General features: G+C 39.1%; 1 protein-coding gene across 1 annotated transcript; it reads right to left on the bottom strand.

Moving 5' to 3' along the window:
• Positions 1-140,357: 140,357 nt before the first annotated feature.
• Positions 140,358-141,290, bottom strand: LOC149164231 (uncharacterized). The gene has a single exon (XM_089430888.1). The coding sequence runs from the start codon at positions 141,221-141,223 to the stop codon at positions 140,756-140,758; it is 468 nt and encodes a 155-aa protein (XP_089287014.1). The 5' UTR covers positions 141,224-141,290; the 3' UTR covers positions 140,358-140,755.
• Positions 141,291-288,358: the final 147,068 nt, after the last annotated feature.

The raw sequence follows: 288,358 nt of genomic DNA, 5'->3' as shown, positions 1-288,358 counted from the left end.
GAGGACTTTCCCATAATCGATAATTTGTGTCGAGAGATATTGTACTAAATGAGATCTGAGCTCAAAGGGAGCATGAAAATAAGAAAGTTTGAAGTATACCTTGATTGTGCCTAAGAGAAGTCAATGGTGACTTCCAAATGTATCTACAAGATCTAGCATGCAATAGTATGTAGTATAGACAAGTACAAAGTGAGAGTTGAGAATAGAAGGTTCTTATAGTAAGAAGGAGAGGATCATGACAAGATGGTTACTCCAATTGTGAGGTACACTTCTAGACCTATTATCATTGCTTTGAAATTGCACCAGGCAGATGCAAAGATCGTTTTTCTCAATGAAAAGGAAGAAGTATACATAGAAGGCTCTAAAATACATGAGAAGAAGTCTCATGATTGAAGAAGGCTTTGTACAATCACAAGTAGACATGTTTGGCTTGGTATTCTTGCATTGATGGATATGTTATAAGTCTTGGTTGATCTCATTATTATTTTTCTCTAATGGAAGTAGAAGGACTCATGTGTTAGAGGGAGAAATTGTGGCAGAAAGATTCAGAGGGAGTAGTCAAGGACACTTATTTTAGCTTCTTGACCTCTGAATTTAATTTGATGAACTATCATTGACATATTTAGGCTAGATAGTTGATATGCTAGAAAGCAACAATGGCAAAGGGAGCAGCTAGAATTACCACATCAAGGTATTTTTCAATGTGAGAGGAAGCACCCAGTCATGGTGATGGGAAAGAAATTGTGGTGCTGAATCTAGTGAAGGAAGTATATTAGTTTATGGTCCAATGCATGTAGCTCAACATGTGTTGAAGTACCAACATGGTACAGTTGATTGTGGCACAACCATTTATGGTTTGAGATATGTCTCGAATAGTGAAGTACAATGGCAAGGATTCACCGAATCAAATTGGGAAGAGAGTGTTGAAGACAAAGAGTTCATAATTATTGCTTCATTTTGGTTCCATTATAATTTCTTGGATGAGAAAGAAGTAGACATCTGTTGCACTTAGTTTTGCAGAGGCTAAGCATATTACAGTTGAATTGGAAAGTTGAGAAGTAGTATGGATTTAGAGGCTACTTACAAGATTGTCTTTATCAGGTGCAATTGAAAACCATGATAATAGGTCAAAGCATATTGAGATCTAGTATCGATACATGGGACAAAAGGAGGCAATATGGCTTCAATATTATTCTATAGTATAATAAAATTGTTGGAAAATAGTATGTCCCATGATGAATTCTACATATACTTCAAGGAAAAGCTTGGACTTGCTAAGAATTCTTCTCTCATTGAGAGGGTGTGATGATGAGATAACATCATGGACTAACATTCTCCCTATGTCAAGTTACTTGACTTGAATTAGGGAGAATTGTCTGCAAGAGGGCAAGCATTCTTCCTGTGTCTAGTATGTTGACCTGGATAAGGAAGAATGGTCTTGGAGCATCAGGTTTGTTTAGGATCAGCCTCGAATTACTCAGTTAGAGTGTGGCCTTTCGAGATTCACCATGTTTCAAAGATATTGACCTGAATGATGGTGGACCAAGACTAGTCTAGATACCATGTGTCAAGTATCAACCCAAATTATGGTGACTAGTTTATGCTAAATAATGTACCATGTTTCTGAAGTGTCGATTGGGATTATGGCCAAGATATACCATATGTTTGGGGTAATGACTTGGATTATGGTAACTTATTTATGATATTGACTTACCTTCTGTCAAAGTTGTTTGACCAAATTATGGTAATTGATTGATGTTATTGGTTTACCATCTGTCACATTTTTGTTAACCCGATTATGGTCATGATTTGTTATAACCTTTTCTTAGGGAAATGTTTCAACATGAGAGGATATATAGTCATTATGAATAAATCCGTAGCTAAGAGGGAGTGTTGAATTTTCTAGCTATGTTCAATCTTCATAATTAATATTTTACTCTTGATGTATTTGTAATAAATATAAAGCATGTTCTTCATGCTATTGTCAAAAGAAGAAAATATATGACATGTTCTTCATGTCAGTTTTGAAAAGAGAAAATTTGAATTTTAGAATTTTTGGCTCCAAAGAAGCCAAGTCGGCCCTCCTCCTAGTCAAGTCAGCCCCAGTGAAGAGGCACCCATTCGAAAAGCTAATATGCTATATATATGAGGCATTAAATCTCCTTATCAAGCAAGATTTTGGAACACGTTACACAATTGAAGTAAAATTTTGATATTTTGAGGCAGAGAGAAAAGGACAAGTTTGAGGTCAAGAAGAGGATGAAATCTAAGGATTATACAAGATAAATTTGAGGGTGAATGGATGACAAGGTGCAGGACAAAACTTCTGAAGCAAGGAAGTTGTAAGACTTAATTTCCGAGGCAAGGAAGTTGTAGGACTGAATTTCTTAGGCAAGGAAGTTGCAGGACCAAAATTTCTGAGGCAAGGAAACATATTTAATTCTTGAGAAAGAATAGGACTGTAACAACCCCAAGTCAAAATTTCACGTAATAAAAGTTAATAAAGGTAAAATAAGACCATGGGAAAGGGACACTTATTCCAAGCTAAATGTTGGGAAAAATATCCTAGTGGGAATCACTTGTTGTGTTTTATGACTAAGGGGAAATTGGCAAAGGAAAGGGCTAAGGCTTTGGAAAGGAAAAAAGGTAATTTTGGCACATTATTTATGAAAAATAATGAAAATTATGAGAAAAGGAAGGTGAAAGGTCATAGGTTGCATGTGAGGAGGAAAATGAAGGAAAATAATGGAAAATTGAAGAAATTAGAGGCCTCATCAATAAAAATACCTTAGATAATCCATTGGTAGCTTTTTGTCAACATTTTGTTGGTTTAGTGTTAGATTTTGTCTCAAAGAGGAAAAACACCAAGAAGAAAAATAAAGAAAGCAAGCAAGGAGAGGAAAGGAAAAGCAAGGAATGGAAAGGAAAAGAAAGAAAGGATAAGGAAAGCAAAGGAAGGCAAGGATCAAGTAGCTTCAACGGGAATACTTGTAGCTAACAGATTGCATGTGTGATTTCCTAGTTGGTTTTGACATGCATGGTATGTGCATGTTGGTATATGGTTCTTTTGTTGTCATTGGCATGAAATTTGCTGGGATTCGATAGTGGATTTTAGCCTAGCCTTACCATTTATGGATAGCCATCATGTGATGGGATTGTTCTCGGTTTGAGCTTTGGATTTCCGAATGGTTTCAAAATCTGAGGTGAGGTGGTCTTAGGAAAATTCCCAAAGGCCTATGAATCCCTTGACCGGTACTAGTGGGATACATGGTAAAGCATGAGGGTGAAGGTAGGAAAATTCCTCAAGGATGGTGAATAAATTTTGAGGCATCTAACCTCGGTTCAGTTTTGTGATCATGGTATGGAGAGGTTGGAGGTGGTTTAACCTCTGGATTCCCTTGGTTTTCTTTATATTGGTTTATCCCATGAGATCCCACATTCATGCTTGGAATATGGCACAGGAGTGATTGGTTGAAATAAATATCTGTTTCAGCCAATCTGTGTCCTAGTGGAACGTGGAAGTCTTGAACCTGGTTGGTATTTTCCTATGGTTAATAAAAGCTAAGTTTCTCTTGACTTTGGTAAGGAAATGTATTGGTTATTATGTGGCTTTAATGGTTGTTCTCTTATGGTTATTTATTTGTTTATATGCTGGTTATAAGCATGGTTTTATGGCAGATATTAGTCATGGCTCTTTTCATGTTTTCACTCATAACTAGATAAATAATGGATGAAAGACCTAATTTATGTTATGAAAGCTAATGTGAGAAGGTAGAGACCCTTCTTATTAAACCTTAGATAAGTTTTCAGTCTCTTATGTTTAAACTTACATTCATGACCTATAGGTGGCATATCTACCAAGTGTTTAACAAAATGTTAGTCCCAGTTGGGGATGGTCAAGTCAAGTCCTGGTTCCATATTTTAGTCTACAAGCATTGTCTTCATGTATTTTATGAGTTCTAGAAGTTTCATGGATTTCTAGGCAAAGGCTAATACCTTGCCCTAGAAAGTAGCCTTTATTATTGCAGTCGTTAGCACAACATTGGCATAAAAAGGCCATAGTCGCACTAATGCAGGCATATGGGAGCGATTGGGAACCCATAGTCTCATGGAGGCCTTAACAAGGGAGCTACTAGGAAAATGTGAGTTTTCTTAGGGGTTGGACACTTGGAAGGGTTGGGTTACTCTTGGAGGTCCTGTGGCACCCGAGGGAAGTCAGTATTGTCTTGTCTTGCTGACTCCATTTCCTTAAGGTCATCTAGGAGGTTGAGTCATATCATAGTAATCCCTCATCTCAGGTTTACCCCAGGTAAGCAGCTGAAAGTGGGTAGATGTGAGAGGAGGTGACGTTACAGGGTCGTATCAGAGCGGGTTGCGCTCTCTTTAGGTCATATCTAATACCACAAAGTGGTATCAAAGTGTGTTTTCTCTTTCTTTGGGTAAGTCTGATGTTGTCAAGGTTATGGTTGTCATGCATGGGATCAGGGTATACAATTGGTATGATCATGCATGATGTTGCTGTGATGTTATTACATGGATATGTTTATGATTATACATGTACATGCTAATGTGAATTGATCTTGCAGATGAGATAAGCCTCCCCTAAACATCACTAAGGTATGGATTTAATTTTGGTATCTATTTGGTTTATATGACATGGTATACTTACAAGAAGAAGATAAATCAAAGATGACGATCAAAATGCTAGACTACAGTCCCTATGACTCTCCCTACAAATCAGTTGGGCAACAAGGATAAATAATATTCTCTGAGTATAGTAGATACATTAAGGAGCTTGAGGGCATAGATTAGAAGTTGCAAAGTAGACAATGACAGGTTGGTTGAGGCTCAGGAAAGACTTGCAATGGCTCAAGAGAAGCAGGTAGAGGTTAATGTAGCAATCCTTTAGAGCTTGTCAGAGTTACAGAGACAGGGACAATTGAGGATCAGTCAAGAGTAGGAAGAGAAAACTAATGGAGCCTATGGTAGCATATCCCGATTCGGATATAGGTTGGATAGAGGGGATATAGTTAGAGGTGGCAGATCACTGGATACACCTAACAAGAGGACTGGTATGTATGGGCATCATTCTAGTTCCTCATCCAGGAGACATCATTACAGTCATCACCGTCATCATCCTTATAGGAGGAGGGAGTATTTACCTGAGGAGTTCAAGAAGGTGAAGCCTCCTACATTTGATGGAGAAATGAAGAAGCCAAAAGATGTAGAGGTATGGTTGCTTGGAATGAAGAAATTCTTCAGATTGCATAGCTATTCAAAGAACATGAAAGCTAAGATAACCACTTTCAGTCTTAAAGAGAAGGCATATATTTGGTGGGAGTATTTAAAGAATTTCAAGGGTATTCAGGAAGAAGACATGATTTGGGATGAGTTCAAGAGGCCCTTCAAGAAGAAGTACTTATCAGAGAGGTATTATGATGATAGAACTAAGGAGTATTATGAGCTATAGATGGGTTCTATGACAGATGATGAGTACACTAGCAGATTCCTGGAGCTATTGATGTATGTTCCATATCTCAAGGAGGAGAAGGCTAAGATTCAGAGATTTATCAACAGATTTCCAACAACATATAGAGACCGGATTAGGTTTGATGAATCTAGATCATCAGAGGAAGCCATCCATAAATTGAAGCATTGTTATGAGCAATGAAAGTGAAAAAATGAGCCTAAATGTGACTTGAAGGGAAATGAGAAAGTAAAAGGAAAATGGCCACCGAAGTGGGGAAGACCTCAAGATGCAGGTGAGAAAGAAAATGTTGCTCCTTACAAGAAGTTCAGTGCAGTTGAGAAGGGACATGTGTCACAGCCTGGAGAGCAGTAGACTAGAGGTGATAGTAGAGCACCGTTGCAGTGTTGGATATGTGGCAAAGATCATCATAAGAAGGATTGTCCATTGTACTAGGGAGGTAGGCCTCATATCTATAGTGCTTAGGAGGTGCAGACAGTTGGGGATGTTGGTCATAGTATTCCTCGAATTTATGTGGTTGTAGACAATAGGAACGCAAATCACCAGGCATCTATCATTGATATGGATAATAAGCTTTGTGATCAAGTTATTTCTATTTTGATTGATCTTAGATCTAATTATAGTTATGTTAATCCTAACCTGGTGGATAAGTGTGGATTGAGAAAATAAGTGCATGCAAAGTCTTAGTTGGTGTAGTTGGCTACAGGTACGAAGAAGAGAGTACATCATAGGGTAAGAGCTTGTGCATTTGAGTTGAATGGTATGCCTACAACAACACATTTGAATGTACTGCCATTGGGATTGTATAGTATGATTTTGGGTATGGATTGGTTGTATCTTCATAGGTTCAAGGTATATTTCTATGACAAGGTGTTGTAGCGGCTACAACCACCCTCCAAAATTTTTCCTTAGCTTCATTTTGGAGCCTCCCTTCCAACCTTCACAGCAGCTTGTCTTGCTTTGTCAAGTTCACAAGCTTCAGTGTCTTTCTTGCACAAAGGCAGCCTGTCGATCACAACTTGATCCATTCCCCTCATAGGTTGTTCACCTGGACTTGGTCCAACTACAGGCTGAGCAACTTCCCTAGGAAAATTGTACATTTCTAAAGGGCAACCAACCTTCCCTCCAGAAATTGCTCAATCCTATCTAGAAGCCTGCTGGGTTCCAAGATTGCACGATTCTGTTAGTCAACACTCCCAGTAGGAATTGCATAATTTTCCCCAGCAGGGCTGCTCAGCTCTGAATTTGTGCAAATCTCGGCAACAGTCAGCTGCTCTGCCTAGAAATTGCACAAATCTCCTAGGAAATCAACCCAACTCCTAGCCAAAAATGCGCATTTCCTTCAAGCAGTCAAGCAGTCTCTTACATGTCCAGCTGAGTTGACCAGTTCCCTCTGGGACTGAGCAAAACTGACTTACATGAATAGGTTGCTTCTCCCAAGGTAGCATGCACAAGCATCCCTTGTTTCAGGGATCTATGTTTAGCAGTTGGAGATTACATGCAAGGATCTTTTTAGAAACCTCCCACTAAGTGTCGCTTTCCCTAGATTTGTGGCATGCACATCACAACCTCGATGTTATCGAAACTCATAAATCGGACACTGTAGATCTCATTCCTCACATCAACCTTGTAGCTCTAAAATCCCACATCACATCTAGAAGTAGTGGGCACATTTAGCTCAGTTGTTTTGGGGTAAGCTCACTTCCCATGCCTTGTGTTGCATTTATGTCGCTTTATGTGCTTTCGATTGTATGAGTATTGTTTGCTTGATTTCTTTGAACACTTGCTATCATTTACATGTGTATTAGCTTTTCCTAGCACCATTTCATTTTTCGTCAACATCTCACTGCTGTCACATGCATGAAACTATTTTTTGTGAACAGTCATCGATTCGGCAACTCACCTCACCCACATGCATGTTGTTCCATTTTCTGAATCCGTCATTCACCGTTTTCATGAATGATCATTCACTTATGCTTACACTCAGTATCAACATGCATTCACACTCACATTCACTTTCAGTTGCCTATCGGCGAGTCTGGCCAACCTTGGCCCGGAGCCTGCCTTACCAAGAGCCTCACCAAGACAATATTGCGCAATCCTGAGAGGGAAGGCTATGCCTTCCTCCCCATAAATGCACATTTCTACCCAACAGCTGTTTCCCAAACCTACTTTGTGCAATCCTGAGGGAGAGTGACTACTGGCCAAGAAAATTGCGCAATGCAGTCACTGAGCCTGCAGCCATTTCCAGCTGATATTGTGCATTGCATAATCCCAACAGTTAGAAGCTAGAATGGACTGTGCATTGCGCAGTTCCAGTGGTTAGTCAATCTCCCAGCATCCTAGACTATGCCTTGTACAGTCTTGGTAGTCATTCTCTCGACCTCCCGACCAAAATTGCGCAACCTTCATGATCAGTCACACAGGTATGTTGCAAGTCAGTTCTCATGTTCATTTTGGTTTTCAACTAACAGATTTCTTGCCATGAGTGTTTCCATGTCCCTAGGTATTGCAGGTGCTCATCTGCCTCTCAGTAGTGCAGGTATAATGGTTTCCAAGAGAGCAGAGTCGAAGACACTGTTTAGAGCACACCTGGAGATGTAGTCAATCAAGTGTCTATGAGCTTGCCTACTCACAAATACATCAAGTTGTTCATAGAGAAGGACATCAATATATGACAACAACATCATCACATCGAGCAACATCATGAACAACAGCTGAAGGAAGCATAGTGACTGCAGCGAATGAAAGAGGAAGGTTGTTGACAACACAGAGGCGGGACAAAGTTACAAAATCAAGTAGATCCACTGATAATGAAAGAAACTTTGGAGACTCAGGCTATGAGGTGACGGCGCGACATGAAGGTCGTGTGAAGACAGAGAATGGAACAAAGAAGGAGTTGCATGTGCTGAAGCAGCAACTCAAGGAAGAACATGAAGCTGCACAGACAGACAAATGAGTTGTAGCAGGAACAGGAACAGCAGTGGGCGCAACATGCACTCACGGATGAAACTGCACCCGTACAAGTTAAAGATCTATCCCAGTAGCTGACACGGAGCAGACATGGTGAGCAGTGTTGTTGATCACATGCAAGGGATTCAACAGCATGCATGTCATTGTGCACACGCATGCAATCCAACCCATTCAACACACTCACCAATGCGAAGACAAGAAGCAAGTCCAACTGGAGTTGAACATGTACTTCGGCAAGTTGATGCGCATGACCACAAACACACACTTGAATATTTGCACGGACACTATGCATTAATGTGTTGTCGATTCAAATGCACCCAAAAAGACCATGTGCATGATAGCAGACGAGTTGGATGAAGAGGTCGAACCAATGCACTCGTTGCAATGGAGGCAAGAGTTTACTTCAGAAAGATGTCACCATGAGGTGCATGCACACCATCACGGACGACCAAGCTTGGCATCAGCTCACCACCTTCACCATCACAAGCATGTCAAAGAGTTGGTCTCATCACAGCGGACCAAGTGTCATTGATGTCTTGCTCGGCTTGCTCAAGCCATGTTGTCTCACATGAGTACATGTGCATTGTAACGTTGAGTAATGTCAAGTGTAAGTCAAGTGTCAATAGTTGGATGTAACAGTCATAGAGTAGGTGAAGAGTCATGAGGGTAGTTGAACTGTCACAAAGGGGAATGTCAAGGGTCACCCCACCCTTTGCTATAAATAGTCCCTCATAACTCATTGTATATGTTTTTGGTTAGCCAAGCTTCTGAAAATATTATCTTGGAAAGATCTTGGACAGTATTATAACGCGCCTTGGCTTCTCCACTGCACAGATCTAGTTCATCTCTTTGGAGGAGCAGCTGGATGTGGCTATAACATTCCACTATTGGGGCTAGCAGGTTTACATGGATGTATTGTATGATTGGAACTTACACTTCTTTATATAATAAGAGCCAACACATTTTCATGCATATGTTGTTATTATAGTTGGACTGCTCCGATTGCCTTAATGATATATGTTGTTTAACTTACGTATTTGTGTATGAACTGATTTGTATGCAATTATATGAATCTTGTTGCAAATGTGTTGTATATGCTATTAATGTTATCCCGTTTGTGTCGACTACTCTGCCAGACATTAGACAAACCTTTCACATGAACCTTGTTGTAACAACCATTGCACTTGTTCGGACTGATCCATGAGTGTTGTATGTGTTATCTTACCTTGTATGTTGTGACTACCGCATCCGAGTGGACTACTCTGCTAGAAGCTATGTATGTACTTTTGTGTTGTGTGTTCCTAGCCAAGTTGGGACTGGTCCCTTTCAACTTGGAACTCACCTTCACCCTCATCTAAACCCACCTATGTTAGAACCTCTCATACACCTTCCTTGACTCACTACAGCGGTCACACCCTTGCTACTAACAAAGTTATCTTACTTACATCTGTGCGACATCGCGGTCAAGGCATTACCCTACGACCCACTGCTAGGACTCCTACACCAAATGGTTTGAGGTCTAATTGGGACTTCTTACCAAGGATATCCCCTTACATGTTGGTGGGTCCAGTACCATCAACATTTTGGTGCTAGAAGGAGAGCCAGATGACAAGCTAATTCCTCACATCTGTTTTGAATCTCTACACATCTATCATGACTAACTATCAAGTTGCTCTTCCGTAATGTATGTCTTATGGAAACAATTTCATCATCCCGAAAAAGCTCTCGGATAACTTGTCTCATAAAAAATTTGATGGTGGAGGCTACGTAGTCTTGGTAAGGCATGTCGTCGGCGTTGTAGGCTCATGCGAAAGACATGGATTCTTTGAAGAATACATGAGCTATGTGTTTTTCATCTACACGCTTCGAGGGCACCCAATGCATTAGTTTGCCGCGATGCCCGAAAAATCTATTCATTCTCTTGCTCATTTGGTCACAGGGATAGATCGTGCTTTCAATTACTATGACCATAAAGCACTCAACACATAAATTATGAAATTACGAAAAGCACCTGATGAATCCATTGAACAGTTTCACACACGCTTTTGTAATCTTGCATACGATTCCCCGAAGATGATATTGATTGGGAATTTATTGATGGAAGATTTGAGTATCTTCTTCACATATCCAAACCTCGCTTAACACACTTTGGTGATGGAGTTGCGCAATCATAGCCAGGCACAGTCGCTGTCATAAGTGAATGTTCACCTTCACCTCATCAAACAGCTCCACCACCGCAGAGTGATGTGGGAGATCATGCACACACCTCTGTTGAACTGTCACACTCTCCCACACCACCTGCTCTTGAGATTTGCGCAGATTTGGCTAGCAAGCATGTTGGTTGTCACATGGACTCTTTCCCTCAACCTCCATCCTCACATTCTATTGATCATACATATTTTACTATCTTGTGTTCTCCCATTCCGAACTCCTCACTTGTTGTGAATGAGGATCAAGTTGTCGACGGAGTTGGTGTTATGCAGCCAACCTGTGCCATCATTCATGATGAGTGTGTGCGGGAATCTAAAGAAGAGCCCACGGTGAAGGATGACTCCCTTCCAGCCGCGCCTCATCCACTTCATCCTGACATCCCTTGTGATTCTTCCACTATTGATTTCCCCTGTGAAAACTCATTTCTGGATGCTTCTACTTTCGATCATTCACAGGACACGTTGGATGTCAATCTGTCATTATAGTGCAGAGAGGACACATCTTCCTCAGAACATCTGTCCAATCTGTCATCTATCTTTCTTGAAAACACAGAGGGTGAACATCTTTGCTTCTCATCTACCCCTCTACCCAATTCATCAAATCATGAGGATGCCAATGAACATATTGAATTTTCTGATCTTGGTTGTCGTGATTTATTCACTTCCTCATCCGATCATGATGTTGATTCAACCGTTGTTAATCTATCCAAGACACTGGTCTACAATGATCTATCTGTCAACGAAGTCGAAACCCCCCAGATTGTCGAGGCACTTCAGCCCGAGCTAATGGTTATGTCAAGCCCTTGCTGTCCTGAGGTTGGTTTCACTTCCATTCTGGAAATTGTTGAAACAGTCAATGTTCCTCATCACTCTCTGCTTTGCATAGAAGATCATCCAAACACCCATATTTTGCTTCCTCCTCTCGGAATACACGATCCCATCGCTCATGCATTGGAGGAATCTTACACAACAAGCACACATGCACAACACAAGTGGTCTACCTTTCTCACGGTTGCTTGCATGTCACAATTAAGAGAATGCATACACTCAACATCTACATGCGGTGTAGCACAACATCATGGCAGCACCACAGAATGCATGTCATGCACTTTCACTCATCTTTGTTCTGTGGTCACTTGTAAGCTTGGAGTGTGTTTGTCTTCATTGTTATATCTTTCTTGTTTCCTGGTTCACACAGTTGTCTTTTTCATGAACCATGCCTTCACCAACATGGGTCAACCAATGCGCTGGTGGCTGCATTGGAAGTATCACTTCACGTGAGATGACCCATGCACTGTTAGCTTAGGAGTAGGAGTAGTGTTTGCTTGCATGCTTGTTTGCTTACTTTGTTTGTTTGTTTGTTTGTCTGCTTGCTTGTTTGCTTACTTTCTTTGCTTTCGCTTTTGCTTATGCTTTTGCTTTTCTTTGTTGTTTTTTAATTCACTTGTTTCATTTCATAGGATAGTTTCGCATGAAACCATGTATGACTCTTGAAGCAAGCTAGGTAAAGTACAAGAGGCCTTGTGCTGCTATCACTACTTGGTTATCTGTCATCCTGCCTCTGTATGAAGAACTTGTTACTTTCAGCCCATGATACGTCGATGGAAAATACGTACTGTTCAAAGTGAACCTTGGTGAAAACACAACGCTTACACACTAATTGGTGTCCCCTGCTCTAGTAAGTTGTTTTGGGTTAACCCTTGTCAACTCAGCCAAGTAGAGTAAGGTGAGGGGGAAAACCTAAACAGCATGTCAGAGATATATAAACTACTTCTCTACTAGAACAACCTCTTCTGCTCTCAATAAGTCAGGATCCCTCTTCCGCCTCTAAAATAAATAAGTGCTATGCACAGTTACAAAAATTAAAAAAGTGAAAAAAGTTTAAAAAATGAAAAATGAATAAGGCGAAAGAAGAGAAAGGCTTCCTGTGCAGAGAGGTGATGCAAGTAACTCCTCTAGGGTACTGACTAGGCTCACTGGCAGCGGAGCCATGCTTGTGTTCCTATGTGACTCTGTCAGGGTATTGTCTAGGCCTGCTGGCAGCGGAACAACACCAGAGATGAAACTAAGACTCTGACGACTATATTATTTGTGCACCAATATACCCCTCAATCCCAATCGAAACAACTGTGTTTCCTTGGCTTGGAATGTGTGTTAATCGACCAAGAGCTTGGTGGATGCTTCATCTTACAATCGAGCTAGTGTGGAAACCAAGAGGAGTTGAGAATTGAACAATACTTCTGGAGGTGTTAGACTTTCTTTTCACGAATAAGGTCCATCTAGAGAGCTGGAGTTTTACCAGTGTGTCACCAAGTGTTGTAGCGGCTACAACCACCCTCCAAAATTTTTCCTTAACTTCATTTTGGAGCCTCCCTTCCAACCTTCATAGCAGCTTGCCTTGCTTCGTTAAGTTCACAAGCTTTAGTGTATTTCTTGCACAAAGGCAGTCTGTTGATCACAGCTTGATCCATTCCCCTCATAGGCTGTTCACTCAGACTTGGTCTAGCTGCAGGTTGAGAAGCTTCCCCAGGAAAATTGCACATTTATGGAGGGAAACTAACGTTCCCTCCAAAAATTGTGCAATCCTATCTCTAAGCCTACTGGGCTCCAAGATTGTACAATTCTGCTAGTCAACACTCCCAGTAGGAATTGCACAATTTTCCCCAGCAGGGCTGCTCAACCTAGAATTTGAGCAAATCAGGGCAGCAGTGAGCTGCTCTGCCAAAAAATTGTGCAAATCTCTTGGGCATTCAACCCAACTCCCAGCCAGAAATGCACATTTCCTTCAAGCAATCGAGCAGTCTCTTGCATGTGCAACTGAGTTTACCGGTTCCCTCCGGGAGTGAACAAAACTGACTGGCATGCATAGGCTGCTTCTCCCAAGGTAGCATGCAAAGGCATCTCTTGTTTTAGGGATCTGTGTTTAGTAGTTGGAGGTTACATTCAAGGATCTTTTCAGAAACCTCCCACCAAGTGTCGCTTTCCCTAGATTTGTGGCATGCGCGTCACAACCTCGATTTTATTGAAACTCATCAACTGGATGTTGCAGATCTCATTCCTCACATCAACCTTGTAGATATGACATCCCACATCACAACTAGGAGTAGTCGGCACATTCAGCTCAACTTTTTTGGGGTAAGCCCGCTTCCCATGCCTTGTGTTGCATTTCTGTTTCTTTTTGTGTTTTCCATTGTATGATTACTGTTTTCTTGATTTCTTTAAATGCTTTCTATCATTTACATGTATATTAGCTTGTCCTAGCACCATTTCAGTGTTCATCAACATCTCACTATTGTCGCATGCATGAAACTATTTTTGCGAATAGTCCCTGATTCGGTAACTCGCCTCACACACATGCATGTTGTTCCATTTTCTGAATCTGTCATTCACCATTTCCATGCATGATCATTCACCTATTCTTACACTCAGTATCAGCATGCATTCGCACTCACATTCACTTTCAGTTGCCCGTTAGCGAGTCTGAACAACCTTGGACTGAACCCTGCCTCACCAAGAGCCTCACTAAGACAACATTACACAATCCTGAGAGGGAAGACTCTGCCTTCCTCCCTAGAAATGTGCATTTCTTCCCAGCAACTGTTCCTTAGGCCTGCTTTGTGCAATCCTGAGGGACAGTGACTGCTAGCCAAGAAGATTGCGCAATGTAGTCACTGAGCCTACAACCATTGCCAGCTGAGATTGCGCATTGTGCAATCCCAGCAGTCAACAGTCACACTGGACTATGCATTACATAGTTCCAATAGTCAATCAGTATCCCAGCAGCCTAGATTGTGCCTTGTGTAGTCTTGGTAGTCAGTCTCCCGAACCTCCCGGCCGAAATTGCACAACCTTCATGATCAGTCACGCAAGTATGTTGTAAGTCAGTTCTCAAGTTCATTTTGGTTTTCGACTGATAGATTTCTTGCCATGAGTGTTTCCATATCCCTAATTATTGCAAGTGCTCATTAGCCTCTCAGCAATGCAGGTACAATGGTTTCCAAGAGAGCAGAGTCGAAGACATTGTTCAGAGCACACCTGGAGATGCAGTCGATCAAGAATATATGAGCTTGCCTACTCGCAAAGACATCAAGTTGTTTGTAGGCAAGGACATCTAGATATGACAACAGTAGCATCACAATGAGTAGCATCATGAACATCAGCTGAAGGCAGCATACCGAATGCAGCGATTGTAATGAATGCAAGAGGAAGGTTGTTGACAACACAGAGCGGGACAAAGTTGCAAAATCAAGCAGATCCACTGATAATGAAAGCAACTTTGGAGACTCATGCTATGAGGTGACGACGTGACATGAAGGTCACAAAGATAGAGAATGGAACAAAGAAGGAGTTGCATGTGTTGAAGCAACAACTCAAGGAAGAAGATGAAGCTGCACAGATAGACAGATGAGTTGCGGTAGGAACAAGAACAACAGTGGGCACAACATGCACTCATGGATGAAACTGCGCCCGTACAAGTTAGAGATCTATCCCAACAACTGACACAGAGAAGACATGGTGAACGGCGTCGTTGATCACATGCAAGGGATTCAACAACATGCATTCATTGTGCGCACACATGCAATCCAACCCATTCAGCACACTCCCCAATGCGAAGACAAGAATCAATTCCAACTGGAGCTGAACATGTACTTCGACAAGTTGATGTGCATGACCACCAGCACACACTTAAATATCAGCACAGACACTATGCAACAGTGTTTTGTCGATTCAACTACACCCAAAAAGACCATGCGCATGATAGTAGATGAGGTGGATGAAGAGGCCGAACCAATGCACTGGTTGCAACGGAGGCAAGATTTCACTTTAGCAAGATGTCACCATGAGGTGCATGCACACCATCACGGACAACCAAGCTTGGCATCAGCTCACCACCTTCACCATCATAAGCATGTCAAAGAGTTGGTCTCATCACAGCGGACTGAGTGTCAGTGATGTCTTGCTTGGCTTGCTCAAGCCATGTTGTCTCACATGAGTACATGTGCATTTTAACGTTGAGTCATGTCAAGTGTAAGTCAAGTGTCAATAGTTGGATGTAACAGTCATAGAGTAGGTGAAGAGTCATGAGGGTATTTGAATTGTCACAAAGGGGAATGTTAAGGGTCACCCCACCTTTTGCTATAAATAGTCCCTCATAACTCATTGTATAGGCTTTTGGTCAGCCAAGCTTCTGATAAGACTATCTTGGGAAGAGCTTGGATAGTATTGTAACATGCCTTGGCTTCTCCACTGCATGGAGCTAGTTCATCTCTTTGGAGGAGTAGACGGATGTGACTATAACGTTCCACTGTTGGGGCAAGCAGGTTTACATGGATGTACTGTATGATTGGAACTTGCACTTTTATATAATAAGAGCCAACACATTTTCATGCATATGTTGTTATTGTAGTTGGACTGCTCTGTTTCCTTAACGATATATGTTGTTTAGCTTACGTATTTGTGTATGAACTGATTCGTATGCAATTATATGAATCTTGTTGCAAATGTGTTGTATATGTTGTTAATGTTGTCCCATCTGTGTCGACTGCTCTGCTGGACATCAGACAAACCTTTCACATGAACCTTGCTGTAACAACTGTTGCACTCATTCAGACTGATCCGTGAGTGGTGTACATGTTATCTTACCTTGTATGTTGTGACTACCACATCCGAGTGGACTTCTCCACCGGAAGCTGTGTATGTCCTTTTTTGTTGTGTGTTTCTAGTCACGTTGGGACTGATCCCTTTAAACTTGGAACTCACCTTCACCCTCATCTCAACCCACCTGTGTTAGAACCCCTCATACACCTTCCTTGACTCATTGCAGCGGTCACACCCTTGCTACTAACAGAGTTATCTTACTTTCCTCTGTGTGACATTGCGGTCAAGGCATTACCCTACGACCCACTACTGGGACTCCTACACCGAATGGTCTGAGGTCTAATTGGGACTTCTTACCAAGGAGATCCCTTTACATGTTGGCGGGTCCAGTACCGTCAACACAAGGCTATTGAGTGCCTGGATGATAATGGAGATAAAATAATCTTGCAGGGGAAGAAGAAGCCTACAACAGTTAGGATGGTCACAACTATGTAGGCTAAGCACAGTTACAGAAAAGGGTGTGTGATGTTTGTAGTTCATGTTTCCAGTGACAAGGGTAAGGATATTAAGGATGCAAAAATCTTCAAGAGGTACCATGTATTGCAATAGTTTCAAGATGTGTTTCTAGTAGAGATTCTAGACTTTCCTCCGCACAGGGAAGTGGAATTTTCTATTGAGTTGGTAACAAGGGCAACACCAACATCAAAGGAACCTTATAGGATGAGCACTCCAAAATTAGTAGATTTAAAGTTGCAGCTGAAGGAAATGCTTGACAAGGGATACATTAGGCCAAGTGTATCACCTTGGGGTGCACCAATATTGTTCGTGAAGAAGAAGGATGGTACTCTTAGATTGTGCATTGATTACAGGAAGCTGAACAAGGTGACGATCAAGAACAAGTATCCATTGTCAAGGATTGACGACTTGTTTGATCAGTTGAAGGGAGAAACAGTGTTCTCAAAGATAGATCTATGATCAAGATACTATCATGTACGCATCAAAGAAGAAGACATCTATAAGACCACCTTCAGGACCAGGTATGGGCATTATGAGTTTGTTGTAGTTCCATTCGGTTTGACTAATGCTCCAACTATTTTTATGTGTTTGATGAATAGTGTGTTGCGTCCTTATCTTGACACATTTTTTTTGTATTCATTAATGACATCTTGATATATTCTAAGAATGAGGAAGAACATGTCGAGCATTTAAAAGCAATGTTCAGATTGCTAAGAGAGAATTAGTTTGTATGCTAAGCTTAGCAAGTGCAACTTATTTCAAATAGAAGTACACTACTTGGGACATGTTGTTTCCAAGAATGTCATAGTAGTAGAATCGGAAAGATAAAGGCTATCATGGAGTGGGAAGCTCCTAGAAACGAGGAGGAAGTTAGATCATTCATGGGTTTAGCAAGTTACTACAGGGGTTCATCAGGAACTCATCACACATTACATATCCTATTACATCATTACATAGGAATGGTAAGAAGTTTGAATGGATAGAGGAGTGTGCAACTAGTTTTGAGTAGTTGAAGCAGTTGTTGACAAATTCTTTAGTGTTAAAGATTGCAGATTTGGATAAAGAGTTTGTAGTATGCACACATGCTTGCAAGAGAGGGCTTGGTGGAGTCCTTATGTAGGAAGGATAAGTGATATGCTATGATTACATGAAACTGAATGAGCACGAGTAGAACTATGTGACTCATGATATTGAGTTGGTAGTTATTATTCATGCCTTGAAGATGTGGAGACATTATCTTCTTGGAAGGAGGTTTGTGTTGATGAGCGATCACTGTGGACTAAGATATCTATTTGACCAGCTGAATTTGAACGTCGTGAAAGCTAGATGGTTGACCGTCCTTAGTGATTTTGACCTCAAGATCAAATACATCAAGGGTAAGGATAATAGGGTTGCAGATGCTCTTAGAAGGAAAGTGCAGTTGAGCCATGTTGTAGCAATGAGCTCATATGGGACATATTTACAGGATCAGATCTTACAGGCAGGACAACAAGATGATAGGTATAGGGAGCTTATGCTTAGGTTACAACAGGGTATAGGTGATCAGGATGTGGATTATCATCTTACAACAGATGGTTTGGTGAGATTTAGGGACATGATATATGTGTCAGATGACAGTGAACTCAAGAAGCTTATCTTGAGGGAATTTCATGTAAAACCATATTCAGGTCACTCGGGATATCAGAAGACATTGACAACAGTGAAGAAGCTATAATACTGGTCGAATATGAAGAAGGAAGTGGTAGATTTCATGGCGAGATGTTTGGACTGTCAGTAAGTCAAAGAAGAGTGTAAGCATCCAGGTGGGTTGCTTCAGCCGATTCTGATTCCATAGAGGAAATAGGAGCTCATTTCCATGGATTTAATTATAGGCCTTCCGAGGACATCGAGGAAGCATGATTCTATCATGGTTCTGGTAGACAGGTTGATCAAGGTAGCTCACTTCATTCCAGTGAAGACTACATAATCAGCTAGTGAGGTAGCATAGATCTTCACCAGGGAGATTGTGAGATTGCATGGTGTTCCGAAGAAGATTGTGTCGAAAAGGGATGACAAGTTCGCTTTCAAGTTTTAGAAGCAGATGTTGGCAGGATTGGGGACAAATTTGGACTTCAACGCAACTTATCATCCACAGATAGATGGAAAGACAGAAAAGGTCAATAGGATATTGGAGGACATGTTGAGCATGTATGTCATGCATCAGTAGAGGAAATGGGAGGAGTACCTTCCATTGGTTGAGTTTGATTACAACAATGGTTATCACGAGTCACCGAGGATGAGTCTATTTGAGGCATTGTATGGGTGGAGTTGTAACGCTCCCATCAGCTGGAGTGATCCAGTGAATATGGTATTTATTGGACTGGAAATGTTGGCAGACATGGAATAGGAAATGTAGGTTATAAACAAGAATCTAAAGGAAACATAGGACAGGCAAAAAATTTATGCAAACCAACACATGGAATTTAAGGAGTTTCATATTGGGGAGCATGTGTATTTGAGCATCAAACACAAGAATAGATCCTCGAGGATCAAATCATGTGTTAAGTTGGCACCACAGTATTGCGAGTCTTTTGAGATCCTTGAGAGGATTGGGCCAGTGGCCTACAGACTTGCACTACCTCCGACAGTGAAAATACACGATGTTTTTCATGTTTCATTGCTTAAAATATATGTAAAGGATGTTGATCATGTTATTGATTAGACTGAATTGCAGGTGGAGAAAGAAGGATAATTCCAGCTAGAACCCCAATGCATATTGCAGCGGAAATATCTCGTGCTCTAGAATAGAGCACTCGAGCATGTTAAAGTGCAGTGGAAACACTTTGGGCCCGATGAAGCTACATGGGATATGGTTGATAATATGCGGGCTATGTATCCTTCATTGTTTTCCGGTGAAGGAAAATTAGTCTTGGTATTTGTACATGTTTATGTATGGTTGATATTGTAAATACTACAATGAACTAAGTTATAAAGCTCCAATAAGCGGTATGGTTTTCATGTTGCCATGTTTTACATAATGGTTTTGTTTTTGAGCATGATGTTATTGTAAATACTGTAACGAGTTGGGTTATAAAGCTCCATAGGTAGTATGTTTTTGCTCTTCAATGGTTTTGTTGGGTCTAGGTGTGGTTTAACACCAAGGATGGTGTTCCCCTAAGGGGGAGGGGTATGTAACAGCCCCAAGTTAAAAGTTCATGTAATAAAAGTTAATAAAGGTAAAATAAGACCACGGGAAATGGACACTTATTCCAAGCTTAATATTGGGCAAAATATCCTAGTGGGCATCACTTGTTGTGTTTTATCGCTAAGGGGAAATTGGAAAAGGCAATGTCTAAGGCTTTGGAAAGGCAAAAAGGTAATTTTGGCACATTATTTATGAAAATAATGGAAATTAGGAGAAAAGGAAGGTGAAAGGTCACATGTTGCATGTGAGGGGGAAAATGAAGGAAAATAATGGAAAATTGAAGAAATTATAGGCCTCATCAATAAAAATACCTCAGAGCATCAGTTGGTAGCTTTTTGTCAGCCTTTTTTTTCAGTTTAGTTTTAGAATTTGTCTCAAAGAGGAAAAGCACCATAAGAAGAAAGAAAGAAAGCAAGCAAGGAGAGGAATGGAAAGGAAAAGAAAGAAAGGATAAGGAAAGCAAAGGAAGGCAAGGACCAAGCAGCTTCTGCAGGAATACTTGCAGGTAACAGATTGGATGTGTGATTTCCTAGCTGGATTTGACATGCATGGTATGTGCATGTTGGTATATGGTTCTTTTTTTGTCACTGGCACAAATTTTCCTGGGATTCAACAATGGATTTTAGCCTAACCTTGCCATTTCTGGATAGCCATGGTGTGATGGGATTTTTCTCAGTTTGAGCTTTAGATTATCGGATGGTTTTGAACTCTGGGGTGAGGTGGTCTCAGGAAAATTTCCAAAGGCCTAAGAATCCCTTTACCGGTATTGTCGGGATACACGATACAACCTGAAGGTGGAGATAAGAAAATTACTTAAGGATGGTGAAGAAATTTTGAGGCATCCAAACTCTGTTCGGCGTTGTGATCTCGACACTGGTTTAGGTGTGACCACGATATGGAGAGGGTGGAGGTGGTTTAATATCTAGATTCCATTGGTTGTGTTTGGATTGGTTTATCCAACAAGATCCCACATTCATGCTTGGAATATGGCATGGGGGTGATTGGATGAAAGAAAGATCTTGTTCAGCTAATCTATGGTCGAGTGGAACATGAGTCTCAAACCCGGTTAGTAATTTCCTATGGTTAATAAAAGCTAAGTTTCTCTTGATTTTGGTAAGGAAATGTATTGGTTATTATGTGGCTTTAATGGTTGTTCTCTTATGGTTATGTATCTCGTTTTGGTTATAAGCATGGTTTTATGATATATCTTAGTCATGGCTCTTTTCATTTTTTCACTCATAACTGAATAAATAATGAATGCAAGACCTAATTGATGTTATGACAACTAATGTGAGAAGGTAGAGACCATTCTTGTTAAACCTCAGATAAGTTTTCATTCCCTTATGTTCAGACTTGCATTCATGACTTGTAGGTGGCATATTTACCAAGTGTTTGACAAAAGATCAGTCCTAGTTGGCGATGGTTAGGCCAAGTCCTAGTTCTTTATTTTGGTCTACAATAATTGTCTTCATGTCTTTTATGAGTTCTGAAAGTTTCATAGCTTTTTGGGCAGAGGCTAAGCCCCAACCCTGGAAAGTGGCCTTCATTATCATTGTCGTTGGCACAACACTTGAGGAAAAAGGCCACAATTGCAATGATGCAGGCCTATGGGAGCGACTGGGAACCCATAGTCACATGGAGGCCTTGGCAAGGGAGTGACTAGGGCTTTAGGTTAGGGAAAAGGTGATTTGTCTTAGGGGTTGGACACCTGGAAGGGTTGGGTTACTCTTGGAGTTCCTGTGGAACCCGAGGGAAGTCAGTAAGGTCTTGTTGTATCGACTCCATTTCCTTAAGGTCATCTAGGAGTTTGAGTCATATCATAGTAACCACTCATCTGATGTTTACCCTGGGTAAGCCAGTGAAAGTGGGTAGATGTGAGAGGAGGCGATGTTACAAGGACCAAACTTATAAGATATGGCATAGCAGTAGGTTTGAGTCTCTTCCCCTAGAAAACAGAGTTCAATGGCAAGCTTAAGACTTGACTAGGGGGCAATGGAATATGTTTGACTAAGTCTATTTTGTTGGTCAATTTGACCTTATGGTTGACTAGATTATCTAGGTGTGTCTCTTGATGAATTGAAAAATTTCTCTAAGGAAAAGGTTGTTGGGTTTTTCCCCCATGTGATTTTTCGCAGAGTAAATTCTTGTGTTCTTGATTTGGTTATCTCTTTATGATCATAATGTCTATTATTGAAGATCTTCTATGTAATTATTTTATGACGAAATTGAATGAATGAAAGATTAAATTAAGAAATCATAAGAAGTAGTTATTAGTTTAGAAAATTTTCGAAAAATCAACAAAGAACTCATCAAAAGCAATAATCTTTAGAGAAATTTTGAGGTCTAAAATGGGCCTCCTAAGGAATATTATAAAATTATAGTGGAAATAATAAAACAAGATTTGATTAAATCACAAAATTTTAGAGGGGAAAAAACCTACTTTTTGAACTCATATTTTCAACTTATCTCCCTACGTTTTACCTCAAATTTCGAGCAAGAGCACTCGTTGGATGCATAATTTAATTCCTTGTCCAAGGAGTACCCATGTTGCATACGTTCGATGGACCCTATTGCACGAAAAATGAAAAATACATAAAAAACGTGATTGCAATCATGTTTTCCATGTATTTCTCATTTTTCGTGTAGCAGGGTCCATCGAAAGTATGTAACATGGGTACTCCTTGGATGAGGAATTAAATTATGAATCCAACAAGTGATCCCTCTCTAAATTTGAGTAAAATCGTAGGGAGATAAGTTGAAAATACGAGTTGAAAAAGTATTTTTTTGTTTTTTTATTTTTTTTAATCTTTTTACTTTTTTACTCCAAAATTGGTGAATCATCCCCTATGGTTGACATCATCATCTTGAATCCTATCAGCTATTATAAAGTTGATTTTGGTTGTACATTTTTGTTTTGAGGCCCATTTTTTACCTCAAAATTTCTCTAATGTATGTATTTTTTTTTCATTTCACTATGTACATAATTTGTAAAAGTTTATTCTCAATATTGAAGAAACAATAAAATGAGTTACTTAATAAAAAATTGTTGGATTCCTTCCTCTCATATTTTTGCTGGGAGGAGGATATATCTACAAGCTACATTCATCCTCCAAAATTGTTGTATTACCAAGCAATCTAGTTCAACTATAACCCTTTTTAATATAATCTACAATTGTTCCTATTTATAAAAAAAGGATAATAAGGCTAGATGTTACTTTAAAGCATGAGATCCCATTATTATAACCTCAACGATGATAGTATAAGCTATTTTCTTTCTTGTAGATACAACCTATGCTTAAACCACCTTTTAATCTTAGAGTAAGATCTAAAATTGCTTCTGATTGGCTAAGAGATCATCATCCTCAAACATAAGGAAACATGTTAATGACTAAAATCATTTAGTATGAGTGAAATTCTATCCCCTTACAAACCACCAAGAAGTTATTTTAGGTAGAATGGTTTTCTTTGAATAATAATGATGAGTCAACCCACAACTAATAACCAATAATAATGATCATCATTATCCTTTAACAATTAAGTTTTATGTATATATATATATATATATATATATAAACCATACAAAGTTTTACAATATAATTATAATTATCAAAACACTACCAATGTTATCAACAACATTCAATATAAAATGGAATATACATAATTTACAAAGGAATGAAAAATGGTTTTCTTCTCATTTGTTCATATTCGAAATTACACAATTGCACAGAATTTAAAAGGAGAGTGAAAGAAAGTTCATTTTGACTCTTAGGATTTTGCATGTAATTGCTTTTTTAACTTTGCATTCATGTTAAAACACACCTCCATTGAATTTGAATATGGTGATCAAAACTATGTCCTAAATCTTAGACAAAATCTTGAGAGAAGTTTGATTAGTGACATTGTTTTACATATTAACTTAACTCTTTTGATCCCTAATGTCTATGCTTTTGATTAAGAATATTTAACTTGAACTTTCTTTAAAGTGTGCACTTGTAAGATTTATGAAATTAACCTTCATCTTGATTTCATAAAGTATTGTGATTCATTATTGGGATGCTTTGTTGTGAGTCTAAATGATCTTTCTTGGATGTTGCAAGTAGTAAACCAAAATTTTGGGGAGTATTTCATTTCACTTGTGTTTCTTCGTTTTTGTCATGTTGTGGTTAGGCAATCATATTTTCATTACTTTTTTCATGTGGCTTTACATGTTATATACAATTTGATAAAATATTAATATGTAAGAAGAAGAGAAGTTGAAACTTCAATTATTGAGGATTCAGATACTAGGAATAAAAAGAATTGTTTAAATTTCAAAGGTGTAGTTTGTCACTCCAATAGAATGGCCAAAATGCTATATGGAGAGAGAGAGAGAGAGTTTAATGTGCATGAGAAGAGTTTCTTGATAGCAAAGTTGAAATAGAAGAAAAATGAATTCCAAATATTTTTCTATGAATTTCCTTTCTTATGAATGGTTTGATTAATTTTATGGAATCAAAATCTTGTTCAAGTGTTTTTTAAGTAAGATTGTTTGAAATTGTACATGTTATAAGTCTACATTTTATTAGCAAATTTAATCTATTAACTAAAATAGTAATGGAACCTTGTAAAACTTAAAACTTTTAAATTTTTACATAATGTAAGGTGAATCTAATCCTTAGGATAATTTTGGTTAAACTAAAGTATATTCAATTTAATTTCATTATTATGGGGTAGTTCATCGAAGCTCAAAGACCAAAAGCATACAAACAAGTTGTGGAAGCAACCAATGAACTCAAAGGAGATATAGAATGGATATATTAGGGGCATGAGATAATAAAGAAGAATATTATGGAGCAACGTGAATAGATAAGAAAACATTGAATGTGAAACAACAAGGACAAACTTCTAAGTCTATTAAGCCCTATATAAGCCCCAAGTTAACTCTAAAATCTCTTATTAAGCCCTTGATATTGAGTTATTACATTTATATTGTTATATTGTTATGTAGGCTAAAATATTTCATGGTCCTATTTTATTATAATTATACATTTTGCCTTAGGATCATCAAATCTTGTCTTGTACATTGTATTCATTGTAAAAGGATGTTTCCCCCTTGAAGAGGATTGTAATTATTAGTTTCTTACCATTTTTAAGATACAAAGTTCATAACATTAATAGAGCATATGAACCTAGGGTGTTGTTGCTTCAAATAGGTCATCTTCGCATTTTTGCTATAACTTTTTTCCCAGGAGCTTACAGATTGTGAAAATTGGACCATATGGAGGTGAACTGTCAGGAACATCTAGTTAAAATTTGGTATCTTGGTTTGTTATAATTTCGGATATATCTATGAGGAAGTTAGGCTTCCTAAATGCTTTTGAAATTTGCTTCAAACATGTCAGTTTGGAATTTTAGCTATAAAAAAATTTCTTGGATGTTTTAGATGGTTAAATTTGGACTATATTGAGGTGAGATCTCGGGGAATATTTGATTAAAGTTTAAGATCTTAGTTTGTTATACTTTCGAAGATATGTTCTTAGGAAGTTAGGGATTCCAATTTCTCCTGAAATTAGTTTCAAATAGGTTAATTTGGCATTTCCATTATAATATTTTATTGGTACATTTTAGATGGTGAAATTTGGATCATATTTAGGTGTGATATTGGGGAACATCTCATTAAAATTTCATATTTTGGTTCATTTTACTTTTTGAGATATACTCTGTGGAAGTTAGGGTTTGTGAAGGATCTTAAGACCAATTTAAAACATGTTAGCTTGGTATTTTTTCCATACATTCTTTTCTAGGACTTCCATACTATTTAATATTAAAATATCTTACTAGATATATATAAGTACCTTAGGTAAAAATTTCAAAATTATATTTGAAGAATTGGACAAATGGCACACTCTACAAGTTTCCTCGTGGAAAGAGGCAAAAAATCGAAAAGTTTTGGGAAAGTTACCATAACTTTTACTTGGCACAAAACATTTTGGTCAAACCTATGGTGTTACAGAGAAGACATATCAAAGTGTTACATATCAAAGTTTCAAATTTAAAATGGTTCAAATTTCAGAGATATATCAAGAAAAGGCCAGTCATTCAGGTATTCTCCAAATTAAGCTTTTAAAGGTACATAAATTACAAGTAATACAAATTTTGATTAGAAGATCCATTTTTTTGGGTGATTGGAAATTGTGATAAAGAGGAATGTAGAAAATCCTTGAAATCTTGCAACTGCTAATGAGATCAAACTGATATGCAATAGACACAATATTTCTCTACCAAAATTTTGGGGAAAGAAAATAATGAATAAAAACACAACACACATAGATCAATCACACAATTTATCTAGGGAACCCAACTAGGAAAAACCCCTCTTGCTTGTATTAAATCAACTGAGTCATATGATCTATTACATAGAATCTGCTTCAAGCCTGAAGCTCCTTGCAATATTGATCAACTCTCTCTCAAGCCTTTTCCAACACTCAGGAAAATAAGGCCTACTAGGAGATCATATTTCCTAATGCAAATCTACCCCTAAAATATAGGAACTTATCCTATTTCCTTACACAATTCCCAAGATAATTTCTCTACTTGATCCTCAAGCCTCTACACCAAACCCTGTGTACCATAATAAATACAATTTGTGCCTTCATTCGATCTCAATAGGAAATTCGAATTGCATGACCTTCTAAGGCTAAAAATAGTAGTCACTACAATTAACTGAGAGTAAGTTGAGTTAACAAAAAGTAAACTACTCAACTAAAATCAAAACTATAACTATTCTAGAATTAGAGATTAGTTAATTGAGAGACACTAGATTTACTCCACTAGATAGTTAATTTTAGCCATCAACTAGTCCATAACTCACTGCATGTCATCTAACTCGAATTAACTAACTATAACTCAGTGATAGGCCACATCACACATATTAACTGACAACTAACTCAAGCAACTATGAGACTGGATTTAAATTAACATATTTGACTAAGGCACAAATCAAAGAGTCCATTCCTTGCTACATTTTCAACACTCCCTCTTAGTGAGGAATGGACTCTTTGAAGAACCTTGTCCATATGGATCTGTATCCAACACTACTATGTTCTTCGTTGTTGTAGTTGCTCCCCTTGAACTAGAAGGCTTTGTTGCTCTCTTCTACAGAACCTGATTTAAGGACCTATTCTTTCCCACTCTATTCTAATCACTTCTTACCTTGCTACTCAAGGTTTCTCCCTTTGAAGGCATGCATCTCCAGTTCCATAATCTTCCACTATCAGTGAACACAACTCCTTTAGGTCACTGATCTTTGGCCCAAATAGTCTACCCTCTAGTTTCTCCTTTTTCCATCAAGGATGCCAACTCATAGGGTCTTCAACCTGCCCACTACTTGCCTCATTGTTTCTCCATAAAATAAAATTTTTAAGGCAAAGGAGGATGCCCACTTTCTATGATACCATGTAGAATATCCTTGAAATCTTGAAACTATTATTGAGAGAAAACTTATCTGCAAAAGATACAAGATTTCTCTACCAAAATTTTGAGGAAAGAAAACAATGAATAGAAACACAATCACACATAAATCAATCACATAATTTATCAGGGGAATCCAACTAGGAAAAACCACCTTGCTTGTATTTAATCAACTGAGCAACCTGATCTATTACATAGAATCTGCTTAAAGCATAAAGCTCCTTGCAATATTGATCAACTCTCTCTCAAGGTTTGCCCAACACTTAGGAAAATAAGGCCTGCTAGGAGCTATTAATTCCTAGCTCAATTCTCCCTGTTGTCTCACTAAGATGTCTTTTTACAGGCAATATTAATCCCTACATTAGTTGTCAACCCAAGGTAAGTCTTTCTATCTCAAGAGTGCCAACACAATATGTGCAGTGAAGCTAGAGGTTATCTAATGATGAATCATTGCAATAATTAAAGTCCAATTCTTCAATTCAATTCACACAACTCTGCAAAGAACTATTTATGAAAGGAATGCTCGCAACACCCTATGTAATTCTATACAACTTGTTCTGAAACCAATTGGAACTTGAATGCAAATGAGAATTACACGGAGAATTATTCAAATAAGCTTGAGACTAATCACACTTAATCAAGCAAAGCAACTATGATTATCGAACAACACTACCAATCTATAACAACTCAAATCAATCTATGTTATTAAACAACAATAAAAATCGGTAATTGAACAACAATCAGTAAGTGAACATCAACAACTATAAAATATTCCTAAATGGTAAACATTCTATATTGCAATCCGTAGAAGTTACTCAGTCTTGTCTCTCAAGATCTATGATAACATCTATTCAATTTGAATAGCAATCAACCACACATTCACTCATTCTAATCAAGGTGCTTACTTAAGTCTATCTCGCAGCTTCAATATAAATCTAAGTGAACAGTGGTATAAATCAATGTCGCCAATCTTCAAGATAAATAAAAGAACTAAACATTAAATCAAGTACAAAGACTGAATGTAAACTATAACACAAAGGAGCAGTGGAACTTCTTGTGACTGGGCCCAAAGTTGCCAGAAGCCTCTGCTTAATAAAAACTTAGAATACAAAGATGTATCAAGCACAACCTTCTTTCATTAACTTCAAAGTAACAACTGACAGAGTCACTGAATTAACAACGTTTTTGCTCCAAAGAGAATAATTACATATTAAAAGTCTGAACTCTTATCTAGTTTCCTTTCGGCCTTATATAACATAAAAGAGAAACTTGGATAGAAGTGAATCCTCAGGATCAGGAGATCCTGAGGATTTCGCAATATAAAATCTGATCATATGATAAAACAGGAGTATTCGAACTGATCTTCCGCTTCCTTGTCTACCCCAAACGTCATGGATTTTTCCCTTTATGGCCTCATGTTGTCCTGCCAACTGAAAAACTTTTGCCCAATCGCATCTCTGCATACAAAGATAGCAAAGAATCAGTTTTTCATACTAAATTCGCCTATTCTATCACCAAATAGTTTCTTCCAACTTTGACTGATATTTTCCTCATTTTATTCTATAAACAAAGATAATATTATAAGGATGAATGATAAATGAAGCATTAAATGAAGAGAAATCATACCTTTTTCTCATCCCAACATACTCCCCAGCTTACCTTGTTGCACGTCCTCGTGCAAGAGTATAGTTCAGATGCAACTATGTGAGGGAATAAGTAGGGTATACTTCTTCCCTGTAATTCCTAAAACCATTCTTTTGCTTGAGGATAGCGAAAGCCTGGGTTACCTCATGATCTTTTAAGTTATAATCACTACGGTATTGGTCATGAGGGTACCATATGATTGGGGTTCTATAGCAACATCCTATCCAGTTTGGTCCCAATGTTAAAATCATATTGCTATATTTGAAAAAACGGGAAGAGGCAGCTTGGAAGTTATGGTATTCGAACGGCTCCCGACCCCTCACAGTGTTACTGGAAACTTCCCATCTTTGCTTTGATGCAACCAAGGCTTCTTCTTTAATATCTTGGAAGTATTCCTTTCCGGCTTGAATGATATCAGTATGGATTGGCCCTAATTTTCCTACGACACTGTTTTTCTTCATAAACTGCTTATGCCGGACAGATAGGAGCAGTGGCTGTGTAGGTTCTCCTTTGACCCATAAGTCAATGCCATATTCATGCCTTTTGAATGTGTTGTAAGCCTTGGCCCATTTTAGCTGATTAGAAGCAAAGAAAAGGAACGCCTGAAATTGAATGTCTCCTATGAAAGGGGCAGGGTGGCTATCCCTGTCATCCTCTAAAACAAAATTATGCATATAGAGCTCACAAAGGAGGTGTTGAAGCTTCTCATTGTGTTATTTGAAACACTTAATAAAATCAGGAGTGGTTTTAATTTCTGTCGGTTTTCCAACCTTAACGGCCTTAACTTTTAACAAGAGATATCTCTCCATAAGAAATAAAGCATAATTAGTAGTGGGAGTTTGATAATATAGAGTGTTTGAATAGAGAGAATATACAACCTCCATTTGTTCTCTGGATTTCTGCAATTGACCCTCTAAATTTTCAACCTTCTTTTGCTCAGCCTTGTATTGAGCTAAAGTCACGTCCTCCGTCCTGGTAAGTGCCTCAAATTTTTTCTTTATCTCTTAGTGTTCGTGAAAAGGGACCACATTTTCCTTGTGCTGAGCTAGCTCTTAGTGAACTTTTAAAGCTCATTCTCTAATTTCTTAATAACGGCTTCTCTAACCAAGGGGGTGTAAAGAGGCATTTCATCTGTTTGGACTTTTGCATCTTGGGTCTCCTTAGGGTTAGTCTTCATAGCAGCTTCAACTGCTTCCAGAATTACAACTTGAACATTTTCTTCAATATCGGTCTAGACAACAATGTCTGCAGTGGGGTAGGCCGTTTGAGTTCCCTGTGAAAAGATATAAGGCTCCTCTGTTTGTATGGCAATATTTTCTCTAATAGTAGGCTCAGTCTGGGTTTCTCTTGGGAAACCCTTAAGAAATTCTGTCTGAGTCTCAGAATCCTTCAGAGAACATTATTCTATTAGTGTCCCTTCATTCTCCATTTCTGATTTCAATTTCCTCGTTCTGGTGGCTTCTTTTAGCCAGTATTTCAACTGCCTGATTACCTACTTCTATTTTCTATATTTTCTAAGCACCTTTTTAAGTTTAGCTTTGTAGGGCTCTTCTACTCTAGGGCTGCATTACCTTCTGCTACTTTCACAGGCTGCATTATGTTATCATCAGGAATGTTCCCAATTGGAGCTGTGTTTGCTAGCGGGATTTCTCCTTCCAACTCATAATTATTATTCATTTGGTGATCAGGAGATCCCAATGCAATGGTATCTCTTGAAAAGTCATCATTCTCATGGTCTTCTTCTTAGTGGGCCTCATCCACGGGGGACTTTGAAAAGGGAATATCGCTTGGTTGATTGGCATCCTCCAAGTTTTCACCTTCAGGGTTTCTTTTTGCTGGGGTTTCTTCATGCTCCTTGGCTTTGAGGGGTGTTTCCATATCAGGAATTAACTCTCTCTGCTCCTCCATGGCATCAGTGCATGGCTGGGTTTGTTCATGACCAGAATTGTCAGCAGGGACCGACCAATCAGGGGTACAGTTCTGTCTTTCAGTGTTCCCTGGTTGTTCCCTACCCTTGGTAAACATTTCCATGCTTCCCAAAACCCTTGCCACTTCCTCCTCATAGTCTTGCAAAGGAGGGTCTTGAGGATAAAGAGGAGGTGTGCGGGATGGTCCAACTTCTTATGCTTGGATTGGAATGCGTCGCTAGGCTTTTACTCTCATCGAGCATCTATGCTTAGCTGATCCTAGGGGTGCAGTGGAGCTCTTTCATTTTAATATTTTATTTAGGCCTAGGGTTCTTTTCCTTTGCTGCTCTGTTCCCTCATTTTATGGGGGTGTAGCCAAGGTAGGATTTATGATACTGTCCCATGTTAATTGTTGTTGTTCCAATCTATTTGTGATGATTAACTTAATTAACCCATGATGGCTGACTACACTATGTGGGTCCTTGGTTGTCCTTACCCGTCGGGCAACATCGTGTAACAAGGAATTTAAATAAAATGGTAAATTAACTGAAATTATTTGCTTTAAAATGGCTAGGAGTTTCAGTTGTCAAGGCTTTACCACGTCATGTCGGTCGTCGCAAGTGATATATCTTTGGATGATGACTGCCAGCTCTTGCCATGGTTGCTGCAACGCCGAAGGATGAATTCCTTTCCCCATTCGTACCAGCCGCTCGCTTGGGTCCTGGAAGGATTCAATTGCGCTGTATAAAAGGACGCGTTTGTCTGCCCATTTCACCCCTTCTACCGGAAGTCAGGTGACTTCAACCAGGACTTCTTCTAAAACTACCATGCTTATGCCTTTGACCATTGTACTACCGTTCTGCAGATTTTGCAGAAACTCCAGCATTAGCTCTTCATGGAATCCCTGCAATCTGTTTAAGTACTGCAACCAGCCAGCACATTCAAGTATTTCATGGGCTTGATCCGACACCATCAGTACTGGAGGCTCACTCCGAATTGCTCTTCCACCCATAGTTGCTGCAATTGAGTTTGGTTCCTCTATATACAACTGTGTTTTACCCCTATAATGCAACACAACAACAATGTATATCACAACAATTATAAAGGAAATGATGCTACTTGGATAAGTATTATCATTTTTAGTTAAGTCATCCATCCTGTCAGCCATACTTAACGCAAAATTGTATGTTCACATGCCCGCCATAATGGTTGCCATTCTTTGACCAATCAGAATTTTCTGCTAATTATTACATATTCCTGCACATCATGCAAATCGTACTCCGAAGGTAATCCGAATGATTATCACACATTTATTCATAACTAGAATATGTGCTATCCATACGCAGGCCATCCCCCCCCTCTGATGAGAGAAGGGTGTCCACGTCCTTTCAACACGCGGAAAACAGGAAAATAACCAATGCGAAATAAATGTCGGCAACCAATCTAAAAAGCACAACACGCAAATCAATAAAGAATTTAAGCAACATGCACTGTCAGACGTGAATTGGCCAAAATAAAAATAGAAATATCAAGTCATTATGTCAAATATTTTACCGTAAGCGGAATTAATCACATCAACATAATCAATGGTTTATGTTTAATGGTTGTCATTTAATATGTGGACATATAGAATATGATAAATAAAAATAAAAATTACCATGTTATGCAGCTTGTAAAAGTGCTACGAAACAGATATTTTCGTTTAGAAATAGATTCATAGGTGATAAGAGGTAGATGTCATATGGCAATATAATATAATACTTCAATATCACAACAGAGCCACTGCTGCCAGCAAGCATTCATAGCCTCAACAGGGTTGCTTTTTAACCCTCCCAAATGAGCCAGAGTCCTTTTTACAGTTTAATTTTTTTCTTTCTTTTGTCACAAAGAGACCACTATGCTGGCATGGTGACCAGATAACCATAGTGCCACTCACCAGGGTGAAACAGAGATGATTAGGCTGGCTCATGATGAGACCCCCTGTTCTTCTGACAAATTAATTATCAAGAAGATCATTACCTTGGTTTGGTAGCCAAATTGGAATGTCACTTGTTACATTATTATGATCATGGTAGGCTGGCTCATGATGAGACCCCCTATCCTCTTTGGACAATGTTGTAAGCATTTTGCTATTTTATTTTGCTTTTGCAATTTTTCTTGTAAAAAGGGAGGCTCATTTGCTCCTTAAGAGTCAGGGATGGTGTAAGAAGTAAGAAGATGCCAATGGAAGTATTATACTCTTATCCCTTAACATTATATTGATGAGTTTTATCCATTTGGAATTATAAACATAAGCCAACATGGATTAAAGGTAATGAATCATTTCCTGATGTGTCCCAAAAGAAAAGATGTTCAGACAACCATTATAAAGATACACCATATTAGCTTGATGAATAAAGATAACCAACAAAAAGGGTTTTAGAAGTTATAATGACATTGTTATTACCATATATCTTTAGAAGAGGCACAAATGCACAAGGCACTTATTTGCAATACAAAAGAAGAAGATCATGGTATAATGATCAAGAGAAAAATGAAAAAAAATTAAAATTTAGCTCGTAAAAGGTGCGGTTCACTCAGCAAAAAAAAAAAAAAAAAATGCGTTGTTCAATCAATTGAACAACATTTGTTCAATAGTTTGAACAACAAAAACAAATAAGAAAAACAGTGTTGTTTAATCAAGTGAATGACAATTGTTCAATAACTTGAACAGCTAGTGAAAACCAATGAATAGAAAATGTGTCATTCAATCAATTGAACGACGGCCGTGAGAACACAAAGAAAAATGTGCTGTTCAATCAATTGAATGACAGTCGTTCAATTGTGTGAACAATGAAAACAACAAAAGTGTGTTGTTCAATCAATTGAACGGCAAGCATTCACTTGTTTGAACAATGAAAAACAAAAAAACAATGTGTTGTTCAATCAATTGAACGGCAAACGTTCAATTGTGTGAACAACGAAAACAAAAAAATGTGTGTTGTTCAATCAATTGAATGGCATACAACGAAAAATGAAATTAATGTGTTGTTCAATCAATTGAACGGAATAAGTTCAGTTGTTTGAACAATGAAAAATGAAAAAAATGTGTTGTTCAGTCAATTGAACGATAAACGTCCAATTGTTTGAATAATAAAATACGACAAAGAAAAACTGTGTTGTTCAATCAATTGAATGACAAACATTCGATTGTTTGAATGACGAGTTACAAAAGAAAAATAGATATGTTGTTTAATCAATTGAATGACAGGCGTTCAATTGTTTGAACAAAAAAAAAAAAAAATCCATATTTACATGGTAATGCCTACAAAGGTATGTACATTATTTACAATTTTTTAAAGAAAAAGTTGCTGGGTTATCATTCCCTGTAGCTAGAATTTGCATGGAGGGGTCCTCACGTACCTGCTTGCAGAAATATTCTTTGGTAAGCAGTTGATGATAGAGGTGCACTCGATGCCCGTTTACCTTAAAGGAATGGTCGGATCCGTCTATGGTAGTCAAGGTAAGAGTACCATTGTTATGCACTTCTTGAATCTCATAAGGGCCGAGCCATCTTGTTTACAACTTGCCTAGGAAGTCCTGGAACTTGGAATCGTACAGAAGTGCCCAATCCCCTTTTTGAAACGTTTTCTTCTTGATAAGGTTGTCATGCCATTTTTCCCTTTGTTGTTGTATTATTGTAGTTCATTGAAAAGCAAGCAATCGAGCTTCATCTAGTTCGTTAATCTGCTAAAGACACTTGGTTTGAGCTTCTGTTAAATCCAGACTCACTTCCTGGGCCATCCTTAGAGTCTTTATTTTGAATTCAATTGGAAAAATTGGTTCTTTACCAAACACAAGCTGGTAGGGAGAGTATCTAGTAGTATTCCTCCAAGTCATACGATAGGCCCACAAGGCCTCTGGCAGTCTAGCAGTCCAATCTCGTCGGTGCGTTGAGACTATCTTGGTTAGAATTGCTTCTATAACCTTGTTGGTGCTTTCTACTTGCCCATTCGCCTGCGGGTGATATGGAGAAGTGATCCTATGCGTGATATGATGGTTTCTGAGGGTGGCAATAATCTTGTTACCTGTGAATTGCTTTCCCCCATCTGTGACCACTTCTCGTGGTAATCCATACCGCACAAATAGCCCAAAAAGGAAGTTAATCACTGCTTCCTCTGTGTCTCTTGGTAAATCTACTATTTCCACCCATTTTGTCACATAATATTTGGCTACCCATATGTAGGCCTTCGGATTGGAAGGCGAATGGAATGGAACTATGATGTCTAATGCCCAACGCTTGAAGAGTTCTATGACAAATTGTGGCTGCAGAGGCATTTCATCAAATTGACCAGGTTGGCCCATCCTTTGGCAATTGTCGCAGGCCTAGGCATATTTTTTAGCAACCTTAAAAATAGTGGACCAATAATAGCCCATTTGTAATACCTTATGTCATGTCCTTTGGTCTGCGAAATGTCCCCCACAGGGTTCGTCATGGAAAGCCTTTAGGATGTCATGTATCTCATCCTTGCAGATACATCTACGTATACACATGTCAGCCCCTGTATGAAAAATATATCCACCTATCCAAGAGAACCGGGCGCTGCGCTGAACAATCAATTTTATTTCCCTTGTTGTTAAATGTTTAGGTAGCTTCCCTACTGCCAAATAATTTGCCACATCTGCATACCATGGCATCTTAACTGTCACAACAAATAGGTGCTCATCCGGGAATTGGTCATCTACCGCCAGTGGATCATTAACCTTCGGAATTCGAGATAGAAAATCAGCAACGAGATTCTCCTTTCCTGGACGATATTTAATGGTAATGTCGAACTCCTGCAAAAGCAATAACCATCATGTTACTTGACCATTTGTGATTGGTTTATTAGCTAGATATCTAATGGCAGAGTGATCAGTGTACACAAAGACTTGGTAGCCAGTTATATAGTGTCTATATTTGTTTATTGCATAAATAACTGCTAAGAATTATTTTTTTGTCACTATGTAATTGAGTTCTACAAGGGTGAGATTTTTGCTAATGTAATATATAGCATAAGGTTTCTTGTCCTCCTCCTGGCCAAGGACAATGCCTGTTAGCCCTGAGGTGCAGCGCTGACGTTTTAAAGGTCAAATGAGGATTCGGGCTACTTTGTTGTTCTTAAAAGGGTCCCACATGGGCCATTATTCCTCTTCTTCCCTTACCCCCACTCACACTTTACCCTTTCTCTTTCATAACTTAACCTTCACACCTCGACAAATTCCTCTTTGGCCTTAGCCCCAAGCGCATTACCCAAAATCCTCATAAAACCTCACCCATATGCCTTACTCGCCTATAGCACATTTCCCAAAGACATCTTGTACCTTCACCGCATCTTCACCATTGATTTTTCCCTGCCAATCCAGTAGTCCATGTCCCATCCGATACACCAACTTTTCTGACACTCCTCTGCCATTAGATCACCCCCACCAGACCTAACGGTCAGCACCCATATCGCACGGATAACAAGCACGAGAAGTACCCGCTCGATGTGGGCATTTTTTCTTTTTCCCGCCGCTACGTGTCATCCCGTGAATGGCATCGGGTGATTTCTGACACTTATCGCTTACCACCCGATGCCCACATGATAAAAACCATTACCACTGAAATCAAACCACCCTGCGCATTATCGCCCACACATCTCCACCACTCGATAACCGTCCGATATGCTCGCCTGAAGATCTAACGGCCCGGACATGTTCCGCTCCCACCATGACCACTAGCCTCCAAAAAATGATCTCCGCCACACATCTCCCTTGATCCGACTGTTAGCCTCCTGCTGCAGCAGGTCAATCATCTTTCATGATCGACATTTTCACATTCCAAATATGTCGTTCTATGCATGTTGCAATGCTCCATATTTGCTACTGCCACTGTTGTGTTCCAATTTTGATAAGCAATCCATTTTTTGGTTTGAGGCATTTTTCAGTTGGAGGACTTCAAGCGAGGCATGTCTAACTCCCCTTCTTCCTCTTTCCCCAAATCACTCACTAACTTCCCCTAAAAGAGGTCAAGATCTGCTTGATACCTCTTAGTTTCATCATTCTCCATATCATTTGCCTTGGTGAAGATCTGCTTCACTCAAGACAATGTACACACTGCTTCTATGAGTCATTTTCCCTCTTAATAGCCTAAGATTCACATACTTAGTGCTTTCTTATCACTTTTCATGTTAACTACTAACTTTACTATGTAGCTCCCTATCTATTTCCCCTTCCCCTACTAAAACTATGTATATTACTCCCCAATATACTTATCCCCTCCCCATGGTTGAAAGATAACCATATACATCCTCGGGAATTGCTAAGTTTATCTGAAACTTAGCAAGAGCCCTCAATACCCCCTCTAACCATCTCCCAAATGCACAAGGACTCATTCCTTTGCATAGTTTCCCTTCATATGTATAAAAATCATCCCTCTGGCCTTGGTTTGCCTTTTTAAGGCATAAATCCCTTGTTTGGCCTTAAAACCCTTCTCAAACCGCATAAAATTCCTCTTAAGTGCCTTAGGACTCCTTCCAAGGCATGAAAATCCCTCATATGCTTGAAAATTCCTCCTTTTGGGCTATCAGACCCCCTCCGATGCCTTATAATCCATTCAAAACACTAAAAAAAGGCCCCTCTGATTTCACAAAGCATCCCTTTAGTGTTATAGCCTTGCTCCGAATGAAAAGCTCCCTTTTTGGACCCCCTCCGATGCGATATCGCAGTCGGGAGGGGGAGTTATGCATTAAAACAAACATATATGTGTGTTGCCGATGGGTTCTTCGCCGATGGTGGACCGCCGATCGCCGATTGCGATATCACATCGACAGTCGGCAGTCACATCACATTATTTCATTGCATATATTATATATATAACATGCCCCGCCTTATCGCCGATTGTGATATTTGCATATATCGCATTGCAATAACATTATCGCTTATATTACCATATCGCATCGCTCCATTGTTAAGGCCCGCCCCCGGGTTTCCCCGATTGCAAAGCTGCCGAGTTAATCTCAGCCATCCATTTTTGGGCCCCAGATCAACGGCCCATATTATATCGGCGATCACCCCATGTATATGGCTCCGACCAGTGGAGCCGAAATATTATTAAGGCACGACATATAAAAGTTTCGGGTCTGAAAGGAGCCCTTTGTACAGCGAAATGGGAGTGCTCCGATATTCCGGAGCCGAAATACAATAAAGCAGAGCTTAATGAATATCGGGTCCGCTTATCATTTTCATTAAAATCCGCCGATTTGGGTTCGCCGATGGGCCGGACCCAAAATAAAATAAAGAGGGCCTGTAAAAGCATTTCGGGTCCGATGGTTTCGGGGGTCATATGTTTGTCCCGCCGATAAGAGTTTCGCCGATGGGCCGGACCCGATATCAATAAAAAGTGGGCTTATAGAGGATTTCGGGTTCGCCCTTTGTTTCACTCATCGCAAGTTTTATGTGCCACCCCCGGGTCCGCCACGATGTGATATTGCGATGAGGTCTGGGCCGTTGGATCGGCCCGCGCCGGATCCGACGGCCAGGATTTAGTATTTTGCACAGTGTCCGCCTAGCCCCAAATTTTGATGAAATTCATGTTTTAAAGGCATTCCGCCTGTTCATAATAAAAGGGCCATTTTTAATGTTTTATGTGCGGCGCCCGTGCCCGCCCAGGTATAAAGGAAATGATGGTTTCCTTAGCCATTCTAAGTCGCTCTGGCCCAAAAAATACTTCTAAAGGCATGATTCCTCCTCAGATGCCTCCAGAGCGCTGCTTCTCCATCAATTATGGAATTTTATCAGTTTAAAGGCATTTTTTGATCGGCCAAGCGCCGAAACTCCTCCAAAGCCTCCAGAAGCCCGCAGACAGCACAACAACAGTCAAATCTTGCCATAAGTGACCATAAAAGGGCGATTTTGATGCGGCAAAGAGTATCAGAGAGAGAAAGTGGCCTGATTCAGTGTCAAAGTGTATCAGAGGAAGCGGCAAAGAGTATCAGTTCAAAAGATCAGCAGCCCAAAAGCAGCAGAACATTAAAGAGGCCCCCATCAAAGTCAATAAAGCAGCTCAGAGCCATCAAAGCCCGCCAAATCACAGTTATGAGCATTAAAGCCACTCTACAGCAGCAGAACCGCCTAGAGGGGCAATTCAAGTGTTTAAAGCCCAGTTATTGCCAGAACAGTGTATAAAGACACTTGAGAGCTGTTACACTAAAAAATGTCACCGAGGCTATTTACAGTTAGTATGGCTCTATCAACAGTCATGCTATCCTCCTGGGCAAGTCTTATGCCTCTGCTTTCCATGTCAAACTCCAAAAAGAGAGAAAGTCCTTGTAAATGTGTTTATCTCTGGGTACGCAAATTCTCTCGGCCTTACCTGCGTATATGCACCTAATGTTCACAAAAACTGTGTACTTGTACGCTCTGTATGTAAAGGGGCAGGTGCGTACCCCTGTAAAGGTCAAAAGGCGCAAGTTTCACTCCAAAAAAGTTACTTGTGGTCATTTCTAGAGGCTTCTAGAAGTATGTTTGACGTGTATGAAGCACCTCCAGATGGTTCATGTACCCCTACCAAAGAGGAACTTATCCCATCAATAAGGGAGCTATCCCATCCAAAGAGGGGATTATCCCATTGATGGTGGACCTGATTAACTTCCTCTTGAGCACTATAAATACAGGCATTGGGCCAGAAGGAGGGGAGGTTGGAAGCTAAACATTTCTAAGGGTAGATGCTGCTGGAATTAGGACTCCCATTTAGAAGCTTGTGAGGAGAGATTACCATCTTTGCTTGTTCTATTTGGAAGTGGGTGAGCTTTGTCAAAGTAAAGGAGAACTCTTGATGGACCCTGGGAGGGACTTGCACAACACCAAGGCTTAGGTTGTAATTGTTCCTTTTGTTTCCTATTAATGCAAATGAGTCCATTCTTCTCAATAACTTGTTATTTATGAGTTGTTTCATGTACTCCTTGGTCTAGGTGTTAAATATGTTTTATTTTATGAGATTATCAAGTGCTATTTAATCGTTTGATTGTTAGTGAATGCAGGTTTCGAAGTGAAGGAGGAGCTCATCCGGATCAGCGAGGCTGGACTGCTACAACAGCGTTGGACTACAGGTAGGATCTAAACACTTGATTTCTTATATAGTAAATGCATGTTTAGAGAAGGATTGCTCTTGTTTGTCTTGTTTGTCACTAGAGAGTCTTAGGCTCCTAGGGAGGTTGGTTGTGTCCGCACTATCGACTCTTTCCGCCTGACAAAATGGCGACTCCACTGGGGAATCCATTGATGAGAAAGTTTTTTCCTTTGTATGCAACTTTGATCTGAGAAAAGTCATTTATTTTCTGGTTTTTGGCTCTGTGACTTTGTATTTGGGTGGGTTAGCTTAAGGTTAGATTGAATTTAGTTTTTCTTGGTTTTTTCAGTAGTACGCACCCTCTGAGTATTGCACAGTGCGTACCTGTACGCACTGTTTCTGTGTGCACAGAGCGGGCCCGCACCTATCTTAACAGGTTGCCTGCATACCCTGCTAAAAATTAAGAAATTTCCATTTTTTATATTTTTCCTCTTAGATTTTTCTTTTTCTTAGTTTTTACTGCCCAGATCCATTAGTCTCTTGTCAAAGATCTTCACCTGAACTTGTTTCAATAGCATTGAGTTTTTTAGTGGATTTCATAGAAGTTTAAGCCCTAGGGTTTGATTTTTGAATAGGTCCTGTAGTGACTTTGGTGGTAGAAGTTGTCAAGCCTTAGATCTCTCTGGTTTTGTCAACTTTCTTATGAGTCGGACCTGTCATAAAGTCTACCTGTGAGAGCAACCTACCTTTGAGTTGTCTCTTTGGCAAATTTCGAAGTGCTTGTTGATTGAGTATTGAATTCCATTTTACAAAAAGAACAAAAAGATTTGAGTTTTGTTTTGACTGGTCTTTTGATTCTGCATTAGCTAGTCCTTGGCTTGATTGTGGTCAAGTAAAACAACCTAGAATCATCTTTGTAGGCTTTTGCCTCGTTAGGTTTGCTTTAGAGTAAATTTCTTTTTGATTTGCTTGTGAGTCAATTTTTCATAGATTTTATAGATTTTGAGATTGATTTTTGTTAAAATAGATTTATATGCTTTATTAAATAAAAAAATACAAAAACATCTCCTTTGAAAAGTTTTGTTTCAAGTAGCTTTGAGGTATTTTGAAAGAAAAAGAATTTTTCGTGCACGTAAGGAGTGGTCATGTTTGTATGCTTGGAAAGATAAAGAGAATTGTTTCTTTGATTGTCTTTACTAAGAAAGTTGTTTTCTATAAAATTTGCATTTTCCAACTCTCTTAGTTAGGAGTTTCATTGAAAGAGAAAAGTAGCGTAAATCATCTTAGGTGCATCTTTGTAGTGGTTTGAGTCGAGTCTACACACCATTGGTTTCATTTCCGCTACCTTTTGTCTTTAACAAAAACCATAAAATTAACGCTTAAAGTAAAATCAACGTAGTAACTTTTATTTACTAGGGCTCTGAAACACCAATTTAGATCAGGCTAGTGTCTTGGAGTAGGAGAGTAATTAACTCTCCAAGACAACAAAACCAAACAAGTAGCTTATCTTGTGATAGAATAAATCCAATTGTCTCATTTGTACTCTGGGAAAGCTCCTCTTAAAGGAGAAGCATGAGCTCGTGTCCGAACCAGTGAGGGGATCAATCCTCCCTCGTTGGGAACGATGCCAGACACGCACGTATTACAAACGGTAAACCTCGGATTAACCATTGTCGAGGAGCCAGGGGTCACTTGTCGGTAAACCTTGGATTATTGTCAAGGAACCGGCAAGGGGATTGAGCTTGATACTCTGCCCTTGCGTGCTATCGGAGTGTAGATTGTTCCCCCAGGTGCATTTGTTGCGGTTGGTAACCTTAGTGACCATTATCTTTAGGATTCTACCGAGGTGACGGTGGAGGGAAGATCCCACTGTACCTGGAGCAGACGTCGGCTAGACTCACTTGGATTTTCCGGGGGGTTCACTTCACTCGAGACGGTTAAAGTGGAGGAACTTGTGCCGGTTTATTCATTAAGCAGGTTGCCGGGGTAACTGTTCCACCCGCCACTTCTGTACTGAATCCGGCGATGTTGGGTTTCATCTCCAACTAGCGTTTTCGGTCTGGAAGGCTACTGTTTGTGCTTGGTTTGACGCCATAGATTCTTTAGGCGTGTGATTCAAATTTGTTTGGTTCTTCAGCGACTTTAGGTGGTTTGATTTGAGATTTTACTTTGTTTTCGTGTGTAGTAGTTAAAAGTTTTTAGCTGTGGCGGAATTACCGAGACAGTCCTGTAGACTTCGGGGTAAGTCACCTGAGATTGTTATCGGAACTGATTTGTTGAGGAAACTCCGTAGATCACGGGGTGGATCTCCTGAAGACGTCCCGGGTCAGTACGAAGGATTGAAGGTCCTTGTAACTCCTCCTAGTGGCAGTAGAGTAGGTTCACCTGAAGAAGGAGAATCTTCCTTGGTGGTCCATCCAAATTACCAAAGTCTAGAGACAGGTTATAATCCCGAAGCTGTTACAGTTTCTGAGCTTGCTGGTAGTTTTTCGTCTACTAGTGATATAGGCGAAGAACCTGAAATATCTGAACCTGTTACTCCGACTTCTAGTGTTCCAGATTCACCCAGAGTAGAACGAGTTATCACCGAAAATCTTCCTACTGGTTTGATTGCTATTGAAGAACTTGCTCCAGAGGAAGAAATAGGCGTCTCTAACCTTGAAGATCAACTTACTATTGAGCTCAGGGAGTGTGAATCTATCTTTTACAGTCCTCCTAGAAGTACTACTTGGTACCTTTCGTTAACCAATTATTTAGACAACTCAGGGATAGGTTTTTCTACACCTCGTATTCCTTTTCCACCTGGAGGTATTTATACTCCTGTAAATATGTCTGGTCAGTCGTCCGTGTTTACTCAAACTCCCGAATCTTTCTTACACGGTGGTCCTTCTCTTCCCACTGGGTATCAGTCACTTTCTGGTATCTTTGCGGGGGCATCTCCTCAACTCGTCGATCAAGGGTTATTAGCTGGAAACAATGGTAATAAATCGTTGGGTGTAGGAGACATTTACATGATGTCAGGTTCAGTTCCTGTTTCTCAACCTCAAGGTGGCCAATTACCGCCTGGGGGGCAACCTCAATTAACCCTAGGGGGCAACCTCAAGGTACACAAATTGTGTCTGGGGGGCAGCCTCAAGGGCAGTATGTACCTATGGTGCAATACATGCCTCAAGGTCAACCCCAGCCTCAATATGTACCCCAAGGTCAATCTCAGTATCAATATTTACCTCAAGGGTATCAACCCCAAGGGTATCAACCTCAAGGGTATCAACCTCAAGGTCAAGGTCAACCCCAGTATCAGTATTTACCCCAAGGTCAATACTCGAGTCAAGGTTATCAACCACCTCAAGGTCAGTCATATGTTCAAGGTATGGGAACTGTACCTTTCAATTATCAATCCTATCCTCAATCCGGTTATGGATCTCAGTATCCTCAACCTGTTACGGGTCAATACCCCGGAATGATAGTGTGGGATCCATCACAGGGTCAACAGGTGTTGCAGCCAAGTATACAGTTGGTACCTCAAGCTGGAAAACCCGTAGTTTCTGGTCCACCCCAGCAACCGCAACCTGTCCAGTCCAATGTTCAAACTTCTGTAACTTCGGTAGTTACTCAGCCGCCAATTGCACCTAGTACTCCATCTCAAACGGCTGCTGCAACTACCGCAACATCTGCCGCACTTACTTTTGGAGTATCGACAGCTCCGGTTTCTACTGTCTCTGCAACCACTCCTTAGACATCTTTACCGTTGTCTGGATCTACGATTCAAACCACGGTCCAGATGCCTACAGGTCAGCCTGGTATAAGTACGGTTGTCACTACTCAACCTCAATTTGTTCATCAACCGTACCAGGGACAATACCAATATGGGCAAGCTGTCCGGCAGCTGGTTTACCAGTATCAACCGTATCCTGGGTACACTTATCAACAACCTCAGCAACCCCAGTACGGTCCGATTAATCCTGGTTTTCCAGGAGGATATAATATCCCTGATGCGATTCCTGTTCCTAGTTATCCTGGATATCCTCCTCCTGGGACTGGTCTTGTGACCCAGAGTTTTAGAGATCCTAACCGGCAATTACCGTTTATCGCAACTTTGGATTTACCAGACTTGACGCGCCTAACGAATGATCCAATTCAATATCTTCCGTTCTGGCCGCCAATGCCAAATAAGTTGCCCAGTGATATACCCAAGTTCGAAGGTAAGTCTGGAGAGGATCCGTCCAATCATGTGATGACTTACCACCTCTGGTGTGCTTCAAATTCTATCTCGGATGATTCGATCCGCTTACGTCTTTTCCAGCGTACACTCATTGGTCTTGCGGCCAAGTGGTACATTGAGTTGCCACGGGCCTCTTTTTACAATTTTAGCCAGTTAGCTACCTCGTTCTTAACTCACTTTCAGTTGCCGGTCAGATACGATAACGGCACAGAGTTATTAACTTCACTAAAACAATCGACGTCCACGTATATTTCTGATCACATTCATGAGTGGAGACGTCGAAGAGGTTAGTGAAAGTTTTTATTCTGACCAAATCTTAGCTGAATGGTTTGTTAAATCATTATTTCCAAAGATTACTGAAGATGTAGCTAAGGCCGGAGTAGTTACTGAGGAGCAAGTCATTGCTCAGGCGCAGTACCTTGACTTAGTTTATACTCAGTCAGGTACGTTACACGAGAAGATCCCAGATCTTCCAAAATCGAATCAAATTGCTGCTGCTCCTTCGGGATCTCATGCCGCTGATGGTATGATTGGTACGGTGAACACAAAGAGCAAGAAGAAGTCTTCCAAGAATTCTACTACTCCTATCATCACCTTGCCTGATTCCCCGACAGGAGAGTCTTCTCCTGAACTTTCCACCGATATTCACGCTGTAGAGTCATCTACGGCCAAATCAAAAAACGGTGGAAAGAAGAAAGGAAAGAAGAAGGCTAAAGCAGACAAGGCTCCGAAGGAGAAAACAGAAAAGTCGGAAACCAATGACGAAAAGCGCAAACCTCGATATCCTTGTCTTATTTGTGAAGAGGATCATTTTACAAGAGATTGCCCTCATCGGGCCGAGGTTGTGAAAATAGTCAAAGGTTCTCCCACTCCTGTTGTGTTAAAAGATCCATTTCCAAAGAAGGAGAGTAAGATGATAGGTTCTTCCTCGACTGCCAGTGAAGAACCCATTTTGATGATGTCTCATGTGAGGATTGCGACTCGGTCGCAAGATTATGGTAGTAAGAATCCTGTTGATGGTAAGGAAGCAGAATCTTCTCATTCTAATCCATCAACCTCAACTCCTGGTTCCGATCCACTACAGATCGAAAAACCTAACACGGACTTAGTAATCAAACCGCCCGCCAAGGGTGTACTTCGAAGGTCTGCTTTCAATCCACATGCGAGAGCGGCCCATAATTACAACATTGTTGAGGACTTAGCTGTTTCACCCTCAGCAATGTCGGCTTTAGAAGTGCTGCAATCATGCCCAGCACAACGAAAATTACTTTTGTCGGCTATCGGAGCTGTTGATGTTCAGGACCCAAATCTGATAATCTTCGATCTAGAAAATAGTACACCGCGTCTACCCCATCAAATGGCTTTCCAGATTCCAGTGATAGTAAAAAACAGGCCTATTCATCGGACTGTGATTGATGAGGGAGCTTCTACGTGTATTATGTCGATTCAGTGTTGGAGATCGCTTGGTTCTCCTTCGCTGAACCAATCCCCGACCATCCTTAAGGCCTTTGATGGCCGTGGGTTCCGTCCGTTTGGTATTCTACAGGAATTGCCTATAGGGGTAGAAGGTAAAACCGTTAGTCTGGATGTGGAGGTGGTTGATGCCCCTCTAGACTACAACCTTCTTTTGGGTCGAAGTTGGTCATATGCTATGACAGCGGTCGTTTCATCGGTCTTCAGAGTAATAAAGTTTCCACATAACGGTAAGATCATGAACATTGATCAGCTGACATACTTTTCATCCGACCCAGCCTCTTCAGAGAGTATCCAGCATGTCGGTAAGACGACAATCCCTTATAGGGACGTTGGCGTAGGTTTAGTTAAAGATTCCGGTTTACTGGGAACTTTTCCTTTCCCTCCAATCAATGCAGACCCTTCATTTGCTTCAATTCATATGATTACATCAGACACCATTATTTACGACGATCCTTGGATTGTCCCATCTGAATCTGAGATAGACTCATTCGGTGATGCTATGCCTTTGAGTCCATATGAAATTGCTTATGAAGCCGTCATGTCTTTTACCGACTCGCGTTCAACCCAAATCGACCAAATGAATGTGGTCAGTGAAGAATCACTTTTCACATCAACCTCAGAATGGATAGCGTTTCCCGAAGTCGTGTCATCTGACGAGCAACTTCGCGAAATCCTAAGTGTAGACGATCTACCATGGGAAGATCTCCATCATAGATCTTCGTTTTTGCTTGAGGATGATGCTTTTGAAAATGATTTTTCATCTATCTTTACCACTGAATATGTCAACGACACTCAGAATCCAACGAAACATTCTGATTCGGAGTTGAATTTAGGGAATATTTCTCGCACTATTCCCATTGACATTTCAGTGAAGCCCGGAATTGAGGAAAACATTCATATAGGTGCCTTATGTACAGAAGATGAAATTAAAACTTACAAGGCCCTATTCCAAGAATTCCGCGACATGTTTGCCTGGTCTTACGAGGAAATGCCATGAATCGATCCTGCCATTGTTGTTCATGAAATAAAGACCTACCCGGACGCTAAACCCGTCCGGCAACGGTTGCGTCAGATTCACCTTCGGAAAGCGGCTGCGATTAAAGCAGAAGTCGAGAAGCTGTTGAAAGCAGGTTTCATTTATCCAATCCCGTTAACAGATTGGGTATCGAATATTGTTCTGGTTAACAAGAAGCAAGGAACAATAAGAATCTGTATCGACTATAGGGATATAAATCGAGCTTGTCCAAAAGACAACTATCCTACGCCCTATATCGATCAAATAATTGATGATTGTGCCGGAAGTGAAATGTTTTCCTTTATGGATGGTTTTTCAGGCTATAATCAAATCAATATTCTACCTGCCGATCAACCAAAAACGACATTCATTTGTCCATGGGGGACATTTGCTTACTGCAAATTACCTTTTGGACTTAAGAATGCCGGAGCCACTTTTCAACGGGCGATGTCTTACGCATTTCATGACATCAAGCACATTGTGCAACCGTACCTCGATGATTTGCCTGCTCATTCTTTACATCGAGCTGATCACCTTGGCCACTTACGAGCAATCTTTATGAGGTGTAGGCATTATCGTATTCGGTTGAATCCCCACAAGTGTGTATTTTGTATAGAAACAGGTCGATTGCTGGGATTTGTTGTTTCAAAAGCCGGCATTCACGTCGATCCCTTGAAGGTCGAAGCTATCATCAAATTGCCTCCTCCTTCGAGTTTGCGCCAACTCCAAAGTTTGCAAGGGAAAGCGAACTTTTTACGCCAATTCATTCCAAACTACGCCGAGGTCACTAAAGGTTTTACACGGTTGTTGAAACAGAATGCTCAATTCTTTTGGGATGAGATTGCCCAACAATATTTTGATGCACTTAAGCACGCGTTGACCCATGCACTGTTGTTGCATCCTCCCAACTACAACCAGGACTACTTCTTATACCTCGCAGCTTCGCATTCCACTATTGGAATGGTGTTAGTTCAAGAAGATGAATTCGGAGCGGAACATGTGATATATTATCTTAGTAGGACATTAAACCCCACTGAGCTAAAATATTCGCATGTGGAGAAATTGGCCCTGGCAGCCGTTCAAGCTGTCCAGCGTTTTCGTCACTACATTCTTCTCCGTAAAACTACAGTTATTTCGGATTGCAACCCTATGATTTATATTTTGACTAAACAACTGCTAGGGGGAAAGTACTCTAAATGGATCGTTATCCTGCAAGAGTTCGACTTGGAGTTCGAGAAGTCCAAGTCTAAGAAATCCTTAGTTTTTGCGGAATTGATGTGTGATTTCCCGCATGCTGACACAGAAACTGTGGCAGAGGAGTCCATTGCGGACGAATCTTTGTTTCTTATCAGTACTTTAGATCCGTGGTACGGGGATATAATCATCTATCTCCAAACCCAAACCTTTCGGCCTGAAGCTTCAAAGTCGGAACGTCGAAAAATTCGGTTTCAATCCTAGCAATACAGAATTATTGGAGATACACTTTATCGCCGGGGGGCAGACTTAGTTTTTCGACATTGTTTAACTCACGAAGAGGCTGAGAGGGTATTGAATGATTGTCACTCTGGAGCATGTGGCGGTCATATGTCTGGGTATGCCACAGCTCAGAAGGTGTTGCGCGCTGGCTATTTCTGGCCGTCCATGTTTAAATATTGTATCATTGCGGTCCGAAAGTGCCACAACTGTCAAGTGTTTGATCGCAAGATGTGTGCACCACCTGCTCCTCTCCATACTATAATTTCCGTTGGTCCTTTCGCCAAATGGGGTATCGATTTTATTACTTGTAACCCTCACTCGGCCGGGGGGCATGCGTATATCATCCTCGCGGTTGATTATTTTACTAAATGGGCCGAGGCGATGCCTACATTCGACGCAAGCGGCAAAACAGCTGCAGTTTTCGTATTCAATCACATTATAAATAGGTTTGGTGTCCCGCAAGCAATCATCACTGACCATGGGAGCCATTTTCGAAACATCATGATGACTGAGCTTACAAGCCAGCTTGGTTTGCGCCACGATAGCTCTACTCCTTATTATCCGCAAGCCAACGGTTTGGTTGAGTCTATCAACAAAGTTCTGGTTATCATGATCCGACGAATCATTGGTATTCATCGGTCGAATTGGCACAACATGTTATTTTCAGCGCTATGGGCATACCGAACTTCAGTGAAAACTTCAACAGGGTTCACTCCTTTCCAGCTAGTTTATGGCTTGGAAGCTGTATTACCCATTGAATGCGAAATCCCATCACTTCAAATGGCTGTCGAATTACTCCCAGCTACTTCCGAAGAGGAGAAATGTTTATTATACTTAGCTCAGTTAGATGAGACTCGACGTGACGCTGCATTGGCAATCGAGACTCACGCGAAGCGAATGAAAGCTTAGTATGATAGAAATGTGACCCATCGGAGTTTTTCGGAGGGAGACCTAGTGCTATTATATGATCAAGCTAACGATAAGCTAGGTGCTGGAAAATTCGTTCCTATGTGGCATGGACCCTATATTGTAAAGCGAAAGCTAGCAAAAGGGGCGTATGAGCTGGTAGATTTTGATGGGGACTCTTTGGGTAAACCCAGAAATGGACTTTACCTAAAGAGGTATTATGCTTAAATGGTGGGTATGGAGAATTTTAGTTAGGTTAGGTTTTCTTTCTAGCTAGTATGTTTGTTAGTTTAGATAGTGTGCTTAGCTTAGAAAGTGTGTTTTTCGTCGTTATTCTGGCTTATCTTGGTTTTACTCTTGATATTGCAGATGTCGACGCCTCTCCAAACGTACATTGGATTTGCCGATGGTGCTTGTCATAGTACACGGAATATCTCTTCCGCAGCTTGGGTTATCTATTCGCCCTCTGACGAGTTAGTTTCTATGCATGGGGTGAGCCTCGGTCAAACGACGAACAACATTGCAGAATACAGTGCAGTGGTTGAATTATTGTCTGAATCTATTTCATTTGGAATTCGACGTTTGATAGTGAGGTTAGATTCTGAACTCGTTGTATTACAGCTTAATAGAGTATATGCCATTAGAAATCCTATGTTATTAAGGTTGTTTTTGAGAGTGCACCTCTTGGAACGTGAATTTGATTACATTGAATATCAGCATATTCCAAGGTCTTTAAATACATTAGCAGATGCAATTGCTTCTCGAATGTTGGACAGACATTTACGATAATCATGCAAGTAAATTTAAAAAACATTTCATCACATATGTTAAACAAAATGAGCCGGTAATAATGATATATATATAGATAGGAGTGTGTCAAAAAATATACATCGTCTTCGATCATAGGTTTAAAACACCTTATGATCGGCAAAATGATAAGTACAAAAAACCAAAAATGTCATATGTGTCTACAAAAGTGACTAGCCAATCACTGGTGGTGCTCTCTATACGAGACCACTGCCCGCGCTACCCTACACAAGAACCTCCTAAAAGGTCCTGGGACTGCGACCACATAGCGCTGAAGTCGAATGGGAATGTCATCTATGGTGGTCTCTGGTATATCCACCGTCAGACGCTCTAGATCCTGTTCCAGCTCGGCTAAGGTCTCTGCGGCCGCATCCTGTGGGGCTGGTGTTGGTATAGCTGGTACTCTCCTCTCAAAAGCCCGAAGGTTGGCTGGACGCCGTGGACCTACATCTGCATTTTGAAAATTTGTGCTGTCAGTTTTGAGGCGATATATATAAAAACAAAAAAATATACATAATTTAAAAACTTGTGAAAAATGAAATACCTCTGTCGTCCCACTGTTCTCCCTGTGGAAGAACCATGTCCGGATCATTCCGAAAATCCATTCCGGCATAAGGAAAGTCCTGAATAGCAAAGACCTGGCCCTTTAGCCAGTGAAAGTAACCATCAGGAAATCGAACCACTGTCGTGCCCTCATCAAGATGTCGGGCCATCACTGTAACCCATCTCGTCAACTTAGGCTCCCGAGGAGCCCCAACTGGAACAGTAAGCTGCTGAGGGATCAACATAGGAACTCTCTCTAGGGCGAAGCTCACAACCAAAGGCCCATACCCAAAGGTCTTTAGTTTCCCGGTCTTTACCCTAGTTAGTTGGGCCTTCATGTTGGCCAACACAGCTTCGCACCAGTTGAAAATGGTGCCTTGGTAGCAATCTATCGCTATCCGCATTTGGGACCCGGTGGCAATGTGCAAGGCGGCTACGCCGCAGAGTCTGGTAACTGTAAAGGCAATTACCATAAGTTCAGGCAGGGATATATATTTGATTTCTATCCCTTTCTTCTGGTTCTGATTGTTGCACCACTCTAGCCAGAGGCTAGCAAGGGATTGGCCACCCGGCCTAGTCCCGGAGAGAGTCAGTTGCTCGCCCCTGTTGGGCAAACCAGTGAGAAAATATATATCAGAGGGTCTATCTCGAGTTGGTGCTCTCCGATGTAAAAGCATTGTTCCTGGACGTTCCACCTTTCAACCAGCCACTCTAAGAATGGCACCTGTGCCCTCATGCCAGCTATGGCCCAGTATTTGTATAGTCCGCATGCCTTCAAAGCATCAATGGAGGGTTGATGATTGATTGCGGCTAAATCAACGTCCTCGTGCTCTCTTTCGCGCCAATCAAGCATGATGTGCTCCCTACACATCATAAAACATCAGTTAGGATCCATAAAATTTAAAAATTTTGGTCTATTTTGGAGGTATGAGGGTTTCAATTTGCGTTTTGCGGGGTACGTACCCTGGCCTTTAGGAACAGAGCGTCTGGACGCAGCTGCCCTTAAGGCCGGGTGCGTACACCTCGTAATTTTCCCATTGAGAAAATATCGGGGTACGCAAGTCAGCAGTGCATGACTTGCGTACCCCGAAGTGCGCATCTTGAAACCCCAAGACCCCCAAAAAATAAAATAAAAGCTTAAAAATGAATTCTAAACGGATGGAAATCAAGAGAGGGGTGTTGTAGAATACCTGGTGAAACGGCGTTCGATTCTGACGGTCCGATTCTTCGTAATCTCCACGGGAAGTTTCTTGTCAAAAGCCCTTTTCTCAACCTCAACAGTAAAATGGTAAAATGACATGGTAAAAAGTCTTTTTATAGGTTTTTTGGATGAATGAATGCTAAGTTTGTTTATTTTTCACCATGAAAGGACATTTTTCAATGTATTTTTACCCATCTTAAACAGGTATGAGTAATGTGTCGTTTTTGTGCAGGACAAAAGGACTTTAGAGTAAAATCATCATTTTTCACGAACCAAAACATCAGAGTCATCTTTTAAGCTCTTTTCTGACTCCTAAAATATGAAAAGATTGCCGAGCGTTTCTTTTACACTCGTTAAAACGGAATTAAAAGACGGTCCCCTTATAGCTCTTTTCTGACCGTAAAAACAGGAAAAGATGGCCGAGTTTTTGTCGTTTCAAACTTGATATGGAAATAAAACGACGTGTCCTTGATCGCTTTTTACTTTTCAGGTCAGAGACACTAATCATGAAAGTACTCCTTGGTCGCAAGATCAAGCGGTTCTCCCAGGTATTATTTTATACTTTTTCGGGCTTGGGGGACACAAATTTACGAAAAAGGTCAATCTGGAGTCTTCTTAAGTTTTTCAGACTCTCTAAAATTGAAAAACGCCGAGTTTCTCCTATACTGGGCTCGTTAAAATTTCACAGTAAAGGACCTGTTCAATTACAAATAGGAACGAACCACTCCTTCCTAGGGTTCGAATCAAAACTAGGTTGGACTCGTCCGAAGGATGAGCTTATAATCAAGCATATGTTATCCTCCTCAAGCTTGTTAAAAATAAAGAGGTACTTGCCAGAAATGGCGGGGGAAAAAGAGAGAAGAATGAGCCTATTTGTTATCTTTTGTTACAGAAGAACCTTATCACCGCTCTTGAACACGACACTTTCCGTTCACCTGGGTTGGGAAATCCTTTGCCTTAAAAGTTGATCAAACCACTTTGAAAAGTCTTCAACCGTTTCCGGGTATTAACTTTGGGTCAAATCGTAACCAAACCATTTGTCGTGGCGTTATGTGTTCAAGAGGTCTCTGCAAATAAACTTTCATCTGCAAAATACTTTTCATCCATTTGACCATCCCTGAGTCAGTCCTTACAGCAACATTTCTTCAACTTGAACAATGATTTCGTGTTGTGGGCTTGCCTACAACGGGTCACTTTCTATCGACATCAGCACACTATCTAGAGAGATGACTTAGAAATCGTCAGTACCTTGAAGTATGCATGCATCAATGGCAGGTTTCTCGCCTTTGACATCAGTTTACATCATTAACTTTCGATCGAAGGATTCCGTGAAATGTTCGACATCAACTCATTCATTCACATCTCATGGATTGTACTGGGTACTTTGAGAATCATTGACATTACTGGTGGTTTCTCTCACACTTGTTAACAGTTTACATCATCGACTGGTAATCAAGTGGTTTCTACCATGTTCGACATCAACTCATTTATTCGCATGGCTAGAATCGTACCAATTCGGGAAGTAGAAATGAAGACCCTGGATCTAGTTTCCACCATCCAGGCTGTGAGGAGTTTTGTATTCATTATCTAAGTAGACTAATCATAAACAGATGGCTGCGCCCATACTGTGTCTACAAAAGTCTATGATTATGATGTACTGCAAGATCATTCCTGTATCAGAGTAGTTAGTCTGTTAGTTAAAGTTTTGATCTGAGTATGGGAATGCCTACCTCAGCGATGATATAATCTTATACATGTATTTTGTGTTGAAAATTGCAGGTTCTGACCAGGCTCTCCACGGGATAATCCTTGAAATGATAAAGCGCTTCACCCTTCCTAGATAATACAAAACCCTAATCTACTATAGGCTTCGCACTTTAGGGGGCAATCTGTTACACTAAAAAATGTCACCATGGCTATTTACAGTTAGTATGGCTCTATCAACAGTCATGCTATCCTCCTGGGCAAGTCTTATGCCTCTGCTTTCCATGTCAAACTCCAAAAAGAGAGAAAGTCTTTGTAAATGTGTTTATCTCTGGGTACGCAGATTCTCTCGGCCTTACCTGCGTATACGCACCTAATGTTCACAAAAACTGCGTACTTGTACGCTCTGTATGTAAAGGGGCAGGTGCGTACCCCTGTAAAGGTCAAAAGGCGCAAGTTTCACTCCAAAAAAGTTACTTGTGGTCATTTCTAGAGGCTTCTAGAAGTATGTTTGACATGTATGAAGCGCCTCCAGATGGTTCATGTACCCCTACCAAAGAGGAACTTATCCCATCAATAAGGGAGCTATCCCATCCAAAGAGGGGATTATCCCATTGATGGTGGACCTGATTAACTTCCTCTTGAGCACTATAAATACAGGCATTGGGCCAGAAGGAGGGGAGGTTGGAAGCTAAACATTTCTAAGGGTAGATGCTGTTGGAATTAGGACTCCCATTTAGAAGCTTGTGAGGAGAGATTACCATCTTTGCTTGTTCTATTTGGAAGTGGGTGAGCTTTGTCAAAGTAAAGGAGAACTCTTGATGGACCCTGGGAGGGACTTGCACAACACCAAGGCTCAGGTTGTAATTGTTCCTTTTGTTTCCTATTAATGCAAATGAGTCCATTCTTCTCAATAACTTGTTATTTATGAGTTGTTTCATGTACTCCTTGGTCTATGTGTTAAATATGTTTTATTTTATGAGATTATCAAGTGCTATTTAATCGTTTGATTGTTAGTGAATGCAGGTTTCGAAGTGAAGGAGGAGCTCATCCAGATCAGCGAGGCTGGACTGCTACAACAGCGTTGGACTACAGGTAGGATCTAAACACTTGATTTCTTATATAGTAAATGCATGTTTAGAGAAGGATTGCTCTTGTTTGTCTTGTTTGTCACTAGAGAGTCTTAGGCTCCTAGGGAGGTTGGTTGTGTCCGCACTATCGACTCTTTCCGCCTGACAAGAGCAGCGCTGCAAGTTCCCAAGGCGTAGTTATGATAAATTGGCCAGCGCAGAGCTCAAAGGACACCATATTTACTCATGTTGAATGCTGTTGCCTCCAGCGCAGCTTAGATAGATATTTTGTGCATTTATTTCAGTACAGATTAGGTTAGAAGCAGTTATTTCATCAGATCTGTCTGAGATCTGTATATTGTAGATATTTTTCCTATATAAACCACCCTCTACACTGTTTTAAGGGTTGGTTGGTTGTATTTCTCATTCCAGACTTGCACTATAAGCTTAAGAACTTCTGTAATCAAAGATTACTGGAATATTTGCATCTGAACTGGCTGGTTGTACTTTCAATGGCCGAAGAGCTTGATATGGAATTCATGTGCTTGCTCATGGTTCAATAAGTCTTTCCTCCCCCTGTTTATCAGTTTATATGTATCTGTATCATATGTATATCATAATCTAAGTTGCAGGAAGAAGGAATAGTTCAGAGCTGGCTTTCATGCCCTCTGTGCTCAATTCTTGTAACTTTTCTATGTTTTCCTCTGAATTAGTGATGAATATGCATACTTAATTGATCATGTTTAAGCTACTTCTCATTTCTGAATGCTGTTTAGGAATCCTTCATTGCTCCTATATAGTCTTCATCCACTTTCCCTCTTTGGCCGGATGAGAGATCCTTAATTGCCTCTCATCCCCTAACCCTTATTTCATCCTTGTTCCAGCATTTAATCATTGTGCCCTGTGTAGCTATCCTGCTCCATATTCCCCTTTTCTGCCAAGGAAAACACACCCTTCAGTTCACATTCATTGACTCCATGCCCAATGGTTTGAACTTCTTACACTTTGCATGTCAACTCTGCTTGAATAGATCAACCATCCCACCAAACTCAAACAAAACCCATGTGCATCATATCTAGCCTAAAATCATCCCTTAAACAAAGCTAAATCCTAAAGAGAGAGCCCTCTCTGACTGCAGGTAGGCTAGGACCTGCAGTCCAAAGTTGGTTTGTGTTTAACTTGGTCATATCCCTTTAGGAGTCAAAAGGGACAACCTGAGGGATAATATAATGGCGACTCCACTGGGGAACTGAATCATTTGTTTATTACTGTAAACCCCAATTTTGACGAGTTTGCCTTGTTTTATGGAGAAAGTGTTCCTTTTCTTCAGAGCTTTTCATGTTTAGCTCTGATCTGTGATGGTGGACAGAGATCAGGCACTTGAAGGTTAATTCATCCACCTGGCGACTCCACATCATCCTCATCATAAAGACTCCGCTGGAGAAATGAACCCGAAGGAATTATATAAGCAGATCAGGCTCTTGACTTGGATTATCATCCAAGAGATCATGTTCTTTCTCTTGCACCAGATTTTGTTGTGCATATTGTATTTTAAAGACGATTTTATATCAGATTTTTATGTTCTTTCTTTGGAAAATGTTGTTGAAAAGCCTCCTTGCACATCAGAACAACAATCCTCAAATGTTGTTGAAGATCATCATACAGCCAAGGAGGAACCAAAAATAGAGCCCAGTCTTACAGTTCCTGTATATACTCCTGTGTCTCGTAAAGTTCCTGATAGATACAAGCCACTCGTTTTGCCTCCTGTGCTGAATCCTTTGCCTGCAAATCATCCTGAATATCTCCCTAGATTTGATGGAGAGAATGGTATTACTGCCCAGAAACATATCCAGGCTTTTGAAGATTATATTTGAAGTGGAAGATGAAGATGTCAGTCTTAGACTATTTTCCCTTTCTTTGCAAAGCGAAGTTAGGACTTGGTTTAAAGCATTGCCTGAGGCCAGCATCTCTAATCTTCAGCAGTGTTCCAAGCTTTTCCTTGATAGATGGATGATCAAAGTCAGTGTCCTCTCGCTCATTCAAGATTATGATGAGTTAAAAAGGCTTCCAAATGAAACAGTTCAGCAATTTTATGACAGATTCAATCAAGTCTACCATTCTATGCCGCTGAACATAAGACCTCCCCCTGATTTAGCTCTATTGCAATATCCAAGAGCTTTTGATCCAGAAATGGAATTCCGTTTGAGAGAAAGAAACCAGTCCACTATGAAACAAATGCAGGACATAGCAGTGGATGTGGAGGCAAATCTAAAGAGGAGGGAAGAATAGCGCAAGGCACAGCAAGAAGAAAGACTTCATAGTGTGTTACAAAAGTTAGAGGAAATGATGCAGCTGATCACAATGAAAGTGGAATGTTTAGAGCACCAGAAAAAATCTGTTTTGCAAGAGGAAAGTAGTGACATTCACGAACAAACCTGCCATAAAACAGATGACATATTCATAGAGCCATATGTGAAGGAGCAGTCTCCTGTTATAATATGTGAATATGATAGCTTTTCCTCTTTCAGTTGTTTGCCAAAGTATGATCAATATGATGATGAATTTGAGCCCAATGACCAAATCAACCTTGTAGAGGAGTCAGAGCTTATTTTGGCAGAAAGCACAGTTCAAGATCAGCAGCTTGAATCCAATGATCAGCCCGTTAATTTCAGCTATGAAGAAGAGGAGGAGGAGAATCCAGAAAATTTTGATTTCAATGAAGGAACTTTACCTTTCTGTTTTGAATCTTTTCAATTTATTAAGGAGAACTATCATGCAATTAATAAGCAAGTGTCAGCAAGTATTGTTACTGACCATCTAGAGGAGAGTCAAACCTTTGCTCCTGATGCATTACCTCTAGATTTGCAGCCCCAAAGTGTCATTGAATGTCAGACTGAGGAGGAGAACTCGGAAGCAGCAGCTTGTGATCAAATGATCCAAATTGCTCCACTGCCGCTTTGTTTTGAGTCATCTGAATTATGTAAAGAAGAGAAAGAGCAGCAAGTGCAAATCAGTCAAGTGCTATCTGAGCCTGTTTGTAATGAATTGCAGGTATCATTCCAAGTTTGGTATGATCCATCTGCTGGCAGGTTGGATGATGAAATAAATCAGTGCTCTTCTCCATTAGCAGGCTGCAAGGCTCAGTATCAAGTTGTTGATGATCTCCCGACTCCAAGGCATGGTAGCGATCCTGAACCTTTGTACAGTTCTTTAATTCAGCCTAGCAATTGTATATATATGTTGCAGGACAGTTTTGTACAGTGTTTAAACACAGCGAAGGAGGTCAGTAGCTTCCTGATCTTCTCAGAGATTAACAAAGCCACATCAGATTGCAAGATCTCAGTTTGTTTCATCAGTAAGCACAAGCAGCAAAACCCACTCATGTTTTTATTGCTTAAGTGGCTGCATTGGTTATTTCATTTCACCTAACAGCAAAGTAAGTGCTGGTTAGGGTAGGTAGGTAGGCCGGATCAATAAGGCAACCAGCCAAGGGAATTTTGTAGAGCACAGCAACAATTGAAATCAAGGCAGTCTGACCTGCTGTTCTTGGCTTTTCACAAGGAAAAGCCATCCCCAAGTGGAGCCACTGTTAGCCTCCTGCTGCAGCAGGTTAATCATCTTTCATGATCGACATTTTCACATTCCAAATATGTCGTTCTATGCATGCTGCAATGCTCCATATTTGCTACTGCCACTGCTGTGTTCCAATTTTGATAAGCAATCCATTTTTTGGTTTAAGGCATTTTTCAGTTGGAGGACTTCAAGCGAGGCATGTCTAACTCCCCTTCTTCCTATTTCCCCAAATCACTCACTAACTTCCCCTAAAAGAGGTCAAGATCTGCTTGATACCTCTTAGTTTCATCATTCTCCATATCATTTGCCTTGGTGAAGATCTGCTTCACTCAAGAAATGTACACACTGCTTCTATGAGTCATTTTCCCTCTTAATAGCCTAAGATTCACATACTTAGTGCTTTCTTATCACTTTTCATGTTAACTACTAACTTTACTATGTAGCTCCCTATCTATTTCCCCTTCCCCTACTAAAACTATGTATATTACTCCCCTATATACTTATCCCCTCCCCCTGGTTGAAAGATAACCATATACATCCTCGGGAATTGCTAAGTTTATCTGAAACTTAGCAAGAGCCCTCAATACCCCCTCTAACCATCTCCCAAATGCACAAGGACTCATTCCTTTGCATAGTTTCCCTTCATATGTATAAAAATCATCCCTCTGGCCTTGGTTTGCCTTTTTAAGGCATAAATCCCTTGTTTGGCCTTAAAACCCTTCTCAAACCGCATAAAATTCCTCTTAAGTGCCTTAGGACTCCTTCCAAGGCATGAAAATCCCTCGTATGCTTGAAAATTCCTCCTTTTGGGCTATCAAACCCCCTCCGATGCCTTATAATCCATTCAAAACACTAAAAAAAGGCCCCTCTGATTTCACAAAGCATCCCTTTAGTGTTATAGCCTTGCTCCAAATTAAAAGCTCCCTTTTTGGACCCCCTACGATGCGATATCGCAGTCGGGAGGGGGAGTTATGCATTAAAACAAACATATATGTGTGCTACCGATGGGTTCTTCGCCGATGGTGGACCGCCGATCGCCGATTGCGATATCGCATCGGCAGTTGGCAGTCGCATCACATTATTTCATGCATATATTATATATATAACATGCCCCGCCTTATCGCCGATTGTGATATTTGCATATATCGCATTGCAATAACATTATCGCTTATATTACCATATCGCATCGCTACATTGTTAAGGCTCGCCCCCGGGTTTCCCCGATTGCAAAGCTGCCGAGTTAATCTCAGCCATCCATTTTTGGGCCCCAGATCAATGGCCCATATTATATCGGCGATCACCCCATGTATATGGCTCCGACCAGCGGAGCCAAAATATTATTAAGGCACGACATATAAAAGTTTCGGGTCCGAAAGGAGCCCTTTGTACAACGAAATGGGAGTGCTCCGATATTCCGGAGCCGAAATACAATAAAGCAGAGCTTAATGAATATCGGGTCGGCTTATCATTTTCATTAAAATCCGCCGGTTTGGGTTCGCCGATGGGCCGGACCCGAAATAAAATAAAGAGGGCCTGTAAAAGAATTTCGGGTCCGATGGTTTCGGGGGTCATATGTTTGTCCCGCCGATAAGAGTTTCGCCGATGGGCCGGACCCGATATCAATAAAAAGTGGGCTTATAGAGGATTTCGGGTCCGCCCTTTGTTTCACTCATCGCAAGTTTTATGTGCCACCCCCGGGTCTGCCACGATGCGATATTGCGATGAGGTCTGGGCTGTTGGATCGACCCGCGCCGGATCCGACGGCCAGGATTTAGTATTTTGCACAGTGTCCGCCTAGCCCCAAATTTTGATGAAATTCATGTTTTAAAGGCATTCTGCCTGTTCATAATAAAAGGGCCATTTTTAATGTTTTATGTGCGGCGCCCGTGCCCGCCCAGGTATAAATGAAATGATGGTTTCCTTAGCCATTCTAAGTCGCTTTGGCCCAAAAAATACTTCTAAAGGCATGATTCCTCCTTAGATGCCTCCAGAGCGCTGCTTCTCCATCAATTATGGAATTTTATCAGTTTAAAGGCATTTTTTGATCGGCCAAGCGCCGAAACTCCTCCAAAGCCTCCAGAAGCCCGCAGAAAGCACAACAACAGTCAAATCTTGCCATAAGTGACCATAAAAGGGAGATTTTGATGCGGCAAAGAGTATCAGAGAGAGAAAGTGGCCTGATTCAGTGTCAAAGTGTATCAGAGGAAGCGGCAAAGAGTATCAGTTCAAAAGATCAGCAGCTCAAAAGCAGCAGAACATTAAAGAGGCCCCCATTAAAGTCAATAAAGCAACTCAGAGCCATCAAAGCCCACCAAATCACAGTTATGAGCATTAAAGAAACTCTACAGCAGCAGAACCGCCTAGAGGGGCAATTCAAGTGTTTAAAGCCCAGTTATTGCCAGAACAGTGTATAAAGACACCTGAGAGCAGCGCTGCAAGTTCCCAAGGCGCAGTTATGATAAATTGGCCAGCGCAGAGCTCAAAGGACACCATATTTACTCATGTTGAATGCTGCTGCCTCCAGCGCAGCTTAGATAGATATTTTGTGCATTTATTTCAGTACAGATTAGGTTAGAAGCAGTTATTTCATCAGATCTGTCTGAGATCTATATATTGTAGATATTTTGCCTATATAAACCACCCTCTGCACTGTTTTAAGGGTTGGTTGGTTGTATTTCTCATTCCAGACTTGCACTATAAGCTTAAGAACTTCTGTAATCAAAGATTGCTGGAATATTTGCATCTGAACTGGCTGGTTGTGCTTTCAATGGCCGAAGAGCTTAATATGGAATTCATGTGCTTGCTCATGGTTCAATAAGTCTTTCCTCCCCCTGTTTATCAGTTTATATGTATCTGTATCATATGTATATCATAATCTAAGTTGCAGGAAGAAGGAATAGTTCAGAGCTGGCTTTCATGCCCTCTGTGCTCAATTCTTGTAACTTTTCTATGTTTTCCTCTGAATTAGTGATGAATATGCATACTTAATTGATCATGTTTAAGCTACTTCTCATTTCTGAATGCTGTTTAGGAATCCTTCATTGCTCCTATATAGTCTTCATCCACTTTCCCTCTTTGGCTGGATGAGAGATCCTTAATTGCCTCTCATCCCCTAACCCCCATTTCATCCTTGTTCCAGCATTTAATCATTGTGCCCTGTGTAGCTATCCTGCTCCATATTCCCCTCTTCTGCCAAGGAAAACACACCCTTCAGTTCACATTCATTGACTCCATGCCCAATGGTTTGAACTTCTTACACTTTTCATGTCAACTCCGCTTGAATAGATCGACCATCCCACCAAACTCAAACAAAACCCATGTGCATCATATCTAGCCTAAAATCATCCCTTAAACAAAGCTAAATCTTAAAGAGAGAGCCCTCTCTGACTGCAGGTAGGCTAGGACCTGCAGTCCAAAGTTGGTTTGTGGTTACCTCGGCCGTATCCCTTTAGGAGTCAAAAGGGACAACCTGAGTGATAACACCGACAACCATCATTCACGATCATTCACAATCGTCCATCTGCCCATGCACTCCATACCCCACGTCCTGTCTGTTACTCGAAGAGGAAGATGGCCGACTCTATTAGTCTGGCAACAGTCCGAACACGAAACTAATTTTTTTTTAAAAGAAGAGCATGGCCAGAGGAGAAAAGGACAGAGCATGACTCAATAACCGAATTAAACAGTCATGGAACTCCACTGCCATGATCAGTCCGACTACCCGAAGGACAGCACAGTACCAGAACCGATCAAGTTTTCATAGTGGAGAAAGAAACTACTTTCAAAGACGCTATCAGATAGTTAATGGTAGTTGGTGGTCAATTAAGACCCCTCCATCCCTAAACAACTAAGAGCCATTGTAATGATAGATTATAAATAGCCAGAAGAAAGATGTAATCAAGGTTGTGTTGTGCTGTACAACAACCCCCCATTTCATAAAATTTTACTTTAAAAATCATAATATGAAATGGGTCCCTTTTAAACTTAGATGCGTGAATAAAGTGGTATTAACCCATCATTAGAAAAACCCTCATCAAAAGGTTCAATGGAAATGATATATTTTAAAATAAACCTTTTTGAATAAAAATAAAGTCGGTCTTGTAAATAATTATAAAGTTCTTTGTTATTGCGATAAAGCGATCGCAAGATCGCATATCGCAATAATAAGGAAAACATATATAAAAGACCCATTGACTCACTCCAATCCGAAAAGGAAATCGCTATCGGATATCGGGAAAAGGCAAAACACATAGCATAAAGAAACGCCTCCCTCATTTCTCCGATGCGATAAAGTGTATCACCATCGGCAGTCGGTCGTAACAACCCAATACATGAATTATGACACATTCAAACCCTCCGATGCGATAAGGCGTATTGCCATCAGCAATCGGCGATGTTGCAATGGCATAAGCAATATGACCCGAACCCATCTCCAATTGCAATGCATTAAATCAAGGCACATGTTTCGAAACATATTTAAAAGGCTTGCATGCATTGTATCACCTTTTGGTGATCGGAAGATATTTTGGACTATTATTAAAGCCTTTCCGTTCACGTTACCTATCATCGATTGTGATTTATCTCTGATTATCCATCAAAGAATCTAAGCCACGCTTGAATAGATCATTCATCATATAAACAATATAATGGGTATTTATAAACTCCTTTACCATGATTGACAGGTTAAATGGCCAATTAATGAAGCAGTTATGGCGAGATTTTCCTTTAGATTCTATCTGCGGCAGTTTCACTATAATCCTTTATTATACGTTAATTGACATAATTCTTTCATATTGGTTTATACTAGCTATTCTCTGTATCATGTTGGTTTCATTCCTTGTGTAGAACTCCGCCGAAATAATGAATTTGAAACAAATGGGAAAGAAATCTAAGAAATCCATAGCAGCAGCGGCTCCTACAGCAACAGTGCAGCCAACCAATGATCCAGGACCAAGTAAAAAAGGTTTAATCTCAGACACTACATGTCTCGTCCTTGGAAATACAAGTTTGCAAAGCATCTACAATTTAATTGAAGCAGAGGAGCCTGAGGAAGTATCGGAAGAAGCTACTGTAGATTCAACTAATAAATTGGAAGCTTCTCTTAAAGATTTAGCTGATTCATATTTGCACAAGATAGCAGCACATGAGAAAATTCTTCCATACACTTGATGTAGTGAGATGGGTGGTAGAAGAAATTCCGGTTTCAAATAGAACGTTTTGCACAATTGACAGAAGGATTTTTGGCTCATTTCAGCCTGAAGAATTAAGGAAGATGTATCACTTGCCTGAACCTGAAAAGAAATACAACAAAGCCTTTCTTGAAAAGTTTGCAGAGGAGAACGAGACTGAATCAGCCCCAATTAAGCAGTGGAGACAGAATCCCGCAAAGCACAAACATGAATCATCGGGTAAGTACTCTGTGGAATCGTTTTCATCTCCTTACTGTTATGCTGGGGTGATGATGTGTAGAATGTGGGGAATGCATGACTCTGCAAAGTTCATTATTGAAATGGTTCCTTTAATGGAAGCGATGGTTAATAGTTATGTGATGGATTGGGCGAATATATTGTCCGATAAATTAGCCACTGCAATTCTTGACTTTAGATCAAATTCACGTAAAACCACTAGGACCATTCCCCCTTTTTATTACAGTGCTTATATTATGAATATTATTTTCTTTAATTCTGAATATCCTGTACTCGGGTGGAGATGGACTTCACAAGACCCTAAGCCAATCCACATTTATCATCAAATGTTATGGAAGGCGCACTATAAAGACCACTTGTACCAAATCTGTAATGGTTTCATGTTACCTATCTATTATGCCATTTTTGATAAGCCTACCCCAAGGATTTCTGAGGAAGCAGAGATTGACTTGACTGCTATAGGGAATTGGTTTGGGGAAGACAAGTTCACATATATAAGGGTTTATGGTAGCCTTGCAAGACCTCATGTCCTTCCTCTGTATATACCTGATAAGCTGTTAGCTCGAGAGTTGGCCTACCAAATAACAACAGCAGGAACATCCAAAACTCTTAGGAATTCTAAAAAGTAGGCGTGGCCTACATTTCCTTTGAGATGCGGTGTTTACACTCTACATGATTACAAACATGTGGAAAAGGAGGCATGAAAAATAAACTCTCTCAATCTTGCAACCATTCCTAACAGGCAATACGATCCAAGGAAAGTTGCCTATAATGTTCTTGAACAAGCCAAACTTACAAAGTTTGATCATGAAAAAGATGAATTTGATGACCTGTTTTCTTCAGCAGAATCATTATTTCAGGTAAAAACATTGGCCAAAATGAAATATAAAGATGAAGGTCTGGTAGAATTCAATAGGCTCAGAGAACAGAGGTTGCAAACTCTACCTCTGGACTTATTAGCTACTACCCCAACAACCCAGTCAAGCGAGCCTGAACAACAAATTATTGACAAACCTCCTGCTATAGAGAAGATTCCCGAGAAAGGAAAGCAGCCAGAACAGGAGACAGAGCAGGAGAAAGAAAAGAAATAGGGTAGTGAACATATTGATATAGATACTCAGATTGACCCCAAACTCCTCAAAGAATGGCAACAATTTGACTCCATTATAAGCAATCCCGAGACTTCACAAGGGTTCAACACACCTCAAGTAACAGTCGGTCAAGAGACAACGACAACTACGGTTCCAATTGAAGGGACCAATGGCCTACCCACCAACAAAGATGTAGAAATAATTCCTAAGGATCCATCCGATCAGATTGTTTTGCAGATAGAAGACATACCACCATTAGATGTCTTTTACAGTCCCAAACACAGGGCTGTAGTGAAAAGACAAAGGAAAAGGAGAAGACTTGATCAATCTTCCCTTTTACCAACACAAACAGAGATGGCTAATGTGGTGTGGAAAGAGGAATTTAATCCTTCCGATGACCTCACAAAACTTTCTCAGTATGCCGAAGCCTATTTGGCAGCCACTATGGATAAAGCATTGGAAGTAAGCAATCTACTTAAGGAAAAAGACCAAACAATTGTTTCATTGCAGTCACAGGTGTCTGAAAGACAACAAAAAATAGAACAGTTAGAAAAACAACTATGAACACAACAGCAGATAAATAACCAATTAAATGAGCAATTGCTCAAGGAGAAGCAGAGGATAGACCTAAGCGCAGTACAAAAACAAAAAGAATTATCCGAAGCATTGGCCAGGTTAAAGACAATGAATGAACAAATGAGTAAGACGAAAGATGAGCAAATCGCTCAACTGTCACACCAAGTAGAAAAATTCAAGAGTCTTCCTCAACTAGCAGATTTCAGGTCCGAAGCTCTCCAGATCAATAAAGAATTGATTACACAGGTAAAATTGCTATGTCATAATATTTCCCTGGTTGAGACCCTCTGTGAGATTACTTCATCAATAATTGACAAATCAGTCGACGCCAGGCAGGATTTGGAATAGGCCGATGAGACTCTAACCAACTTTCTTGCTTGGAAAGAAACCAGTGAAGGACAAGCCGCGAATCTGCCTAAAATTCTAGAGTCACACAAAGAAATCCTTTTCCTAGAATGGTAGTCACAATTGATGAAAGCAGAAAGGGAAACCTCAAGATGCAGATTATCAACCAGTAATTTAATTGAGTTAATCAATGATACTCTTTATTTGTCTAACTTGATTTCACAGTGCACTCCAGGTAAATTGCCATCAGCCAAAGCATTGGAACAAACATGCAATCAAGAATTGGAGAAGAATGGAAGATTAATCACCAGCATCCAAAGTTTAACTTGGGATACCTTTTGGTTTTTCTTAGTTAAACCATACAGTCAAAGGGCAACACTCAAATGTTTAACCGATGCGATCGGTTACATGATCCCCGAAATCCATGATGCCACATACTCAGCCCAACTGCATTCTCATCTAAGTCACCCTCCAGAATTGCAACCAATGCTTGCTATTTGCCAGCTCAAGCCAAAGGATGATCGACCGAAACAGTGAACTATGCTACCGACTACAAACAACCATTTTTTGAGGAGATTTTCATGATTTAGTTGTACCACCTAATAGTACTTTTATTTCATAATTAGTTAGCTTAGATAGTATTTATAGGCCCTTTCATGCTTTTGGAAGGGGTCCTTAGTTTTTGTATAAACTCAAATCAGTAAGTCACACTATTGTGCTCATGATATATTTTTTTATAAAGACTTGGCCAGTATTCTGAATTTTAACGAAGAAAGCTTTGATGAGATGTGCACTATTGCCTTGTTGTGGAAGTGTTTCTAAGTTAGAAGAAGGAATTTGAATGCGATTGATATCAAGAGTGATCCAAATAACATATGGTACTATTATCTATGCTCTTGCTTCATTATTTCATGTGAATCGGCATTTATTTAATCTTGCTATCATTGGATATATATATATATGTGTTTTAACAGCAGTCCTTATTCTTATCACTATTGAATATTTAAAGAGTGTTATCCTTTCAATCATATCTATGTCAATGATATATGAAGAATAGTGTAATAATGTTTTCATGATTACTTTGTTCAACTACTTGAACAAAGTAATTATCATATGAATAAATGTCTTTGTTTACCAATAGAGTCATCTATATGCCTGTTTGTAGATAAAGATCATCAAACGTTACACTAAAGCAGAAATTTCCCGGGATAGGATAATTGTTTATAATTTTACTTTTTTAGATTAAATCATTCATCCATTATCATTATATTAGAGAATCAACCACTTATCCATCCTATTTATCAATCATTTGGAAACTGGTCCCATTATTTCCAGTCGGAGCCACCACACCAAACGGAAAAGGAGCAGCCTTTAAGGTCCGGACCGGGTGGTTTTCCCCGATGTTGTTGTAGCGATTTTCGAGGCATCAACAGGTTGGAAATTGTGTTTCAACTTCTGGAGACTGTAGATATTCTGTAACTTGCAACGTCTCATCTTCATTTTCAGCAACGCAAGCTTCTTTTGGTGTTAATTTCTCAATGCCCATTTCTTCTCTATTCTAAGCTTGTGCCTGATGTGTTGTATTCATGATTTCTTCTATGTCTGATGCTAGATAACTATCATCTTATCTCTGGATTAGACAATTGAAAGTATCAGTGAGTAGGTCACTCAGGTTTCTTCTGTATCTTATGCAAGATAACTGTCATCTTATCTCTACATTAATAGATTAGATTTGCAAGTTTCTTTACTAGCTATAGCTGGCCATCATAAATTTTGTATGCATCTGCTAGTGTGGTTAGTATCCTTCATCTATTCACCTAATTCCAAAATTATTGAGCATTGGTGGCCTAAAGCCTTGTAGTCTGATGGTGTTCATGCATGTCTGGAGTGAAAACAGAGTAGAATTGGTTATCTGGCTTGAACCAAACCATCACCCATCCCAATAAGTTCCTAGAACCATATTGAAGATTATATGTTACTAGGCATCTCCAAGATACAACCTAGGAGAGTTTTCTAGATCCCTAACATAATTGGTGCCGTTGCCGGGGAGAGGAAATTGAAGCTCAGCTTCCCTGGGAGAACGACAGAGATCCAACTTTGATGATAAACAAAGTCTGGACACATTTTTGGTTGTAATCATCTATCTGGTGACTCTACTGGAGGCCGAACCTTTTGGAAACTCCACATCATAGTTTTGGCTTAGTTTGTGATGCATACTCGGAAAAATCCTCAGAAGTCACTAGCTAACTCAGTACCTGACCCTGAAAAAATCATCAAAGGAAGAAAGATATCACAGAAAGGAGCATCAAGATCAGGTAAACCTAAACAATCCTCCATATCTCTGAAAGAAAGGCTTGTAATAGAATAAATACATGTTGAGAATATAGCCTCTAGCACTAGCAGTGAAGAAAAAATTTCAAAGATTCATAAAGCTCTGTATTCTTTAGGTTCTCCTCTTGCTTTACGCCCGAAGGAAAATTCACCTCTTATCCCTCATATTCCTTTAGTCCTGTCAGTCACTCCTCAACTCTCTATCATCTAGACTGCAAGGACTCTTCCATCCATCACAGCCATGGCACGTCCACAAGCACTAATCCGAATTGGATCCATAAGAAGACTGTAAAGGAACCATCACTATACTAGGAGGGAACAAATCTCTAAGAAATCCAAAACAACGATCAAAGACACCTTGAACCAGTGGCAATGGTAGCCAACGTGGAATGACGAGGACCTCGATCAAAGCACACTGACTGAGGCCCATGGAGAACGCACAGGAGGCCAAAGTAGCCCCTAGGAGCCCTGGAATGGGAAAAGGAGGTGGAATTTGATGCGCGATTAGCGCTAATCGCGCATTGCTGGGCGAACAGGGCCATGAAGGAAAAAGCCCGAGCACTCGGTCGCGTGGGGGAACTGGAGGACCATGGGCGGAAAAGGGAAAAAAGCGCCAAAACACAATAGCGGGACGCACGCTTTGGAAACCGACGGTATTGATCGGGGTGCCCTTAAACGGTAAGAGGTTTTGGACGAGAGTAGAGTGATTCCATACACTGATCGACGCATGCAAGCAGAGGTGAGAGAAAACTGCCATTGATCGCGCACTATCGGTTGAGCAAGTCAACTGCGCGAAACATGTGTATGGCGTAGGATCTAGAGGGCCCAGATCGGACAGCTAGATTGCGCCCGATGCGGGAAGCGGAACCAATAGAGAATTAAGCCGCGTTTTAGAAGGGATTTGGAATCCGTTTGACCACCATGGTGGAGGAAGAATGCATCCACGACGTAACTGAAGAAATGAACCGATGAAGCATTCTAGTGTTGTTTAGAGGAGGACAAGTGGCCACTCCCTGAGCGTTCATGATGACGCCGAACAGGGAACTCCAAGCGCAGCTGCAGAAGGTAAATCGACAGGTGGAAGAGGAACCGAACAGGCATAGGGATTGAATGGTTTAAGCCATGAAAAAAGGCAGTCGAATCAGAGTTGAGTTAGTCGAAATCCAAGGGACGAAGAGAGACAGAGAAAGGAACCAGAATCCTGAGAGGAGGAGGGAACACAGAGAACAATAAAGCAAAGCAGAAGAGACAGAGGGCCGAGCTGACCAGAGGTAGCATCGAGCACCAGAGAGCTTGAAGATTCAAGCCATCCCATAGAGGAATCTGTCTGGACTGAGCATCACATTTGGCTCTTTCCACTGTAGACCAGAAGGTCACAAAGCTGGTAGGAAGAAGAAGAGTCTGTGTACTCTAGTGGCTTGGGGAATCCAAGAACCACCCTGCCAAGAAAACCTGCATCAGGGGAACTCATATTGAGTCCTTGTATTGTAATTTATCTGCTTAAAGGCACAATAAAACAAGGCCACCACTGAAAGCTGGACCGGAGATGTAGCCCTGGAGAATAGGGTGAACTCCTTATTAAAATTGCTTGTGTCTTTATGTTTGCTTACTGTATTTCTCTGTTGTCTTTCCATTTTATTGTCTATGTATTGGAAATCTGATCGATCCGTTGCTTCAATAACATAGAACACACACCAGCACATGAGTCTGTAATACCTTAGTTTAATAAATCTTTAACTGATGTCACTCATAGGGTGAATATCAGATCAAGTGGTGTCAGAGCTCTAGGCTGTAAGGTTAGACAAGCTTTTGTTTGTTTAGCTGTGAATGCTCACAAGATCAAAGCTCAAATTAGGAGAAGGAGATTTGGTGGAAACTAATCCTAAAATTGGGAGAGTCTATCCTCGAAAGACAATGTCATAGGAAGGCTCTGTAGGACCAGACCCTCAATTCATAGAGAGTTTCCTAGCTATAAAGTCTATGGTTGAAGAAATGTACAAAGACATTAGAAAGCAAAAGGTGGAAGATGCATCAGGCTCTAAACAAGATAAAGAAGAAGATGAGTCTCACTTCCATGACCACTCCAAAGGAAAGGGAAAAGAGGAAAGCTTTCTCACACCTCCTAATAGCCCTGTGCATAATAAGAAAGCTTCTTTGATTAAGCTAGATGTTAAATTTGATTTGCATATATATGATGGAGAGCTAAATGTTGAAAAATTAGACAATTGGATTAGACAAATTGATGTGTATTGCAGGGTACAAAACATAAACTCATACAAGAGTAAGATTCAACTCGCAAGCCTACGCCTAGGAGGCACTGCCTTGGTTTGGTGGGAAGGTAGAACCCAAGCTTATATGAAAATACATGGCAAGACCATCTCTGCCTGGAGTGAATTTGTTGCTGCAATCAAAAAGCAGTTCTATCCATTGGCCTACATGCAACAAGCCATGATGAGTTGGCAAACTCTTTGACAGTTGAAAGGGCAAAGTGTGCAAGGGTATACTCAAGAATTCAGAAAGAGAAAATTGATGTTGGGTATCTCACTAGACTCACCAGAGACTCTTTTGAAGTACATTGGTGGTCTACATAGCTACATGAGGCATACCATCCTCATGTTTAATCCCACTAGTATAGATGAGGTATCTGTACAAGCTACTCATCTAGAAGCTAGAGGAAAGAATGGCAATCCAGAAGTTGGGGGACCATCCCAACCCACTGTAAGCAAAAGCAAGGATAAAAGAAAGTAGAAGTGGAAAGCAAGGAAGGCTAACACTGCACAGAAATCCAAAGCTTCATGCACTCACTGTAAAAAGGAGGGGCATGATGATGAGCATTGTTGGATTCTGCATCCAAAGCTGAGACCTAAGAAGTCCGAGGGCAAGAAGAAGAAGACAATTGCAGCTATTCAGAAAGATTTGGGGTCAGACTCGAGAGATGAAACAACTATAGCAGCCACAGGTATAAAAGGTAAGAATTCTGAAGCATCTACTAGTAATTATGCTCAATCTGTTATTGATGAAGAAAATGAGAGAAAAAGACATGAGCTTTTCCATATTCGAGTTATTTCCAAAAACCAAAAGATTGATACTTTGTTTGATAGTGGCTCACAAGTAAATTTGATTTCTGAAGCAATTATAAAGAGATTGGTATTAGCAACTACACCTCACAAGAAACCATACCCATTAGGATGGTTGAATGATAAAGCACAACTACAAGTGACTAGACAGTGCAAACTCAAGTTTTCTTTTGGGTCAACATTTGTAGATGAGGTTGAGTTAGACATAATTCCTTTGGATATATGTGGAATTGTTTTAGGGAGTCCTTACTTGTATGATAGAAAGGCTATTTTCTATAGAGCTGAGAACAAGTATCTACTTGTTAAAGATGGAATCGAATATTTTGTAAGAGCTCATAAGCTCAAGAATAATTGTACTCTCATAAACTCAGGACAGATGAAAAGAATGACAAATTCATGTAAACAATTCTTACTGATGGTTGTAAAGGAAAAGAAACCTGATAAAACCAATGTATTTGAGGGTTGTAATGTTTAACAACAAGCTGATATAGAAAAGGTTGTTTCAAAGTATGATGTTTTATTTAAGGAACCTAAAGTTCTGCCACCCAAAAAGGGAATAGTACATGATATTATTTTGCAGCAAGATGTCCCTTTGCCTAACATTGGGATGTACAGGTTGTCTGCTTTAGAGAATGCTGAAATCAAGAAGCAGGTGCAGGAGTTGCTCGAGAAGGGCTTCATCAGGCCTAGCACATCACCATGTGGGTCACCAATCGTTTTGGTGAGAAAGAAATATGGCTCGTGGAGAATGTGCATTGATTACCGAGCATTGTGTTAGTGTCAGTCTTTCCAGCCTTCCTACAGTGATGAAATATGCTCTTACAAAGTGATTTTGAAGTGCCAAGGTCAAATTTTGTCATTTCAGTGAGTCTTCAAGCAAAATTTGGTCACTAGGCATTAGGTCTAGGGTTTGCTCTCACTCTTTTCAAAGTTGCCCAAATGTCAGTCTATGTCACTATTCAGCTGAGTCTATCATCATTCAGAGGGTTTTTATCATCATGTCAGTGTCTAATGAGTCATTTTACACCTTGTTCATGCTTCAGTTGCACCCAGGCAAGGTCATTTCCCTCCCCTAGGGTTTTGATGGCAATTTCTCTTGGACGGTCAAATCATCGGCAAAACTTGTATCCTGATGTTCATACACCTTCCCCTATCCTTAAAGTACGTTACCAAATGCTTCCCATCCCTTAGATCCGCCAAATTCCTCATTTTTGCACAAACCCTAGTTTCTAGCTACAACCTGGCAATTTTATAGGTTGGGCCTGTGTCTTGCCCTTTTGGACCCCTTCCCCTCACTCAATCTCTGAGATTCCACTTTCCCCTACTTCCTAACATCCCTCCCCACTCCCAAAAATTTCCCCAAGAATTTAGAAGCCCCCTATCCCCTTCATTTGGCTTCATTTCGACAAAATTCCTTGTTTCACACATCGGGACAAGTTTCACTCAAAAGCCGTTTCAGAGCAATAAAAAATTAATTTTGGAAAAATGAGAGAGGTTTTTGTCCATAACATGCCAAGGAAGAAAAACCTCCTTCACATTTTTCACAGGTGTCATGGTTTGAGAGAAATGTCAAGAATATCGTTGCCTCAGGAGAATCAAAGACACCTCTGGAGTGACCTTGGGAAAATCAAGTTTTCTCCTAGCTTGGTTGGTCAAATGATTTTCTTGATGGGTAAAATGATAACTAGACACAAATATATTTTCAATTAGCTATCATGAGCTCAATTTGGGGTTGATGAAGGCATTCAAAAGTTGACTGCAACAACACTCTTCCTTGAGGCAGCCTCATTTGTCACTTTTTGACCAGTCTTGGGAGATTTGATTTTTGATAGGTCCAATGAACTCCAAATTGAAAAATTCCAGTTGGGTTGGAAATTATACTCAAAGAACTTTCCAACGAGCTATCCTGCACCCAATTCTGACACCGGGAAGGCCTCTAAAAGCCTCCTGCAAAAGCACGCGACCCGTTGAAGGCGCGCGACCCATCAGGGCACCTCCAGCAGTGTAAAAATTACACAGGCGCGACCCGTCAGAGGCGCGCGACCCGTTGGGGATTTCTCCACAGAAATTTGCCAGTAAGCTGCTAAATAACCCAGGATTGCTTCAAGGTTGCAGGTAGGCCTCTCCTCATGAAAATACATTGTTTACCAAAGTTCGAAAAGCATGTGAATGTTGTTTAAGCCAATCATTTTGAAATAATGAGTCCAATGCATATTTGCTCAAGAAGGTCAAAGTGTTGGTTGAGCTAGGGTTTGTCTTGCTGTTTTCAAGGTTATCCTTTTCACCCCCACTTTTCCCTACATCCTATTTCCACCTCCCTCATCATTTTACTCATTCTCCCTACCAAAAAATACCAAAAACACTAAACCCTACCTCTCATAAAGCCTTTGCAAGTCATAAATATGTGATGGGGTATATATCATGATTCCTTCCCTTAACTCCCTTTAATATTTATTTTCCCTAGATCCCTTCAAAAGTACCCCTCCCTAACATCTCCCTTGTGTTCTTGTCCCCTTGAAACAGCATTTCAAAACAGTTAAAACAACAGATTTCAAAGCAGAAGCAACAGTACATTTCAGTCACTTTGCCCCTGAAACCATGTCAGAAACCGAAACCGACTATGAGCAAAGTGATGATCGTGAGTCAACACCAGAAGTTGAGCCTGCTCCGGAACATGAAAAACCACTATTGGGCCCGAATGCACGTATGCAAGGCAAAAATGAAGGTGCTCCAAAGGCGGTTGGCCAAAGCACAAAAAAGGAGAAAGAGGCCCGATCCCCTTCATATCTTGGCCGAGGCTTCACTGAAGGACCAAGGCACTAAATAGCCTAGCCACAGCACAAATCCCAAGAAATTTTGAGCATTTTGGGTAAATTTTGGTTTTTCAGGCAATTTACAGGTTTTTCCCCATTAACGGGTCTCACCCCCCGCGCGACCCTACATCATGGCAACTCCATTTTGCAAAAACTCAGCATTTCCAGATTTTTCATGAGAAGTTACATATGCTCATCAATGGACTTGAGATTTTATGAAGTTTTGGGCCTCCAGAAAGTCAAAAAACAAGCAAAATTTGACTTTCTGCCACATTTTTGAGTTGCAGAAAGCAATTTGGGATATTGCAATTTTGGAGGGGCAAATGACCACCAAATTCAGAAATTCTAGTTAGGTTGGAAAGCAGACTCACAGACCTTTCCAAAAAGCCTACTCTTGCCCGATTTGGCCACCTGGAAGTGCCCCAAATGTGGTCCCAAAGGCGCGCGACCCGTCAGGCAGACTTTGCCAGATTTCAGTGTACAGCTCAGAAAAACGCAGTTTGACCCTGTTTGACTTTTTGGGGTGAATTATTACCTAATTTGATGTAATTATTGTACTTTATTGACACTTTTACTCTTATGTACCTCTTCTAGAAGATTCATTCATGAAAAAGGTGAAAATTAAATGAATGAATTGGTTTCCTAGCTTATAGAGGCAAGTTGTTTTGACTGCCTATTTTGTAGTGCTTAGTTTAGAAGTGGTTGAAACAGCTCCTAGGATAGTGAGATCGACCCATGGAGGCAGGGAAAGAGGTTAGATGATCTATATTATGTACTTTCTTGCTCATTTTCATGGTTGGACTCTTGAGGGAGAAGCTATCATTGTATTAGTCACTGTATCTCTGTAATTTTTGGCTAAGGAAGACCAGGGTTTTGCAGTCCTTTTTGGGATTCTTGTGGTTACATGTATTGATGGTGTGTTTCTCTATGTACCTGTAAGTGTGTTATGTGAATCATTTCCTTTCTTCTCCTTCTGCACATTAAACAAATGAAGTGTTAAAGTAGAATTCATGACTGTCATGCTCTGCTTTTAAGTTTGTTTAATTTCAATGTTTTCTACTGTTTAAGGAGAATTCAAAGTTATTGTTTGCTCTCCTTAGCTCCTCACCTGTCTTTCTCATCCATTCACCTCAATCTTAGGCATCAATACTATCTCCTACCTCGCCCCAAAGAACTCCCTACAGAAACTGTGTCCAATCCCCGCACCCAAAATTGCCTTTCCTCAGCTTTCCACCAAAATTTTAAAAATCCCAAAATTAAACTTCTTGATCAATTTACTAGCCTAAAATCAGTGTTACCTTATTGGTCATCTCACCCATTGAAGATCTTTACCGAGATAGACCGGAGAGAGCCCTCTCCTGCCCCGTAGGGCTAGCTACGAGGCTAAGTGGTTTGATGTAGCCTTGAGGTTTAACTTTCTCAGCCTGAGGTGAAATTTCAAGCGCTAACACACTGAATAAGATAAAAGTCAAGAATCGTTATCCCCTTCCTCGCATAGATGATATTTTAGATCAATTGAAAGAAGCTGTTTATTTCACCAAGCTGGATTTGCATAGTGGATACCATTAGGTCAGAGTTGCAGAGTGAGATGCATGGAAAACTGCTTTCAAAACAAAGTAGGGATTGTATGAATGGCTGGTTATGCATTTTGGCTTAACTAATGCTCCTACTACTTTCATGAGATTAATGAATGATGTACTTAGACCTTTTCTTGATGATTTTGTTATTGTGTATTTGGATGACATTTTGATTTTTAGTAAAACATGGGAAGAACATTTAAAGCATGTTAAGCAGACATTAGATGTTTTGAAAAGAGAAAAACTTTATGTTAAACTCTCAAAATGTGAATTTGGCAAAACATCTCTAAACTACTTGGGTCATATAGTAGAGGGAGGTGAATTGAAAATAGATCCCTCTAAAGTGGCAGTCATTTTGAACTGGCCTAAACCCAGGTCTACTACAGAAGTGAGAAGCTTCTTAGGAGCAGCACAATATTGGAGGAAGCTCATTTCTAACTTATCCTCGATTACAGCTCCCTTACATGCTTTAACATGATTGAATAAGGTGTTTCAGTGGGGAGGTAAACATTAGAAAGCCTTCGACACCTTGAAAGAGAAAATTAGTACAACACCTGTACTAGCACTGCCAGATCTACATAGACCATTTGAGATCCAAACTAATGCCAGTGACTATGCCATGGGAGTAGTGTTGACACATCATGACAAACCGATATGTTATCATTCTGAGACTTTTAATCCTGCAGTAGTTAACTATCCTACATATGATAAAGAATTTTATGCATTAGTTCAGAGTGTGAAAAAGTGGAAACATTACTTAATGGGCAAAGAGACAGTAATAAATACTAATCATTAGCCACTTCAATATCTACACTCCCAAACTAAGTTGCAGCAATCAAGACATTATAGATGGATGGGTTTTCTACAACAGTTTCATTTAGTCATCAGATATAAAAAGGGCATACATAACAAGGTTGCAGACATGTTATCTAGACCCATTATAAATGCATCTACCATACTTAAGCATAATTCTGTGCTACATGAAAGCTACATAGAACAATATGCTCAGGATATGGACTTTAAATGTGTATATGCAACTTTGAGTCAAGGCAAAAGAGTAGAAGAATTGGACTATCATATGAAGGACTGAATCTTATACCATTGTGGGAAACCCTGCATTCCACAAACTGAAAGGATAAAGATAATTAGGGAAGCACACACTTCTTTGATATCAGGTCACTTTGGGGTAAGTAAAACAGTTGCACAGTTGCAAAGATTCTGCTATTGGCTGAAAATGAATGAGACAGTTTCTAGATATGTAAGAGGGTGTGCCATGTGTGCTAAAAGCAAGCCCAGCAACAGAAAACTAGGCTTGTATACTCCATTTCCAGTTCCTTCTCACCCTTGGGAAAGTGTTTCCATGGATTTTGTTGGAGGACTGCCTAAATCTAGGAAAGGTCATGATTACTTATGTGTTGTTGTGGATAGGTTTAGCAAAATGTGTATTTTGATACCTTGTAGTAAACAGACTGCAAAAATGTTCTTTGAGCATGTATGGGTTCATTTTGGATTACCCACTTCCATTGTATCTGATCAAGACACCTAATTTGTGGGGAATTTTTGGTCGAGTCTATGGGAACTGATGGACACCAAGTTAAAGAAAAGCACCGCTTTTCATCCACAAACAGATGGCCAGACAAAAGTAGTAAATAGGACATTGATCCAGTTACTGAGAGGATATTGTAGCAAACATCCCAAGCTTTGGGATGAACACTTGTGTTATGTGCAGCATGCTTACAACAGAACCAAACACTCTTCTACACAGAGATCTCCTCTTGAGACTTTCTTTGGTTTCACACCAAGGTCTCCTTTGGATTTTGTCTTTGGTAAAGATACCATGGTTGATGGACACAGTGATGTGGACAAGGCAACTAGGTTCATTGAACACAGGAGATCCATCAGGCAGTACAGGAACAACTGGAAAAGAGCCAGGCCAAGTACAAGGCTAGGCATGATAAGCATCGGATGGAGCATAGTTTTCAAGTTGGAGACCAAGTCTGGCTATATATCAGCAAGGGCAGGATGCAAGGTGAAGGTAAAAAGCTAAAACCTATCAAGTATGGACCTTTTAGGATACTTGAGAAAATTGGTGAAAATGCTTTTCACTTTGATTTACCAGCTTACATGCACATCTACTCAGTCGTAAATGTAGATTGCTTGAGATTGTTTGAACCTTCAATGATTTAGGACCCTGAAGAGAAAAGTCAATTGCCTTCTATTGATGACTTGCTACCTGAATACCTCAATGAGTTGCAGGAAGACACAGTGTTGGACAGGAAGGTGAGGACGACGCGCAGGGGAGATGTTGAGTACCTCAGGATTGGGCTCAAAGGTTCAAAGCCAAGCAGTGCAAAGTGGATTGAGATTGGACAAGTGAGAAAACAGTATCCTCACTTAGTCGATGCTTGAAAACCAACTTTTGGTGGTCCAAAATCTTTTTCAGTGGGAAGGCCGTGATTCGAATTGGATCCATAAGAAGACTGTCAAGGAACCATGATTGTACTAGGAGGGAACAAATCTCTAAGAAATCCAAAACAGCGATCAAAGACACCCTAAACCAGTGGCAATGGCAGCCAACGTGGAATGATGAGGACCTCGGTCAAAATGTGCTGACTGAGGCCCATGAGACCACGCAGGAGGCCAAAGTAGCCCCTGGGAGCCCTGGAATGGGAAAAGGAGGTGGAATTTGATGCTAATCGTGCATCGCTGGGTGAACAGGGCCGTGAAGGAAAAATCCCGAGCACTCGGTCACATGGGGGAACCGGAGGACTGTGGGCGGAAAAGGGAAAAAAAACCAAAACACAACGGCGAGACCCGCACTCTAGAAACCAGCGGTATTGATCGGAGCACCCTTAAACATTAAGAGGTTTTGGACGAGAGCGAAGTGATTCCATACACTGATCGATGCGTGGCAAGAGGAGGTGAGAGAAAACCGCTGTTGATTGCACGCTATCAGTCAGTAAGTCAACCGCGCGAAACATGTGTATGGCGTCGGATCTGCAGGGCCCAGATCAAATGGTTGAGATCACGCCCGATGGGGGAAGCGGAACTGACAGAGAATTAAGCCGCATTTTAGAAGGGATTTGGAATCCGTTTAACCACCACGGTGGAGGAAGAACACATCCATGACGTAACTGAAGAAATGAACCGACGAAGCATTCTGGCGCCGTTTAGAGGAGGATAAGTGGCCACTCCCTGAGCGTTCATGATGACGCCGAACAGGGAAGGTGAATCTGTTATACTCCTATACCAATAGGTGTCATATTTCATGATTGACTTGTTGAGCTCTGTAATATGTTCATTCCTTTCCTTGTTGCAAAGGTTTCCATATTATGAAAAAAATCAAAAAAATAAAAAAAATGTAAAAAATGTAAAGAGGGTATGCCCTAAAAGAAAAATCAAAGGGTAAAAAGAATAAAATGGTCAAAAAAGTGAAAGAAATGAACCCCAAACAAAGAAAGACTAGGAAAGTGTGCAAGTAAAAAATGCCACTAATTTTTCATTTTCTGTAATAAGCATTGTGTGCAGCTTGTTAAATTATGCCACAATTGATGAATGGCCAAACAGCTTAATCTTGGCTAGTTCATATTTGAATTTCCTGTTTTAGAGATAGAGAATGAAATCTAACCAAACTGTTTAATCTTGGCAGATAAGTAGATAGGTAGAGAAGCAAAGGAGCTCAACAGTTTAATCTGAGCCCTTGGAAGTAATAAGTGCAGACTTAGGTAGACTTACCATGCAAAGAAAAGAAAAGTTAATGAGGGCTTGCCAATCTAAGTGCACCCAAAGAAAGAAGGAAAAAATGCTAGGACTAAAGTAGGTAGGGTAGGTAGATGGTGTTGCAGAATGATACTTATGATGGATTATGTCTCTAAAATGGGTTAACTTTCACTTTTATCACAAGTGCAATAGCGGACATTATACTTGAAGTAGCTCAAGTGAGGCAAGGTTTCACAACTAACTCCCCTTCATATTTTTCCCTAAATAATTTACTAATTCCCCCCCTAAAATATTAAGAATTTGTTCTTAATATCACTAAAAATACACTCCTTCCATTTCATCAAATTGCCTGAGTAAATTCTTATTTTACTTAGGAAATTGGCCATATTTCTTGTATAATTCCTAACATTATACTTAGCGTTTTCAATTCCTTTCATATTAACCATTAACTTTTATTATATAAATCCCATGTAAATTAATACCCTTCCCTGTATTATGTAAATATATTAAAAAACCCCAAAAAAAATACATATCCCTCCCCCGGTCGAATACGACCATAGTCACTGTGTAATCGTGGATTAATAAGTTTATTTGAAACTTATTAAGAACCATAACCTTTCCCCCGCCGCGCCAAAGGGTTAATTAACCACCTGGGTTAATTAATAACCAGTCCCGCGAACCAATGAAAACCACCCCGATACATTTAAAACATGGTTTAATACATCGGGCCCGCAACAGTTAAACCCCCACCATGTTCAAAACCCGTCAGCCGTCCGATCTCCGCTCCATCATCCAACGGTCGACGATCAATATCGTGACCTCCTAACCGCTGAGCGTTAACGCGCGATCGGCCGGAGGTTTTGCGCCCGTACTCTGCCACGCATCACACTCCTGGTATGCTCGCTCGCCCTCTGCCCGAAACTACTTGGCCCCAAAAGCGGTGTGGGGAAAAACTGTTTACCACCCCCCGCTAACGTCATCTGCTGACATCACCCGCCACGTCATCTACCCCCATACTTTCGCTGACGTCATCCATACTACTTACGTCATCCATCCTTCAAATCATTAAACCCCGGTGAAACTTCATTTTGTCAAATAAAAAGGTAAAATCGTCATTTTTGCTATATTTTTCTACATATCGCTCTCCAGGCATAAAATCGACTGAGTTCACGGCTCCAGTTTCTCGACCGCCTCCTGACCAGAAAATACTCCATCAACGAGCTCGTGGCCTCAACCGACCTACCATTTTACAGTTTCCTCCTCTTTTAACATACGTACCTTTAAAAACTTTCTCAATAAATGGCTATCAGTGCATCAATTGCCAGGACTTCTCAGCAATCTCCGCAGGAAGTTAGCATACCAACCATAGAAAGGTCTGAATGTTATGGATTGGAAGGCACAGAACAACCTCTAGTGTCCCAACAACAGGTGTTTATCCATAGCTGCGTTGTTACCCTTGGAAAAAGGGAAATTTTGGGCTAAATATTAGACGGAGATGAACAGGTATCAGATCAACATTAAAGTGTGTCAGAGTAGAATTAAAGAGTATCAGAACAGCATTAAAGTATATCAAAGAAAACAGTCAAAAAGTATTAGATTAGAATTAAATGAAGCAGATCAGAATTAAAAACTATCAGTTAAGACAGGCAGCCAGCGCAAAGTTACTGAAGAAGACTAGCTGTTTCTCTTTTTCTTGTAAATTATTATTAGTCATCCTAGATATTATCTCATAGTTGTTATGAGATATTTTGTTGTATATTTCGAGCATAAATACCCCCTCCATTGGAGTATTGTGGGGTGGTGGGGAAATTCCTAGACTCTGTTGTAATACTGAACTTTTGGAATAAAGATTTGTTTGGAAAAAAACTGTTGCGGGGCTTACTGGATGAAGAATTGAAGCAGAGGACTTGTCACAGATTTCTTAAATCAACCTCTGGACCAATAAGTCCTCTATATCATGTGTTTTATAGTTTTATTGTTTATTATATCATCTATGTTTCATAATCTGAACGATAAAGAAAAGGTTAATTTCAAAATATGCTTGATTGCACTCTGTTTTCAGTCTTTATTGTTCTCTGTGTTTTCTTCAGAATTAGAATAAGAAGTGAAATCTTAATTGCTCCTATTTCCTAATTCTTTCTGTTGATTATTTGTTAAAGAATACTTCACTACTCATTATCAGTAATTATCCATTTTCCCTCTTTAAAAAGGTTGAAGGATTCTTAACTGCCCTTCACCCATTTGAGCCCATTCCATCTGTTTCAAGTCTCCATTTGTTCCCTGTTTGACTACCTTGCTCTGTGAAGCCATCTTCTGTTAAGGAAACAAATCCAGAAAGCCAGCTTCTTTGACTCCATTAGCCCAATGGACTGAACTACTCTATCTTACCTCTCTGTTCTATCGAATCTCACCACCCAAACTCAAACAAAACCCTTGAACTTCATAACTAGCCTAACACCTTAAAAAACAAAGGTAAATCATAAAGAGAGAGCTCTCTCTGGATACAAATTGGCTAGACTCTGTATCTAAAAGATTGGTCTGTGGTTACCTCGGCATCCTTCCCTTTCTTACAACTTTGGGGAAAACCTGAGTGATAACATCATTGGCGACGCCACCGGGAAACTGAATAATTGTTTGTTACTATTGTTTATTTCATAAGCTACAGACAGAGCCTGAAGTTAGCCAGGTAGCCTTTGAAATGATTTTTCTTTGCAATTGTAGAAGTAAATGAATGCTACTTCAGTCTACCTCCGGTCTAGTTTATGGACTGAACATCCGGTTTCAAATACTTGATCAGTTCCTCTTTTCAAAAAAAAGTCTTTAGGAAAGTTCAAAACTCCCACATCTAAAACCTCCTAGAAGAGACTGTTAAAGTTGTATTGTCAAATCTATTTCAAGAAAAAACCAAAAACACACCTAGGAAACTGGCTTCTAAAAAGATTCATTACACCAGATCAAATCCTGATCCTAATCCCCCACCTGTGTTTGAAAATACTAACCTGATTCCTAGGATTCTTAGAAGACAAGAGAGCCAAGAAAATTCTGCTAGTTTTCAGCCTCTATACAGATCAAGATCTTGTCCTGTGAGGTGGATCTACCCTAAGGACGAACCTTTTGATAAGCATTCTAAAAACTCTTTATTTGAGACCTTTTCAGAATCTGGGTTAAACCATACAGTTCAAAATCCAATATTCATAGAAAATTTGCAGATTGAAGTTGTTACTTCACACCTTGACATACATTTGCAGAACTCCATTCAATCTGAGCTTACCTCTGAAAGAACACCAAACCTTTCTGTAATTACTACAGCTTTTCCAAGTTCACCATCAGCACCTCAAACTACCCTTTCCACTCCTCCATCTACAACACACACTCCCATTGTTATCCCTACTCCTCTAGTTGTCACATCTATTTCTGCAACCATGGCAAACCGATATACTCCCCTAAACTTACCTGCCAATCTAGGGGCTATGCCCCAAGACTATCAAAGTAAAATCCCTTCTTTTGAAGGTACTGGCACTTACACAACCCAACAACATACCAATAAAATGACCGACTATTTTGAAAGTTATGAGATTGATGTTGATGATGTTAGAATGAAAGTATTTGTTCAAAGTTTAACTGGAGATGTTAGAACTTGGTTTAGAGCCCTCCCTACAAACAGTATCAATGACCCACAAGCTCTTTATCAGACCTTCTTGAATAGATGGGAAAAGAAGAAAGATCCTCTCCAAATTTTATCAGAATATGAAAACATAAGAAGAGGCACACAAGAAACTGTCCAAGATTACTGTACCAGATTCAATAATGTTTACAATGCTATTCCTCAAAATCTCAGACCTCCTCCAGATTTGGCCTTGATTAGATTACCTAATGCATTTGATTATGATATGGCATACCAACTTAGGGAAAGAGCTCCTCGAAACTTAGAAGAGATGCAGAGTATAGTTGTCAGCGTTGAGGTGAACTTGATATTTAAACAATTTAGAGCCAAAGCTGAAAGAAGGACACCTTTCAAAGAAGAACCTTCTGCCTTTGAACAGAAATTAGATGCTATTATTAAAGGAATGGATAGACTTGGAGATAGAGTAGAAACAATTGAGAGAAAATCCCCTTGGGATGGTCAACCAAACAATACAGGGAGAAATCCAAATTTCAGGAAGAACCAAAATCCTAACACTGGAAAGATAGGGCCCAACCAAAATATTAGGCCTCCATTTCAAGAAAATTATGCTGAAGCCTCAACTTCTGATGAACCAACAGAAGACACTCAAATTAATCTGATGGGACTCAACAATGAACAACAATTTTTCTTGACCCAAGAGGATCAAGAAGCTCACATCCTTAAAAAATTCCAAACTCAGTCAGGTGAATCATTTGACTTTAGGGAGGGATATGATACAACCATTTATGAAGTCCACAAACAATACAATTTGAGGAGCAGAAGAATAGATGTCCCTGAAACTAGTAAACAGAAAGATACTAAGCAGCCTAACAAAGGTAAGAGCAATAACCCCCCTGTACATATTCTTGCTAGAATAGGTCCTAACCCTAATAACCTAATTGTTGAAGATGTATCAGACAATCAACCACCTAACAGACAACCTTCCACTTCTATTCCTTCTAAAGGAAACGTAGAAGAGCCTCTAGAACTTGATTTGGAAACAACTTTAGCCCATAATCCCATTCCTGAAGAGGAGAGAAACGTAGAAAATTCAGTTGTCCAAAATAGAAGAACTCAGACCGAAAAATCTTTCAATCTTGAGACAGAAGTAGGCAAACTAAAGATAGTTGTTCCATTATCAAAATTAGCTGAACATGATGTCTACAGAAGTCAAATCAGCAGATCACTCAAAAATTTTGCGAACGAAGATTTAGTAATTTTTTTTGATGACCAGCCTGAATTGATATTTGGCCCTGAAGTAAATGGAAAAACAACAGAGGGAGAAATTCCTCCTTTCTATGGAGGTTTAAACATACATGATAAAATACTTCATGACACCATGTTTGATTCTGGTGCTTCTCATAACTTAATGCCTAAATCTGTAATGGAGAGACTAAACCTTGACATCATCAGGCCATATAAAGACCTTTTTTCTTTTGATTCAAGTCAGGTCAAATGTTTGGGTTTAATCAAAAACTTATGTGTGTCACTAGTCCAATATCCTGCCAAAACCATCATAATGGACATAGTAGTAGCTGATATTCCACCAAAGTATGGCATGTTACTGTCTAGATCTTGGGGTGCAAAGCTTCAAGGATCTCTATAGTTAGACATGTCTTACGCTACTATTTCAGTGTTTGGTCAACCCAAAATACTATACAGAGAAACCTTAATGAAGTATGTAGTAAGTAGTCAAGAGAAACCTCAAAATTTCCCTATCTACTCAATACATTCAGATATGGATTCTTTTATCCTTTACAATGCTGAAATTGATCCCCAACATGAAATAAAACTTCTAGTAGATGAAACAGAAAAAATTGCAAATGAAAGGTCTAGGGTCCAAATCCAAAAAATTTCTGAAAATCATGAAACATCAGATAAACCAGAAGAAACTGAAAAACCAGATCTCCCTATTGAACAGATCCCAGAAACTCCAGATACTAATTATGAACATGAAATCCTTTGGTACTTAGAATTTGATGGTTTTGTGAACAAATTAGAAGCAGGAGTTTGGGTGCACAATCTTGAAAACAATCATGCTAAAGGCCATGCCTACAGATTAAATTTTAGGTGCACTAATAATATGGCTGAATATGAAGCTCTATTGCTAGGTCTTAAACTAGTCAAGAAATTGGGAGCAACTAGAGTGTCAGTCCTAGGAGATTCTGATTTAATTATTCAACAGATAAAAGGGAAGTTCTTAACAAATGATCCCAGATTAAGAGAGTACAGAGGAACAGCTATAGAGATCCTTAATACATTTCTAGAAACTCAGCTTGCCAAAATCACAAGAAAACATAACTTGCAAGCTCATAGCCTAGCAATTTTTACCAGCACCTGTAAATTTCCATTTGAACCAAATCATCAATTCACAGCTGAAATTAGACACAGGCCATCCATACCTAATAATGTGAAGAACTGGCAAGTGTTTGATAGTGATAATTAGATCAACAATTTTTTAACCCTAGAAGAAGAATTTTCCAGCACTAACGTAGATGGAGTTACGGTTAGTGAGTTTGATCCAACAAATCAGATAGAAACAGACATTTTAGCAGAAAATGCAACTCAAATGCTTCATCCAACGATATTTACCAAAAAGGAAATACAGGATCTTAAAGAAACAGATGTTGATGAGATTATGATGAGATTATTGAAGGAGAATCTGAAATTATCAATTTGAAAGACAATCATTTGCCCAAAGGATTAATTCCTTTGGAAGATCTCTTTGATTTCAACGATATTCCAAATAAACCCCAGATGGAACCTCTAAAAGCAGACATTGAAGACTACAACATAGGGACTAAAGAGAATCCAAAAATGGTAAAATTGTCCAAATCTTTGCCCCCGGATCAAAAACTTAAGTATGTTGAACTGATCAAAGAATTACAGGATGTTTTTGCCTGGAGCTATGAAGACCTGAAGTCTTATGACACCTCTGTAATTCAGCATATAATACCCCTCAAGGAAAATAAAAAACCATTCAGACAAAAGCTCAGAAGAATCAACCCTATACTGCTTCCTTTAATAGAAAAAGAAATCAAACAAATGCATCATGCAGGGATAATCACTCCAATCATATTTTCAGAGTGTGTGTCTAATTTAGTGCCTACCAGGAAGAAAACGGGAGAAATCAGATTATGTGTTGACTTAAGAAATGTAAACAAGGTTTCTTTGAAGGACAATTACCCTTTACCTAATATGGATCATATTTTACAAAGAGTAGTAGGTGCTTCTAGGATTTCACTTTTGGATGGGTTTTCAGGTTTTAATCAGATTTTGGTTCAGCCTGACGACCAAGAAAAGACTGCGTTTACAACACCATGGGGTACATTCAAATATGTTAAAATTCCATTCGGACTTAAGAATGCAAGGGCAACCTTTCAACGAGAAATGGACATAGCTTTTGCAAAATAAATTCATAATTTTCTGGTTATATATCTAGATGACCTCACTGTGTTTTCTAGATCAGATCAGCAACATTTAGATCATCTCAAACAAGTGTTTTTAAAATGCAGAAAGTATGGTATTTCATTAAATCCAAAAAAGTCTTTGTTTGGTCTAGAAGAAGGCAAATTGTTAGGCCATATCATCTCCAAAGATGGCATCAGAATTGATCTTGCTAGAATAGAAGCTATTCTGCAAATACCCCACCCCAGAAATGTCAAAGAACTTCAAGCTTTCCTAGGGAAGATTAACTTTTTGAGAAGATTCATATCTAATTTGGCTGAATTAATTAGATTGTTGAACAATATGTTAAAAAAGGATTCAAAGGTTAAATGGACAGTAGAAGCCAAACAAGCATTTGAAGAAATTAAAATGGCTTTGACCAGAACACCAGTCCTCACAAGTCCAAAGTTCAATAGAGACTTCATAATTTTCTCATTTGCATCAGAACACACTATAGCAGCTGTTTTACTGCAAAAAGATGATCAAGGATGTGAAAAACCCATAGCCTTTTTCAGTAAAGCACTTAGAGATGCACCTCTAAATTACAAAATCATGGAAAAACAGGCTTTTGCACTTGTGAAAGCTATTAAAGACTTCAAAGTCTACATATTGTACTCCCATGTAGTAGCTTATGTACCAAATGTTGTTGTCAAAGACATCCTGACTCAAGATGGATGAAGGCAAATGAGGTAAATGGATAACTAATATATTGGAGTATGATATTGAAATAAAACCTACAAAGCCGATAAAAGGACAGGGATTGGCTAAACTCATGACTGAAACAAACTTTCAAGCCCTGGATATTAATGAACTAGATAATGAACAGGAGATGGTGACTCCACAAATCAGCTAGGGCTTCTTAGAATCACCTTGGTATGCTGATATAATTCATATATTATTAAACCTGCAGGCTCCTCCAGGGTTATCCAGAACAAATAAAAGGTTTTTAAAGATGAAAGCTTCAAAATTTTGTATTTTAGATAGTGCTCTTTTTTGGAAAAATCATGAAGGAATTCTATTGAATTGTTTAATAAAAGAAGAAGCTAACAAAGTTCTCAAAGAATTTCATGCATGGGACTGCGGTGGACACCTTTACTGGAAATCAACTGCAGACAAAATCCTAAGGGCTGGATTTTACTGGCTAACCATGTTCGCTGATGTAAAGAAGTTTGTCACTGCTTACCACAAATGCCAAATTTTTTAAGGCAAAAGGAAACTGTTACCCTTACCCTTGAGACCAATTTCCACTGAAAATCCCCTTCAAAAATGGGGTTTGGACTTCATTGGAGAAATACATCCCCCCCTTCTGGCCAACATAAATGGATCCTCACTGCCACAGACTATTTCACCAAATGGATAGAAGCCATTCCTTCTAGACAAGCCAATGATACAGTGATTATAGGATTCTTAGAAACCAACATATTGTCTAGATTTGGCTGTCCTAAAAAATCATAACTGATAATGTTACTGCCTTCAAGTCCAAGAAAGTGATAAATTTCTGTAACAAATACCATATCATTTTAAGCCATTCCACAGCCTATTACCCTCAAGGTAATGGTCTAGCTGAGTCTTCCAATAAAAGCCTGATTAATATTATTAAGAAATTGTTGGAAGAGAACCAAAAAAACTGGCACAAGAAACTCATAAATGCACTATGTGCAGACAGACTTACTACAAAGAGATCTATTGGAACTAGCCCTTATGAGTTAGTCTATGGCATGGAGGTTGTGTTTCCTTCATCTTTAGGAGTTCCTGTAATGAAATTGCTACAAGAAACTCAGGTGGAACCCAATGACATTCAAAGGAGAATAAATCAGACCATCTATTTGCAGCAAACCAGAGAAGAAGTGCACCAAAGATCCCAAGTGTTACAAGAAAAACTCAAGAAAATATTTGATAAAAGGACCAAAGCAGAAGACTTCTACATTGGAGACAAAGTTCTAAGGTGGGATTCCAGGAGAGAAGACAAAGGAAAACATGGAAAGTTTGAATTCCTGTGGAAAGGGCCATTTATCATCCATGCATTGCAAGGGAACAATACTTACTTTTTGAAGAGCCTGGATGGTACAGAAACAGAAGAAGGACCAGTGAATGGTCGAATGCTGAAACATTACTTTGATCTAGTTTTTTAATGTATTCTGACTCTAACATGTACATACTATATCCTTAATAATGTCACAGTTTGGATTGGACAGTAACTTGCTGCAGTTGAAGCCCGCAGAGAAGGCCCCAAGCTTCACAAGTGTGCTATCATATATACAATAAAGCAACCAGCTGAAGGAGATTTTGGAGCACAGTATAAGTTATTCAAAAGGCCATCTGACTTGCTGTTCTTGAATTTCCACCAGGGAAAGCCATCCCCAAGTGGAGCCATTGTTATACTCTTATACTAATATGTGTCATATTTCATGATTGACTTGTTGAGATCTGTAATATGTTCATTCCTTTCCTTGTTGAAAAGGTTTCCATATTATGAAAAAAAAATATAAAAAAATAAAAAATGTAAAGAGGGTATGCCCTAAAATAAAAATCAAAGGGTAAAAAGAATAAAATGGTCAAAAAAGTGAAAGAAATGAACCCCAAACAAAGAAAGACCAGGAAAGTGTGCAAGTCTAAAATGCCACTACTTTTTCATTTTTTGTAATAAGCATTGTGTGCAACTTGTTAAATTATGCCACAATTGATGAATGGCCAAACAGCTTAATCTTGGCTAGTTCATATTTGAATTTCCTGTTTTAGAGATAGAGAATAAAATCTGACCAAACTGTTTAATCTTGGCAGATAAGTAGATAGGTAGAGAAGCAAAGGAGCTCAATAGTTTAATCTGAGCCCTTGGAAGTAATAAGTGCAGACTTAGGTAGGCTTACCATGCAAAGAAAAGAAAATTTGATGAGGGTTTGCTAGTGTAAGTGCACCCAAAGAAACAAGGAAAAAATGATAGGACTAAAGCAGGCAGGGTAGGTAGATGGTGTTGCAGGATGATACTTATGATGGATTATGTCTCTAAAATGGGTTAACTTTCACTTCTATCACAAGTGCAATAGCAGACATTATACTTGAAGCAGCTCAAGCGAGGCAAGGTTTCATAACTAACTCCCCTTCATATTTTTCCCTAAATCATTTACTAATTCCCCCCCTAAAATATTAAGAATCTGTTCTTAATATCACTAAAAAGCCACTCCTTCCATTTCATCAAATTCCCCCGCCGCGCCAAAGGGTTAATTAATAACTAGTCCCGCGAACCAATGAAAACCACCCCGATACATTTGAAACATGGTTTAATACATCAAACCCGCAGCAGTTAGAACCCCCGCCATGTTCAGAACTCGTCAGCCGTTCGATCTCCGCTCCATCATCCAAAGGTCGACGATCAATATCGCGACCTCCTAACCGTCGAGCGTTAATGTGCGATCGGCCGGTGATTTTGTGCCCGTACTCTGCCACGCGTCACGCTCCCGGTATGCTTGCTTGCCTTCCGCCAGAAACCACTTGGCCCTAAAAGCCGTGACGGGCAAAACCATTTACCACCCCCCCTCCCGCTGACGTCATCTGCTGACGTCCTCCGTCTTGTGCTGACATCACCTGCCACGTCCTCCGCCACGTCATCTGCCCCCATACTTCTGCTGATGTCATCCGTACTGCTTATGTCATCCATCCTTCAAATCATAAAATCCCGCCGAAACTTCATTTTGTCAAATAAAAGGGTAAAATCGTCATTTTTTCTATATTTTTCAGCATATCATGCTCTAGGCATAAAATCAACCGAGTTCACGGCTCCAGTTTCTCGACCGCCTCCTGACCAGAAAAGACTCCATCAATGAGCTCGTGGCCTCAACTGACCTGCCATTTTACAGTTTCCTCCTCTTTTAACACAGGTACCTTTAAAAACTTTCTCAATAAATGGCTATTAGTGCATCAATTTCCAGGACTTCTCAGCAATCTCTGCAGGAAGTTAGCATACCAGCCACAGAAAGGTTTGAATGTTACAGATTGGAAGACGCAGAACAACCTCCAGTGTCCCAACAACAGGTGTTTATCCATAGTTGCGCTGTACCCTTAGAAAAAGGGAAATTTTGGGCTAAATATCAAACAAAGATGAACAAGTATCAGATCAGCATTAAAGTGTGTCAGAGCAGAATTAAAGAGTATCAGAACAACATTAAAGTGTATCAAAGAAACAATCAAAGAGTATTAGATCAAAATTAAATGAAGCAGATCAGAATTAAAGACTATCAGTTAAGACAGGCAGCCAGAGCAGAGTTACTGAAGAAGACTAGATGTTTCTCTTTTTCTTGTAAATTATTATTAGTCATCCTAGATATTATCTCATAGCTGTTATGAGATATTTTGTTGTATATTTCGAGCATAAATACCCCCTCCATTGGAGTATTGTGGGGTGGTGGGGAAATTCCTAGACTCTGCTGTAATACTGAACTTTTGGAATAAAGCGTTGTTTGGAAAAAAACTGTTGCAGGGCTTACTGGATGAAGAATTGAAGCAGAGGACTTGTCACAAATTTCTTGAATCAACCTCTGGACCAATAAGTCCTCTATATCCTGTGTTTTACAGTTTTCTTGTTTATTATATCATCTATGTTTCATAATCTGAACGATAAAGAAAAGGTTAATTTCATAATATGCTTGATTGCACTCCGTTTTCAGTCTTTATTATTCTCTGTGTTTTCTTCAGCATTAGAATAAGCAGTAAAATCTTAATTGCTCCTATTTCCTAATTCTTTCACATTGATTATTTGTTAAAGAATAATTCACTGCTCCTTATCAGTAATCATCCATTTTCCCTCTTTAAAAAGGTTGAAGGATTCTTAACTGCCCTTCACCCAATTTGAGCCCATTCCATCTGTTTCAAGTCTCCATTTGTTCCTTGTTTGACTACCTTGCTCTGTGAAGCCATCCTCTATTAAGAAAACAAATCCAAAGAGCCATCTTCCTTGACTCCATTAGCCCAATGGACTGAACTACTCTGTCTTACCTCTCTGTTCTATCGAATCTCACCACCCAAACTCAAACAAAACCCTTGAACTTCATAACTAGCCTAACACCTTAAAAAACAAAGCTAAATCATAAAGAGAGAGCCCTCTCTGGATACAGATTGGCTAGACTTTGTATCTAAAATATTGGTCTATGGTTACCTCAGCATCCTTCCCTTTCTTACAACTTTTGGGAAAACCTGAGTGATAACAGAATCGACAGGTGGAAGAGGAACCGAACAGGCATAGGGATTGAATGGCTAAAGCCATCAACAGAGACAGTCGAATCAGAGTTGAGTTAGTCGAAGTCCAAGAGAAGAAGAGAGACAGAGAAAGGAACTAGAATCCCGAGAGGAGGACGGAACACAGAGAACAGTAAAGCAAAGCAGAAGAGATAGAGGGCCGAGCTGACCAGAGGCAACATCGAGCACCAGAGAGCTTGAAGATTCAAGCCATCCCATAGAGGAATCTGTCCAGACTGAGCATCACATTTGGCTCTTTCCACTGTAGACCAGAAGGTCACAGAGCTAGTAGGAAGAAGAAGAGTCTGTGTACTCCAGTGGCTTGGGGAATCCAAGAACCACCCTGCCAAGCAAACCTGCTTCAGGGGAACTCATATTGAGTCCCCATATTATAATTTCTCTGCTTAAAGGCACAATAAAATAAGGCCACCACTAAAAGCTGGACTGGAGATGTAGCCCTGGAGAATAGGGTGAACTCCTTATTAAAATTGCTTGTGTCTTTATGTTTGCTTACTGTATTTCTCTGTTGTCTTTCCATTTTATTATCTGTGTATTGGCAATCTGATAGATCCGTTGCTTCAATAACATAGAACACACACTAGCACATGAGTCTATAATACCTTAGTTTAATAAATCTTTAACTGATGTCACTCATAGGGTGAATATCAGATCAAGCACCCACCAAAATGGAAAGAATCATAGCTGCTAGGTATGAACCTCTAGTACTACCCACTCCTTTGAGTGCAATACCTGCTGGAGAATATCAAAAATGCATGCCCAAGTTCACTAGGACTGAAGGGATTACAACTGAAGAACATCTTGAGTCCTTTTATAGCTATGCAGATAATCAAGACATTAGTGAAGATGATGTGTGGATGAGAGTCTTTGTCCAAACCCTAAATGGAGAGGCTAGAAAATGGTTCAGAGAATTGACCCCTAGATCTATAATATACATTGAGGCATTAGATGATGTTTTCCTAAAGCATTAGGGGGATAAGAAAGATTTGCTCTATTATCATACTGAGTTTGGAAACCTAAAGAGGGAAAATGGGGAGTCATTGTCTAATTTCAATAAAAGGTTCAACCGCATGTACAGCAAGATACCAACTGAAGTGAAACCTACCCCCACCTCTGCCAAGCTCACTAATGCCAATGCCTTTGATTCTGTGTTCTGCCTGCTATTGAGAGAAAGAAGATGTGCTTCTCTGGCTGAGATGCAGGATGCAGCCTTGGAGGTAGAATCTAATATTATGGATGTAGAGAAACTCAAGGGACATGTTGATCGAAGGAGATAGAGGGGTGAGTCTTCTTCATCTTCAGACCCCAAGATAGACAAAATGACCAAGATGATAGAATCATTGGCCTCTGAAATCTCCAAGTTGAAGGTTGAGCAACATTCAGGGAAAGGAAGAGTTCCTAATACATTCACTCCTAGAAATCCAAATCCATACAGAAGAGCGAATGAACAATTGTAGATCATGCAGAGGGGCAAAGAGGCCAGTGAAGAACAGAAGGTGAAGACTCCCTTCTAGAATGTGGTCATGGAAGAGGAGCAGTTTGAAGAAGAGGATGAGATCCACTACATGGAAGACAAAGGCAGTGCTTCCTTTTTGACATTAGCTACCTATGAGGAGTCATTACTCAAAGACCAGACCAGCCAGGAGTGGGACAGAGAAGTTGTTCTGCAAACTGAAAATCAACAGAGATATAACCTGAGGTCAAGGATGAGTAATGGCAAAGAAAGCCCTATCCAAAAGACTGTTGTTCCTGCAGAGCAATAGATTATCAAGCAAAAGCGACCAGCAGCTAATCCCAACATCCTCAAAGCACCAACTCAAGAGGTAAGAGGTCCTGACAAGTCCCCTTCTTCCTTTAGTTTTGAATCAGATATCCAAAAGATGAAAATATCTATACCTCTGATGGAACTGGTAAAGAATGAAGCCTTTAAGAGACCCATCCTTAAATCCCTTGAGCTTAAGGCCACACAAGCATCAAATGACTATGTGAATTTGTAGGATGACAAACCTACAGTTGTGCTTAGCCCAAGGACTGAACCCTCTGATGATAGCTCCCCATCATTCTATGTCTCCTTGACCATTCATGACAAAACCCTGCACAACTGTCTGCTGGACACAAGTGCCAGCCATAATCTAATGCCCAAGGTTGTCATGGATGAGTTAGGTCTTGATATCACCAGACCTTATCATGACTTGTTCTCTTTCGATTCCAGAAAAGTGAAATGTCTAGGGTTGATCAAAGACTTAGCCATCACCTTATCTCAGCTGCCCATGAAGAGCATGATGATGGATATTGTGGTAGCAGATGTTCCCCCTAAGTTTGTCATGCTACTTTCCAAAGGATGGATTAAGAGGTTGGGTGGGACATTGCAAAATGACCTGTCCTATGCCACTGTGCCAGTTTTTGGAGGAGAAAACAGAAGGTTATATAGGGAAGCCCAACTAGCATATATCATCAGTGATGAAAAGAATCCCACTAATCATCCCATTTATGCTGTGGACACTGATTTTGGAGCATGTATTCTCCAAATTGAAGAATCCCAGTTGGCCTCAGTGCAGCTCAAGAAACCAGTATGCGAAGTCATGGAGAAAGAAGGGCCACAGATTTGGGATATGTTCTTTGATGGAGCTTACTCTAGGGAAGTTGTAGGAGCAGGTGTAGTGCTAGTATCCCCAACACAGGAATGCATACATCTATCTTTCAAGCTGACTTTTCAGGTCACCAACAATATAGTAGAGTATGAGGCTTTGATATTGGGCTTAAATGCTACTAAAGAAATGGGAATCAGAGACATAAAGGTGTTTGGAGATGTCAATCTCATCATTCAACAAGTGAACAAAACGTTCCAAGCAAAGCACCCCAGGCTGAAAGCATACAGAGATGAGGTATGGAGGCTTAAAGATTCTTTTAGTAGTTTTTGTATCTCATATATTCCCAGAGTAAAAAATCAGCTTGCTGATTCCCTTGCTGTGTCTGCTAGTATGTTCATTCCTCCCATGTGCCCTAAATTGGCTTATGAATTTCAGGTGAAATATAGACCATCTCTGACTAATAATGTGAAATACTGGAAAGTTTTTAAGGATGATGACAAAGTCAATAGGTTTCTGCAAGTCATTGAAGAATTCTTTGAAATGCAAAATGATCAAGAGAATGAAGCCATGGAGGAATGTCATCAGTCTCAGTTGAGAAACACAGTTGGCCAAGACAACATTGTACAATTGCCTAGTAACCATATACCTAAAGGGTTGGTGCCTCTAGAGAAGCTATTTGACCATAATGATGTACCTTATAGTACTGCCTAAAAGGAAAATAAGTCTACAGTCCATAGGCATAACATAGGGAGCTCAAATCATCCAAAGTATATAAATCTGTCCACCCACTTGTCTGCTGCCCAAAGTTCTGAATATTGCACCCTGATGAAGCAATTTGCTGATGTCTTGGCCTGGGAATACAGTGACCTTAAAACTTAAGAAAAGAGCATCATCCAGCATAAGATTCCACTAGAGAAAGACACCATCCCTTTTAAGTAGAAGCTGAGACCCATAAACCCTCTGCTACTCCCTTGTATTGAAAGGGAAATTAAGAAATTGTTGGCTGCCAAGATCATAGTTCCCCTGAGGCATTCGAAGTGGGTAGCCAACCTGGTAGTCATGAGGAAGAAAAGTGGGGAAATCAGGTTGTGTGTTGACTTCAGGAACCTGAACAAATTCTCTAAGAAAGACAACTATCCCCTGCCCAAGATGGAACATTTGCTGTAAAGGGTTTCAGGGGCTACAGAGATGTCTTTCTTGGATGGATTTTCAGGGTACAACCAAGTGGCTATATATCCAAAGGACCAAGAAAAGACTGCCTTCACCACTCCTTGGGGCACTTTTACGTACTCCAAGATTCCTTTTGGACTGATGAATGTTGGGGCTACCTTTCAAAGGGCCATGGACATAGCCTTTGTGGGAGAGAAGGAAAAGTTTGTCCTTATGTACCTGGATGAAATAACAGTTTTCTCCAGCAGTCACGAGGATCATTTGCAACATCTAAAGAAGGTCTTTTTGAAGTGTAGAAAGTTTGGGATTTTAGTTAATCCCAAGAAGTCACAGTTTGCTCTGGAAGAAGGCAAACTTTTAGGGCATATTTTTTCTGCTACAGGTGTTAAGATTGATCCAGAAAGGGTTAAAGCAATCCAGACATTGTTTGTCCCAAGGTCAAAGAAGGACATTCAATCCTTTTTGCATAGGATCAATTTTGTAAGGAGGTTTATTCCCAATTTTGCAGAACTAGTGAAACATATCACCTCCATGCTGAAAAAGGGATCAGAAATTAAATGGACCGATGCAGCAAGAAAATCCTTTGAAGCCATCAAAAGAGCTATTATGGAAGCTCCCACTCTGATCAGTCCAAACTATAATAAGGAGTTCCATATCTTCTCTTTCGCTTCCTCTGACACCCTTGCAGCAGTCTTGTTGTAGAAGGATGATGAAGGTACAGAGCACCCAATGGCCTTTTTCAGCAAAACTTTAAGGGATGTTGAATTAAGATATAACATAATTGAAAAGCAAGCTTATGCTCTTATTAAGTCTTTAAAGGCATTCCAAATCTACATTCTGCACTCCAAGGTGATTGCCTATGTACCCTCTACCTCAGTAAAGGATGTCCTAACACAGCCAGATGTTGATGGAAGAAGGGCTAAATGGATTGCAAAGCTCATTGAGTTCAACATAGAGGTAAAGCCCACCAAGCTTATCAAAGGCCAGGGCTTGGCTAAGCTGATGGCCGAAGAAAATTGCAGAATGCTGGACATAAATTGCATGGGTACAGATTCAGATGTTGAGCAGATAGAGGAAGCAACAGAAGAACGAAGGCAGAACCAGTCATTAGCCAAGAATTTGGCTTCTTGTGATTGGTATTCCCGTATAATTCATTTCTTGTTGAAGCTAGAAGTCCCTCCAGGGCTTAGCTCAAGTCAAGCCAGGACCATTAAGCTCAAAGAAGCCAAGTTTTGCATCAATAAGAACCTGCTTTATTGGAGGGACCCATCCGGAATCCTCTTAAGATGTCTAGACAAAGAGCAATCTGTGGAAGTCATGCACCAGTTCCATTCTAGCATCTGTGGAGGACATCATTATTGGAAAACCACAGCCCACAAGATCCTGAGAGCTAGGTTTTATTGGCCTACTCTATTCTCTGATGTATTTTCATTTGTGAAGTCTTGTGATAAATGCTAGAAGTTTGCAGGAAGACAGCAGTTGAAATCTTTGCCCCTAAAACCAATACATACTAATGGCCCTTTCCAGCAATGGGGTTTGGATTTCATAGGGGAAATTAATCCACATTCCAGTGGCCAGCATAGATGGATTTTAGTAGCCACTGATTATTTTACTAAATGGATTGAGGCCATCCCCACTAAGAAAGCTGATCACCAGGTTGTCATGAAATTCTTGACATAAAACGTTTTCACCAGGTTTGGCTGCCTAAACAAATTGGTTACATACAATGCAGTAGCTTTCAGGGCAAAAGAGTTGGTGGACATGTGTGACTCAATGGGCATTAAATTAGTGCATTCCACCTCATATTATCCTCAAGGTAATGGCCTAGCAGAATCATCCAATAAAATCCTGGTAAGGATAATCAAAAATCTGTTGGAAGACAACAAGCAGAGCTAGGATTCCAAACTAAAGTTTGCATTGTGGGCTGACAGGGTTACCACCAAGAAGTCCACAGGGAGCTCTCCATTCAAGCTGGTATATGGCATTGAGGTTGTTTTCCCAATCCAATTGATCCTCCCTATAGCCAAATTCTTGCAAGAAGAGCAGAACGAAGAAAGTGACATGGCTAGGAGGATGAGTGACTTGGTTGAAGTTCATTAGATCAGAGATCAACTGATTGAGAGGTCTGCATTACATCAAAAGAGAATCAAGGAAGATTTCGACAGAAAGGCAAAGAGGGACAATTTTCAGGTTGGTGACTGGGTTCTCAAATGGGATGCATTTAAGGAAAATAAAGGCAATCATGGTAAATTTGATGCTCTATGGATAGGACCATTTTTCATCTCTCAGGTCTAAGGAAACAATACTTTCATGCTGCAAAGTTTGGAGGGAAAAATTGTTTTTGATGGCCCAGTCAATGGGCGGTTTTTGAAAGTTTATTTTGTTTAAGGCTTTTCAGGCCTCAGTATTGTAAATATGTGATTTTTCAAAGTTTTGGTCTAGGCTCAGATAAACTCCATGCCCAATGGAACACTAGGTAGTATTTCTAATTTTGGCTGCTTACAGGAAAGGCAGTGGTCTACAGTTCTTGAAACCTCATAGGGAGGATTTCATCCCCAGAAGGAGCCAGTGTTAGCCCTGAGGTGCAGCGCTGATGTTTTAAAGGTCAAATGAGGATTCAAGTTGCTTTTCTGTTCTTAAAAGGGTCCCACATGGGCCATTATTCCTCTTCTTCCCTTACTCCCACTCACACTTTACCCTTTCTCTTTCCTAACTTAACCTTCACACCCCGACAAATTCCTCTTTAGCCTTAGCCCCAAGCGCAATAGCCAAAATCCTCATAAAACCTCACCCATATGCCTTACGTGCCTATAACACATTTCCCGAAGACATCTCGTACCTTCACCGCATCTTCGCCGTTGATTTTTCCTCGCCAATCCAACGATCCACGTCCCATCTGATACACCAACTTGTCTGACACTCCTCCGTTGTTAGATCACCCCCACCAGATCTAACGGTCAGCGCCCATATCGCGTGGATAACAAGCGCGAGAAGTACCCGCCTGATGTGGGCAGTTTTTCTTTTTCCCGCCACTACGTGTCATCCCGTGAAAGGCATCGGGCAAATTCTGAAACTTACCACTTACCGCCCAATGCCCACACAATAAAAAACATTACCACTCAAGTCAAACCACCCCGCGCATTATCGCCCACAAAACTCCGCCGCCCGATAATCGTCCGATCTGCTTGCGTGAAGATCTAACAGCTCAGACATGTTCCGCTCCCACCACGACTGCTAGCCTCCAAAAACGATCTCTGCCACACATCTCCCTTGATCCAATAGCCATCATTCACGATCATTCACGACTGTCCATCTGCCCCTGCACTCCATACCCCATGTCCTGTCTGTTACTCAAAGAGGAAGATGGTTGACTCTGTTAGTCCGGCGACAGTCCGAACATGAAACTGAATTAAAAGAAAAGCATGGCTGGAGGAGAAAAGGACATAGCATGACTCAACAATTAAACAGTCATGGTACTCCACTACCATGATCAATCTGACTACCTGAAGGACAGCACGATACCAGAACCGATCAAGTTTTCATAGTGGAGAAAGCAACTACGTTCAAAGACGCTATCAGACAGTTAATGGTAGTTGGTGGTCAATTAAGACCCCTCCATCCCTAAATGGCTAAGAGCCATTGTAATGATAGATTATAAATAGCCAGAAGAAAGATGTAATCAAGGTTGGCAATTGTGTTTCGGTTCAACTTTTGGAGACTGTAGATATTTTGTAACTTGCAGCGTTTCATCTTCATTTTCAGCAATGCAAGCTTCTTTTCTGTTAATTGCTCAACGCCCATTTCTTTTCTATTCTAAGCTTGTGCCTGGTGTGTTGTATTCATGATTTCTTCTATGTCTGATGCTAGATAACTGTCATCTTATCTCTGGATTAGACAATTGAATGTATCAGTGAGTAGGTCACTCAGGTTTTTTCTGTATCTTATGCAAGATAATTGTCATCTTATCTCTGCATTGATAGATTAGATTTGCAAGTTTCTTTACTAGCTGCAGCTGGCCATCATACATTCTATATGCATTTGTTGGTGTGGTTAGTATCCTTCGTCTATTCACCTAATTCCCAAATTGTTGAGCATTGGTGGCCTAAAGCCTTGTAGTCTGAGGGTGTTCATGCATGTTTGGAGTGAAAACATAGTAGAAGTGGTTATCTAGATTGAACCAAACCATCACCCATCCCAATAAGTTCCTAGAACCATATTGAAGATTATATGTTACCAGGCATCTCCAAGCTACAACCTAGGAGAGTTTCCTAGATCCCTAACAGTGCCTATGGCTACATCTGATGCGTCTGTGGAAATATGAAAAGGCAACTCCCAGTTTGGTCCACGTAATACTGGTGTTGTTGAGACTAGTTTCTTTAATCCTGCAAAAGCTATGTCACACTTGTCAGACCAACTGAAATCAATGTTTCCAGTTAGAGCGTATAAGGGTGCTGCAATCTGTGAAAAAATCTTGATAAATCTATGATAATAACCTGCATATCCTAGGAAACTACGTACCTCTGTTTGGGTGCAGGGGGTAGGCAGTAAAAGAATTACCTGTATTTTTGCTGGGTCTACCTGTATTCCTGCTGCAGAGATGTAATGTCCCAGGATCATGCCCTCGGTCATCATCATGTGACACTTGACATTGCTTAAACATAACCTGGTAGTGATGCATCGTTCTAAGACTTTTTCTAGTGTTCATAATGCTTGATCAAAATCATCCCCATATGGAGTAAAATCATCCATATATACCTCTAGTCCTTCATTTATTAGATCAGCAAAGATGCTTAGTATAGCTCTCTGAAATGTGGTTGGGGCGTTGCACAAGCCAAATGGTAATACCCTGTATGTGAATGTGCCCCAGGGACAGGTGAAGGTCGTTTTGTCTTGGTCTTCAGGGGCAATATTAATTTGATTGTACCCACTGAAGTCATCTAGAAAGGAGAAGAACTACTTCCCTACCAACGTATCAAGGACTTGATCAATGAATGGGAGGGGAAAGTGGTCTTTCTATGTTTCCTTATTTAGCTCTCGATAGTCTACACAAATATGCAATTTCCTGTTTTTCTTGGGGATGAACACTGAGGGGGAGACCCATTTACTCTCTGAGATAGGATAAATAAAGTTTACATCCAGTAGCTTCTGTAATTCCTCTTTCATGATATCCTTGAGGTGAGGGTTCAACCTCTGTTGAGGCTGCCAGATGGGTCGCGCATCCTTCTCTGTATAAATGTGGTGTGTACATAGCTGTGGATCTATCCCTTTCATATCAGGATAATCCCAGGCAAAAGCCCCTTTATTTTTCTGCAATACCTAGATAAGATTTTTCTGTTGTTTGCTCTCTAGATTAGCATTGATATTTATAACTTTGCCTGGTTCGATCTCAACTAGTTTGCTGTTCTGAACAGCAGTTGTTTGAATATGTTGGTCATCTATATCCTTCAAGGGATCTTCCATGGCTTCGTTATCAAGAATTGCTTTCAACATCTGACACTCCACATTGGTTGGCTGATTTATAAAATTGTTGATAACGTCATCTTCAGTTTGATTTTTAAATTCTAGCACTTCCACTACTGTGAGTGGTGAACGGATGCTCTCTTCCAGGTACGTTGGTGGCTGCTTACATATTTTTACAATGGGAAAACTTGGCCTGGCAGGAGGGTATAACACCAGATTTTTTATAGCATCTCCCTTTGTGATAGTCATGTTGCCTTCTCGGCAGCCAATATATGCATCAGCTGTTGCCAGCCAAGGTCGTCCTAGAATCAAAGGATGCCCATCCAACCTACTCCTTGGGTTTATAACCAGGAAATCTACTGGATATTCCCATGAGTCAACAAAAACTGTAATATCTTGTAAAGTCCCTTCTGGTCTTACCACCGACTGATCAGCAAGTTCTAATAAAGTGGTGGTTGGTTCTAAGGCTGTAATACCAAGTGCTTGACAAGTTTCTGTTGTTAATATGTTAATGGCAGCTCCTAGATCAACTAGTGTATTTGGAAAAGAGCGACCATATATCTGAACTGTTACTATGGGGTTTCCAGGATCTTCGTACTTTATTGGAGTTTCCTCTCCCAGGAGTAAATCGGATAAGGTTCCTACAACATGGATAGTGGGTGAGGTTTTTACCTTCCTCACAGGCCTTTTTACACATAATTTTTTGATGGTTTTGGCATAGATGGGGATGTCTTGAATAGCCTGGAGGAGAGGAATCTTAATACACAATTTTTTTAGTTCCCCTACAAGATCGAAATTAGGATAAGTGATCAGTTTAGGTATCACTAGCCTTTTGGGAAACAGAGGAGAAGTGACTATAAGTTTTTCAGGGTCATCATGTTGATCTGTTTCTTCCCCTTGCTTTGATTCAATATTATTTACAAGTGGTGGAACATGTACAAATGATGGAATATGTATAGGTGGAGTTACACTTTCAATTGAAGGTTGGTCCCTATTTTCCTCAGGGGTAATGACACGACCTGACCTCAATCTGAGCTCATTACATTCTTTCTGCTCAATCTCATATTCTGGATTTTCAATAACCTATACCAACTGGACTCGCCTATTATTAGGATTCAGGTTCGACTGAGCTGGTAACTGTGGTTGTAGAAGAGGTTGAGAATTTTGTTGTAATGTATAAGGAGATGATAGTGCGGTTTGAGGTTAGGGGCCTATTCCCGTAGGTATATTGGATATCCCTAGAGGTCGCTTCCAGTTTGTAGACCAATTCAGATTTGGAGACATGGAGGCAGCCCAGTATAATTGATAGGGATTACCTTGCCAGGCAGGAGTGAAAGGAGAATTTGGCCAACTATTTCTTAGAAAATATTGTGCTGGCTAGGATGTCATAGGGAATGGCAGACTTTGCTAGTTTGGGTAGGGTGACTGGCCTTGCCAGGCTACCCCAAGGTTCTTTTGTTGATTAAACTACGATGAAGGAAAAAAATGGGATGTGTCTTGTGACATACCTGTAGGTTTAGCTTGCCATTGTCAATGTTGGTTCATCAAATATACTGGTTCTATTTCCTCCTCTGCTTCTTTGAATACTGCTTTCAGCCTGGGTAATGATGGACATTATTCAGTGTCGTGATCTTTAGTACAAATGGCACACATCTGAATCATGTCTAATGGGCATTCCCGTTGGTTGTGCTTCTTTTGACAACGTGGGCAGAAGATGGCCAAATTTTGTTCTGCTAAAGCTTGCTTTTGCTTGGCTTGTAGAATGTCTAGTTGTGTTGTAAGAGTGCCCAGGATATCCATCTTAAAATCTTCCAGGAGGTTTCCAATCTCCATCCGTGTTATACCTCCACTATGTGGTTTGCTTCCTCTACTCATTGGATCTCGGCTAACTGCTCTTGTACGTGCGCTTCCTTGTGAACCCCTGATACAAAAATGAATGATTTCATCATACTCTTCCTGAGAAATATCCCCTTTTCCCATTAAGTTTAGAGTTTCTACCCATTCCTCTTTCATTCCTTTAATCAATATAGCTCTTAGGACTTCTTTTGGTAGGGTAGTGTGTGGAGATCTCTGCAAATTATAATTAAATCATTCTACATATTCTTCTAGTGTTTCATTATCTTTTGCAGTCATCTTGAAAATCTCATCTTTCAGTTCCCTAGTTTTACAAAAGTCCTGATATCTTTTAAGGAAGGAGGTTTTCATTTCATCCCAAGAATTGATGGTTCGCCCACCTAGACCCATAAACCATCTTAAAGCTGCCCCTTTCAAAGTGGAAGGGAATAATTTTAGTTTTTGGGGGTCGGTGGTATAGTCGTACCCTCTACAGAGGACATCAAACTCAAATAGGAAAGCATCAGGATCCTCTGTGATCATCCCATGGAAGGTTGGGATGTCCTGCAGAGGAATAGCCTTCATAGGGGCATTGGCCACCCGGTCAACTATGAGGTATTCTAATGTCGAGGTTTGACCATGGGGTGGCTATTCTGCCATTTGATCAAATATATGCCAATAATCTTCAGGGATTTCAAGGGGTGCTTCTGTAATAAACAAAGAGTTAGCAACCCAAGCTGGCTTTACAGTAGTCCCTAAGTCTAGAATCTCAGGAGATCCTTGTTTAGACAACTGTGGTTATGCATTAGTAGCCCCACTAGTTTCTCCTTTTCCTTCTTGTAAGTTACAGGATTTTCCCTCTTGTAAAGGATCATAAGGTAGGCTTATTGTAGCTTGAAAACTCTGTTCCAATCCTCCTACTTGGCTTTGAATCTCAGCATGAGCTGCAGATGGTGGGCCTGCTGCTTGAGGGATAGTAGTAGAACTTTTTCCAGGTATAGCCTAGAATCCTACTAATGCTTGAGACTCTACTCTTCTTATGATTTCGTCTATAAAGGTCATTCTCCCAAGGTTCACTGATCCTTTGGGTTTTGTGGGTTTTGGTAGAGGATTATGTTCTTTCTCTATCTTTTTATTTCTAGTCATTCATAAAACAAATTCCTATTTAACCTCTAAAATTTTGTTGTAAAGCGGGCAGGTAAGCAAGAACTTTACTTGGTAGGTACACAGGTTCTTACCTTCCGTTTTTAAAACCCAGTTCTCCTATAGCAAAGGAATAGAATTAATCACTTTAAACACTCTCCCCGGCAACGACGCCAAAATGTTGGCTCACTAAGATGTCTTTTTACAGGCAATCTTAATCCCTACATTAGTTGTCAACCCGAGGTAAGTCTTTCTATTTCAAGAGTGCCAACACAGTATGTGCAGTGAAGCTAGAGGTTATCTAATGATGAATTGTTACAATCATTAAAGTTCACTTCTTCGATTCAATTCACACAACTTTGCAAAGAACTATTTATGAAAGGAATGCTTGCAACACCCTATGTAATTCTATACAACTTGTTCTAAAACCAATTGGAACTTGAATGCAAATGAGAATTACATGGAGAATTATTCAAATAATCTTGAGACTAATCACACTTAATCAAGTAAAGCAACTATGATTATCGAACAACACTACCAATCTATAACAACTCAAATCAATCTGTGTTACTAAACAACAATAACAATCGATATTTGAACATCAATCAGTAAGTGAACAACAATAGCTATAAAAGATTCCTAAATGGTAAACATTCTATATTGCAATTCGTAGAAGTTAATCAGTCTTGTCTCTCAAGATCTATGATAACATCTATTCAATTTGAACAACAATCAACCACACATTCACTCATTCTAATCAAGGTGGTTACTTAAGTCTATCTCGCAGCTTCAATATAAATCTAAGTGAACGACGATACAAATCAATGTCACCAATCTTCAAGATAAATAAAAGAACTAAACATTAAATCAAGTACAAAGACTGAATGTAAACTATAACACAAAGGAGCAGTGGAACTTCTTGTGACTGGGCCCAGAGTCGCCAGAAGCCTCTGCTTAATAAAAACTCAGAATACAGAGATGTATCAAGCACGACCTTCTTTCATTAACTTCAAAGAAATAGTTGACAGAGCCAATGAATTAACAACATTTTTTCTCCAAAGAGAATAATTACATATTAAAAGTCTGAACTCTTATCTAGTTGCCTTTTGGCCTTATATAACATAAAAGAGAAACTTGGATAGAAGCAAATCCTCAGGATCAGGAGATCTTGAGGATTTCACAATATAAAATCTGATCATATGATAAAACAGGAGTATTCGAACTGATCTTCTGCTTCCTTGTCTGCCCCAAACGTCGTGGATTTTCCCCTTTATGGCCTCATGTTGTCCTGCCAACTGAACAGCTTTTGCCCAATCACATCTCTGCATACAAAGATAGAAAAGAATCAGTTTTTCATACTAAATTTGCCTATTCTATCACCAAATAGTTTCTTCCAACTTTGACTGATATTTTCCTCATTTTATTCTATAAATGGAGATAATATTATAAGGATGAATGATAAATGAAGCATTAAATGAAGATAAATCATACCTTTTTCTTGTCCCAACACTTCCACTAAAATATCGGAATTTCTCTTATTTCCTTGCACAATTCCCAAGAGAATTTATCTACTTGTTCCTTAAGCCTCTACACAAAAGCCTACGTACCATAATAAATAAAATTTGTGCCTTCATTCAATCTCAATAGGAAATTCTAATTGCATGACCTACCAGGGATAAAAATAGTAGTTACCGTAGTTAACTGATAATAAGTCGAGTTAACAAAAAGTAAAATACTCAACTAAACTCAAAACTATCTCTATTCTTGATCTGAAAATGGGGCACTAAAGGCTTCTTGTGAGCTTACAAGAACCTCTCCCACTTCCAAAGCTTATATATTCCCAAGATTTATTTATTAACCAATGCGGAATTAATAATATGCTTGAAATAAGGTGTATGCTGGTGTTTATTTTTTGACTGTTTATGTGCTTTAAAATTCTGTTGTTTATGCTGATATAACATACATATAACAATAAAATATTACAGCAACTAACAAACACATAAGACAACAATTTTAATATGGAGTTCACCCAAAACTCTTGGGCTATGTCTCCTTGAGCTCTAGTCAACTCGACTAGGCTCTCTTGGATTAGGGAATTAGTTCTTTTACAAGCTCCACACTCAACTCCACTACTTTACACAAAAACAATGGACTTAGAACACCCTCTCATCCCTGGATCTGAATCTCTCGCCTTCTCTGAGCTCTCTCTCGGCCTCTGTGTGCATCAATGGTTCGCTCGACCTCCAAGCTACCTTTAGCAACCTTCGAGTGACCTTTAGCAGCTTTGCTACCTATCAATCGTGCTCTCTGGCTTTTCACACTTGTAGCTAACAACTCTCCTTTAGCAACCTCCAACTCTCGCCAACCACTGTCAATTGGGCCTTCTGTCTCCTTTGAGGCATTTTCTTGGCTCTGCGGCTTCCCCAGTCGTTTCTTTATGTGTCATTACTCCCCTACGGCTCTGTGGCTTCTCTGCGCGTTGTCTGTTCGACTGGCCATTTGACTCTATGGCTTCAAACGCATCATTTTCTGCCAAAAACGCCCACTTGCAGCGTGGCACAGTGATCAGGGGTCGTTATAGATGGATCAAAGCCTTCTTCCAGGTAAAAACCCGAAAATGGAGAATAATCCAATACATAGAGATTTTTCTGAAATTACATTATCAGGCGTGAATTCCGAACTTGAAATTTCATTAAATCACCCCTATAACCCTATCGGGTCTGCCATTAGTCGCAATATCGATATCATATCATCGCTTGGCCAAAATCCCAAATACACAGGATAACACAGAAAATACAAATTCCCGGACTTCAAAAATTATGTAATCGGGCTTATAATCCCCGTCGGGTCTAGCCCTTGTCGCTTATCGCAATTGCAATCGCATTAGCCTTGCTATCGGGGATCACCGATCGCCGATCGCTGATTTAATCTGGACCGTTGATCTGATCCCCAATCGGATGATCCAGATCGCATCGCATATCACTATCGCATCGGCCCTTTGTGTCGGGGATCGCTGATCTCCCGACCATCGATTTAATCCTAGCTGTTGATCTCATTTCCAATCCGACGGCTGAGATCGCACGTTGCAGATCGGCAATCGCATGTCGCATATGGTATCAGCCCCTTTTATATTGCTGCGATATGATGTTGTGATGTGATATATCACAATCGCATGTCACATAGTCCCGAAGGTTCCTTCCCTTATCTCATAGCATCGCCGACACCGATATCGGCGATCGCAATGTCGCATCGGCCCGAGGTCCTTTCCTTATATTATTTTCATATGCCTGCCTCCGACCTGATATGTCAGGGATTGGTAATCGGGGGTCTCTTCCGCCTCCACTTTAATTCCGCCTCTTGGACCACTTTGATGCAATTTTCCTTTATAAATCCTTTTAGGCCATTTTTGAAGATTTTTCCTCTTTTTCAAAGGAAAAAGGGCAACTTCTTTCTGTGATAACTTCTGCATCCGAGGTCCGTTTTAGCCCATTCAAATTGCAGTAGATTCAGAATGAAAATATCTACACAATGGGACTATTTCCAGGAGCATCCTTAGACTTTCATTTTCCTCTATGAGGAACACTTAGACTTAGAAGTCTATCCAAAATCCATTTTGGATCACGCCTTCCCACTAAAGAACTTTTGGTCTCCAAAAGACTGATATACTGATCTGAACAGTAAATGAGAGTAACATCACCCTCTTCTTTTAGCCTCCCACACTTGTCTTACATAGTGCCTTTGAACCAAATACCTTGACCACTTTCCTTCCTGGATGTGCTGGTCCTCTTGGGAAGAACTGCCTTCCTCCTTGCCTTCCTGCAGAACTCCTACTGAGATGGTCACAGAAGGTAGTTTGAACTTTTCTGCCTTGATCATTGATCCAAGGTGGCTCAAACAAATGTGAACTACATATGCTCCACAAAATTTTCATTTGTACCTGTTTGAAAAGTTGTCAACAACAACTGTTAACAACAATAGAAACACAGACAACAACTGGATGGACTAAACTCCTGCTTCAACAAAAGAAATAGATTTCACATCTCGTGAATACCTCCATGTCTTACATCTGCATACAAATGATGGACTAGATAACAAGCCCACAAAACATGCCTTTAAAACAAATGACCCTTCAAGTCAAGCATGTAGAAAAAGACCATTAGGACTCTTTTTTAAAAGATGAAACACTTCATTATTATCTCCATAAAGTTAACTTCTCCCAAGTCAACGTTACATGCATGTTTAAAGCAATCATCCCTTCAAGTTAATTACACATGCATGTTCAAATACAAGGAAAACATCAACATCCCTGTATCCATGCATCTCATGCTCATGCATGCATTTCATCCTTCAACTTTCACTTAAGCACACTGTACTTTAGAAGCTGAAATGAAATATAATGTGGTAGCAACAAGGTGGAGCCTCCTACTCAACTTTTCCATTCACCTTCTTGGTAGAAACCTGCAACTTTCATCTCATCAACAAAGAGATGCAAATAGATGCATCAATAGACATGCAATCCTTAATTGGATAAGAACTCTAACCATTTCTTACCAATCCATTTCAAAGGTCTTTCCTTTGTCTGCACATCAACATCAACATGTGAATCATCTTGAGACACATCATTCATGGAAACTTTCTTTCCATTTCTGCCATCTTCTCTTTCCACCTTCTTCAGCTTTTGTGGAAGCACTGTTGGATTCAAAGTCCAACATTTTGCAGCAACATGTCCTTGCTTATGGCACTAAGTGCAACACATGTGCATCCTCTTGACAACATGATTTGCCTTGTCCAATGGACCTTTGGCTTCTTGCTTCCTTTCCTTCAAAATTTTCCTATATGTGGCCATTCTCTTCCAACATCTAGAAACATGATGGTTATCTAAACCACAAAAGGAACATGCAATTCTTTTCCAATGCTTATATGGAAATTTACCATGCTGAACAAAATCAAAAGGAATATGATAAGAACCAGATTTATACCTTTCTCTTCCACCTCTTTTACCTTCATGAGGAGGTGAGTTGAACAAAGAAGTAGCTCCCTTTGGAACACCATCAATCTCTTCAAGGCTGTCAGAGTTTCCACAACTCTCTAGTTCAAGTGTATGCTGATATACACCTTCTTTCTGCAAGGTATGCTTCACACCATTGCATTCCCCAAGAATACAAACTTCACAATATTGGGGTAGAATCTCTGAAATGAAACTCCTTCTTGCAGCTGTTTCAATGGTCTTCATGGCAGCTTTGGAACTTTCTCCATAAGATTGTCCATAGCCAAGACCCAAATACTTAGGCCTTTCCTCAACCATTATTGGCTCAAAAATACCTTGTACATGCTTACCCAAGCCTTTTCCTTCATAGCCCATCTTGGACATTAGCTTGGAACCTATGCCTTTGGTATGTTTTTCAAAAGAACCTATATAAGCATTCTTAGAATAATTTGAAGACAAACTGGAATGGTTTGCCTCTTCTTTACACTGATACTTGACTAAGGCTTCTTTGGCAACAAAGAGCTGTGACTCCAACTCATGCATCCTTTTCAGGTCCATATTTGCAATATGAAGTTGCCTCTCCATTCCCTGCAATTTGTCAGAAAGCATCTGCTTCTCTTCCTCCACGGAATTCAACTACTCTCTAAGTATGCTACTCTTCCTTCCATCCTCATACATTTTTCTCACCTTGTCCATCATGATGAACAAGTCTTGCTTGATATCTCCATCAAAGAATCTTGTGTTGAAGGAGGAATTTGAGGACTCACTTGTAGAAGTTGTCATTATGAAAAATGAACAAAAGAACTTCAAACAAGATTAACAAAGAGCTTATTCAAGCAACCTTTTGCAACAAACCTCTTGTGCTCCAAGGATTTCTTTGAGGTCCCTTGGGATAAGAAGAATGCCTTCAGCCCTTCTTCCTTCTTGTCCTTCCTGGACTGAGCTATCAATAGCTTTCCCTTCACCTCTGCAAACTCACACAATAGTCAATCTGCAACAAGCATACAATCAATCCTTGACTACCCAAACACCTTCCAGACAAGCAATATTTTCTCTGTCAATCAAGCATTCTGATATAACTTTCTTTGAAGGTGGGGTTAATTAATCTTAGGCTCTGATACCACTTGATCTGAAAATGGGGCACTAAAGGCTTCTTGTGAGCTTACAAGAACCTCTCCCACTTCCAAAGCTTATATATTCCCAAGATTTATTGATTAACCAATGCGGAATTAATAATGTGCTTGAAAATAAGGTGTATGCTGGTGTTTATTTTTTGATTGTTTATGTGCTTTAAAATTCTGTTGTTTATGCTGATATAACATACATATAACAGTAAAATATTACAGCAAATAAAAAACATATAAGACAACAAGTTTAATATGGAGTTCACCCAAAACTCTTGGGCTACATCTCCTTCAGCTCTAGCCAACTCGACTAGGCTCTCTGGGATTAGGGCATCAGTTCTTTTACAAGCTCCACACTCAACTCCACTGCTTTACACAGAAACAATGGGCTTAAAACACACTCAACTCCACTGCTTTACACAGAAACAATGGGCTTAAAACACCCTCTCATCCCTGGTTCTAAAGCTCTCGGCTTCTCTGAGCTCTCTCTCAGCCTCTGCGTGCATCAATGGTTTGCTTTACCTCCAAGCTACCTTTACCAACCTTCCAGCAACCTTTAGCAACTTTGTTGCCTGTCAATCGTGCTCTTTGGCTTTTCGCTCTAGTAGCTAACAACTCTCCTTCAGTGAACTCCGGCTCTCGCCAACCACTGTCAATTGGGCCTTATGGCTCCTTTGAGGCATTTTCTCGGCTCTGCAGCTTCCCCAGCCGTTTCTCTGCATGTCATTACTCCCTTGTGGCTCTGTGGCTTCTCTGTGTGTTGTCTGTTTGACTGGCCATCTGGCTCTATGGCTCTGTGGCTTCAAATGCATCATTGTCTGCCAAAAACGCCCACTTGCAGTGTGGCACAATGATCAGGGGCCGTTACAGAGGGATCGAGGCCTTCTTCCAGGTAAAAACCTGAAAATGGAGAAAAATCCAATACACAAATATTTTTCCAAAATTACACTATCAAGAGTGAATTCCGGACTTGAAATTTCATTAAATCGCCCCTATAACCCAATCAGGTCTGCCATTAGTCACAATATCTCTATCGCATCATCGCATGGCCAAAATCACAAATACACGAGATAACACAGAAAGTCTGAATTCCTGAACTTCAAAAATTATGTAATCAGGCTTATAATCCCCGTCGGGTCCAGCCCTTGTCGCTTATCACAATTGCAATCGCATTAACCCTACTATTGGGGATCGTCGATCGTCGATTTAATCTAGATTATTGATCTGATCCCCGATCGGATGGTCCAGATCGCATCGCATATCCCTATTGCATCGGCCCTCTGTGTCAGGGATCATCGATCTCCCAACCGCCGATTTAATCTTGGCCGTTGATCTCATTTCCGATCTGACGGTTGAGATCGCACATCGCGGATTGGCAATCGCATGTCGCATATGGTATTGGCTCCTTTCATATCACTGTGATACAATTTTGCGATGTGATATATCGTAATCGCATGTCGCATAGTCTTGGGGGTTCCTTCCCTTATATCATAGCATCGCCGATGCCGATATCGACGATCGCAATGTCACATCAGCCTGGGGTCCTTTCCTTATATTATTTGCATATGCCTGCCTCCGACCCGATATGTCGGGGATCGGTAATTGGGGGTCTCTTCCGCCTCCGCTTTAAGTCTGCCTCTTGGACCACTCCGATGCGATTTTCCTTTATAAAGCCTTTTAGGCCATTTTTTGAAAATTTTTCCTCTTTTTCAAAGGAAAAAGGGCAACTTCTTTCTGCGATAACTTCTGCATCCGAGGTCCATTTTAGCCCATTCAAATTGTAGTAGATTCAGAATGAAAAGATCTACGCAATGGGACTATTTCCAGGAGCATCCTTAGACTTTCATTTTCCTCTGTGAGGAACACTTAGACTTAGAAGTCTATCCAAAATCCATTTTGGATCAATTCTAGAACTAGAGATCATTTAACTGACAAACATTAGAATTAACTTCACCAAATAGCTAATTTTAGCCATCCACTTGTCCATAACTCACTGCATGCCATCTAAATCAAATTAACTAACTACAACTTAGTGATAGGCCACATCACACATGTTAATTGAAAGCTAACTCAAGCAACTATGAGACTGAATTTGAATTAGCATCTTTGACTAAGGCACAAGTCAAAGAATCCATTCCTTGCTACATTTTCAACAAGGAATACTATTATTTTTGTCTCACATGGATCCAAAGAAGGTCCAAAATTTATTAGACCAATTAAACCTCCTGAAGGCTCATCAAAGACTTATGAAGAAACTGAAGACTTAGAATTTAGGCTCTCACAATTAGAGAAGAAATTTAATGAAATGGATGATTGTATGTTGAAAGGGGTGGACTTATTAGGATCCCAACAAAATCATAAAGGAGAATGTTGGATGAATGGAATAGAATATGAATGAAAATATGGAAGATATACAAAAATTCATCAGGGAAGAAATAAAAGAATTACACATCATTCTTTTAAAATCTCTCACTAAAAGGGATGTGGAGATACAAAGAAATAATGAACATAAAGAGAAGCATGGTGTTGATACTCAATCACATATGGGGAGTATGTTATCATAATTGGAGAGCAAAAATATTGAATCATAGAACCATAACCGTGAATCTTCAATTCAAGATCCACATCATCAAATCTTCTAGTTAGCACTAAGGAATGTTACATTCCAAAGGTCGATATGATAAAGCCTTATGGTAATGATCCTATAACATGGAAATTCCAGAAGGAGCAATACTTTGGTATACACCAAGTGGCATCCTTACAAAAGGTAAATATTGCAACCATGTTTTTAGAACAAAACCAACATGTATGGTATCAATGGCTTTGTGAAAGGAAAAAGGATTTTGTTAGATCTGACTCCATTTTTACAGAGGAATCGATAGCACATTAAGGGGATATTAAGAGCAACACATTATATGGTAAATTGGTAAATCTTGAACAAAAAGGTCTAGTTATATAGCACATTCAAACATTCCAAAATTTGATCTCAAGGTAAAGAACATTTATGATAAACATTTTGTTAGACCTATTTATGGGAACTTTAAAGAAAGCATCCAACATGAGGTGTTTCTCTTTGAACCTAGATCCCTATAGAATGCTTTTAGTCTAGAGAGGAAAGTTGAAAGAAAAAATATGGTCACTAACAACTATAGAGAAAAAAAATTCTCTCCTAACCTCGCTCTACCAACAAGGTTGACACTTCAAAAAATGGATGAAAGAATAGAAAAAGGACTATGTTTCAATTGTGACAGGAAGTACAATAAGGGGCATAAATTTGGTGAGGATAAATTATTCTACATATATTCCGAAGAGGAAGAATATCGAGAATTGGAACTATCACAAGATCTAGATCTAGAAGCGACAAATACAACAATATGTTGTAGTGCATTGGCCAACATCAATACTCCAAAAAACCCCAAGATAGAAGGATATAAAAAAGAAAAAAAGGCAACAATTTTGAATTATTTTATTAGTACCCATAACTTTATCAATTACAAATTAGCAAAACTTCTCAATTGTTTCATAGATTTAGCACTAGAGTTTCAAGTAATGATTGTAGATGGAGGCACCATAAATTATACAGGGAAGTGCCATAGTATTAAACTAAATATGTTGTGGGGGGTTTGGGGGGGGGGGGCGGGTGGGGCGCGGTGGTGGTATTTATTGGTTAGTTTTATGATTACAATACAAATGGGTGGTGTTGATGTTGTACTAGGGGTCTAATAGTTATAGTCATTGGGAATATGACCCTTAATTTTCAAGATTGATTCATAAGAAGACAAGAAAATTGAGCTTAGAGGTATCCAAGGGAAACCCTATAAAATGATAAGCTCTAATGTAATGGAAAAACTACTCAAAGAGGGGCATCGGGGTGTACTTTCACAATTGTGTTCACTAAATGTTCAAACATCAATATCATTTATGTTAAGGTATCTCCATAAAATTATCACAAATCATTCTGAGGTATTTAGATTAATTCCTAAGAGTCTTCTACTTGCTTAAGATCATGACTATGTTATTCATTTGTAGCGGAGAAGTGTGCCAAATTTAAATGAATAAGCGTAAATAATACTAGAAGTAGAACCAATCCTTGAAACAAGGATTAAGAAACTGAGTAATTTAGAAATTGTGGAGTATATCATCAAAGAAAAGAACCTACCAGTGGAAAATATGACATGGGAATTTGACTTATTCATGCATAATCACTAGCAGTTACTCAAGTGTTGAAGACAACACTAGTTTGAAGCCGAGGGGCATGTTAAGCCCTATAGAATCCCCATGTTAACCCTAAAGACATTTATTAAGCCCTAGATATTGAATGATTACATTCCTATTGTTATATTGTTATGTAGGATAAAATCTTTCATGGTCCCATTTTATGATAATTGCACCTTTTCTCTCCTACACACACACATGAAAGAGACATAGTCTTAAGATCACCAAATCTTGCCATTGTAAAAGGAGATTTCCCCCTCAAATAGGAATATAATTATTGGGTTTTTATCATTTTTACGGTGCCAGGTTCGTAACAAATCCATATAAAAATGAAGATGTGCTAATTAAAAGATTCTTTTATTATGGGCCAAAAACTTCCATATCAATGGACTAGTTCACTAAAGGGAAAACAAATATGGAATCGATACTTCCTAATCAAATAAGTAGGTGAAAAGAAAAATAAGGTTAATGAGGTAAAGTACAAGAAGCTAATCTATAATAACTCCATAAGAACTCTTCTTCTCAGTAGTTGAGTTGGAGGAGTGAGATGAAGAAATTTTTAAGTACAAATGCTCTCTAAGTGTACCTACACAAAATGTAATTGGAAAAGTATTTCTTTTACTATAATGGTTAACTTGAAATGAAAATTACATAGAGACAATGAATACCAAAACCTAACAAAACATTTCAAATGGAAAATGAATAATATAATATTTGGGGTGGCAGGGAGTTAGGGTGTGGGGGAATGAAATTTTATTGATCAAGGAGAATGATATAAAGGAATTTTTCACTTGCTCATAAATTGATGTTCTTGGTCCTTCTCCTTGGGGTTTGTTCCTTGAAATGGCTTCCATTGTCCAATAATGTCTCCAAATCACTAATGGGGGAATGAACAACAGATGACTACTCTCTCTCTCTCTCTGTAATCTCACATCATGTAGGTTCAATGCTTAAGATGAGTGAGGAATGCCCATCATATATTCATACATAATATGAACCAAGTAATGTTTCCCAAATCCCGATGAAAATAAGAGGATGAGGGCTTAATTGTTAGAAACCTTGAACAATACTCGGGGGGGTGAATTAGTATTGTGCCTTATTATCACTTTTTACCACTTTTTATCTTTTCTTTTCAAACCCTCATTCATTCACTTATTAGCAGCACAACACATAAGTAGATCTATGCATAGCATGAACCATAAGCAACATATTAAAGCACATAACCATAAAACCATATAACCATGAGCAACTAAACATCAAACAACCATAAGAGTAATAAGATACATGACATAAATGGGAAATAATCACACATAGAGACACAACATGTAAGGTGGAAACCACAAGGGATAAAACTGTCATCGAAGTGTTCTTTTCTTCTTTTCTTCTATTATAAAAAAATTTCATTACATATGATCAATGACCACCACCAATGTGCAAGCCACAACTTTCATATCATGCAAGACACCACTCACTCCAGGCCACAACCTATATGAAATTTGTAGCTACAACCTGCAGGAAGCCACCACTCCCTCAACTTTACATGCCACCACCTACTGGAAGCTACCACTCCCAATAAGCCAGCTTGCTCAACCACCATTGGATGGAAGCCACCACTCCCACATTCTTAGGAAACCACTTGAAGGATGTCACTACACTCTGAATACGCAAGCCACCACTTGCCACACTAAAGGCCCTAAGCTTCAAGTTCTCCTACGGACCATATTTCACAATTTTTCAAAATGGATCCATGATCTCTGCAGTTAAACACATAAAGCCTCATTTCATCCATTTTCATATTGGACTCACAATACACACTCTCTCAATCTCACATTCTCTTCTATTTCACTCTCTGGAATTTTATAATTGATGGAAGATACAATCAATACACATCACTAAACCTCATCATATTTGAATTAATCACCTTTTAGATGATGGTTAACTCAAGTCGACTCTCTCCATCAAAAAACACAAGAAAAACCAAAAGTATATGCCCCTAGAAATTACTGGAATGTGCACACAACTCAGGAAAGTGAGTCTAGACATGATCCAGGTGGATATTGGTGGCCACCCACCTATTCCACTTGGACCCTCAATAGTGTTTCTTTCAGACTACTTCTTTTACTTTCCTTAATTAAAGCATAGTTTACTATTCTTAGCAGTTTTTCACGGTTTGAACTTCTGGAGTCGTTTTGAGGCCCTAAACGATGTTTTTTTGGAAAATAGGAAAACCCAAAATTTGGGAAATGGTTTGCAATTAAAAATTTTAGTCCTTGGATAAATATTTCTAACGAGGTATTGTACGCTTCGGGTTTTCCCTTATTTCTCAATAATAAAAATGCCTGCAAGCTTCATTGTAATACAGTTCAGAGCCATGTAACCACCACATCTCTTCTCAGAGATAAGATTTCATCGCCTGAGCTAGTTTATTCTAATTTTGCATGTAAATAGTTTTTAGTATTTTGGTATCAATGAATTGAAGTTTAGTTTTCATTATATCTCTGTATTTCTATTTAAATTTGTTTTTCATTTAGTTCTTGCATAAATCTTGATCTGTGGTATCAAAGTAGTCTGCTCTTTCTCTATTTTTTTGTGCATGTCCCTAACAAGGTCGGGGTATAAGGAGTTATGGCTTGAACTGGTTGAGCCTTTGTAAGACCGACCTCACCGACCCCGACGACATCCCATGGAAGAAGAAAATAAAGACAAGGGAATAGGAGATCCTTTGAAAATATTCCTTGAAGAAGCCCTCGAGTGACAAAGGAATGCAATGATGGACAACTTTTCCTAGATGCTTCGGTGAATGCCCACATGCGACTTTGGAGGCACAACTCCCTTTAAGGTACAAGTTAACTTTGACATTCCAATATTTGAAGGCCAGATAAATGAAAATTTCATATATAAATGGTTAAATATGTTGGAGGGATATTTTTTGGTTCATGATTTTTCCAATAGGGAAAATATTACTTTTGCACTTCTCAAAGCTACCCCCCATGTCAAGGATTGGTGGCTAACCTACTGTGAGCAGAGGGACGAGAGAGAACCCTCACTATTTTCAGCCACAACCACTTGGAATTTTTTCTGATATGTCATTAAGGAACAATACTACCCTGTCAGGAACTATGAAGATAGGTACATAAAGTGGACCACACTGCGGTAGGGAAGGGACCAAGACATGTAGAAGATCACAAATATTTTTCATACCCTTCACACAAAGTTGGGTATCAAAGATTTTAAGCAGAATCTGGTACTCAAGTATTGTGGTTTTCTACACAAATAAATCAAGGATGAGATGGAGTTCCTAGACATCTCCTTGCTTGGCACCGTTAATCGATATGTTGTCAAGATTGAGCAGAAATTTAAACAGAAGAATAAAGACCTTGGATCTATGAGCCTAAAGCTAGGAAAAAGTGCCCCTAAACCACAAAACAAAGGAAAAAGCAAGGTGGGGTGACCCGAGATAACCCGTCGAAGCTGCAATCAAATAACAACACCCCATAGAGACAAAGAAGGACATAAGAAAGTTTTGTGAGTTCCATAAGATCCCCACTCACAACACAAGTGAGTGTTAAGACAAGTAGTCACTAGTGACCAAGCTGAAGGCTTCAGATTCAGATGCATGTTCCAAATATGAGTCAGAACCTAACAAGGGGAATGAAAAAGGGAAGCATATTATTGATGCAGAGCCCAATGCCACCGTTGCCACCACCAAGTTCCAGAAGATCGAGCTTGAAGATTTAGAATAAGGGGAGTGTCTCTTCCACTCAAAGATGTGGGTGAAGGGGTCTCCGCTACAATTCATTGTTGATAGCGAGAGCCAAAAGAAACTCATCTCAGTATATGTAGTTAAGCGGCTAGGCCTACCTACCACACCACACCCGCATCCATACACCATTGGGTGGCTCCACCAATGATGAGATCTTTGCCTCAACCAACAGTGTTGTCTTCCCTACAACATCAAACCCTTCACGAATGAGGTATTGTGTGACGTTGCTCCTCTTGAAGTTTGTGATGTATTATTAGGCCAACCATACTTATGGAAGTGTCATGTTGTGTATGAGTCGAGGCCTTTCACTGTTATTATTAATTTGGGAAGTAAGCTATACAGAATACTGAAGGTAGCCCTGCCTACTGCCATTTCTTTGATCTCTGCTAAGAAATGCAGTAAGATCATATCCAAGTCCGAGAAAATTGTTTTATTTTTTATTTTTTATCAAAGTAAGGGGAATATTGTGGTCATATCCATGGCCTCCGTGAAGGGTTCTGTCGTGTAGCAGAAGCAAGTGAATAAGGTCGTGGAAGAATACAGGGACATCTTCTCCTTGTCCATAGGAGTACCTTCACACTGTCAAGTCAAGCATTTGATCGATATGACTCTCAGGGCACCTCTACCCAACGAGCCGATATATCATCACTGTATTCTGGAAAATGAAGAAAATAAGCAACATATTTAGGAATTGTTGCAAAAAGGGCACATCTGACCAAGTTCCTCACCTTATGGAGCCCAATTGTACTTGTACAGAAGAAAGAATAGGTATCCAATCCCACATATTGATTACATTCTTGACCAGCTCAAAGGGGCCAAGTATTTCAGTAGGATCGATTTAAAGATTAGTTATCATCAGGTTCAAATTGAACCCACAGATGTATGGAAGACTGCCTTCAAATCCAAAGGAGGTCCTTTTTTAGTGGTTGGTCATGCCTTTCAGGTTGACAAATTCCCCTGCAACTTTTATGAGGCTAATGGATGACATATTATGACCCTTTACCAACTCGTTTGTGGTTTTATATTTGGACGACATCCTCATCTTTAGCAAGAGTTGGGAAGAGCACTTGCAACACATTTGGTAGGTCCTTCAAACCATGCGACAACACAAACTATGTGCCAACTTGGAGAAATGAAATTTTGGAATGGGATAGATCCAATATATGCATTACATCATTAATGAGCTAGGCATGCATGTGGATCCAGCTAAGATCCAAGTCATTCGGAATTGGCCAGCCTTGACCACTCTAACAGAGCTTCGCAGCTTTTTGGGCCTTGACAATTTTTATCAAAGGTTTGTGTTGGGATTCTCTCATATCACTTGGCCCTTGAGTCAAGTTAATAAGGTTGAGCGAATGCAAAGGTTTTCTAGTCTGTGTCCCAATATAAGGCATTTGTTGAGTTGAAGCACCGCCTCTACTCTGCACCAGTATTCACATTACCAAACTTGCAACAACCATTTGAAATTGAGACGAACACCTTTGACTATACTACTGGTGCAGTTATCACCCAGCAAGGGCATCTGATGGCCTATCACAGTGAGACACTTTCTAACACGGTTTGAAAATAGCCCACCTACGATAAGGAGATGTATTCCATCATGTTGGCTTGCCGACAATGGAGGCATTACATTCTAGGGAAGGACACAGTCATCCACATAAATCATTGACCCTTATAGTTTATATAGACCCAAGGGAAGTTGCAGAACGATCGTCATTAGAAGTGGTCCAAATATCTGTAGAAATTCCATTTAAATATCAAATACAAGAAGGGAAACACCAATCATCTTTCAGATTGCCTCAGTTGGCCAACGATTGCAGCACTGACCACTATTCTCAACTCTTGTGGCCATGAGAACTTTGGATGGCCACAACTATATAAAAATGATTCGGAGTTCTCCACCACATATTAGATGCTAGTGGATGGCAAGAAAGTTCCATACTTCCACCTCCATGAGGTATTATTATGCTACCTGGGCCACCACTATGTTCCTTCAAGTAAGCATGCTAAGATTATTTGGGAGGTGCACTACATTTGGGTCGGAGGAAACTTTGGTGTGGAGAAAATTGTGGTCGTACTACATAAGTAATTTTATTGGCTAAATCTCCAACAAAATGTTGGAAAATACATCAAATCCTGCACTTCTTGTGCCATCGCCAAGCCAACCATTAAGAAGAAAGGCTTGTATACTCCTCCGCCTACTCCTAGCCAACCCTAGGAGTCCATATCCATGGAGTATATATCTAGCCTTCCTTCTACGAAGCATGGAAATAACTATGTATTTGTGGTCATTGACATATTTTTTAAGATGGCCATATTGGTTACCTGCAAGAAGAGTATCACAATAGAGGCCATTGCCAGACTCTTCTTTGAACGGGGGTGGGTACATTTTTGGGTCCTGCAAACCATTATATCAAATCAAGATAGTAGGTTCTTAAGCGCATTTTGGTCGAGCCTTTTGTCAATTTTGGACACCAAGTCGACTGCATTCCACCCTCAAACTGGTGGCCAAACATAGGTCGTCAACAAGATGATTGTGCACATACTACACATATACAACTTTAAGAATCCACAAACATGGGATGTGAGTCTTCCCTATGTGAAACATAGTTATAACATGGCTTTCCACAACTCGAGTGGAAACAACCCCTTTGAAGTGGGCCTGGGATTTCAACCATTATGTCCCCTTGACGTTGTACTGCCTTTTGCAACTACACAAGAATCTACCCATGTTCAGTTCGAATTTCATAAAGCCACTAGGTTTATTGAGCACATTCAACACATCCATCAGTAGGTTCACGACATCCTAGAGAAATCCAATGCCAAATACAAACAACAACATGATCAACATCGGGTGCCCCATAAGTTTTAGGTGAGAAACAAAGTTTGGTTACATTTGCAGAAAGAGCGCCTTGTTGGAACCAATCATAAGCTTTGACCACTCTGATATAGGCCTTACACCATCACCAAGGTTGTGGGAGACAACACTTTCAAGCTCAGTATCCCCCCATTCATTGGCTTGCACCCTATATTCAATGTGGATCACCTTCGGCCATACTTTCCACCATTGTTGGACACATTAGACATTACTGAGTAGTTGACACCAACAAAGCCCAACCCAGACTGCATTAAACAAGCCACAACTGAGCAGATCATGGAGAGATAGATCAAGAACACTCACAAACAGAGGATCCAACTATATTGAGTTGTAAAATTTGATCAACTCTTGCACTAGGGCAAGTGGCTCACTAGGGACCAAGTTCAACAGAAATTTCCCCATCTCATGGAGGCACTCAATGCAATGGGTACCATTGCTTCGTAACGGGGGAGGACTGATCCAGGTGGATATTGGTGGCCACCCACCTATTCCACTTCAGACCCCCTACACTATTTCTTTCAGACTGTTTCTTTTAGTTTCCTTAATTGTAGCACAATTTACTATTTTTGGCAGTTTTTCAGGTCATGAACTTCTACAGCCATTCTGATGCCCTAAACGATGTTTTTTTTGGAAAACGGGCAAACCAAAAACCTATGGTAGGGATATGTGGTAAAAAATTGTAGTCATCAAATAGATATTTCGAACGAGGTATTGTATGTGTCAAACAGAGATCGTATGCCAAAGTTATGACCTCGGGAAGTTGGTGTACCAACTAACCCCAATGGGGCCCACAAACTTTTGGCGCTTCATCTCCTAGGGTTAGGTTTTTGGATCTTTTGAGTTTTACCTAGTTTCTCAATAATAAAACGACATGTGAGCCTCATTGTAACACAATTCAGAGGCATGTAGCCACCACATCTCTTCTCAGAGATAAGCTACCATCGCCTGAGCTAGTTTATTTCCACTCTACATGTAAAAAAAATTTAGTATTTTGGTATCAATTAATTGAAGTTCATATTTTGTTGTAGCTCTTTGTTTTAGTGTTTCTGTTTAAATCTGTATTTCATTTCATTCCTGCATAAATATGAATCAAAATAGGCTAATGTGGGTCATCCCTTTGGGAAGAGCATTACTAGGAGGGGTAACACATGTTTCATGAACAAAACTTGAGTTATAATGTAGGTTTCCTTCAAGTAACTTGAGTTACCCTAATTTCAATCCCTTTCTTATATCTGATCAACTCCAAACTTCCGAGACTTGTTCATGTAAGCCTTAAATCATCTCTTGAGCCTGTAACACTTCCTACAACATATCCAGACTCTATCAAATATCCTCCAACTCTTCTGCATCATCAAGAACATCATCATAAGGATACAATCATGCTAAACACATATGCCTCAAGTTAGAAACATGGAGGCCTAGTTGGTCAACCACTTCAACATGAATCAACATCTTCGCATAAGATAAGGATTTTTGCATCAGATTAATGATAACTCATCACAAATCATGAAGGCTACCAACATCAGTTTGACATCAATGATAATAAATACAATACTAAGTCCTTGTTGACATCAATGCCAACACTACAATGCCAACATTAATTTATGGTAGGTCAAACATATAATAGGCTTGATCCCATGATTAATACAAACCTCAAATATCCATGGTATTTGACTATAAGTTCAAAATACCACCACCAAGTTCATTTCTCCACAATACAAGCAAAAGAGTTCAATTTGCGCATGAAAGAAACCATATAGTTAAGGATGAATTATGGAAGTCACTTTTAAATAAGAGGTATACCACTGTTAATGGAAACATGTACTAACATTATCATGGTCGACGTTTCAAAACCTCCAACTGGGCCCATTCTCAAGACTTGACGAAGTGTGAAGAGCATAAGGAATAATACATATATGATGGATATGTCATTCAAATCCTAATTGGCCAATAGGGACAAAGTAATTATAATTTATAAATAATATATATATATATATATATATATATATATATATATATATATATATACATACCATGATAAGCTATAATATATTTATCCATCATATATTTAATATTCCTTATGCTCTTCACACTTCATCAAGTCTTGATAATGGACTCGACTAGAGGTTCGAAATGTCAACCTTGATAACCAAATTTGTGTATCTTCCTCTATCATTCAGTAATCCAAACCACATTAATGCACTAACATACTAATGTTATCCTTCATGGCATGAATAGATGTGTTGATGTCGAGCATGGGGAGGAATCATCTAGTTAGAAATCAATAATGGAAATTCATTGGCAAATGTAATAAAAACTATCAATGAGGGGGTGGAACCCATTATTTTTATTGAAATGATTTTTGATGGATCTACAGGTCAAGCTTCCTTTAAAAAAAAGTCTTATAAATAATATTTATTTTAATTTACTTTAAAATTAAAACAAAATTTTCTTTTCCTCTTATATCTTTAAATTTATTGTTTTCTAATTTAAATAATTTTGTTTCTAATGGAAGTTTTCTCTCAATAATGATATTGTCATGCAACAATTTAAAACAAGATGTAATTTTAACCCTAAAAAAAACCAACACTGGTAGCAACACTTTTAAAATTTTTCTTTACAACAATATGGATTGTCAAGATTATGGTTTTAATCAAGTTGCAATTTTAACAAAAAGGTCAAAAAAGGGTGCCACTAGAAGCACTACTTTTCAATTTAGGGGTTCGTTTTAAGGTATTTATGCATGACAATATTAGTTGTGAATACCACAATTTCAAATAAGTTGTTTCCCTAAAAAAAAGTGAAGACCACAATTTCCAAGAAGTTGTTTCCCTTAAAAAAAAATCTTATAAATAGTATTTTTAATTTATTTAAATTAAAACATTTTTTTTTAATTTGGTGTTTCCCCCCTAATTTTTACTTTTCTCCCAACTTTTTAAAAATTTTCCCCCAATTTTTTTTTTCTCTTTTTTAATGATTTTGTTTGTAATGGAAGGTTTCTCTCCAAGATGATATTGTCACTCCATGATTTCAAACAAGTTGTAATTTTAACCCTAAAAGCAACTACTAACATCACTTTTAAGGTTTTTGCTTATAAAGATATCAATTGTCAAGGTTATGGTTTCATCCAAGTTGCAATTTTAACCATGAAAAAAATGGGTACTACTAAAAGTGTCACTTTTCAATGTGGGGGTCAATTTTAAGGTTTTTGTCCATGACATTATTAGTTGGGAAGGCCGCAATTTCAAACAAGTTGTAATTTTTATCTACACCCTCTCCATTCCCCCTAACCCTCCCCAAGCCACCCCCTCTCCCTCCCTAACAAAAAAAAGGAATTATTGGTTGCATCATTTTTTTATTTGAGGGTTGATTTTGGTGTTTTTGGGCCCAAATTATGGGTTTTTAGGGTTGGAGTTTTCATTTTGAGGTCACATTTCTTGTCAAGTTGGTAACTATGCTTTGATGCAAGACTTGACATTGGGTACAACCTGAAACCCTAAATCCCTAATTAAGGTTGTATATCACACAATCATGCATTTATTTTTCATACATGTATACTCTTAAGTAGTACCCATGCTTACGACTAAAATATTGCATTTTTACAACACAATGAAACACGTCATATCCCATATGAAGTTTATTTTAGATTCCCACTTTAGGAACCCATGGACATTATCTATTCAAATTTTGTATCTACATAGAACTAGATAAACAAAGTGGCATGCTTGATCAAGAAAATCCAATATATTTTTTTGATGCTTAAATTGGATAAGGCACAATACTTAAAATACTCTAGTAAGGCCCTTGAGGGGAAAAAATTGGGATGGAAACTTAGAATGTGCTTACAACCCTAGAATCACTAGTGACGAAGTTAGATTTATATGTTGGAGAAGCCAAAGGACTCTTTCCCTTGAAGGCTATTAATCCTCCAATCACGTGTTTGTGCAGTTTTGATTATGTCCATTAAGTTAGTGATTAATTGCTTTAAGTTGAGTTAAAATGTAAACCTAGCTTTAACATCTATGTAAATTGAATATTGAACTTTTTATTTTAGTTGCTTATTAGTTGAAGGTAAAATGTGGATTCTAAGTAGTTACCAATGCTGAATCAAATTATTAATTATAAATAAGTATCTAAAAATGAATGTTGAGTAAGATTAAGTATATTAAATCAATTATATACACAACATATTGTTAATGAAACACAATTACTCATATTAATAAAAGCATGCATATATGTACAATGAAACAAATGGAACAAAAATGGAAAATAATCCTACATCAAATCAAGTACACTATGAAAGCAAGATAATGTACAAAGAGAAATATAAGTTTAAGTATGCCCAAAAGAAAGATCTTATTCATAAATAATTGTTTCTATAAAACTAAGAATAGTCCAAATAGTTCCAACATTGACACGGTTTCTATTATTTAGGATGTTTACGAGACCATATGTTGTTCACACCAATTAAATCCAAGCAGGATGAAGTCCTTGATAGTGTGAAGCCTTTACTAACTATTGAAGCCTCAAAAATCGGGTCTACAACAAGGGGAATACCCACCCGGTCCGGACCTTGGTTAGCAGCTCCTTTTCCGTTTGGTATAGTGGGTCTGACTGGGGATATGGGACCAGTTTCCCAATTTATTTGTGTGTGTTGAGATTTGATATTTCCCTTCTAAAAGTTCCTAAGTGAAATGCTTTTATTTTAACTCTAATCTAATAACATGCAATTGTATTCTAATAAATAGAAATATCTAATTCTACACTAACCCAGGGTGTAATATTTCCGTTATGCGATCTAAAATGATTTCAAATAATAATTGGTAATAAAGATCATTCAACTATCATAAGAAGAGAATTCAATAGAGATAAACCACTTCGTATAACAAGTTAGACGAAACAGTTGTGAAAAACATATCGCATAATAAGCTACTCATACATTAAGCATAAATAAATAGCTATCACCGTACATAAGTGCCAAATGATAACTCAAGCATTCACGCATCAATATATAAACAACTGAACATAAATATCACTTTAACACAAAGGCAAAAAGAGTTAAGAGATAGAAGTACCATTTATAACTAGTTCTACTCATGAGCTTCAAGCGATAATGATTTATCTCTTCTTAATCCAACATCCACTAAGAGTACAGAAGTGCAACATCAGTAGTAGATATTAAATGCAGATATCAATAAATCCTGTTCCATTCATTCATCAAAACCTCCTCGGAGGGTGCAAAAGTGCATGTTCTGAGGACAAGTTTTTGACAAATTTCAGGACCCTTCTCTAAATGCATGAGAAGGGTTTAAATACTACTAACTAAATCTAAAAATAAATTATTACAAAAATGTAGGATACGGTTTAAATGACCATCCTCATTTCAGGCAAAAATAAAGCAAAATTAATACTAACATTGAATCTAAAATTAAAACTAACAACTAACTATTTCTGTATTTGTTCCTTGAAATCGCAAGCGTTCAGCATTTGTTTGAGAAGAGTCGGTTGGCCGACTTCCGACTTTAACTGTCCTGCGAAAATGGCATTGGCAAGAGCTGGCGCCATCTTCTCGGCAGAATTGATGATACATTTGAGAGTCATGCACTGGCTGTGTGGTTTTACCAAATGTGCCCAGTAAGAATCCCAATTCAACTTAGTTAATCTTTTGATCGATTCTGCCTTTTCTTGAGCTTTTTGTCTCCAGTCTGTATGCAGTTGCTGTGCATATATACATACCATTTTGAAGATATTTCTGACAAATACCACTAGTTTTAGGATTCAAGTTTTACTTTTTTACCTCTAGCATTGCTTTCTTACAAATTTCTGGGCTTACAGGTGACTTGGCAATTAGAGGTTTTCCCTTTCAAGAGGTTTTGCTCAGAAACTGCCTCTGTTTCTTGATCCGGGCTTCCCTGGTGCGATTTTTTGCCTCTTGCGCACTTTTTGTTAGCAGATATAAAGCTTAAATTTTGTGAAAATAATGATTCTGTAAGTTGCTGACACTGAGTCTTAAATTGTCTGTTTGTGATGTCAGCGTTGTCCAGTACCCATTTAACCATGTCCGTGTATGGAAGAATTTTGGGCCTCACCGCTATTCAGTGTAAGAATGAGAAAGCTAGCTCTGTAATAGACACCTCATAAGACCCATGTGAGCCTGCAGTAGCTGTAAACTCCATCATTTTGGGATTCTCTTCCTCAAGTAGACTATACATGCCTTCCCAAGTAGTAATAACAACGTCTCTATTAAAGGCGGTGTTTGTATACAAGGGCGTCATTTCTTGATCTTCAGAACTCAAAGCTTTGCCTTTCTTTCCCATAGTTTCCTAAATACTGCTTTGTATAATTCTCTGTTCTTTGTTCCTGCAGTTTACAAATAAGGTGAGAATCATGATAAGGAAAAGGTGACGGGAAAGCTTTAAATGCCGAAGACATATAAAGTATACCACCTTACGTGAAATGGCTCTTCGATAAGCATGAAACCCTATTTCATTAATGATTGGCAACTAACTCATTAATTAGTATTAAAGCACATAACCAAGTCTCGGTATATGGAAAACACTTTTTTTAACAACGAGCCCGAAAGATTTGCGATGAAGTGATGAAGCGATTTGCTTCGCAATATCGCTCTATCGCTTTATCGCAATATCGCAATATTGCAATATCGCTGGAGCGTAGCATATGACGATCATCTGTTAATTTTTTTTCCGCAAATGCGATTTGCGATATGTGCCATCGCATATCAGCAGTTTGAGGTTTTTCAGCGTAAGTGATATTTGATGCATGTGAGGCGATGAAGTTTCGCATCACGATCTCGCAACCTTAGAATTGTGTTTGTAAGGAGGTATCCATTATCCTTTTTGCGATGCGATATTTCTTAAGGAGTGATTTTATCCTACCTCATCATGAAACTTAAGCTTTTTAGATTTTTCAAGGGTATTCTCCTAAGTTTATGAAGGTAAGTTTTAATGAAAAAGGAAATTCAAGCACTAATTGATATTTTTAAATTTTTTGACTAAGGGTCCCCACTTATTTAGTATTAGTAATAACACTAAATAAGAAGGGGGTTGTTTTTGGCCACAACAATTGGCGATTCACTTGGAAGAACCAATTATCTCTGCTTTTATTTTGAATTTTCTAAACTTCCAAAACAGAAAATTTTCCAGAAAATCAAACTTTATTATAGAAAGACAAAGTACATTATGCTTTTACCTATCAATGATATTTCGTTTCTTCTATTTTTTATTTTGATTATTTACTTCCTCAAGCTAGTCCTTGTATCTACATCAGTCACTACTTGGTTTATAAAGATAAAAACAAAGCCTTCTCTGTAAATCAGTTTTAAATATGCTCATTTATCGTAGGTAGAGCCTCTGCTGCCAACAGGCGTTTATAGCCTCGACAGGGTTACCTGTTACCCAGCAATGATCCTGTATCCCACTTAGAGAAATATACAATTTCAAAGAGAAATCCATATTCACACTTATTTCTTTCATTTTTCTTTTTTTAACCTTAAAGAAAAATGTCTTGGTTTGGTAGCCAATTTATGACAGTGTCATTCACTTGATTTATAACTTTGTTGAACAAGCTGGCTCGTGATGAGACCCCTTGTCTTTTGATTGCAACAATATTTGAGTCATTGCCCTGTTGTGGTATGCAGTATTGTAAAAGTCAGCAAGCTATAATATCTATGATCATGATAAGTCGGCTCGTGATGAGACCTCTTACTCTTTAAGTTAAAGTGTATCATTGGATTATTCCTTGAACGTTGTAATTTCCTAGGTGGGGAGGAAGTCATTGTTTCCTTAAGATATGGTAGAGTTTTTTGGAAAGAGCTTTTCTACAGAGAATCTTCGTTTTGTTATTGATACCTTTCATTGGACTGATATAAAACAATTTCCCACTAAAGGTCGCTTTTCATCAAAATTTACAAGGTTGAAACTAGTATCATTTCTAGGCCTAAAGCCTTTAACTGTATCTTTCAGTGATAACGATCAATTTTCTAAAAGAATTCTATTTATACAAGTGAAAAAAAACAAAATCTAATAGAGAATTTGTGTCTTTTTCGTGAATTCCGAATGTAACCATTTACAACTGGTTTTATTATGAAAATAAAAAAAAACTAATCTACAAGATAGAAGAATGATCTCCTATGGAAAATATTTTTTGAGGATCTATCTGTTAACAGGTAAAGATTCTCTTTTTCCTGTTAAATCCTATAACATAAAAGTAGACGGACCTATGACTTCTGCGATTTGAAAAGGGCCAAGCCACATTTGTTGAAATTTCGTATGTTTCCCTTTTTCCTCATGAGCCTTGTCCCATTTTAGAACTAGATCTCCCATCTGAAAGTCCTTTCTGGATATTAAGTTTGAATCAAAAGAAGCTCTTACTAATGCTTGGCGATGAGCATGCGTTATTTTGGCCTGTTCTCATTTCTCTTTTAACTTAATTATTTCCAGTTGCCTTAGTTGTAAGGAAGAAGTTGGTGCTTCATCAATATATTGAACTAAGGCCAAAGAGGGAATTGCTAAATGAGTTGGAATAACCACTTCTTTCCCATAAACTAAATTAAATGGAGAAGTGCCAATGGAGGATTTCTGCGTTATTCAATCTTCCCATAAAGCATATATTAAGGACTTGTGCCAATTTTTGTGATTTTGATCAATGGTTCACTTAATGATTCTGATTAAGTTTTTATTTGTAGATTCATCTAACCCATTCCCTTGTGGGTAATAATTGGCAGAGTATTTAAGCCTGAAACCCCTTTTGAGTGCAAATTTAGTCATCGCATTACCAGAAAAATATGATGCATTATCAAACATTAAGGCAGAAGGCAACCCAAACCTGGTGATTATGAACTGATCTATGAACTCAATGATGTGTTCAGCATGAGCCGTCTTGAGAGGAACTGCTTCTACCCATTTAATAAAGTAATCTATTGTTGTAAGGATATATCTATGTTGTTTAGAGGAGTGAGGAACGATCTCACCTATTATGTCCAATCCCCATTGATCAAAAGGCTGCTCAATGTTGATCGGTTGCAGCGGAAATGATGGTTTCTTTTGTCTCCCAGCAGCGGTTTGACAAACTTGACATTTCCTTGTGTAGTTATGTGAGTCTTTGAATAATGTGGGCCAGTAATAGCCTGTGCGTAAGATTTTATGTGTAGTAGCATCTCCAGCATAGTGTCCGCCTGCTGGCCCATCGTGGAGTTCCTGCAAGACTTTTTCAGCTTCAGATTTCTCAAGACATCTAAGGAGAACATAATCATAATTTATTCTAAAAAGAACATCGTTCATGAGCTGATATTGTTTAGCCTTCAACCTTAGAGCTCTTTTCTTGGTATGATCGAGGTTTGAAGGAGCATATCCATTCTTTAGATAAAATATGATATCAGCGTATAATGATTCAACATCGTTTAGGCTTACCTCATACATTTGTATCTCTGTAGATGGTATTTTGGAAATAAGCGATGCTCCAGCTAGCATTTTGCAAAAGCCTTGACCTTTTACAATACTTGCTGGTTTGATTTCTACGTCATATTCCTGTAAGGCAGTAACCCAATTGGCTCTTTTCTCACCCACATCTTTCTGTGCTAAGGGATTTCTTACCGCTGGAAACGGTACTATGTTTTTGTATGGGTATTAAGTAGAAAGGGTCAGAAATATTTAATTGCTTTGAAAACAGCATAAGCTTGTTTCTCTACATCTGAATAATTTAACTCAGCCCCCTATAAATTTGAACTGAAAAAAGCAATTGGAGCTTCTACCTTGTCTTGATTTGCTTGAGTGAGTATCGCAGCATATGATCTATCAGAGGCAAATGTATATAAAATAAAAGGATCAGAAAAATTTGGAGTTGCTAAAGATGGAGCGTTAACAATTGCTTGTTTGATTAGATTGAATGCCTCATATTCGTCTTGGCCCCATTTGAAGTTTGAGTTCTTTTTAATCATTGCTTGTAAAGGAGACACGATCCTTGAAAAATCTGGAACAAATCTCTTTACAAAATTAATCTGGCCAAGGAAAGATTGCATAGCTTTCTTGCTGTGAGGTAGGGGTATTTCGGAAATCTCCTTGATTATGTCAGGATCAATATGAATTCCAGATTTTGACACTATGAATCCAAGAAGTTTTCCTTCACTTAATTCAAAAAACAATTTTTTCGGGTTAAGTGAAATTCCATACCTTTGACAACGTTGGAAGATTTGTTTTAAATCTCTAAGATGATTGCCTCGTTTCTTGGAATATACAGTTATATCATCCAAGTAGATTACCACTGATTTGTTAACTAATCCCTTGAATGCGATGTCCATGGCTTGCTGAAATGTGGCACCAGCGTTGATCAGACCAAAGGGCATCTTTTGATATGCATAAGTGCCCCATTTGGTTCTGAATGTGGTTTTTAATTGATCATCAGGATGAACCAACACTTGGTTGTATCCTGAGAATCCATCCAAGAAGGACATTAATTCTGATCCTGCGACTGCCTGCAGTATTTGATCCATGGGAGGTAAAGAAAAATTATCCTTTTGACAGGCTTTGTTAAGGTTTCGAAAGTCAATGTAAATTCTAATGTCTCCATTTTTCTTTCTAATGGGAACCATATTGGAAACCCATTTGGAATGTTGAACGGGAAAAATGATTTTGGCTTTCAATAACTTATTGAGTTTAGATTTGATCTGGTCTTCTAGATTGGGATGGATCTTTCTCAGCTTTTGCTAGACATGTTTTTCATCATTTAGCATTGGGATAGTATGTTGGATGATAGAAGTGTCATAAGTTTTGAGTTCATCGTAGTTTCAAGAAAAGACACTTTTGTCTTGTCTCAAGAGACGACTATACGCTAATTTTTCTTCAAGAGCTAGGCCAAGGCCTAGGTTGATATTCTGCAGTTTGGCATCAGTTCCTAGATTTACTAATTCATAGTTCAAAGTTGAACTTTGCAGTTTTGAATTGGTAGATCTTTTGAATCGATCTTTCAAATCATAAAGGTCTTCTAACTTGACTACTGATTTTGGCATAGCATTATTAGTGCTATCTTGTTGCAATTGTCTGTCATGTTGGTCCTCATCAATTATCTGATTGGTGTAAGATCCTTCAGATGTGAGAAAGCTCACAATATCAGGATCATCGTTAAGAATCCTCCAATTGGTAAAGTTATCAGGAATTGAGGGTCTAAAGATTAATTTGATTGAAAATCGATTAGGGCTATAGTCATCTGAAGGAATGAGCTTGGAAGCTACGTTAGCTAGGAGGTCTGCACTAGCATTCTAGAGTCTAGGAATTGATGAAATATTAAATGCTATAAAGTGTTCAGTTAGATCTTGAACTAAAGATTGGTAATGCTTTAAATGACCTGATAAACAATGTATAGTATTGCGTACCTGTCTGATTACAATTTCAGAATCTCCAAAAACTTGAAGATATTTGATGTCTAATCCGATTGCTTTGTATAATCCTTGGACTAAAGCCTCGTATTCTGCGGTATTATTGGTGCAATCGAATTCGAGTCTACAAGTTAGCATAGTTTTGTTTCCCTCTGGACTGATTAACACGCATCCTGCTCCTGCTCCTTCGTTAGACTTAGAACCGTCAAAAAATAACTTCCAAAATAAAGATTTATTTACAGGACTATCTATAAAATTAATACATTTAGAACTATCTGTTTGAGAGAAATTTTCTACTTGAGATAAAACAAAATGTTCTAAGTAAGGTGAAGTATGAGCATTAAAATTTCCTAAGAAAGAATCTACTGAGTAGTTGCCAATGATGTTATTGTTGTATGCTACTGGTTCATTCTCTCCTTCTAGTTCCGTTACTATGTATTTCTGATGTCTTTCTCACTCAACTTTTATTTGATTTGGTTTACCATTGTAAGGGAGCCACATGTGCGACCAGTCAGTTGCAAAGTATCCATGAAGTTTTTCTGACCAATCTCTGCTAAGAATTAAGCCATAAAATTCTGGAATATCAGCAACTAAAATGTCGATAACTTGACATACCTTTGGATTGGATGACAGCCTTATGGTAACTTGATTTAATTCGCTAATCACTTCAACTTGTGATCGATCTAGCTGAACTATGCGCACAACAGATTTTTGCGGTTGAACGTTCAACTTTGCACATATTGATTTTGGTAGAATATTAGATGAAGCTCCAGAATCCACTAAGCAATTATGCAAATTTTTATTGAAAATTTCATAAGTAAGAAGAAATGGGGGAGTATGAGATCTCGACCTTCCTCCAATTAAAGCGATGTCGTTTGGATCAACTTTATTAATCACGTTAGTTGGAGGTCTTCCCATTTCATGGGAAGCTTGAGAGATTACAGCAGCGGGCAAAGGTGCAACTAGTACAGCATGTAATTCTTTCAAAAGTACCTTTTGTTGGTGTTTTAACTTGCTCAATTCGTAAAAAGTGATGTTAGCCCTAGTCTTTTTCATGTCTTCTATGATATTATACTCCATTTCATCCGAAACGATCAGCGTTTTTGATGGAGTTGATGAATCTGTTTGGACTGGGTTGGTTTGAGTCGCTTTAGGTGTCGTTTTCTTGGTTGCGACTTTATCCTTAGTCATTGAGCTTGCGCTCTTTGGCTTAGGAGTAGGTTGAGGAGGATCATGTTGATTTCTACTTCGAGTACTAACCGGGGATGCCTCTTGATCCTTTTCATCTGGGAGGATGAAGTCCCACATACCTTGTACCTCTACAACTTCTTCTTCATTGGTATGTTCTTCGGTAACAATTTCCTCTTCTTCTTCTTCTGATTCAGCACTTGTGATGGCATTTGGCGGCTTTGAATCGGTTGAAGGGTTTCTTCTATAAGGCTTGTACGGCTTTTTAGAAGAAGTTTCTGCCACGTGTTTCTTAATGTCAACCATTTCGTTAGACATGGTTTTCAAAACTTTTTGCAATCCTTCTAAATCGAATGGATCTTTCAATTGTTTTTTCTTGGGGTCTTCCTTGAAAGTAACCTTCTTGGATTTTCGTTCTTCTATCGTGTTTTTCTTTTCTAGAGCTATGATATGTTTCTCTACCACTATTGCTTCTTTCATATTGTCGGCTAAAGTTGTTTTGTTAGCCCTATCAACGAAGATTGCTATGTTTGATGGTAAAGCAGAGATGTACCACTCACTTCGCACTTCTTCGCTAGGCTTGGAAGCAGTAGGAATTTTATTTAACAATTTATTGAAACGTGAATTAAAATATTTGATAGGTTCCTTTGACTCGGCCCTAAGGTTAGACAGGTCGTTGATCAGTGTTGTTGTAGACCTGTCATCACCAAACTTAGTCAGGAATTGTTCTTGGAAGATATCCCAACTAGTGATAGATCTAGACGGTAATGAGAAATACCATGATCCGGCTGCTCCTTGCAGAGTATAAGGGAAAATTTGGACGACAACATCTTCGTTGGTAACTCCATTGAGATTTATGGATAACATAAAGTTATTTATATGTTCTTCCGCTAGCATGATTGCTTCAGGATTAAACTTAGGCAGCCATTTTTCAGGATGGGCTGGTATTTGACTCAAGGGTACAGGCATTAAGACTACCCCTCGGTTATTCCATCGAGATTGGGCCATTGCTGAACTATTAATAGAGGAAAGTGTAGAAGATGATCCCTACGATTGAGAAGATGAGGATATTACAACTCCAAATGATTGAGAAAAAGGTGTGGAAGTTCCTGTGGACTGGTGGACAATAATCTAAAGTGGAGGAGTGGATGGTTGACTTCATGGTGGAGAGGTGGAGATGGATGATGATGATGAAGGAGTCTTGTTATCAGACCCTTTAGCTGATTTCCTTGCTCTCTTTCTTGTAGGTAGAGGTAACTCGGTTGGCTGAACACCAAACTTTTCGCTCTTTAATCTGGTAAGAGGATGAGCAGGGTTATATTGCGAAGTCACGCTGCCTTGAGATTTATCAGATCTCTGAGGTGATATAGAAAATCGCTGAAGTTTATGGATCAAAGATTCAACTTCAGGAGGTTCAATAGTAGATTGTTCTGAAATGTCAGGGTTTGTAGCATCGGTTGTTGTTCTTTCGACTTCTGGCTCTAGATTTAAATATTATAAGTGCGATGGAGAAGTCGGGGGAGATGGTGAGGGCGATTTACTCTTAGAATGGTATTTAGATTTAGACTTACTTGCCATTCACAGTTCGGGCCCTCCTTCTAGCGCCAAATATGTTGAAGCCCCGAAAATCGGGTCTACAACAAGGGGGATACCCACCCGATCTGGACCTTGGTTAGCAGCTCCTTTTCTGTTTGGTATAGTGGGTTCGACTGGGGATATGGGACTAGTTTCCCAATTTATGTGTGTGTGTGTTGAGATTTGATATTTCCCTTCTAAAAGTTCCTAAGTGAAATGCTTTTATTTTAACTCTAATCTAATAACATGCAATTGTATTCTAATAAACAGAAATATCTAATTCTACACTAACCCGGGGTGTAATCTTTCCGTTATGCGATCTAAAATGATTTCAAATAACAATTGGTAATAAAGATCATTCAACTGTCATAAGAAGAGAATTCAATAGAGATAAACCACTTCGTATAAAAAGTTAGATGAAACAGTTGTGAAAAACATATCGCATAATAAGCTACTCATACATTAAGCATAAATAAATAGCTATCACCATACAGAAGTGCCAAATGATAACTCAAGCATTCACGCATCAATATATAAACAACTGAACATAAATATCACTTTAACACAAAGGCAGAAACAGTTAAGAGATAGAAGTACCATTTATAACTAGTTCTACTCATGAGCTTCAAGCGATAATGATTTACCTCTTCTTAATCCAACATCCCTAAGAGTACAGAAGTGCAACATCAGTAGTAGATATTAAATGCAGATATCAATAAATCTTGTTCCATACATTCATCAAACCTCCTCGGAGGGTGCAAAAGTGCATGTTCCGAGGACAAGTTTTTGACAAATTTTAGGACCCTTCTCTAAATGCATGAGAAGGGTTTAAATACTACTAACTAAATCTAAAAATAACTTATTACAAAAATGTAGGATACGGTTTAAATGACCATCCTCATTTTAGGCAAAAATAAAGCAAAATTAATACTAACATTGAATCTAAAATTAAAACTAACAACTAACTATTTCTGTATCTGTTCCTTGAAATTGCAAGCGTTCAACATTTGTTTGAGAAGAGTCGGCTAGCTGACTTCCGACTTTAACTGTCTTGCGAAAACGGTATCGGCAAGAGCTGGCGCCATCTTCTCAGCAGAATTGATGATACATTTGAGAGTCATGCACTGGCTGTGTGGTTTTACCAAATGTGCCTAGTAAGAATCCCAATTCAACTTAGTTAATCTTTTGATCAATTCTGCCTTTTCTTGAGCTTTCTGTCTCCAGTCTGTCTGCAGTTGTTGTGCATATATACATACCATTTTGAAGATATTTCTGACAAATACCACTGGTTTTAGGATTTGAGTTTTACTTTTTTACCTCTAGCGTTGCTTTCTTACAAATTTCTGGGCTTACAGGTGACTTGGCAATTAGAGATTTTCCCTTTCAAGAGGTTTTGCTCAGAAACTGCCTTCGTTTCTTGATCTGGGCTTCCCTGGTGCAATTTTTTGCCTCTTGCGCGCTTTTTGTTAGCGGATATAAAGCTTAAATTTTGTGAAAATAATGATTCTGTAAGTTGCTGACACTGAGTCTTAAATTGTCTGTTTGTGATGTCAGCGCTGTCCAGTACCCATTTAACCATGTCCGTGTATGGAAGAATTTTGGGCCTCGCCACTATTCGGTGTAAGAATGAGCAAGCTAGCTCTGTAATAGACGCCTCAGAAGACCCATGTGAGCCTGCAGTAGCTATAACCTCCATCATTTTGGGATTCTCTTCCTCAAGTAGACTATACATGCCTTCCCAAGTAGTAATACCAGCGTCTCTGTTACAGGTGGTGTCTGTATACAAGGGCGTCATTTCTTGATCTTCAGAACTCGGAGCTTTGCCTTTCTTTCCCATAGTTTCCTGAATACTGCTTTGTATAATTCTCTGTTCTTTGTTCCTGCAGTTTACAAATAAGGTGAGAATCATGATAAGGAAAAGGTGACGGGAAAGCTTTAAATGCCGAAGACATATAAAATATACCACCTTACGTGAAATGGCTCTTCGATAAGCACGAAACCCTATTTCATTAATGATTGGCAACTAACTCATTAATTAGCATTAAAGTGCATAACCAAGTCTCGGTTTATGGAAAATACTTTTTTTTTAACAACGAGCCCGAAAGATTTGCGATGAAGCGATTTTGCGATTTGCTTCGCAATATCACAGATCGCAACATCGCAATATCGCTCTATCGCTTTATCGCTTTATCGCAATATCACAACATCGCAACATCACAATATCGCAATATCGCTGGAGCATAGCATATGACAATCATCCATTAATGTGTTTTCCACGAAATGTGATTTGCGATATGCGCCATTGCATATCAGCAGTTTGAGGTTTTTCAGCGTAAGTGATATTTGATGCATGCGATGCGATGAAGTTTCGCATCGCGATCTCGCAACCTTAGAATTGTGTTTGTAAGGAGGTATCCATTATCCTTTTTGTGATGCGATATTTCTTAAGGAGTGATTTTGTCCTACCTCATCATGAAACTTAAGCTTTTTAGATTTTTCAAGAGTATTCTCCTAAGTTTTATTGAAAAAGGAAATTCAAGCACTAATTGATTTTTTTAAATTTTTTGACTAAGGGTCCCCACTTATTTAGTATTAGTAATAACACTAAATAAGAAGGGGGGTTGTTGCTGGCCACAACACTAACCCACATTCAAATTGTCTTATAGGTACTTGTGAGAATGGTAGTGTTATTCATATAGACATTTGCAAAGGAATACATACATTAAACAAATAAACATAATTTAACTCCAAAGGGAAGTACCTCTACTTTCACCCTAGCACTAGACCTTAGATTGTAGCTTGCTTACCAATGCTAAGGCCATTAGGCAATTGAAGACCTAAGAGAATGAATGTAGAGATGATGTCATAGCAAAACAAACTATACTTGCATTCTCTTTTCTCCTCTCCCTTACTAAGGTACCCTTTCCTTTCTCCATAAAAGGTGGACATGTAGCTAAGAGTTATAATTGTTGCCTCTTGAATTTGCCCCAAAAATTAATTTCTAGATTTTATAATTTTGAATTTAATAGATCTTAGGTCAAGAACTTGAAGGTGACGAATGCAAAGGTAAACTAAGGTCTTAGGTCAACTATGCATATAAACTCAACTTGTGTGCACGTTAAAATAATTTTGATGACGTATAAACTCTTTTAAAGTAAGTTTGAAAAAAACAAAAATAAATAAATAAATAGCTCATCAATTATCCATTCCACATCATTAACTTATATATAATCCATATGTATGTAAATAAAGTTATGTTTCCTAATATTATTAATAGTCCATCAACGTAACTGCATAAATACAAAATATGAGTCCATCAAAACTTTGCTACATAACTATCGACTGCATGCTCTCTAGTTGATTCATAAAGAAAATTGTACCATATAAGTATACATGCATTAATTAGAATACTTTGCATGGTGGGGACTAATGATAAATTTCTCTTGCATGGCCTTATTAATTTGAATCATAGTCCCATCATGAGTTGGGATTGGGGTCCACTATTATTGCTCATCTAAATATTTAATGGTAGGATATCCATCAGTAATTGGTAAAGCAAAATGCCCTGCTAACCATCCACATAACGACTAACATTATGATGCAAGTACTTGAATTGAGAAGCTATAACCATAACACAACCAAACCCTTCAATTATGTATCTATGTATTACTTGAGATCAAACAGTAAACATATCTATGTGCCATAGGGGATGGGTCTAAAAGCATAGGCAAGGAAAAACTAAGAAAGATGATACCTGCTAGTAAGTAGTTTACATAAGACTTTAGATTTTTGTCATCTGAACATTCTCCTTTTTGCACTTGGTTTGAAGAAAGATATAATCCTTAATACTTTAGGAAATCAATAATTCAATGCAATCATCATGCTTGACCACTAAAACTAGGCTAAATGTCAATATTGTGCCAAACAACTCAGGCCAATACCTTTCTCCAAACCATGGATTAACAATGAAAATCTAGCCATGTGTGCATGCAATTACACAAACTTTGAGATAACTTGTGAAAAGAGCTTAGCACTATTATCTGTTATACACAACACTCATTGTATGCAGACAAGAGGAGATGTTGATATAACCTTGAGCGATATAACATACATCAACAACTACTTATACAACCTTCAAGGATACAATGTAAATCAACAACTATGAAAGTCAATAATAGAATCACATATATGGCATGTAAGCATTGGTATGGACCACCAAATTACCATATTCACAACCTCATCTAAATCATATGAAACTATCGCTTGCAAGGTTAGGTCATGTTAAATCAATGCTAAAGAAATAAATTAAAAAGAAGAGATTTAGGCCTTCTTTGTGCCCCTTACACAATAACAACCAAACTAAATCTTCCACCAAGGTTAAAGATTGATACAAAATAAAGAAGAACCATTCTTATACCAAATGCATAGTTAAAACCTGAACTTCAAATCTTATAATAATTGTAAGTAATAACAACATAGATATAAACCAAATACATGGCTTGAATACCAGCAAAATAAAATTTAACCTCTACATTCAAGGCTAATTTCAACCAATAACAATGAAACTAGAAATAATAAGTCACAATAACAAGGAAGAAGAAAACTATGATGAAAGAATAAAGGACACATAAAAACATCAATTATACAAAAGGAAAAAGAAGAAGAAAATCAATAAATTAATGCATAACTGCATTCAATCATGATTAGAGAGGTCCAAGGCACAAAGAGCAAAGGAAACCAATAACTTGAAACATAAGGGCATTCAATAATGATTGGAGAGATGTAGATGATTAGAGAGGTCTAAGGCAAAAAGAACAAAGGAAACCAATAAGTTGAAAGATAACTACATTCAATCATGATTAGAGAAATCTAAATCTTAATAAAATCTTAATTGCAATTTCTACCTTAAAACCAATACATAATTTATATAATACATCAAAACTAAAAACATTATCTACATAAAAATGCACTAACAAACTTAAACTACATAATATATCAAAATTAAAAACATTATTTACATAATAATACACCAACAAACTTCAGCTATTCCATATAAATAGCTTATCGATAAAAACATATATAACACTTTTATTTATCCAATTAAAAAAAATAAAATATAATTTATTAAAAAATATGTTTAAAAACCAAATAAAGTAGAACCACTTTCCCATTAACCACATGCCCTCGTTAGCCACTTTAAATTTTCAAGTTTAAAGAGATTTAAAATATAGAATACTAGCATTACATCAGTTTCTTTAAAATATTTTATATTAATATTACATAATTATTAGCATTACATAATTCAGTGTCTTTAAAATATTTTATATTAATATTATATAGTTCAGTTTCTTTAAAATATTTTATATTAATATTACATCAGTATTAGCATTACATAATTCAGTGTCTTTAAAATATTTTATATTAATATTATATAATTCGGTTAATGTAAAAATACACATAGGAAAAGATTATTTGTAAATTAATTCCAAACCCTAATTTTTTTTATATTAATATATTATTTGTAAATTGATTCTAAACACTAAAATTTTTTTATATTAATATTATATAATTCAGTTGGTGTAAAAACATTTTGATAAGATTATTTACAAATTAATTCTAAATATAAATTTAAACATTAAATAAAATTTCCACGAATAAAATTCCTTACAAATTTATTTAACCTAAATTAATACTAAATCCAAATACATTTTAAGTTTCTTTGCGAATTTATTCCAAACAACAAAACTCCAGCGACTAAAATTAATAATAAATCCCAATACATTTTCTATTAAAAATATCAATGTCACTAAAAATACTTCAAAATCAACCATCAATCTCTATACTTGCTAACCCATACACTATTTATTAATGCTTTTATACTTGCTAACCCATTCAGTCTTTATTAATGCTCTCCTGCTGAGTATAAAATGTTTCTGAAGAATTTTACAAAAGGGATTTGCCGATCAATGTGCGAAGATTCGAAACACTTCGCTACTGACAGCCGATTTATACACAGAAAACTAACAGACTTGCCGCCAGTTGCAGCCGAGTTAACGAAATCCAGTAACAGACTCGTCGCCAGTTGCAGCCGAGTTAACGAAACCCAGCCTTCATGCCGAGCCGCGACGGGAACGTCCGCCGGGAAAAGCTGAAAAGCACGTCCTGCACCTGCGACGCGATCGGCAGAAACGCAATTTTCTGGTTCAGATCCTCCCCCAGACGCTCATCTTCTTCACGTATTCTCATCACCTGACTGTGCAGGACACGCACGTTCTTGACAGAAAGCGGCACATCTTTCTTGACGGCAAAATCGCCGTCATCATTGACGGGAATATTAATGCTCATTTTTCTCACAGAAGGCTCGGGGTTAGGGTTACAAGGCAGATTGTCACAGGCGGTCTCGTGATCGAAACTGGCAGCATCCTCTGTTGCCATAGACGAAGGGAAAATTCTGTTAAATGAAGCGAAATTAGTTCCCTCCAATGACGGACTTCTAAAGTCCGTCATGAAATTCCGAGTTCCAGTCTCCCAGCTGCAGGCCTGAAGGAGGAGGTGAAGCATTTATAAGCCTATTTTCCCGCTGATTTTAAACAGAGATTTTTTGCCTTTTGATCCACCTACTTATCGTTCACGCCAAACATGCCTCGCCTTCACTTACTCACCGATCACGCCAAACATGCCTCTGGTTGTTCAGACGTTACAGCTCATAAAGCCGCCACGTGTATTTTTAAATTTCTTTCTAGAATTTAGTGCGCCGACGGTAGGGTTGTGATAAAATAATGTGGTTAAATATGATGCCGCCAAATTTGAACCTAACGCCAAATCACCGCCCTTTTGATTTAATTTTTGACGGCAAATAAAAGGGAGTTGTCTATAATGCGACTTTTTGAGATTCCGGTGACGGAATCCGGCGGAAGAAATTGAGATGAAATCATGATTTGTTGCAGTTAAAATGGTTTTTTAACTGCATATTCTGATTCAGCACCCTGAAAAACCCCTGGAACGGTTTCATTGTGCAGAAATTAGCTATCAAACTTGGATTCCAATAAATCACTGCCGGATTTTCACCGGAAAAAATCGCCGGAAAGGCTTTCAAAAAGTCGCGTTAAAGACTACGTCAAATAAAAGAGTGGACACGTCAGCCGCTGCCGCGCCTTGGACTTTACTAAAAGTAAAAGCCTTCGATTTTACTCTTCCACGTGGTGAAACGCTATTCGAGTAAGTTTTAAGGAGCTGAAATATCGATGAGTATACTCATTTTCTTTCCTTTTTTATCTGACAGCAACAGCAGTTGGTGTATCAACTAAATATTTCATAATTTTAAATTAATAAATTTAATTCTTAATTTTATTATTTTTACAAGTGTGTTTTTTGTGTTTTTTTTTTTTAAATGGATTGGTTATTATTTTTAAATTTTAATTTTCCTAAATTATTTAAATTTTTACATTAATAAAATAGTTATTTGATTTAAAGAAATATCGTTAAAATTAAAAAAAAAATCATAAAATTAATTAAATTATAATTTTATTTTAAATTAATATTAAATATGAAAGAATAAGAGTTTTAATTATGGAGATTTTATCTCACTTTACCATAAAAATACTTAATTTGTAAACATGTTTTGTTACAATATCATGGACCAATACGATGGCCTATAAATACCATATGTTTAAAAAACCATAAACTTCAAATAACACTTGTTAATTAATCAATTTAATTAAAAAATTAAAAATCCTCCCCCAGATTGAGGGAAGTTCTGCCCAATAGTGTCTTACTTATGTCACTGGATAGACTAGATTGTTGCGGCTTAGGGAAGTTCTCCCCATTTGTGTTGTATTGATGCCACTAGATGGACTAGATTGCCTCTATGAAGTTTTGTTTCCACTCTGTCCCTTTTTGTCATGTATTCAGGAAGCATAATTCTCAGGCTGATTAGCTCTTTAATCGTGAAATTTTTGGGTTGCCTTCACTGATTCATTATGAGTGCATGGAGCAGGGTGACATAATTGAATCAGGGGAAGGCCCCTTTGCATGAGGTTCTCTGAGAGACTTTGTTGGTCATTGTTTTTTGACTTTTCTGATGAGATAGTAGGAATATTCAATATTTGTTTTTTAAATATTTTGAGAGGTAAGGGTTATTCTTATTTCTATGTTTTTATTGCTTTCCCTGTTTTTTTTGGTTTATTATTGTGTTCTTTGTTTCTCGGTCCTTATGGTGCAACTTATGTACTTCATATAAAGCATAATTTAAAAGGATTAAAAAGGCATATTTATTTTGGAGATTAATTTTTAATGAGGTTAAATCTTACTATTCATCTAATAATTATTGAAAATTAAATTAAAATTCTAGAAACTCTATTCGAAAATAAACACATTTATGAATATAAATATATATTTTTACTTTTTTTCATATTATATATATATATATATATATATATATGATGTGTACATTTTTGCATATGCAAAAATATTAGAAAATGCAATTATTAACTTAAATAAAATTTAAAAGATGATTTATGGGATTGTTGCAAGATTACATCATTTTTTTTGTAAAGAGGTGTACATTGTCTCTCTTTTCTAAATTTGATCTTGTAATCTCTTTTTATATGTTTTTAATTATTAAATATATTCAAAATATATTTATTATATTAATATAGAGTTAATAATATCTACAACAAAATTATTCATAAATGTTAGAGAATGCAATGTATGTGAGTTCTGAGATGATTTGTGGCTTGAGTAAATGTGATCCTGAGGCATCTAAGTAATCAAAATCACTTGGAGATCACACACGATATGGGCCACACGAGCCCTTAGCGTGGCTAGATTTTTGCCCATGAGGTTTTGAACTAGTGGCCTTTTCACCACAGAGTGCCTTAACAAACACATTGTCATTGTCTATTCTACAAGTAGAATATAGATTGATAGTTGTACTTCATATTAATGTTGACTATTTTCTCTTTATAAATAAAGATATAAAAAAATTCAAAATAAATTAAAACATTTAGATTGAATATAAAATTTTAACTTTAATAACAATAATTTATGCACATAATGTCATATATAAAAATATTACATCCTAAAATTCTAAAATTTGTATCATAATTCAAGTTAAATGTTAAATATTTATAATAGAGTAATAACCTTTATACTTTAATAATAATAAAATTTCTATCACAATTCATCTTAAATATTTATAATAGAGTAATACTCTTTATATTTTAATAAGAAGAAAAAGAAGAAGAAGAAGAAGGTCACACTGGAGGTTGATGACTGCTACATCCATGCAATATTTATACCAATCATATCCACCCAAAGGGATCACTTAGGCTCAACCATAGAGCCTAACTCCGAGAGTGTTGAGAGAATTGAACACGTAATGTTATGCAACTAGCTCACAAAATAGAAGAAAAGATAGATCAATAACTTAAAAAAATTTCTCTTCAAGGGGGAAACCTTCTTTACATTACATAAATGAACAGTTCTTGGATGATACAAATGACAAGACCTTCTTTCTATAGATAAGATTCCAAGGGGTCACAATATAATTAAAGTCTAAAAAATAATAATAATGTAAGGGCACAACAATAACAATAGTGGGCTTCTATGGGGCACAAATATAACAATATGGGGGCTACTTTAACAATAACAATAAGGGAACTACATTATTATTATAGGGACCTAACATGCCCCTCTCCTTCAAAAAAAGTGTTGTCCTCAAAACTTGAGTAGTTCTGGATGCTTCTGTATAAAATTCTCATCCTCCCGTGTGGAATCTTCAATGGGTAAGTTCTTCCACTTAATGAGATACTATGAAAATGATCAATTATGTAGTTGTCGAGTTCTTGTTTCCGTAACTACCTTAGGCTCCAATATGATTTTTCCTTCTTCGTCAAATTCTGACGATATTGTTTGAACTGGAAGCTTGTCATCGATAACCTTCTTTAATCATGAAACATGGAAAACTGAGTGTACTCAAGAAGATGCAGGTAGCTCCAATTTGTAAGCCATAGTAACAATCTTTTGCAACACCTTGTAAGGACCATAGTACTTGGGTATTATCCTTCTTAGCTTGCTTGAGGGACATTTGTTTGTATGGTTGTAGCCGTAAAAATACCCAGTCTCCTACGTCAAAAATTCTTTCACTGCGATGTTGATTTGCTTGTTGTTTCATTCGATTTTGTACTAGAGTGAGGTTATCCTTTAAGAGTTGGAGAAATTCTTGTTGATGCTCGATGTGATCTTCCACTGCTTGAACCTTAGAATTTTCTCTTAAATATGATGTGATGGACAATGGGTGATATCTATAAAGTTACATAAATGGGGTCATTTTTGCTGCAGTATGGAAGGAAGTGTTGTACCACCATTCAACCGAAGGTAACTACTTGACTCATTGTGTTTGTTTATTAGATACAGAGCATCAAAGATATCCTTCCAAACATTTGTCACTATCTCAGTTTGTTCGTCTGGTTGAGGATGATAAGATGAGCTATGAGCTAATTGAGTACCAAGACATGAAAATAATTCCTTCCAAAAATTTCCAGTGAAAATGGGATCTTTGTCACTTACGATAATCTTTGGGTTTCCATGTAGCTTTTGAATTATTTCCATAAATGCAGTAGCAATGGTATTGGCTTTAAAAGGATGAGATAATGCACAAAATTATGCATACTTGGTAACTCTATCCACTACCACCATGATGACGCTCTTTCCTTCAAACTTGGGTAAACTTGTGATAAAATCCATTGCGACCTCCTCCCAACACTAAGCTAGAATGGCTGAAGTTTGTAATAGACCCATGGTATTAATTGTCTCAACTTTATTTTGTTGGCAAACCAAACATTTTGCCACAAACTTCTGAATATCAAATTTAAGGCCCTCCCAAAAAAATCTTTCTTGATCCTATGATACGTTTTTAAAAATCTTGAGTGCCATCCTAAGGAGGAGGTTTGAAATCTTGTTATGAAACCAGCTCACAAAAATATAGAAAAGATAAATCAATGCCTTAGAAATAAGCCTCTTCGAGGGGGAAACCTCCTTTACATTACACAAATGAACAATTCTTGGATGATACAAATGACAAGACCTCCTTTCTATATATAAGAGTCTAAGGGGTCATAATATTTTTTTTTCTCGGTAACAAGGCTAATCTATTAAATATGTACAGAGTGCAAAATTACATCAGGAAGGCCAGTATGCTCTTGCCCTCGAGGGGCACCAGACATAGACAAAAACTAAGACTGACAAAGACCCAGACATAATTCCTCTTAGCAAACCCTCGCAGGGGTGGTTCCATGAAGTTCCAAGACTATCCATAGACGGAAGCCCGCACAGGGGTCTTAGACAAAAAGAACTGTTCAAGTCGTCCCGTACAGGGGAAACAGTAAGTACTTTCATCATTGACACAGAAAACCAACAGCTTTGACATCCAAAAAAACATTGACTGAAACAACAACAAACCAGGAGACGACAACTGAGTCTGGAGCGACCTGGTAGAGCAAGGGCGCCGGCGTGATTAATCACTCGGCTCATCCAATTGCTCTTCCACAATTGGGCACCAGCCGTAGTAATCCGGCTCAGCATGAGTAGGCGAGGTCGCTTCCGCTTCCCCAGTAGTAGCATTAGGAGCATTCTGGGAATGCTTGGAATTTTCCTCGACGTTGGCCCGGCTCTTTTCTTCCTGCTCCAACTCAGCTGTCGGAGCCTGCTCTGCATCCCCATGGTAGTCCTGCATCCCATGCTCCCGAGCTTCTATGGGATCATCCACCTCAGGAGGGTTCTCGATGAACAGAATGGAAACATGAGCACTAATTCTCGGGTTTGCCGTAGAGCTGGTGAAATTGAAAATAGTGGAGCCAAAGGCTGGCAAGGAGGCCGAGCTGGATGCCCCGGCATCCATATGTTGGCCAGAGTGCAGGGGAATGGCTCCAATGGAGCTTGCCAGATTACAGTGGCAGCAATGCCTCGTTTCATCTCTCACAGGTCTGCTCGAACCCCCGCCTCTGGAAGAACCACGACGGCTCAACAATCTCTGTCTGGGTCTCACCATAATGAGATGAAACTCCCTACAAACTGCCAAGTGAACCAGACTGTCGATTGCCAGAACCAGCTCCGTAGTATACCCAACCGCCTGAGAGGGGACCGCTTCAATGGCAGAGAGGCCAGACATATGCAACACAACCAAAATTCCCTGCTCCAAACCGGATATATGCTCTTCATCGTCACCTACCCACCTCGAATTCCCATCCGCCATTACTGCAGCAATGCTCTGGATCGAGTGCACTCTCCGGGCATTCACTGCTGCCGTCCCCCGTCCCTTTGTATTAAACCTGGATTGATATCGTCGTCCTCTCGCATGGAGTGCCACGTGATGCCCGTGGAGCGGCATGTGGCTAGCTTCCAACTCCCGTCCCATCGCTTTAAACACCCGCATCCGGGGGTAAGGGGTCATAATATAATCAGAGCCAACATAACAATAATAATGTAAGGGCACAATAATAACAATAGTGGGCTTCTATGGGGCACAATAATAAAAATTATGGGGACTACATGGGCACAACAATATAATAAGGGGGTTGTACTAATAACAATAAGGGGTTACACTAGTAGTATAGGGACCTAACATGCCCCTCTCCTTCAAAAAGTGTTGTCCTCAATGCTTGAGTAGTTATGGATGCTTCTGTATAAAATTCTTGTCCTCCCATGTGGAATCTTCAGCGAGTAAGTTCTTCCACTTGATGAGATACTCTAAAAGTTAATCTATTTCATAGCTTATCGAGTTCTCATTTCTGTGACTGCTCCAGGTTCCAATATGATTTTTCCTTCCTCGTCAAGTTCTGGCAATATTGTTTGAACCGGGATCTTCTCATTATGTAAGGTCGCCATTTCTTAAGTGCATGTAGTCTTGCCAACATTTCCTTATCATAAATAAATTTGTGTAAATACTTTCCTTTGATTGGACGACTTTCAAAAGTAATCGGTCTTTCTTATTGTGTTAAAACATCACCAATTCCATTTCCTGATCCATCATATTCTACAATAAAGGTTTTTGTGAAGTCTGGTGTAACTAAGACCAATGCTTGGCACATTGCCTCTTTAAGATGTTCAAAGGCCTTTGTTGCTTCTAGACTTCATGAAAATGCATCTTTCTTCAATAATGTTGTTAGAGGTGCTGCTATTCTCCCATAATTCTTAACAAACTTGCAATAATACCTTTCAACCCGAGAAATCCTCGCAGATGCTTTATGGATGTGGGGATTTTCCATTCCTTAATGGATTTAATTTTTCTAGGGTCTACCTTAACACCTTCATGAGATACAATATGACCTAGATATTCCACCTCTTGTACTCCAAAGAAACATTTAGATATTTTTTCATATAATTGTTTCTCCTCCAATAGTTTGAGCACCCTGTCAACATGTTGAACACGATCCTTCCAAGACTTGCTGTAGATTAGTATATCATCAAAAAATACTAACACAAATTTTCTAAGGAAGGGTTTGAAAATGGAATTCGTCAAACCTTGAAATGTAGAAGGTGCATTGGTAAGGCCAAAAGGCATGACCAAAAATTCATAATGACCCTCATGAGTTCTAAATGTTGTTTTTGGAATGTCTTCAGTCTTCATTCTAATTTGATGATATCCTGAATGAAGATCCAACTTGGTGAAGTAAATTGATCCATGCAATTCATCCAATAATTCATCAATGACAGGAATGGGAAATTTATCTTTAATAGTGAGCTTGTTGAGCTCCCTGTAATTTGGACACATGCGCCATGATCCATCCTTCTTGTGCACCAATACTACTAGAGCAGAGAAAGAACTTTTACTAGGTTGAATTATACCAGCCTCCAGCATTTCTGCAACCATACATTCAATTTCACTCTTTTGGGCATAGGGATATCTGTACGGCCTGATGTTTGGAGGAACACTTCTTGGAATCAAATGAATAGCATGAGCATGATCACGAATAGGTGGGAGGCCTTTGGGAGTCTCAAATATCTTGGAATGATTGTCCAAGAATTTTTGGAGATCTGGAGAAATAGATGATTTCGATGTGGGAACCTCTAGCGAACATAATTGTGCAATTACGCCTCGTTGTTCCTTCTTTAGAAGCTTTGTCATACCATTAGAGGTGATTATCTTTCCCAGTTTCCCTGCAATGCCCCTTAATTCAAAATTCTTTCATTCTGCACAAATTTTCATGAAAAGTTCTTGAAAATTAAAAGCTATTGTACCCAAGGATTGTAGCCATTGGACTCCTAGTACAACATCAGCACCACCCATTGGAATGGAAATCATTGGGCTATTTAATACATATTCTCCCATGGATAGCTTGATATTATGGCACTTTCCAGAGAAATTTATGGTTCCTCCACTTGCAACCATCACTTGACACTCTGGTGCTGGATATAGGAAGCAATTCAATTCCTTGGCTATCTTATAATGAATAAAATTTCGGGTACTTCCCGAATCAATCAACACTATTACCTTTTTCTTCTTGATATGTTCTTCTATCTTGATAGTTTGAGTGGTAATTCCAGCCAATGCATTACAAGATATGGTCGGATTCATTTCTTCTATATCTAGGGTTTTTTCCTGGAGTATATCATCTTCTTTTGACATTTCTTGTTCCTTTTCTTCCTCCTCTTCACAATCTACGTGGAATAATTTCTTCTCAGCACACTGATGACCTTTAGTGTATTTGCTATCACAACTGTAACAAAGCCCTTTTGCTCTTTTTTCTTCCAATTGTTGTGGTGTCAACCTTGTAGGTTATGGAAGGCTAGGGGCAACAACACTTCCATCTTTATAGTTGTGAGTGGTAGGCTTCCTGGTTGCCATAATTTTGCTTTCCATTTTTCTTGCTAACCCGAATGCCTTCTCCAATGAATTAGATTCCCAAAGGCGAATCTCATGCTGGATATTATCCTTTAAAGTCCCTATGAACACATCAATCCTATGCTCCTCTGGAATATCTTTTACCCTTATGTTCAATTTTTGGAAGTCCTCAATGTGCTCCATCATTGAACCCTTTTGTTTGAGATTTATCAATTGGCTAAAAAAGGTGTTGCTTTTTGCATCCTCATAATGTGCTATCATTTCTTCCGTAAAAATTGTCCAAGTGAAAATTTGTTTACAAGAGAAAAGTCATTGATACCATACAAACTGATTTGGTTCCAAATATAAAGTTTCAATATGTACCTTTTGTGTGTTTTTCACATTATGGAGATCAAAAAATTGCTCCATCTGTAGTATCCATGTTCTGGGATCCTTGCCATCAAACTTCCTCATATCGATTTTTGGAACATGGTGGGTATTCAATCCCACATTAGAGTCTATGAAATCATGATTAATATTTCTTTTTTTCTCATCATGAGTTTCCTTTACTACCCTTTCACCATTGGTAATCATTTCTTGTCACAACTTATTCAAATTTATCTTCAATTCTTCCATCTTAGCGTTCATGTCATTCATCTTAGCGTCCATGCCATTCATCTTAGCTTCCATGCCATCCATCTTAGCTTCCATGCCATCCATCTTAACTTGCACACCATTCATATTAGCTTCCGCGCCATTCATCTTGGCTTCAGTTACCTTTTGTGAGAGTGAAATTTGTTGTACTTGGTCTTGTAATTTTGATATATCATGTTGCATTTCTTCCTCTTCTTCACGAGTCATGCTTTTTTTTCACTTTGTAAGAACTCGATATTGAATCTGTTGTATCTATATAACTGTAGATATCGAATATCTGAAATCACGTTCTGAAATAGCCCTTTGAGTCCTCTTTCTAACCCTGCAAATTTGATCAAGATTGGATGCTCCAAGGAAGAGTTATGCCAAATCTCCCACGTGACCTGATTATAGACTAGTTTAGTAGAGCAAACTTGTACGAAGTGCCACATGTCACTATTTCGACCTTAGTACTTGAAACTGATATAAAGAAAACTACAGGCCGTCCTCTTTCTGAAACTTCTTATGAATTTTCAATTAGATGCTCAGAACAAAATTTATGACGATTTTCCCCAGGTTTCTTGTTGGGAATGTAATTCGGGAGTTTGCAAAAACCCTATCTTCCTCAGATAATATCTCCGAAAATATAGCGAGATGGACCGGAAGTTCAGAATGATTTCGGCTCAAATGGGTTTTTTTTAGCTTCTGAAACAACGAAAAAAAAAAGTTATAGTGAAAATGCTACGATGGCCTGTTGGGAGCAACGAAACCCTATAATCCAAAACTCAATACGAAATGTTATGAAACCAGCTCACAAAAATATAGAAAAGATAGATCAACGCCTTAGAAATAAGCCTCTTTAAGGGGGAAACCTCCTTTATTACACAACTGAACAATTCTTGGATGATACAACTAACAAGACCTCCTTTCTATATATAGGAGTTTAAGGGGTCATAATATAATTAGAGCCAACATAACAATAATAATGTAAGGACACAATAATAACAATAGTGGGCTTCTATGGGGCACAATAATAACAATATGGGGACTACATGTGCACAACAATATAATAAGGGGGTTGTATTAATAACAATAAGGGGTTACACTAGTAGTATAGGGACCTAACAAATTACAAATGAATCTTTTGTTTGAGTTGGGAATTTTTACAAAGATATAAGCAATATTTGTACCATAATGAATCATGTTTCTAGATAAATGTATCAAATGTACTCGGGTCTTGCTGTAAATTTTCAATGAGTGTCCACACCTCTTCATCATTCTTCCATTCATCCCTTGCTTCGGCTATCCAATCAGTTTGGATAATAAACATGGCACAAAGCAATGCTTCCACACCCTCATCCTTTATTGAGAGTGCATCTGCAACAACATTTTTCTTTCCTTTGTTGTAGATGATTTCAAAGTCATAACCCAACATTTTTGTGACCCGTTTTTGCTGCTCTTTTGAAGATAATATTTTTTCCAAAAAGTATTTAAGACTTTCATGATTTGTTTTTACCTTGAAGTGTCTTCCATTAGGTAAGGTTTCCATAGCTTTAGTATATGTAGTATTTCCAACATTTCCTTCTCATATATAGGTTTTTGTAAAACTTTCCTTTGATTTGACAACTTTCAAAAACAATGGGTCTTCCTTATTGTATTAAAACAACACCAATTCCATTTCCTAAGGCATCACATTCTACAATAAAGGTTTTTGTGAAGTCTTACGTAGCTAAGACTGGTGCTTGGAACATTGCCTCTTTAAGATGTTCGAAGGCCTTAGTTGCTTCTGGAGTCCAAGAAAATGCATCTTTCTTCAGTAATGTTATTAGAGGTGCTGCTATTCTCCCATAATTCTTAAAAAAATTGCAATAATATCTTGTCAACCCAAGAAATCCTTAAAGATTCTTTATGGTTGCGGGGATTTTCCATTCCTTAATGCCTTTAATTTTGCTAGGGTCTACCTTATCACCCTCATGAGATACAATATGACCCAAATATTCCACCTCTTGTACACCAAAGAAACATTTGGAGGTTTTTGCATATAATTGTTTCTCCTCCAATAGTTTAAGCACCTTGTCAACATGTTGAACATGATCCTTCCAAGACTTGCTATAGATTGGTATATTGTCAAAAAATACGAACACAAATTTTCTACGGAAGGGTTTGAAAATGGAATTCATCAAACCTTGAAATGTGGAAGGTGCATTAATAAGGCGAAAATGCATGACCAAAAATTAATAATGACCCTTATGAGTTTTGAATGTTGTTTTCAAAATGTATTCATTCTTCATTCTAATTTAATGATATCCTCAATGAAGATCCAACTTAGTGAAGTAAATTGCTCCATGTAATTCCTACAACAATTTGTCAATGACAAGAATGGGAAATTTATCTTTAATAGTGAGCTTGTTTAGCTCCCTATAATCCGGACACATACGCCATGATCCATCCTTCTTGTGCACCAATGCTACTGGAGCATAGAAATAACTTTTACTAGGTTAAATTATACCTAGCTCTAGCATTTATGCAACCATATGTTCAATTTCACTCTTTAGGGCATAGGGATATCTATAAGGCCTGATGTTTGGAGGAACACTTCTTAGAATCAAATGAATAGCATGATCATGATAACGAATAGGTGGGAAGCATTTGGGAGTCTCAAATACCTTGGAATGATTGTCCAAGACTTTTTGGAGATCTGGGGAAATAGATGATTTCGATGTTTGAATCTCTAGTGAGAATAATTGTGTAATTATGCCCCGTTGTTCTTTCTTTAGAATATTTTCATGTCATTAGAGCTGATTATCTTTCCCCATTTCCCTACGAGACCCCTTAATTCAAATTCCTTTCCTTCCCAAAAACAATTCAAGAAAAGTTCTTGAAAATTAAAAGTTATTGTCCCCAAAGATTGTAACCATTGGTATCCTAGTACAACATCAACACCACCCATTGGAATTGAAATAATTGGACTATTCAATACATATTCCCCCATGGTTAGCTTGATATTATGGCACTCTCTAAAGAAATTTATAGTTCCTCCATTTGCAACAATCACTTGACACTCTCGTGCTAGATAGAGGAAGCAATTCAATTCCTTGGCCATCTTACAATGAATAAAATTATGGGTACTACCTGAATCAATCAACACTATTACCTTTTTACTCTTAATATATCCTTCTACCTTGAGAGTTTAAGGAGTGGTAATTGCTGATAATGCATTACAAGATATGGTTGGATTAATTTATTCTTTCTCTGGGGTTGGTTCCTAGTGTATATCCTCCTCTTTTGATGTTTCTTGATCCTTTTCTTCCTCCTCTTCACAATCTATGTAAAATAATTTATTCTCAGCACACTTATGACCTTTAGTGTATTTGCTATCACAACTGTAACAAATCTCTTCTACTCTTTTTTCTTCCAATTTTTGTGGTGTCAATATTGTAGGTTGGGGAATGCTAGGAGCAACAATACTTCCATCTTTATAGTTATGAGTGGTAGGCTTCCTTGTTGCCATAATTTTTCTTTCAACTCTTCTTGCCACCCTGAATGCCTTCTTCAATGAATTAGGTTCCCAAAGGCAAACATCATGTTGAATGTTATCCTTTAAAGTCCATATGAAGACATAAATCTTATGCTCCTCTAGAATATTAGTTACCCTAATATTCAATTTTTGGAAGTCCTCAATGTGCTCCACCATTGAACCTTTTTGTTTGAGATTTATAAATTGGCTAAAGAAGGTGTTTCTCTTTGGATCCTCATAATGTGCTATCATTTCCTCTGTGAAAATTGACCAAGTGACAAGTGGTTTACGAGAACAAAGCCATCGATACGATACAAATTGATTTTTTTCTAAATATAAAATGAAATGCGTAACTTTTTTGTGTGTTGCACATCTTGGAGATAAAAATATTGCTCCATCTGTAGTATCCTTGTTATCAGATCCTTGCAATCAAACTTCCTCATATCAATCATTGGAATGTGGTGGGTATTAAACCCAAAACTGGAGTCTCTAAAATCATAATTCATATTCCTTTTGTCCTCATCATGATTTTCATGGATTACCTTGTCACCACTGGGAAGCCTTTCTTGCAGAAAATTGTCAACCCTTCCATGTCTTCTTTTAAACCATTCATGTCACCTTTTATTTCTACTTTTAAACCATCCATGTCTCATTTTAATTTTTCCTTTAAACCATCCATCTCCCCTTTAATTTCATCTTTCGTTGCTTTTTGTGAGAGCGAAATTTGTTGCACTTGGTCCCGTAATTTTGATATATCATGTTGAAATTCTTCCTCTTCATGTGTCATAGTAGAGATTTATGAGGGCTTAATGGGTGTAGAAGTATTTTGTTTTGGAGGAATTTTAGAACCCAATATTGATATCTATGCTTCAATATTCCCTTGGAATCACTTCAAACTGATTTTTCAAACAAAATTTATGTAAAATTCTAAAAAATACACACATTTTTCTTGCTTTTTAGGAGATCAATATTGAGGATGTTGTAACTCTGTAATTTAAGATCTCCAAGGTCTCAAATTTCATCCTGTGGTATCCCTATGAGTCTTCTTTCCAACCCCACAAGTCATACCGAGATTAGATTCTCCAAGAAAGAGTTATTCTGAATCTCCCATGATGACCTGATTATAGACTAGTTCAGTAGGGAAAACTTGTACGAAGTCCTACATGTCACTGTTTCAACCTTCTGCCCTGAAAATGATACAAAAAAATATAGAGTCAGTGCAATTTCAGTCACTTTCTACGAAATTCAAATTTGATGCTTGGAGAGAAATTTATGATGATTTTCCCTATGTCACCTGTTTGAGATTGAATTCTGGAGCCTGCAAAAACCTTAACTTCCTTAGATCATATCTCTGCAAATATAGAGAATGTTCACCACAATTTTGGCTCCACGTGGTAGAAATTTCATCTTTTGAAGCTTTGTAAAAAAAATTATAGCAAAAATACCAGGATGACTTGTTTGAATTAACGAAACTCTAAATCCAAAGCTTTGATACCAAATGTTATGCAACTAGCTTACAAAATAGAAGAAAAGATAGATCAACGACTTAAAAATTATCTTCTTCAAGGGGGAAACCTCCTTTACATTACATAAATGAAAAATTCTTAGATGATACAAATGACAAGACCTCCTTTCTATATATAGGAGTCTAAGGGGTCACAATATAATCAAAGCCTACATAACAATAATAATGTAAGGGCACAACAATAACAATAATGGGCTTCTATGGGGAAAAACAATAACAATATGAGGGTTACTTTAACAATAACAATATTGGGACTACACTATTATGATAGGAACCTAACACGTAACCTCTCAATAGCAAAGGTAAAGGTGATTTAACAACGGGGACTCAAAGAGTGGACCTAACCCTTAGAGCTAATAATGTTGGCATTATGACTAATGTGTTTTCCTTGATGGAAACCTACTTGATAAAGGTGTCAACATGATGGTTATGAAAATACTATAGGTGAGATAGACAAATTAATATCAGTTTAGAGACAGAGGAATGATAAAGGTGAAGTTTGGAAAGTATATGCGGGTCATGTGAATAAAGGTCGCATACATACGTGGGTGTGGTGAAGAAAAGTCATGTACCTTTTCCACACCATGGTATTGTAAATAACAAGGGTCTTTCCTGTGGTATTGGCCCATAGTAATGAGCGCGACAACAGATATTTGATATCATCAAAGAATACCATCGACATTATTAAGGGATTGGCCTAAGGTATTGGCTAAGGCTTAAGCTATATAAGGAGATGGAGATCAAAGTGTTAAGTGTGCACGTTTTGTGTTATCTATGAATGATTTGATCTGAAATTTTTTTGCACCAAGGAGCAAGGAAAAGACACAGATAAAAAATAAATCTGAAGTATGGCATCATATTTACTTGCTTGATTTTCTTATTGAAAATATCTAACTGTGATAGATCTTTGGTGTTAATGATACTCTGACATGAATATGAGACAGTAAGGGTTGTGAAGTATATTATGTGGTTGCAGAAAAAGAATGACTTAGTGATTTCAGATATATACATCGGTTTGCCTCTAAAATATCACGTACATACACAGATCTTCTTCTGAATAGTCACTTATATTTTCTGTAGCATGGACAGATTTGTACAAATGTATCAAATATGAAAGGTGCATACATACACAAAAGTTCTTTATAAGAGTCACGTACATCTGCTAGGGTTTTGCAGTATGAGCTTATGATAATGGTTGATATGTTTTGTTACACTGTTGTCTATCGATGAAGTCTCTCTTATAGTAATATGTGTTTGACAACACTGATTCAGATGAATCGATTATGAATAAGAACTTGACTAAGTGATGATACTACTGTGTGATAATTTGTATTTAGTTCAATGATTTAGGTTGGCTTCAGTATCTGTTTCAATGATTGATTCAGTGGCACAGTTATTCAGATTAAGTTATCAATACTTTGAGATCTGTATGCGAGTATTCTTTAGGAGAAGCACGTACATACGCAAATATGGTTAAGAACAATACCGTACACAATTTGATGCGTGCTTGATCAAGATTTGCAGTGGCAGTAGTTGGTTTCTGTGATGAATAACAATGTTTGACTTGGCATATTGATGAGTGGGTATGCATTGGTATGAATTGTCCTGATCTAGTTTGATCTAGTTACACTCGTTACATTAGTAGATTTGATGATTCAATATTTGAATAGTTGATTTCAGAATTGTTGGGAATGGATCTAGTTTGAAACATTTTGAAAAGTGATCCAGAAAGAGTTGAGGATAGTAGTCTTCAGAAAGGGGCTTGTAGATCCCTTCCAGTAGGAGCTAGGACACGAGAGAAGGTTGCAGACTTATGCAGGTAGGAGCCCGTGTATTGGTTAAATTCTGTGCTAGTACAAGACTGTAAGAGGATTATTTTTAATAAAAGAAGAAGACAAATATGGAAACATCGGTGGTTTTCTCCCACATTGAGTTTCCACCTAAAAATCTTGGTGTTCATATGGTTGTGTGTGTTAATGTTTTACCTGCTTCTTAACTGTTGATAATTACTATTTAATTGATGAATAATAATGCATTGATTAATGTTGCACAGATGATCAGATAATTTATCTAGATATACAGGGGTTTCTGTAGTAACAGTCGCGTACATACACTAGTTTCCTTTACAACAATCACATATAATAGTCAAAATAAGAAATTGAAATTGAAGTTGTTAGTGTCAGCCTTTTGAACCCTTCCATCAGTGATCAAATATGCTCTTACAAAGTGGTCTCAGGGTGTCAAAGTCAAATTTTGTCATTTTAGTGAGTCTTCAAGTAAAATTTGGTTACTAGGTATTAGGTCTAGGGTTGTTTTCACTCCTTCCAAAGTCTTCCAAGTATTGGTCCATGTCACCATTCAGCTTAGTGTACCATCATTCAAATATTTTTCATCATCATTTCAAGTTCCAATGGGTCATTCTACACCTTATTCGTGCTTCAGTTGTACTTGGGTAAGGCCCATTTCCCTCTCCTAGGGTTTTGAAGGTAATTTTTATTGGATGGAAAAATGATCAACAAAACTTGTATCCTGATGCTCATAACCTTCCCCTATCCTTAATATACCTTGTTAAATGTTTCCCATCACTCATATCTCTCAAATTCATCATTTTCCCACAAACCCTAGTTTATTGCTACAATTTGACAATTTTCTAGGCTAGGCCTGTGTTTTGACCTTTTGGACCCCTTCCCCTCACTCAATCTTTGAAATTCCTTTCCCCTGATTCCTAACATCCCTCCCTACTTCCTCAAATTTTCTCAAGAATTTAGAAGCCTCTTGTCCCCTTCGTTTCCCTTCATTTCCACAAATCCCATGTTCAACACATCGGGATAGGTTTTATTCAAATGATGTTTCTGAGTAATAAAAGATGAATTTGAAAAATGTGAGAGAGGTTTTTGTCCATCATTTACCCAAGAAGAAAAACCTCTTTCAGGTTTTACAAAGGTTTCATGGTTTTGGAGAAACGTTGAAAACATCATTGGCCTTAAGTGGATTGATGCACTTCTGGAGAGACCTTGGGAAAACCAAAATTTCACCCAGCTTGGATGTTCAAATGACTTGCTTGATGATTTAAATGATATCTAGATATTTCCAATGAGCTATCATGAGCTCAATTTGGACTTGATGAAGAACTTCAAAAGTTGACTACAACAACACTCTGTGTTTAGGCAACCTCATTCTGCACATTTTGACCAGTCTTGGGAGATTTGACTTTTGACAGGGTAAATGAAATCCAAATTGAAAAATTCAAGATGTTCTAGAAAGTAGACTCGACAAGATTTCCAACAAGCTATCACAATCCCAATTTTGACATCAGGAAGGCAATCAAAACTCGCCTTGAAGTTGGAGTTGCGCATAGGAACAGTCGGCGTTGCGCATCAGAGGGTTGGCACTGCGCATTAGACAACTTTTCCCTGTGTAAAAATACACTGGCGCTGCACATCAGGCAGGTGCTATGCATTGGGCTTAGTGCGTTGCGCATTGGCCAGTGAGGCTTCAAAATCACACAAATTCATCTCAAATCCTCCCAAATGCTGCATTCACCTCCTAACAAGTAAGTGTTCATACATTCTAAGCTGAAATAAGGTTTTTTCATGTTTGGTTCATGCTTTTTGCTTCTTAAAGGTAAAACCCTAGCTTGCTCCATACCCTATTTCACATCATTGCAAAACCTTCACATCACTGCAAAATCTTTTTCCCTTGTCCCTTTTCCCAAACTTCATTGCACTAAAACTACCCCTTGATTCTATTTTCCCTTTCCCTATTTTCCCTAAGAAACTAATCCCCTTTATCAAACCCTAACCCTCCACATACAAACCTATTCTACCTACACCCATACAAACCTTACCTATTCCCCTAAAAACCCTACCCTCTCTCCTAAATCCCATTCACATTCCCTAAACTCTATTTACATCTCATACATTCACATACCCCTCCATACACTCTGTCCACTTCATTCCTCCACTCTGTTTTCACTTCACCATTGTCCATACAACCACAAGTGTTCATAGCCATAAAAATGGAGAGATATTTTGACCTTGTTGACCATGAGGAGACACAAAGAGTTAATGCCATCGACTTGGATGCTCAAGATCCAAGGATTGTCAAAGACATGATCATCAAGAAGTAAGAGGACAAGATACAAGATTTTTCAGTTAATTTAGAGAGCGTTAAGTGGATCATGAGAGAGAGATATGGCTTGAAAGGGTAAATATCCACCTTGAGGGCCTTCTGAAGAAAACAAATAGAGACAACAAGATGCTAAGGCATATGGCACATCATTATTTGACCCGAAATAGAGTATGCAACAAGAGGATCAAGTACCTTAAGGCAAGATTAAGGAGGGCCTTAAAAGGAAAAAAGAAGGATGAAAAGCTCACTGTTTTGGATCATGTGACTTTAGCCCAACAAAATAACCCAGGATGCAGCTTTGAGCCAAAATTGGGCAAATTTTGAGACAATTTTGTCATTTTCCAATTTTTGAATTAGAAACACAGAAAATTCCGGCTCGGTGGCGCTGTGCATTGAATTGGTGCATCCTCTTGACAAATGGATTATATGTTTGGATTCAGCATAAAAAAATAAGTAAACCCAGAAAGTTTCATCAATTTTGGAGAAGATATTGGCCACCAAAAGGGCAAAAAACACTCAAAAAATGCCCTCTCTGCCACTTTTTGGACCCACAGGAAGCAGTCTTGGGAGAATTGATTTTTGAAGGGGAAAATCAACTCCAAATTAGAAAATTCAAGATGTTCCAGAAACTAGATAGGTAGAGCTTTCCAACAAGCTATCTTGGGCCTGATTTGGATGAGTGGAAGGCCTCCAAAAGCTTCCCTAAAGCGGCGCTGCACATCATGCAATTTTTTGTCAATTTTGCCTAAAAGTCAAATTTCGCCTAGTTTCTTTACCAGTTGACTTTTTCTCTTCTCCTTGGTAAATTGGTGATGGTAAATGATGTAATATGATGTAAATTTTGATGAAAAATGACTTGAGGGGGTAGATACATCAGTTAGAAGTGATTTGAGGTTGAATGAATCAATTTCCATGGTTTTAGAGGCAAGTTGTTACACTGCCTATATTCCTGTTCTTAGTTTAGATATGGTTGAAACCACCCCTCTTCTCATGGATTCGACCCCTGATGGCTAGCATAGGTGGTATTATGCCTATATTATGGACTTTATTAGTCATTTGTAAGGGTTGGACTTTGGCAGAAGTGTTTGGACTCACTGAACATTTTGTATCAGCAGTTGGCAAGGAATAGAACCAGGTTTCACAACTATTTTTGTGGGATTCTTGTGACAGTGAGTTTATGTATTGTTTATTCTTTGTAAATGAGTTTTTATGATGTTTTATATGTATCCACATCTCTCTCTTTCTTCTAAACTGAATGAATCAAGGTGAATAGACAAAATACACTAGATTTACAGTGCTTTGTCTTGGGATTGCATTTAGTTTTCAATGTTTTCACTATTTGAAGAGGATTCATAGTTTCTTGTGCCCTCCTCAACTCCTCAGCAGTCTTATTCTACCATCTCACTCCTTTGCTAGTACATAAGCTCTTGTCTACCCTGCCCCACAGAACATGACTGTATCCCTGAGTTGATTTCCCGGACCCAAGCTGCCTTCTCCAATTGATCCAGCAACCAAAACTTAAAATCAAACAAACTTCTCTGATCCATATACCTAGCCTAAAATCAGCATTCATTTTAGTCATATCAAGCCCTATTTGCAATATTCTAATTGAGATTGACAAGGAGAGAGCCCTCTCCCGACCTGGTAGGGCTAGCTACCAGGTTAAGTGTGGTTTGATGTTACCCTAGACTTGCCTTCCTTCAGCTTGAGGTAGATTTAGGCACTAACAGAAGTGTGTAAAACAATGATTCACCCCCCTTCTTAGTATTTTTCCTGACAATTGGTATCATAGCAGGTCCTTCAGAAGAATCTTGATCGCTTGAAGGAAGATTAATCAAGATGAGCAATCAAGAGGGAGTAGCACCTATCAAGCCACCATTGTTTAATGGAACCAACTTGGTTTTCTGGAAATTCAAAACAAGAGATTATCTATAATCACTTGGAGATGAAGTTTGGGAAATCGTTGAAGGAGGCTATCGATATCCATCCTCCATTCCCACAAATGAAGCAGAAAAGAAAAAAATGAGACCAATGCAAAGGTTGTCAATGCTCTATTAGGAAGCTTGGAAGAATCAAATTTTGTGAAAGTTATGCAGCTGAATACAAAAAAGGCTATATGGGACAAGATCATCCAAATTTATCAAGGTGACACTAAGGTAACGAGTGCCAAACTTCAAACATTTAGAATTCAATATGAAACTCTCAAAATGCGTAGTGATGAAAGTATTGAAATTTTCTTTCTTAGGGTAGATGAGATCGTTAATTCAATGAGAAATATTGGTGATGAAGTAAAATATTCAAAGCTTGTTGAGAAAATCCTAAGATCTATAACCCCAAAATTCAATTCGAAAGTATCTTCCATTGAAGAAATGCAGGATTTGAAAAACCTTACTGTTGAATAGCTTCATGGGATCTTAACAGCATATGAAATGAGAAAAGGGGGTCCCTCAGATATCAAAGAAGTAGCATTCAAAGCTACTTCTAAAGGAAAAGAAAATAAAGAGATTAAGGAGTCAAGTTACATACCAAATGAAGAAGAGGCGAACTTTGTAAAGAAACTCCAAGTAGGAACTGACAAATTTAGAGGTAAGCTTCCTTTCAATTTTTTTTTCTTGTGGAAGAGTTGGTCATTATGTTGCTAAATGCCCTTATAAAGAAAACCATGAAAAAGGGAAGAATTATGCAAAAGTAAATATTAGAGGAAGGTTTGAAAAAAAGAAAAGTTTCTACACACACGAAGATAGTGATGGTCTTTCAAATGGTGAAGAAGGTGAGTTTGATCAATAATAGAAATTACTTATGGCATTTGAAGATAAATGTATTGATGAGTATGATGATGTTTTTATGGATGCCCAAGAAGAAAAGGATAATCTCATTGAAGAAATGACTCAACTTAAAATTCATCTAGAATAAGCTAAATTAGTAGAAGATGCACTGAAGAAACAAATTCTAGAAAAGGAGAGGCATAATGAAAAGTGAGAACTGGAAATAGTAATTCTAAGAAACAAACTTGAGAAAACAAAAGGGTCTAAACCATAGATTTGCTAAAGGATATGAGACCCTAGAATAAATCATCAAATCAAAACACTCTCCTCTAATACAAACAGGTCTTGGATACAATGGAGAATCATCAAAGATTGTGAAATCTTCTAAAACAGGTACAGGAAGCTATCTCAATGCAGTAAAAGGAAGCAGTCAACAAAATTACATTTCCAGCAAAGGAATGAGGGATCAATTGTCTCTCAGGTAGAACATCCTTACCACACTCAAAAGGGAAACTACACAAAAAGTACTATACTCCTAGGAACTTCTACTTCAATGGTCAATGCTTCATTGGTCATAATTTTGGTCATAAGGCTGCTCAATGTGCCGCTTATAAAACTATCACGACTAGAGAAGCAAGAAAACAAAGGAATGAGATTAGATTAAATAAGTACTCTTACAATACTTTCTCACCTCTCTAAGATGAAACATAATGTTCCTTTTGCAATAACTTTGAGCATAGAGAGACTGAATGTAGAAGCATAATGAGACCAACTCTTTAGAATGAACTAAAGGAAACAACATCCAAGGTATGGAAAAAGAAAACCATAGAATTTTAAAATTGTGGATTAGATTTGTATGTAGGAGATCAAGAAAACCTATGGTACATTGATAGTGGATTCTCAAATCATATGATAGGCGATAAAGATAAGTTTATGTCCTTTAATGAAATAAATAAAGAAAAGAATGTAACCTTTTGAAATAACTCACTTGCTAGTATTATAGGGAAAGGAACTGCTTTGCTAAAGGATATGGTTAAAGCTGGAAATGTTTTATTTGTTGATGGATTAAAACATAACTTGTTGAGTGTTAGTCAAATGTGTGACCAAGGGCATGAAGTTGTTTTCATATCAAAGAATTGTGTGGTACGAAATCTCAATATAGGAAAGATCATAATAAAGGGAACAAGAAATCCAGGTAATGTATGTGTCTTAGAACTAGGCTAAGAGCATTCTTACTTGAGAAAATCAGAAGAAAGATGGATTTGGCACAAAATATTGGGGCATCTAAGCTTCACTCAATTACACAAGTCAAGCAAAATGAGATTAGTACGTGACTTTCCTAACATCTCTCTGCTAGAGAACAACATATGAAAATCATGTCAATTCGGTAAGCAAACCATAGTTTAGTTTAATGCTAAAGAAGGTACTTCAAGTAAGCCACTTGAACTTATTCATACTGATTTGTGTGGTCCTATGAGAAAGAAGTCTCCTCGAGGTGAACACTACTTCATATTATTCATTCATGATTTCACTAGAATGTGTTGGATGGGTTATTGAAACATAAAGATGAAGCATTTGATAAATTTAAAGTCTTCAAAGGTCTAGTAGAAAATGAGTTAGATTTAAAAATTAAATGTCTTAGATTTGATAGAGGAGGAGAGTTTATGTTAGATTCGTTTTTCAATTTTTGTGAACAATATGGTATTAAGAGGCAATTTTGTATAGCTAAAACTCCTCAACAAAACAAAGTGGAAAAAAGAATGAATAGAACAATCCAACAAATGGTATGTTCCATGCTTGATGAGTCTGGAGCACCTCATAACTTCTCGGGGGAAGTAGCACATACAACCGTGAATATCCTCAACAAAGCTCATATTCAGGTAAACAATGATAAACCTCCTTATGAACTATGGTTTGGTAAGCTTCCAACTATTAAATATTTTAGAGTTTTTGGAAGCAAATGTTACATAAAGAATAATGATGATAAGCTTGGAAAGTTTGAATCTAGATTTTATGAAGGAATTCTCCTTGGATACTCCTATAGAAGCAAAAGATACAAATGCTACAATAAGAGGCTTAAAAAGATTGTTGAATGCATTGATGTTGTAATTGATGAAGCATACACATGTACCAAAAGGGAAGCACCAACAAATGACGAACTTGTTTCTACAATAAGACAAGAGGGTGTAGGAGAGGGAATTAATGAAGCACCAGAAGAAGGAATTGAAAGCACATAAGCATCAGAAAATACTCCTTCAAGGTATGTCATAAAAATCATCTGAAATCTCAAATTTTAGGTGAAAAGGAAGTTGGAGTACAAACTAGAAGAGCTCTTGTTGGAACTTGAAGTTACCTGTCCTTACTATCCACAATTGAATCTCAAAATGTAAATCAAGAAAGCAAAGATGAATGTTCGGTTAAGGAAATGGATGAAGAACTTGATCAAATAGAAAAGAACCATACATGGGAGTTAGTACCAAGACCTCATGATAAAAATATTTTTGGGACAAAGTAGGTGTTCAAAAACAAACTAAATGAAAATGGAAAAGTGATTAGAAATAAAGCAAGAATTGTTTGTAAAGGCTACACTCAACAGGAAGGAATAAAATTTGAGGAAACATTTGCACCTGTAGCTAGAATTGAAGCCATAATAATGGTTCTTGCACTTTCAATCTTTCATAACTTCAAATTATTTCACATGGATGTTAAAGTTGCATTTTTAAATGCGGATATAGAAGAAGACGTTTATATTGAACAATGTGAAGGATTTATTCTAGGTAATGATAAAAAATTTGTTTGCAATCTTAAGAAGGCTTTGTATGGATTAAAACAAGCTCCTCATGCATGGTATTCTCATCTTGACAAGTATCTTCAACAACAAGGTTTCAAAAAGGGGCCAATAGACAACAACCTATATATAAAATTTGATACAGATAAACTTTTAATAGTTGTTGTTTATGTAGATGACATCATATTTGGAAGTAATGTAGAAACTATGAGTCAAGAATTTGCTTCAGTTATGCAACAATAATTTTAGATGTCTCTACTTGGTGAACTAACATACTTTCTTGGTCTTCAAGTTCAACAAACAAAGAATGGTATCTTTCTCTCACAAACCAAGTACCTCAAGCAGATTTTGAAGAAATATGGAATGGAAGACTACAAGCCTGTATGCACACCAATGGTAACAGTAGGAAATCTTAGTTTGGATGTCGATGATTCTCCTTTAGTAAATCGACTAGAATACAAATCTATGATCAGAAGCTTGCTCTACCTTACAGACAAGAGACTATATATCATGCATGCAGTTGGGATTGTTGGACGATTTCAAGCAAATCCTAAAGAAACTCATCTCCATGTAGTCAAGAGAATATTCAAGTATTTAGAAGGAACTCAAGATTTTTGTCTATGGTATCCCAAAGATGCATATTTTTCACTTCATGCTTACACAAACATAGATTGGGCAAGTAATATTGATGATCGAAAGAGTACTAGTGGAGGAAAATTTTATTTGGGACCTTTCTTGGTACCATGGTTGAACAAAAAACAAAGCTCCATTTCTTTATCTACTGTTGAGGCATAATATGTTGTTGTTGCATCATGTTGTACCCAACTTCCATGTATGATGCAAACATTGCAAGAAATTAAAATCACTTATCCTCAACCTATGCCTATTATGTGTGATAATAATAGTGCCATAAGTATTTCAAAAAATCTTGTCATGCACTCAAAAACCAAGCATATTCCCATCAAATATCACTTTCTGAGAGAACATGTGCTTGAACAAAAGGCCAAACTGGAATATGTTCCTTCAAAGGAACATGTTGTAGATATATTTACAAAGACACTTCCACGTGATTCCTTTGAATATATCAGATGGAAACTATGAGTGATCTCTGCTTCATCACTTTGTTAATTATTTTGTCAGATCTTCCATGTTCAAAGGAAGATGAGACTGTAAATTATTACAGTTTACTTTCTGTATGCATATCTCATGAAGGAAAGTCACATATATACACAAGTTTGGTTCTAGATAGTAGCGTATGTTTCTTTATGATGAAGAAATAGTGGGATGGTCTCAGGGAGAGGTTCTGGTATTGATTGGTTACAATCTGTTGATATTCAGATGCTACTTAGAAGTGATATTGGCTTATGATGGTTATAAGTTGTTGTTGTTGTTTTGAATTTACTAATTGATGAGTTGGATGTGATCAAACTTGATAGTGAATAGTTGGCACATGTTCAGGGGGAGAATTTGCTATATTTCTAGAAGTACATTGTTGGCATTATGATTTGTTGACAATTCCTTACTACATGATGATGCTTATGACTGGTGATGTTATTGATGACACATTTTTTGCTAAAGATTTGGATGATGACTATATGTTTCTTAAGAAGTTGATTGTGTTATGTTTCTTTTTGATGATGTCCTTGGTTCTCCTATATGTTGGTGATACATGAAGATGATGCACGATCATATATGGTATATGATGGTTGCTGAAAACTCTCATGGTCTTGGTTTTATTTTGGTCATAAATGTCATATTTGTCTCTTGATGTAAAGGTCATGTAAAAACCCATGATGTAATCATTGTATACTTAGTCATGTTTGGACTATTGGGGTCTAGTCAAATATGTAACCCCACTGTGTTGGGTGATTAATGTAAGCATGAGTTATTTGTGATAGAAAATTTCACATTTGGTTGAGTTATAGAGTCATGTACTTCCTTGAAAAACTTCCAGAGGATTCAACATATGCTCAGGGGGAGCATGGTCAATGTTCATATTCAACAAATCAACACTATAGTGATCCTCTTTACAAAGGTAGCAATAAGTATTCATTCAACATTGTTCAACCCTTTGCCCTTGATGTCAAAGGGGGAGAGTATCTTGGTGTTTAAATGATTGGAGAGAAGCTTGGTATGTCTACAAATGGGTTTACAAGTATCTACAGGTAGTGGTGACCAAACACCAAAGTGGTTGCCATCAAATCCAAAGGGGGAGATTGTGGGAATTATGACTAATGCGTTGTCCTTGATGGAAACCTACTGGATAAATATGTCAACATGATGGTTATGCAAATACTACTTGTGAGATAGATAAAGGAATATTAGTTCAGAGACAGAGGAATAAAGGTGAAGTTTGAAAAGTATACATGGGTCTTGTGAATAAAGGTTGCGTAGATACATGGTATCGTGAAGAAAATTTGTGTACAGTTTATGCACCATGGTATTGTCAATACCAAGGGTCTTTCCCATGGTATTGGTCCATAGTAATGAGCGCGACAATGGATAATTGATCCTATCAAAGAATACCATTGACATTAGTAAGGGATTGGCCTAAGGTATTGGCTAAGGCCTAAGATATATAAGGAGATGGAGATCAAAGTGTTGAGTGTGCAAGTTTTGTGTTTTCTATGAATGATTTGATCTGAAACAAGTGTGCACCAAGGAGCAAGGAAAAGACACAGACAAAAAGTATGGTATCATATGTACTTGTTTGATTTTCTTATTGAAAATATCTAACCGTGATATATTTGTGGTGTTAATGGTACTCTGACATGAATATGAGACAATAATGGTTGCAAAGTATATTCTGTGGTTACAACGAATGAATGACTCAATGATTTTAGATATATACACTGGTTTTCCCCTAAAGGATCGCATACATACGCAGATCTTCTTCTGAATAGTCGCTTATATTTTCTGCAGCATGGACAGATCTGTATGCAGAAGTCAAATATGAAAGGCACACACATACACATAAGTTATTTATAAGAGTCGCATACACCTTCTAGGGTTTTGTAATATGAGCTGATGATAATGGTTGATATATTATGTTATACTGTTGTTTATCAATGAAGTCTCTCTTATAATAATTTGTGTTTGATAATACTAATTGCCCTGAATTTATTATGAATCAGAAGTTGAATAAGTGATGATACTACTGTGTGATAATTTGTATTTGGTTAAGTGATTTATGTTGGCTTCAGTATCTATTTCGGTGATTGATTTAGTGGCATAGTGATTCAGATCCAGTGATCAATATTTTTAGATTTTTATGTGGGTATTCTTCAAGAGAAGTGCGTACTTACACAGGTATGATTAAGACCAATAGCGTATACAATCTTATGCATGATTGATCATCGTTTGCAGTGGAAGTGGCTGGTTTTTGTGATGACTAACAATGTTTGACTTGGCATATTGATGAGTGGCTATGCATTGGTATGATTTGTTTTGATCTAGTTTGATCTAGTTGTAATGGTTACATTAGTACATTTGGTGATACAATATTTTAATAGTTGATTTCATAATTGTTGGGAATGGATCCAGTTTGAAAAATTCTGAAAAGTGATCCACAAAGAGATGAGGATATCAGTCTTTAGAAAGGGGGTTTTAGCTCCCTTCCAGTAGGAGCTGGAAAATGAGAGAAGGTTGTATCTTTCTGCAGGTAGGATCCTATGTACTAGTTAACGTTTGCATGAGTACAATACTGTAAGAAGATTTTTTTAATCAACGAAGAAGACAAAGACAATAGAATCGATGGTTTTCTCCCACATTGGGTTGCCACCTAAAAATCTTGGTGTTCATATGGTTGTGAATGTTAATGTTCTATCTTCTTCTTAACTCCTCATACTTACTATTTAACTGATGAATAATGGAATAATAATGCATTGATTAATGTTGCGCAGATGATTAGATAAGTTATTTTGATATATGCAGGTTTTTGTAGTAACAATCACGTACATATGCTAGTTTCATTTACAACAATCGCGTATAATAATCATAATAAGAAATTGAAATTGATGTAAAATATTGGTTCACCCCCCCTCAATATTTTTCCTAATAAATAAGATACTAGGTTTACATAAATGTGTATACTTTTCTATCTTTTAAATTTGAATTTATAAACAATATTAATAATTAAATTCGTTGTGATATGATATGACTATATCTTGTCGATTAATGAGCTCTGTAGCAAAGCCTTGCAACCTACCCTTGAACCTCGATCCTCGTGCTCCTTCTTAGTCATGCCCTAGCTCCATCTCTCGGATGAACTACTCGACATAATGTTGACCCCGGGAGGAGGGGCCCCTGTCCCCTCCCTCCCATGCAACTTTGACTCGTCAAGCATCTCACACCCTCACCAATCCTCAAACTTACCACTCTCTGCCAATACTGACCAACGCAACTCCAAATTTGTTGATGCAATCCTTGCTTTGCAACGAAAAGCATGAAGTAAGAACAACCTACAACCCTTGCACAAAGAAACACCAACACATGCATCGTGAAATCATCAGTGATTCCGTGAATTCATTTCCCCTGGCGATATTAAATGACAACATTCAATTCATGCAAGATCATGCCCTGATATGCAAATTCATCGGGATTTGGCCCACTGAAAAGGCCCTCCTTCACTAGAGTGCACAAAACTAAAAACCTAATGCACACTATGACGTCAAACTCTATTCCAAGGGATTCTTCATAATGATCTTCACATGCCAAGAAGACTTGAAAGTAGCCATGGAAGGGGGTCCCTACTTCTTCAACTCTGCAGGTTTTTACATGCAACAATGGATAGCATGGTTTAACATGGAAAAAGAAGACTTCTTGTAGGCCTCGATCTAGAATTTCATGTACTCCCTCCCATATGAATATTGGGACCCAAAAACCCTTCAAGATATATGTAGGAATTTACAGGGTAAGTTCCTCAGACAGAACACCAAAAGGACACCGCTCACAACCAGATCGCAGATCAATACACCAGTATTTTGACGTGGTTAAAACCCTCAAAGAGGGAAACAGTCCATGGCCTGAGCCAACGCGGCCACTTCAGGCAATTTATTAATAAAAGAATGAAAATTTACATATGTTTCTCTCATGCACGGATTACCCTACAAATGACCCTCCATGCGCTTTAAATAGAATTCATGGACCAATCGGGTGTCAAGCCACGGATCAAGTGTCGGTAATACCGAGGAGAGAATGAACCGTCGGATCACTACATATCGTGACCGTCGGATTGTAAGTTATAAAATGTACAATGGTAAAGAAACACACTTTACCTAACTCTATACTAGACCAAGTTGTACTTAACTATTTCCTATGTGTCGGAATATCCTAACAATATACGCAACAAGATTGGAAAATTTGTCTTACTCTCTGAGAAAAAAAACAAGGATTCCACACATCCTACGCCATAATTTATGTCTACATGAACATCTTTGGCTCCCTTCTTGAAGCAGTAGCCCTGAAATCCGAAGATAGAGAATGATTCCAGATCATTTACTATGAGCATGTCCCTTTTCGATGTAGGAAATGCCACCAGTATGGGGACCTCTTTAGGGATTTCTCCTTGAATGATTTGAAACTAGACCCTAAAGACACCAACACAACATACTGACTCCAGATCCCTACAATACTGATCAAATCTACATAAGACTTGCCCAACGCTTAAGAAAATAAGGCCTGCTAGGAAATTCCTATTTCCTAGTGCAAATATGCCCCTAAAAAACAAGAATTTCTCCTATTTCCTTGGGCAATTCCAAAGAGAAATTCACCCGCTCAATCTCCAAGCCTGTACACAAAAACCTATATACAATAATGAATTACAATTGTGCCTTTAACCAATCTCAATAGGCAATTCGAATTGCATGACCTACTAGGGCTACATTTAGCAGTTGTTGTAGTTAACTAAGAATAATTTGAGTTAATAGCAAGTCAACTACTCAACTAAACTCAAATCTATCTCTATTTTAGAACTAGAGATTAATTAACTAATAGACACTAGATTTAACTCCACTAGATAGCTAATTTTAACCATCAACTAGTCTACAACTCACTGAAAGTCATCTAACTCGACTTAACTGACAATAACTTAGTGATAGGCCACATCATACATGTTAACTGACAGTTAACTTAAGCACTTATGAGATTGAATTCGAATTGGCATCTTTAACTAAGGCACACGTCAAAGAAGCCATTCCTTGCTACATTTTCAACACCCCCTCTTAGCAAGGAAGGGATTCTAAACATAGTCGATCCTGCATCTATGGAACTCGAACTTGCCCCTTGATAGGGCCTTGTCCAAGACGTTTGCATCCTACTGTTCTGTGGGAATATACTGTAGCATAACAATCCTCTTCTACAGACAAACTATAAGATGATGGTACTTAATGTCTATATGATTGGACCTATCATGAAACAATGGATTCTCAGAGAGTTTTATGCAACTCTAATTGACACAATGGATCAATATAGGTTCCATCTCTTAACTAAATATTCCTACCAGGATCTTCCTCATCCAAATAACCTCAAAAGCTGCGTCACTAGTAGTCATATACTCAACCTCTACTGAATTGAGTGAAATTGATCTCTTCCTCCTATTGTACCAAGAAACAAACAACTGATCCAATAGTTAATACCGCTCCTGGTGTGCTTTTCTTATTTGTGGGACTCTCTACCCAAAATGCATCTGTGAAGCCCTGAAGCCTCAATCCATCAGTATGTTTGTACGATAATCCAAAATCTATTATGTATATAAGGTATCTCAAAAAATGTTTTTTAGTTCTTAGTTGGACCTTGGAAGGATCCACCATGGACTGAATCTGTTGGTTCACTACAAAAAAATATTTGGCCTTGTGTTCACCAAATACATCAAGTACCCAATCAACTACTTGTAGATAGTACCATCTACTACATCTCATGTGGAGGCATCCTCCTTCCTCTAGTTAGTAGCTAGAGGAGTATCCATGGGTTTGCAATCCTGCATATGGAATATTTCAAGGATCTAATAGGTCTACTTCCCCTGTCCAACAAATATCTCTCCATCACCCTGCCAAACCTCCAATCCAAGGAAATAATGTATCAACCCCATATACTTCATCTTGAACTCTCTTACAAGGTCTCCTTGCAATCCTGGATCAAACTATCATCTCCTGTCAAAATAAAATCACCAACATAGAGAACTAAGATGAGCAGACAACCATCTACCATGATGTATTATAGGTTGTAATTTGCCTCACTTTTAGTGAAGCCCAATCCTTTGAGATAAGAATTTATGCGAGTGTACAATAGTCTAGGTGCCTACTTGAGCTTGGCATAAAGATTTCTCTTTAGTATACACACATGTGTGTCTCTACTGAAGGTCTTGAACCCCTCTAGATGCTCAATGTAGATCTCCTCCTCAATCAATCTATTGAGGAAAGCTATCTTGACATCCATCTAGTGGATTTTCCACCCCATCTGTGCTTCCAATGAAAGTATGGTATTGATATATGAGTACCTTTCCAGTAGGGAAAAGGTCTCCTCATAATCAATCCCCTCAATCTGTGAGAATACCTTGGCACAAACTTGGCCTTGTACTTCTCTGCACTACCATCTGTTGCATGCTTCACCTTATACAACCACCTAAAGCCAATGACTAATTTTCCCTTAGGTCTAGGCACAACCTCCCAAACATCATTCTTCATGATGGAGTCATACTCCACCATAGAATCCACCCAAACATGTTTGTAAGTTTCCTCTTCAAAAGAATATGCCTAAGAATCTATTAATTTTGTCATCAGTGCCATGTATATTGTGTATTTGTATGATGATATGTGATGTCTGTGTAAGGAACTAGGAGGTCCAACTTGCTCCTGAGCTTCCTATACCAATCAGCCAACCAACTTGGTACTCTTCCTCCTTTCTCTGGGAGTCACTATGTGAGTAGGTGGCTCCACTTGATCTTCTCCCTACTCCTCATCATGTGGTGGTTCCATGTCATCCTCCTAGAATGTCCTCTTGGCCTTAGGCAAGGAATGACTTTGTGAATCTGACTGAGGCTCATCCTTGGGAGCTATAAGCTCCTCATTTGGTGATATGATCAACTCTCTCTCTAGAGAAATCCTCAGGGAATTCTCCTCATCAAATCTCATATCCCTTCTCAAAATGGTCTTTTTGAGAGAGGGAATGTATGCCCTATAAATGTGAGTTGTCTCAGTATATCCCACAAATATGCCCCTCTCTATAGTGCGCTCCAATTTTTTCCTGCCATCTTTGGACCCATGAGAATACACCATGGACCCAAAAATGCGAAGGCGGGAGACATATGGCTTCCTAATAGTGAAATCCTCCTCAGGTGTAATAATCCCAAGAAATCTGTGAGGACTCCTATTCTGCAAGTACACAACTGTGTTGCAAGCCTCCTCCCATAAGGATAAGGGAAACCCCTAGTCATGCAACTTGGCTCTAGTATCCCCAACAATACTCCTATTATTCCTCTCTACAATCCCATTATGCTAAGGGTCATGGGGTGCAATCAAATCTCTCCTAATGCCCTCCTTGGCACACAAATATCTAAAGGCATTGGAGACATACTCCCCTCCATTATCACTCCTTAGGGACTTGATTTTATTCACAATCTCATTTTCCACTAAGGCCTTGAATTCTACAAACTTGGAATATACCACATCTTTCTTCTTCATGAAATAAATCTAACATTTACGAGAAAAATAATCAATTAATATCACATAATACCTATGTTTGGCGATGTAAATTGTGGAGAAGGGGCCATAAACATCTGAATGAACTCTCTCCAGTATAGCTCCAGCTTTGTTGTCTCGACCCTAAAAGAAAGATTTGGAATACTTACCAAGAGTGAATTCCTTGCACACATCATGCTAATCAAGGGTGCATTGTGGTAGCATAGTGGTAATATGCAGAAGTATCTTCAAGGCTCCATGATGTAGATGTCCCATATGTTTGTGCTAGAACTCTCCAACATCTTGGCCCTGAACAAACTCTACCTTACTACTCAAGGATACACATGCATCAACATCCAATATGTAGATGTTCTTGATCCTGACACCAATCTTCTAAAACTGTCCTGAAGTAGAATCCTTGAGGTAGGCCTTCCCTTTGTTGAATACTACATCATACCCTTTGTCTTCAAGGACTACTACTAAGAAAAGGTTTTTCTTCAATCCTGGGACATACATCACATTATTGAGATGGAGAAGGGAACTAGACTCCCTCTTAAAGCTTACTGTACCAAATCCTTTGTTCATGTATCTGCCATCATCTGCAAGCTCGATATGTAGTTGTGTGTGTTTCTCCTCCAAATCGCTGACGAATTATTTATTCCCTGTCATGTGGAATGAAGCCCCTAAATCAATCTACTACAGACTAACTTGAACTAAGCTTGCCATGTAAGCTATCAAAGATAAATCCAATTCGAATTGAGAAGAGAGTGCTTCTCCTACTTCTACTGTTGTAATATGTTTGTTGGATTTATTGTTTGGACATTTTGTAGAATAATGTCCAAACTCATGACAATGAAAACAATTGATCTCGTTAATATCCTTCTTTTTCTTGCCTCCATTCATACTAGACTTAGTCTTGCCTTCAGCCTTCATTCCCTTAGATTTCTTCCCTTTTCCAGCTAAAGAAAATTTCTCCTCATCATCTTTCCTAGCTGAGACTCCATCCCTTGTATTCCTCCTTATCTCTTCCTGCACAAGATATGACCACAGTCTCTCCTAATCAGGGAGCTTATCTATGCCATTCACTCTGTCATGGAAACTTTGCCAAGACTTTAGAAGCTCAAGAAGAGAAAGGTGCACAAAATCGACCAGTGGAATGGTCTCTCCAACCCCTCCAAGTTCATCCCTCACTTAAGCAAACATGGATAGATATGTAACAATGGGCTCATTCTTTCCCATTCAAATGTTCTTCAATTTGTCCTTCATAGCTAGTTTTCTAGCATCACTACTGATTTTGAATAGATCAATACGAGCCTTCCACATTTGGAATGCAGTCTCCTTCCCATGCAAATTTGGAATAATATGGTCTCTAACTCCTTCTAGGATTATCCTCATAGCTTTGGCAGTGTCCTTCTGTTGGGACAGGGTTCCCTAGGGTCAATTTTTGGGCAAAAGCCTAAGTTTTGGGGTAGAAAACCTAAGTTTTTGTTATGTACAGTGTAAAGTCTCGGTAAGTTGTGGTTGCAGAGCATGTAGATAGGAAGTGTCATAAAGGGATTTTCCCTTCTTTTATGTAAGTTGTGTCAGCTCAGTAGATCTACCCATGGTCCGCGGACCATGGGATTGTATAAAAAGGAGAGTCTTAGAGAGTCTAAATCTAAGGCATAATAGTAGAGGGATCAATGAATGTAATGGGTCAGTAAAAGTGAAGAGTGAAAATTCTTAGTGTAGAAGAGAGGCTCTATAGCTGTGCGTGCAGAGCCCTAGAGTAGAGTCCGCAGCTAAGTGCGCGGACCCCTACAGTTGAGTGCACAGGGAAGTCTTGAGTCTGTAAGTAGAACTGAAGTATCAATAAAGAGATTATTGTGGAAATATTTGTGTTTTTTCCATTTACTTTTGTTATGAATGAATGTGATTATGATGTGATAATTGATGGGTTTATGATCTAATACTGTATTGATGTGCAATTATGCATGTTTTACATTGTTATAAGAATGCAAGTAATAATATCTATTTACGCGAAGGATATCTTAATGCATGATAAATTTATCAGACACTTAAGTTGATCTGGGTAAATACAGAACTAAGGGTAATTACAAAGGCACATAAGTGGTTGATTCACCTATTTAGGGTCCGCGAAAGATAGCTGTAGACCTTTGCGAAGGTTTGGAGGTTGATAAAAGGAAGTTATATCGATAAGCCTTAAGGGCTTATCAATCTGCATGAAGGAGGGTTGAGGGCATAAAACAACATCACAATCATCTTTGGGTGCAAAAACTTGGTTCGAACATCCCCCCATATTGCTTTGGGTGAGACTTCAGTCCGCGCTCCGTGGATTGATGCCGAAAGGGCCAGTAGTGTAGGGATTTGTTTGGCAAATTTAAATCTGAACCCAGGTCAGGACCCACTAAGCCAACAAATGGTTTCATTGTCAGGACTAGGATTTGCATAAAGAGATGTGTGATGTTGTATCACTGGAATCCAACAAAGAAGGAAATTGAAGATTGGTTGGATAGAAAGATCCACGAATTTGCGGTGCAAGAAAACAGGAATCTATGATTGACAAAAGAACAATGGTTGGATAGGTATTTGTACACAGAGATACACGAAATTTTCTTTTTTTCCTTCCCGATCAAGCTATATGAGTGGATCGCTAAATTGGCAGATATTCAGGGAAGGTGGAGGCTTAATGGTCCAATAAGGTGGACCCCAGAGCTAGCGCAGAGATTGGAAGCCTCTGAAGATAAGATTGCGTGTGATGTCGATCACTGGCTTGATCGTGTCATCAGAGGATTTGTGACAGAGTCCGCGGTTGATACCTCGGTCAACTACAATGAAGTAGAGCGACGCTTCTTCAAGGGATCGCGAGGTATGTATTTGAGATCCTTGAATACTTGGATTAAAATTCACTTGTGTGAAAAGCGAGTTATGAAATTACCTTGATGTTTGGAGCTACACAAAGTGGAAAGTTATTTAGGGATAGAAGGAGAATAGGTCATGAATATAGCCCGCTAATTGAGCCTCCTCTGAGTGACAATGAAGGAGTAGTACAGGCTTCGCTGCAAAGCGCTGTCCAATTAATAAGGCAAGGGTTCCCGCGAATACCCTATCCACCCACACCACCTATATCTTCATCTTCACCACATACACCTTCGCCCACAACGCCACCACCTCCACCACTGTTAAATATGGCGAATACAGTGAAGTTGTCTATTTTCAAGGGCTTGGGAAATGAGGACCCAGACCAATTTTAGTTCATTGAAAAGGCTATGTGGCAAGCCCAGAACATTACAGATGATTAGATGAAGAAAGCAACGTTGGTTATTGCTTTACAGGATTGTGCGCTAACGTGGTACATTAAGTACTGCACCGATAACTCGACAGCTGTGTTGGCAGACATTCAGACTGCGTTGAATAAGGAATTCAGTAGGCCAAAGTCTGAAGCACAATCAATCGTTGGATTCAAGGAAATCATGATGAAGTTGGGTGGGACACCCTTGAAGCTGGATCAGAGACTAAAATGAAAGATCCATGAAGCTAACATGAATCTTACGAATGGGCAGCACCGCGAATGGTTTGTGGCTTCGCTCTTGCCTCATTTAAGGGTTGCTTTATCAAAACAAAAGATTGGGACCTAGGTGGAAGCCCTAGAGATTGCGATGAGACTGCATGAGACGCCAATTCAAGATGTTTCTTTGGGAGTTCAGCATATTCACGCGAAGTTACAAAATCTTTGCCTAGAATTCCAAAGTTTGAAGAAGGATAGAGTGGCTTGGCTAGAGGTGCACGAAGAAGTTTGGTGTTTGAAATGTAAGAGTCAGGGGCATGATAAAGATCATTTCCCTGTCTTCACGAATTATGTTGCAGGAGGAGGGCTGATGCCTATGAGGCCGAAAGCTCAAGAAGGGCCAAGTGTAGGGCCCGCGCTGTGGTGTTCTATATGTCAGGTAGCTGGAAAACATGTGATAGATAATTGTCACTTGCTGAAGAAATTTGTACAGACACCGCAATAGCTCTTCTACAACTTCTGCAAATCAGTGGGTCACCATGAGCGTAACTCTTGTAGTTATGAGTTAATGATGGAAATAACGCTCGCGTATAAGATGCAGACAAAAACTTGGCCTCCGGATCAATGTGCTAGGGGAGTGAGAGGAGGATATCAAGGGCACGGACGAGGCCAAGGCAGAGCAGGACCTGTGAGAGGTTAGGGACAAGTTATTTGCTATAATTGAGGAGGGCCAAGACACTACGCACGAGAGTGTACAAACTCGATGCACCTGTCGTGTCGATACTATACTCAACAGAAGATTGCCCTGCATTAATAGATAAGATGTAGGAAAAGGGGATGCAACCGCAACAGCCTACCCAGAACTTGTAGATGATGAGGGCTACACCCCGCGAGGAGGATCCTAATGTGAATATCATCCTGTGAAGTGGATTGACGATTGGCGAAGATAAGGGAAAGCAACCTAAAGAAAGTGAATGGGTCTGCAAAGATCTAGAGAAGGAGGTTGGCTTTGATATAAAGCGTGCGAAAGAAACCTTCATGGAAGTGAAGAAAAGATTCGCTGAGGCTTCCACCTTAAAAAGTCAGGATAAGCAGTCTGAAGAAATGGACCCATCCATGCTTACTACCTTTTTGGAGACCTGTATGAATTTGCTACGCGATAGCAAGGCTGTAAAAGGATTGCAAGAGTTGATCAATAAATGAATTGGTAAAGAAAATACTCCTAAGGGATCGACCGTGGTTAGGAAAATTGGTAAGCATTAGGCAAGAACAGGGCGTGAAATGAGTCTCACTGTGCAAATAGGCAAATATGAAATGGATCAAGTTATTTTAGATCTTGGGTCAGATGCGAATGTTTTTCCTAAACAAATATGGGGGAGAATGGGGAGACCTGCACTGTAGTGGTCTTTGATTCAATTGGGGATGGCGCATCAACAAAATATTATCCCCATGGGAAGATTACAGGGAGTGACAATATATATTGAAGGCGTGAGTGTGTTGGCGGATGTCGAAGTAATAGAGATTATCGATGACATCAATCCCTGCCTCGCGCTCCTTGGGATCGATTGGGCTATTGACATGAATGGGGTGATCAATTTGAAGAAGCGGATGATGTCATTTAAAAGAAAATCACTCCACGCAGTAGTACCTTTGGACCCTGCTGTTGGCTTAGTGGGTCCTGACCCAGGTTCAAATTTAAGTTTGTGAAACAAATCCCTACACTACTGGCCCTTTTGGCTTCAACCTATGGAGCGTGGACTGAAGTCTCACCTGAAGCAATATGGGGGGATGCTGGAACCAAGTTTACACACCCAAATATCTATGTAATGTTGTTTTAGGCCGGTAAGCCTTTAAGGCTTATCGATATAACTTTCTCTTACCGGCATCTAAACCTTTGTGAAGGTCTACGACTGTCTTTAACGGACTGTAAATAGATGAATCAGTCACTTACACGCCTCTGTAATTGTTCCTATCTTTGTATTTATCGAGATCTACCTAATTATCTGATATCTTTAATAGGCACTAAGATATCCTTCGCTTAAACATATAATATTACATGCATTCTTATAACAATGTAAAACATGCAGAATCGCACCTCATTACAATATTAAATCATAAACCCATTATTCATCATAACATAATTGAATTCATTCATAACAAAAGTAAATGGACAAAACACAGATATTTCCATAATAATCTCTTAATTGATACTCCAGTTCTTCTTATAGACTCAAGACCACCCTGCGCACTCAGCTGCAAGGGTCCACCCACTCAGCTATAGACTCTACTTTAGGCCTGTGTGCACACAGTTGCAAAGCCTCTCTGCTACTCTAAGAATCTTCGCTCTTCACTTAATGACCCATTACATTCATTCTCCACTCATGAACTACCTTAGACTCTCCTTTTTATACAATCCCATGGTCCACGGACCATGGGTAGGTCTATACAAGCCGACACAACTTACATAAAAGAAGGGAAAATCCCTTTATGACACTGCTGTGGTCACCAACAACCCCCCTTTCTTCACTTGAAATTAGAAATAACGTCAAGCGAAGAGGGGACCCTCAACGAAAATCCCAAAAAAAAAAATATTTTTTCTAAAGTTTTTGTATTTTTCTCCCTAAGGTTCAAATCGCATGGCAAGGAAAGGCCAAAGCATAACTCGAGCGAGAAAAGCAAATACTGCGAAATTGCGATGCGAAGTTCATCGCATCGCATACCTCACACGCGCCCCTTAAAAAAAAAACCTTCGAGCAATGCGATCGCCGATATGCGATATTTGTGATTTGCGATTTGCGATCTGCGATGGCGGCGATCTGCGATCTGCGACCTGCGATCTGAAAAGACTTACCACACGATAGACCCATGCATTAAGCGCGCGCCTTGAAAGAATTTAATGACCGCATGCTTAAGTATCTAGGAATGATTGCGTTACATTTATCGAAGAGTCAAGTGATGATGGATGTCAGAATTATGCGTTCATTAGAGATTAATGCTTTCACTTCAAGTCTTTTCATTTCACTTCTCCTTTGCGTAAACTGAAAGACACGCAACTGATATAAGTTTATATGCAGGAAACATCTGAAGGAAAGAGGAAAGTGCCAATCAACAAAGAGAGAATGCTTTTGCAAAATGGATGCCGCATGCAGCAGAACCGTGGATTCCAGGCTATCAGCCAACCGGCACTGATGAAATTAGACTATCCAGGACTCAGAGTCAAAGGCGCACAAAAGCAGCGTATTCAGAAAAGATCCTGAAGCTAAGACTTAGTGAAGCAGAGAAAGAAGCGCATGAGAAGGAGAACGCTTCCGGGAAATCTGGAACAAAGAACGGAAGAAATTCTCGACACAGGGAGTTGCCCATGCAGCACGACTCTTAACCCACTCAGTCATTCGCACGACCGGAAATCGAAAACGGCAACAGCAAAATCAGTTCGAGAAGAAACTGGGACACGCTAAGTATACACACGGCGAATACACCCAGCTAGAGAAAGGTTTTCGAAAATATCTTCTGGTCTGCCGGAAGGAAGTGCCAGCTCCTGCTATTTCCACTTTTATCTCCCGAGCAAAACAAGAAGGCGGCTAGCCGACTCTTCCCAGGAAAGCATTACACTGTTGACAACACTAAAGAGAATATACAGAAACGGTCAGAAATTAGATTTTAAGTTTAGAAATAAAGTTGCTTTTAGTAAAAGGGCGGTCATTTGAGGCCGATTCCCTAATTTCATGTAATTAATATTGATTAGTTAGTAGTATTTAACCCTTCTCATGGTTTTTGGAGAAGGGTCCGGAAATCTGTCAAAAAACTTATCCTCAGAACATGCACTTCTGCACCCTCAGAGGAGGTTTTTGATGAATGGATGGATCGAGATTTATTTATGTTTGCATTTTAATATCTGTTACTGATGTTGCACTTCTGTACTCTTAGCAGATGTTAGAACAAGTAGAAATAAATCATTGTTACTTGAAGTTTATTAGTGAACTTAGTCATTAATGGTACTTTTATCTCTTGGCTAGATTCTGCTAGTATTCCTAAAGTGATATGTGGCTGAGTTCTTTGTATGTTATTGCATGAATGTCTGTATTACCATTTGGCACTTCTGTACGGTGGGGTCATTTATTCATGTTTAACATATAGAAAACTGATTATGTGATATGCTGTTCACAACTACTCTGCCTAACTTCTTATGCAGAATGGTTTATCTTTATTGATTTATATTCTGATATCAGTTGAATGATCTTTATTACCGGCTGCTGTTAGAAATCTTTCTAGATCGCATAACAAAAGAAAAACACCCCGGGTTAGCGTAGATTAGATGTATTTTTCTTCATTAGATTACATTAGCATAGAGTTAATTTAGCAGTTAGAATTAAGACTAGTTTAGAAGAATCCCTCCCCCTTTTTAGATTAATACCATCAGACTCTACGCACACACACACACCCATCACATTGGGAAACTGGTCCCATTACCCCCAGTCGGACCCGCTACTCCAAACGGGCAAGGAGCCGCCAACCAGGTTCCGGACCGGGTGGGTATCCCCCTTGTTGTTGACCCGACCTCGGGGCCCTCAACATTTCTGGCGCTAGAAGGAGGGCCACAGCTATGAATGGCACATAATTCAAAACCCAAATACCATTCTAAGAGCAAATCACCCTCACCAACTTCCCCGACTTCCCCAATACGACTAAACTCGGAACTGGAAGTCGCTCGGACATCCACCGCTGCTATACATCACGATACATCAGAACAACTTATTATCGATCCCCCTGAAGTTCAAACCTTGATCCGTAAACTCCAGGGATTCTCTATTTTTAACCAGAAATCTGATAAATCTAAAAGCAGCTTGACTTCGCAATACAACCCTGCTCATCCCCTGACTCGATTGAAGAGTGAAAAGTTTGGCATTCAGCCAACTGAAATCCCTCTCCCCACTAGGAAAAGAGCAAGGAAAAAATTTCAAGAGTCTGACAGAGAGACTCTTTCATCCACCTCATCCATTTCAACTCCCTCTCCGCGAAGTTGACCACCCACATCTCCACCTCAAATCACTCATCCATCTTCCGCAACTCTTCCTCCACAATCGTCAAAGATCATAACATCTCTATCTTCTCAACCTCAAAGATCATCTTCTACACTTTTACTAACCAGCAACTCAGCGATGGCACAATCTCCATGGAACAACCCTGGGGCGGTTCTAATGCCTCCACCCCTGAGTCCAATACATGCCCATCCCGAGAAGTGGTTACCAAAGTTCAATCCAGAAACTAGAATGCTAGCTGAAGAACATATCAATAATTTCATGCTTTCTGTTAATCTCAACGGAGTTACCAACGAAGACGCCGTGGTCCGACTCTTCCCCTATACGATGCAAGGGACGACCGGGTCATGGTACTTCTCGCTACCCTCCAGATCTATCACCAGCTGGGATATTTTTCAAAATCAATTTCTCACTAAATTCGGCGATGATAGATCGACAACGACACTGATCAATGATCTGTCCAATCTTAAAGCTGAGGCTCGAGAACCCATTAAAGATTTTAACTTACGGTTCAACAAGATCCTCAATAAAATCCCCGCTGCTTCCCAACCCAGCGAGGAAGTAAGATGCGAATGGTACATCACCGCCTTACCTTCAAACTTGGCCATCTTCGTAGATAGGGCAAGCAAGACAACCTTAGTCGAAAATTTGGCTGAGGCATTAGCAGTCGAAAGACGCGTAGTAGCCCTAGAAAAGAGATCTACAATCGAAGAGCGTAAATCTAAGAAAATCTCTTTCAAAGAAGAAACCAAGAAGAAGCAAACGAAGGATCCTTTCGACATGGAAGGATTACAAAAGGTATTAAAGGCCATGTCAAATGAGATGATTGATATCAGGAAACAAGTAGCAGAATCGTCCCCAAGAAAGCCTTTTAGGAGTTTTAAGAGAAATCCTCCTATGGAGACGAAGCCACCTAGCGTGGTCTCTAACGTGGAATCTGAAGAAGAAGAAGAAGAGAACACCGCTGAAACGCATACCGACGATGAAGAAGTGGTGGAACTACAAGGAATGTGGGATTTCATCCTCCCACAAGAGGAAGATCAAGAAGCACTTCCGGTTAGTACAAGAAGCAGAAATCAACTTGATCCTCCCCAGACTACCCCAAAACAGAAGGGCGCAAGCCCTCCAGCAAAAGAAAAGGTCGCAACAAAGAAGACAACCCCTAAAGCGACCTCATTTAGCCTAGTCCAATCAGAGCAATCGCCTCCATCAAAGACACTAATAGTGTCGGATGAAATGGAGTATAACATCATCGACGACATGAAGAAGACTAGGGATAATATCACCCTGTACGAGCTGAGCAAATTGAAACACCAACAGAAGATCATGATGAAAGAGTTACACGCCGTACCTACTGCGCCTCTACCTACAGCTATAGCTTCCCATAATATAGGGAGACCCCCAATCAACGCGATCAATAAAATCGATCCAAATGACATCGCCTTGATTGGAGGGAGGTCTAGATCTCACACTCCCCCTTTCCTCCTCACTTACGAGATCTTTAACAGAAACGTGCATAACTGCTTGGTTGATTCTGGTGCTTCAACCAATATTCTACCCAAGTCAATATGTGCCAAACTTAATGTTCAACCGCAAAAATCTGCAGTACGCATAGTTCAACTTGATCAATCACAAGTCGAAGTGATAGGCGAACTAAATCAAGTGAACATAAGACTATCGTCCAACCCCAAGGTGTGCCAGGTCATCGATATTCTAGTTGCTGACATCCCTGAATTTTATGGTCTAATTCTTAGCAGGGATTGGTCCGAGAAGCTCCACGGATATTTTTCGACTGACTGGTCGTACATGTGGTTACCCTTCAACGGGAAGCCAAATCAAATAAAGGTTGAACGAGAACTGCATCAAAAGTACATAGTGACGGACCTGGAGGGAGAGAACGAAGCCATAGCATACAACAGCAGCATCATAGGCAACTATTCGGTAGACTCTTTCCTTGGAAATTTCAATGCTCACATATCACCATATTTAGAAAATTCAGTCGTGTCCCAAGTAGAAAACTTTTCCCAGACTGATGATTCAAAATGTGTTAGTTTCTTAGATAACCTTGTAAATACTTCTTTATTTTGGAAATTATATTTTGATGGCTCTAAGTCCAACGAAGGAGCGGGAGCAGGATGCGTCTTGATTAGCCCAGACGGAAATAAGACCATGCTCACATGCAGACTGGAGTTTGATTGCACGAACAACACAGCTGAATACGAAGCCTTGGTGCAAGGCCTATACAAAGCAATCGGCTCCAACGTCAAATATCTTCAAGTATTTGGAGATTCCGAGATCGTCGTCAAACAGGTACGTAACACCATACATTGCCTGTCTAGTCATTTAAAGCACTACCAATCTTTAGTGCAAGATCTCACTGCGCATTTTACAGCATTTAATATTTCATCAATCCCAAGACTTCATAATGCAAGCGCAGACCTGCTAGCAAACGTAGCCTCCAGACTCATTCCCTCCGAAGATTTTAGTCCAGATAGGTTTTCGATAGAACTAATTTTTAAACCGTCTATCCCTGACAACATCACCAACTGGAGAGTATTCAACGACGACCCAGACATCGTAAGTTTCCTTACCCCCGAAGGATCCTACTCAAACCAGATAATCGACGAGGACTGTCATGACCACCAAATACAACAAAGTGGCACTGATAACGCTATACCCAAATCAGTGGTCAAATTAGAAGATTTGTCTGACTTAAAAAGTCGGTTCAAAAGGTCAGCTAATGCCAAACTTTACTGTTCAACTCTGAACTACGAATCAGTGAACTTAGGAACCGACGAGAAACCCCAAAACGTCAATCGAGGCCAAGGCCTAGCTCCTGAAGAAAAATCAGCATACATCCGTCTTCTACGACAGTACAAGAACGTCTTTGTCTAGAACTACGATGAGCTGAAAACTTATAACACTTCTATCATTCAACACACTATCCCTATGATCGATAACGAGAAACCCGTCCAACAAAAGCTCAGAAAAATCCACCCCAACCTGGAAAATCAGATAAAAACTGAGCTGAATAAGTTGTTGAGAGCCAGAATAATTTTCCCGGTCAGACATTCCAAATGGGTATCCAATATGGTACCTGTTAGGAAGAAAAACGGAGATATTAGAATCTGCATTGACTTCCGGAATCTCAACAAAGCCTGTCAGAAGGACAATTTTCCCCTCCCACCTATGGAGCAAATATTACAGGCTGTAGCAGGCTCAGAATTGATGTCTTTCCTGGATGGATTTTCAGGATATAATCAAGTGCTGGTACACCCAGACGATCAGCTAAAAACCACCTTCCGAACTAAATGGGGTACCTACGCGTATCGAAAGATGCCGTTCGGTCTGATCAACGCCAGCGCTACTTTTCAAAGAGCTATGGATATTGCGTTCAAAGGGTTAATCAATAAATCAGTAGTGATTTACCTGGATGATATAACTGTGTACTCCAAAAAACGAAGCGACCATCTCAGAGATTTGAAGCAAATCTTTCAAAGATGTTTAAGGTATGGAATCTCGCTTAACCCGAAGAAATCTTTTTTCGCGTTGAGTGAAGGAAAATTGCTAGGATTCATAGTGTCCAAATCGGGCATTCACATCGAATCTGCCAGAATCAAAGAAATTTCCGAGATATCCATGCCCCATAACAAAAAGACCATGCAATCTTTCCTAGGACAGATCAATTTTGTGAAAAGATTTGTCCCATATTTTTCACGTATTATTTCTCCTTTACAAAAAATGATAAAAAAGAATTCAAACTTTAAATGGGGTCTAGACGAGCACGAAGCGTTTAACTTAATCAAACAAGCCATCATCGACGCTCCATCCCTAGCAACCCCAAATTTTTCAGAACCATTTGTCTTATACACGTTTGCCTCAGAGCATTCTTATGCTGCGATCTTGACCCAGGCAAACAAAGAAAAGGCAGAAGCCCCAATCGCATTCTTTAGCTCAAACTTACAAGGTGCTGAGCTGAAATATTCGGACGTAGAAAAATAGGCATATGCCATCTTTAAAGCAGTCAAATATTTCAGACCCTTCTTGCTAAAGGCCCATACCAAGGTCATAGTACCATTCCCGGCGGTAAGAAACCTCCTGATTCAGAAAGACGTGGGCGAAAAGAGAGCGAATTGGATCACCGCCTTGCAAGAATACGATCTGGAAATCAAGCTGGCACACATCGTAAGAGGCCAAGGCTTCTGCAAGATGTTAGCTGGAGCATCGCAAATCCCCGAAGAGTCACCTGAAGAGGTGCACGCATATGAGGTAAGCCTAAACGACGCAGAATCATTTTATGCCGACATCATTTATTTCCTAAAGAACGGATATGCTCCATTTCACCTGGATCACATAAAAAAGAGAGCCATGAGGTTAAAAGCTAAACAATACCAGCTCGTAAATGATGTCTTATTTAAAAGAAACTATGATACTGTGCTTCTTAGATGTCTTGAGAAAACTGAAGCCGAAAAGGTTTTGCAGGAACTCCACGATGGACCAGCAGGTGGACACTATGCTGGAGAAGCCACCGCACACAAGATCTTACGTGCAGGATACTACTGGCCCACGCTGTTCAAAGACTCGTACAATCACGTGAGAAAATGCCAAGTCTGCCAAACTGCTGCAGGAAAAAAAAAGAAGTCATCCATGCCACTGCAGCCGGTTAACATCGAACAACTGTTCAGCCAATGGGGCCTGGACATAATAGGTGAGATCGTTCCTCACTCCTCTAAACAGCATAGGTATATCCTCACTGCAACCGACTATTTTACTAAATGGGTAGAGGCAGTTCCACTCAAGACAACTAATTCTGAAAACATTGTTGAATTCATAGATCGGTTTATCATTACTAGGTTTGGATTGCCAACGGCCTTAATATTTGATAATGCTTCATATTTTTCTGGAAATACCATGACTGAGTTTGCGCTCAAAAGAGGGTTCAAACTGAAGTATTCTGCCAACTACTATCCGCAAGGTAATGGGTTGGCTGAATCAACGAACACGAACCTAATCAGGATTATCAAAAAGACAGTTGACCAAAACCAAAAGAATTGGCACAAAGCGCTGGTAAACGCCTTATGGGCAGACAGAATTACCAAGAAAGCCTCTATCGGGAATTCTCCCTTTAATTTGGTTTACGGGAGAGAAGCAGTTCTTCCTACTCACTTACTCATCCCCTCTTTGTCCTTAGTACAATACATTGATGAAGTACCTACTTCTCCCTTACAACTAAGGCAAATGGAGATAATCAAGTTAGAAGAACGACGAGAACAGGTCAAGAAAACCCATGCTCACCACCAAGCGCTGATAAAATCCTCTTTTGACTCGAACATAAAGACCAGAAAAAACTTCCATATGGGTGATCTAGTTTTGAAGTGGGATAAGGCTCACGAAGAGAAGGGCAAACATACGAAATTCTAGAAGCTATGGCTTGGTCCTTTTCAAATCATAGAGGTCATAGGCCCGTCGAATTTTGTGTTGCAGGACTTGACAGGCAAGAGAGATTCTCTGCCTGTAAATGGACAAATCCTCAAAATGTATTTCCCATAGAAGGTCATCCTTCTGTTTTTGTAGGGTAGTTTTAAATTTTCATGTTAGTTTTCATTTTTTTTTTTCATAGATAGAGCTGGTTGTGAATGATCATAAATAGTATTCATGAAGCAACATACCATTTCTGTATCAGATTTTGATTTCACTTGTATAAATAGCAAAAATTTTCAAAAAATCTGACTTTTATTATTGACAAGTAGAGTTAACTTTAACCTGAATATGATGTTAGTTTCAAACTTCACAAAGAAACCTGGGATGAGAGTAACTTTTGGCAAAAATTGTTTTATGCCAATGCTATGAAAGGTATCATCGATAGCAAAATAAGCATTCTCTGCAAAACTGTTGTTCTTAAAACTCTATTATTGTCGTCCAGAGTTTTCTTAAGGAAAAACAATGACTTCCTCCCTGCTAAGGAAAATCGCAGCATCCAGAGAGACAATTCAAGAAAACACTATATCTCAAAGAATAAGAGGTCTCATCACGAGCCGGCTTATCATGATCACAGATATTATAACTTGCTGACTTTGCCACTACTGTCTACCAAAACAGGGCAACGACTCAAGATTGTGCAATCGAAAGACAAGGGGTCTCATCACGAGCCAGCTTGTTCAGCAAGAAGTATAAATCAAGTGAATGACTGTGTCATAATTTGGCCACCAAACCAAGACATTGTTCTTTAGAGAATAAAAAATCAAAAAAGAAAGAAAAAGTGTCAAAAGGATTTTTCTCTGGAATGTTGTAAATAACCTCAAGCAGGAAAAAGGATCATTGCTGGATAACATGGTAACCCTGTCGAGGCTATGGACGCTTGCGGGCAGCAGAGGCTCTACCTGCGACAAATGAGCATACTTTACAAAGCCAGTACGCAGAGAAGACCTTATTTTGTCTTTGAGGAGACTGAGTAATGACTAGGTATGAATACAAAAAATAACCCAGGGGAAACAAACAATCAGAATCAAATAAGAAGTTGTGATGAAGCATCATTAACAGGATAAAAGGTAATACTCTATCTGTCCATAACAAAATTTAGACATAAGAAAACTTTTCTGTTTTGGAAGTGAAAATGCAATAGAACAAGCAGAGATAACTGGTTCTTCACAGTGAATCGCCATTGTTGTGGTCACCAACAACCCCCCTTTCTTCACTTGACATTAGCAATAACGTCAAGCGAAGAGGGGACCCTGAACGAAAATCCCAAAAAAAAAAATATTTTTTCTAAAGTTTTTGTATTTTTCTCCCTAAGGTTCAAATCGCATCGCAAGGAAAGGCCAAAGCATAACTCGAGCGCGAAAAGCAAATACTGCGAAATTGCGATGCGAAGTTCATCGCATCGCATACCTCACACGCGCCCCTTAAAAGAAAAACCTTCGAGCAATGCGATCGCCGATATGCGATATTTGCGATTTGCGATTTGCGATCTGCAATGGCGGCGATCTGCGATCTGCGACCTGTGATCTGAAAAGACTTACCACACGATAGACCCATGCATTAAGCGCGCGCCTTGAAAGAATTTAATGACCGCATGCTTAAGTATCTAGGAATGATTGCGTTACATTTATCGAAGATTCAAGTGATGATGGATGTCAGAATTATGCGTTCATTAGAGATTAATGCTTTCACTTCAAGTCTTTTCATTTCACTTCTCCTTTGCGTAAACTGCAAGACACGCAACTGATATAAGTTTATATGCAGGAAACATCTGAAGGAAAGAGGAAAGCGCCAATCAGCAAAGAGAGAATGCTTTCGCAAAATGGATGCCGCATGCAGCAGAACCGCGGATTCCAGGCTATCAGCCAACCGGCACTGATGAAATTAGACTATCCAGGACTCAGAGTCAAAGGCGCACAAAAGCAGCGTATTCAGAAAAGATCCTGAAGCTAAGACTTAGTGAAGCAGAGAAAGAAGCGCATGAGAAGGAGAATGCTTCAGGGAAACCTGGAACAAAGAACGGAAGAAATTCTCGACACAGGGAGTTGCCCATGCAGCACGACTCTTAACCCACTCAGTCATTCGCACGACTGGAAACCGAAAACGGCAACAACAAAATCAGTTCGAGAAGAAACTGGGACACGCTAAGTATACACACGACGAATACACCCAGCTAGAGAAAGGTTTTCGAAAATATCTTCTGGTCTGCCGGAAGGAAGTGCCAGCTCCTGCTATTTCCACTTTTATCTCCCGAGCGAAACAAGAAGGCGGCTAGCCGACTCTTCCCAGGAAAGCATTACACTGTTGACAACACTAAAGAGAATATACAGAAACGGTCAGAAATTAGATTTTAAGTTTAGAAATAAAGTTGCTTTTAGTAAAAGGGCGGTCATTTGAGGCCGATTCCCTAATTTCATGTAATTAATATTGATTAGTTAGTAGTATTTAACCCTTCTCATGGTTTTTGGAGAAGGGTCCGCAAATCTGTCAAAAAACTTATCCTCAGAACATGCACTTCTGCACCCTCAGAGGAGGTTTTTGATGAATGGATGGATCGAGATTTATTTATGTTTGCATTTTAATATCTGTTACTGATGTTGCACTTCTGTACTCTTAGCAGATGTTAGAACAAGTAGAAATAAATCATTGTTACTTGAAGTTTATTAGTGAACTTAGTCATTAATGGTACTTTTATCTCTTGGCTAGATTCTGCTAGTATTCCTAAAGTGATATGTGGCTGAGTTCTTTGTATGTTATTGCATGAATGTCTGTATTACCATTTGGCACTTCTGTACGGTGGGGTCATTTATTCATGTTTAACATATAGAAAACTGATTATGCGATATGCTGTTCACAACTACTCTGCCTAACTTCTTATGCAGAATGGTTTATCTTTATTGATTTATATTCTGATATCAGTTGAATGATCTTTATTACCGGCTGCTGTTAGAAATCTTTTTAGATCGCATAACAAAAGAAAAACACCCCGGGTTAGCGTAGATTAGATGTATTTTTCTTCATTAGATTACATTAGCATAGAGTTAATTTAGCAGTTAGAATTAAGACTAGCTTAGAAGAATCCCTCCCCTTTTTTAGATTTATACCATCAGACTCTACGCACACACACACACCCATCACATTGGGAAACTGGTCCCATTACCCCCAGTCGGACCCGCTACTCCAAACGGGCAAGGAGCCGCCAACCAGGTTCCGGACCGGGTGGGTATCCCCCTTGTTGTTGACCCGACCTCGGGGCCCTCAACAGACACTTACTATCTACACGCTCTACGACCACAACTTGTGGAGACTTTACAGTTTACATAACAAAAACTTGGGCTTTCTGCCCCAAAACTTAGGCTTTTGCCCCAAAATTGACCGTAGGGGACCCTGTCCCAACAAACCCCCAACACAAATATCGTGACTCGCCCCCGAGTCACTCTTCTGGCATGGAGATCTTACTATTCTCTATGTTGCTTTACGTGGAAAGGAGTGCTCTCTAGATATCCGTTGCCCTGTTTTGACTCTTGGTCTTCCTCCATTTGGGTTGAAGGAGATTTATGACTTCTATTAGAGTCGTTCTCTTCCTGCTCTGCTTGTTCCTTTGTAGCACGCTCCTCTTCTGTGTGTGCCTTGTCCTTAGTCTCCTTCTTCCTCTTTTCTACCAACCGTTGAACCTTCAGTCGAGCCGCTTCCTTTTTCTTCTTTTCTGTGAACTTACTAGTCCCCGCAACCAAATTCGATGGTGTGTGCCAATCTGCTGGCCATCGCTTAAGGACTTCGGCAATGGCATCATCTGTAGGCAAGTAGGGAAGATCATACCACTTCTGATATGGATCCTTTAGGGCCGAGATGTAAACATGGTGGAATTCTACTTTGAACTCCGTGTACCTAGATAACTGCTCAAAAACGGTTGGTGACAACCGTAACTTTTAGTGGATGGCTGCGCAGATGCTTGCCTCCATCAACACCCAAAATTATTTTCTTTCGTGAACCTGCGCAACATCCTTTGTGGCCCAGGGAGAAGCAAACTTGGCTGCTTCTGGTAAATCAGTCTCGACTAGAGGAAACTGGCTATCCTTTGGTAACTCCCACGTGACCAGCATAATGTATAGTAATAACCATGAATAATGGAAAATCTTGCTTTGGTCCTATGCCTCTCGGCAGTTCACGAGGAACTCGATGCACAGGTAGCACACCCAGTTGAATTGTATGCCCTCCGCGTACTAAGCTGCTAACGAAACCATTGGTGCCTGCACCTCATTTGCATGGCACTTCCTCATCACTTTTCCAGCCAAATTTTTGGTGGCCACCTTCACCGCGGGGTCAGTAATATTGGAAATGGAATACCCACGTGCTTTCTTGACAAGTTTGAACTTTTCCTTCATCTTCTCGGTGAGGTCGTGCTCACCCGTATTTCCACCAAATGCCTTTGCCAGATTCAGTCCTGAATGAGGGAGTAATGTGATCCTATGGATGAGCATAGTAGTGATTGGTATCAGCTCACTCAACCACAAGCACTTGTCATGCACAAGGAACAACAACTGCTTAATGACTGTCAAATTTATGGGGGCGCGGTGGTAGTGAGGCACCCATAGCAAGTTCAACAATCCTGCCTTATTTACCCCATGAATCCATTCCACTGGCTCCAGCGTGGTGACACCAGACTCCTTGTAGAACACTCGCTTCATGAAGGTATCGGTAGCCAGGTGGGGGAACTGCTCAATGTCCCCCAAATCCCAATCTTCAAGCTTCATATGTGGGATGTGCACCAAGCGCGGACCTTCAAAATTTATGTTTTCTGGTAGTAGGGATGTGTTCAGGAGGAATTGTCCCTCATCTGGGTCCTTCAGGACCTTCACCTTGCCTTGGCATGGAGGGATGTACTCCGGCAGCTTCGAGATAGGGTCTACACCCTCAATATTGATGTCTTCAGTGCCCTCCTTGACCTCCAAGTCTACCACTTTGCCTTTCTACTTCGTAATTGGATTTTCTTTCCACTGTACCTGTGTAACTGCATGTTTCCTCAGTGACTCACGCACCGGAAATGTCTTCTTCTGTTTATCCTTCTTCGGCTTGGGAACCTCTCTCATCGACGTAGGCTTCAGCCTAGGTGACCTTGGTGCCTTAGGCACTGCTGCGAGAACCTCCATACTCACGACTTTAGGGGAAACTCCCTCAGAGGCAACATCAACCCAGTATTAGCGATCTCAGTTGGTGCAGACATGAAGCTGTTAATGAGGGTCTGATCAGACTTAGACATAGGGCTTGCAATAAAATTCTCAAAGAGCTGACACAATAGACAACAAAACTCTGAAATTATCAGAATGTGAAGTGTTTCTTGCTGGATGACCATCTGTAGTTTATAGGCGAATTCAAATTCAAATTCGACTGTTCCCCCCAATATCCATCCATAAATGCGAGATTGACAGGAGATTTCCAAAGATTTCACACTACATTTCAGCATTAAATGTCTTAAATGTCAACCACCCGCTCCTCTTAACCGTCTTTTGGTAGTCAAATCCTAAAAAATGATGGTAACGGTCACTTTCTGGTTGCACCATGTAGTCTCCATCCTTATAGCGTAGCTCCCTTCTTGCTTCTGTTGGCGTTGTGACACCATCTTGTTTGACGCAGACCCTTCGTCGTGCAACACTATAACCTGGGCAATGTAGTTTATAGTCCCGCGCCTTCTTGCAGCTGCCTAGAGCGCTAAGACTGTGCTACCATCATATATTCATCTAGCCAGATCCCCGATGTATGGCTTCAATCGGATGCCATTTACCTTTCTTGGAAATGGATCTCCATTCAATTTCACAAGTTGAACTACTCCACCATCGGTAATCTCCTTGATAACATACGGCCCCAGCCAATGCATCTAAAATTTTCCTGGAAACTTATCAAACTTGTTGTCATATAATAAAACTAAATCGTTTACCTTGAAGGTGCGTAGTTTGATGTGCTGATCGTGCCATGCCTTTTCGCACTCCTTCTGAACTTGTTGATGGAATCCAGCCAAGAATATATCTTCCTCCAGCTCTGTTAGCTGTGTGAGCCGCTCTTCTAAGGCTCCGTGGTCCGCCATTCCTGTGAATGCCACTATGCATAGACTAGGAACAATATATTCCATCGGCATCACAACTTCTACGCCATAGACTAGCCTGAAAGGTGTCTGTCTAGTCAACTTCTTACAAGTAGTTCTATAAGCCCATATCACCGCTGGCATGCGCACGTTCCAATCATTCCTCTGCGCATTGCAAACCTTTGTCAGTGCATTCTCCAATATCTTATTAAATTCTTCCATTGTCCCATTCACTTGAGGATGATATGGTGTACTTTTTTGATGATACACTTGGAACTCTTCCGTCAGCACGCTAATCATTTCATTAAGGAAGTGTGTGCCACGATCACTCATCAAAACCTTCGGGAAACTAAACCTGGTCATCACATACTCAAATAGAAATTTCGCTGTTGTTGTCCTTGTACAGTCCTTTATAGGCTGTGCCTCCGCCCACCTGGTCAAATACTCGGTCACGGTGATGATGTACCACGCACCCGTCTTCTTTCTTGGAGGCTGAATCAGTCCTACAAAATCAATTTCCCATTATTCAAATGGCTACAATGACACTTGTGGATTCAGAGGCAGCTCATCCCTCCGCGATGGCCTGCCCATCCTTTGACATGCATCGCATGCCTTACAATATGCTTTGGAATCCTTATGCAATGTTGACCACCACAACCCAGCGTGTAAAATCTTTTGCGTTATTGCTTTTCCTACATAATGGCCCCCCATAACCCCTCCATGTGCTTAAGCTAGGATGTTGCTCCGTTCAAAATCAGGTACATAATGTCACAGTATTTCGTCTAATCCCATCTTATACAAGTGACCTTCAATAACAAAGACGTTTGCTGCACACACCACTAATTCCTTCTTTTGTTGACTATTGTATCTGTCTAGAGTCGTTCCCGTAGTCAGGAAGTGGATGATGTCTGCAAAATGATTGTCTGCCACCCACACCGCAAAGAGCTACGTGTCAAGCAGTCCTTCCTCCAAATTAGTAGGCTTGTTGACCAGGTACTTTAATGGAGAATGGTCTGTGTACATCTTAAAGTTTCCACCTGGCAAGTAATGCTTGAAATTTTGGAGCGCGTATACCATAGACAACCCTTCGCACTCCGTCATTAAATAATTCTTTTCAGCCTTCGACAACTTCCTGCTCACAAATGCTATCGGGTGATCCAATTCTCCTTCACCGACTAGTGTCAGCACTTCTCCCAGCACAATACATGACACATCCACATGCATGTGAAATTCCTTCTTCCAATTCGGGAAGACTAGGATCGGCGTGGTGACCATATTTTCTTTTAACACATCCAGGCTCCGCTGACATTCCTCATTCCAATAGAATGTAGCATCCTTCTTCAATAGTTTTTCCATTGGTGCGGTAATCTGAGCATAACTCTTGATGAACTTTCGATAATAACTAGTATGACCCAGTGTTGCGCACAACTGTTTAACACTCCTTGGCACCTCCAAATTGATTATAACTGTGATCTTAGTTGGGTCCACCATTAATCCTTATATGCACACTACATGACCCAACAAGATTCCAAAAGGGATGCAAAATAAACACTTCTTCAAGTTTAGCGCGATCTGATACCTCCGACACATATCCAACATCAAGCGCAAACTAGCTACATGGCGTTTGACCAGTCCAAACACTGTCCAATCATCAAAGTATACCTCCAAAAACTTGTGAATGAACTCTTTGAACGCCGTAATGACTATGAGCGAAAAGATTTCTGGTGCATTCTTCAGTCCAACAGGCATTATAGTATAATGAAAGCATTCCCACTTGGTCATGAAGGTTGTATTACTCCTGTCTTCAGCGCAATCTTGATCTGATGGTATCCAGAGAAACCATCAGTAAACAAATATGCTTCTTGTCCTCCAAAATTATCCAGCACTTCATTGGTGAACAAAGTTGGGAAAGGATCATGAACGCAAGCATCATTCAGTTTCCTGAGATCTACATAGATCCTTATCTCATCCTTCTACTTCTTTTCCTAAACTACCATAGGACTTACCTAATCGGGCTCCTCCACTGGTTCAATAATACCTGCTACCAATATTTTGTCCAACTCCAAGCGGGCCTTTTCCTTGTACTTAGGATTAAGGCAATATGGCCTCTGCTTCACAAGCTTCGCATCTAGCTTCAATGTTATCTTCATCACTCCTAAATTGCCTATTATCCCCTTCAGGTATGAAAACTTTTTAGGGAGCAAATCCTGGTATTCACACAATAACTCAACAACCTTATCCACAATAGCATCATCCTAGTAGTCCCATCCTCAAAGATGAATGTTATCAAGAACCCCTGTATCAAAATATCCCATTTGTCTATACCATGGCAGAGCTCTGTTTCCAAGTACCAATTCATCGGTATTACATCTAAAGTGTGACAGAATAAATGTACCCACTTTGGTTGCGGTTCTATCCCATAAGTATTAGTCCATTTTGCTATGTGATCACACAAATCACTCCTCCCATCGTATTTCTCTGTCAATCGCACATTTGGGTGACCAAACCACATCCTCATAATTCTTCTATATTCACATCATCCATCAAAATTGTCCTTATGCGTACCCCACCATCTTGCAGGCGTAGCGCACAATGCCAAGGCCAAGGCTTGGAAGTGATGCTTCTCTGGTACTTCCCTTTCAAATGCATCGAAAAGTTTATCAACGCTAGTTAAACCATCATAATAAGGAAAAATTCTTACCTCCGATGATACAAAACATAACGACTTAGTCATCATATTACAGAATAGCATAGACACTTTGTGTAATTGATTCTGCAAGTGTTCCAATTCCTCATCTGAATCTGATGTGCAGGATCTTTCACGGTCCCATGCCATATGTCCATAAGCTAATGGATTCACCCAATATTGATCTTGCATTGTTATTTTATAAATTTGGTCCAAATCATTTTCACTTTCATGACCACAGAATGGTTTAGTATAGCGCGGTCCTTATGTAGGTGTTGGGACAGGGTCCCATGCAGTCAATTTTCGGGCAAAAGCCGAAATTTTGGGGCAAAAAGCCCAAGTTTTTGTTATGTAAAGTGTAAAGTCTCTACAAGTTGTGGTCACATAGCACGTAGATAGTAAGTGTCATAAAGGGATTTTCCCTTCTTTTATGTAAGTTGTGTCGGCTTGTATAGACCTACCCATGGTCCATGGACCATGGGATTGTATAAAAAGGAGAGTCTTAGAGAGTCTAGGGAAGTTCATGAGTGAAGAATGAATGTAATGGGTCATTAAGAAGTGAAGAGTGAAGAGTCTTAGAGTAGAAGAGAGGCTCTACAGCTGTGTGCACAGAGGCCTAGAGTAGAGTTTGCAATTGAGTGCGCGGACCACTGCAACTGAGTGTGCAGGGTGGTCTTGAGTCTGTAAGAAAAACTGAAGTATCAATAACGAGATTATTCTTAAAATATTGGTGTTTTGTCCATTTATTTCTGTTATGAATGAATGCGATTATGTTATGAAGAATAATGGGTTTATGATTTAATATTGTATTGATGCACGATTCTGCATGTTTTACACTATTATAAGAACGCACGTAATAATATTTGTTTATGCGAAGGATATCTCAATGCCTGTTAAAGATATCAGATAATTAGGTTGATCTGGGTAAATAAAAATATAGGAACAATTATAGAGGCATGTAAGCGGCTGATTCACCTGTTTACAGTCTGCGAAAGACAGTCGTAGACCTTTGTAAAGGTCTAGAGGTCGGTAAGAGGAAGTTATATCGATAAGCCTTAAAGGCTTACTAACCTACGCAAAGGCATATTTAGGGCATAAAACGACATTACACTAATCTCTAGGTTTAGAAACTTGGTTCCAACATCCCCCCATACTGCTTTGAGTGATACCTCAGTCTGTGCTCCACGGGTTGATGCCGAAAGGGCCAGTAGTGTAGGGATTTGTTTGGCAAACTTAACTCTGAACCTGGGATTGGACCCACTAAGCCAACAAATGGTTCCGTTGCCTAGACTGAGATCTACATAAAGAGATGTGTGATGTCACATCATTGGAATCCAACAAAGAAAGAAATTGAGCAGTGGTTGGATAGAAAGATCCATGAATTTGCGGTGTAATAAAACAGAAATCCATGATTGACAGAAGAACAGTGGTTGGACAGGTATCTGTACATAGAGATTCACGAATTTTTTTTTGTTCCTTCCTGATTGAGCTATACGAGTGGATCGCTAAATTGGCAGACGGACAGGAAAGGTGGAGGCTTGATGATCCAATAGTGTGGACCATGTAGTTAGTGCAGAGATTGGAAGCCTCTGAAGATAAGATCACGCGTATTGTCGATCATTGGCTTGATCGTGTCATAGGAGGATTTGTGATAGAGTTCACGGTCATTACCTCAGTCAGCTACAGAGAAGAAGAGCGACGCTTCTTCAAGGGACCATGAGGTAAGTATTTAAGATATTTGAATACTTGCATTAAAATTCTCTTGTGTGAAAAGTGGGTTATGCAATTACCTTGATGTTTGGAGCTATGCGAAGTGGAAAGTTATTCAGGGATAGAAGGAGGACAGGTCCTGATTATAGCCTGCTAATTGAGCCTCCTCTGAGTGACAATGAAGGAGTAGCATAGGCTTCACCAGAGAGCACTGTCTAGTTAATAAGGCAAGGGTTCCCACGAATACCCCATCCACCCACACCACCTCCATCTTCACCTCCACCGCATACACCTTCACCCACACTGCCACCACCTCCATCACCATTCAATATGGTGAATACAGTGAAGTTTCCTGTTTTCAAGGGCTTGAGAAATGAGGACCCGAACCAGTTTTGGTTGATTACGAAGGCTGTGTGGTAAGCCTAGAACATTACATATGATCATATGAAGAAAGAAACGTTGGTTACTTCTTTACAAGATCACGCGCTAATGTGGTACATTAAGTACTACTCCGATAACCCGACAACTGCATTGGTAGACATTCAGACTACGATGAATAAGGAATTCAGTAGACCCAAGTCTGAAGTACAATCAATTGTGGGATTCAACGAAATCATGATGAAGTTGGGTGAGTCACCCTGGGAGCTGGATCAAAGACTGAAATGCAAGATCCACGAAGCTAACATGAATATTACAGATGGGAAACACCACAAATGGTTTGTGGCTTCGTTCTTGCCTCATTTAAGGGTTGCTTTATCATAGCAAAAGATTGGGACCCAAGTAGAAGCCCTGGATATTGCAATGAGATTGCATGAGACATCGATTCAAGATGATGCTTTGGGAGTTCAACATATTCACGTAGAGTTGCAAAATCTTTGCCTAGAATTCCAAAGTCTGAAGAAGGATAGAGCAGCTCGGCTAGAGGTGCATGAAGAAGTTTGGTGTCTGAAATGTAAGAGTCAGGGGCATGATAAAGATCATTGCCCTGTCTTCACGAATTATGTTGCAGGAGGAGGGTTGATGCCTCTGGGTTGGAAGCTTAGCAAGGCCAAATACAGGGCCCGCACTGTGGTGTGCTATCTATTAGGTAGCTGGAAAACATGTGACAGATAATTGTCACTTGCTGCAGAAATTTGTATAGACACCGCAACAGCTCTTCTACAACTTCTACAAATCAGTAGGTCACAATGAGTGCAATTGCTGTAGTTATGAGTTAATTATGGAGAGAATGCCCATGTATTGGATGCAGACAGAAACTCGGCCTTTGGATCAAGGTGTTGGGGGAGCGTGAGGAGGATATCGGTGATGTGGACGAGGCTGAGGCGGAAGAGGACCTGCGAAAGGTCGGGGACAAGTTATTTGCTACAATTATGGAGTGCCAGGACACTACGAACAAAAATGTATGAACCCGACATGCCTGTCATGCCAATACTGTACTCAGTTTGAACCCGTGACATAAGATTTCCTTGTACTAATAGCTAAGATGTAGGGAAAGGAGACGCAACCGCAATAGCCTACCCATAACTTGCAGATGATGAGGGCTGAACCTCGTGAAGAGGATGCTAATGTGAATATCATACTGTGAAGTGGAATGATTACTGGAGAAGATAAGGGAAAGAAGCCTGAAGAAAGTGAATGGTTTTGCAAAGCTCCAGAGAAGGAGGTTGGCTTTGATTTAGAGCGCGTGAAATAAACCTTCATGGAAGCGAAGAAAAGCTTCACTGAAGCTTCTACCTCAGGAAGTCAGGATAAGCAGTCTGAAGAAATGGACCCATCCATGCTTACTACCTTTTTGGAGACCTGTATGAAGCTACTACACAATAGCAAGGTTGTGAAAGGATTACAGGAGTTGATCAATAAATGTGCCAATAAAGAAAATTCTCTTGAGGGACCATGCGTGGTTAGAAAAATTGGTAAGGATAAGGCAAGAACATGGCGTGAGATGAGGCTCACCGTGAAAATAGGCGAATATGAAATGGACCAAGTTATTCTGGATCTTGGGTCAAATGTGAATGTTTTGCCTAAGCAGACATGGGAGAGAATGGGGAGACCTACGCTAAGTGGTCTCCGATTCAATTGAGGATGAAGAATCAACAAAAGATTATCCCCATGGGAAGATTGCAGGGAGTGATAGTAGATATTGAAGGCATGAGCACATTGGTTGATTTTTAAGTGATAAATATTTTCGATGACAATAATCTCTACCCCGCGCTCCTTGGGATCAATTGGGCTATTGACATGAATGGGGTGATCAACTTGAAGAAGCGGACAATTTCATTTGAAAGAAAAGAGCTCCGCGTAGTAGTACCTTTGGATCCTGCAGAAGGACCACACTATACTGAACAGGGGTGAGATCAGGATTGAGTGAATCTGACAGCTGATGGATGTATTGCATGGGATCGTGAAATCTCCTGCACGTCATATCTGGATGAGGAATTAGAACACTGGCAGAATCAATTGCACGAAGTGTCTACATTGAGCTATAATATGATTACTAAATCACTGTGCTGTGTATCATCAGAGGTAAGAAGTTAGCCTTATTATGATGGTTTAACTGATGTTGATAATTTTTTGGACGCATTTGAAAGGGAAGTGCCAGAGAAGCATCATTTCCAAGCCCTGGACTTGGCGCTGTGCGCTACATCCGCAAGATGGTGGGGTACGCATGTTGAGAAAATTATAGACTTATAATTTGACAAACATAAATTATCAACCAGGGGTAGGTAAGCTTGTGAGATGCTGTGCAAAGTATATGCATGCTAATACCATAAGTGTTATTTTAAGTAAAATCACACACACACGCAACTTCAAGAACTCTTTTCTTTATCAACACTTAGTAGCAAAGGCTATGGAGTAGATATTTCATCTCTCTACAGCACCTAGAATTGCTGATGCTGATCCAAAAAATATACAAACCCAAACAACAACAATTAACTCAATTCACACTTTGCGTAATAGAAATGAAAGCATATTCAAAAATTCCAAATCATTCATCAAATGAGCTCACATTTAACCATCATTCACAAGCTGTTACAAATTAGAAAAGAGAACTACAAACTGTGTACTAATTCTAGTAATGAATGACAAAAATAAGTGGAAATAAAATAAATCTATAGCTACATGAGTTGTGAGTAAAGGGGGCCCTCCCTTACTCATAACCCCTTCAACTACGAAAGGAGTTACTCAATGAAATTCAACAGAACATCAAGTATTATATTAATCTAGTAATATACAGTCATACAAGTATGATATATTCAATCTGTCCTTATTCTCTCCAGATACTCTCCTAATACCCATCCAAATAAACATAAAATTCTTTTATACAAATACATGGGCATAACTTGCCTCAAGTTAGAAAATATAACACCCTACAACTGCTGACTAATACTAGTTGATAAACATAGCAGAAATAAGCATGGTGAGGTCGATCCATGACTGAAAGCATTGAAGTTGTAGGAACTGCCTCTTAATACAACCATCTAAAAAAGGAATGAAGATATGGGCAGTTTCAATGCTAGTTCTGAGGCAGCCAATAGGACAACATCCATATTAGTGACTTTCTCAACAAAACCCATGTCTTCATTCTCCTCAAGGAAAACCAAAACATGCTCAACCATGGATATTGCTGTCGGAAATCGGGGCGATTATAGGAAATCTCTGCGTCTGTAGGAAATCAAAGTGGTTACAAGAAATCTCTGCGTCTGCAGGAAATCGATGAACTTGTAGGAAATCTCTGCATCTACAAGAAATCAACGATTGTAGGAAATCTCCACATCTATAGGAAATCGATGACTGTAGGAAATATCCGCATCTATAGGAAATCGATGACTACGGGAAATCGCGGAGTAGTTTCAGGAATATTGGAACCGCTTCAGAAAATGGTTGAACTGCACAAAATGTGGTCAACTTCTTTCACATTGTAGGTGATTTGATTAGATAACATTTTAACTTCAAAAATACTTAGGAATTAAAGTAAAATGATACATTTTAAAATAATTTGCATTCTTTCAAGTTCACAACACCCTCTTGGTCAAAACACACAAAATGTAGTAAAAGAGGGTTTTTAAGGATAATAAGGGTTCAAAATAACGGAGTTAAGGCCTCAGAAATATTATAAAAAATGAGAAAAATTGGGACTCAACAACGCATAAAGACAATTTTAATGGATGGCACGAATACAAAAGAATGATGAGGGTGTGGTTTGGTTGCCTAAAGGTGCGATTGACAGAGAAATATGATGGGAGGAGTGATCCACGTGATCACTTAGCAAAATGGACTGATGCTTATGGAGCAGAACTGTAACCGGAGTGGGTGCATTTGTTCTGTCACACTTTAGATGTAATACCGATGAATTGGTACTTGGAGATAGAGCTCTGCCATGACACAGATGAATGGGATATCTTGTGAAAGGGATTCTTGATGACATTCAACTTTGAGGATGGATTCGAGTGCATCGATGAAGCGCTACAGGAGGTCAAGGCAATGATATTTAGAATCCTACAGGATCCCTTGGATTTGATTCAACCAGATTGGACCACCTAGCTACGCCATGTGCTAGAGTGCTACAATGTGACTGCTGAAGAAGAAGAGGAGGATCCAAGGAACATTAATATCCCAGAGGCAGAAGGTCACCGCGAAGTTGAGGGACCACAGATAGAGAATCCAGATATCACTGCGCCATTGAAAACTAGATAAGTGAACATTAGAATTGAGGCAGAGCCAAAGTTTACGAGGATAGGGGACTACTAGGATGATGCTACGGTGGATAAGGTTGTTGAGTTTCTCTGCGAGTACCAAGATTTGTTCCCTACAAAATTTTCAGACTTGAAGGGGATAATAGGCGATTTACGAGTGATGAAAATAATGTTGAAACAAGACGTGAAGCCTGTGAATCAGAGGCCATATCACCTTAATCCTAAGTACAAGGAAAAGGTCTGCTTGGAGTTCGACAAGATGTTGGCAGTAGGAATCATTGAACCAGTGGAGGAGTCTAATTGGGTAAGTCCTATGGTATTTCAGGAAAAGAAGCAGAAGGATGAAATAAGGATATGCGTAGATCTCAGGAAGCTGAACGATGCTTGTGTTCACGATCCTTTCCCAACTCCATTCATCGATGAAGCGTTGGATAATGTTGGCGGACACGAAGCCTATTCATTCACTGATGGGTTCTCTGGATACCATCAGATAAAGATCGTGCCAGAAGACATGAGTAAAACTACCTTCGCGACCGACTGGGGATGTTTTTAGTATATTGTAATGCCTTTTCAACTTAAGAATGAATCAATGATCTTTTCGCATGTAGTCATTACGATGTTCAAAGAGTTCATTCACAAGTTTTTGGAGGTAGAATTTGACAATTGGATAGTGTTTGCGCTGGTAAAGCGCCATGTAACTAGTTTGCGCTTGACGCTGGATACGTGCCGAAGGTATCAGATCGCACTAAACTTGAAGAAGTGTTTATTTTGCATCCCTTTTAGAATCTTGTTGAGTCATGTAGTGTGCAGACAAGGACTAATGGTGGACCCTACTGAGATTGCAGTCATAATTAACTTGGAGGCGCCAAGGAGCATTAAACAGCTTTGCACAACACTGGTTCATACTAGTTATTATCGAAAGTTCATCAAGAGTTATGCTTAGATTACCATGCCGATGGAAAAGTTATTGAAGAATGATGCTACATTCTGTTGGAGTGAAGAATGGCAGTAGAGCCTGGATGTATTGAAAGAAAATATGGTCACCGCGCCGATCCTAGTCTTCCCAGATTGGAAGAAGTAATTTCACGTGCATGTGGATGCGTCATGTATTGTGTTGGGAGCAGTACTGACACAAGCCAGTGAAGGAGAATTGGATCACCCAATAGCCTTTGCAAGTAGGAAGTTGTCGAAGTCTGAAAAGAACTATTCGATGACGAAGTGTGAAGGGTTGGCTATGGTGTACGCACTTGAGAAGTTCATGCATTACTTGCTAGGCGGACTCTTTAAGATGAATACAGACCATTCTCCATTAAAGTACCTGGTCAACAAGGCTGTGTTGGGGGGGGAAATATGCAGATGGTTTTTGTTGTTTCAGGAATATGATTTTGAAGTAATTGTGAAGCCAGGACAATTGAATGCAGGACCCGATCATCTGTCGCACATTGAAATAAGGGAGGAGCCTACTAATTTGGAGGAAGGGTTGCATAATGCATAGCTCTTTGCAGTGCGCTTTGCAGACAATCATTTTGTAGACATCATGCACTTCCTGACTACGTGAATGGATCTAGAAGGATAAACGAGTCAACAGAAGAAGGAATTGGTGGTGTGTGTGGCAGATTTTTCTGTTATTGCAGGTCATTTGTATAAAATGGGATCAGATGAGATACTACGGTGCTATGTGCCTGATTTTGAACGAAGCAACATCCTAGCTAAAGCTCATGGAGGAGCTGCGGGAGGCCATTATGCAGGAAAAGCAACATCACAAAAGATTTTACACACTGGGTTGTGGTGGCCAACATTGCATAAGGATTCCAAAGCGTATTGTAGGGCATGCGATGCATGTTAGAAGATGGGCAGGCCATCGCGGAGGGATGAGCTGCCTTTGAATCTACAGGTATCATTGCAACCATTCTCTAAATGGGAAATCGATTTTGTAGGACCGATTCAGCCTCCAGGAAAATTTCAGATGCATTGGTTGGGGCCATATGTGATCAAGGATATTACCGATGGTGGAGCAGTTCAACTTCTGAAATTGAATGGAGATCCATTTCCAGGAAAGGTAAATGGCAGCTGATTGAAGCCATACACTAGGGATCCGGCCAGATGACTATATGATGGTAGCATAGTCTTAGCACTCCAGGCAGCTGAGGCGCGAGACTATAAACATTGCCCGAGTTGTAGAGATGCGCGACAAGAGGTCTATGCGGAACGAGAGAGTGTCACGGTATCAGTAGAAGCATGAAGGGAGTTGCACTACAAGACGAGAGACCACGCAACGTAGTTAGAAAGTGACCGTTACCATTACTGTTCATCATTTGACTGCTAGAAGATAGTTAAGAGGAGTAGGCAGCTGACATTTAAGGCATTTAAGGCTGAAATCAAGTATGAAATCTTTCAAAATATGCCGCCAATATCAAATTTATGGATGAATTTTGGGTATAACGACCAAATTTGAATTCAAATTCGCCTATAAATTACAGGTGGTTGTTCAGCGAGAAACACTTTACATTATAAGAATTTTTGAGTTGTGCTATCTGTTGCATGAGCTCTTTGAGAATTTGCTTGCAAGCCCTATGTCTGAGTCTGATTAGAACCTTATTAACATCTTCATGTTTGCACCAACTGAGACCACTAGTAATGGGGGCGCTGTCACCTTTGAGGGAGCTATCCTTGAGGTCGTGAGTATGGAGGTTTCAGCAGCAGTGCCTAAGGCGCCGAGGTTGCCCAGGCCGAAGCCTTTGCCAATGAGAGAGGCTCCCAAGCCTAAAAAGCATAAACAAAATGAGATGCTTTCAGTGTGTAAGTCACTAAGGAAACATCCAACTACATAAGCTCAGAGAAAAGAAAAGCCAACCGTGCAGGAGAAAGGCAAAGTGGTAGATCTGGAGATTAAGGAGGGCATGAAAGACATAAATATTGAGGGCGTAGAACCTATTTCTAAGCTGCCAAAGTACATCCCTCTGCACCAAGGTAAGGTGAAAGCCCCGAAGGACCCAGATGAGGGACAATTCCTCCTGAACACACCCCTATTGCCAGAAAATATAACTTTTGAAGGTTTGCGCTTGGCACGCATCCCACATCTGAAGCTTGAAGATTGGGATTTTGGGGACATTGAGCGGTTCCCCCACCTAGATACTGATACTTCATGAAGCGAGTGTTCTATAAGGAGTTTGATGTCACTGCACTAGAGCCAGTGGAATAGATTCATGGGGTAAACAAGGCACGGTTGTTGAACCTCCTATGGGTGCCTCACTACCACTGCACCCCCATAAATTTGACAGTCATTAAGTAGTTTTTGTGCCTTGTGCATGATGGGTGATTGTGGTTGAGTGAGCCGATACCACTCACTGATATCCTGATCCATAGGATCACATTACTCCCTCATTCAGGACTGAATCCGGCCAAGGTGTTTAGCGGAAAGACGGGTGAGTGCGACCTCACCAAGAAGATGAAGGACAAGTTCAAACTTGTCAAGAAATCGTGTGGGTATTCTATTTCTAGTATTACTAACCCCGCGGTGAAGGTGGCCACCCAAATTTTGGCTGGAAAAATGATGAGAAAGTAGCGTGTGGGCGAGGCATCGGCACCAGTGGTTTTGTTAGCGGCTTAGTGTGTGGAGGGCGTATAGTTTAACTGGGTGTGGTACCTGTGTAGTGAGTTCCTCGTGAACTGGAGAGAGGCACATGACCAAAGTAAGACCTTTTGTTATTCATGGCTACTACTCTCGATTGTGCTAGTTGCATGGGAGTTACTGGAGGATAACCAGTTTCCTCCAGTCGAGACAGATTTACCAGAAGCAGCCAAGTTTGCTTCTCTCTGGGCCACAAAGGATGTTGCGTGTCGAATTTCCTGCAAATTCTCTACAAATATACCTCTGAGATTTATGTAGAAAACCTGACTGTAGATTAAATCGATAATGCAATGTACTAAAGCAAAATACTTAATCTACTTCTACAATCAAACTTGCGGAAGCTTAATTGATTTTGAGCAAGATCAAACAGAACACATATAACAGAGAAGAAGATTCAATCACACATGAAACACAAAAGAATACTCTGGGGAAGGCCTCAGCTAAAAACCCCGCTATTTGTATTATCATACAAGTGGAAATATCTCAGGATTACACAAAGCTTTAGCTCTCAAGCTATCCATCTCTTCGTACAATCCCTCACTGCTACTCATAGACAGAATAGACAAAACATATGCCTTCCTTCTGTCCTCCAAGCCTCCTATTTCCTTGCGCAGTTTCTCTTGGGTCCTCCAGCTGCCACCTATGTGATTCTCACCTCACACGCTACTCTAACCTCTGTAGTAACTGCGCAATCTTGAACGATTGAATTCCATTTGCATGCAAGAGAATTTCTTATAGGAAAATCCTAGCAACTGATAGTATATTGCCCCTTCCTTTAATCTCAATTGGGTCTCCGACTGAATTGACATGCATGAGTTATTTATGAGAGAATATTCAGTTATCTGGAGACACTAGTTGCATGCATGCATGCATTAATTGACTGAACTCACAATTAGTTCCACAAACTGTTTGGAACTAATTTAACTGGACTTAACTTAGTTAACTGAGCTAACTAATTACAACTCAAATACAACTCATCCTTATCTCCTTAATTAAGGGATAACTTCCTCAATCAAAGGGATAACTGTTGCATGTCTTCACAAAGACTTCATGTTTGATTTTCACCAACTAATTAACTCAAGATGAATTAATTAATTATTTTTCAAACAACTGGTGAGACTAAATTCGAATTTTAATTCTCAATTTTAATTCAAGGACAAATTAAAATTGGAATATATCCTGAAATGCTATCTATAGAAATGCTATTTATAGCATTTTTATTTTTTGCATTCCTTGTTGCTATTTTCAACACTGGTACCTGAAATGCTATCTATAGCAATGCTATTTATAGCATTTCTATCTTTAGCATTTCTTGTTTCTATTTTCAACACTCCCTCTCAACAAGAAAGGCATTCAACTCGAACCCGATCCTGAACCTTTGGAATGTTCTGCATGAAACACTTCTCTCAAGTGTTGTTGCTACAACAACTCCAGAAACAAAAAATATACAACTTGAATCAGTATGATGCATCTGTCATCAAAGTCTTTGGCTACTATTGCCTCTGTCGACTGAAAACTCTGCACCTCTATGCTCTTTAGTATCTGACTGCTCTAGCCTCTTTCAATTTGATCTCTGACTACATCAATCCCATTGATTTCTCCCACTGCATCCGTGCTGATGCTGGTTCTATCCCCCAGCACTGCACCTCCTCTCATCATGTTGCATCGTGTAGCCCAATGCTGCACTTCAACTCAGTTACTAAGAAGTAAGTAACTGATCTCCCAACTGACCTCCCTGTTGGGCTAGAAACACCCTCTGATGCTGAAGCTCCCTTTGCCACTCCATTCGCATCTGTCTCTACCCATTCAGCCATTCCTACTACTCCTCGTCGAGGCTCCCGTAGAAAGTTCTAATCAAAGAGGCTGAGTACCTCAAGGATCCGGCCCTTATTTTAGCCTTCTTGGGACTATCTCTTCACATCGTCCCACCTCACACCTGGAGGTATGGCTGCATGTGATCCCTCTATCCACTTGGCTCGAAATTCCCCCCTACTGGAGGTCTCTGCATGAGTGGATGCCTCCACTCAATCTCCTCTCGGCTTCTCCAGTTGTGGCTACTCCACAACCTCCTGAAACTGCTTCACCAATTGTGGCTCCTCCACAATTGTCTGAGACTTCTTCTGAGGCTGCATGTTGAGAGGTAATGTACTCTCCCTCTCAACCACCAAGTCTCCAACATTTGCCTTGCTCCTCAAGGCTTTGCATGCATCTTGAACCTTAAGAGCATATAGGTTCTTGACTCGTGAACCGATCTACTTCACCTATCTCGTGGAAATGTGTCTAAGGAAAACTTTTCCCTTACTAAAGACAACATCATAGCCTTTGTCCTCCAACATTGCGATTGATACCAAGTTCTTCTTCAGTCCAGGCACATACTTCACATCTCTCAAGGTAATGAGAGTTCCATGCTCCCTCTGAAAAGCAACCGTGCCCACTCCTGAAACACTATACATTTCATCATTACCCATCTCGATGTGCATGTGGAGGTATTTCTCCTCCAAGGTACTGAACAATTTCTTATCGCCAGTCATGTGGAATGAGGCTCCACTGTCAAGAAACCAACCACAACCCATCATCGATGAAACCATGCATGCGATGAGGGTAAAATCCAATTCAAACTGAGAGGTTAGGGCCTCACCTTCAGATCCTTCCGAGGATCCCTTCTTGGATTTCTTCAATGGACAATTAGTTGCATAATGGCCCACCTCATGACAATTAAAGCATCTCAGTTTAGATTTGTCAATCTTCTTCCCACCATGGGAAGAACTTGATTTGGAATGAGAATCCTTCTCCTTCCCTTTCCTTTCCTTACTCACTAAGGCTAGATTTTCTTCATCCTCCTTGGATGAAGAACCATCTCTGGTGCTCCTCCTGATCTCGTCCTGCATCAGATCTGACCACAGTAGTTCCCAATTTGGCAGTTTCTCTCTTCCATTCACTGAGTCCTGGTAGCTATGCCAGCACTTAGGAAGATTGAGGAGAGCAAGACTCACCATGTAATCATTGGCTATCATGATTCCTACACTTCCAAGCTCATCTCTAGAGGTGGTGAGCTTGTTTAGATATGTAGAGATCGTGTCGCCCTTTTCACACTTGATTTTTCGAAGCTTGTATTTTAGCGCCAGCTTCCTTTGGTTGCTATTGTTCTGATATAGATCCTTCAATGTCTTCCACATTGAAAATGGAGTCTCCTTCCCTTGGACACTCGAGACAATATGGTCTCAAACTCCCTCCAGAAGAATCCTTCTCGCTCTCGCCACACATTTCTTCCATTCCTCCAATTCATGGGCATTACCTGTTGCTGGCTTGGGGACTTCTAGATCAATGAAGTCCTTCAACCCGTTGTCCTCTAATACCACTTCCATGTGATCCTTCCAAGTTATGTAATTCGTGCTGCCATCTAGGGCATACTCGAGTCTCAAGCCATTGAACGCCATTGGTGAACTTTGAGATGTGATAAGAAATCAATTTTGTACCTGTAATCAAGAACTTCAAACTTTGAACTTCTCCCTTCTTTGTATACTGTTCTCCGCTTTGATAACCTTTGCTTCGATACCATGTAGAAATTTCTCTATATATCAGCTAGCTCTGATACCATGTAGAATTTTCTGCAAATTCTCTACAAATCTACCTATGAGATTTATGTAGAAAATCTGACTTTAGATTAACTCGATAATGTAATGTACTAAAGCAAAATACTTAATATACTTATACAATCAAACTTGTCAAATCTTAATCGATTTTGAGCAAGATCAAACAGAACACATATAATAGAGAAGAAGATTCAATCACACATGAAACACAGAATAATACTCTGGGGAAAGCCTCAGCTAAAAACCCCGCTATCTGTATTATCATACAAGTGGAAATATCTCAGGATTACACAAAGCTTTAGCTCTTAAGCAATCCAGCTCTCAATACAATCCCTCACTACTGCTCATAGACAGAATAGACAAAACATATGCTTTCCTTCGGTCCTCTAAGCCTCCTATTTCCTTGCACAGTTTCTCTTGGGTCATCCAGCTTCCACCTGTGTGATTCTCACCTCACACACTGCTCTGACCTCTGTAGTAATTGCGCAATCCTGAAGGAATGACTTCCCTCTGCATGCAAGAGATTTTCTTATAGGAAAATCCTAGCAACTGATAGTACACTATCCCTTCCTTTAATCTCAACTGGGAATCTGACTGAACTGACACACATGAGTTATTTATGAGAGAATATTCAATTATTTGTAGAACACTAGTTGCATGCATGCATGCATTAACTGACTGAAATCACAATTAGTTCCACAAACTGTTTGGAACTAATTTAACTAGACTTAACTCAGTTAACTGAGCTAACTAATTACAACTCAAATACAACTCATCCTTATCTCCTTAATTAAGGGATAACTTCCTCAATCAAAGGGATAACTGTTGCATGTCTTCACAAAGACTTCATGTTTGATTTTCACCAACTAATTAACTCAAGATGAATTAATTAATTATTTTTCAAACAACTGGTGAGACTAAATTCTAATTTTAATTCAAGGACAAATTAAAATTGGAATATATCCTGAAATGCTATCTATAGCAATGCTATTTATAGCATTTTTATTTTTTGCATTCCTTGTTGCTATTTTCAACACTAGTACCTGAAATGTTATCTATAGCAATTCTATTTATAACATTTCTATTTTTAGCATTTCTTGTTGCTATTTTCAACACTGCGCGGGTTTGAGAAAGCAAAATCTTTTGGGTATTGATGGAGGCAAGCATCCACATAGCCATCAAACGAAATCCACAATTGTCACCAACCATCTTTGAGTAGTTATCTGGGTATGTGGAGTTCAAAGTGGACTTCCACCGTGTTTACATCCGGGCGCTGAAGGATCTAGATCATAAGTGGTATGATCTTCCCTACATGGCTACGGATGATGCCATTGTATAGGTCCTCAAGCGATGGCCAGTGGCACACAACGTTGGATTTGGCCACTGTGACTAGAAAGTTTGCAGAAAAGCAGAAAAAGGAAGCCGCTCGATTGAAGGTTCAACACTTGGTATAAAAGAGGAATAAGAGACTAAGGAGAAGCCCCGCGCAGAAGTGGAGCACGCTACAAAGGAGCAAGCAGAGCAGGTAGAGCGTGGCTTTGACAGAAGTCATAAATATCCTTTGCCCCAAATGGAGGAAGAAGAGAAATTAGAATAGGGCAGTGGCAATCATGAGAACACTACCTTCCACATCAAGCAACATAGGGAACGGGAAAAGGAGGGACAATGAAAGAAAACCAAAGCCTCCAAGTCGTCACTAGATCTAATCACCTTGATAGAGGGTGACTTGGATGACATCAGTGACAAGGTAAGGGACACAACAACAGAACTACTACAACAAAAAAAGCAAGCACTAGTCGCTATACGGATGGGTCTGTACGAGTTGCAGATCCAAACAACTAGACTGCAGGCAGGTGTGGGGCAAAGCAATGTGACATCAACTAGTTTGGCGTCGAGGACCACTCAAGCAGTAGAGTTGGTTCAATCCTTGGATCTCTGGGCAGTCACACTACCTGATGGAGCTTTGAGTGTGGAAGCGGACGCTAACAAGGCTATTGTCAAAACTTTAAAGAATATTGGTCTGAACTTGGCTATGCTCCCCAGTGAATTCCTTCACACACTGCAAGCAGGTGTGATTGCAAAGGCTAGGGCCAGGGAGTAGCGCACACTGAGCTTGATCATCGAGTAGAAAGTCAACAACGAATAGATTTTCGTTGATAAGACAGTGGTGCTATACGCATGGAAAAAGGTTTAGGAGCAGAACGAGAGAACTGCAGACGTGGTAGCCGAAGCATGCAGAACCAGTCCAAAACTGTACATACCAGAAGAAGTGTCATTGGAGGCCAAGATTAGGAAGTTGGTTGTAGGAGTGTGCGATGCAAAGATAGAGGCGGCCAAGGTTCAATTTGAACTGAACCTTAAAATCACAGAGCTTGAGTTGAGTTTGAACTGAACCTTAAAATCACAGAGCTTGAGTTGATGTCACAACCTTCAACTCCACCATAGATCAGAGAACAATGTGAGGCAGCTGTAAAGGATGCAGTTACAACAGTCAATGTCACGGTGGTAGATTGCACTGCTCTCTTTGAGCAGTCTATGGAGGTCGTTACAAATCTACGGGAGGATCCTAACCTGCAGAGGTTGAAAACAAAAGCCCGCTATTTGCAGCAGCAGTATGACGAAGCAAGAGCAATGACGTGCACCATTGCTATATCACAATGATGGGCTAAGCTGCATGAGGCAAAGTAGTTGTTCGAACAGGTGGAGGCAGTGCAACGGAAAGAGGCAGTCCTCAAGGCCAGATTGGGGCCTTTGCTGGATGAGGCCTATGTTATCTCTGCCACCATTGAAGAGAAGCTGGTAGGCCTATAGAGGACAAAGCAGAAGGTAAAGGAAGATAGTGCAGGACCAACAATAGAGTAGTTGGTGGAGCAGATCAAGCAGGCAACCACAGATAGCGTGCCTGAGGTAGCAGTGGCGCAAGTCGAGCTGGGGGGTCTCCGCAATAATATATCAGTGCTAGAAGAGTGACTTGGGGGTGAGTCACAATATTTGTGCTGGGGGCCTATTGGGACAGGTTCCTCTAGGGTCAATTTTGTGGCAAAAGCATAAGTTTTTGGGAAGAAAGCCCAAGTTTTTGTTATGTACAGTGTAAAGTCTCCACAAGTTGTGGTCACAGAGCACGTAGATAGTAAGTGTCATAGAGGGATTTTCCCTTCTTTTATGTATGTTGTCTCTGCTTCAGTGGATCTATCCATGGTCCGCGGACCATGGGATTATATAAAAAGGAGAGTCTTAAAGAGTCTAAGGCATAGTAGTAGAGGGATCAATGAATGTAATGGGTCAGTAAAAGTGAAGAGCAAAAAGTCTTAGCGTAGAAGAGAAGATCTACAACTATGTGCACAGAGGCCTAGAGTAGAGGCCACAACTAAGTGCGCGGACCCCTACAGCTGAGTGCGTAGGGAAGTATTGAGTATGTAAGAAGAATTAAAGTATCAATAAAGAGATTATTTTGGAAATATCTGTGTTTTGTCCATTTACTTCTGTTATGAATGAATGCGATTATGATGTGATAATTGATGGGTTTATGATCTAATACTGTATTTATGCATGATTCTGCATGTTTTACATTGTTATAAGAATGCAAGTTATAATATCTATTTACGCAAAGGATATCTTAATGCATGCTAAAGTTATCAGACACTTAAGCCAATCTGGGTAAATAGAGAACTAAGGGTAATTAAAGAGGTGTGTAAGTGGTTGATTCACCTATTTAGGGTTTGTGAAAGAAAATCATAGACCTTTGCGAAGGTCTAGAGGTTGATAAAAGGAATTTATATCAATAATACTTAAGGGAGTCAATTGTTGAATATGTGATTTATGTCGAAGCTCTTCTTATAATACTTAAGGGCTTATCAATCTGTGTGAAGGAGGATTTAGGGCACAAAATGAGATCACAATCATCTCTGGGTGTGGAAACTTGGTTCCAACATCCCCCCATACTGATTCAGGTGAGACTTTAGTTCGTGCTCCACGGATTGATGCAGAAAAGGCCATTAGTGTAGGGATTTGTTTGGAAAACTTAACTCTGAACCTGGGTCAAGACCCACTAAACCAACACCTTCCTCCATTAAATCTATAAGAACCCCTAATTGATTTTCTATGTAAAAATAATAAAACCAAATTCATGGGACATATATTCCAAGAGGAATGTTGGGAAAAACATAGTGATGGGGGTCAGTTGTGATTAATTAATTCCTATGGACATTGGTAAAGGCATTGGAAAATGAAAAGTGGCAATAATTGACATTTTATTTATGAAATAGTGGAAAATAGGAGAAAGGGAAGATGAAAGGTCACATATTTACATGAGGAGGAAATTGAACGAAAATTGAAGGGAAATGAAAAAAATAGAGGCCTTAATGATAAAAAGGTTTCTGAGGACTAGTTTACAATTTTTTACAGTTCTATGGTGGAGATCTCTCTCTATTCTCTCATTCTCTCATACTCTTGCACACTTAGAGTTTTCTTGGTGCACTCTTGGAGTACTTTGGCATACCCTGGATTTGAAGCAAGAAGGCAAAGGAAAGAAGGAAGGCACAAGGGAACAGGTGGATCAAAAACTACAATTGGATTACTTTGCAGATAACAGGTTGCATGTGTGATTTCTTTTCTAATTTATGGATGCATGGTACATGCATGTGATTATTTGGTTATGTACTTTCATTGTCATGGAGGATAGCCTGGATTGATAGTGGTTTTATCCTTGCCTTGTAATTTCATGGATAACCATGGTGTTGTGGGTTTTTCTACTTGATTTGTTTTCTTGTTGGTGCTCATAATTCCTTATGGATATGGGTTGGAACAAACACTTTGGATGCCCTGGAAAAAATTGGGTTGAGTTACTAGTCCTGGAGACTAGGTTGGAAAAACGCTCTAGAGCCCTTGGTGGGTTGAGTTACTAGTCCTAGAGTCGGGTTGGTGTTGACAAGGTTAACCCTCTATGCAGACAGAAATGATCCCTCTAGCCTAATGAGTGGGTCTAGAAACTGAAGTGACAATTAACTAGACATCTTCCTACATTATAATTGAAAAGTAGAATGAGAGAGATGACCTACCTCACTCTGATGTTATTCTGATTTCCTTTGTTGAGATCCTCGAACCGCTTGTGTCATGGAATTGTTCCTGCTTCTTTGAGCACTTATGTACCTGAAAAAGTGATTAAGGGACAAAAAAGCATGCCAAAACCAATAGCAAATCCAATAATAACCTACTTAGCTGGTCAAGGAATGCCAAGCTAATACATACATGAACATATATATTTTGGGAAGATGAACCAACAATTGTATTATTTAAAGAATAAAGGGAAGCTTACAACCATAGCCTTGATGTTGAAAGGCTCTCCTTGAGTGGTAATCCAAGTCCAAGCCAAGAAACTCTAAAAACACTCCTTCTCCAAGTCTAATGAATAGCCTCTAAGCACAAGCTTAGCATAGGGATGCAAATGGACATAGACCAACCATTTGGGAATGGAAGAGGAGAAATTTATAGGATGGGATAGGGATTTAGGACTCCTCCAAAGATAGGATTAGGCCCACATATCAAGGAGGTAGCTCATAGGGATAAGGCAAAGAGGTCAAGTTAGGAGGATTCGACCTCATCTATACGAAACCACCTCCAACTCGCTGCTCTGGAAGCTTCTAGATCACGAAGCTTCTCATCTTCTTTGGGAAAATTACATTTTTGGGATCATCCCAGATATGGAAGGGAACATAGCGATGCCATCATGGGTCAAACAAGGTGCAACAAGTGACCATCACAGTTTTGAGCTTCATAAGGGCGATGACCTTCATTTTAGGGTTTAAGAGCTATTTCTTAAGGGAAAGCTCCAGACATTTTCCAAGCCATGTTAAAGGAGGGATCTAAGCTGTATACATGGATGAGTATACTATATAATGGTCATGTTTTAGGTACTTCAAGGTATGTCACAGGGAAGTGCAGGAGGCATGACAAAATAATGTGTAACAAATTCCCCCTAAAGCATGAAGGCAGAACGAGGAGTGATGTCTAAGATTCTTTATGAGCTTTTGGCAAGGACGAGGACACACACTGTCAGGATACCTGCAAATCAAGGACGCATATACATATACATATCTGAGATCAAGACATGAATCCATGAAATGGATGTAGCGATCCAGATGATGAATACTATATGAAAAAGATCCATGTTATGGGCACAACCAACCAGATAACAAGGATCATCATAAATATAAAGTCCAACAGTATGGTCACATCCATTCGTATATTAGAAACATGTGTACAAGCATGAATGACATATAACTCCATATAGCCTGAGTCATAATAGATAAGACTCAGGGTCTTGTGCGCCATCCCGACCTGATCAATGTACAAATCCTAACATGCGAATAAACGTGTTGAAGTCGAACATGCTAGAAAACCACCTGATTACCGGCCAATGATGTGTACCATTAACAGGTATGAGAGAAACCACCAATAATGACAATGGCTCTCAAGCTACAACAATACAATCTGTGAATGTGATAATTAAGCTGAGGTCAAACACTTGTAGAATCACCCGATCGAAAGTCAATAATGTAGACCTATCGTCAGATGCGAAGAATTGGCCATTAGGGCATGCCAATGGTTAAGGTACTAAAAGGTTGTTCCTAAGTCATCTTCCTGGATAATGAGCTGAAGTCGACAGGAAGTGACCCACCGAAGGAGGGCAATAATGAATCACCCATCATCAACACGAAATAAGGAATAAAGTGGAATAATATTCAGTACTGTAGCAATGACTCAAACAATGTATATGTGAATAAATGTAGGTTGGACTTCTCTTAAACATATTGATGACACGACAACTGAGTGTGGTAGCATCTAACTCAACATAGGACTAAAGGTCATGATGACAGAATGGAATAGTCAAATGAGAGGCAAAATGGATCACCCAAACCTAGGAGGACAACTGACTGAGTGAGGATATCCCAAACCCGACATGAGAGAAAAAGAGTTTCATGTTCAAGAGTGACATGCTGCCTATACAAAGGATGTCTCATCTTCATTTTGCCCCTGCTATTTCTAGTGGGTACCCCATTTATTTTTATCACAAGCTTGAAGGGGATAACATATGCTTGTCATGTAAGTTCATTCTTCGAATGAATCCATCCTAGTAAGTTTTATGAGCCCTAGGAAGGAGAAGCTCAGTCTCATCATGGTGACGAGTCTTTCATTGTAAATTTTTAACGAGCTTGACGTAAGAATAACTTGGTATCTTTTTCATACTTAGAGAGTTTGAAAAAGAAACGAAAAATAAAACTCCATCATGTCCCTTTTTGTAATTTGTCCCTCGAATCTGAAAAGGTAGAAAACAATATCCGAGGAAACCTCTTGACCATATCGACCAAGGTGTACCATTTTCATAAATAGTCAATCTCAGCCCGAAAAATGGGTAAATGTATACTGAGGTGACATCAATTAATTTACTTTAACGAGTATGAAAGGACAAGTACTTGGTAATATTCTCATATGTTTGGAATCTGAAAAGAGCTGAAAGATGACTCTTCCTGGAGGAACGAGTGGTTTAAAAGGATAGCAACTGGTTCTGGTCACAATTGAATTGCTCAAACATGTAATGGTCAAGAGGCTTGCTAATAAGACCACTCATCGCAGACGTTCCTCAAGCAAGGGTAAAACAACCAAGTGAAAGCATATGATCGGTCAAAGAGATGTTGACGATGGAAATGAAAAAACCAAGGCTCATCTAGCAAAATCTGCTGATAAAAACAGAAATCACGAGATGTAAAGTGGGAATGGTTTCATTTTTTCACAAGCTTGAAACATGATAAAATATGCTTGATTATACTTGAATATGCTTTCATATTTTCACAAGCTTGAAACATAAACAAATGATGCTTGGGTTTGGTTTCATTTTTATAAAAGCTTGAAACAAAGATAAACTATGCTTGAGATAAGTTTGCATGCCCCTAGGAGATGACTCACTTCAAGTTACATGCCCCCAAGCTTCATTTTCACCTAAGTAGACTGTACGTTACTAAAAAGTGGATGGAATCAAGGTTCGCTTACGAGATCAAGTGAAAGACTCGACTGGGATCTTACAAGATCTAATCAAAGACTCGAATTGGAAGGGGATTTGTTTCATTTTTTAACGAGCTTGACAAAGGAAACGAACCACGCTCATGAAGACCTATTTCATTTTTTAACGAGGTTGACATAGTAAAATAAATATCCTCATGGTCCTTGTTTCATTTTTTTAATGAGCTTGACACAAGACAAGGAACTTTGTTCCACCACATTGATCACAGACCAATAGAGGCCATGGCTTCCAAGAGTTTCTCATCAGAAGAGAGAAAAACACTCTGGAAGGGATACATGTCCAGGGATCCAATTGAAAAATCAGGTTCAAATGCCCCCAATACATGGTGTACTACATCACCTACCAGATCATCAACAGATGTGGGGAAGGAACAGGTGGCCATGTAATTAACCTGTGGCGGGGGTGATACTGCTTTCACATAAGAACCATTTAGGGATGATGCTTGAGTGGGAGCTGATTCAGGATCAATGAATGTAATATAATCAATGATCACAATGTTTCCTTCATGCGGGAAAAACATCATTCGAAAGAGGGAAGAAATAAGAGCTCCCATGATGTAAACATAGTCATGGCCAAGGAGTAGATTAAAATCCAGCGAGCCTTGGACAACCATCACATCTATATAGACAATATTTCCTGCCAAAGTAATAGGTAGCTTAGGAAGGATCCTTAACGGTTGACTAGTTCCTCTGTTAAAAGCTAACAAATTCTGGGTGATGGCGACAAGCTGAGGAGAACCCAAATCTAGCTAGCAGTAGTTGAGGACAAAATACTAACAGACGCATGCTCGTCTACGACTATGCTAGGTATGGCCATATGGTAAGCCTACACTGTAATTCGGAAAGGCACATAAGACGGACGGCGATATCCTACAATTGACTCCAATCAAAAGAAGTGACTAAATTACTCAGAGGGGGTGTCGTAGAAACATGAGATTTTACTTATTGCTCGATGGGAATATGAGAAATTCTCTCATGCACCTCGAGAACAAGAGGATTTACCTCCAGTTCATTCGAAATAGAAGAGACCATAAGAACCTGAGCAGTATGAGGTTCACTCTACCGGAAAGGTGCGGTTAACTGAAGGTGGAGTCAATTCTACTGGTTTCTCAACCAATGGTTGGTTGAGAACGGACTCACGAGACTCACTTTCAGAGAGAGTGGGGTTGACCAAAGATGACTTTTGATCAATCACTGGATCAACTAGTGAAGGATTAGGGGAAAGCTTTCAATAACCAATTGGAAGATGAGGTTGAGAAGCTGTAAGGTTTTCCAACTCTTTGGAAGCTTCATCCATAAAAGGAAAAAGGTGAATGGGATGATTACCTTCACACAACTTACAAGTAAATTTGACTTTTCCCTTTTTCCCGTGAGCTATACGGTTACTAGTTAAGGGTTTATCACCAACATGATTTCCAGAGGCTGATGACAGATTGATGTGAACCTATGGACCACACTTCTAAGACCTTGGGAATACCAAGACAATTTCGAAGAAGGTGGTTACCCTTACATAATGTGCAAGGGAATTTTACTTTCTGAGGCTGATTGGAAGATTTTTCTACATCAGTTGCATCCGTAGCAATTGCTGCTTGGTTGCCTCCTTACTTATTTTTCTTCTTCTTCTTCGTCCTATTCTTCTTCTTCTTAGAGTCCTGGTTACTAGAATTCAGACTTTCACTAGGCGAAGAGGAAGAACAAGGTGAAGAAACAGGCGAAGAAGGAAAGGGTTGAACTTTAGGATCAAAATGAGGTTTATGTTGTTTAGGTGGAGGAGAACTCGGTTGAAAACTAGTATCGACACTCGGAACCACTGAGGTCAAAAACAACCAAAATGGAAGACCAATGGTCAATCCAGGAAGGTACAACGTCGCCATATAAGGAGCACCAGTATTTCTGAAAGAAGGAAAAGGACTAGGATTCCCATCAGAGGGGTTTCCTTGACTAGTAGACTCAGGAAATGTTGCCATTGGTATCAACCTAAGATATTCTAAGGAGTATTTCCAATAGAAGGATATTGTTCCATGGTAAATTAATTCTTAGAATTTGAAGCAAAAGCTTTTCCTTTTCATCTTTTAAGAGTTGAGAAAAGGGTGAAAAGGTGACTCTAGTCGCTTTCGATGATTTAGCGAGCTTGAAAGGACAATTTGCTCGATGATATTTTCAAATTTAATGAGTCAGAAAAGATCAAAATGAAGGCTCAGGTGAATCTAGGTAAAAGTAGTACCAAGTAACCATGAACTGCAATATACACCTTAGCAAATAAATTTACCAAGGACTTAACGTACGTGTAGGAAATCTCCCCGAATGCTATGTTTGGTGTATCACGTTTATAGGGCGGCAGACTCAGCCTCCTATGGATAAAGGTTTGCAACCTATGGGGGTCTCCCTTTATATATACGATGGTATGGGGAGCACAAGTCCATGCCAGCATTGTCTAATGCTGAAGCGAACTACAACTACTAAGTTTTAAAGACACCAGAACAGGTCTCTAGCCTAGACCACTAAGTATGAACATTAATGTTTCAAATGATCCTAAGTTTCATTGATATATTTTAAAGTTAATCTTGAAATTATGTTTTGATTTCAAGGCCTTAACGATGCCACCTGAACACCTATGATGCAACTATATGAGAAAAGGAAAACTTTCGTTTCAATGAAAGCTAAACTAATCAAGGGAAGAAATTTCAATCAATAATGCATCAAACAAAATGAATCATGCAAAATGCCTTCTACTAACTTTCACTTTCGTCTTCCAAATGTAAATGTGGAAACAAAACCTAATCTTTCATTTCACTAAATGCAATGCCAAAAGTAAAAATGATTTCCACTTTTCACTATCCTAAATGCAACTTTTCGAAAGCAAAATGGTTTTACTTTACAAAGATTCACTTATAGGAATTATGCTTTTCTTTTCGTTTTGAATGATTTGATTCACCTAATACAATTTTTAGCTTTCAATCATCGAAAAATGTGATCTATTCTTATCTCAAAAAATAAATTTTCAATGCAACTAATCTAATGCATTTCCACGAAAAGTAAATTTCAAAATACAAGCTAAAACAAATGCAAAATGATGTTTTCAATGATTTCCACAGAAAACAACATTCAATCAATCAACAAAACAAACATCTTAATGACAACAACAAGCAGCAAGTGATGACCAATTGACTAGAAACTCTAGAACTCAAACAAGTTTCACTTCAAAGCCAATGAGACAAATTTTGCAAATTAATCAAGGCAATCAATCAAAACATTGACAAATTCAAGCATAAAGGATGGGAAAAGACCTTAGGGGCCAAGACACACTGGATTCTTAGGAAAAAAACCTCAAAAATCTCACATTTAAGGATCATCGCTACTTTATATACCCAAACCCGTGATTATCGCTACCTTGCATAGGAAAACCCGTGATGGAATCACTACTTTGTATAGCAAAAGTAGTGATGATTTCAGCGCGACAAAAAAAAAATTGATTTTTTTTTTCATCGTGACTGTAAAGGTAAAAACTGCGATGTCATCGCGACTTTTAAGGGTAAACCTGCGATGGGAGAGGAATATGGGAAAAAAATAAAAAGATTCCAAGAAACAATCTAGACTTAGCACTCTAAGGTAGTGACAAGTGATGGTATAAACCCAGACTGATGCAGACAAGCCGAAAAATCGACAGTTGGTCGAACTAGATAAAAGATCAGGGTGAAAGATTGGATGGAAAGGGTCATAGGCTCCCTAGCGGAGTCACCATTTTGTTGACAAGGTTAATCCTCTCTGCGGACAAAGACGATCCCTCTAGCCCAATGAGTGGGTCTAGCAACTAAAGTGACAATCAACTAGACATCTTCCTAGATTATAATTGAAAAGTAGAACGAGAGAGATGACCTACCTCACTCTGATGCTATTTTGATTTCCTTTGTTGAGATCCTCAAACCACTTGTGTCACAGACTTGTTCCTGCTTCTTTCAGTGCTTATTTACCTGCACAAGTGATCAAGAGACAACAAAGCATGCCAAAACCAATAGCAAATCCAATAATAACCTACTTAGTTGATCAAGGAATGCCAAGCTAATACATACATGAACATATATATTTCGGGAAGATGAACCAGCAGTTGTATATTATTTAAAAAATAAATGGAAGCTTACAACCATATCCTTGATGTTGAAAGGCTATTCTTGAGTGTTAATCCAAGTCCAATCCAAGAAACTCTCCAAACACTCCTTCTCCAAGTCTAATGAATAGCCTCTAAGCACAAGCTCAGCATAGGGGTGCAAATGGACATGGACCAACCATTTGGGACTGGAAGAGGAGGAATTTATAGGCTAGGAGAGGGAGTTAGGACTCCTCCAAATATAAGATTAGGCCCACATCTCAAGGAGGTAGCTCATGGGTATAAGACAAACAAGTCAAGTTAGGAGGATTCGACCTCATCTATACGAAACCACCTCTAGCTCGTCGCTCTGGAAGCTTCTAGATCACAAAGCTTCTCATCTTCTTTGGGAAAATTACCTTTTTAGGATCATCACAAGTATGGAAGGGAATAGAGTGATGCCATCGTGGGTTAAACATGGTGCAACAGGCGACCATTGCGTTTTTGAGCTTCATAAGGATGATGATTTTCATTTTAGGGTTTTAAGAGCTATTTCTTCAGGGAAAGCTCTAGAAATTTTCCAAGCAAAGTTAAAGGGGGATTTGAGTTGTATACATGGATGAGTATACTATATAATGGTCATGTTTTGGGCACTTTAGGGTATGTCACAGGGAAGTGCAAGAGGCGTGAAAAAATATTGTGTAACAGTTGGACAAATGCTATAGAGCCCTGGAAGGTTGTGGGTTGAGTTACTAGTTCCTAGAGCCCTGGATAGTTGGGTAGAGATCGATATGATTGGTGTTAGTGATGTCTGACTGTGAGGTGGAATCAATGGTTGAGGGTTGAGGTGGTTTGGCCTATAGAACACTTGGTTATTTTTTGTTTGGTTTATTTCATGAGATCTCACATTCACGCTTGGAATATGGCATGGGGGTGATTGGCTAAAATATAAATTTGGTTCAACCCAATTAATGGTTGGGTGATACGTGGAAGTCCCTAACTTGGTTAAATTTTGCATATGTTAATAACAACTCTTTTTATTTTATATTCTATGAGTACTTGTAATTTTTATTATGTGGATCTGATGGTCATTTTATCATGGTTATTATTTTGGTTATATGTTGGTTATATGAATGGTTCCATAACAAGTTCTAGCTATGGCTCTTAATATGTTTTTATTAGTTGATGGATAGTTAATGAATACATGAGCTAATAGATTCTATTGCAAATATTATGAGAGGGAATTATACCTTCTTGGTGATTCTCAGATAATTATCAGACCCATATGTTTAGATGTTCATTCATGACCTATAGATTACAAGTTCACCATATGTTTGACGAAATGAATGTCATGTTTAGGCCTGGTTAGGTCAAGTCCTTGATCAAATTTTGTATGAATGTATTTTTTTAATGTTGTTATAATTCTAGAATGTCTCACTAAGTTCTAGGTAGTGGTCTAGAGGCTAGCCTGAAATGGTGGCTCAGAATCTGGGATCGCAACCTTTGAACTGGAGAACTTGGGTTGAAACCACATGGATGTAGTGTTGTGCATGTGTTTGGAGGATTCAAACCATATGGAGGGCTTGTTGTGGGTGCAATTTTTGGCCGAGGGCTGAGAAATAGAGGTACAACTTAGGGTTTAACAACTTGGGGTGGTTGTTCAGCCTCTAAGTGACCTGTAGCCCTTGTAGGATGTTGTGGGTTGTTAGTTTGTCATCAGTAGCCAACCCCACTTCCTTAATTGTGTCTAGGATTTTGGGTCAGGTCATAGTGGCTCTTCCTCTCATGTTTACCCCAATAGGCTGGTGAAACTGGGTAAATGTGGGAGGGGTGGTCACAAAGTCAGCTCCTATGCATTCGATGCAAGAGGTTTAGGCATATCAGTATTGATGTATTCCAAAACCCCATTATCATCTAACATAGCCTCCATTTTGTTCTTCCATTCATAAAAGTTTTAAGTCCCTTCTAGGGAATTCTCTGTCCTCAAACCATTGGAGGACATGATTCCTGCACTTGTAGAATTCCTGCACCAATTGATCTTCTATCTAATACACTTCGAATCTAATCAAGAAACTTAGTTTCTATCTTGTTTTCAGCTTTGATACCATGTAGAAAATCCTTGAAACCTTGCAATTGTTAATGAGAGAAAATTGTTCACAAGAGACACAATATTTCTCTACCAAAAATTTGCAGAAAGGAAACAATGAATAGAAACATAGTCATACACAGAACACAAAAAATTATCTGGGGAACCCAACTATGAAAAGCCCGTCTTTGTTGTAAAAAATCAACTGAGCAATATGATCTATTACATAGAATTTGGTTCATGCCCAAGCTCCCTGCAATACTGATCAAATCTACATAAGAGTTTCCCAACACTTAGGAGAATAAGGCATGTTAGGAAGATCCTATTTCCTAGTGTAAATATGCCCCTAAAAAATCATAATTTCTCCTATTTCCTTGCACAATTTCAAGAATGTACAAAAGAACTTGTATACAATAATGGATTACAATTGTGCCTTTATCCAATATCAATAGGCAATTCGAATTGCATGACCTACTAGGGCTAAATTTAGCAGATACTGCAGTAAATTAAGAGTTAGTTGAATTAACGGAAAGTCAACTACTTAACTAAACTTAAATATATCTCTATTCTAGAACTATATATCAACTAATTGACAAACACTAGAGTGAACTCCACTAGAGCTAATTTTAGCCATCAACTAGTCCATAACTCACTCAAAGCCATCTAACTCGTATTAACTAACAATAACTCAATGATAGGAAATATCACACATGTTAACTGACAGCTAACTCAAGAATTTATGAGATTGAATTTGAATTGGCATGTTTGATTAAGGCACAAGTCAAAGAAGCCATTCCTTGCTACATTTTCAATAGATCTACTCATCTCAAGTCACTGTTCTACCATGAAGATAGTCTCATGGAACATATGGGGTCTAGATAGCCCCTCAAAACAATGTGTTCTATGCCAAAATATCCCATAGGATCTCCTGAAAATCTTGTTAATATAGAAAACAAAATTCTCATGCAAATAATTTGAATCCATAATGGCAATATTATGGAAAAAATTAAGAAGCATTGCAATGGACGTGGAAGGAGCTTTAGGTGTTCTACTGATTTCTTGGGATTCTTCTCAAATTAGTATGGAATCTCCACCTTTAAATCCCTTTGTTCTTACCACTTCTTTTCATTTATTAGGCACAAACCTGCATGGATTTTTATCCAATGTATATGGTCTTGTTGACAGTGCTGGATACCGCCAACATGCAAGGGGATCTCCCCAATGGAAATTCCCAATTTGAATTCACACCGTTTGTGGCAAAGTGAGGTTATCCTTTAAGAGTTGGAGAACATATTGTTGATGCTCAATGTGCTCCTCCTTTGCTTGAATCTTAGGATTTTCTCTTAAAGATGATGTGATGGATGGTGGATTCCATAAAGTTCCGTAAATGGGGTCATTTTTGCTGCACTATGGAAGGAAGTGTTATACCACCATACACCCAAAGGTAACAACTTGACCCATTATGTTGGTTTATCAAATAAAAATAAACGAAGATATCCTTCCAAATATTTTTTGACTATCTCAATTTTCCGGTCGAATTTAAGATGAGCTATGTGCTAATTGAGTAGCAAGAAAATAAGATAATTCCGTTCAAAAATTTCCAATGAAAATGTGATCTTTGTCAATTACAATAATCTTTTGGTTTCCATGTAGCTTTTTAATTGTTTCCATAAATGTAGTAGCAATTGTATTGGCTTTAAAAGGGTGAGATAATGCACAAAATTGTGCATAATTAGTAAGCATATCAACCACCACCATGATAACAATATTTGCTTCAGAATTGGGCAAACCAAAAATTCTGCCACAAACTTCTGAATATCATACTTAAGGCCATCCCAAAATAATTCCTTCTTGACCCTTTGGTAAGTTTTTAAAAATCCCGAGTGCCCTCCTAAGGGGGAGGTGTGCAATTCCAAAAGAATATTTTGTTTGATTTCGGAATTCTTATAGAGATATAAGTGATATTTGTACCATAATGAATCATATTTTCTAGATAAATGTATTGGATGTACTAGGATCTTGTTGCAACTTTTGAATGAGTGTCCACACCTCTTCGTCATTCTTCCATTCATCCCATGTTTCAGTTATCCAATGAGGTTGGATAATAGAAATGGCAAAGAGAAATGCTTCCACATCCTCATCCTTTATTGAGAGTGCATCTGCAACAAAATTTTTCTTCCCTTTTTGTAGATAAATTCAAATTCATAACCCAACATATTTGTGATCCTTTTTTGTTGCTCTTCTGAAGATAATATTTGTTCCAAAAAGTATTTAATATTATCGTGATCTTTTTCTACTTGGAAGTGTCTTCCCATTAGGTAAGGTCACCATTGCTTTAGTGCATGTAGTATTGCCAATATTTCCTTCTCATAAATAGGTTTGTGTAAATATTTTCCCTTGATTGACAACTTTCAAAAGAAACGGGTCTTCCTTCTTGCATTAAAACAACAGCAATTCCATTTCCTAGAGAATCACATTCCACAATAAAGGATTTTGTGAAGTCTGGTGTAGATAAGACTAGTGCATGGCACAATGCCCCTTTAAGATGTTCAAAGGCCTTAGTTGCTTATGGAGTCCAAAAAAATGCATATTTCTTCAGTAATGTTTTTAGAGGAGCTATTATTCTACCATAATTCTTAACAAACTTGTGATAATACCCCGTCAACCCAAGAAATCCTCGAAGATGCTTTAGGGTTGTCGGAATTTTCCATTCCTTAATGGCTTTAATTTTGCTAGGTTTTACCTTAATACCCCTGTTACAAGCCATTTTGTCACATCAACCCAAAAGGCCTATAAATCAGATCAATCAACATCCTTGAACAAGGTTTTCATAGTCCCTTCAGAAAGCCCTAAGCATCGCTTCTCTAAAAAATCTGAGTTTCTGGGACAAATTGCTTAAAAAATTTGTTTTTAGCTCCAATGCTCTTTGCATGCTTGGCTACCTACGCTCATCAAATGTTTCATACCTAACCACTAGCACTGGTCAGCACATATTTCTCCCTTCTTTAGGTGCGGTGATTTTAGAAATTCGGGAAAAATAAAAAAAATATCTTAGAAACTTCCTCTTCCAAAAGATTCCAATGTAGTTTTAACTATTTACCATGGATAGAGATCTCAAATTCCTATCTGATCCTATCTTGGAGACCTTATCTCTTATCCCTTGAGCTCCTCCTCCCATCATATGTGGATCTCGAGCCTAGAATGGTAAATCCTAAACTACCATACTCATCCTATAAATTTATTCTCTCCCATAAGGTCTGGGTTGGATTTTGGAGATTGATAGTGCCCTCATGTTGCTGCTTTGAACCTAAAGGAGTCACCATTTTCATGCATTAGTGTTGATGTTGAGGTGTGCTTTGTGACAAGGAAGGACAAGTAAAATTGGGTAAACATCTACAAAGTCAACTTCTATTTATGGTTGTAAACTCTCTCCTATATTTGTCAATACAAAAAGTACCTTTTTTCCTATATCTAGTGTATTATGTTTGCACTCATGTATTTTAATTCCATGTTGATTCATTGAATATATATATAGCTATAATTGGAGCTTACAAGCAAGGAGGAAATGAAAGCTTGCTACAGATTCGAGGTAGGCTTCTTTTACATACTCTAATTTCTCTAAGGAAAAATTTGAGTTTTTTGCCTTTTTTTGTTCTAGATTCGGCCACTAGATCTATGGAATTCACCTTTGTATGAAATCATGAAAATTAAACATAACAAATTGGTGACTCCACTAGGGAATTATTCTTCCCTCAATATTTTCCTCGACCTTAACGTCTTTTTCACCTCTTAAAGCGACCTTAATTGACTCACTCAGACATTGATTGACCTTAGGAAAACACCTATTTGATCTTGGTTTGATTTTTTTTGTCATATTTTGATTGAAACATCTCAATTGCATTCCCTGTTCTGAGGCAGAATGCTTCAACGCACCTGTTCCTTCTCTGTTCCTGCACTACAGAGCACTAGTGTCAGTTCTACACCTGAACACTTCCTGTAGGATGCAAAAATTTGAATCCATTTTCCTTTCTCTTTGATTTTCTTTGGTCCAACAAGTTTTCCTTGTGTTTTTTAGTGTATCCTCATCTCTGAAAAGCCTTGACTATGCTTTTTTTTGGTTGTATTGGCCTTTGGTAAGAATTTCTTTAGTTTTTCTTTTTCTTATCAATTATGTCTTTTGCAAGCATTTTGCTTGATCGTTGATTGGATTCGAGAAATTTATATTATAGTTGTATTCTCTATGTTTTCTTCTTATCAATAATGTTGTTGCATCTTAGTTTTCAATGCATTTGAGAATTAAGAGGAAAGAAAACAAAAATCTCATCATTTTGCATATTTTGCATCACATTTAAAGTTTTGGATGAAATTTAGAAATTGGTGCAGTTGCATTGGAATTTTTTTGATTAGGAAGTGTTGTTTGCTACATCATTTGCTTGCTGCATCACTAGATGTATCTCTTACTTCTCATAAATAGTTTTTCATCAAAAAGCAAAGAGCTCATAATATCATGCTAGATTGCATTGTAGGGAATCTAGGTGAACTCGTGGTGAACCTTGAAAACTAAAACCTAATTCAATATAAACTCTAAAATTTACTGAATCAATCTTAAGGAGCATTTGGAACATTAATGCAAACATCTAGAGGTCTAGGCTAGAGACATGTTTCAACCTCTTTAAACGTAGGAGTTGTCTTTTTTTGTCAGTGTTACATTTTGTGGGTGATATCTTGTTCCATGTATGTAAGTGTATAGGACCATTCTCCACATACCTTCGAGTATATCATATGGTGTTCCATGCATGATAAGTCTATAAAAATTCTCTCATCGAACAATTACACATTAGAAAACACTACTACGGATTGCACTTCCACCTACCCCTAGGTATATTTTGGAAGTCCCCACTAGGTTGTTATCCCGCCACAAGTAATTGAGTCAGAAGCCTTGTACACTGTGATACACCAAACACAACATTAAGAGAGATTGCCTGCTCATACATAAATCCTCATTTTTCCAAGGTGGTATATTGCAGTTCATAGTTGCTTGGTAAACCTTTTTTCCTAGTTACCCTTCTTTTGATTTATTTTTTGTTGTTAATTTCTAAAATTAATTAACCATGGAGCAACATTCTCACCATGAATAAATCCTTCATAGATTTTAGGTTGAATCTCATGGCAACATTTCCATAGTCCACCAGTCAAGGAACCCCCTCTGATGGGAATCCCGATCTTTTTCCTTCTTTTGGAAATATTTGTGCTCCCTGTATGGCAACATTCTCCCTTCCCAAATTTACCATTTTTTTACCAGTATGGTTGTTTTCAACCTCCTTGGCTCCAAACATCTCGATTTCTCCCCAACCAGGTTCTTTCTTGAACAACTGACTCCCCCACCTGAAGAATGCCAACCTCAAGTTGATCTTGATGTTGACCCTTTGCCTTCTTTTCCAGTTGTTTCTTCCTCTTCACCTGACAAAAGACTTGATTCAAGTAACCAAGAAGCTAAGAAGAAGAAGAAGAAGAAGAAGAAGAAGAAGAAAAATAAGCAAGGGGGGAAACAAGAAACCATTTCAAAAAGTGCAACTGATGTTGAGAAACCTTCCAAAAATCCCCGTAAAGTTAAATTCCCTTACAAGTTATGTAAGGATGATCACCTTCTTAGAGTTTTCCCCCATATTCCATAGGAATTAGAAGTGTGGTCCATAAGCTCACATCAACCCTGGTCATCAGCCTCTAGAGATGACACTGGTGACAAACCATCGACTAGTGATAATAAGATCCAGGGAAAAATAGGTAAAATTAGGTTTCCCTGTCAGTTATGTGAAGGAAATCATCCTATTCATATTTTTTCTTATATGGATGAAGCCTGAAAAGTGTTGGAAATTTTTACAGCTTCTCAACCTCATCTTCTTATTGGTTATCGAAAGCTTTCTCCCAATCCTCCACTAGTTGATGAAGTGATTGATCCAAATCTGAATTTAATCAATCCCACACTCTCATGAGCCCATTCCCAGCCAACCATTGGTTGAGAAAATGGTTGAATCAATTCCACCTTTAGTCGATCGTACTTTTCTCGTACAGAGTGAGGATCATACCCCTCAAGTTCTTCTTCTTTCTTCTGATGCTACCAGACAAGGGGGCATTTCTCCCATTTCTTATGTTCCTATGAAACCCCCTCCAAGAAAACATGCCATTTCCCTTCTTACATGCCTTTTAAGATCATGGTGAAGGATTATTATAAGAACATCCATCACACTATTAGAGATGAGGGAGCTTCGGTTAACATTTTATCCTCGACTACTTGGCGAGCTTTGGACTCCCCTTAACTTGTGTCTGCTACTCTAAATCTATTAGCCTTTAACAAAAGAACCAGTCAACTTTTAGGGATTTGGGGAAAGACTATGTTTATGCTATGAGCATTGTCATGTCCACACTCTTTCAAGTGATGTGTTTCCTGCATGATGGAAAAATAGTGACTATCGATCAACTTTTATTTGTTGGTCATGATTTGACTGTTTATCATCCAACTTCCCCAAATGTTATGAATGTGCAAGTGGTATCTACCCCACTGTGGAGTACTAAAGAAGGTATGTTTTTGGTAATTATTTCAGCATCTTTTCATTAGAACTTACAAACCTTTTTGCATCATGAAGTCAGAAAACGATAAGGAATTGTAATAAAACATGTGAGATTAATATGCAAGACGAAAACACTGACAATTGTAATTTCCTTATGCAGGAAGGAGGAAAAATGAGAATTTTCCATTCCAAAGGAAAGGACAAGGACGGGTTAACTGTTGTCCCTTTGACGGGAGACCGTATGCAAACAAGGCAAAGCAAATCAAAGCGAATCAGCCCTGGAAAGGAAGTGGAGATATCGGCTCGGTGCAGGAAAGGAAAGAGATGACTGAGGACTAACGGTTTGGCGAATCCCTTAGGATCCTTGATCCTGAGGAATCGATGTTTCATCTATTTCTGCACTTAGATATCTCCGCCTTCACCCTTATAAAAGGGGAAACATTGTTAGATTGAGAGGGAGTTGGTTATGTTTTATGTAATTTCCTTTAAGATCAAAACTTTGATCATCGAGTCTCGTTAAGAACTGATCTATTGTAATTTCGCTTTATGCATTAATACAAACTTGGTTACTATTTCATCTCTGAGTCTGGAATAACTTCAAGCGGTGTACCCCTGGAGGCTAAGGGCCCAGCCCTGGAGGACACTTTCTCCTGTACTATTACATTTGGTTTATGCGTGGTTTGCTTATCAACATGATTTGGTAATATGATTTGTTTTGTTAGTTTACATCACATGCTCTGTTATGACTACTTTACTGAGACAAAACTATTGCATTGACTCTACAACATATCATTGTTCTTCTAAGTGTTGATATAATACTATCTGTCTTTATAGAATATTTTTGCTGTTTAATTACAGAGCCTCTGTGCTGTGCACTTATTCATTGGTATTACGGAATTCATCTTAGTGATTATTTTCTTTGCGATTGTGGATCTATAGACATTGTTGTTCCATTCTGAAATGCAGTCGTAATATTTTATAACTAAGAGTGATAACTGGTTTACTGAGATAAGGTTGCTATTAAGGTGTGCCGTGTGCATATATGGTTTTGCAGTACTGTTCTATAATTTATCATTAATCAGTGCTGTTCCATTTTGGTGTGTTGTTCAATTCGTCCTTAAGAGTGAAGGATTGCCATTCAATTCCTGTAGGTCACGATTCATGCATTTGATCTTGTAGACTAAGGTGTTACTGCTTGCTAGACTTAGTTTCTGTTACAATTTCCTATTTGCTGTTCTATTTCAGGTTTGTTGTTCCATTTCAGATTTGCCGTTCCATTTCTTATTTCGTTGTTCCATTTCTTACTTGTCGTTCTATTTCCTGTTCTTTGTTATTTTGGTGTGAAGAACGATCTAGGGCTGTAGTGAGCACTGACATTTACTGCTTGGCTCCCAGATCCACGATCTGTTCTCTGATTTACCTTAGTTCCATCAGCTTACAAAGGTATGAGTTACTACTACAGAACCCTTGACTGATAACTTGCTTAGTTTTCTGAATGAGTAGTTTAATCTTTTGAAGTAGTTTACTGTAAACAAGCATCCATCTACTCTTGTATTTCTGAACATTGTACTACTAGCATTACTCTGACAAATGATAGCCTCAGACTAAGACACTCTTTGAAATAACAAAACGTTCGTGGATTGACAACTAATGTGAGGTAATTAGAGGTGAAAGAGACCCTTTTTATAGCTCCACATTTTGGCGCCGTTGCGGGGGAAAGAGTGTAGCCATTTGCTTTTTTTCAGAGTAGTGTAAGAACCTGTTAGGGAAGAATTGGGTTTTAAAAATGGAAGGTAAGAACCTACGTGTGGAGCATGTAACAGCCTTGCTCCCCTGCTTGCTTTCCTACAGATTTGCTGCTGTTTTGATTGGGTAGAATCTAGTAGTTGATTTGTGTGCATGGCTAAGTAGAAAAAGCTAGAAAAGAATTCCAAACCTCTACCCAAGCCAGAAAAAGCTAAGGGGTCGGTGACCCTTGGCCAATCAACCTTCATAGACGAAATCATCAAGAAAGCAGAATCTTAGCCTTCAGTAGGACCCAGAAAAGTTATTCCTAGATAGCCTACTAGTTCCCTTTAGGTCACAGGATCACCATCTGTAGCCTTTGCTGAGGTGCATAGTCAAACTGAAGAGCAGGACTTTCAAGAAATTGAAAATTCTACTCCAGAACTATTGCAAGAAGGGAATTTCAGTAATCTTTGTGAAGGAGGAGGAGAAATAGGGGAAACTGAGGAACCAAGGTCTCCTCTTGGGACAACTCAGACATTAAACAGCCCAGACAAGGAAGTGCTGCAGAAATCATTGTTGAAGAAACTCAATCTCCTCAGACATTAGGCACTCTCATTATCCCAGACAAAGGAAGTGTTATTAAAACCAGTCCTATTAAAGCCATCCCTTCTCAACCTAGGAATACCCTCCTAGATATCCCAAAAGGTTATTGGCATATATTCGACCAAATGGCTCAAAACTAGCCAAACACCCAAACCTCTACATTGCAATACCCCATAGTCGATACTGCAGCAAATGCGCCCATGAAAGCAATACCTCTTCAACATATCCCTACATTCCATGGTCTTACGTCAGAAGATCCGGATGCATTTCTATTTGAATTCGATGTGCTATGTAGGGGATATGATTACACCACCGACCCCTAGAAACTAAAATTATTTCCCTCTACATTAAAAGGGGCCGCCTTAAGATGGTTTATGGGATTAGGTGGCGGGGTTATAAATATTTGGGATCAAATGAAAGAATCATTTCTAAACAAATATCAGGACTATTGCATGTCTAGAGAACTGAAGGATGAAATATTCTAGATGGTAGCTAGACCAAATGAAACATTAGAGGAGTATGTGGAACGTTTTCAGTATAATCTTCAAAGATCTCCTTATGCATCACTACCTTTACCTGATAACATGTTAAAAACAACATTAATTAGGGGCATGAAGGAACAATGGATCGAAACATTAAATATTATGGGAAAATGAGATATTTATCAGGAAAATTTTGCTGACATTATTGACTTATGTATCAGGAGTTCGAGAGGCAGCACAAGATTGAAACCAGCAGAACATGATCGGTTTGTAAGAGATAATAAAATTTCGACAGAAGGAGTAACGCGTGTAGAAATTGGAAATCTATTGGAAAATTTTAAAACTGATATACTAGGGACGCTAACTACACAACTTGATGTTATGCAGGCCAAGCAGAAGCAAATGGAGGCAGAACAGAATTTGGCAATCTTCTGTCCCCGATGCAGGAAGAAACATAGCCATAAGGAGTGTCCACTAGATGCAGTCCAAACATGCACCATCTGCACAAAAGATCACCTTACGGAAAGTTGTCCCTCACTTCCCGGATTAAAAGCAGTATATAAGGAAGTAGAAGAAGAGCTAGAATCGATATATTTGCTCAATCAGCGCCGTCAGTGGCAGTTGTTACAATCTGGTATGTTTTCAGACCCAACCTCTTCTTTTTAGTCTCCGTAGTATAATGCTCAACAATATAATATGTGGCAAAGTCAATCCCAACCCCCGCCCCCAAATTGGTCACCTCAATTGTTTCCTTCATCAACCCCATGGCTGAATCAGGCAAGTCCATCTGGTTGGCCGAATTTTCCCTATACTCCACCATATTGGCAAAGTAACACATACCCACCATAATGGACTCCGCCTACTTCACAAAGTTCAGCCTGGCAAACAAACTGGCAAAGACTGATGCATCAGACAGTAGGAACCATGCCGCTCCCTCAAACTACACTGCCAGCCCTACAACAAAATCCCCAGTCCAATCTGAGACCGCAACTCCTAGCCCAACCCAACCCCAATCCAAATAACAGACCGGTCCAATTTGTCCAAATAATAGAAACATCAGAAATAGGAGCTGATCTGAGGGAGTGTAATGATCTTCAGTTAAGATTTGGGCGTATTATTGAAACTGAGGGAGAAAGGACAGCCCATGTTGAAAATTAGTTACCCAGAGAACATCTGTCACAAGAAGAGGGTGTGAACAAACAACAAACTCATAACCAAACAACCACATCCTCTCCCCCGTTTCTAGAACGATTAATCATACCTCGACCTACATAATATCTTGATTTTGACATTCTGGGAGAATTACAAAATTTGTACATAAAAATTCCATTCCTCCAAGCCATTCAAGACATTCCGATATATGCAAATGCTATCAAAGAATTGTGTGTAAAGAAACCAAGGAAGAATGTAGCAAACAATCCAAGAGTCCAAGTAGTTTGCACTCTATCTAACTTATTATCAGGAAAAGAAACGCCCATTAAATACGAAGACCCAGGAAATCCAATAGTCACCGTACAAATTTATGGTCAAACCTTCCCTAATGCCTTAGTTGATCTAGGAGCTGCAATCAACATCTTAACAACTATTACTTGCCAAAAGATAGGCATTACATCTGTAGAACCCACCTCTACCTTGTTAGAGTTGGCTGACCGATCTGTGGTTAGGCTAGAGGGCACGCTACATGATGTCATGGTATCTGTTGACTCTTAGGAATATTCGACTGATTTTCTGGTAATAAATCCCAAAAGCCGACTTGATGGACACCCATTGATTTTAGGTAGACCTTGGCTTGCAACTGCCGATGCCTATATTGGCTTCTGACAAGGAAATATGACCATAACAAGGGGAGCGAATATCAAGAACTTAGCCTTATATCCTCTAGCACAGCCAAGTGTCACAATGATCAAAACTAATAAGCACCCTGTATCATACCTTACTGACAACATTAGATCTCCATTAACTATACAAGAGGCACTTTATTTTAAAGATCAGACAAAGGACGATGCCATTAATAAATTTATTAGTCAAACTGAATCCAGATCTTGCACACAGTGTCACATGATAGAGGTAGCATTCGAAGAAGATCCTCTTAAAGATACACATGATCAAACGATACCTATTACTTATGTTGCAAATAGTAAAATTGTGGAAATTGAACCGGGAAAAACCTTAAACATTAATGCCAACCTCACCTCCGAACAAGAAACGAAGCTCATCCATCTATTGAGGAAATATAAAGAAGCATTTGCATGGGACTATCCTGATATGAAAGGAATCAACCCTCAATTATGTACCCACCACATTTACATAGAAAAAGATGTGAGACCTGTTCGCCAACCTCAGAGGAGACTTAATCCTCATCTAAAAGATGTGGTAAAGTCTGAACTTCAAAAACTTTTAGATGTCAACTTCATCTATCCTATCTCCGATAGTAAATGGGTCTCTCCGCTTGTGGTGGTACCAAAAAAGAATGGGAAATGGAGAATTTGTGTGGACTACAGAGAACTAAATAAAGCAACACAAAAAGACCACTTCCCTCTCCCATTCATCGACCAAGTATTAGACACTTTGGTAGGAAAGAAATTCTTTTCTTTCCTGGATGGCTTCAGTGGATACAATCAGATCCAGATTGCCCCTGAAGACCAAGACAAAACCACTTTTACTTGTCCTTGGGGAACATTTGCCTATAGAGTTCTACCTTTTGGCTTATGCAATGCTCCTGCCACATTCCAAAGGGCTATCCTCAGCATTTTTGCAGATTTAATAAATGAAGGACTTGAAGTATACATGGATGACTTTACACCGTATGGAGACAATTTTGATCCAGCATTGGATACACTAGAAAAAGTCCTACAACGCTGCATTGCTACCAGGCTTTGTTTAATCCATGAAAAATGCTATATGATGATGACTGAAGGACTTATTCTCGAACACTATATTTCAGCAGCTGGCATTCAGTTATACCCAGCCAAAATCCAAATAATTTTGCTTATTCCCACTCCTACCACTCAAAAGGAGATACACAGTTTTCTTGGACTTTCTGGTTATTATAGGAGGTTTATAGAACATTTTTCGCATATTGTTGCACCTCTGTATGCACTAACTGGTAACATTGATTTTCTTTGGACAGAAAAATGTGAACGTGCTTTCTAGGATCTAAAGAAGCTTGTGTCCACAGCCCCTGTCCTTCGAGGACCAAATTGGGATTTGCCATTTCAGATATCATCTGATGCTTCAGATACAGCCATTAGAGCAGTCCTTGGGCAGGAAGAGGATAAAAAACCATATGCAATTTATTATATTAGAAAAAATTTATCCCCTGTTGAATTAAATTACACTATTACTGAGAAAGAATTTTTAGCTGTAATACATGCTGTCAATAAATTTAGACATTACATTACTGGATACCCTGTTATCTTGTATACAGATCATTCTGCCATCAAATATTTAGCAAACAAGCCTATCACAAATGGCAGAATAACTAGATGGATGATTTTATTGTAGGAATTTGATATTACAAGCAAGGATCAACCTGGAAAAGAAATTCTTGTAGCCGATTTTCTCTCAATAATGCCCAAGCCAATCGATGCAGCAACAGTTGAAGATCAATTTCCGGACGAGCATCTGTTTTCTGTTGCTGTTCAAACACCCTGGTATGCTGATGTTGCCAATTACCTAGCAGTAGGTAAACTACCAAAACATCTAACCCCTAATGAGCGGAAATAGATTGTTCAGAAGAGTGCTCGATTCTCGTGGGTTGGAGGCTACCTGTTCCACACAGGGGCAGACATGCATATCAGAAGATGCATTCGAGAGGATGAAATCTTCGACATTTTAAAAGCCTGCCATGACGGACCATGTGGCGGACATTTCGCCGATCTCAGAACTAAACATAAGGTCATGCAAACCGGGTATTATTGGCCTACAATTTTCAAAGATGCAAAGAAATTTGTCCAAGCTTGTGACAGTTGCCAGAGAGTAGGATGCCCTGGTCAGTCTGATGAGATGCCCTTAAACCCACAATTAGTCATTAAACCATTCGAACGATGGGCCCTTGATTTTGTCAGACCAATCAACCCACCCTAAAATCAGAAAACATATATCTTGGTGGCAACAGAATGTCTCACCAAATGGGTTGAGGTAGAGGCGTTGCCAAGAGCTATAGAAGATTCTGTCATACAGTTCTTGTTCCATATATTTGTGCTTATGGCCTTTCAAGAGATATAATTACAGACGGTAGACCACAGTTTGTTGGGAACAAAATAGCTGCAACACTCAAAAACTATCATGTCCATCATAAAATCACTACTCCATACCACCCACAGGCAAATGGTCAGGTAGAAAGCATCAATAAAATAATAGAAGCAATCCTAACAAAAACAATCGCGTCACATAGACATGATTGGGCTGCCAGACTACCAGAGGCACTGTGGGCTTATAGAACAACATTGAGAAGTACCACTGGTTACTCACCTTATCAATTAGTGTTTGGAAAGCAACCCATTTTTCCCATAGAATTCGAAATCCAAACACTACGAACAGCACAGGAAGTTGGCTTAGATTTAACGGAGGCACAAATTAATCGATTGCAACAAATCAATGAGCTCGATGAAATCAGGCACTCTGCACTCCAAAATACTGCACTTATCCAACAACAACAAGCTAAATGGCATGATTCTCTCATTAAAAATAAAGTCTTCCACGAAGGAGACTGGGTACTTTTGTACGATTCCAGGTTTCAGGACTTTCCCAGGAAACTCCAAACTCGTTGGTTGGGACCATGCAAAATCCAGAAGGTACATGACAATGGTACTCTTACTCTAATCACTATTGACGGTTCTGGATATGCATTATAGGAAAATGGCCATCGAGTTCTCCTTTATCACAAACCACTCACTCGGGAGTCCTTCTGCCAGTAGCTACGCCAAGACTCTGATATGGAAATTTTGGGGGAGGGAGAAAAGTCTTCCTCACCAGAGATTCATTAAGTAATTTATCTCTTTTCACAAGTTTGTACATAATTTCTTTTGTTTTTGTACATATTTTTGAATCAAATGCTTTACCATTACTTTTTGAACCAGCAACAATGTTATTATTTTTGCTGTTCCTTTTCTCAAAGGGACAACATTTTTCGTTCTGCTGTTCCTTTTTCAAAAGAACAACACCTGTTGGATCGACCGTCATTTTGATTTAAACTTGTTCTTTTTCTTTATTTTTGCTTTCTGCTGTTCCTTTTCCAAAGGAACGACACTGGCGTGTCTTGCTATTCCTTTTCCAAAGGAACAACACTTTTGCTTTTTGTTGTTCCCTTTCCAAAGGAACGACACTGGCGTGTCTTGCTATTCCTTTTCCAAAGGAACAACACTTTTGCTTTTTGATGTTCCTTTTCCAAAAGGAACGACATTTATGTGCCTTACTGTTTCTTTTCCAAAGGAACAACATTTTCGATTTTTGCTGTTCCTTTTCCAAAGGAACGGCACTTGGATGTCTTGCTGTTCCTTTTCCAAAAGGAACGACATTTGTGTGCCTTGCAGTTCATTTTCCAAAGGAACAACATTTTCGATTTTTGTTGTTCCTTTTCCAAAGTAACGGAATTTGTGTGTTTTGCTGTTCCTTTTCCAAAGGAACAATGGTTCTTATTTTTGTTGTTCCTTTTCCAAAGGAACGACACTTGCATGTCTTGCTGTTCCTCTTCCAAAGGAAGAACATTTTCGATTTTTGCTATTCCTTTTCCAAACGAACGGCATTTGTGTGTTCTTTTGTTCCTTTTTATAAAAGGAACACCACTTGTATTCTTTTTCTCTTCCTCTTTGAAGCAAAAACATCCTCGTATTCCTTTTACTTATGCTTGTTCCCCTTGCTGTTTTAAATTAAAGATGCTTACTGTTCCTATTCTTTCAAGTCTTTTGGAATACAACTATGCACTTATGCAATGGATACAAAATCACAACATACTGAAATCAGGTAAATTATAAAATTGTTATTTTTATAAGAAGTTGCTCTGAATTGGTAAAAGGACAGAGGGAAGGACACACTTACCCATTATCTTTTGCTATCATTGCTTCACTAACTCCGCTCTGATTTGGTTATCTTTATCATGTTGGTTCCTTTTAAATCCTCTTTGATTATTATTCAGGAATAAGAGCAAAGGGTTTATATCTTCCTATTGATATGTTAAGACTTCTTCCACCATTCCCACTCTTAAGGAGTGTTGAACCACCCTTTGTGTATAAATGGGATAGTACTTTATGAAAAAGAAAAAAGAAGAGAAAAAAAAGGAGAAAACTGACTTGTTTATATAAAGTTGTCAAATGCAGGATAGGGGGTCTCACCAAGAGCCAACCTACCATGATCATGAGGGAGAAAGTGAAGTGGCATTCCCACTATGGCCACCACACCAGGGATATGGTCCAAAAGGTATATCAAATAAAGAACCCTTGGAACAGGAGGTCTCATCACGAGCCGGCCTACCCACCTTTCGCTCCTTCCTCGTGAATGGCATTATGGCTAACTGGTCACCAAACCAGCATAATGGCCTACATTTTGACATCACACAACACTTCCCAAGCATACACAAAGGATCATGGTTCCATGGGTGAAATAAACAACTCTGCCAAGGTTATGGACACCTGTCAGCAGCATAGCACTGTTAATGGTATTGAAGTCACATTATTTACACCAATAGGTAGTTATTACCACCCTTCTGTTTCTTATGCCTTAGTAATCAATCACATAGACGAATGCATATTATTTTTCGAACCATACAACGCATGTAAATATATTATCACCAATCATGGTAGAGCAGTTGACAATGACCGCATGAGACTCGGAATGTACGACAAATGTCCTATCCTCCCAGCCTTGCATCATACAACAATATCTTACGTATTAAGCAATCCAACTTGAAACCTCGATTTCGGTAATCTCCTACCTTTGTAAACATGGCATATTGTCATACGCTGTTCCTTTATGACTTTGCTTCAGAACAGACCGGCACGCCGCTCCTTTATTTGACAGCCGGGACGGTCTATCACATTGCGGGGGGTGGGGGGGGGAGGTTAACCTCATCATTCCTTGGATGACGAGTCAGACCACTATTCGGGAAACTGTGTACTTGGGAATAGCACAGCTCAATGGTATACTATTTTTTAATTCTTTGCATGACTTGTTGTTCCTAAGCCATTTCCACTGTATATCCTGCAGCATTAGATTTTGAGCGATTCTCCCGTCCGTCAGCCTCTCTGTGTTTCTAACAACGTGAACAACTGTCGTTCCACTGTCAAAATTCTGAGATTTCATAGCAAAACCATAAACATGGGAGGGAGATCGATTCGGAGAGAACCACTGGTATTAACAGTTTCTGATGCTGCATGAGAAATCCTGGCAAGAGCCGGGTGGCTAACTTATTTCAACCGCTTGCAGGAGTCTAACGAGACTGTGGCAATTGAATTCTTGCAGAACTTGCAAGAGGATCACTCCACAGTGAGGGGGAGACGCATAATAGTCACTGATGACATAATCGTAGAGGTCTCGGGACTGCCAGCCACTGGGCCTGTATGGATGCTAAAGAAGGAGAGATTGCAGAAGATTATAGAAACCTTCCAGGACGAAGGCCAGAGCCTGAGAATTAGAGGAAAGGGGGTTCTGCCTGCAGAATTAGGAGAACCGTGGGCGGAATTGGCGAAGACCATTCAAAGCTACATCACCTATGAAGGCAAAAAAGACGTGGTAAGACCACGAAATCTCAAACTTTTAGCTGTGTTAAAACAAAAATGCTCTGTAAATTTACCTGCATTCTTGAATTCATTACTGCATGTGTTGAGTCTTGAAAATGTCATTAATTTCCATTACACTTTCACTATTATGTCCATTATATCACCTCCATTTCACTACTATGTCACCACATTCATCCCACTTTCATTATCATTGGGCCACATTTATGTTTTTCCAATCTTTATTAATTCTAAGCCTTTTAAGTGAATTTGTGGTTAAAAATTAGAAAATAATGTGCATACGCTTATACCTAACAAATGGGTTGAGATTGTTGACATGTGTAGGTTGAAAGAAGGCTTCTAGAAGACCCTTATGTGGCACTCTAAGGCCAAATTCGAATTTGAGTGGAAAGAATCATGGGATCATGAGGATATGTGTCACATCTCCTAATTGTATTGTAACTCTAAGAAGACATGTGTCTTATCAATTCCTATTTTGATTAGGACTCTAGAGGTAGAGGGAGAGATTCATAGACTCTCATTAATGAGATGGCTTCTCATCTTTTTGTATAAATAGGAGATCTCTCTCCTTCATTTGTTAGCTTGTTAGTCTTTTAGCTCGTGAGTTCTTTAGCTTGGAGTTTGTAGTTCTTCCTTGATGGCTTTTGAAAGCTTTGGAGAATTTTGTTGTACTTTGTAATTTTGAAGAATTTGAATAAAGCTTTGATGTTCTCAACTTGGAAGGAAATGTGAAGTAGATGTCATGGAGCATATTAGAATGTAAGGTCGAGTAGATTTCATTTTGTAAATTTTGCTTTGATTTCATTATGTCATTTGATTGCTTTCAAGTTTGATAGAATAGATTTTTCATTCATGCAATTTTAATTCATGCAAGTGTGTTCAACCGATTGATTGTAGATTAGTAATGCACATAGCTTTTTAATGACTAATGACATGATGGAATTATCTTGTCCTTCTGCTGATTTATTTTCTTAGTTCTAATTCCAACGCTATTTATTTCTTTCAGTTTTGTTTTGTTCATTTACTTTTCTGCAAGATAGATATTAGACTGCTCATGTCATTTTCAGTTACCTCCTATAGCCAGAGCAACTCAAATGGTGAGGGATTGAAGTATGAATGCGTAGTTTGATATTAGTTTATTTTTCTGCAAGTTAGTTATTGAATTGCTCATGTCATTTTCAGTTACCTCCTATAGCTAGAGCGAGTCGAATGGTGAGGGATTGAAGTATGAATGTGTAGTTTAATATTAGTTTCATTTTATGCAAATTAGATATCAGATTGCTCAATTTGTTTATGATTACCTCCTATAGCCAGAGCGAGTCGAATGGTGAGGGGTCAAAATATGAGTTGATGTAATATGATTTAGTTTACTTTGCTTACAATTTTTGAATTGCTTTAAGTTCAGTTTTCTTTTTATACAACAGCAAGGATACTGGGTTTCATAGTCACTAGCTCGTTGTTTGGTTGTTGCATTCTATTTTTGATTGAAGTAGCTGCATATTTACACTTTTGTTTAAGTGCTAATTCCATCAATAACATGTTTTAAGATCTTTTGAAGTGCTAAGTTTTGGAAGTTACCATTAGGGACATAGACTTTGTCTTGAAATCTACATCCATACTTGTCCTTTAAAAGTATTCTTAAGACCTTAGAATAGGATTTCCATTTGCATTAGACACTTTAGGAAACCAACAAAAACAAAACCCCAAAACAAAATAAAATCTATAAAACAACGAAGTAAGACAAACGTTAACTAAGCACATATGGTGCATCACACTTCATCAGTTTACGATACCCGGATTGATAATTTATGTAGATCAATTTAAGACGTTAGATTGACTAGACAGCATGATGTTGCACGGAGCATAAAAAAGGCACATCATGTAGAATCAGTTGTTAGTCATCATGGGTTGATATGGTTAATAGTTAGCGATAAACTTACCCAACAGCAGAGCAGTTAGGAAGAGCTAATTGCCATAATAGAAGGAAGATTGACCGCACCATCCCCAAAACGTAAACATGCCACCAGTACACCCGAGCATCCAAAAAAACGTAGGAAATTGGTCTAGCTAGCACGGCTACGAGGGAGGCTGGAGAAGCCCCAAGGAAACACCAGCCAGCTAGTAGAAATAGAAGATGAGAAACCCCCACGATTAGAAGGGGAAGACAATGAGAAAGGAGTGCTAGAAGAAGAGGAAGGAGAAAAAGAAGAAGAAGCTGAGAAATCTGAAGAAGAAGAAGCCGAGAAATCTGAAGAAGAAGGAGAAAAAGAAGAAGAAGCCCAGCAATCTGAGCAGGAGGAGGAAACAGACCAGTAGGAAGGTAGCCCATTGCAGGACCCATTGGGAGAAGATGAATTGGCCAAAGTTTTGGCCAATATGGGCGAATATGGCCAATCTTCCAACCCATCAGACCTGCATGCCGAAGAGAAACCTTAGGAGGAAAATGCACCTGAAGAATCACATGCAAAGGAGGCAGAAGAAGAGAATCTGCCCGTTCATGATGAAAACATGACAGGAGATGCAGAACAGGGACAACCCATTCCTAGCCAGACGATACCAGAAGAAACTCCGGAAGTAGGGGGGGTAGAAAAGGAAGTCACCTAAGAAATAATAGAACCAGCTAGGGTTCTTTCTCCGAAACAGCCAGAGCAGAACAACAAAGAAGCACCCCAGGAACAAAATTAGGAAGTTAGTCATAGTCTAGGCCGCAGTGAATAGCTTGCTGTCCCTTTTAAGGAAATTCAGGAAATTAAGGAATTGCGGAAGGAACAATAGAGATTATTGAATATAATAGTCCAGCTCCACCAACAAATTAGGATTCTAAAAGCAAGGCAAAGGGTAAAAAGGACTTTGGGAAGGAAAAATGTAACCACTCCAACAAAACCCCTCAAGACAAAGGGGCAGAGGACCAGAGTCCATCCTGCTGTTCAGAAACCTGTCGAAAACCAGGCTGCTGTTCCAAATGATGATGGGGAGCAGACTGGTGTTCCAATTGAAAAGGAACAACAATGGATTGATATCCACATTAAGATAGAAATGGATGAGATGTTCCCCCGCGATAAGGAAATTCAGATGGAGACACAACCTTCGGGAGTGATCAGAGTCATGAACTCAAAACAACGCAATAGGAAAATTCAAGTAAAACTCCCGGCCTCCATTGCCGCATGGAAAAGAGATCCAAAAACGGTAACCCTACGAAAGGGTTTGAAGCAAGCTCAGCAAGTAGCAGAAAAGCTTAGAGAGAAAACGGTCCCTCGAGAAAAGTATGAAGAGCTACAGCAACAGCTTAGGAATGTCAATCTATCTGAAAACTAGGCCTTTGAAGGGTGGCGAAGGGAAGAAGAAAAAGTCACCAAGGTAACTTGTAGATTAGATATAGTTATCAAGTAGATGGATACCTTATGTTCCTTATACAATGACGTCCTAGCATGTAGAGCCCCTGCTAAGAATTATGCCTTGTTTTTAATGGAACGATATTTGCAATTGAAAATAAAGGCTGTTAAAGCAGGTTCTCCCATACAAATTAACACCATCGATGATTTTATAAATTGCTGTAAACACTACGGGGTAAAAGTTCAGAGACTACTGTGTGAGTTTTATTTGCATAACCTTGTATTAGACCAGGAGACCGAGCTGAACCCTGGCCCTTTTGTTGGGGATATCCAATTACAGGCATTTATTTCATTTGGGGTTAATCAAATTAAATGGCTTAAAGCCTATAACGCTTTCCAAAGGCAAGAAAACGGATTAGATTTGTGGATAAGAGCTGAGCCTAGGGATCCAGTACAGTTGTGGAGAAAACATAGAAACCTCATGAAGACTCCAGGTGTAATTGAAGCATTAGGACCCATGCATGAGGCAATCATTTGACAGGGATTAGAATACTTTTTCTCTATCAAAGACCCTGCCATTGATGCGGCTAAATTTCGGTATCAAATCTCTAATCCGAATATCCAGCTCAGGGAACCATTTAAGTATGAAAATTTTAAATTAGCCACAAACCGCTTGCACCTCTATGGCGAAGTCATTTTGAGGGTAGGGCCATCCTGGTTAGGATATAGGTTCCGGAGTCCAATTATTTGGCACCCTGCACCTGGGTACCAGGCCCTGTATGAGATGCTTGAGGGTCAGACAGACCATTTCTTTGAACACCTAGTTATGCATCATGGCTGTAGGCCTTCACATGAGATTCCATCTCCAGCCTACTCACTCACTGCCTTACATGTCAACTACAATGTTTTCATGAGGGCATGAAAAAGGGTAAGTAGGGGGGTGTGTGGAGTACTAAAGAAGGTATGTTTTTGGTAATTATTTCAGCATCTTTTCATTAGAACTTAAAAACCTTTTTGCATCATGAACTCAGAAAACGATAAGTAATTTCAATAAAACATGTGAGATTAATATGCAAGACGAAAACACTGACAATTGTCATTTCCTTATGCAGGAAGGAGGAAGAACAAGAATTTTCCTTTCCAAAGGAAAGGACAAGGATGGGTTAACCGCTGTCCCTTTGACGGGAGATCATATGCAAACAAGGTAAAGCAAATCAAAGCGAATTAGCCCTGGAAAGGAAGTGGAGATATCGACTCAGCGCATCAAAGGAAAGAGATGATTGAGGACTAACGGTTCGGCGAATCCCTCAGGATCCTTGATCCTGAGGGATCGTTGTTTCATCTATTTCTGCACTTAGATATCTCCGCCTTCACCCTTATAAAAGGGGCAGAACTGTTAGCTCGAGAGGGAGTTGGTTATGTTTTATGTAATTTCCTTTAAGATCAAAACTTTGATCATCGAGTCTCGTTAAGAACTGATCTATTGTAATTTCGATTTATGCATTAATACAAACTTGGTTACTATTTCATCTCTGAGTCTGGAATAACTTCAAGCGGTGTACCCCTAAAGGCTAAGGGCCCAGCCCTGGATGACACTTGCTCCTGTACTATTACGTTTGGTTTATGCGTGGTTTGCTTATCAGTGTGATTTGGTAATCTGATGTGTTTTGTTAGTTTACATCACATGCTCTATCATGATTACTTTACTGAGACAGAACTATTGCATTGACTCTGCAACATATCACTGTTCTTCTAAGTGTTGATATAATACTATCAGTCTTTACAGAATATTGTTGCTGTTCAATTACAGAGCCTCTGTGCCATGCACTTATTCATTGGTATTACGGAATTCATCTTAGCGATTATGTTCTTTGCGATTGTGGATCTATAGACATTGCTGTTCCATTCTGAAATGCAGTCGTAATCTTTTATAACTAAGAGTGATAACTAGTTTACCGAGATCAGGTTACTATTAAGGTGTGCTGTGTGCATATATGGTTTTGAAGTACTGTTCTATAATTTATCATTAATCAGTGCTGTTCCATTTTGGTGTGTTGTTCAATTCGTCCTTAAGAGTGAAGGATTGCCATTCAATTCCTGTAGGTCACGATTCATGCATTTGATCTTGTAGACTAAGGTGTTACTGCTTGCTAGACTTAGTTGTTGTTACAGTTTCCTGTTTGCTGTTCTATTTCAAGTTTGCTGTTCCATTTCAAATTTGTTGTTCCATTTCTTATTTCGTTGTTCCATTTCTTACTTGCCGTTCTATTTCCTGTTCTTTGTTATTTTGGTGTGAAGAATGATCCAGGGCTGTAGTGAGCACTGACATTTACTGCCTGGCTCCCAGATCCACGATCTATTCTCTGATTTACCTTAGTTCCATCAGTTTACAAAGGGATGAGTTACTGCTACTGAACCCTTGGCTGATAACTTGCTTAGTTTTCTGAATGAGTAGTGTAATCTTTTGAAGTAGTTTACTGTAAACAAGCATCCGTCTACTCTTGTATTTCTGAACACTGTACTACTAGCATTACTCTGACAAATGATAGCCTTAGACTGAGACACTCTTTGAAATAAAAAAATGTTCCTGGATTGACAACTAATGTGAGGTAATTAGAGGTGAAAGAGACCCTTTTTATAGCTCCACACCCACCATAGGTTAATTATTTAACAACCTATCTCATTCACGTACCTACTGATGAAGATTAAAATTTCATTGTTTTCTCAACTTCTTTTGATCTAGATCTAGTAGGTGATATGGTGAGTCATTTGTTGGGTGCATTGGAGCCTAATCTTTCCATTGGATCCCTTTATATATATCCCCTTCAGAGAATTGTTCTCTCATCTGATGAGAACCTCTTGGAAGCCATGTTCTCATGGAGGCCATGATTTGATCTTCAAAGTAGAGTTCCTTTTCTTGTGTCAAGCTCATTAAAAAATGAAACAAGGTTCCCAGAGAAGAGTTCATTTTCTTATGTCAAGATTGTTAAAAAATGAAACAAGGTTCCCATGAGCATATTTCCTTTTCTTGTGTCAAGCTCGTTAAAAAATGAAACAAGGTCTTTGAGCAGAGTTCCATATCTTGTGTCAAGATCATTAAAAAATGTAACAAGGTTCCTTGAGCAAAGTTATTTTGTTGTGTCAAGCTCCTTAAAAAATTAAACAAATTCCCCTTCTAATTCGAGTCTTTGATTAGATCTCGTAAATTCCAAGTCGAGTATTTCACTTGAACTCGTAAATGAACCTTCGTTCCATCTGACTATGAGTAACCAGTATTCTACTTAGGTGAATGAAATGAAGCTTGGGGGAATGTACCTAGAATTAATTCATTATGCTGGGGGCTTGAAAAACAATTCCAAGCATAGTTTTTATCTGTTTCAAGCTTGTGTAAAAATGAAACCAATCACTCTCAAGCATAGTTACACATGATTCAATCTCGCGTATAAATGAAACCAATTTCAAGCATATTTTCCCATGTTTCAAGCTTCTATAAAAATTAAACCATTTTCATCCTATTCCTCGTGATTTCCATTTTTATCAGCCTATTTTTTCCAGATTAGCCTTGGTTTTCTCATTCCATCATCACCATCTGCTTGGTTGATCACACACTTTCACTTGGGGTTTTTACCCTTTCCTGAGGAACTGCTATGATAAGTGATATTATTATCCAGCCTTTTGAGATTTACATGTTTTGAGCAGTTCCATCATGATTGGAACTAATTTCTACCCTTTATACTAGTCATTTCTCCAGGAGGAGTCCTCTTTGAGCTCTTTTCAGACTCTTTAAACACAAAAATATTGTTGAGTACTTGTCTTTTCAAACTCGTTAAAGTAAATGAAAAGAGATCTCCCCATTATAAGTTTAACTCTTTTCTGGATTGGGATAACATATTTACAAAAAATAAATACCTTAGTTGAACATGGCTAAGAGGTTCTTATGAGTAACGTTTTCCGCGTTTTCGGACTAAAGAGACAATTTTATGAAAAGGAACCTTCAGAGTTTTCTTTTTTTCCTCTTTTATAAAGTCTCTAAACATGAAAAAGAAGTCAAGTTACACCTTCAATGGACTCGTAAAAGCATCAAACATCATTGGACTTGTCAGACATGACGGGACCAAACCACTCTTTCTCAGGGTTCTGACGTAGGCAGAAACAATGGATTAATAAACCTCAACAATCACCCCGTGGTTCCACTTTTATTTGAAACTTTGCCTTTTATCTTATAACCAGATTACCTTTTGAAAACAACCAAAACAATGCATTTTTCCCTTTATAAATAGAAATGTTCGCGATTCACCTTGGATTGCGATCTAAATGAACCGACGGTCCAAATTAAATCACAACATCGCAAATCGCATGTCGCAAGTCGCAAATCGCCAATGTAATGCTCTCCATTTTAAAAAGTCCCAATGCGATTTATCACGCTGATCGTTGTCGGTAATTGCTGCTTCCCTCGACTTAAGGTCTTGTCGCTCCCACTCAATGCTCCGATGTGATATAACGGAAGTCACTAATCGCAACTCATGAAGATTTGGGGTCCACCTTTCACTTAAATAAACTTGCGATGCGATATGTAATTGTTCACGGACCCGACAAAGTTACAAAAGTCCCATGTATAACATTTCAAGTCCGGATTTCGGATCCGCTCGGTGTTTTGTGCTAATTCTTAGTGTAAATTAGATTTTCGCCTGTAGGACCAAAACCATGTCAATTAACTCCGCCAATCTGATATCGGTGATCCAACGGTTGGGATTAAATAGGCAACAAATAATGAAGTTTATAGAAAAGGCCATGATTTCTATTAACTCGGTGTTTTTCTATTGCGAAGCATGAAAACAGTGAATCATCACCCTATTCCAAATACAAAGAAAACGAAAGCATAACAAGGAATTCCACAGACTTGATAACTAATCATACGCACAACATCATTTATTCACAATAAAAATAGTTACAGAGTCTCGGCCTTGGCTCGATTACACAAATAAAAGACCTTTGTTTCAAAATACAATCCACACACTATTCTTGCTCTCGCTCCACTCAATTCTCAACAATGTAAACTTTGAAATGGGAACTGATACTGTTACCCGTTTCGTAGAGATAGCAAAAAAATGACCCGATTTTCAAAAGTGGTGATGCAGAATACACATGTTTTTTTTAGAACATGGTTTTTGGAACTTTAATTTTTTTTCATGTTCAAGGATGAAATCAAGTTTTAGAATGGTAGTGATTTTCATGCTGATTTTAAAAAGTGAGTATTCTGCATCACACCCTTTTTTTAAAAGACCTATTTTTTGACTTTTAATTTTCTAGTGTGTGAAATGTAAAAAATTATTTTCTAAATTTGATAGTTTTTGAAGTCGTCATTTTATTCATATTTTCTTGTTCTCTATCTTAATTTTTTTTTTTTTTAGGAGGGTTTTTATTGTTTTGCGTTTTTAAATTAGAAAGTCGATAGTTTGAATTTTAGATAATCTACATATTTATACATCCTTAATTAATTTTTCAATCCACATGAAATAATTGTTTCTAAAAAACAACATTTTTTAACAATGGACATAAAAATAACCATTTTTAACATAAATATAACAAAAAAACTAAACGTTTTGATAATTTTTTGCTAGAATTAACATGTCAAAATCACAATTTTTATACAAAAATATTAACTAAAAATGGTCAAATAATAGTTTTTTTTATGAATTTCATGTCAAAAAAATAATAATAACAACTTTTTTTTCAAAAAATAATAATTAACTTAAAAATCAATGCGAAAATCACAAATTACAAATATTGAACACATAACAACTTTAATTCATTGATTATTCTTTTCATGAAATGTCAGAGTCAAAACATTGCAAAGCTTGATTTCCAGGTATAACTTAAATTTAATCAACAATGTCACGTAATCCAAACTCTTCGTCCTCTAGAGTTTCATCATTGTCATCTTCCACAATATTTTCTGTTTCCTTTTGCGCAATTTCCTCTTCTAATGGGTCTTTGATGTCTGCAAATCTCCCAATATATGTCTTTCCAAACATTCCATGTAATGGTGGTTGGGGTTCCTTTGCCTTTTTTGCCACACGTGATTCATTAAAGTCCCCTTTCCTCAACCCAATTTCTTGCATTTCATCTGGAAGAAATTGAAGAGCATTAATTCTTTGCTGAATGAAATTGCATTGTAATGGATCTTTCTCAATTGCAATGCAATTTCTTCCTTTTTGAAGGCAGCATGCTAGTGTTGTACCTAATTATCAAGCACAAAAAAATAATGAAGTAAATTAGTACAATGACATATTAATTAAAAAAAAGAACATATTGAAATTCAATTCCATGTGGCAAAACCTACCTGAGCCAAAAAATAAATCTAGAACCCAATCTCCTTCATTTGAACATATGTCTATAAGATAGTTAATCAATAATTGTGGTTTCTGATAAATATTAACTATCTCTCCTTTCGTTTCTTTGTCTTCATATGTTAGTTTTCTCACAACAGCATCATAAGTCAGTATTTGGCTATGACTCTTTCTCTCCACCCGATTAAAAATCATAGACATATGGCTATCATCTTTTGCCCAACTATCAATATGAATGAACTCACAGTCATTTATAAATTGTTGATCTTCATTGTTAAGAAGATTTGACTTTTGCCTGTAACATAAAATAGTAAAAGTTCAATTAACTTGTACATAAATGAATTTTTCAACATTAATCAAATATACCTTTAAACATCTTACCATGTAAGCTGCATCCTTGAATTTGTTTTCCCCTTGAAGCTTGACAATACCATTGCCAATTGTGTGTCTGAATGAAATGTCACAAATCTCCATAATGGTGATGATGTCACTTCCATAAATCCCGCCACCACTTTATTAAAAGCTTGATAAGTATAAGGGTCACTATCATAGTAAATTTTTGGAATATTGAAACCATGGGGAATATCTGCAATAACCAGGGCATAATCCCTTTTTGGTACGAGTTTAGCAATGTCTTCACAGTCGCCTTGTATTACTTGATATTGAATAGTGTCTAGCCCATTCCAAATGAAATGATTAAGAGTTGGATCAAGTACAACATTCTTAATACGTTGCTTTCTCAGTCTTTCAATCTTTATTTTTTCAATAAAAGTCTTGAAACTGTCAGGTGCTCCATTAACTTCTTTCTTCATCTTTTACCAAACAAACAAATGTATGTGTAAGTTTTAAATTAAAAATAGTACACAGATGATTAAAACTGAATGTATAAATCAAGTTACCTTTTTAAATGCAAGATAAAAAGCTTTTAATGTTGATGTAGAACTTGAATCTGGATAGTTGCGTACAACATCATCCCAACTATCTTCATTCAACAGTTTAACCATTTGTTCCTGAATTTTCATGTAAACTTTTTGACTGCATAGATAAAGTAAGAAAAAGTTAATATAATGATATGTATAACAAATACCACCAATAACAACATGTTTTATTTAAAAGATAACTATAATCCTGGAAATAAGTAAAAATAATTCAGCAAACTTACTTTTGAAATTCTTCAGACATTTCTTCCAACGATAATTCCCCTAACCTCACACGAGATAATATTGTTTTGACAATTTTTTCATCTTTCACTCCTTGCATCGCCCTCCAAGGCGTGATGGTCATATTGTCTGGAAGTTTCTTCAGTTCAGGAGCTGATTTATTGTTGCTACATATCAATGGCTTAGACTTTTTGACCCTCTGGTTTTTAATGCCAATATCTTCCCACATGCTAAAAATGTCATCAATCAAATTCGAAATATCTCCAGTTCTAAATGCCAATTGGAAAATGTTATCAATACCTCTGAATAAATCGCTATATCTGCTGTCTTTTCCACCTTTTGAATTGGTTTTCTCTTCAATTTGATAGCCTATTTCCATACAACATTCCTTTCGGAAATCTGCAGTAATATTTATCTTATCCCCACCACATTTTTCTAGGAATTCACTATGAATAAATCTAACCTTTTGGATCAAAGTCATAGACATCCTATATTCATTATCTGAATTATGATCCAATGCCACTAACTTTGCTTCTGTTTCATTTAAACCAGCATAAATGATACATTTCATTGTTTCAAAACGTGGGTTATTAGGATATTCCTCCATCAATTGTCTTTGAGCTTCAACAGAATGGTTCCCCCCAAGCACATAATAATTGTATTCAAAACATTTTGACTTATCAAATGCTTCTTTGTTGGGAACTTGAAGTGGATCAACAAGAAGCACATAACTAACCACATGAGCATATGGATTGTACCTCATCAATGTCTTCAAGTTGTGAATATGCAGATGATGTGGCTTTCTGATTTGATATTGGCATTGTCCTTCACTTGCCTTATAGGTTTGTCTGACATTTAACTAAAATGTACGACCACCATCAATTAAGTTTCTCTTTGTCAAATTTGTCGAATGACATTTTGTTTTGTTTTGATTATGTCATCATCTAAATCAGCTCCTGGTGTAATGATTTCTCTGCTTTCTTTTGAAGTTTCACTAGGTTCTTGACTGCTGGTAATGACTACTTCAAGATCTTCAACTCTACTTTTTTTCGTCATAACATTCTCAAGAGATCTATTCTTGGGCATTGTTACTTTTGGTCTTTTACGACCTTCTTCAGTTCCAATGTCATCTTCAGTAATGGCAACATATGCTTCATTGTCAATTTCAACTTGATCGTACTCAAAAGTAACTTGTTTACCCTTGCTAGATTTATCCACCAGAGGCCTTTTTTTCTGATTCTTTGGATGTAGTTTTGTAGCATCATCAATTACTACATTTTCCATGTTTTCCATATCTTCTTCTGACACTGAGTAAAAATGGCTGACAACTTTCATGATATCATGCTCTATGAAATGAATGCCTCCCAACCTAATTGAACAGCTTTCAACAAAATTCTGCCAAACAAAATATCATATGTTAATATAAACAAAGTTAAAAAAATATAGCGAGACACTTTCAAAACGCAAAATAAAAATACAAATAACAATACTTACGATGTTTTGTGTCATCTCATTTACGATTTGTTTACACAACTTTGTAGATACCTCTCTCGTGTCATATAATGAATATGATAGTCGATATTTAATCCTTTCATGTGACTTGGGAGCTTTTGTAAGTACGTAAACAACTTTAGTGTTTGGTACCGAACACATATCTATGACTCTTCCCATCACCTCCAAATTTTCATTATTTTGGGGTATATCAATGTATAGATATATATTCACAGTTGTGCTCTCTCTTTCTTTCACATACCAGACTCTTGATGGAAATTTCACCTCTTTTGAACTTTTCCAATCTGAGATTAGCTTCTTATCACTTGAAGCACTTGAAATATTTGTAGGCATGAGCTCAGGTGGAGTTCGTTCACCAATGTTTTTTGAAGATACACCTTTAAGACTCTTTGGTCCAGAAAGATTCACAGAAATTTTCCTTGATGCCATTTTCCTAAAAAAAACACATAAATTAGTAAATAAAAAAACATATTAACTTAAATTAATAACAAAAATATACCATAAATTTTTTATTTGTATAATCAGAATTTCCCAGCCACCTCTAACGGGCAGGCGGGTCGATGGGCGAGCGGGAGGTCAGGTGAGGGATAATGAGGCTAAGTAGACATTTAGGCAAGTATGGGTGAGCCCCTACCCACGCGCCCCCCACAACCCCCTAAGCTTCCTCCCTCCCTGCCCCTCACCCCACCCCCTACCGTCCCCCCACACCCCCGCCCCCAAAACCCCCATCCCCCGCCCCCAAACCCCCTACACCCCCCAACACCTCCCCGCGGCCGCCCCTCCCCACTACGCCCACCACTCCCCACACCACCCACCCCCCACCTACCCCACCCCCAACATCCCCGCGCCCTAGCCCACCCCCCCCTCCCCCCCAACCCTTATCCCCCCCCCTACACCCTACCCGCGCCATACCCTTACCCCCTCCCCTTACCCCCCCTATTCCCCACCCGCGCCCTAACCCTATCCCCCCCCACCCTACCCCCCTCATCCCCCCCCCACCCCCTATCCTACCCCCCCATTCCCCCCCCATTCCGCCCCCTACCCTACTCTACCCCCCCATCCCCTCCACCCCCCCAACCCTACCCCCCCCACGCCCCCTACCCTACTACCCCCCCATCCCGCCCACCCTACCCCCCCTATCCTACCCCCCCGACGCCCCCACCCTACGCCCCCTATCCTACCCCCCCCATCCCCCCACCCCCTATCCTAGCCCATCCCCACCCCGCCCACCCGACCAACCCGCTCAACCCCGCCCACCTGGCCCACCCGGCCCGACCCCGCCCACCCGGCCCCGCCCTACCCCCCTACCCCGCCCACCCGGCCCACCCCATCCCCACCCGCCCTCCCCGCCCACCCAGCCCACCCCCCCTCCTCGCCCACCTGCCCCACCCCATCCCCACCCACCCTCCCCGCCCACCCGGCGCACCCGCCCTCCCCGCCCACCCGGCCCACCCGCTCCCCGCCCTCCCCGCCCACCCGCCCCTCCCCGGCCCCCTCCCCCTCCGTCGCCCCTCCCCCTCCCCCTCCCCCTCCCTCGCCCTTCCCCGGCCCCCTCCACCCGCGCAGGGCCACCCCCGGGCCGCCCGGCCCCGCCCGACCGGCGGCGGGTCGGGCGGGGCGGGGTGGCCTGGGGGTGGCCCTGCGCGGGCGGAGGGGCCGGGGAGGGGCGGCGGAGGGGGAGAGGGGAGGGGCGGCGGAGGGGGAGGGGGCTGGGGAGGGGCGGGTGGGCGGGGAGGGCGAGTGGGGAGCGGGTGGGCCAGGTGGGCGGGGAGGGCGGGTGGGGATGGGGTGGGCCGGGTGGGCGGGGAGGGCGGGCGGGGATGGGGTGGGCCGGGTGGGCGGGGAGGGCGGGTGGGCCGGGTGGGATGGGGGGTGAGGTTGGGGTGGGGACGGGGGGTATGGGGGGGATGGGGGCGTGGGGGGGGGACGGGGTAGGGTAGGGGGGGTTGGGGTAGGGTGGGGTAGGGTAGGGTAGGGGGGTTGGGGTAGGGTAGGGTAGGGTAGGGTAGGGTAGGGGGGGTTGGGGTAGGGTAGGGGGGTTGGGGTAGGGTAGGGCTAGGGGCAGAAAGGGGGGGGGGTAAGGGTAGGTGGGGGGTAGGGGTAGGGGCACGGGGAAGGAGTTAGGGGGTGGGGCCCATGGGGTCGGCATTAAGGAAGGGGGGTAGGAGTTGAGATTGGAGGGGAATGGGAGTTAGGGGCTTGGACAAATTATTAATTAAAAAAAAAAATCTTCTTCGACGTTAAATTAATTTAATATGAAAATTTTGAAAAAAAATTGAACTTACCTTTCAATTGCGATAATTCTTCGTTGAATATGTTGTTGATAGCAATATAGTTGCTCCACAAATTCACGTCTTTCAACGAACTTCAGAAAACCTGGATGTGAGGTAAGTAATAGTGATAACGAAATTTAATATATAAGTGAAAATACGAAGATGTTTTTCTGTACGATTAATGCGGGATAATTTGTTTTAAATTATTATAGAGCGAATATTGTAGAGTTATTTTACAATGGATTGAATGTGGGATTAATTTGTTTTAGAATATATTATAAAAATTAAAAAAAAAATTAGTTGTTTAGTAAATATTATATACTTTAACTATAATTTGTTTTAAATTATTATAGAGCGAATATTGTAGAGTTATTTTACAATGGATTGAATGTGGGATTAATTTTTTTTAGAATATATTATAAAATTAAAAAGAAAAAAATTAGTTGTTTAGTAAATATTATATACTTTAACTATTAGAATAATTAATATAGAAGTTGTTGTTTACAATTTGAATTTCAGTGATTGATTTCATAAAAAAATTTAGTTTATGTTTTTCAATGAATTGTAGAATAAAATAATAAAGGTAAATAAATCTAACAAACTTTTGGAGGGAAATAATTTCGCGAAAATTTTTGGAGGGAAATATTTTCGCGAAATTTTTTGGAGGGAAATATTTTCGCGAAAATTTTTGGAGGGAATAATTTTGGAGGGAATATTTCATTCTTTAAGCTATATAATATTCTTAGGAGACTCCATTTGTATCATTCAACATCTTCTATTTGAAAGGGATGGATTGTTCTGATGGTGAAGTTTCGGTTTATACACCATCAACATCTTCATCGCGTAACAACTCTATTCATATTGATGAATATAACGGGAATTCTTCCACTATGAATAGAAAGTCAATTCTTCCACTTAGTCCTGATTCTAAGGACTATGAAAGCAGCGGTGATGAAGAGCATGATGGTGAAGTTCAAAAGAATGGATTGTCACGATGTCCACTTAGTCCTAATTCTGAGGACTATGAGAGTAGCAGTTTTGAAGAGCGTGATGGTCAAGTTCAAAAGAATGGAGGGTCACGATTTCCACTCAGTCCTAATTTTGAAGACTATGAGAGCAGCAGTTTGATGTGCATGATGGAAAATTTCAAAATAATGGAGTGTCACGGTGTCCACTTAGTCCTAATTCTAAGGACTATGAGAGCAGCGGTGATGAAGCGCGGGATGATGATTTTCAAAAGAATGGAGTGTCAAAGTGTCTAGTTAGTCCTGATTCTAAGGACTATGAGAGCAGCAGTGATGATGAGTGTGATAATGAATTTCAAAAGAATGGAGTGTCAAAGTGTCCAGTTAGTCCTAATTCTAAGGACTATGAGAGCAGCGATGATGAAGCGCGGGATGATGATTTTCAAAAGAATGGAGTGTCAAAGTGTCCAGTTAGTCCTGATTCTAAGGACTATGAGAGCAGCAGTGATGAAGCGCGGGATGATGATTTTCAAAAGATTGGAGTGTCAAAGTGTCCAGTTAGTCCTGATTCTAAGGACTATGAGAGCAGCAGTGATGAAGCGCGGGATGATGATTTTCAAAAGATTGGAGTATCACAATGTCCTCTTAGTCTCGATTCTAAGGACTATGAGAGCAGTAGTGATGAAGCGCGGGATGATGATTTTCAAAAGATTGGAGTATCACAATGTCCTCTTAGTCCTGATTCTAAGGACTATGAGAGCGGCAGTGATGAAGCACGAGATGATGATTTTCAAAAGATTGGAGTATCACAATCTCCTCTTAGTCCTGATTCTAAGGACTATGAGAGCAGCAGTGATGAAGCACGGGATGATGATTTTCAAAAGATTGGAGTATCACAATCTCCTCTTAGTCCTGATTCTAAGGACTATGAGAGCAGCAGTGATGAAGAACAGGATGAGAGCAGAAGTGATGATCCAATGATGGAGATGTTGCCAAGAAATATTGTATTGAGGAGTAGGAGCAGACCTTTTCGTATCAATACAAACTATTCTAGTTATACAAGGGGTAGAGCAGAATATCTGACGAGAAGAAGTTCTATCAGCGCTCTCATTTCAAGTGAATGTTGCCAAAAAAATTGCTTGAAACATATGGATTTCACATTTGCATTAGAAAGCAGGAAGAGATATTTGTCAATGAATAAAAGCATGCAAAACTCATATTTAGTTGGCTGCATGCAATCTACATTGTCAGGTTATGATTATCATATTAGGAATTTATTATTGTGTAGAAAAGCTTTCAAAATGTTTCATTCAATTGGGAATTTTCGTCTCTCGAGAATTCAAGAAAATTTGGAAAAGGATCCCACATTTTATTCAGAAGTACGTTATAAAAGACAGTTTGGGCCATTATCAAATACTGCAATGTCATGGATGAAAGATTTCTTTTCAAAGCATGGAGAGTGTATGCCAAATAGAGAGACAATACATATTCGAGATAATTTTTCAAGACGAGAAATCTACAACTTATACAAAGAATATGCAGAAAGTGTTGAGGGACAGGGCCAATTTATTACATATCAATATTTTGTGAAGATATGGAAGAAAGAATTCAATAATGTTCATATTGCTAAGAAGACAAGGATGGGGATTTGCAGTACATGTGCTTCTCTTAAATCAAAGAGGGACAAATGTGAAGGCTCAGAAAGAGGTAAGTGTTCATAACTTTTACTTTCAAAATTGTATAGTCATCAACTATGAAAACATATTTCTTAATGAATTTCTTTTATGTTGTGTAGATTTAATTGTCAAAGAACTTCAGGAGCATCGCAAACAACAAACAAATGAAAGGAAGAAGTTGTACAAGCATCGAAAGAAGTGTTATGATAATCCAAATAAATATTTGGGTTTGATAATTGATGGTATGGACCAGAAGAAAACACTTTTACCACATTTTGTTCGCACACCCAAAAATCTACAAGAGGAAAATTTTATTCAATTTCACTTGGTCGGTTGTATGGTCTTCAATGGGAAAATGTTGCCAAGGGTGTACTTCACAGCTCCAAATATTCATAATGATGCAAATCTGACCATAACCATAATTCATGATGTGATTTCTCATTGGTCTGGTAATCTTCCTGAAGTTTTGTATCTACAATTGGACAACACTTGCCGTGAAAACAAAAATTAGGTTGTTTTTGGGTATCTGAACATGCTTGTTGAATTGAGAATTTTTCAAAAGGTAAAGGTTGGTTTCCTTCTTGTTGGGCACACTCATGACCATATTGATCAGATGTTCAGTTGTTTTTTAGTCACATTGAGGAGGAAGGAAGTTGGGAGCTTGCCATCACTAATTGAATGTATTAAGAAATCATACATGCCAGATCCTGCTTTTGAAGTGTTGGAAGAAACTGTTGACATGCGAAGGTTTATTCTAGGATCATATGGTGAGGGGAAATGCATTGAACAACTTAATGATATTAGCTTCCAACATCAATTTCGTATAAAAAAAATTGATGGGAAAACACTAATATGGGGCAAGAAGTTTTCAACTACTACAGAATGGGCATCGTCATCAGGTTTGCAATTTTTGAAGTTCATTCCAGATCGTCCAATATTTGCATCAAAAATATTGTTATTACAATTAGTTGGTGAAGTTCAGAATGCATGCAAACAGAATAGACATATAAATTATTTTGATTGCCTAGAAGAAATTAAAAAATGTATTAGATATACATATGAGTACTTTGACATTGCTGATTCAGTTTGGTGGGAGTCATTTTTCAATAATCAAAGTGATATCATTTCAACAACAACCAATGAAGATATACCTTTGAAAAATCCATTTATTTGGCCACAAAATGTGTCGAATGAACAAGAGGAAGTAAACATTGTTGAACAGCAACAAACTCAAGGTATTATTAATTCTTCACAGGCAATGGAAAGAAAGATGTATATTGGTTCCAGAAGATCTCGTGCACAACGTGAAGCCATGGAAGACCTTTATAGGGGTTTAGTACATGATATTAAGGAGGGTTGCATGATTGCAGTGCTAGTAGATGGAGATCCCAAAGGCTATCCATTTTGGGTTGCTAAAGTTATAAAGGTCTTTACAGAAAATGAGGATGTTACAAGTGTTGAAGTACATTGGTATGCCACAAATACACACCCATTCAATGGTGTGTATAAGACAGAGATGGTAGTTGACAAAAAAAATGGTGGAAAAAGAAAAAGAAAGGGTACAAATATAAATCGCTGCCACACAGACATATTACAATTGGAGGATGTTGACATACTTGTTTATGACTTCAATTTAACAAAGAGAGGAACTCTTCGCTTCAAGACGATAGAGATTCTGAAAAGGTTGTTACCAGAAGGAATAGTGTTGACATGGGAGTCTGCTGAAACCAGTCGTAGATCTAGAAGACTTTTGAAACCTGGAATGTTGGGCATGCATGTGGACTCAGATGGGGCACTAGTTGATGAAAGAGAAGAATATGGAACATCTTCGTCAGCATCCAGTCACTCATCTGAAGACGTGAATTGTGATGGTGTGCAAGAAAATATGAGTGATTTTGAATAATTGTTTAAGACAGATTATATAACTGATGTCTGCATCATATCATCAAATAAAATTAATGTTTTCCATATGTTGTTAAATGAGAAGTTATGAAGCATTTTTATGTTGTTGGATTATGTCTTAAGTATGATAAATTTTATTGTTTAAATATCTACAATGCAATATCAAATTAGAGATATAATGTCTGTTTTATTCAGTATACAAATAAAGACTTTTGATTTCATTGACTGATATACTTTGTTCATAATGTCATGGTTTTTTTATTTTATAGTTGAAAAAATTTCAATTTCTTTTGTATCTACTATGGTGTGGTTGAAAACATGTTAAATTTATACTTAGGAAAGAAAAATGATATTCTACCAGAAACATTAATGTGTTTTTTCCTTAAAAATTAACTTTGTTTGAGACATAAAAAATTGGTTTTATTAGCATTTTTTAAAAAGTTTGAAAATTGACCCTAAAAAAAAAAACGTTATTCCAGTAGCATCACTTTCGTTTTGAAGCTATATTTTGCACGAAAATTTCGTAGTAAATTTCGTAGTCACCACCATTTTTAAAACACGTTCAAAATTGGCACCTAAAAAAAAAACATCGTTCCAATATACACACTTTTCGTTTTTAGCACTGTTTTTGATGTTTTTTTGGGGTTTTTGGGCCAGAGTTCCCATTTTGAGTTTATAGTTCCCGTTTCAAAGTTTACATTGTTTCTCCTTTCATTACATTTTCTCTTCTTTTTATCAATCAAATATCACTCTATTCTATGCCTAACAACTCAATCCTTATTTTTAATCAATCTAACAACAAATATCTAATTCCTAGCTCTACCACACACCTATGCTAACAACTTATCTTTGAACCTAAAATAAGACAATTTCTAACTATTACAATAATGAAATACAACTCATTTATTGAGAGATCCAACCCTCTGAGTAAAACTGACTTTTGACCAATCAGGTCAATGAAATTCAACTTGTCTAGCCATAACATGTGAACAAAATTTCACATTGCTGGCTAAGTTTGGATGCTCCTGCATCAGACTCCTGGGGAAGAAAAGAATCGTCCTTCAAACTTTCAGGACTTACTCCATACTTCTGCAATTCTAATGTTGTCAACTAGCTAGCATCCTCCACTGGCTGTCCTTTTCATTTGACTAGATATTGGAAATAAGTCTGTCCTCTGGTTCTTTTGGATAATCTTTTCTCCAAAACAACTTCCACTTCTTTCTTAACTATAGCTTTGTCTCTGCCTCTTTGTATGGATACAAATTTTCAACATTGAAGATAAGCGATATTCCAATCCCTTCTGGCAACTCAATTTCATATGCATTAGCTGAAAACTTTCTTACAATTCTACATGGTCCTATCTTTTTCATTTTTAGTTTATTGTAAGTCTTAGCAGGAAATATTTCTTTTCTCAAATACACCATCACTAAATCTTCCACTTGGAATTATTTCTCTCTTCTTTTCATATCTACCCTTTGTTTGTATTTGCCGCTGCTTTCCTGCAATCTGCCTTTGACATATTCTTGTAGTCTCTGCATCTGTTCTGAAAATTCTTCAGATTTTGCACTTCTGATCTCCTGTTTACCCAAATATATGAGCTCATACACACCTCTTGGATTCATCCCAAAAACAATATGAAATGGACTCATCCCAGTACTTTGGTTTGGAGTATCATTATAAGCAAATTTAGCTTGAGCTAGTGCTAAATCCCACTTCTTAGGATTCTGATACACTAAACTTCTCAATATGTTTCCCAATCTCCATTTAATACTTCGGTCTTTCCATCTGTATGAGGATGGTATGCTGAACTAAAACTAAGGTTAGCTCCCAGTTTCTTCCAAAGAGTTCTCCAGAAATGCCCTACAAACTTTGTATCTCGATCAGACACAATACTTATAGGTAATCCATGTAATCATACAATTTCTGAAAAGAATAGATTAGCTATGTGTGTTGCATCACTAGTTTTCTTACAAGCAATGAAATGTTCCATCTTGGAAAATCTATCTATTGCAACATAAATTGAATCATTCCCTCTCTGGGTTTTTGGTAATCCCAAAACAAAATCCATGCTAACTGCATCCCACGGTCGGTTTGGTATTGGCAATGGCTGGCACAATCCTGTATTATGGCTTTTCCCTTTAGCATGCTGACATATCTTGCACTTCTCAACAAATTTCTTAACATCAGTTTGCATTTTTGGCCAATAATAAAAAGCATTCACCTGAGCAAAGGTTTTATCTTGTCCAAAGTGACCAGATAATCCTCCACTATGTTTCTCCTTTATTATGTTTTCCCTCATAGAACATTTGGGAATACACAACTTGTTGCTTTTAAACAATAAGCCTCCTTGAATGAGATAATCCAACCACTGACTTCTGTTATGAACTATTGGATTCTGAACTGTTGTATAGATATCTTTGAAATCTGCATCATCTTTGTACATTTCAATCATTTCCTCAAATCCTACAACACCCACTTTGAATTCTTGCACAATAAAACTTACCCTGCTCAATGCATCAACGACTTTATTTGACTTACCACTCTTGTGTTTTATCACAAAAGTAAAGCTTTGCAAAAATTCTACCCACTTGGCATGTTTTTGGTTCAGTTTCGGTTGGTTATTGATGAACTGTAAGGCATGATTGTCCGAATGCAATATGAACTCTTTTGGTAGCAAATAATGTCTCCATTTCTTCAAGGCTTGTACAATAGCGTAAAACTCTTTATTGTAAGAAGAATACTTCTTCTTAGCTTAATTTAGTTTCTCACCAAAGTATACTATTGGTCTTTGTTCCTGACTCAAAACTGCTCCAATTGCAACTCCACTAGCATCTGTTTCAACTTGAAATACCTTTTCAAAATCAGGTAAAGCCAAAACTGGTTTCTCTGTGATTTTCTCCTTCAACAATTTAAAATTCATGTCTGCTTCTTCTATCCACTTGAATGGTTGATTAGTCTCCTTGATTATTTCAAGAATTGGTGCACAAATCTGACTAAAACCTCTGATAAATTTCCTATAAAAACTTGCAAGACCATGAAAGCTTCTTACCTCAAATATATTCCTTGGAATAGGCCAATTCCAAATTACTTGGAATTTCTCTGGATCCATTTTCAATCCTTCTTTAGAAACTACAAATCCAAATTAAATTAATTCTTCCTTCATGAAACTACATTTCTTTAGATTTATCAGTAGTTTCTCTTTCTGCATAGTTCTTAGAACCAATTTAAGATGCTCTGGATGTTCTTCCTTACTTTTACTAAAAAATAGACTATCATCAAGATAAACAATAACAAAATTGCCTGCATATTCCTTCAAGACTTCATTCATTAATCTCATGAAAGTGCTAGATGCATTAGTGAGTCCAAAAGGCATCACTAACCACTCATACAACCCATTGTTTGTTTTAAATGTAGTCTTCCATTCATCGCCTTCTAGAATTCTTATTTGATGATATCCGCTCTTCAAATCTATTTTAGTAAAATATTTTGATCCACTCAAGAAATCCATTAAATCATCCATGCGTGGTAAAGGAAATCTATACCTAATAGTGATCTTGTTTATGGCTTTGGAATTTGTGCACATACACCATTCTCCTCCTTTCTTTGGACTAAGTATTGTTGGTACAACACATGGACTAAGACTTTCTTTGATTAGCCCCTTATCCATCAGCTCCTGCACTTGTCTTCCAACTTCTGCGTTCTCTTGAGGAGTTAATCTGTATGCTGCTTTATTTGGTAAACTTGCTCCTGGTATTAGATCAATATGATGACTAATACTTCTGATCGATGGTAACACATTTAGCAACTCATCCACAATAATATCAGTGAAATCATCTAACAAAATTTTAACCCCTTTAGGCAAATCATCCAAGTTTTTGGAAGTTAAAATTACCTTTGGTCTTCCCACAATAGCAAAATGCAACTCCTCGTTTTTCACTACCTCCTGTAGCAGCTCCTTTCCACTTATCAGCATAATACTACTTCTAGGTGTTCCTTTGTCAACGTTGTCCTTCAATGGCAACAATGTATGTTTAGTTCCATCCTTCTCCAGAGTATAAGTGTTTCTCCTTCCATCATGAATAGCTTTCCGATCAAATTTCCACAATCTTCCCAGTAATACATGGCATACATCCATGGGAATTACATCACATAATATCACATATTTATACGTACCAATTTGTATCTCAACCTTGCATTGTTCTGTCACAATAATCTGATGTCCCTTATGTAACCATGACACTCTATAAGGAGTAGGGTGTATTGTCTTTGATAGTCCGAGCTTGTCCACCATCTCTGTAGAAACAAGGTTGTCAGTGCTTCCACTGTCAATTATTACTTTACAACACTTACATTTTGATTTACAGGTAGTTCTAAATAAATTCTTCCTCTGCGCTGGTTCTTCAATCTCCTTCTCTGTCTTAAGAAAAGTCCTTCTCAATAACAGGGATTCTCCTACTTCAGGGGATTCTTCCTTTTCCACAAGTCGAGGTGGTTTTGGCTTTACTTCAGCCTCATTCACATTCCTCTGACTTGTTGGTTTAGTATGAGGACAGTCCCATGACACATGTCCCCACTCTCCACATGTATAACACCAAACATCTCTTCCTTGACCTCTTCCTCTGGGTGCAAATCTTTCTCTGTTAAATTCTCCCCTCTATGGTGGTCTGCTACTTGAGTTACTTGCTTCACGCTGATGCTGTTGTCCCCTCGATCTGGTAGTTACTCTACCCTTACTGATCTTCTTCGTCTATTCCTTTGATTCTGTTTTCTCAACATCTTCTATTCTGCCTTCAAACCTACTTGATACGCATCTTCAATAGTCTTCAGAATTAACAAGCTAATCTCATCCTGTATGTCATACCTTAAGCCATTGATATATCTAGCTACCTTCTCCATGTCATCTTCTGCATGTCCTGCTCTAATAATCAATCTATAATACTCTTCTGGTGTATTCCTTAAAAAACATTCCTTTTTGCCTTAAATTTTGCAATTGTTTGAAAATATTTAACTAATAATATTTAGGCATAAATTTGGCTTTCATTTTACTCACCATTTTGTCCCATTGCTTGATCTTGGACTTCCCTTTCCTTGTTCTCGATGTTTGTAATTCATCCCACCAAATAGCTGCATAACTCTTCAATCTAGTAACTGCAAATTTCAACTTCTTTTTGTCGTCAGCTTCCTCTTCATAGTCAAAAATATTTGTCCAATGAATTGATCCAATCCATTAGCTCTTCTGCATTGAGACTCCATTCATACGTAGGAATTTCCATCTTTGGTTTTCCTCCTACTTTTGCCAACATCTTGTTAACTCTGGTAGTTTCATTTTCCTCCTCTTCTTCTTCCTTAGAAGATTCTTCTTTAGTACTGTCAACTCCTTCATCAGGTGTTCTTCTCTAAGCAGTCTCAATTGTTTCCATTCTCGTGTGCAGACTCCAGATCTCTTCCAGTAGTACTGCATTTTCTCCAGGTCTTCCTTGACCAATGCCAACTCCTCTCCTTGGTGGAATTTTTGCTACAATCAACCTTAATTCCTGCTCTGATACCACAAATGATGTAGGCAGAAACAATGGATTAACAAACCGTAACAATCACCCTGCAGTTCCCATTTTCTTTACAACTCTGCATTTTCTCTTATAACCGGATTGCCTTTTGAAAATGACCAAAACAATGCCTTTTTCCCTTTATAAACAGAAATGTTCGCGATTCATTGGTGATCGTGATCTAAATGAACCGACGGTCCAGATTAAATTGCAACATCATAAATCGCAAGTCGCAAATTGCCAATGTAATGCTCTCCCTTTTAAAAAGTTCTGATGCGATTTATCGTGCCAATCGCTGTCGGCAATCACTGCTTCCCTCGGCTTAAGGTCTTGTCGCTCCCACTCAATGCTCCAATGCGATATAGTGGAAGTTGCTAATCGCAACTCAGGTCTGCCTTTCACTTAAATAAATTTGCAATGTGATATGTAATTGTTCACAGACCCGACAAAGTTACAAAAGTCCCGTGTATAACATTTCAAGTCTGGATTTCAGATCCGCTCGGTGTTTTGCGCTAATTCTTAGTGTAAATCGGATTTTCACCTGCAGGACCAAAACCATGTCAATTAACTCCGCTGATCCGATATCGGTGATCCAACGGCTGGGATTAAATCGGCAACAAACAATGACGTTTATAGAAAAGGCCACGATTTCGATTAACTCTGTGTTTTTCTATTACGAAGCATGAAAACAATGAATCATCACTCTATTCCGAATACAAAGAAAACGAAAGCATAACAAGGAATTCCGCAAACTTGATAACTAATCATACGCACAACATCATTTATTCACAATAAAAATAGTTACAGAGTCTTGGCCTTGGCTCGATTACACAAATAAAAGACCTTTGTTTCAAAATACAATCCACACACTATTCTTGCTCTCGCTCCACTCAATTCTCCTTTCATTACATTTTCCCTTCTTTTTATCAATTGAATATCACTCTATTCTGTGCCTAACAACTCAATCCCTATTTTTAATCAATCTAACAACAAATCTCTAATTCCTAGCTCTACCACACACCTATGCTAACAACTTATCTTTGAACCTAAAATAAGACAATTTCTAACTATTACAATAATGAAATACAACTCATTTCTTGAGAGATCAAACCCTCTCAGTAAAACTAACTTTTGACCAATCAGGTCAATGAAATTCAACTTGTCTAGCCACAACATGTGAACAAACTTTCACATTGCTGGCTATGTTCGGATGCACCAGCATCAGGTTCATTAAAAATACTCAGAAGGATTCATTTGAAGGATGAATTTACATATCAAGCATATGTTATCCTCCTCAATCTTGTCAAAAATAAAGAGGTACTGACCTGAAATGGTTGGGGAAATCAGGAAAATAGGGTACTTGACCTATTAATGGTAATGAGTCACTCTTGAACATGGCACTCTTTCACTTCGTCTCCGTGACTATTGGGTTGGGAAATATTCTTGCCTCTTTGGTTCATCACACCATATTGAAAGCCTCCATAATCGGTTTTGGGTCAATGCTTCCAACTCCATAAAGTGTCGCTGATATGTTCAAGAGAAGTCCTTTAATTGATATCTACTACAATACTCCTAAGCCTTCATTTCATGTCTATTGTTCCTGAACTAGCGCCACATCAGTATCATTCTATCTCAAATCTTGTTACCCATTTCATGTCGTTGATGGTGGATACATCAAGTTCATCCTATGATGGGTTGCTTCTTGTCGAAACAAACTCATCATCTAGGAAGTTTACTTAGAAACTACCTTTCGTACCTCAGAGCTTGCATACATCAATGGAAATTTTCCTCGCTTTCGGCAACATGTCTTCAACACTGGCCTTCGACTAGAATATTTTGTGTGGTTTTCGACTTCCGCTCATCTATTCGCAGCACATGGATTGTACTATAGTACCTTGAGATCTATTAACATCATCAATGATTTCTCTCATGTCTATTAATGACTTACACCATTGGTCGGTGATCAGATGGTGTCTACCATGTTTGATTCCAACTCATTTATTTGCATGGTTAGACTCACACATCAAGTTATTGAGTGACGATATACAAGACCTTGTGTTTAGTTCCATCCAATTCTGGACTGTGATTTCAGGATTAATATAATATTACAAAGAATGAAGGCTATGATCATGCAGGCAGCCATCCAACCATGGGTCCACACTCTGTCATCAATGGATGAGACTTCTTGATCATTTCACATTTAATATTGGATTATTTGTTGAGCATGGGTATGCCTCCCTCAACAGTGATATCATGATGATAATATGTATTGTAACGGATGATGATATCAACCAATTTTTTCTTGATCCGAACGTGTCACAAGGTAAAGCACTTCAGTCCTTAGTCGTTGCTTCTAACTTTGTTCTTTGGGGGGGATCAATCAACATCCTTGAACAAGTTTGTCATAATCCTTTCATAAAGCTCTACGCATCACTTCTCCAAAAAGTTCGAGTTTTTAAAAAAATATTGCTTAACAACTCTTTTTCTAGCCCCGACGCTCTTTGCATGCTTGGCCACCTGCAACCAATGCATATTGCATACCTGAGCACCAATGTTGGTCAACACATGTTGCTCCCTTCTACAGGTGCGCTAATTCTAGAAATTCAAGAAAAATAAAAATATCTCCAAAGCTTCCTCTTCCAGAAGCTTCCAATGTTGTTTTAATTATTTACCACAGATAGAGATCTCAAATTCCTATTTGATCCTATATTGGATACCTTATCTGTTATCCCTTGATCTCATCCCCCATTATATGTGGATCTCAAGCCTAGAATGGTAAAGCAAGCTAAGAAGGATAATAAATTATCACCCAAGTATTTTGGTCCTTACAAAGTGTTGCAGAAGATTGGTACTATGGCATACAAATTGGATTTGCCTGCATCTTCCCTAGTACATCCAATTTTCCATGTTTCATGATTAAAGAAGGTTATCAGTGACAAGATCCCAGTTCAGACAATATTTCTAGAACTTGACGAAGAAGGAAAAATCATATTGGATCCTAAAGTATTCACGGAAAAAAGAACCTGAAAGCTATGGAATCCATCAATTTCAGTGTATCTCATTAAGTGGAAGAACTTACACGTTGAAGATTCCACATGGGAGAATGAGAATTTTATACAGAAGCATCCATAACTACTCAAGCATTGAGGACAACACTTTTTTTGAAGGAGAGGGGCATGTTAGGTCCCTATATTACTAATGTATACCCCTTATTGTTATTATTAGTGTATCCCCCTATTTTTATTGCTGTGCCCATGTAGACCCTATATTGGTATTGTTGTGCCCCATAGAAGCCCACTATTGTTATTGTTGTGCCCTGACATTATTATTGTTATGTAGGATCTGATTATATTATCACCCCTTAGACTCCTATATATCCCTAGGAGGTCTTGTCATTTGTATCATCCAAGAATTTTTCATTTATGTATTGTAAAGGAGGTTTCCCCCTCGAAAAGGCTAACTTTTAAGTCGTTGATCTATCTTTTCTTCTGTTTTGTGACCTGGTTGCATAACAAAAAATTATTCTTCAAAAATACCATTTGCACCCTTGGGAGACGTTAGATGTTTTAACTATAAACATCCCAGACATGTTGCAACAGATTCTAAAAGCTTGTAGTAGAAAAATTTGTTCGATAGAAAGCATCCTCAAGCAAATAGTCAAGGAATACAACACCCATAATGGAAATTAGCTTCAATTAGGCATAATAGTCGTTTTAATGTTTACTATTTCTCATGCAATGATTTTGGCCATAGGGCTATTGACTACAGGGCTCATGCAAAGAACAAGAGGAAAATTAGGAGGATATACAAGCCTATTCCTTTGCTTCTTGGTCACATAAGGTGCTATGTGTGTGACAATATTGGCCATAAGGCCAAATATTGCAAACTTCCCCTGTGCTACAAGAAATCTAGTCAAAAAGTCATGCAAGGTAAACCACACAATAAAAAAGAAGGTGATGTGCATGTCAAAGATCAACATATCAAAGTATGGAGGAGAAAGGAGCAGCAAGAGAATCCCACCAAAAATTTAGGCCCACATGGTCTCAGGGGGAGCATATGGACGCATCTTGAGTTTCACGTAGACCATTGGAGGTGTGGCCATATTGGAGAGATTGTATGAAGAAAAATCTGCATGTTAGGAAGGAGATGCATGAGCTTAGGGGGAGCTATATGAGGTTTAAAGTATTGTTTCTATTTCATATTTTCAGTAATTGGATCAACCACATATATGTTTGTTGATATATTTGGGGTAGTTGTGTGTTGATTTTTATGATATTTTTTAGGACATGGAAGCCATGTATTTGAACTAATGTGTGTTATAATTATTTATGCTACAAATGGATAATATACTCAGAGTTTTGTAATCAGGTATTAGAGTATGAACTCTTCATAGAGAGAATTTTCAAGGAGTGAAGGAGGATCACATATTTAGGGGGAGAATTCTTGCTTCCGATGGATCTATAAATTGTTGACATTATGTTCATTGTGGAGGAGATTGATATGCATCTATTTGACATTGGTTTATTGCAAGAAGATGTTGAGAAAAGTATTGTTGTGGTTGTGTCATGGATATTCATATATGATTGTATGCTTGCATAGAAAATACAGTATGTTGCTAGTGCTTACATCACTAAATCATGCATTATTATGTTTGTGTTGCTACTATTGTGATGAGATGATGTATTGGAGTTGGCACATCTAGAGTGTACATATTATTATTTATGCTTTATATATCTATATGTATGATGGATGTTGTTGTTGATATGTTTTCATATATATAGCTGACTTGTGATGATTTTATGGGGTAGAGGTGAGTTGGATTAATGGTTTTACAATTGAGTATTAGTCTTTTGTTTGTATATGGTGTGATGGTTGAGACTAAGAGAGAATATTATTGTTGATGCATGGAGAGAGTGTTGTTTCTTGAGTCTAATGAGATTATTTATATTGACTATGATGTTTTTTTCCTAATGCTTTTGTTGCTTGGGATTTTGATCTCATTGTATGAGGAGAGAGTGTGTTGATGTTGATAAAATGAGGTCAAGGAGATGATGAGATGTTGTCGGTGTTATATTGCAAGATCTTGTTGTTGTTGTTGTTGTTTCATAGATTAGTTCTTTGTTATTGCTTCTCGGATGCATTACTTATTTGGCCATGCATTGATGATGTTGGAGAGACTGCTTGTATTGGCTAATATGTTGCTAGTGATGTTTTTGTTGCTTGCTGTTTTGTTGCTTGGAGCTAGAGTTGGTTCTATAGGTGTATGATTCTATATTATTGAACCATATGGACTATTGTTGTTGTTGCGTAAAGAACATATTATCGTTCATATTTCAATGTATTTATGTTATATTGATGTATTGATCATGCATTGAGGATACTACACTTGGGGGCAGTGGTAAAAGCCATGTATCAACATTATCTCATCTTTTGGTGCATTGTTCATGGAGAGACCCATGGTGTCAAACATGTAGTGAAAAAGTTTTCAAATTTAGCTGTGTATGGGTCATTAGGTGTCAAATTCATGTCTTGTCTTAAATATCATTTATATAGCGTTGTTACATTGGTTAAACGATATAAAATTGGGTCCATAAAGTCATTGGTTGATGATAGGCATGCTTATAGGAGAGTCATATATCGATCATATTTGCTTATTACATCCATGTATTTTCTCCATGAAGCCTTGCATTTGTATTGCACTTCGTTGTATATCATTGGTAAAAGTTGCTTGAAGTCCTAGTCCATGAGTAGTCTCTTGCACTTGGAAAAAAGGCTTATTTGCATAGAAGAGGAAGTGTTTCTATGGAAGAAAAGAGAGGAGAGACATACATTCTTATCAAAATATTATTGTGTACCATCTTCGTAGTCAGAATGGTGATGAGCATTTCAGGGGGAGTGCTTCTCTTAGCCCCCAAATTTTTAGCATTATTCTTCAGTGTTGTGTTTATAGTGTTGGACCTACCAATATTCAAGGGGGTCTCCCAAATATGTGGTCCCAATTAGACCTCACACGATTTGGGATAGGAACCCCATCCATAATACAGTCTGGTTACCATTTTCTTAAAGGTTTTCCTTGGCTTTAACTGTTAGCAAGAGAGAAGGATGCATGTGTGCATTTAGAAAGAAAGTGAGTGTTCAATTGTAGGCGTGTTAAGATTATTCTACTATGAACAGGAAAAGAAAGTGATACTTTGAGAGAGAGGTAATAGTACCACTCTAATAGAGATACACACAAATATGAGATATTTATCTAACATCCAATGGAATAGTCCATAAAGATGTGATGGTCATTTGCAACCATTACAACATATTCTAAATATGATAAGCACTAAAATAAATAAAATAGTTCAACTACTTTAGTACAAGTGAAAATAAACATGAATTACAAACATTCATAGAACAATCTTACAAATATTCATAATCCATGCATGAAGAACATGCTGGCCATCAGGCTTCATATATTAAGTAAAATTCCCAAGATACATGTATACAATGAATACCAATAGCTCCAATAATGGAGCATTGGAGCCATTACTTGATACCCAAAAGAGCTATCTTGTCTCTCTGATGCCTTGTGGGAGTAGCTAAGGTGAAAAGTAATTTTCTTGTACAATGAAGATGTATATATAACTAATGAAGTGATCCTTCACCTCCCTTGTGACTCTTTGACTACCCTCATGACTATTTGACTTCCCTATGACTTTTCGACTTTTACATGACTCTTCATATTTTGTACATGTCCTTTGTAGAAAATTTGAATAATTTAACACATATTCAATGGAGATTATCCTGATCATGTACTAATGCGGAAAACATACACAATACATAAGCTCCTCTATGTTGATCAAGAATATAGCAGCATCAATAACAATAAAACATCAAGAGCATTCACACATTAACACAGTATGTATCACGGGGAAAGCATCTCGCTAAAAACCCCAACTATCTGTATATTAATGATTGAGTCATGTAACATTACACAGCATAATACTTCTCACAAGTATCTCCACGTCTGTTACACACAATACAGCTCAGATCTGATCTCCAAATCTCTTCCACTGCTTGCCTGCCTCCACTGCTCAATACCTGCTCAAGAACTGATGAGAATTGCTTCCCAAACTCGATTTTCACCTGCAAAATAGTCACTCACTCTTTGTGGACGTGAGCAAAGGCTAAAATGCGGGCCAAATACGTGAGCAAACTCATTGGAATACTCAATCCTTTGATTGTGCAAGATCTGGTGCACAACTATAGTCACAACTGATAGCAATCTGATTCTCTACCACCTGTCCCTGTTGAGCTGAACATGCACTGACATGCAACTGAGTTAACTGATGTATTCTTTAGTTGTATTATGAGTTAATAATTAGTTTAACAACTCATCATTAGTCTATCTGCAGTTAGACTAACTACAACCAGTTTAACTAAGTTAAACTGAACACAACTCCATCAACTGTACCTCCAGTCCACTAAACTCAACTCACTTGAGTTCTAACTGAAGTCATGCATGCAACAACTCAACTGACTCATAAGAAAAACGAATTTCCTTCTGACAGCTGCATGTGCCACTTCCGTAGCTCAAACTGAAGTGCTCCAAGAGAATAAGATTAAGTTTATAGTCCAAATATTATTGTGAGATAATAATATTTGACTTTTCTATTTTTGACAGCCAGTCTAAAAATAGACTTGATCACTCACACTGTGATCACTCACACTTTCATCAAAAATAGAAGTCCATCTATTTTTCCCAACTTGATCAATCATCCATAAACATAGACATGATCCATATGTCTAAAAATAGACATAGTCTAAAAATAGACTTGCGCCAAAAATAGCCTGCGGGCCCACTTAGTGAAGGCGACTCTTTTCACTAAGCCCCATCATCTTGTTGCAATCTCAACACTCCCTCTCGACAAGATATGGATTATCAGCAACCCTATCCTGCCTCGGTGGTACTCGAATTTGCTCCTGGTGAGAGCCTTCGTCAGAATATCAGCATCCTGATCCTCCGTTGGAATGTACGAAAGTAACATGATCCTCCGCTGCACACAATCTCTGATATGATGGTACCTGATGTCAATATGTTTAGATCTATCATGAAATACAGGATTAGCCGAGAGTTTAATGCAACTCTGGTTATCACAGTAAATCACAGTAGGATCCAAATGAGAACCGAACAAACCAACCAGGATCTTCCTCATCCATATAGCCTCGCATGCAGCCAAACTTGCTGCCATATACTCGGCCTCCGCTGAACTGAGTGCCACAGATCTCTGCTTCCTGCTGTACCAAGAAACTGCTGTCGATCCGATACTGAAGACCCCTCCTGATGTGCTCTTTCTGTCTGTTGGGCTCCCTGCCCAATCTGCATCCGTGAAGCCACATAGCTTCACCTCATCCTCCTGTCTGTACCACAAACCATATCCCGATGTGCCTCTCAAGTAGCGCAATACATGCTTGCCCGCCTTCCAGAAGAGCTTGGTAGGCTTAACCATAGCTTGTGAAAGCTGGTTAACTGCATAACATATATCAGGTCGTGTATTGACCAAATACATCAGCGACCCCACCAACTGTCGATAAACAGTGGCATCCACTTCTTCTCCCGAAGTGGCATCCTCCTTCCTCCAACCTCCAGGAAGAGGAGTATCAACAGGCTTGCAGCCATGCATGTTGAACTTCCCCAGTATCTCCCGAGCATACTTGCCCTGAGAAACAAACAGTCCACCACTGTGCTGCCATATTTCCAATCCTAGGAAATAGTGAAGGAGGCCCAAATCCTTCATCTCAAACACTGTAGCAAGATCCTTCTTGCATGACAGTATCAACAGCTCATCACCCATTAGAATCAAATCATCAACATACAGTACAACGATAAGCAACTTACCCTCCACCACAATCTGGTATAGGTTCGGATCCGCCTCGCTCTTGGAGAATCCAAGTCCTGTGAAATAGCTGTCTATCCGTGTGTACCAAGCACGTGGTGCTTGCTTCAACCCATACAGCTCTCTCTTGATCCTGCACACATGCGACTCGCTGCTGAAGACTTCAAAGCCTTCGGGTTGCTCAATGTACACCTCCTCCTCAATGACTCCGTTGAGGAACGCAGTCTTCACATCCATCTGATGAATGTGCCATCCCATCTGCGCTGAGAGAGCAAGAATCGTCCGTATGGAAGAATACCTTGCGACAGGTGCAAAGGTCTCCTCATAATCGATCCCCTCAATCTGTGAAAAGCCTCGGGCAACAAATCTTGCCTTGTACTTCTCCACACTCCCGTCAGCTGCCTGCTTAACTTTGTAGATCCATCTCGAACCTACCACTGATTTCCCTTCCGGTCTAGGAACAATCTCCCATGCACTGTTTCTGACAATAGAATCATACTCTTCCACCATGGCGTCTACCCATGCGGGATCCTCCACAGCTTCCTCGAAAGAAGATGGCTCAGTCACAACACACTTGCTCATAAGAGCCATGTATCCAGTGTACCGATCAGGTGACTGTCTCTGCCTGCGTTGGGCCGTAGGTGGTCCTACAACTTTCTCTGCATCTTGAGCCAGTCGCTCAGCTTCTGTCAAGCGCTTTCGCCCTCTGATGGTTGGCGCTGCATGAGTGGTCTCTTCCACTCCATGAACCTCGTCCTGTGGCTGATCCACGTCCTGAAGCTCATCCTTAGGAACTAATAGCTCCTCATCTGCATGCAAGTGTAGCTCCCTCTCAAGCGAACACTTCATGGCTTTCTCCTCCTGAAATTTTATATCCCGTCGCACAACAGTTTTACCACTGTCTGGCAAATACACACGATAGTTGTGGGGCGTATCAGTGTACCCCACAAATATCCCAACCTCTGCAGTCAGCTCCAACTTCTTTCTGGCATCCTTCGTCACATGCATGTAAACGTTAGCACCAAAAATCCTCAAATGAGAAAGATCAGGCTTCTTACCAGAATAAGCCTCCTCGGGTGTACTCATGCCAAGTATCCTATGAGGACAACGGTTCTGCACATAAACTACTGTATTGCATGCTTCCGCCCACAAGTGAAGGGGTAGGCCCTGATCATGCAACATTGCCCGTGCAGCATCCACAATCGTTCTGTTCTTCCGCTCAGCTACCCCGTTCTGCTGTGGGTTATGGGGAGCTATGAGCTCTCTACGAATCCCTTCTGCCTTGCAGAAATCCTTGAACTCGTCCGAGATGTATTCACCACCATTATCGCTCCTAAGAGCCTTCACCTTCTTCCCCGACTCCTTCTCGACCAGTGCTTTGAATTCACAGAACTTTGAATATGTCTCGCTCTTCTTCTGCATGAATAAGATCCAGCACTTACGAGAGAAATCATCAACAAAAATCACATAATACCTGTGTTTTGCTGTCGAAGCAACTGAGAAAGGTCCACACACGTCTGTGTGAATTCTCTCAAGGATCGTCGTGGTGCGACTATCCTTCTCGTGAAAGGTGGCTTTCACAAACTTCCCCAAAGTACACCCCTTGCACTGATCTGACTGCGCAAGTGTGCCTTTAGGAAGCCCTGTAGTGATCTGCTGCAGTATCTTCAAGGCTCCATGGTGAAGGTGACCCAATCTCCTGTGCCACAACTCGCCATCATCCCGGCTCACCAATCCTTCTGCCTTGCCTGCCATTGCTGCGCATCCATCTACATGCAACTGATAAAGGTTCATCACTCGAACCCCTATCTTCCGGGTCTCACCAGTTGTCTTGCTGCGCAGGAAGGCCTTTCCCTCGCTGAAAACAACATCATACCCCTTGTCTTCTAACATCGCCACTGAGATGAGATTCTTCTTCAATCCTGGAACATGCATGACTTCCTTCAATACAAAGGGTTTACCAGACTCCCTCTCAAAGGAAATGGTACCGATACCGGTCGCACTGTATCTACCATCATCGCCCATCTCGATGTGCACTCCAAGATCTTTGTCCTCCATATCAGAGAACAAATCTCTATCTCCTGTCATGTGAAAAGACGCACCACTGTCCAGAAACCACACTGATCCCATCACACTTGAAACCAAGCATGCAATCAATGAAAAATCAAGCTCAAACTGAGAAGCTAAAGCCTCTCCCCCTGCAGATCCAGTAGCTTGCTTGTTCTTCTTCTTCTGCGGACAATTTGTGGCATAGTGTCCATGCTGGTGACAGTGAAAACACTTCACTTTGGACATATCCTGCTTCTTGCCTGTCGCACCAGACTGAGAAGCTTTCTTGCTCTTCCCTTTCTTTGCTTTGGCAGCCAAAGCACGATTCTCTTCATCAGATACCTTTGATGAAGATCCATTCTCATACTTATTGTTACTGAGTTTATCCTTGAGCGCCAGGTCGCTCTTGCTTTGGAATAACATTTGCAATCCGTTGAAAGACATTTTCAACAACACTGCTGCAAATTCGAATTTCCACCAGCAACCAACTCAACTGCTTCCGATCAACCCTCGCTTGATATCTTGTAAAAATCTCTTCTACAAATCAAGCTGCTCCGATACCATGTAGAAACTTTTTTTCTACAAATCATCTAGCTCTGATACCATGTAGAAATTTTGAATAATTTAACACATATTCAATGGAGATTATCCTGATCATGTACTAATGCGGAAAACATACACAATACATAAGCTCCTCTACGTTGATCAAGAATATAGCAGCATCAATAACAATAAAACATCAAGAGCATTCACACATTAACACAATATGTATCACGGGGAAAGCATCTCGCTAAAAACCCCAACTATCTGTATATTAATGATTGAGTCATGTAACATTACACAGCATAATACTTCTCACAAGTATCTCCACCTCTGTTACACACAATACAGCTCAGATCTGATCTCCAAATCTCTTCCACTGCTTGCCTGCCTCCACTGCTCAATACCTGCTCAAGAACTGATGAGAATTGCTTCCCAAACTCGATTTTCACCTGCAAAATAGTCACTCACTCTTTGTGGACGTGAGCAAAGGCTAAAATGCGGGCCAAATACGTGAGCAAACTCATTGGCATACTCAATCCTTTGATTGTGCAAGATCTGGTGCACAACTATAGTCACAACTGATAGCAATCTGATTCTCTACCACCTGTCCCTGTTGAACTGAACATGCACTGACATGCAACTGAGTTAACTGATGTATTCTTTAGTTGTATTATGAGTTAATAATTAGTTTAACAACTCATCATTAGTCTATCTGCAGTTAGACTAACTACAACCAGTTTAACTAAGTTAAACTGAACACAACTCCATCAACTGTACCTCCAGTCCACTAAACTCAACTCACTTGAGTTCTAACTGAAGTCATGCATGCAACAACTCAACTGACTCATAAGAAAAACGAATTTCCTTCTGACAGCTGCATGTGCCACTTCCGTAGCTCAAACTGAAGTGCTCCAAGAGAATAAGATTAAGTTTATAGTCCAAATATTATTGTGAGATAATAATATTTGACTTTTCTATTTTTGACAGCCAGTCTAAAAATAGACTTGATCACTCACACTGTGATCACTCACACTTTCATAAAAAATAGAAGTCCATCTATTTTTCCCAACTTGATCAATCATCCATAAACATAGACATGATCCATATGTCTAAAAATAGACATAGTCTAAAAATAGACTTGCGCCAAAAATAGCCTGCGGGCCCACTTAGTGAAGGCGACTCTTTTCACTAAGCTCCATCATCTTGTTGCAATCTCAACATCCTTTGCACTTCCACTTCACAATATATTTTCAAATAATTATTTACATGATCCACAAAAATGATGTGGCATATGATGACTCATAACATGACACTGATGACATGGACTGCATGATGACATCACAATTCCAAGTAGTTCTTGTTGCTTCTTGCTATGTGTATTCATGAGAATGATCTTCTATCTGCCTCCAAATGGCTTAGAGATGAGGAGATTTCAGTGTCATCAGGTCTTGAGCTGTGATCACAAACTGATGTCCCTTTGCATTCTCCTAATTGATCAACTTGCATCTCGAGATACATAGGTGTCTTCTATAATGTTATCATTCTCTTTATCATTATTCATCAACTTATCATAGGATGATAGAGTTCCTACATCTTCAATTCACTCATGACAAGGTGACATTAGTCCGATAAACCCCTAGCCTAAGATGTTGCATGATGATCCACCAACTGAGTCGTAAGCCGGTGGCAGCCTGAGGGAGAGGCTCAGTGACTGCACAATTGCACAACTCAGGGAGTTAGGGATCAAGCTTGAGCCTTAAGACTGTGCAATGTGCAGTTCAAGTTGGGTTGAGCATGATGATTGTGTATTTGGGAAGCTCATGGAGCCAAGTTGAGGGCTTGATGACTGAAGTTTCCCACTATGCAGGGCTAGAGGGACAAGGAAGCTAAGTGACTATGCAATTGTGCAATTCAAGAGCTCAAGGGTTGGGCTTGAGGATTGAGATTGTGAAATGTGCAGTTCAGCCCTAGTTGGAGGGAAGGTTTGAAAAGTTTTAGAGCTTAGGGGCTAGTCTTGAGCATTGAAACTACGTAGTGCGCAATCCTTGGAGGCAAGAACTATGCATTGCAAAGTGCCAAGAGGCAGGGTTGCTGCTAGAGGGCTGAGACTATGCGATTCACAATTCAGGAGGGTCGGATGAGGCTAAAATTCTTGGTAGAAAAGTTTTCCGAGTTTGACTAAGTGTGGGATCCATGAAGATGATGTGAATAAGGATAAGACTTGATTTTGATCACACACTTAGAACAATTGACAACACAACATAGATCATCTAGGACACATGAATGACAAAATTTCCTCAGTGCAACAACTTTGTGATGACAAGTGCGACACCAAAGATACACTTTAAGACAACCGTGATGACACTTGTGTGACAACGCTTAAAAATTCTGAAATGAGTGCAACACATGTTTACATGGTGAGACCAAATCACTTATGCAAATATTACCCCTTGAAACCACCAAAAATACCTTTTATACATCGTGTGACACTTAACATGTGAAATGACAACACTTTGATTTTATTGCAAATGGGACCAAAACACTTAGAGAAAATACATGTGATAAGTCCTAATGTTTGTGATGACAATATACAAGATTAAGGTAGGCTCTGAAATTTGGGTTTCAGACAAAATTTTGGAGGGTGTTATAGCAACGAGAACACTTGGCGACACACTGGTAGGATTCCATCTTCTCTATCTAGGTTGATTCTTTTGTGCAGGTTCTAGTTGCTTGGGGAGTATTGATTCATCGTGCAGGTCACTTTGGTTTCCCCACTTATCCTGTGAATAAACATAGTCCCCTCTATCCCTTCCTGGTTGAACACATACATAATATCTACAATATCGTAATGTTTCGAATCAAGAAAGGGTAGTATGGTTCACGAGCTTTAGATTTTTAGAGTATAGTTTTTCATCTATGGTGTTTCTCCGCTACCAACAATCCTAGAAATTACCCCAGTGGAGTCACTACAGGAACACAAACCTTTCTCTGTTGTCAGCGAGCCTGGACATTACCTCAACAGAGTTGCTTGCTTCACCTCTATGCATATGAAGCCTTTCTCTTCTTTTGCCTTTATTTATATATCTATATAGGACTGTGCATAGGAACTTATTCATTTCCTGGGTGGAAGAGGGATCCCAACTTATTGAGAGCAAGAGAGATTTTTCCTTTAGAGAAGCATATAAGGAACTCTAATTTAGGTTTGCCCGTTTAGATTTTTCCTCTTTTCCTCTTCTACTTAATTGGATAAGTGTGAAAACACAAAAACATAAAGAACCAAGTATAGGCATAAGGTTTCCATAATAGACATAGGTATCATGGTTCAACACAAATATCTCCTTATGAAAGGATCATATTTTTCGTCAGAACATCGTCAACCTATTGACATGGCGAATGTTCACTATGCCAACAAGGGGAACTAACCTGATTGCAAGCCTCAATTAGACCTACTTTCGTTTGGAATGGCTAGTTCCAGCGGGTTTTAAGGGACCCCATAAACTGTTAAATGCATTGATAGATTGCTTTCGGGAGGAAGAATTTAATTAAATCAACAAAATAAAATAGCTAACCTCTATGTATTAAATCTTATCTACACTACTTCTAACTACTCTAGTCTAGTTCTAGCTATCCTAATCTATCCTACAGAAGCATGACGAAAGAGAGGTTAAACATCATATATGAATCCCAAGTCTAAATGAATCAATTACTGGTTCACATAAGAACAAGGTTGCATCAATTCTAAATTGCAATCCAATCACTCATATAGTAATACACATTCCTTTTATGGAATTGAAGCTTGCAACTGATGTTTAACATAGTTTCAAATCAGGGACTGCTCATGAATTAACTATGATAAAAAATCACATTCAAACAACCAAGGCTAATCATAAACTGTAAATCATCAATGGGCACAAACACAAATCACATTCATATTTATGCTCTCAACAACATCCTGATTCTTAACATATAAAGAAGAGGAAAATCCATTTGAGAAAAGGCTCCTTCTCTAACCCCAACAATCTTCCTTACAATGAACAAAAGCTATTCTTCCAAACAAAAAAGCCCCCATTTCTTCTCCGGAGGGAATATTTATGCCCCTGGAAATGACTCTTAGTCTTCCCTTTTCACCCTTCACCTTCCCTCTCCTTCCTACATTATACCGATCAGAAGAAACAGAGGAAGACAGTCGGTGTCACTGTTGACACATAGAGGGCATTTCCCATCATTAGAGTGCTTCATTTCCTGGGAACTGAGTGGTTATTTATTAGAGAGGATGACTGTGTGTCATCTCTTCATGATGCAATCTAGGGCGGTTTCGCTTTAGGAATACATAGGCAACACCTGGACATATGACCGCCACGCCATAGAGCCCAATCTTCAAATAAACATATCCACAAGGGTATACTCTTTGGATCTGCACATGCATCTTTTATTTGGATTCAAACTTGAAAATTATGCATCCATGCTTCGATTTTGCTTGCCTTCTCTCGGTCCTCACCTACAGAGATGGCCAACATCAGTTATGCATATATAGATATGATAAAAAATGCTTAAAAACACAAATTTTTCATTCATGAAGCATTTATAACATCAAGAGCAACAATCGCGAAAGAATCGGCCCCTGGTCTTTAATCTATGCATTGATTTGGTCTTGTAGGTGAAAATCCGATTTACACTGAAAGTCCTCACAAAACACAGGGCTGCATCCAAAATCTGGACTTGAAATACTATAGGTGAGAACCTATACCCTATCGGGTCCGCCATATCACATCGCATTACTTTAATGGGCTTTCCCTTTGAAAAACCGCGACTATGGCATTGTATCGAATACATAGGAAAATACAGGAAAAACCCGCGTTCGGCCATACAACAGATTTCAAAAATTATATATCGGAGCCTATAATCATTGGTGGGTCCGCTGTATGGTGTCGCACCTTATGCATGAGCGCTAAACCCCGCCGATAGCGATTTGCGATGGGGAAAGGGCAGACCCGATAGCATATATATTACGTTTAATCGGATCGGCGGGTCCGCCATATCACATACCGCAATGTGATCAGGCCTAGGCCCTTGCCTATTGTGATATGCAATGGGGGCTTCCAGACCCGATAATGTATATGTCACGGTTGATAATCTTGGCGCGTCTGCCTTGTAAACCTTCCCTTTGAAAAAGCCTGATTTCCATGTTTTTTTCCGAAAACACAAGGGTATATGGGAAAACCCGTGTTCAACCGTGTAGGCTGGATCTAAGATATTATATGCGAGGTTCTATAATCATCAGTGGGTCAGGGGTATAACAGTGTGCCTTATATATATAGGCCCGGGGCCCCGCCGATTGCGATATGCGATGGGGGCTTCCGGACCCGAAATATATGGATTTTGGTTTATAACGTCGTCGAGTCCAGTGCCTCATGGTACACACTACGCGCCAATATTGCATGCGATAAGCAAAAAGGAATGTTATGTGTATTTCTGTTATAAAGAGTAAGGACGCGATGGAAGATTTTATGGGTTAAGCACACAAACGATTATAATACGGGTGGGGGTGATTGTTTGTGCGGGTATAAATGTACCATGCATGTTTGTGAAGATTAAAAGGTCCCGATGAAGGGAGTGAATAAAGGGCTAGGTTGTGTCAGGAATGAACCATTGCAACAAAGGTTTATTCAATGGCTTAGCAATCAGGCATTGAAAATTTGGCTCGACAAAGAGTTAACATCCTTGTGATAAAACAAATCATTTCGAAAGGTGAAAGATCAAACTTCTAGGGGACCCATTAAAAAATTTGCTAACAGAGAATGTTTTAATAGGGTGGTAGTTGTGGCCACAACAAATGGCGAACCAGTTATCTCTGTTTCCAAATAATCCTCAGATCAATAAAACATCAGGGTGTTAAGATAAACTTGAAATGCAAACATTCCACTTCAACATCAGTTGCTTCAGGTGGGATAGAGACAAATAGCTTCTACTTACTGATAGGATTTTGACAGGCATTCTCCAATGGCACTGTTATGGGATTTATTAAACTTCCTTTACCTGTTTCCTACTTTCAAAAATCCTTTTGGGGCCATCACTGGTCTGTCAATACCTGTTGAGGTGTGTACCTTAACTCTTTATTGTTCATAAAACTTGATGTAGATATGTTTATCTACAATTTATATGAGAATTTCAGTGCTATATTTTCATGTGATTGAATGGGGCGCAGTCATGGATCGTGCCATACTTTTAAACTGCTTAAGCAAGGTTGGGCTTGTTGTATCAACTGGTACTCTGAGCCCAGCAACAGTCCTTACCCTAGCCAGCTTCCCAAACAACTTGTCCTTCCAGATTGGCACAAGGACTTGACATTTCATTTTCTTTTAAATAAGTCCTTCCAGTTTCAAGCACAAGGACTAGAGCACAATTGGATTTGCCACAGGGTATATGACAGTGAGCTTAGCCCATGAAAGGAGGTTTACTTGTAGATAATAGGTATTGGACAATTTAGTGTGGTGTATGGGACCACTGGAGAATGACTGTAAACCTTATAGGCAAGTATAGGCTAGGTCTGAGTGGGATTTACTTAAGATGTAGTGTTCATCCATGCCAATCCAGCTGTAGTTACACATTTTTTTGTTTTATAAAGATGCCCCTACATGCTCCAGATATCCAAGTTATCAAAAGATCTCACATAGTTCCCAACAGAGGCCAATGAGGGGTTTCAGTTTGCATTTCACCACTGATTTTCAAGTTCTCATGGGCTCATTGAAAATTTGCTTGATTAGCAAGGTAATGATGGATTTAGGGACAACAAAATCATCAGCAAGTTAATGAGGGAGGGAAAGGTTGAATGTGGTGAATGAGGGAAAATTTGAGAGGTAAAACGAGACTGGAGGACTAAAATCAATTGGCTGAAAAGGGTTGTAATTCAAAACAGAAAGAACGTAAACTTTGCAGAAAAACGAGAAAGGAAAAGACAGAAATGTAACTAAACTAATAGCAAAAATAAAATGAATCCTATCCTACTCAGGAGGCAACCACCATGTGGTGGCTACTGGAAGTATCCCTTGAGATGCTGGCCATTAACATGGAGTTTTTCAGTTTCTCCCTGTAAATTTTTCAATTTGTAAGTTCCCTGACCAAATTTTCCCATAACTTGGAATGGGCTCAGCCATAAGTGTTGGAATGTTGTCTTACGCTGATCCCCATTAGACACCAATACTCGATTACATCCTAAAAACATATCTAATGAGGACAACATTTCAGACCCAGCAACGCACTGAAGAATGTGTTCTGTAGAAGGGACAGGGTAGCTATCTTTCTGCGATGCTTGGTTCAGGTTTCTGAAACTGATACATAGCCTGTTGTTCCCCATTTTCTTTCTTACTCGCACAAGATCAGTTACCCAGGGGGTGTGCATGACCAGAGAGATGATTTTGGGATCCAGCGTTTTGTTAAACTCTTTCTTCACCAACGGTCTTGGGCCTAGATGCATCTTTCGAAGCTTATGTTGGTAGTGCTTAGCCTCCTCTTTACTCCCATTCATAAGTTTGTCATCTTCGAACACCTGCCAATTTGAGATGTTATCAGGTCCAGATGGTCTAAAAATCAATTCAACATAACATTTGTTCTTCTTTAATCTAAAATCAGGCGAAAGTTTAGCAGCCATACTAGCCATTAGATCAGCATTTTGGTTTTGCTCTCGAGGTATATATGTGGTATTAAAAGAGCCAAAACTATTAATTAATTTCCATAACTCATGCTGGTACCTTACCAGGTGTGGTGAATTGCAATGTATCATTTTCCTTACCTGATCTACGATTATATGTGAGTCACTAAAAGCTTTAAGATTTTTTACATTCATATCAATGGCTTTCTTCAGGCCGTGTAGCAAGCCTTCATATTTTGTTGTATTGTGGGTGCATGCAAACTCCAACCGGCTGGTCATCAAGTGTTGGTTCCCTTGCGGGTCAATGAGAATACACCCAGCACCTGCACCTTCAAGGCAGTTAGAACCATCAAAATAGAGTGTCCAGAATATAGTATCTAATGTTACATCAATTGAACTACTATCTAAGAAATTAGTCCTATCATCTACTATAATACAGGATAGTTCATTAGTTGGATTATGGGAGGGAATTTCCAACTGTGTGTGTGTCAAAGTTTCTTCAACTGTTTCTGCATGAAATTCTCCAAAAAAGGTTTCTGTAGCATAAACATTGAAACTATAGTTCCCAAGGATGGAGTTGGTAAACATTATAGGTTCATTAGGACCATTTAGTTCCATTACCACATACTTCATGTATCTTTCTCGATCAACTCTTAGCATATCACCTTTTCCCTTCTGAGGCAGCAAGAGGTGGGACCAATTAGTTGAGAAATATCCATTGAGTTTTGCTGACCAATCCCTACTAAGCAACATTCCATAGGCCTCGGGTATATCGACTACCACTATATCAATGATTTGTGTGTACTGTGGTTTAGCAGCCATCTGAATCAACACATCTTTTAATTCTCCAATTACTTTCACATTTTTCCTATCCAATTGCATAATTTGGGTCCTAGTTTTCTCAGGTATTGCATGTAGTCTTTTAGCAACAGCATAAGGCATCACAGTGGACGAGGCATCAGAATCTACCAAGCAATTGTGCACATTCATGTTGAGGATTTCAAATGTGATAAGGAAAGGTGGGGTCATGGATTTTGACTTTCTCCCTATCATGGCTGCAATGACATCTTGGGGTTTTTGATTCATTTTGGACAGAGTGGCTTCCATAGCTGATGGCATTTGGGCTGCAACGGAGGTGTTGACAGGTCTGGACACTAACTTCTTGGTTTGGTTGCTTGGGATGGTGGGAGTTTTGAAGTTTCTCCCATTCATAGCTTTTAAGAGAAAATCTCTTTGCTGCGTTAATTTCAGCAAATCAAAGTATGTGATATTATCCCTAGATTTCTTAAGATGATCCACAATATTGTAATCAATGTTATAAATAGGATAGGGTAGAGTAAACATACCAGTTTTTTCATTCTTAGGTTGGAGTTTACCATCTTGAGTCACCTTCGTTGTAGTGGGAGATGCATTTTCTTTCTTTGGGTGGTTTGCAACAGGGGTATTCTTGGATTGACCACTGGGTCTACTCTTCTCAATAGGAAATTTGGGAGCAAGAGTTTTCACAGGGCGGACATCTTTCTTGGTCTGATCTACAGGCTTCATCACACCTGCAAGTGGCCCTTTGCTTCATGTGTGGATTTCATTAGTGTGGATTTCTGCCATACTGTCTCCTTGGTCATCATTGTTCTCATTTGTATAGAAATCCCACAGTATGTTGATTTGGGATTCTTCTTCCAAGGGCTCTTCTACTTGGTATTCTTCCTCATCTTCTTGTTCTGGCTCTAGTTCCACTAAAGATTCTTCTTGGTTGAGGAGTGATCAGATAAGAGCCAACTCTTTTTTGTTTAAATTCCCTTCATTGGGTGGAGTAGGTAGTGCAAGTTGACCATGACCACCTTCTGTTCTCTTACAATAGAAAGGCTTGAAGGGCTTTCTGTTGTTATAGTCTCCTCCACTACCACTAGTAATCTCTCCGTGATTCCTTTTCATATCGATGACTGTGTTTTTTATTTTCTTAATGATTTGATGCAAACCTTCCACATCTATGGTGTCCTTTTCTTTGCTCTCTGCCACTTTGTTATCATTCCCACTACTTTTCTTGGATGAATGAGAGGCTTTCTTTCCTTCAGTCATATGATGAAATGTTGTGAGACTGATCATTTCATTCTCAACTTTTATTGCCTCATCGATAGTGCCTTGTAAGGTCTGTGAATTACTTCTCTTGACCCACATCGCAGTAGGGACAGGGAGAGCAAAGATGTAGAATTCCATGAGCACCTCATCAGTAGGTCTAGCAGTAGCTAGGATTCTATTGAACAAAGTATTGAACCGGATGTTAAAATACTTGACCCTTTCTTTGGTGTCCATTTTTAAACAGGATAGCTCTAAAACTAAGGCGCAGTTGTTTTGTCATCACCAAACTTGTCTAGAAAGGTCTGTTGAAAGGCAGCCCATGAGGTGATCGATCCTATTCTCAAGCTAAAGTACCATGTGGAGGCCACACCAATAAGAGTAAAATGGAATAAGCAACATACCACATCCTCATCGGCCACCCCAAACATGCGCACAACTAGGAAGAAAGAATGAATATGGTTATCCGCAGTATCTCCCCGCTCAGGGTCGAATCTGGGCAGTACTCTTTCTGCATTTTTGGGTAAGGAATGCTGCAATCTAGGTACCACTATGGCATCCTGTGTAAGCCAAGGAGGGAGTGCTCTCGAAGTAGGTGGAGGTTAATTCCCATCTGGAAGAGGCGGTGGAGGTTGATTCCCACCCAGAGGAGGAAGTAGAGGTTGATTCCCACCAGGAGGTGGAACGCTAGCCATATTATGGATAGGGAGGTTTTGGTTGAGGGTTTCTTCATTAGGATTTTCCAAATCAGGCCAGGGATTGCCTTAAAAAGGGAAATCCTCAAGAACTTCTTTCCAAGGAGAGTCAATACTTTGCAAAGAATCAAGCACAATATCTTCAAGAGAAGGGGTTTTAGATGTCTCTTCATTTATGTGATAGACCCTTCTCTTTCTTTTCGTTGTCAAAGGTAAAGATTGAAAGATAGGGAGCTGTGATAGGGAATGAGCGTAAGCCCAAGTAAGTCTTCTGACTGGTTGTTCCTGAGTGACAGGGTACTCCCATAGTCTCTCTTCCTTGGGTGACCCAGCAACAAGACTTAGAAGGGTCTCTGTTTCCTCAAAATGAGGCTCTTTGAAATGGTTGGAATGGTCTTTTCAGCCTCTACGATCCATACATTAATCCTTTTGAATCCATGGGTGGCATTTATAGATGAA

Source organism: Pinus tabuliformis, chromosome 5_1 (genome assembly GCF_031772625.1).
Source record: "Pinus tabuliformis cultivar Carrire ecotype Pingquan chromosome 5_1, CPIR1, whole genome shotgun sequence".
Taxonomy (NCBI): Eukaryota; Viridiplantae; Streptophyta; class Pinopsida; order Pinales; family Pinaceae; genus Pinus; species Pinus tabuliformis.
The sequence above is the reverse complement of the archived record's forward strand: the minus strand, read 5'-3'. Positions and strand labels throughout refer to the sequence as shown.

Coding starts and splice junctions, on each gene's coding strand:
- LOC149164231 (XM_089430888.1), bottom strand. CDS start 141,223: ATGCTTCACCTCCTCCTTCAGGCCTGCAGCTGGGAGACTGGAACTCGG.